The following is a 288,358-nucleotide window of genomic DNA, read 5'->3' as shown; positions in this document are numbered from 1 at the left end:
AGCATGGTCATAGGCAGAAATGTTTTTGGAGGGAGCATAGGGGCATTAACATGATTTCACATGCATGTGTAGTCGAGCATCGTTTGGGGTTCTAGATGCCATGGCAAAAAATGAGTGTGGGGAGAGGCACAGACAACGTGTGTCACCTCCATGCTACGCCACCGATCCAACAGCTAATATTTTGTCTCTGACCAGTGTCACATTGAAGATAAGCACAACCAAGTGGCCCTCGCACTTATCTAGATTGCAACGTATGCTCCCTAATTGTTCCTGCAGAAAACGCTCTCGTGCCTATCGTCGTGTATCCAGAAAATAAAAAAGTGGGTATGCCTCAATACTTGACCAAAAGTTGTGGTTGCGTTACTAGTTTAGTAGTTTAAACGCATACTCGTGAAGGAAGTTCAGAACTAATTATAGATTCGATGACTTGGTGCAGTTTGCATGTACAATATCTATGACACTACCCATGACCAACATCCAAGGCTTATGAGAACAGCAAGTGCCCAGCACGTGCATTAATTCTTCTTACCTTTGGGGGCTCCCTGAAACCATGGCGTTTATTTTTAAGTCGTTGCTCTGAAAGAGGCACTCGCTCTGTATTGGAGACACCGTGTACTCCTTGATATAAACGTCGATGTAATGACGTCGTATGGGCTAGCAACGTACCTAAGTAGGCAAACACACACAGACTCTCATATAGCCGTGAGTCTAAGTCTGAGCTGACCCGGTTGAGTAAAAGTTTAGGTGAGTGTGACTCCATGTGAGTTCGCTTGAAGAACAAAGTGACACTTTAATCAGTGGAGTCCGAGTAACCCTACGAACAAAGGCGAGTCTGAGTGAACTCCACATTGTTTTGCGTACCTCCCGCTATATCTGCCAAACTTGAACATTACTTTCAGCCTTATGTTGACTCACGTGTATATTTATCATGTCTATTCTCATATCAAAGCAGTAGCGTTCATACGATGCCGCAATATTAATTGAACAGATGGGTAAGTTACGGAGGGTGTGAGGTGGCTCGAACCGCTCCCTTGTATTCTCTTTTGAAAGAAGGTATTGCTGAAAACCTGTCGTGTCAGTCATCACTTTCCATAGGAGTTTCCCTACTGCCAGCTGCGGTGGTCTGGTGGCTAACGTGCTCGGCTGCTGACCCGCTGGTCGTGGGATCAAATCCCGGCTGCGGCGGCTGCATTTCTGATGGAGGCAGAAATGCTGTTGGCCCGTGTGCTCAGATTTGGGAACACGTTAAGGAACCCCAGGTGGTCGAAATCTCCGGAACCCTCCACTACGGCGTTTCTCATAATCATATGGTGGTTTTGGAACGTTAAACCCCACATATCAATCAACAAATCAATCAAGAGTTTTTGTAGTGAATGGAAACCACTGATAGCTTAACAATAAAGATACGAGATCAAAAGTGCCAAGTAGAGCACTGAATATGCAAGGTATTGGCGTTAATAAACATTTACGCTTTGGACAAAGCAGCTAATTATACTCTTACGAACTCTCGAGTCTGAAACTCAACCACACTTAGGGAGTTCAAGGATCTAATATTTTGATGAGTTTGAGTGCGAGTGAGTTAAATTGAGCAAATTCCGATTGAAGAAAACATTGGCGAGTGTGAATCCGAGTGATCCCTAAGGTTGAGGTATATTTTCTGAGTCAGTCTGAGCGAGTTATAAAACTCCTGATAACCTGTCTGCAGCTTTGCATTATAATTATGTGGCAACACTGCGCAAATTACGGAAGTATTGCGACTATGATTTCACTCCGCATGTCTTGACAGACTGCTATTCTTCATGTCTGAAACATTTTCTAAAATAACTACATCAAGTTAGGCTTCTTCATCTTCTGCTTTACACAAGACAATTTGTTGCGTCATATACAGAAACGAATATATTATCCCTGCAATGCGCCATACCAACTGAAAATGACTTAAAACGTCGTCCATCACTCCGTACATGCGTCTGTCTGTGCATCAGTCCATCTGTCCAGGTGTCCATCCTATCCGTTCGTCCATGCATTTGTCTGTCCATCTGTTCATTCGTCCACGCGTCCATCCATCCGTCCGTCTGCTTGTCTTTCTGCCCTTCCATCCGCCCATTCGTCTATCTAGTGAACACTCCAAGTACCGTCATCTCGCATCTTTTTATCCTATATTCATCATATAGAATACCGCCGTTCAGCGGACATTCCAAGGACTAAACGAGAGATGGCTAACTACTACTCTGATGACTACTACTACTACTACTACTACTACTACTACTACTACTACTACTACTACTACTACTACTACTACTAAACAAGGGGTCGCCACCTCTCGTTTAGTCTTTGAAATGTCCGCTGGATGACGGTACTCTATATGATGAATATGGCAGTACTTGCATTGTTAGTTAGATTGACGGACGGACACGGACGGTCAGACAGAGAGACGGATGAACACGGGTGAACGGATGGACAGACAGACAGATAGACGGACAGATTGACGCACGAATGAATGGATGGCCGCACGAACGGGCGGCTGCACGGATGCACGAACGGGTGGACGTACGCACCGAGGCACGGACGAACCGACGCACAGACAGATGGACGCACCGACAGACGAACGCACGGACGGGTGCATGGACGAATGGACACACGGATGGTAACACGGATGGATGAACGTTTGGAACCGAGTATTAAAGGACGGACGAAGCACGGACGAACTGATGGGTGCCTCGCCCCACTCATCATCATTCACTCCGCGGTTATGCTGTGATTTTATTTACTGTATCAACTGATTCGTCCAGATGTACTGGTAAATAATTGATTTCTAAAACACCAAAGTAACAAAATTCGCGAATACTCATAATTGTATAGGGCTGAACAGCGCAAGTACAAAAAAAATAACAGCAACAAAGTGTCCGCAGGTATGTACTGCTTGTCCTTCAAATATATGCTCAAGTGTAGCACTGCTTTTCGGCAAAACATTCACGCAATTTATTTAGGCTCAAGTTTCAATTTTTATGCATTGGTACTAAGCGTACTGCGCGTATCACTGTCATTTCTAAACTAGCGTGGAAAAATAATTGCGACCATAATTTCAAAATCTATTATTCGAATGTATAGCGAACACGACATACCAATAAAATTGTGAGAAGGTGTTACACAGTTTACGAGAACCCAACTTCGTTCCATGATTCAGGCACTTGTTGCAGCGTGTATTCGTGACATGTGTTATTTAGTGAAGATAAAATATCATACTTCTTATCTATTATAGTCTATATAGTCTCGACCAAGAAGGAAACCTTACACTTTTTTTCTGCAGAGCTACCAAGCAGATGGCACCCTGTACCCACCTATCGCGAATCTCCTCAAGAGACTTCGACTGTCACCACCTCGTGAAAAAAAAGCTCAGAGGGTATTCATGGATTGGAACTCTCCCGACTTGTTTCCCGATTCGCCTGGAGCGTCGGGAGTGCCAGTGAATACACCGCATGAAAGGTAAGACTGCGCCCGACCACACATGAGTGGAAGTCGCACACAAACGGAGAGGCATCGAGAGATATCCATTTTGTCAGGCAATACAGTACATGCAAAGGGGTTCACAACATACCAAGTTATTTGTCGATCGTAGGGATATCTTGCGATGCTTTGTGGAACCGTAACTGCGTCCAAGTTTGCTTGTTTGCACCTATAGTTTCCCTCGGTATAAACGTTTCTGAAGTCAACTAAGTCGACATTAGGGTACTGGTTCTACTTCACACCACTTGAGAAGTAGAAGTTATTAGGTTTCTGCAAAACCAATTCCTTGTTTGCCTCGTTCTTCATAATCCCGCCGTATGGCATCAGATATCTGGCCTTTCACGTTTACGACTACGGTATTCGGCATAACGCTTATGCTGAGAGGCTTACCAGCACACTGAATGAAATTCTTCACCCACGAAATGTAAGTAACATTCGCGGTAAGTGAAGGACCCCAGATGGTCTTTCTAAGGCTGTTGAGCGTTTGATCGCAAGACAGCAAGAGTAAGCTTGCCGCACCGTGCAACCTGGCAGCACAGCACAGTTTTTCAAGCAACTGCTTCAGGAATATGCAGCATACAGTAACTTCAGAAATCTTGTATCCCATATCCAACACATCTATAATGGTGCGGCCAATAGGCTGAGTTCGCCCCATTGGACGCACTATGAGTTGTTAGCACCGCACATAGTTTAGCGTTTTTTCCCCCTTTTTTGATACAAAATGTTGATTTGATTGATTGATATGGGGTTTTAACGTCCCGAAATCACCATAGGATTATGACAGACGCTGTAGCGGAGGCCTCCGGAAGTTTTAATCACCTGGGGTTCTTTAACTTACACCCAATTCGGAGCACACGGGCCTACAGCATTTTCGCCTCCATCGAAAATGCAGCCGAAAATACAGAATGGTAGACAACGTACTTGACTCCAGTTCAAGATATCTTAAAAGAAACAAAAAAAGGTCGTTCTTGTTTACGACCAAGCTACGGAATTACTGGTAAACCAGATATGTTTGATCACGATCTTAACTAATGTGGTGCGCGTAAATACACGAAGTTTATTTTCCACAAATCGTAGAGCAAAGTCATTGTGCACCAACTTTCATTATACTCAGTTTAACTTCTGTACGTGCAGCTAGATATTTGCGGAAAGGAGAATTTTTTTCTGCTAACCATGCTCTTGTTTTTTTTCCTCACGAGAGTTTCGAAATAAAAAAAGGCAAATAAATGCTGAGAACGTTGAATTTCGCTTGTTCAATAATGACAACAAATATTGTGTCCAATGAGAACACTCCCCTTTTTTCCGAGATACGCTGAACATTCGAAGAACAGTTCATTAGGCGGTAAGGCGCCCTCTGTAAAGAAAAATCATAGTTCTGTTTCATGAAACAAATTATTTTACCCAAAACGGATCATGAAATAATTACCCTGGGTCTAAAATTTGTCCTCAGAGTAAATTTTAAGTGAACCTCGAATGGGGACCAGGACCTCGCGTTAGTTCTTATTGGACCCAGCTTATGCAAAAACTACGCGTTCTGTTGGAGTTTTGTGCATGCAAAAAAAATATCCTGTTGCCGTGTTTGCGATGAAGAAGGCATAACCTAACGAAATACAATAAAAACATACGGTGCCATAAATTATTATTTATTGTATTTTATTGATTTGTACATAATGCGGGATATAGCCAGGTCCTAGAAATAGAAGCATTGCTTTGCAACGAAGGATAAGCATCACTAAAATATATAAGTGCCACTTTGTGTGGTCATACATATACTGGCAAGAGAGAAGTCGTTCAAAGCTCAGAAGGCTAGACTGACGAAAATTATACAGCGTACTTCCCAATCAAAAGTGCATGGTTCAAGGTACCAAAGAATGGAGAAAAACAAACGTTCCGTCATATTCACATTTTGGGAAGCACGCGTTCTTCACCTACCAAAAAACGCCATACAAATAAAATACCAGATTTAAACATAAGCATGCGAAGGCATTAAAGCGACTTAGCTGAAGAACTAACATAATGATCCTGTATGCGTGGCAGGTACCATTTAGGCTATTTTTCCTTTGGCTGCGTCCTCAAGCTCAATTTCGACGTTGTCTAAACGAATCGGTATAGAAAATACAAGAAAAACAAATTTCGTGCTATAGCTATAAACAAAATATATTTATAGAATACATATCACCATCACTTCTCATTCCACGCTTTAAGAAACGACACGGCATGGTAGTTCCTATGAACGAGAGAGCGAGCTGATTTCGCCGAAATTCCGGAATGAGTGGCGCCTTCGTTACTTGAAAAAAAAAAAATCGGCGTGGTCCCCTGGAGAAAACGTTCGGGATGAATGCTATAAATATATAAGAAAATGTTTGGTCATGGCGGCAATTCAGCCCGTACCTTTGTATGACAACCAGGTGTTTTATCGTGGAGCCATGGCAGTTGTGCTCCGTGAAGAAAACCGCCAGGCCTGCATGGACCGTACCACGCCGTTAAAGCGAATTCCTGAAGAATGGCCTTATTATGGTCCTTTTGTGGCTATTCTTGGGGAAAATACTACAGGTACACTTGCAAGTAACCTTGTACGATATAAATCATCGTAAGTTTTTTGTAGTGGGGAGTCGGTAGGCGTTCATTTTTCCAGCATTTTTCGGAAAATCTCGGTGCCCGCTACACACACAGGGCATTTTGTACACTTTGTTATTGCTTTGGCTGATGGCATTATAAACATACGGCTGAGGATTTTGTAGTATGTTGAAGCATTCACTGACCCATTCGTTATGCGATTCGCATTGTGCGACACTTGTCTAATACTTTGCTACTCTAAAACGCTTCGTTACACATGTTGATGAGATTACTTGCCCGACATGAAGCCTGCGTAAGGTCAGTTTGCCACGTCGCTTCAAGCCACGTAGCTCAGTGGTAGAGTATATTAGGCTGCCACGCAGAAGGTCCAGGTTCGATTTCTGTGTGTTCTGGGTATTCTATATTCAATTGATTTTTTCAATTTGACGTAATAGTGGTTATAAACATCGGTGATAGCAACGGACAATTAAGGTGCCAAAATGGGCCCTTGTTGTAATCTCAACAGCTCTCGCTGCAACAGAACGTGTTGAAAGGTTTTGTAGTGCACGGAGCTGTTTAACGCATGAAGTATCACTTGGTAGGTACGTTCTTAAACCCACACTAAGTCTGAAAACATGTGAACTACATAATCATCATAATCATTAGCCTGACTACCGCCACAGCAGAGTAAAAACGTTTCCCATCAACCCTGTATTTTGCTTTGTGCTGCTGCTTTATACCTGTAAATTTTTTATCCTGATCGGCTTACCTAGCTTTCTGTCTTCCCCTCGCACGTTCGCCTTCTCTGAGAATCCAATCAGTTACCGTTATTGAGCAGTAAATATCCTGCCACATGCTACGTGTCCAGCCCATGTTCATTTATCCTTCCTGATTTCAAGCATTATATTGTTAACCTGGGTTCGTTCCCTGACCCACTCTGCTTTCTTCTTGTCTGTAAGGTTACACCTATTATATTCCTTTCCATCGCTCGTTGCTTTGTCTTCAATTTAAGCTGAGCCCTTTTCGTAAGCCCTCAGGTATCTCCTCATAGGTAATAAGCGGCAAGATGCAGCCTTATGTGCCTTCCCCTCGAGGAATAGTGAGACTACCATGCTTGCTTTGAGAGTGCTTGCTAAATGCGCTTCACCCCGTCTTTATTCTTCTAGTCATTTCACTTTCATGGTTCGGTTCCATATTTACTACCTCTCCTAAGTGAACATATTCCTTTACAATTTCTAGCGTCTCACCAGCTATCGCAAAGCGCTGTTTTCTGCAAAGAATTTCGCAGATTACATCAGTTTTATTACTATTAATTATGAGCGCGTAGCAGAATAAAGCTGTCCAATATTACAGATGCGCATGTTGCCGTACAGATATGTAGTGGGCACTTTGAGAAGTTTTAAAAAGAATTACGGCGTGGTGGGCACTTGGCCGCTGTACATTCACTAAGCATTCTTAGCATGAAACGTGCAATGTTACTCGCACACAGGTTCCTTGTTTTGGCGCATGGTTGGCATCACGAGACTCAATTACGCCCTCGCGTTTTGCTCTTGAATTTGAGGATGAAGCGCCCGTCAAGTTTTTTTGGGGTATCCCATAGATTGATGCTTTAAGGAAACCAAAAAGGGAGTCACGGTCGTTCTAAACACACACACACACACACACACACACACACACACACACACACACACACACACACACACACACACACACACACACACACACACACACACACACACACACACACACACACACACACACACACACACACACACACACACACACACACACACACACACACACACACACACACACACACACACACACACACACACACACACACACACACACACACACACACACACACACACACACACACACACACACACACACACACACACACACACACACACACACACACACACACACACACACACACACACACACACACACACACACACACACACACACACACACACACACACACACACACACACACACACACACACACACACACACACACACACACACACACACACACACACACACACACACACACACACACACACACACACACACACACACACACACACACACACACACACACACACACACACACACACACACACACACACACACACACACACACACACACACACACACACACACACACACACACACACACACACACACACACACACACACACACACACACACACACACACACACACACACACACACACACACACACACACACACACACACACACACACACACACACACAGACACACACACACACACACACACACACACACACACACACACACACACACACACACACACACACACACACACACACACACACACACACACACACACACACACACACATACATATATATATATATATATATATATATATATATATATATATATATATATATATATATATATATATATATATATATATATACAAAGTGCAGCTGCGAGAAATCATTTTTAGATGTTCAGCCATTCATGCAATACATACAATGCTTTATTTAGTGTAGGATAAGTGAACGTTTGAATTATTAAGCGTGCGTGAAAATGTCTAGGATTTCATTTTCCTTTTCAGTGCAGCCTATGCAGCTGTGTATATTGGGGAAAAGTACGTCGGAAGTGTATGTATGTCGTCTTCGTATCACGCTAAAGCATAATCATTTGGGTGAGATAGTCATGGCATAGGTAGAGAGCTTCGGTTCTTCTCCTCTTGTGCCCGTTGACTGAACGGGTTGCGCAGAACATTCTTCCATGATGAACCGGAAATCACCTGCCGGGGGAGCTATAAATAAAAATATTTGTTGGGGTCTGATGTCCCAGAACCACTCTCGTGGTGGGCACAGTACCCTTGAGCTTGTTTTATAAAGTCACCCTAACGACAATGTTTATTTTGTGCATGAATGAAATCGAGTGTTCATATATCACTTTTGTAATGGAAAAATACTGCATATGCCGTAGAACACGAAGCATAATGTAAAATGTGCCCGTTCATGGCGAAGGCCGCAATATGGTGACTTTTTTCGCGGTAACAAATTAAAACTAATTTTGTAAAACGGCTGCACAAGTAGCCATTCTTGGGCGATACTGCAGAATGTAAATGTTTTGCAACACCATAGCTCTCCACCATGCTTCAGCATTTTCCTATGTTTCGGCAAAGATATTTTATTTGAAAGTAATAATGCCCCATTTGGCGGAATATGATGAGCAATTCAGTGCCAAAGGCCCGAGCACACTGAAATACAATGAAACACATAATCACGACTGGCACTCAGATCTATTTATTTCTTTATAATAACAAATTTCGGGTTTAACGTCAACAATTCATTTCTCAAGGAATAAAGGATGTAATAAGTCTACTTCTCACTAACGGACGCGCAACGCACACTCATTGTATAACTAATTACACTATACAAGACACATTCTATATATACCGTCATCGCAATTCGTACAGGTTGATTGAAATTTCACATGCTCAATTACTACACCATTTCTGTTTGATTAAGGACTCAATAATCTTCTCATTTGTAAAAACACCGCTTGAATGTCGTGCGCACAAGCTGTGATGCCAAGACGAAAGCGTCAAAAAAGAGAGAAAACATTGCGAATGTTGTGCTTGTGAGCCAGGAGCAGCAGCACCAGTGCGTTGAGAAAATGTTTGCGTGCTGCTTACATTTGTGATCTTGGTGTACGGCTGTACAAGCAAACAAGAGCACATCGCACTCGATAACCAGACATATTAGGTTTCTGAAAGCTGGGGTCCTTTTTTAAGATCCGGTGTGCGGCGTGACCACCTTTACTGGGTATGCGCGTTCTCTTTCCCTCTCTTCTCCCACGCTCCACCCATCTCTCTCCTACCGCGCGTTCACACCACTACAGCGCATGCGCGTCCCCGTCCCCAATGTCTCCTCTTTTACGGTCTCCCATTTGTCCTCAAGGAAACGCAGGCCCTAACGTACTAGTGCGTACAGGCCTGGTTCACTTTAGTGGGAGATAGCGGAATTTTTTATTAATATAAAGTAAGGAGATGACACAAAATTAAGGCGCCAGCTAACCATTAGCCCGTAGAGAAACCTAACACAAAGCACGTAGGGTTGAAATTTCTAACCGTAACAAAGCCACAGTACCTACAATATAGATCTGAGCATAACAGTCAAGGCATAGCTTAACAGTCAATACAACATATTCAACAATCATATATTTGTTACACACGGTGATGAAAAATGAATTGAATAGCAATCATTGCATACCTTAACCAAGGCAATAATAGTCAACAAAGAAATATAGACAATGACATTACAAAAAAAACTTAAATGTGCTAATAACGTCTAAGAATGCCACTGTTTTCAAGAAAAAGTTTCAGTGCTTTTCATGTGCTCTTCTGTAAACTCCTTAAAGTGCCACGGGCCCAAAAGCTACGTTAAACTTGGCGGCAGCCGTCAAGTATTATCGTTAACGCCAATGCTAGGGTTAGTAATGCAAGCAAGCGTAAATGACCCATTTGTTAAATCGCCACCAACAGTTAAACCGAATTCACCCTTCTTAACCCATGGGGACAATTTCTATGATAATGTAAAGGAAGATAGCCTGCTAACGTGGCGTCAAACATTATTGTAGGTATTCTGGGTCGCATTATTTCCCTAATAATATTGGCCTGTGCGCGGTACCTAATGAAATATTAGCCAATGCGAGTGTGCTCAACAGTGTGACTTTCCGACGACGCATTCTTGTCTATAGGAACCATACGGACAATTCAAACGCACACTTGCCATCGGCGTCGCCGTGATGTTCTGCATAAAGTTCAAGGATTTAATCAACCAGTGCGTTTTATATAGAATCAAATGAAATACATTGAAAATGTGTTTCGTTCAGATGTGAAAAAAATGGCAGCATATCCACGGAGTGAATGATGGATAGTGGGGCGAAGCATCCGTCCTTGCATTCGTTCTTGCTTCCGTCCATCCATGCGTGCGTCTGTGTGGCCACCCGTGCGTGCATCCGCTCATCCGTGCGTGCGTCTGTTCGCGCGTCCACGCGTTCATCTGTGCGTCCCTTCCTGCTTTTGTCCATGCATCCGCTCCTGCGCCGTCCATGTATCCATCCATCCGCGCAGCCATCCATGCGTCCGTCCATGCATCTGTCTGTGTGTACATTCGTCCACCTATTCAACACTCCAAGTACCACCATCTCGCATCTTTTCATCATATAGAAGCACCGCCATCTAGCGGACATTCCAAGGACTGAACGAGAGGAGGCACACGCACACTTTCTTACGGCTTGCGCTTCGTGTCTACTTCCCACCTTTAGCCACCTCGAGTTCATGGTATATACTAGTTCACTGTATTCATGGCACTGCGGCTCAACGCTCGCTAAACCTTTCTAAAACCTAGGAGGTTACGCCCAGCGAGTATAACGTAGCAACACTTTCTTGTCTTCTGCGCGTTGTTGAACAATGAAAAATTTGCAGCGTGCGCGTTAACTAAAAGCCGAAATTTCCTGTCTCTCATTCCCCAAGGTGGAAAGGTGGGCATGTTGGTATTCCATGTTTAAGCAGGGTAAGAGCGCACTTAATACGAATACACAAAGAAAAGGACACACACACACACCCACCCACCCACCCACCCACCCACACACACACACACACACACACACACACACACACACACACACACACACACACACACACACACACACACACACACACGCACACGCACACACGCACACGCACACGCGCACACACACACACACACACACACACACACACACTCACACACACACACAGCGCTACTTTCAACAATTTATTTTTGTGATCACAACTCTACCTATAGGGCACAACGAAGAGCACCACTCCTGCGCAAAAGTAACCGCAACATTACTACGCATCATAATGGACACCAAAAAAATCAAATTCCTTCTTCGTCAGCGCGATACAAGGCATACTAACACACCTGTCACCCAACTTTTCAATCTCTCCGGCCTCTATTATCTCGCGTGTAAGCTTATTCCTGTTTCTTGACAACACCGCACACGTGTTGAACAGGGGCATACAACCAGACTTTTTACAATGTATTGCTAAGAACCCACCTGCCCCGTTTTTTACATTGTAATGATGTTCACGCAGCCGGTCATTCAAGCAACGACCGATTTGTCCGACGTAGCAGCGACCACAAGATAGCAGCAGGCAATACACGACACACTCAGCGCACTCAACAAACATAATTTTGGGATTAGTTTTGCACCTCCAATTTTCGTTTGCATTTCTCGTCGTTATCTTGCACAACCTTTCCAACTTGTTTGGCGCTGAAAAGAGCACGCGCACTTTGGCCCGCTGGGCAATCTTTTTGAGATTATGTGAAACCGCGTGTACGTAAGGTAACATCTTTGTGCGATTCTCTTGCTCAAATAATCTCGCCGCATTTCGGTTTTTGTTTTTGCAGTCCCTCAAGATACATTCAACTACCGAGACAAGCAAAGCCTGGGGAAATCCGGCAACCAGCAGCCTCTTCCTTTGCTGATCGAAACTGAATTGGACCATATGGTGACACGACTTCGTTAAGGTATTCTTGATGCAAAGCTTCGTAATTCGTTAAGGTATTCTTGATGCAAAGCTTCGTAATCGCCCTCTTAACTAATTTGGAATGTGCTGAGTGGTAGGGAAGAAGGGGTTTACTAGCACGAGGTTCATAATGCCAACAGGTATGATCGCAGTCGAACGACAGGCGAAGGTCCAGAAACCTCATTGTGCCATTCTGCCGAAGCTGATGCTTCACCTCTAAGGGCCCAAGACAATCCTTGATTACTGGTAAAAGGCCATTGAACCCAGCAACTAGCTGCTCGGCAGGACAATTCACAAAAAACAAGAAATCATCTACATATTTAAAAGTTCTAACTACCTTACTACCGTTCAACCTTTCCGACAGCTTCACACAAAGCTCAGCTAAAAACAAGTCACTCAGTCGGGGAGCCAGGCAAGAACCAATGCAGATGCCTCTTTTCTGCAGCTGTGCACAATCCTCCCATAAAATAAAGGTAGACATAAGTTAGCACGTCAGAAGTTCGAAGAAATGCCTGCATGAAAGACCAACCTCGTTTTGAAATCTAATAAAACCATATTCATCAATGACTTTTTCAACAGAACGTAACAAATATTCATGAGGAATAGAGTAAAACAAATCTTTTATGTCAATAGAAAAGGTCTGGAGGGACTCTCTCTTTAGGGCCGAAGTTTGCGATCGAAACTAAACACTCACGCCATGAATTGTTGTCCTTGGTTACACAGATCTCAAAGGACGTGCCAGAAGAGGAAGCAGGTCGCATCGTCTCAGCAGGTGTGGACGTCGTCTCTCGATGTAAGATGCCCGATACAAAACTCTCTATTAAGCGTGTTGGCTCCTATTCGGTTGGTAATTTCGTTGTGTGTGTTGCCTGCGGACAAAGAGGTCGGATTCGCAGTATTCTCCTCGGTTCAGTACCACGAAAAGGCTGGCGAAGCCATCTTTGCGGTCTTTGACAATCGCAGTAATGTGTGTCTTCCAAAAATAAGGAGTGAGGCTAAGAAGCTGTGTAAGCGGTTGGAGCTAGATAAATTGGTCAGAATTATGGAGAAGGAAACGCGCGATTGTTTAGCAGTGTTTTTTCACGGCAAAGACTCATAAATTAGATGTGCCATTCAGAGTTATAATCTCTGAACGCGACACTTGGCAAAAACAAGTAGCGTTGTTTTTGCAAGCAAAGCTTGGTATTTTATGTATCTGTGACCCTTTCCTTGTCAGGAATTCAGAAGAGGTGATTAAATTTATGAACATCAACCATGACATACGCCTCCAGGCCTTTTCTATTGACGAAAAAGATTTGTTTTACTCTATTCCTCATGAAGATTTATGACGTTCTGTTGAAAAAGTCATTGATGAATATGGTGTAATTAGATTTAAAAACGAGGTTAGCCTTAAATGTGGCCGTTTCTTAGAACTTCTGACGTGCTACCTTAAGTCTACCTTTTTTTTTATGGGAGGATTGTGCACATCTGCAGAAAAGAGGCATCTGCATTGGTTCGTGCCTGGCTCCCCGACTGAGTGACTTGTTTTTGGCTGAGCTTTGTGTGAAGCTGTCGGAAAGGTTGAACGGTACTAAGGTAGTTAGAACTGTTAGATATGTAGATGATTTCTTGTTTTTTATTAAATGTCCTCCTGAGCAGCTAGTTGCTGAGTTCAGTGGCCTTTTACCAGTAATCAAGGATTGTCTTGGGCCCTTAGAGGTGACGCATGAGCTTCCACAGAATAACACCATGAGGTTTCTAGGCCTTCACCTGTCGTTCGACTGCGATCATACCTGTTGGCATTAAGAACCTCGTGCAAGTAAATCACTTCTTCCCTACCACTCAGCACATTACAAATTCTTTAAGAGGGCGATTACGAAGCTTTGCTTCAGGAATGCCCTAACGAAGTCGTGTCACCATATGGTCCAATTCAGTTTCGATCAGCGAAGGAAGAGGTTGCTGGTTGCCGGATTTCCCCAGGCTTTGCTTGTCTCGGTAGTTGAATGCATCTTGAGGGACAGCAAAAACCAAAACCGAAATGCGGCGAGATTATTTGAGCAAGGGAATCGCACAAGGGTGTTACCTTACGTACACGCGGTTTCACATAATCTCGAAAAGATTGCCCAGCGGGCAAAGTGCGCGTGCTCTTTTCAGCGCCAAACAAGTTGGAAAGGTTGTGCAAGATAATCACGAGAAATGCAAACGAAAATTGGAGGTGCAAAACTAATCCCAAAATTATGTTTGTTGAGTGCGCTGAGTGTGTCGTGTATTGCCTGCTGCTATCTTGTGGTCGCTGCTACGTCGGACAAATCGGTCGTTGCTTGAATGACCGGCTGCGTGAACATCATTACAATGTAAAAAACGGGGCAGGTGGGTTCTTAGCAATACATTGTAAAAAGTCTGGTTGTATGCCCCTGTTCAACACGTGTGCGGTTTTGTCAAGAAATAGGAATCAGCTTACATGCGAGATATTAGAGGCAGGAGTGATTGAAAAGTTGGGGGAGAGGTGTGTTAGTATGCCTTCTATCTCGCTGACGAAGAAGGAATTAGATTGCCTTGGTGTCCATTATGATGCGTAGTAATGTTGGGGTTACTTCTGCGCAGATGTTGCGATCATCGTTGTGCCCTATAAGTAGAGTTGTGATCACAGAGATAAACTGTTGAAAGTAGCGCTATGTGTGTGTGTCCTTTCTTTGTGTATTCGTATTCAGTGCACTCTTACCCTTCTTTTCATGCCCCCTTAGCAGCCATTGGCATATACATTGAGCACTATCTTTTATTGTTCAACAACGCACAGAAGAAATCTCTCACCAGCACCACCTTGGAGGTCAAAATGTTATACTTGTTACACACTACAAGAACGGCTATGAGGGATGAACAGGTGCCGCTACAGGGAGCTTCATCCCTAAAAGAGTTTGTACAAAACACTTTGGCCAATAGTGTACGTGGCTTGTAGCCGGTCCAATGAAAAGAAAATGATGCCAGCTCTTTAAAGTGGATCTGAGGAAAGGCGTTTGTATTTTTTGCGCCGAGAGAGGGTACTGTTGCCGTCAAACATTCGCATTCACCGACTTCTGCCATCGCCTTGAGAGGTGCCCAGCCAGAGAAAGGTTGAGAGTGAGGAGCGAGCGGATGGCAGAGCGGGGCGCCAGCGTTCCCGGCTCGGCATTGGCGTTTCAGAGCGGCGTCTCGAGCACACATTTCCAGATGTTCTTGGGAGACGCCCAGCAGCAAGGGTCTATAGTGAAGCGCGAGCATACGGGAGATTGGAGCGCAGGGAGTAGAGAGGGCGAACGTCGAGAAAAGGAGCACTATTCAGAACTGGACAAGTTGGTAATGATTTATAGCTGGTCGAGGTAAACAGCGCAGAAGACTAAGACAGAGTGAAAAAAAGACACGAGAGGAGTGCTGACTTTCAACTGGAAAATTAATGAAGAACATCAAGCATATACAATTATTCGCGCGTGTGGCTGCAAGAGAAGAAAACGAACTAAACTATAAAAAAACTAAAAAAAACACTGCTGTGTAGACACGAGGCATCTTGCCCCAACAACGTTAGCGGCAATAATCTAGAAATATATTTTTTTAACATGGCATTCGATTGATGGTTCACTGACGCAGTTTTGCCCTGCTTTTTGAATTCTTTGGGCTTCACTTATTTCTCTTGTCAGCTGGTCGCGATGGCGGGAAAGATCCTTCGTTCTCGAACAATCTGGAGTGCACTCGAAGCCCTGGCCATGAATGGCCAAGTGTGTCGAAGCTACCATACTCCGAAGGGAATATTGGTCCTTCCTCCGTCTTGAGTTGAACCAGCGCCCCATCTGACCAATATAATCGCATCTGCGCGGGAAGCGTATGCTGTATAAAACTTGAACGGCACACTGTACAAACATAGTTCTTGCGGAGTTTACGTGCCGCCACGTAAACATTGTGGACCTTATACTTGGCAGCAAAAACCACTTCTATTCCTTGACGTGCACCCACGTTCATAAGACCTATACTACAGTTGTTGAAGGTAAGCTAAAAAGATAAATTTCTTTTTCCTTTTCTTTGGCTGATGTTGTGTTACCGTTAAACTCACTCTTCAAAGTACGCATAAGCTTATGGCAAGCAAAGAAAGCAACACTTTTTCGATAATTAAAATTTCCGAAACTCAAGAAATTGATATAAAGTACAGAAGTTAATACTAGTATAATATCTGGGGTCTGCGATGTGGACGGATATTCACAGCGTTTCACTTCTACCATAAAGCGACTCCGCCCCTCGGCCAGGATGAAACCCGCGATCTTCGGGTCAGCAGTCGAGCATTGTAAACACTATTCCACTGAGTTGGACCCATTACAATAGCCATCTTCCTAAAATAGTGTCTGACGTATGTCCGTACTTTGAATTCCATCAGGAATCCAGTGTACACGAGATTCGGGAATTTATTCCACAGACAATGTCATTGTCATAGAATGGCAATTTCATTACGAATGTCACAGAACGAGCGCTAAAAATGGGCGCGCCGCCAAATTCTTGCGATAACGCGCGGGAGAGACGCCGCGAGGTCAAAAGAAAAAAAGAAAACAAACATCCAAGGCTCCCCGGGTGCGCGCTCTCCCCTCGGAAGCGTGGCTTCGCCGACGAACCTCCTGACCCCACATCGGCGGCCGAGCAAGCACTCGAAATTTCTAGAAGGAAAGAGGCGTCGTCATGCCGAGTTGAGTCATCCGACGCGGAGGGCATTCCAACCGTCTCGCCCTGTCCCCAGCCTTCGCTGCGTATCGCGCCGACCAAATGACGAGAACCTTCTGGAATCTCGCGCAGAAGGTATTTAATCGAGCGGCCGGGACGAGAGAGCAGGAGGAGACGGAAGTTAGCGCCAGAGCGCGTAGGGATTCCGCCGTGTAGTCGGCGAAGGTTTTGTACGTAGGGACAAAGCAGGATAAGAAGAGGATTTCCACCTGAGGGGTGAAGGCTCTAGCTACAGGCAAGAGCGTGTGGCTACCGCTATCGAGTGAAGACGCGTGGCAACAGCTGCGTGTGTGAAGTCGACGTGTTTCCGGCGACGAAGTTTGAAGCTTGGAGAGAGGCCAACTGAAGACGCGAGGTTTCCTGGAAGAGAAACTTCAGGGGCAGCGGAACGACAACAACGCTGGACTTTGAGTGAGTGATTCTCGGAAGAGTATCATCCAGACTTTTGTTCCAAGGACTTTGGACTCAAGTGTTTTTTTTATCTCTTTAGTCTTTAAGTGTCTTGGTTGTTCAATGCATGCGACTGCATTGTAGTGTGTATTGTTGTCTGTGTCCGTTGTTTCGAGTGTGGCTGATTGTACTGTGTAGTACGTTGTTTGATTGGTGACATATTGTATGCAACTATTGTGGAGTGTGCATTCTTCTGTGTTGTTTTCGATCTGCCATTATTGAGAATATAATTTTGTTTGTTTATCAACTCTCGGCTCTGACTTGTTCTTTGGGCCACAGCCGGCGTCCGCTGGCGCGCCAAAAAGGACCACTTCTAAATTGTCCACGCTTTCGTGGTGAGGTTCGGGGGGCCGATACTTCGGCCCTTGGAATTAGCCCGGCGATCGTCTCCCTAATTAACGGGACCTGTGTGACAACGAACTAATGACATTCGCTGTAAATGACATTCGATTAGCCGTGCGATAGGAGTATAAGCTTTCGTCGCTCGCCGTAGAGTAAATCAGCGTGTCCTCGCTGTCGGCATCACTCGAGTTGCCCGTACGCTTTCTCGTGGTAGCTGCAGACGACATCGATGGTTGTGGTGGAAGCCCAGGCGAATCCACGTCCATCGCCACAGTCACTGGAACGGTGTCTTCTACAAAGCCTAAAAAAACTTTGAAAAATTACGGGTACTGACAGCAGTGTTTTATGCCAGAATCACTTCGTCGTCGTCTATTGCCAGAAGAGCTTGACTGCTTCGCGCCGAACGTTGGCTAAGGTCGCATACTCACGGTCTGAGGGAGTTATTGAAGCACTCTGCCTGATCAGAGGGAAACGCAGCGTGTGCAAACTCTCCCCTTTGACCTACCGCTATTACTCGCGGGTCTAGCGTTAGTGGGGAGCGCGGAGTTATAGCGGAGTCAAAGCCAGGCGAACCCGGTGGGAGTCGTAGAGCGATTTGGTATGAATATACGCTATGAGCGACGCCGACTCTTGCGGTAAAATTATTGCCTGTAGGTGCATTAAGGCATTGACCAAACTGCAATACTTCCGTGAAATACGTGTTGAAGGAACCCATCCCGAATGCCTTGGTCAGGATTCATTACTGCACTTGATCATGAACGCTGTGAGAGCACAGTGGTAGATATAACAGGCTTACTGTTTAACGCACACAATGAATGTGGCTCTGGTGCAGTCAACAAAAAACTTCATGACTGTTAGAAGGCTCTGTTTTAGTGGGATGTCCTGTGGACAACATTGAAGAATGAACTACCCATCAACGCCTGTGGTATTTGTTTTCTGCCTGTTCAAGAAATTAGTGTCCCGTATGATCTCTTCTATGTCTTCATAGCATATAGAGGTCACGTACAGATGTACGAAATGCTGAGCCCCGAGTGCTATCAGTTAACGCCTGATTTGTTCAACAGTTGATGAAGCTCAGAGAACTGCTGGAACACTGAAGGGCAATCGATGTGCTGCTTATTAGTTTACCACATCAACGCGGTAAAGGTAAATAAGTAAATACAGCCAGCTTTACGCATGCTAGTGGGTGATGTGTTGCTATGTATATATGTAAAACGTGTATTTATATTGCAAAAAATTGTGGCCGTGGTGCAGTGAAAATTGTGCCCGGCATGTGTTGTCATAGACCCAAGGGTCAAGGGTTTGAATTTCATTGACGAAACTTTTTCTGTGTCTTCTCAACATGCGTATGTTTTCGATGTTATTTTCGTGGCGGAAATACGTTACAGAAATTTTTGTGCACCCCTGCACAAAAAACTTTCGTGTTAAAAGCTAGTGTCACCTGAGGTGTTTTAATGATGCCCTGGCCATTTCACGCGCAAGTCTAGCTAATGGCGGGGCCAAAATCGCCAGGTGCTCGCACTGCCACCCACAAATGGTTGCTCCGTATGCGTGAACCTGAGCACCATGCTGGTAATGAAAATGCAAGTTATGTGGATTCAAATTTCTCGCAATACGGTCAATTTTTAAAATAGTTTGTGAATTATTGCGTCTGAAGTAAAATTCACACAATTTTGATATACGGCAAAGTTTTTTTTTTGGTTTGTGGTCTTAACACAGTGTCACATGGGGTGCGTTTTGGCGTAAACTTGCAACGCGTGCAGCGTCATGCCATGAAGTTTGTCGTAACATAATTATATACGTATCTCTGTACTGAACTTTGAAGTTCTGAATGCAAAGGATTTCTCTGTGGACTTTAGATACTTCGAGCGCATCTATTGTTCTATCCGGCCGCCTAAAACGTATAGCGCTCCTGGCAGTTTCGATAATGGTATCAATACAAAAATTGGTGAGGCAGAACATGGCTGCATGACGAGCATAAGTGATTAGTCATAACATGACAATCATTATGTGTATGTCACGAATGTCTTGATTTACATTTCATGGTCTTGCTGCTCTTGTGGTGGTTTTGTTCGCAAGACAGAATGCAAAACTGGTATCGTATGACATGACAGCAAGGCCAACATGAGTGACAGATCCTAACGTGGAAGTCATGATGTGCTTGTCATGTAAATCGTGATTACACGCCACGCTCATGGTGCGCTAGCGGCCATTTTGCTAGCTTCATTTATACGGAATTTGGTTTCATGGGACGTGAATGGATTACGAAGTACATGACTGGTGCAAACATGATAACCATGATATCATGGGCTTGGTGGCACCGGGCTTGGTGGGACCGTTCGGAGCATCATGCTAAACTACGTGCTCTTTGTTATACAGGTATGCCTTGGCTTTCACGGGACTGAACGTGCTTCCCTGCTGGGTTGCTGTGGTCATTCCGCCACAACGCCGATGTCATAAAGTATCCAACACAGGCAACTTGGGACGACGCTGCTACCGCTATCAGCATGGCAAAACAAACCCCATCATGATGCAACGCTTCGCACGTCACGTCCGGAGGATACTTTTGGCGCACCAGCGACATCTGGCACATCGGCGGGACTGCATAAAAGGCCGAGCATGACCTGCGCGCGCTTCACTGGGCTTGGTGGCACCGTTCGGAGCATCATGCTAAACTACGTGCTCTTCGTTATACGGGTATGCCTTGGCTTTCACGGGACTGAACGTGCTTCCCTGCTGGGTTGCTGTGGTCATTCCGCCACAACGCCGATGTCCTCAAGTATCCAACACGGGCAACTTGGGACGACGCTGCTACCGTTATCAGCATGGCAGAACAAACCGCATCATGATGCAACGCTTCGCACGTCACGTCCGGAGGATCCTTTTGGCGCACCAGCGACATCTGGCACATCGGCGGGACTGCATAAAAGGCCGAGCATGACCTGCGCGCGCTTCCCTGGGCTTGGTGGCACCGTTCGGAGCATCATGCTAAACTACGTGCTCTTTGTTATACAGGTATGCCTTGGCTTTCACGGGACTGAACGTGCTTCCCTGCTGGGTTGCTGTGGTCATTCCGCCACAACGCCGATGTCATCAAGTATCCAACACGGGCAACTTGGGACGACGCTGCTATCGCTATCAGCATGGCAGAACAAACCCCATCATGATGCAATGCTTCGCACGTCACGTCCGGAGGATACTTTTGGCGCACCAGCGATATCTGGCACATCGGCGGGACTGCATAAAAGGCCGAGCATGACCTGCGCGCGCTTCACTGGGCTTGGTGGCACCGTTCGGAGCATCATGCTAAACTACGTGCTCTTCGTTATACGGGTATGCCTTGGCTTTCACGGGACTGAACGTGCTTCCCTGCTTGGTTGCTGTGGTCGTTCCGCCACAACGCCGATGTCATCAAGTATCCAACACGTGCAACTTGGGACGACGCTGCTACCGCTATCAGCATGGCAGAACGAACTCCATCATGATGCGACGCTTCGAACGTCACGTCCGGAGGATCCTTTTGGCGCACCAGCGACATCTGGCCCATCGGCGGGACTGCATAAAAGGCCGAGCATGACCTGCGCGCGCTTCACTGGGCTTGGTGGCACCGTTCGGAGCATCATGCTAAACTACGTGCTCTTCGTTATACAGATTGGTGGTAAACGGTCCTTTGTTAAATGTACTAAAACTAGTTACGTTGGACTAGTTGTGCTGCCAAGCCCACAGTACATGTTGTTTTGCTACCTGCAGTGTGTTTGCGTGATATTTTTGTTATTGCAACTGAGTGGTGACGTAGAAGAGAACCCAGGTCCTGACAAAATAGATCAAATACTAAAGGCCGTCAATGAACTTAAGACATCTCATACAGCTCTTGAGACGGGTCTTAAAGATGTCCAGCTAAGGCTATCTCAGATTGAAAGTACCCTTACGTCATTAAAGCAATGTCAGGAGAAGATTGAAAAATGTGAAGCAACCGTGTCGGCTATGCGTAGTGAGTTCACTGAAATGCACAACAATATAGAAGAACTAGAAAATAGAAGCCGCCGAAACAATATTATGATATATATTCTTAAAGAAACAGAACGAAAATCAGAAACGGTGCAACAACTTGTGACGCGAGGGATATTTTCTGAAATGTTGGTCATCGAAGTGAAATCTGTTGAGCGTGTGCACAGGCTCGGTCTTCGGAAGCCTAACCGCGACCGACCAGTTATATTGCGCTTCTATGATTTTACAGAAAAAATGCTGGTATTACGGAACTGTTATAAAGTAAAAAAATACACCCATATCTGTATTAGAAGACTATTCTAAGTTTGTTCGTGAAACTCGGAGGAAGCTGTGGCAGGCGTCTGCGCTGAATCGCAGTAACGGAGATAAGGTGACACTAGTTTACGACAAACTTAAAATCAACGGAGAATGCTTCACATGGAATGAGATAGAAAATAAAATGGTAGCTGTGAAACGTGCTTGTACCGATGGTCACAAGAAGCCAAGCGCTTCTCAAGCGTGACCGAAAACAAGAGAGCCACTTACGCTGCTTTGCTTTAATGCAAGAAGTATCGTAAACAAAACACAGCAGTTGGAAGAACTGTTGCTTTTGTACGGACCTGATGTAGTGGTCATTACAGAAACGGGGCTAAACCCTGATATTCACGATTCAGAGATAGTGCCACCAGCATACGCACTGCTTCGTACAGATCGGGATCGCCGTGGCGGGGGCATGGCCATCGTCATTAAACGGAACACGCCTTTTCATAAAGAAAGTGGCATTGCTGGTCACGAAAGTGTATGGTGTTCCATCCTTATTAATAACGTCACTGTGTTGATTGGTGGAGTATACCGGTTTCCGGGTGCTCCTGATAAATACCTTGTAAAGCTACAGAACTTTCTTCACGGCTGTGTAGGTGAGCGAACGAAACTAATACTTACTGGTGATCTTAATATGCCGGGAATAAACTGGGACACTTTTGCCATCGTAAATACCGCTGTTAAAGGTTGAGACATACTTTTTGACATCATGTTTAGTCACTCGTTGACACAGCTGGTGATAGAACCGACTCGCATCCACGGGTCGGCATGTTCAGTGCTTGATCTTGCATTTGTGTCTGGCTCATTAACACCACAAATAAGTATTGAAGAGAGAATCTCTGGTCACAAGCTCATTCTGTTGACCTTACATGGCATGGGCGGCCGCGTATCACACGCAACGACGCGCATATCAGTTAAACATTACTACAGAGCGAATGACGAAAGTGTTATAGATTTTCTTGAAGCATCACAAGACGATTTCTTTAATACGTCATCGGGTGTCGTAAATCTATGGAACAAACTAAAATCTGGAATCACGCATTGTGAATCAACCTTCATACCTACTAAGCTAAAAAAAACTAAGCGTAAAACGCCGTGGATTACGAGAAACATAATCCACCTAAAGAGAAAAGTACAACGACTCCGCAAACATAAAAAGAAATCCGCTGCGCTCAGTGAGCTTTCACGCCACTTAAAAACGGAAATAAAGATGGCAAGAGACCACTTTTTCTCAAGCATTCTGACTGAGTTTATGACAAATCAACCACATAAATTTTTGAAGTACTTATCAAAGCCAAATAGCATAGTAACTAAAATGGAAATATCAGGTAGTCTTGTTTATTATTCGGGTAGTCTTGTTTACTATCGGGTAGTCTTGTTTAATATCGGGTAGTCTTGTTTATTATTGCAGATGCTTTAAACATGTACTTCCAATCAGTTTTCACGCGTACGCAGCCTTCATTTTTACCATCGTTTAACAGTGAAAATCACATGCCAGAGTTAACAATAACAGAGTCTGGCATACTTAACTTGCTTCTTCAACTCGATATAAAAAATTTTCAAGGCCCGGATGAAATTTCTAATGCTTTTCTTAAGCGCTATGCCACTCAGCTTACCCCTTTTCTGCAAAAGATATTTTCCTTATCATTAGAAACAGCTGTACTTCCTGGTGATTGGTTGTGTGCAAAAGTAACTCCTATCCATAAAAGTGGGAACAAACGACTGATAAACACATCCAGGCCAATATCACTGACAAGTACATGCTGCAAGCTAATGGAGCATATAATAAACAAAGCACTTATGAACTATCTAGAGGAAAATAATCTGCTATATTCGAACCAACATGAGTTTAGAAGGAAGCTTTCGACCACTACACAACTTTTAGATTACTCATGACTTTACTTTAGCTATTGATTCTAGACTGCAAATAGATGCAATATTTATTGATTTTTCTAAGGCATTCGACCGCGTTCTGCACTTGTTGCTCATACAAAAACTTGAATCATTTGGGGTTGACTCAAAAATTGTCCATTGGATTGCCGCTTATCATTCCAACCGCACCCAGTATGTTTCTTTTAATAATAGTGAGTCCGACCGTGCCGACGTGTTATCTGGTGTTCCCCAAGGGTTCGTACTAGGACCAACACTCTTTCTCATATACATCAATGATATCTACACTGGTATGGAACCTGGTATTGCAATGAGGCTTTTTGCAGATGACTGCGTCATATACTCTCCCACTAGCACTACAGAAGACCAGGTGAAACTTGACAAATCTTTAGAAAATATTGGGCAATGGTGTGAAAAACATGGTATGCAAATTAATACAGACAAAACCATGTGCATTACAATTTCCCATAGAAAGACACCACTTCACGTTCAGTACAACTTCTCTGGGGCAGACATCAAGCACGTAAATACCGTAAAGTACCTGGGGGTCACAATAACATCATCGTTAAAGTGGGATGTCCACATTAATCACATTTCTGCACGTGCATTTAAACAAATAGGTTTTTTACGGCGTAAACTAACCGGAACTTCTCCCCCAGTTAAACTAACAGCGTACAAGACGCTCATTAGACCCATTCTGGAATATGCAGCTATAGTTTGGAACCCGCACCAAAAGAAGATGATTGTTGATGCATTGGAAAAGATTCAAAACCGGGCTCTTAGGTTTATTTTTTCAAAGTATGCCAGGCGGGAGAGTGTTTCCGCGCTGCGTTTGCAAGCACGTGTCGCAACTCTTGCTAGCCGACGACAATTAGCCAGCCTGAAATTTCTTTTTCTTCTTTCAAACAACCTGGTAAATATAAATAAGGATGATTACCTTAAAGTTCCGCACCGTCACTCCAGTAGAACTAACAATGACAAATGCATGCGCCCATTCCTGTCACGTTGTAATACGTTGAGGTATTCTTTTTTTCCCGCAGCTATAGAGATGTGGAATGACTCGCCGAACGACGTTGTCAGTGCGCAATCACCTGGGTCATTTTCATTGCTGTTGGAAACTCATTTGGAGGCGTTGCAATAGATCCTGTGCTGTCTTCGCTGAAATAAAGGTTAAAACAGTGTATCGCGCATGTGCTCCCACATTGCTGCATGTGCTTGGCCGCCTGCATCTGCGTGTCAGAGTTACCGTTGATGTTGTCATGCTGGGTAGTTTTTTTCGGTGAAATACATGTGCATTGTCCATTTATTGCTTTATACTGTTATATCGTTATTTTTCTTTCTTTTCATCTTTGCGATATGAAGCGTTGTTTGCTCTGTACGCCCTCTCCTGCATAGGCCTGAAAAGGCCCATAGTATTGAATAAATGAATAAATAAATATTCGCGTTATATAAAACATCACTACACGCTACGCTCATACTGGGCTCGCAGTGGTTTCACTAGCTTCGCATATACCGAATTTAGTGTTATGTGACGCCATTAAATGACGAAGGTTTATCACTGGTGCTAACATGATAACCACGACATGCGTCTCGTGTAAGGACATGTCAACATATCCGGCTCATAATGCGCTCGCGACCTCATCGCGAACTTCCAATTTACAAAATTATTGCGACAGCGAATATAAGAATCTCGGCTGGATTTCCGCCAGTGTCGGCATCGTCGTCGGCGTCGCCGTAGCTCACCGTAAATGTATACGTATCGATATATATGAATGCGCAAGAAAGAAAAATAATGTAGAAAAAGACTCCGGTGCACTAAATTGAACATGAACCTATGGAGCGGGAGTGCAAGGCGTTAACAATTGAGCCACGGAAAAGCTCGTCATTGAATGTTCAAACGGCAAGCTATTTATATGAGACACCTACCGCTGGTGACGGGCATATTGGGAGGAGGGGGGAGGGGCTGTCGTGTTTTCAGCATTACCAGCAAGACGGCCCAATGAGTGCGCGTCACCAAATCATCACAATGCGGCGGCACATGCTTTCATCCTGTGTGCTTTGCGCCGTGGAGAGGAGGGAGTAGACGATAACTCGCTCGCCCTTATGTTGAGGTGGGGAGAATCTTACGTTTTGGCTGGCCTCTGGCTTTCACCGGAATGATTATGTTGTAGTTACTGGGCGCTCAAAGGTCACTGCAATCGTTGAACACTCTCCTTTCGTGAAAAGGGCGTGCTCTTCAGACACAGTGAAGTAATGACTGAGACGTTTATTGGCGTTCATCTGTACCTGTGAATGTGTTTTGTGCGTAATTAGTGAGTGAGAAACATGGAGCTCCTCTTGGTCTGCTTGCCACTTTGTGCGTGGCCTTCCCACTTGTTGCCATCAGATTCATTGCTGCGCCTTTGCGGGAAAGCTGTGAGTTTTTTGGTCTTACGTTACATGAATAGACGACGAAGGTAAATGGCATGTTCACACATGATAATCATATTTTGCGTTTCATGTAAAACATGACTACATACTACGCCAATAACACGTTCGTGGCCGTCTTGCTGGTTCAAAATATACCAATTTTAGTATTACGTGGCGTGAATGATCGATGAAGGTAAATGAAATGTCGAAACATGATAACCATAATATGCGTGTCAAGTAAAACATGAATACATGCTACGCTCATTGCGGGCTTCTCCCCTTTCACTAGCTCCACATATACCATATTTGGTATCACGTCCCGTAAATACGCGACGTATGGAAATGACACCTCCAGACATAATAATCATTACAAGCATGTCATGTAAAACATGACCATATGCAATGCTTATAAACTGCTCGCGGCCATTTCTCTAGCTCCACATATACCAAATTCGGTTTCACGTGACGTGAATAGATGGCAAGAGTAAATGACAATTCCAAACATGATAACCATGGCATGAAAGTCATGTACGGTATAATTTGCGGCTACCTTTCAAAGTTGGGTTTATTTAAAATGATATATCGACATTTCTTTCGTGCTTTGCATGTCATCGATTTCAACTGTATGTGGAAGCTGCCAATATTTCATTTCATTTTTAGTGAGTGGATTCTCTGCAGTTCATTTTACTCAAGAAAAGGCCCACAGTCATTCAAGAAACTTTTGAATTATGTAGAGGCTGCCGAAAATGTGCGTTAAATTGTCGCCATTCGTCTGGCCCACTAATACACTTGAGAATTTCTTTCGTTGGTTTGCGTGACGGCCTTGCATGCTTGACTCCAGTTTTCAAAGAAGAACTTCATGATCTGGTACAGTGTCGATAACGGGGATAATCACTGGCTGGCCGTGTCACGAGGCGAAGTCGGAGCCAAAACGCCTTTCATGACATCAGGTCAGCACAAAAATGATCTGTCAGCTGTCAGGCTGTCATTCTTGACGATTTGGGTCTCGGCGATGGGTATGCCTCGTACAAAAGCTTCGCGTAACAGCGGCTTCACAAAGTTCTCCGGGTTACAGATGTGGACGATGAGTCTTGAAATTCACACTGTCTCACCTTCTAAGGCCCTTTCTCTCGAGTTTCGCGGCACCAGAATAATGTGGAGAAAAGAACGAGTTGCCATCCGCATCGCGGGGCCCACCATCGACCTCTTCGTTATTTCTTGTTCTAATCTTGACCTAATGAAGATAGTGTCGCTCATCGTCTTCTACACAGTATTTAACATCTTCCCCCTGCTAGTTCAAATTACAAATGCCTATCCACAACAGAAGAATAGTTTGTTGGACATGTATGCTGGGGAGAATAAATGTTTTCTCGGCATCTCGCTTCTAAATTGCTTGGTACCAGTTCCAAGGCGCCGCATGTTGTGGGCATACTGACGTGATTTTTATAATGAACTTGCCACGAAATTCATTAAGCGTGACTCATTCGAAGCCATTGTGACAAACCTACAAGTGGCTGGCAACAACTGCAACCCCTACTTAACCGCGTCTGTTGCACCTAAGGGTCTACGTATCATTGTGAAACCAGCCCTATCTAACATGTCTCAGCAAAATATAGATAAGTGGGACGACATATTAAGAAATGCTTCACTACAACTCACCCGAGTTACCCATGATCATTATCGTTCTTCAAGCAAAAAAATCTTGCACCAACAAAATCAAATGTCAGCAAATTTAAGCCTCTCGTCTAATGAATCCGCCGCACTAAAGGCATTCGCATATAAAAAGCATCGTGAAATTTACGCATTGAAAGTCAAGAAAATGTCGCGTGACGGTGTTTGGTGCCCTAGTCAGAACAATGCATGCAATTACGTCCCTTTGCTAACGAATCCGGTACAAGCTTACCCCGATACTTCTTTGTCACCTTCCATTGACAAACATATCGTCAAGGAGCAGAACAATATAGTAAATATTTCGGACATTGTACTAACTGCTGAGGAGCGCAGTGTTCTGTGCCGCGGTCTTAATTTCTGTCCTGCCACAGGCGGACACAGTGAATTTCAATTACTGAAAGACTTGGATAATTTGGCCCGCAACTTACGCTTGCGCGAGTTTTTTCATGACCGGCAAAATACAAACGGTTCCACCAGCGCATTACCTTCTGGAAAACGTTGGGTACCTCCCTCACAACGAGACAGATGCTTAGATATGTATATCAAAGCTGTACAACGAGACGTACTACAGTCGTATCGAAAGCAAACGCCGTTTCGCCGTAACCTAACAACCAGTGAAATGAAAGCATTAAATGCCTTGTCCTGTCGCAATGACATCGTCATCAAGCCTGCGGACAAAGGTGGGGCTGTTGTCGTAATGAACAAGTCTGATTACGAAGCAGAGGCCCAAAGACAGCTCGCAGACACGAGTTTTTACAAGCGTCTGGATTACGACCCTACTGAACAATTTAAATCTCTTGTCCAGAGCACTTTGCTAGAGCTTCGGGAAAACAAAAAGGTGCCTGACAATGCGATTCATTCTCTTATTCCCCTAAGTCCTGTTCCTGGTCGTTTTTACCTTTTGCCTAAAATACACAAGATAAACAACCCCGAACGTCCCATTATTTCAGGTATAGGTACTGTCACAGAAAAATTGTCCAGCTATGTCGATTCTCTGATCAGTAGTATCCCAGCATCGCTTCCATCTTACATAAGGGACACAACCGACTTTGTTTCTGGTATAATTGATCTGATTGTTCCTCAAGGTTCCTTTTTGGTCACGCTAGACGTAGCGTCTTTATACACCAACATTCTGCATGTAGATGGAATAGCGGCAGTCGCCAGGTCCTATGAAGCAGCATCACCCGGTAAATTTATCTACAGCAACACATTAGCAGTATTGCTCAGGCTCATTTTAGAGCTAAATAACTTTCAATTTGAAGGACAACACTATGTCCAAGTTAGCGGTACGTCAATGGGTACGCGTATTGGACCCAACTACGCCAATATATTCATGGGCCAGCTTGAAAGTGAATTTTTGCAAACCCGCGCACTGAAACCTTTTTATTATAAACGTTACATTGATGACATTTTCCTTATTTGGCCGCATGGTGAACAGGAGTTGCTTTCCTTCATATCTGACTTTAATGATGCCCATCCATCAATATCATTTTCTCATACCTATTCCACATCAACTCTTAGTTTTCTTGATGTAAGCATTTCGATTGTAAATGATAAGCTATCCACTGCTCTATACAGGAAGCCTACAGACCGGCAACAGTATTTGCACTTTGACAGTAGCTACGTGAAACATTGCAAAACTAGCATCCCTTACAGTCAGGCCTTACGCTTTAAAAGAATCTGCTCAGAGCAATCAGAGTTTCAAAAAAATTGCAGAACACTAAAGGATGCTCTAGTCAAACAAAAATATCCGCCGCAATTAATTGATGACGAAATAAAACGTGCCGACATGCATAATCGTAGAACGCTATTGTGCGCTGCTAAAAACTCGACTCCCTCACCGCAGACAAACTTAGTCCTTACCCATTCTGCGTCAGTCCCGCGTGTTTCGAATGTGCTGAGAAAGCACCACAATATTCTAATGCAAAGTGAACGCTTAAGAAACATTTTCACCGAACCACCTAAAGCAGTGTATCGCAAAGCTAAAACTATTCGAGACATACTCTCATCATCATCGAAAGCAGACAGTCCTGATACGATCGGGTGCCATCCTTGCCAAAAACCGCGATGCAAAGTATGCCCCTACATGCGCACATACCAACAGGTCACCAGCACTGGTTCCAACTTTTCCTTAAAAATTAAAGGCAATCTTGACTGCGATTCTAAGAACGTGATATACATGATAGAATGTGTGCTATGTGAAATACAGTACATTGGTCAAACAGAAGGGCCTTTTAGACTGCGTTTTAACAACCATAAATCTCATGCTAGCACCTTGCCCCACTTGCCCATTTCAAGACACGTGCACCTCCCTGGCCATTCTTTTGAAAACCTACAGGTCACATTACTAGAATCTGGTTTCCGCACAAGTTATTATAGAGAAGCCCGTGAATTATTCCTCATCCTTAAGTTCAACGCCATCGCATCTGGTCTGAACGAAAACGTAGGAAAACTTAGTTGCCTATCTGCGTAACCTGTATCACCCTGTCCATCTTTTTTCAACCTTGCTCAGCAAGTCGCACTACATTGGCTGTATCCGTTGATTACGTAGTAGCTTTGTAACGTCTTTGCCATTTTTATTAGTATTTTATAGTTTTTTTTCTTTTTTTCTCTTGCTTTTACCGGTCGGACCACTCTTCATGTTATGTGGTTTATCTTTAATCGTTTCATCTTTTATTTGTAAACAACGTGCTCGCGCATGGTAGCAATATCTTTTTACTCGTAGATTAGGTGCCCTTCATATTGTGTGACTTGCATATATATATATACATACATATATATATATATATATATATATATATATATAGATATATCTAATATATATATATATATATATATATATATATATATATATATATATATATATATATATATATATATATATATATATATATATATATATATATGCCAATATATCGCCTTTCATGCCGGTTTTCACATTTGTATCTTACTGATATGCACATGTATATAAACAGCACTCGTGCCATAAAATGTATTCTGATGAAGGCCGGACCCACGGCCGAAACGTTAATATAATAACTTCGTACGTGCGTCTTCTTTCCTATACGAATAATCTTTCCCGGACCAAGCATCACTTTTGTTTTTGGTATATATATATATATATATATATATATATATATATATATATATATATAGAGAGAGAGAGAGAGAGAGAGAGAGAGAGAAAGAGAGAGGTGTTGTACGTCGAGAAATGTTCAGGCGTAGCTTGGCGAAAGGCTCTACGAGACAGGTCTGGCAAACGGTGAGTGCGTGAGCTAGCGACAACTACAGCCACCGATCATCGTCGTTCTCTTCAGTGACAGCGGAGCGTCTGTCATCCACATTGACAAGAACTCCCCACGAAATAAGGAACCATCTTGGTGACGTATGTATCAGTAAACGCGGGAGGGTCGTAGCACTGCTTAAGTCTCCACACGTGGACAATTTCTTGGCCCCGACGACGATGGTAAAAAGACGGTTGCAGTGGCTCGATGAAATAATTTACCGCTGATGTCTTTTGTAATATACAATATGGGTCTTGGTACTTGGGGACCAACGTGGTAGAGAGGCCAGGTGTAGCAGAAGGCACACACAGCCAGACGAGCAAACCTGGATTGTAGAAAGTTGAGTTAGAGGATGTGTCATGGTGGTGTTTTTGGTGTTCTTGGTCTTATTTTGTGAATAACCATGCCAGTGTATGGCATTCTTCAGCGTATGTGGTGGCTTGAGATCAGATCTGTACCATGAATTGTGTCCATAGAAGGTTAGAGTCAACAAAGGAGGCAAAAAAAGAAAGAACCCAGTAATTTCTTTTAATGATGGGATTGTAGGCAAACGTAATAAACGGTAGTTTTGGTCCCAATTGTAGTGGTCTGACAAGATGTATGTAGACAGCATGTCACCGAGGGTGCGTTGAAGCACTCTGTCACTCTTTCTATTTCATCAAGATACCCTGAAGGCCCAGAAGCCATTACATAGGGGAGCATACATTGAAGAGGGGCAAATAATAGACAGAAATATTCAACACTATATTAAATATACAGGAACAACAGTATGTAAAACCAAAACCTTTGAAAATTAAAAAAATGGCTAAAGGAAACAATCATAACAAGAAAAGCAACGGCAATTCATGCCCTTTCTACTAAATATTATTTTCAAGTAGCGGAGAACAAAATTATTATTAACAATTAGCTTAGATTTTAAGGAATGTTTCATGTGTATAACAAATTCCTCATGGTCAACAATGTGTGCGATGTCACTATGCAAAAAGTTTCATGCACGAATGGTGATGAGAAGTGGCGAGTGATAAACCTGATTAGTGTGAGCTAAAATGGGTTCAAATTTATACTGACGATGAAGTCGGAAAGATATATGACGAACCGGCCTGATATTAGGGTATCGTGGGATGACTGATTATAGTGTAGCCTACGAAAAAAGGACAGCAGCGTCAGCACCCTGCGCCTGTCTAGCACGGCGGATTAATTGAAGATTTAATGTCTGTGATGCTCGATGTGCGCGAGTAGTGTGTGTTATTTTTCAGATGTAGCGAGCAGCCTTATTTTGTATTAGGTAGGACTGATGCAGATTCCATATAGTTGTGGCCTATTCAATTTGTGATTGTACTTCTTATAAGCAAGATGCTTTGTCTTGGCGTTCGCCGGCTGCAAATTTTGCCTTATGAAGCCAAGAGATCGAAATGCTTTACTAATATTTGCATCTGTATGAGCGTTCTATGACAGGTCTGATGATAAATGAATGCAAAAGTACTTTATTGGGGGATACAGAGTCTATGTCTACGCTGTTAAACGTGTAGTCGTATAACAGAGGTTCCACTATTCTTCGACACCTGATGTTGAGCTGAGGAGGATTCCAGATGCTCGTCACTAGGAATCCGCAGACGGTCGCCGACGTTGTCCAGCTGTCAGGAGTACGACGAGTAGCGTGAGAATTGTGTGTCAACGCGCAGGGCGGCTTTTCCTGTCTGTTTGTCCACTCTTAACGGCACTGGGTACTTGAAACGGCCGACCTTATCTGCAGCGCCCACCAATGTTGCTCAAGATTTATCGTTCAAACTTGTGCAATGGTCAACTAAAAAGCAATTATTGCGTATGTCTGTGGCACCGTAACAACACTTATATAATCTCCATGTGCGTCTTTTACTAGAAAAGGCATACATAAGTGATTTTAAGGACCGTAGCGCTCATCACGCAGCGCTGATCATGCAATGCTTGCACGAGAAGGCGAGTGTTTCCAACGCTTTGCTAAGACGAGATGGTGGTGGCACATACCCATCGCCTTGCGTTCTACACCTTATCACCTCTGAGACGGGCGCGCACCCGTCTCAGAGCCACGCGCTTCGTTTTTCAAAAAAACTTCCAGATGGCAATCATGTCTCATGCGTGGCGTGACTTGATGCGTTTGTTCATCTCCACTGCACGCTCGAAGCACTCTAACGCACCATCCCCAAAATACCATTCAGCGATTTTCTTGCGCAGAATATCAAATAAATGTTTTGTTTACTCTCTCCACACGCTAGCCAATCGTCTTTTGAAAAAATTCGCAGATTAACATGCAGATACGAGGTCAATTTTTTAAACATCACATATGTAGTCCTTCGATACAGCCATGATGTCGGGTTAACGTCAATTGTGGTTAGTTGTCATGCGCTGAAGTTGATTTATATAGCAGCGTCCAGTGCCAGCATCTTCGTAAGCATCAGCGCTTCATACCACCTTCTGGTGTTGCTCATGCGCATGTTCCAGTTGGCATCATTGCGCAAGGGCAAACAGCTAGTTATGCAAGTCGTGGAATCAAATCCCTGCTGTGGCCGCTGCATTTCCGATGGAGGCGGAAATGTTGTAGGCCCGTGTGATCAGTTTTGGGTGCATTTCCGGAGCCCTCCACAACGGCGTCTATCATAATCATATAGTGGATTCGGGACGTTAAACCTCACTTACCAATCAATAAAACAACTAGTTATATAAACATCTGCAACTCTTCAATACGTGGCTGTGCGTGCAGCAATTGTATATATATATATATATATATATATATATATATATATATATATATATATATATATATATATATATATATATATATATATATATATATATATCTTACCGCGGGCAGGATCTGAAACCTGTGACCTTCGAATGACACGTTCAACGCTCTACCGCTGAGTTATCACGACAGCTATCCCCCCAGCCACTTTATAGGGTTTATATGTGAATTAAAAGTGGAAGTGTCAGTCAGCGCCACCAGTAGCCATGGCGGCGAGTGTGGCACACTCTTTTTGAGTTTGTTTGGCGTCACGTAGCACGTGAACTTGTTACGAGTGGGCAGCTGACCAATAGTCCCTCGTATAATGAATAAGGAAGAGAATTGTATACCTAAGGGTCGTTTTTCCGTGTTTGGCACAATAATAATAATATCTAACAGACAATAATGCAAAGTAACGTATAGGGGATGTACATTGTACTGTAAATATGAAGAAAGAAAAGTAGGTGAGAAAATAACTTGCCGTGAGCACGAATCGAACCTACGACCTTCGAATTACGCGAGCATCGGGCACGTAACTTGAAGGTCGTAGGTTCGATTGCTGTTCACAGCAAGTCAATTTTTACCCATTTTTCTTTCTTCTTAGTTAAATTACATTGGTTCTAATAACTTGCCCTTTACATTCCTTGGTATTATTGTCTGCTGGAGCTCATTAATATATATATATATATATATATATATATATATATATATATATATATATATATATATATATATATATATACCATAGTGCTTCATAAAGAAAGCAACAGAATACCAATAAAGAAGGGTGTAAGGCAGGGGGACACAATCTCCCCAATGCTATTTACCGCGTGCTTACAGGAGGTTTTCAGAAGCCTAGAATGGGAACAGTTAGGGATAAGAGTTAATGGAGAATTCCTTAGTAACCTGCGCTTCGCCGAAGACATTGCATTGCTGAGTAACTCAGGGGACAAATTGCAACTCATGATTACGGAGTTAGACAAGGAGAGCAGAAAGGTCGTTCTTAAAATTAATCTGCAGAAAACGAAAGTAATGTACAACAACCTCGGAAAAGAGCAGCCCTTCGAGATACGTAATAGTGCACTTGAAGTTGTAAAAGACTATGTCTACTTAGGGCAGGTAATAACCGCAGAGCCGAACCACGAGATTGAAGTAACCAGAAGAATAAGAATGGGGTGGAGCATATTGGGCAAGCACTCTCGAATTATGACCGGTAGATTGCCGCTATCCCTCAAAAGAGAGGTATATAACAGCTGTATCTTGCCGGTACTTAGCTACGGAGCAGAAACCTGGAGACTTACAAAGAGGGTTCAGCTTAAATTGAGGACGACGCAGCGAGCAATGAAAGAAAAATGGTAGGTGTAACCTTAAGAGACAAGAAGAGAGCAGAGTGAATAAGGGGACAAACGGGGGTTAAGGATACTATAGTTGAAATAAAGAAGAGGAAATGGACATGGCCCGCGCATGTAGCGCGTAGACAGGATAACCGCTGGTCATTAAGGGTAACTAACTGGATTCCCAGAGAAGGAAAGCGCGTTAGGGGGAGACAGAAGGTTAGGTGGGCAGATGAGATTAATAAGTTTGCGGGTGTAAATTGGCAGCAGCAAGCACAGGACCGGGTTAACTGGCGGAACATGGGAGAGGCCTTTGTCCTGCAGTGGACGTAGTCAGGCTGATGATATATATATATATATATATATATATATATATATATATATATATATATATATATATAATGAGATATAACAGACAGTAATGCCAAGGAATGTACAGGGGAAGTTATTAACATTAATGGAATGTAAATAAGAAGAAAGAAGAAAGAAAAGTGGATGAAAAAATTACCAACTGTAAGCAGGAATCGAACCTACGACCTTCGAATTACGCGTTCGATGCTCTAACCACTGAGCTATTACAGCGGCACTCCCTCCATCCACTTTTTTGGGTTTATCTGTGAATTTAGAAGTAGGAGCGACAGTCAGCGCCATCTATAAGCCAAACAACGAGTGTGAAAACACTCTTATGCGCATGTTTGGCGTCACGTAGCACGTGAACTTATTATGAGCGGGCAGCTGATTAATTGTCCCTCTTATACAACCTAAACACACCAAGCCTGCCAGTACGAGACCCTCGTTCAATGAAATAAGGGAAAGAAGTGTATACCTAAGGGCTCGTTTTTCCGTGTTTTTAACACAATAATAATGAGATATAACAGACAGTAATGCCAAGGAATGTACAGGGGAAGTTATTAACATTAATGGAATGTAAATAAGAAGAAAGAAGAAAGAAAAGTGGATGAAAAAAATTACAGACTGTAAGCAGGAATCGAACTTACGACCTTCGAATTACGCGTTCGATGCTCTAACCACTGAGCTATTACAGCGGCACTCCCTCCATCCACTTTTTTGGGATTATCTGTGAATTTAGAAGTAGGAGCGACAGTCAGCGCCATCTATAAGCCAAACAACGAGTGTGAAAACACTCTTATGAGCATGTTTGGCGTCACGTAGCACGTGAACTTATTATGAGCGGGCAGCTGATTAATTGTCCCTCTTATACAACCTAAACACACCAAGTCTGCCAGTACGAGACCCTCGTTCAATGGAATAAGGGAAAGAAGTGTATACCTAAGGGCTCGTTTTTCCGTGTTTTTAACACAATAATAATGAGATATAACAGACAGTAATGCCAAGGAATGTACAGGGGAAGTTATTAACATTAATGGAATGTAAATAAGAAGAAAGAAGAAAGAAAAGTGGATGAAAAAATTACCAACTGAAAGCAGGAATCGAACCTACGACCTTCGAATTACGCGTTCGATGCTCTAACCACTGAGCTATTAAAGCGGCACTCCCTCCATCCACTTTTTTGGGTTTATCTGTGAATTTAGAAGTAGGAGCGACAGTCAGCGCCATCTATAAGCCAAACAACGAGTGTGAAAACACTCTTATGCGCATGTTTGGCGTCACGTAGCACGTGAACCTATTATGAGCGGGCAGCTGATTAATTGTCCCTCTTATACAACCTAAACACACCAAGTCTGCCAGTACGAGACCCTCGTTCAATGGAATAAGGGAAAGAAGTGTATACCTAAGGGCTCGTTTTTCCGTGTTTTTAACACAATAATAATGAGATATAACAGACAGTAATGCCAAGGAATGTACAGGGGAAGTTATACACATTAATGGAATGTAAATAAGAAGAAAGAAGAAAGAAAAGTGGATGAAAAAATTACCAACTGTAAGCAGGAATCGAGGGACAATTAATCAGCTGCCCGCTCATAATAAGTTCACGTGCTACGTGACGCCAAACATGCGCATAAGAGTGTTTTCACACTCGTTGTTTGGCTTATAGATGGCGCTGACTGTCGCTCCTACTTCTAAATTCACAGATAAACCCAAAAAAGTGGATGGAGGGAGTGCCGCTGTAATAGCTCAGTGGTTAGAGCATCGAACGCGTAATTCGAAGGTCGTAGGTTCGATTCCAGCTTACAGTTGGTAATTTTTTCATCCACTTTTCTTTCTTCTTTCTTCTTATTTACATTCCATTAATGTTAATAACTTCCCCTGTACATTCCTTGGCATTACTGTCTGTTATATCTCATTATTATTGTGTTAAAAACACGGAAAAACGAGCCCTTAGGTATACACTTCTTTCCCTTATTCCATTGAACGAGGGTCTCGTACTGGCAGACTTGGTGTGTTTAGGTTGTATAAGAGGGACAATTAATCAGCTGCCCGCTCATAATAAGTTCACGTGCTACGTGACGCCAAACATGCGCATAAGAGTGTTTTCACACTCGTTGTTTGGCTTATAGATGGCGCTGACTGTCGCTCCTACTTCTAAATTCACAGATAAACCCAAAAAAGTGGATGGAGGGAGTGCCGCTGTAATAGCTCAGTGGTTAGAGCATCGAACGCGTAATTCGAAGGTCGTAGGTTCGATTCCTGCTTACAGTTGGTAATCTTTTCATCCACTTTTCTTTCTTCTTTCTTCTTATTTACATTCCATTAATGTTAATAACTTCCCCTGTACATTCCTTGGCATTACTGTCTGTTATATCTCATTATTATTGTGTTAAAAACACGGAAAAACGAGCCCTTAGGTATACACTTCTTTCCCTTATTCCATTGAACGAGGGTCTCGTACTGGCAGACTTGGTGTGTTTAGGTTGTATAAGAGGGACAATTAATCAGCTGCCCGCTCATAATAAGTTCACGTGCTACGTGACGCCAAACATGCGCATAAGAGTGTTTTCACACTCGTTGTTTGGCTTATAGATGGCGCTGACTGTCGCTCCTACTTCTAAATTCACAGATAAACCCAAAAAAGTGGATGGAGGGAGTGCCGCTGTAATAGCTCAGTGGTTAGAGCATCGAACGCGTAATTCGAAGGTCGTAGGTTCGATTCCTGCTTACAGTTGGTAATTTTTTCATCCACTTTTCTTTCTTCTTTCTTCTTATTTACATTCCATTAATGTTAATAACTTCCCCTGTACATTCCTTGGCATTACTGTCTGTTATATCTCATTATTATTGTGTTAAAAACACGGAAAAACGAGCGCTTAGGTATACACTTCTTTCCCTTATTCCATTGAACGAGGGTCTCGTACTGGCAGACTTGGTGTGTTTAGGTTGTATAAGAGGGACAATTAATCAGCTGCCTGCTCATAATAAGTTCACGTGCTACGTGACGCCAAACATGCGCATAAGAGTGTTTTCACACTCGTTGTTTGGCTTATAGATGGCGCTGACTGTCGCTCCTACTTCTAAATTCACAGATAAACCCAAAAAAGTGGATGGAGGGAGTGCCGCTGTAATAGCTCAGTGGTTAGAGCATCGAACGCGTAATTCGAAGGTCGTAGGTTCGATTCCAGCTTACAGTTGGTAATTTTTTCATCCACTTTTCTTTCTTCTTTCTTCTTATTTACATTCCATTAATGTTAATAACTTCCCCTGTACATTCCTTGGCATTACTGTCTGTTATATCTCATTATTATTGTGTTAAAAACACGGAAAAACGAGCCCTTAGGTATACACTTCTTTCCCTTATTCCATTGAACGAGGGTCTCGTACTGGCAGACTTGGTGTGTTTAGGTTGTATAAGAGGGACAATTAATCAGCTGCCCGCTCATAATAAGTTCACGTGCTACGTGACGCCAAACATGCGCATAAGAGTGTTTTCACACTCGTTGTTTGGCTTATAGATGGCGCTGACGGTCGCTCCTACTTCTAAATTCACAGATAAACCCAAAAAAGTGGATGGAGGGAGTGCCGCTGTAATAGCTCAGTGGTTAGAGCATCGAACGCGTAATTCGAAGGTCGTAGGTTCGATTCCTGCTTACAGTTGGTAATTTTTTCATCCACTTTTCTTTCTTCTTTCTTCTTATTTACATTCCATTAATGTTAATAACTTCCCCTGTACATTCCTTGGCATTACTGTCTGTTATATCTCATTATTATTGTGTTAAAAACACGGAAAAACGAGCCCTTAGGTATACACTTCTTTCCCTTATTCCATTGAACGAGGGTCTCGTACTGGCAGACTTGGTGTGTTTAGGTTGTATAAGAGGGACAATTAATCAGCTGCCCGCTCATAATAAGTTCACGTGCTACGTGACGCCAAACATGCGCATAAGAGTGTTTTCACACTCGTTGTTTGATTTATAGATGGCGCTGACTGTCGCTCCTACTTCTAAATTCACAGATAAACCCAAAAAAGTGGATGGAGGGAGTGCCGCTGTAATAGCTCAGTGGTTAGAGCATCGAACGCGTAATTCGAAGGTCGTAGGTTCGATTCCTGCTTACAGTTGGTAATTTTTTCATCCACTTTTCTTTCTTCTTTCTTCTTATTTACATTCCATTAATGTTAATAACTTCCCCTGTACATTCCTTGGCATTACTGTCTGTTATATCTCATTATTATTGTGTTAAAAACACGGAAAAACGAGCCCTCAGGTATACACTTCTTTCCCTTATTCCATTGAACGAGGGTCTCGTACTGGCAGACTTGGTGTGTTTAGGTTGTATAAGAGGGACAATTAATCAGCTGCCCGCTCATAATAAGTTCACGTGCTACGTGATGCCAAACATGCGCATAAGAGTGTTTTCACACTCGTTGTTTGGCTTATAGATGGCGCTGACTGTCGCTCCTACTTCTAAATTCACAGATAAACCCAAAAAAGTGGATGGAGGGAGTGCCGCTGTAATAGCTCAGTGGTTAGAGCATCGAACGCGTAATTCGAAGGTCGTAGGTTCGATTCCTGCTTACAGTTGGTAATTTTTTCATCCACTTTTCTTTCTTCTTTCTTCTTATTTACATTCCATTAATGTTAATAACTTCCCCTGTACATTCCTTGGCATTACTGTCTGTTATATCTCATTATTATTGTGTTAAAAACACGGAAAAACGAGCCCTTAGGTATACACTTCTTTCCCTTATTCCATTGAACGAGGGTCTCGTACTGGCAGACTTGGTGTGTTTAGGTTGTATAAGAGGGACAATTAATCAGCTGCCCGCTCATAATAAGTTCACGTGCTACGTGACGCCAAACATGCGCATAAGAGTGTTTTCACACTCGTTGTTTGGCTTATAGATGGCGCTGACTGTCGCTCCTACTTCTAAATTCACAGATAAACCCAAAAAAGTGGATGGAGGGAGTGCCGCTGTAATAGCTCAGTGGTTAGAGCATCGAACGCGTAATTCGAAGGTCGTAGGTTCGATTCCAGCTTACAGTTGGTAATTTTTTCATCCACTTTTCTTTATTCTTTCTTCTTATTTACATTCCATTAATGTTAATAACTTCCCCTGTACATTCCTTGGCATTACTGTCTGTTATATCTCATTATTATTGTGTTAAAAACACGGAAAAACGAGCCCTTAGGTATACACTTCTTTCCCTTATTCCATTGAACGAGGGTCTCGTACTGGCAGACTTGGTGTGTTTAGGTTGTATAAGAGGGACAATTAATCAGCTGCCCGCTCATAATAAGTTCACGTGCTACGTGACGCCAAACATGCGCATAAGAGTGTTTTCACACTCGTTGTTTGGCTTATAGATGGCGCTGACTGTCGCTCCTACTTCTAAATTCACAGATAAACCCAAAAAAGTGGATGGAGGGAGTGCCGCTGTAATAGCTCAGTGGTTAGAGCATCGAACGCGTAATTCGAAGGTCGTAGGTTCGATTCCTGCTTACAGTTGGTAATTTTTTCATCCACTTTTCTTTCTTCTTTCTTCTTATTTACATTCCATTAATGTTAATAACTTCCCCTGTACATTCCTTGGCATTACTGTCTGTTATATCTCATTATTATTGTGTTAAAAACACGGAAAAACGAGCCCTTAGGTATACACTTCTTTCCCTTATTCCATTGAACGAGGGTCTCGTACTGGCAGACTTGGTGTGTTTAGGTTGTATAAGAGGGACAATTAATTAGCTGCCCGCTCATAATAAGTTCACGTGCTACGTGACGCCAAACATGCGCATAAGAGTGTTTTCACACTCGTTGTTTGGCTTATAGATGGCGCTGACTGTCGCTCCTACTTCTAAATTCACAGATAAACCCAAAAAAGTGGATGGAGGGAGTGCCGCTGTAATAGCTCAGTGGTTAGAGCATCGAACGCGTAATTCGAAGGTCGTAGGTTTGATTCCTGCTTACAGTTGGTAATTTTTTCATCCACTTTTCTTTCTTCTTTCTTCTTATTTACATTCCATTAATGTTAATAACTTCCCCTGTACATTCCTTGGCATTACTGCCTGTTATATCTCATTATTATTGTGTTAAAAACACGGAAAAACGAGCCCTTAGGTATACACTTCTTTCCCTTATTCCATTGAACGAGGGTCTCGTACTGGCAGACTTGGTGTGTTTAGGTTGTATAAGAGGGACAATTAATCAGCTGCCCGCTCATAATAAGTTCACGTGCTACGTGACGCCAAACATGCGCATAAGAGTGTTTTCACACTCGTTGTTTGGCTTATAGATGGCGCTGACTGTCGCTCCTACTTCTAAATTCACAGATAAACCCAAAAAAGTGGATGGAGGGAGTGCCGCTGTAATAGCTCAGTGGTTAGAGCATCGAACGCGTAATTCGAAGGTCGTAGGTTCGATTCCTGCTTACAGTTGGTAATTTTTTCATCCACTTTTCTTTCTTCTTTCTTCTTATTTACATTCCATTAATGTTAATAACTTCCCCTGTACATTCCTTGGCATTACTGTCTGTTATATCTCATTATTATTGTGTTAAAAACACGGAAAAACGAGCCCTTAGGTATACACTTCTTTCCCTTATTCCATTGAACGAGGGTCTCGTACTGGCAGACTTGGTGTGTTTAGGTTGTATAAGAGGGACAATTAATCAGCTGCCCGCTCATAATAAGTTCACGTGCTACGTGACGCCAAACATGCGCATAAGAGTGTTTTCACACTCGTTGTTTGGCTTATAGATGGCGCTGACTGTCGCTCCTACTTCTAAATTCACAGATAAACCCAAAAAAGTGGATGGAGGGAGTGCCGCTGTAATAGCTCAGTGGTTAGAGCATCGAACGCGTAATTCGAAGGTCGTAGGTTCGATTCCTGCTTACAGTTGGTAATTTTTTCATCCACTTTTCTTTCTTCTTTCTTCTTATTTACATTCCATTAATGTTAATAACTTCCCCTGTACATTCCTTGGCATTACTGTCTGTTATATCTCATTATTATTGTGTTAAAAACACGGAAAAACGAGCCCTTAGGTATACACTTCTTTCCCTTATTCCATTGAACGAGGGTCTCGTACTGGCAGACTTGGTGTGTTTAGGTTGTATAAGAGGGACAATTAATCAGCTGCCCGCTCATAATAAGTTCACGTGCTACGTGACGCCAAACATGCGCATAAGAGTGTTTTCACACTCGTTGTTTGGCTTATAGATGGCGCTGACTGTCGCTCCTACTTCTAAATTCACAGATAAACCCAAAAAAGTGGATGGAGGGAGTGCCGCTGTAATAGCTCAGTGGTTAGAGCATCGAACGCGTAATTCGAAGGTCGTAGGTTCGATTCCAGCTTACAGTTGGTAATTTTTTCATCCACTTTTCTTTCTTCTTTCTTCTTATTTACATTCCATTAATGTTAATAACTTCCCCTGTACATTCCTTGGCATTACTGTCTGTTATATCTCATTATTATTGTGTTAAAAACACGGAAAAACGAGCCCTTAGGTATACACTTCTTTCCCTTATTCCATTGAACGAGGGTATCGTACTGGCAGACTTGGTGTGTTTAGGTTGTATAAGAGGGACAATTAATCAGCTGCCCGCTCATAATAAGTTCACGTGCTACGTGACGCCAAACATGCGCATAAGAGTGTTTTCACACTCGTTGTTTGGCTTATAGATGGCGCTGACTGTCGCTCCTACTTCTAAATTCACAGATAAACCCAAAAAAGTGGATGGAGGGAGTGCCGCTGTAATAGCTCAGTGGTTAGAGCATCGAACGCGTAATTCGAAGGTCGTAGGTTCGATTCCTGCTTACAGTTGGTAATTTTTTCATCCACTTTTCTTTCTTCTTTCTTCTTATTTACATTCCATTAATGTTAATAACTTCCCCTGTACATTCCTTGGCATTACTGTCTGTTATATCTCATTATTATTGTGTTAAAAACACGGAAAAACGAGCCCTTAGGTATACACTTCTTTCCCTTATTCCATTGAACGAGGGTCTCGTACTGGCAGACTTGGTGTGTTTAGGTTGTATAAGAGGGACAATTAATCAGCTGCCCGCTCATAATAAGTTCACGTGCTACGTGACGCCAAACATGCGCATAAGAGTGTTTTCACACTCGTTGTTTGGCTTATAGATGGCGCTGACTGTCGCTCCTACTTCTAAATTCACAGATAAACCCAAAAAAGTGGATGGAGGGAGTGCCGCTGTAATAGCTCAGTGGTTAGAGCATCGAACGCGTAATTCGAAGGTCGTAGGTTCGATTCCTGCTTACAGTTGGTAATTTTTTCATCCACTTTTCTTTCTTCTTTCTTCTTATTTACATTCCATTAATGTTAATAACTTCCCCTGTACATTCCTTGGCATTACTGTCTGTTATATCTCATTATTATTGTGTTAAAAACACGGAAAAACGAGCCCTTAGGTATACCCTTCTTTCCCTTATATATATATATATATATATATATATATATATATATATATATATATATATATATATATATATATATATATATATATATATATATATATATATATATATATATATATGTTGTGATGTAGCGACGAAGGCAACCTTTATTAGGCCCAGAAGACACGATGAAGCGACCTCACCCAAGAGGCACAGAACTCAGGCAAGCCAAGTCCCCACAGCAGATGAAGATGACGACCACTCATGATGATGAATATGTGTAAAGATAGTAGATGTGCTTGATGAATGCCTACACTAACTTCCCCTCCCCCCACATGAAAGCGGTCATCCTCACCGCAGTTCTTGGCCACAGTTTAAAGCGAAGAGGAACGCCATATGAAAGATTTCATGCGGGATACGTGGACTATTTCTGCTGCCCTGTAGCGGCGGTCCGTCAGAAAAAGAACGGCTGCCACGCGATAATTTGCAGGAGACGTTTGCTCCAAGACAGTGTAGGGGCCAATAAAACATATTTGAAACTTCTCGCACAGGCCGGGAGTGCGAATAAGTGTAAGAAGGAGGACTTCGTCGCCAGGGCTGAAGGACACGGCACAATGAGGGGCATCATATTCAAGCTTGTGATCCTGTTGCTTGGCTTCAGTGTTGACACGAGCCAGCTGGTGGCGATGTAGTAGACGAGACACGTATTCTTCAGTTGAAGATGAACATGGTTTGACAGGCACAGAGAAGAATGAAACATCGAGGAAAGAAGAGGGAAGCGACCGTGGACGAGGTAGAACGGCGAGTAACCGGTTGTGCGCTCTACAGAGGTATTATACGCAAAAGTGACAAATGGGAAAATGGTGTTCCAGTTTCGGTGGTTGGGTTCGATATACATCGCTATCATATCTGACAGTGTACGATGAAAGCGCTCAGTCAGGCTGTTCGTCTGTGGATGGTAACTGGAGCTTGTTTTGTGCGTAGTGCCGGATGCCTTGAGCACTTCTTCGACGAATTCTGAAAGAAATACTCTTCCACGGTCGCTCAGGATTACACGAGGAGCTCCGTGTCGAAGGATTTTTGCTCGAAAGATGAAGTCAGCCACTTTCGAAGCTGATGCAGAAGGCACGGGAGCTGTTTTGGCGTAGCGGGTCAGGTGGTCGACAGCTGTAACTATCCATCGATTGCCCGTGACAGTTATAGGAAGCGGACCATACAGGTCAACGCCAACTACCTCGAATGGTTGCAGGGGACACGGGAGCGGTTGTAATCGTCCACTTCGAGTTGATGTAGGTAGCTTGTGACGCTGAGAAAGGGCGCATGAGTCAACGTACTTCGCGACACAGGTGGACAAGCCCGGCCAGTAGTAGTGACATCTTATACGGTCATACGTTTTCTGGAAGCCCATGTGTCCAGCAGACATGTCGTCGTGATATGTCTTGAGGACTTGAGCCCGAAGAGAGCGAGGTAGAATGGGCACCCAGCCTTGACCATCAGGGTGGTAGATATGACGGTAAAGGACGTGGTTCTTGAGCTTGAATTGCGTCAGCTGTCGGTGAAGACGGGCGTTAGGGGGCCGGCAATTCCCGTCAAGGACGTCCATGATGCGGCGACAGTAAGGGTCAGCACGTTGGTGAGATAAGAACAAACCACACTCGCTTGGAGAAGTTGGGTCCACAGTAGCTAGTGACGAAACATGTAGGAAAGAGACGGCTGAAAGCTTCTCGAGTGTGGCAGTGGTGGGTTTATTAAGTGGCTCCGAAGAGAGCGGGCAACGCGAAAGTGCGTCGGCGTCTTGAAGTTTGTTTCCCGACATGTATGCGATCGTGAAGTCGTATTCTTGTAAGTGAAGAATCCAGTGACCAAGTCGGCCGGACAAGTTCTTGATTGTCGAGAGCCAGCACAAGGCGTGATGGTCCGTAACCACAGTAAAGTGGCGGCCGTGGAGATAAGGTCGAAACTTTTGTATCGACCATACGACCGCTAGGCACTCCTGTTCGGTGATGGTATAATTCTTTTCGGCAGGGGTCAGTGCATGGCTCGCGTATGCGACGACTTTCTCACGTGAAGATTTGTCTCGCTGTGGAAGAATTCAACCAGTGCCTCGACCACTAGCGTCTGCATGCAGGAGCGTAGGCGCGGTTTCGTCGAAATGGGAGAGGACTGGTTCGGATGTGAGTGCACACTTTAGTTGGGCAAACGCCGCTTCACATTCAGGAGACCACACAAAGGCGACGCCTGATCCAAGCAACTTGTGCAATGGTGAAGCTATTGAGGCGAAATCTCGAATGAATCGGCGAAAATGAGAAGCGAGGCCGAAGAAACTGCGCAAATTTTTGGCTTTTTCAGGACGCGGGAAGTGTTGTACAGCGGAAATCTTGTCAGGATTGGGACGAATACCGTGCTTGCTTACGATGTGGCCTAACACTTTAATCGCCTTGCTCACAAAACGGCACTTCTTAGTGTTCAGCTGAATGCCTGCGTTTGCAAGACACGTATGAACTTCGTCCAGTCGTTGCAAGTGCTGAGGGAAGGTTGACAAGCAAATAACGATATCGTCTAAATAGCACAAGCAAGTCTTCTACTTCAAGCTTCGTAAAACTGTGTCGATCATCTACTCGAATGTTGCTGGAGCGTTGCAAAGGCTGAATGGCATGACGTTGAATTAGTACAGCCCATCTGGTGTTGAAAACGCTGTCTCTTCTTTGTCATCCTCGTGCAGGGGTATTTGCCAGTAACCTGAACGCAGGTCTAGGCTTGAGTAGTACTCAGCACCTTGCAGTGAATTCAAAGCATCGTCTACGTGCGGCATGGGGTAAACATCCTTGTGGGTAATCTTATTAAGTTCTCTGTAGTCCACGCAAAATCACACGGAGCCATCTTTTTTCCTTACTAAAACAACAATTGATGACCAAGGACTCGTCGAGGGACGTATAATGTTCCGTTGCAGCATATCGGCTAAATTTTGTTCAATGATCTCACGCTCGGACGAAAAGACGCGATATGGTCGACGGCGTACGATGGAAGTGCCATCGGTCTGGATACGATGCCTAATAATGGACGTCTGTCCCAGAGATGAGCAATGGGCATCAAACAATCTTCTATGCTTTTGTAGCAAGGCAAGCAACTCATCTGTCTGTGAAGACGTCAGTTCTGGACTAATAGTCGCAGCAAGAACAGAAACGCTTGATGAACGTTCAATAGGGGAGACCCGCTCAAGTTTGCCCGGCGACGCCAGTGCTTGCCTTTCCCCTGCCAGAAAAAGTGCACAACAGTAGAGTCTTCCGACCCTTCCGCTCCCTTTGACTTCCAAGCATCGCGAAGCACGCGCTGCACGTGAAACGTCCCTCGTTCCGCGATGTCACCCCAACAGAAAAGGGGGTCACATCGCTGCGTCGTCAACTGTCGCAATAACCATGCAAACACGAAGAGGTCGACTCCACCAGTGAAATTCTGCCGATTCCCAAGCCGATGGTACGAAACAAGCAGACGACAGAAATGGATTAAAGCAGTGCGCCGAAAAAAGTATGTAAACATATTTTTCATAAAAATTAGCACGCGCACAATGCATTGAAAATTACGGGTGTTAATTCCTGCGTCACAGTTCCTCTAATCTATCGAGTTACTGGGAGATGCACGTCCCCATCTTAAAAGTATAAATTTTCAACGCCCGTCTTTAGAGCACTGTTAAAAAATAACGAAGAAATATTTTATGCTGCTACTATTATTCGATATTGTTGGGGACGTAGTAGTTGAACCTGTGTGCACATGTGGTATTGGTAATGTGTTGTTATATATTTTTAAATCTACGCAGCGCCGACGGAAGTGTGTGGTTGCCAAAAGCTTGGACAACTATGAAAAAAAGAAAAAAATGTATTAGCCGTTGTTGCACGTCCGTTGGCAGATACAGTTAAGTAGTTGTTACTGAGTGTGCAGGGGTAGCCCGAACAACACGGTGCATTTTTGATACGTGACCAAGATAAAACGCCTTTACAGCAATGCGCTCTTCTCCTGCAGATTAGACACACACAAAAAAGTTTCTCTGAAAGCTGGGTGCTCATCATGATGGTACGCACGCTGTTCGTGAACTCAAGGTACCCGCGATGAGAACGGTGATAATGCAAGGAAAGACACGCGAGATAGATGTCAATTATTGTTGTGGGTCAGAAAGAAGCCCCAAATAGACCATTTATTTTTGAAGTGTTTTGTATACACCGCACGATAACTTGGGTGGGTGCTAGTAAATTAAGGTATCCCAACTAATAGCAGTCACAGCGCAAGAACCGCTTAACCTAAAGCATGAGAAGCGGCCTTACCCATGCATCCAGGAACAAACATAGTGCATAGTTGTTAGTCTGCGCTGGTCCTTGTGTTCCCTTCTTCTGTGTCCTTGTGTGTGTGCGCAAAAACTTCAATTATGCAGCAGTACCAACTAGCCCGTCTTTCCGTATTATTATAGTGCATAGTACACAGAGTAAACCAAATAAAACAGGTATATAATTATGAACGTACAGAAAGTTTTATCCACCTCTAACGTCGTAAACAGCGTCGTCTTTCACTTGCGAAACGCACTTCGCTCTGACGAGGACGGCGTCGTCTGCTACAGCTTGCTTCGCTGCCTTTTACCAAATTGTTGCCACGAAAAAAAAATCCTCAATTGCGGCAACCTATTAAATGTGGACAGAGCGCATACATCATAACCGCGCGCGACGCGAGGCTCTCAAAAACACGTGCAAAACGCGGGCAGCGTGCGAGCAAAGCAATGCATTTTCAAGCAGGTTGAATGGGACAGCGGAGAGGCCAACACTCGAGTAACCAGTTTTCTCCCCACATTGACTGACAGCGCCACGCTCCGCAGCGCCTCCCTCGGCGTGGGTCTCCTCTATAGAAGGAAGGTCAGAACACACTGGAATAAGCGGGACAACAGAGACAGGTTGAAATTCAGTAACGCAAGCCATTGTGGTGCCTTTAGGAATGAGAATTTTCTCAGACGTCTGGTTTGTAGCGTAGAGAAGTCCGGAGCCATTGTAGAACCGCGCTAGACCTGAAACAAAGGCTATACTTCTTGTGAGACAGCGTGCAGATGGTTGGACAAACACGTCACCATAGTCAATCACATTAGAAGTGATGGTAACTATTCGCTGATGACCAGGTGGTAGCTCGGTACCTTCAGCAGCGAGCAAGCGAACAGGCCTGTCATCCGCATACAGGGCATAGTCAGTTTCCATCATATGAACAACATTTTCTCGACAGCAGATGGAAGCGTTCGCTGTAGACAGAAAATCCCAGCCTAATATAAGCTGGTGGGCACACGAACTCAGCACAGCAAATTGCACAAAATGAAGAAGATCAGCTATAAAAACACGAGCGGTGCACATAGCGGCAGGTCTATTGGCGTCCCCTTGAGCAGCGTGCAGTGTAGGTCCATCTTAAGGGATGGTGACTTTTCGCAGATGTGAGCACAAAGAACGATCAATCACAGACAAACAAGCACCAGTGTCTACTAAAGCGTCCACGTACACACCTTCTATTAAAACAGATATCGTATTATATGGACGCACTGGAGGAATTTCTGTCTTTTCGTTCAATGCAGCTTTTCCTCCAAAAGCTGGAGAGGTTAGTTTTCCGGGCGTTGGTTGGTGAATTGCGAGACAAGTCGCAGTGGAGACGTAGAGCGGCGTAGGGGTGAGGGTGAGCGGTGTCTAGTAGAGCGGTAAGAAGTGGTTGGCTCAGATGTCGCAGTTGGAGACGGTGAGCGACGTAGCGGCGGATTATGAGGACGACGTTGGAAAGCGTACCAGCTTGTCTTAGGATCCCGTCCGTAGGTGTCGAATCCACGACGCTCGTCCTGCTGACGCTTCCGACAGACGCGTGCAATGTGGCCCCTATAGCCGCAGTAATAACAGATCGGACGAGGCGGCCGCCATGGTGGGGGAAATGGCTGGCTAGGTGCACTCGGAGTTAACGAAGCCAGCGGGACAGGCGTCGAGTGTGCGGGCATCAGTTGTACGACGGGTGGTTAGCCAGCGAAGACTTCTGCGTACGTCGGCTGGAGCCGAGGTACTGGAGAGTATACATACACTTGCCCGGTCATAGACGCCAACTTCTCTTTGATAACGTCGCGCAAAACAGTGTTGGAGGGGGAGCTGGAGTCGGTGTCATTGAGAGGCCGAAAGATTGCAGCTCTTCCCGTATAATCGCACGGATCATGGCACGCAATGAGGCATCAGTCGTGGTGGTGCTTTCAGTGCTGTCCAGCGGTAACCCTTGGGACTCAAGTTCCTCTAGGCTTTGGCACGTGGCAACAACGTCAGCGACTGTGGTCGGGTTTTGTATGACGAAGGTATTGAACGCGACTCTGCCGATGCCTTTTAATATATGGCGAACTCTCTCTGATTCTGACACGGACGTGCTGATATGGTGACAGAGAGGAAGCACATCCTCTATGTACGATGTGTAAGACTCACCTCATTGTTGCTTGCGATCATCCAGTGTCTTCTTCGCGAGAGCTGAACGAACCACCGGGGTGCCGAAAATTAGGCGAAGCTGTTGCTTGAAACGTGTCCAGTCCGTAATGTCCGTTTTAAGATTGAAAAACCATATTTTCGCTACGCCTGTCAGATAGAAAGAAACACGGCGAAGCTTGGTAGGATCATCCCATTTGTTAGTGGAACTCGCTCGATTGAACTGGTCCAACCAATCCACCACATCTTCACCTCGAAGTCCGGCGAACGTGGGCGGCTCACGCTGGTGCGCGGTGATAATCCACGATGGATAGACCGCGGTAGCCGGGGCCGTGGAGGTAGACGCAGAAGCACCGGCTGGCTCGTCCTAAGGGATGTTACCGGACACCTGGCACAAACGACGACCTGAGCGGAGCTCCAGGAGGCAGATCGGGCTGGGAGAGGACGGAAGATCGTGGAGCACACTCCACCACTTTTGATCTAACGGTGAAGGCAACGTTTATTAGGCCCAGAAGACACGATGAAGCGACCACACCAAAGACACAGAACCAGGCAAGCCAAGTCCCCACAGCAGATGAAGATGACGACCACTCATGATGATGAATATGTGTAAAGGTAGTAGATGCGCTTAATGAATGCCTACACTATATATATATATATATATATATATATATATATATATATATATATATATATATATATATATATATATACATTGACCCGTGTCTACATGTGGACAAAGACGATGATGGGAGATTTAGCGGACACCAGATACTGGGCCTCTGGCTTGACTGGAGAACGAAGAAGAAAATCTTGCGGCTCAGATGTTGAGAACGCGCTGCTTTCGCTGCCTTAAGGCGTACTTGTGCTTTGTTCGCGTTGTACTGCAACACTGGTGGAAATGCTGGCCCGCGACCCCGCCTGATGCTCCACACTCCCACGGGGAGCCATCCATCCAACCCAGAAGCACTTGTCGACACTCCCGTGCATCGCTTCAGCCGTCGCTTGCGAGGCCTCCTTCCAGAGTTCACTCTCTCACAGGAACACTCTACAAGGCACCACTCAGATCTACCAATGGCCACCGCCAGTCCACAACAGTTACTACGAGACAGTAGTTTGCCAACCCCATCTCGGGTAACTCTTTTTTTCACCGCTGGTGACTGATCGCTTGGGTGGTGGAGCACATGAAGACGTTCAAGACTGGCTTGATCACTATGAACGTGTCGCCAACACCAACCAGTGGTCTCTTGAACAAAGGCTTTCCCGCGCCCAATTTTATTTCGACGACAGCGCTCGAACTTGGTATGAGGACAGAGAAGGCTGTTTGTCAACATGGAGTGACTTTAAAAGAGGAATGATTGACACATTTGCCGATGTCAACTGGTGCGAACGTGCGCAGCATTTACTGGAGCTACAAGTTCAGAACCCCAATGAAACGGTCGGAATGTTCGCTGAGGACATGGCCCGTCTCTTCCGTAAAGCTGACCCGCACATGACCAACGACAAAAAGTTGCGCTACCTCATGCGCGGCGTTAAAGAGCAGTTGTTCACCGGACTTATGCGGAACCCACCAAGCACCGCGACAGACTTCATCAAAGAAGCTATGGCTATCGAACGGGCGCTTCACCTACGATGCCGACAGTATGATCGCTTGTCCGGCAGCACCCACATTCAAGTCGCCGCTACGACATCTGACAACCAAAGCTCGTTGCGCGATTTAATAAGAGAGATTGTTTGCGAAGAGCTGCTGAAGCTGCGGAATCTGGTCACGGAACCACCCACGGCGTCTGTCGCTGAAGTCGTCCGCGAAGAAATACGCCTAGCGTTTTCAACAGCTGATCCTACTGACGATCAGCGACCTATGAGCTACGCAGCCGCGCTTCGCCGCCCACCGCCCCTTGCGCCGTCGTACAGCCAGCCATCGGCAGCCGTTCCTTGGTCGCCACCGCAAGAACAGACACCTCGGTGCCCTGCCACCGTGCCACCGTGTGAAATGTCGCCGTACCAAGAGCCGTCTCCCAACGAGACACGGCATTTGCCACATTACGAGCCGTTGCGGCGTCCACAGCTTCGTAAAGCAGACGCCTGGCGCACTGTAGGTAGGCGTCCGCTTTATTTTACCTGCGGAGGTGTGGGCCACATTTCGCACCATTGCTGGCACCGCGTAGATGTGTTTCGACCTCTTCGGCAATGGTCTGACGATCGACGCGCCAACGACGGCTACGCACCACGCCGGGACGCTCATTCTCAAGGACACCCCTTGTATCAGTCCCATTTGGACAACCGCCGTGCCAATAATGACGACAGTGTGCCTGATTACCAGCCAGGTTTGGGACGTCGACCACGCTCTTTGTCTCCGGCTTATTCGCCTTCGCCGCGCCACCGAACTACAGCCGACGTCACTGGAAGGAGGTCACCGAGTCCACGTCGGGGAAACTGAAGGCGGCGAGCTCCGGGGGTGAGGTCGCAGGCCGTCAAGGCAACGAAAAAAAGCCCCCGTTACTTGTACCACAGGACGCCGTAAAGCCGAGAAGTTGTAACACCGACGAAACTGTGACCACAGATCTTACCGTTTCGGTGGACGGAAAGCAAGTAACAGCCTAAGTTGACACCGGCACCGACTTTTCTATCATAAGTGAAAACCTTGCCGTACGCCTCAATAAAGTGAAGACTACGTGGACGGGTGCTCACCTGAGGACAGCAGGCGGCCAACTGTTGATGCCTGTTGGAAGGTGTACAGCAAGACTCGACATCGGGGGCTCTTCTTTCGTGGCGACGTTGGTCCTCCTCACCTCATGTTGCAAGGACTTGATCATAGCGATGGACTTCTTAAGAGAACATGGTGCCGTCATCAACATCCCGGACCGTTCAATTACATTCCGCAACAGCCCTGGTTTAGTTGACTGTTCAGACGCAATGCGTAACACTTTACGTATAATTGATGATGTGGTCGTCCCGCCCCGCTCATGCACTCTTGTTTCGGTGGAAGGCCACGAAGCGTTTGATGGCGAAGGCATTGGTGACCAAATTGGCTCGCTGCTATTTAGCCAAGGCATTTCGGTCACACGAGGTATCGTCCGTCTCACTGGTGGACGCACGCATTTACTTCTGACGAACTTTAGTGCTGAGCGCCGGCACCTTCCGAAGGGCACAGCTGTCGCTTCGTACGACAATATTGTAGAAATGCGAGGCAGTTCATGTTTGTCGGTATTGGACGAAGAGCCTAATCAAGAACCAGAACCCATTCTCGACGTTGGCACCACCCTGTCAAAGGACGAGCGACAGAGACTTCTTCAGCTGCTAGCCAAATTCCGCGACCGCTTTTTAACGACATCACGAGTTGATCGAACACCTTTGACAAAGCACCGAATAATCACCGAGGACACGGTGAGACCTATCCACCAGAACCCTTATCGTGTAGCATCAAAGGAACGTAAAGCCATACAACAAGTCGCGAAAATGCTTGCAGATGACGTCATTCAATCGTCACAGAGCCCCTGGGCATCGCCTGTAGTGCTATTAAAGAAAAAGGATGGCACCCTGCGTTTTTGCGTTGACTACAGGAAGCTGAATCGGGTGACCAAGAAAGATGTGTACCCGCTCCCACGTATTGATGACTCCCTTGACAGACTTCGGCATGCTCGCTACTTTTCTTTTATGTACTGGAGGAGTGCATACTGGCAGATCGAGGTAGACCCAAGAGACTGAGAGAAAACCGCTTTTGTGACGCCAGATGGTTTATACGAATTTAAAGTCTTGCCTTTCGGTTTGTGTTCCGTGCCTGCAAATTTTCAAAGGCTTATGGACATGGTACTTTGAGGATTGGAGTGGAAGACGTGCCTAGTCTATCTGAACGACGTTATAGTGTTTTCGACCGCTTTTGACGAGCATCTCAAAAGACTGGAAGTTGTTTTACGTGCCATACGGTTCACGGGCCTGACATTGAAACCAAAAAAGCGTCATTTCTGTTTTCACGAACTTCAGTTTCTCGGTCACGTCGTCAGCAACGCAGGCGTCCGGCCCGATCCTGAAAAAATTGCCGCCGTCGCACAGTTCCCAGTACCCTCCAATAAGAAGGCTGTCAGACGCTTCCTGGGCCTTTTTGCCTGTTATCGCCAGTTTATCGCAGACTTCGCCCGCATCGCGTCGCCACTAACTCGTCTCACAAGAGACGATAATGCCTTTGAGTGGAAAGAAGAACAGGAGGCTGCCTTTAATGATCTGCGTCAACGTCTTCAAACGCCCCCGGTGCTTGCCCACTTCGACGAAGAAGCACCGACGATGTTTCACACAGACGCTAGCAATGTAGGTCTTGGGGCTGTGCTTGTGCAACAGCAAGAGGACACAGAAAGAGTGGTCGCCTACGCAAGCCGAACGCTAACACGCGCAGAGGCTAACTATTCAACAACAGAGAAAGAATGCCTCGCCGTAGTATGGGCAGTAATGAAATTTCGCCCATACTTGTATGGCCGGCACTTCAAAGTTATTAGTCACCATCACTCCCTTTGCTGGTTAACTAATCTAAAAAATCCCACCAGCCGATTAGCGCGTTGGAGCCTAAAACTGCAAGAGTTTGACATTACGTTCGTGCACAAGTCAGGCAAGCGACATATGGACGCTGACTGTCTGTCCCATTCACCCAATGAGTCGGCAACCCTACCTGAGGAGGAGCAAACGGCATTTCTCGGTGTCCTCGACACGACCGCCATTGCTCAGCAACAACGTGACGACACTGAGTTGCTTGGCTTAATTAACTACTTGGAAGGCAGATCTCAGAAGACGCCAAGAGTTTTCGCAAGAGTGTTGTCATCGTTTTGTTTACGGGGCGGAGTACTCTACAAAAGATACTTTTCGTCGACAGGATCTGCCTACCTGCTCGTCATACCAGCAGCCCTTCCTACCTAAGTACTCAAAGCATGCCACAACGAGGTGACCTCTGACCATTTGGATTACATGAGAACGTTGGCCAGAGTACAGCAAAGGTATTACTGGCCGAGACTAACCGCAGCCGTGAAGCACCACGTTCGTACCTGTCTCGACTGCCAGCGACGCATGTCTCCACCGACTAAACTAGCTGGCCTCCTGCAGCGCGTGCAGGTCCTAACAGCTCCATTCTACCAGATAGGAATGGACATTTTGTGCCCACTACCTACTTCTACTGCAGGGAACCACTGGGTTATCGTCGTGACAGATTATCTGACCCGTTATGCCGAGACAAAAGCTATCCAGAGAGGTACAGCAGCGGAGGTGGCAAGATTTTTCATCGAAAATGTTGTACTGAGGCACGCTGCACCAACCGTCGTGATCACAGACAGAGGAACCGCATTTACGGCAGCTCTTTTGGATCACGCCGTGATGCTGAGTGGAACAACACATCGTAAGACGACCGCCTACCACCCACAAACAAACGGGCTGACAAAGCGTCTGAACAAAACCATTGAGGACATGCTTTCGATGTACGTAGACATTGAACACAAAAATTGGGATGAAATCTTGCCATACATAACGTTTGCGTACAACACTACCAAGCAAGAAACGACCCCGTTCAGCCTCGTTCATGGAGGAGAAGTACGAACTATGTTAGATGCGATGCTGCCGCACGAAAGGGACGACATCGACCCAGATGCCAACACGTTAACGGAACGCGCGGAAGAAGCTAGACAACTGGCACGCTTACGGATCCGCCAGCAGCAAGAGTACGATGCAGGCCATTACAATGCTCACCGCAGAACAGTTGTCTATCAAACTGGCGACAAAGTATGGGTTTGGACACCCGTACTGAAACGAGGACTATCAGGAAAGCTCTTAAGAAGATACTTTGGGCCATACCGAGTGCTGCGACAACTGAGTGACGTCACTTACGAAGTAGTTCCCGACAATTTGTGTAGTACCAAGCGTCGCCAGCACCATCCTGAACTCGTTCACATAGTGCACATGAAGCCTTACGTCAGTGAGTGATTGCGTGAGACTTTTCTTTAAAAAAGAAACTGCATTATTGACTTCGCATCGGGTCGATGCTCTTTGAGAGGGAGGCAAATGACCCGTGTCTACATGTTGACAAAAGCGATGATAGGGGGATTCAGCGGACACCAGATAGCGGGCCTCTGGCTTGGCTGGAGAACGAAGAAGAAAATCTTGCGGCTCAGCTGTTGAGAACACGCTGCTTTCGCTGCCTCAAGGCGTACTTGTGCTTTGTTCGCGTTGTACTGCGACAATATATACATACAGCTTATTTCATGCCGCGTCGCTCAAAAAAATTCCCTCCGCATGCTTCGCATAACGTTGATTCTAAGTTACGTGGGATCCGCCGAATTTTTTATCTCGGCAAAATCATGGTGCAGTAGTTCAAAGAAAACGTTTGAATATGTTCGCAGTACCATCGGATTCCCTCTTGATTTAAACTTCGCTCTGTGTATCTAGCATTTGTCGCATGTTTTGTTGTACCAAGCCACATTTGTATTCATGTTCTTCCACGTGAATCTTTGCGTGAGCTTCCTATACGTCCTCCAAAAACTATCGTGACCACCGGATTCTGTGCTATTATGGCACACTCGCAGAATCAGTGGGACACTCATTTCAGGTACATGTATCCGACCATTCTTAAGTTGCAGTTGTTCTGTGCCTTCCCAGAGCGTCGCCACTATTATGATTACGCAGTATGTGCCTTTGCATAAAAATAAAAGTTTGAGCGAGTTGGTATGCATTCAACTAAATGGAACAGCGCACACGAGATCACGACGAAAAAGCGCCGGTTTGTGTTCTTTGTTTTGTCGTAGTTGTCTCGTGTGAGCTGTTCCACCAAGAAGATTGTGTCTTTTGGTACATGCAATCTTGAAAACGAATCATCGTCTCGATGCTTGAGTCTCGGGCATAGCGTAACTTAAAAACTGTATTACAGGATCTCACTTATCTACTGAGCGAGCCCTTCTTTTGGCTAATCCAGCTGAAGAAGGTGTGTCAGAGCTTGGTTGTCAGTGGCAAGGTTGAAATTTCAGCCTTCGAGGTAATCTTTGCAGTATCTTAGGTTCCTCATAAGAAACGCGAGGTTCAAATCCGAGAGCCAAGCGTTTCTGTCACTGGCGTATTCTTAGCACTCAACCCATGCAACATCACTAGAATAAATGCCATCAAATTATACTGGCGCCATTTGGGATTGACTTCTACAAATGATTGTCAAGGTACTGAAAATAAGTTATTGACGTTGAATTGTAGGCTTTGTATTTCCACAAGTTGCAACAATCTGTTCAACAGAGAGAGAGAGAGAGTGAGAATTTATTAGAAGGCAGAGAGGTCGGCCTGAGCTAGTTCGCTCTAGCCTGCTACTCTACACAGGAGATAAGGAAAAGGGGAAGGAAAGAGGGATGAAGGGTGATGATGGGGACAAGAAGAGGTGGTGCGTATGTACAGTAGCCACTTAGCATAATACCCTACAGTCAAGTGTCTAGTCCAGTGCTTTTTATAAAGTCTAGAACAGCCTTTGTAGCAGTTTTCGACACTGGTCGTTCATTGCTGACAATAACTGGCTTTCACTCAATGGTGTTCGTCCGATGCTTGCCTACGTTGCAGTGAGTATTTTTCTTTGCGCCACGTATAATGCACAGTCACAAAATATGTGAGCTATCGTTTCGCGCACTTGGCAGCGTTCACAATTTGGGCTGTGCACACGGCCGATTAGGTGGGTGTAGTGGCGAGTGAAGGCGACGCCCAGGCGAATTCGGTGCAGTATATTAGCATGTATTCGGCTGATTTTATCTGGAAGACGAAAAGTCGTACCGGGGTCTCTTTACCGCAGGCGCTTGTTCCGGTGATCTGGTAGCGACCAGTAAGTGGCAGCGCATTCGCGTATGAGTGATCTCATCAATGTGTTGATGTCACTTCGCGAATACGGTACTTCGGCGTACATAGGAGCGTTGTACATTGCCGCTCTTGCTTCGCTATCAGCTGTTTCGTTGCCAACCAGGCCGCAGTGTCGAGGAATCCATTGGAGTGTAATCAAGTGACCACTCCTGTGTGTTAGGTCAAATGCTTGGATGATTCCTAACGCTAACTCGTTAAATTGGCCTCTTCTTGAGCAAGAATGGATAGCTTGAAGCGCTGATTTTGAACCAGACAGAATCGTCTATTTACGCGGTGCTTGGTCGTTCACAAATTTTATGGCTTCTTGTATAGCAACAAGCTCTGCTGGTGTCGAAGATGACCTATGATCTAATTTGTACTGTAGGGAAATACCGAGTTGAGGAATCACGAAGGCTGCAGCTGAGGCGGATGAAGTTACGGATCCATCGGTGTAAATGTGCACAGAGTCGCTGTATCGGTCATCTAAATGTGCCAAGGGGAGTTGCTTGAGGGCAATATAAGAAACACGCGACTTATACAAAATTCAACGTATGTGAAGGCACACCAGCGGCTTAGTCAATGTCCACGGAGGCACTGCAGGGATTACGGCAGGTGCAAAGCCTGAAGGGATCATGTGTCTATGTGTATCGAGGCATCGCGAATAGGTACAGCCTGGTCGGTCCACTTGTAGCGAAGACAACGGCTGTTGTGCATGTTGGGTGAGCAGACAAAGGTGCACTCGAAGAGGGCCACAAGACGTGTAAACCTGTACAGGGTAGGTGCGGGACTCCTCTATAGTGCCAGAGGTTGACGTGCACCGTGGCAGGCCAAGGCATATTCTCAGTGCTCGTGCCTGAAGGCTCTCAAAAGTACGAAGGCACGTTGCCCGCATGCTGGAAAGCACAGCTGAGCTATACCTTATATAGCCCACAAAAAATGCCTTGTATAACTGCAGAAGACTTTTCTCTGAAGGGCCCCATCTCAGTCCTGCTATAACACGAAGAACATACACAAAACTGTTTAGTTTATTTCGCAGCACAGTTACATGCTTTGACCAGGACAGGTTGCGATCAATGACGACCCCTAAATAGCGGTGGTGCTTGACCGCGGGAATCACTGCTCCGTGAGCGAAGATTGGGTACCGTGACACTGATTTCTTCGTAAATGCCAATGCAGCAAATTTTGCTCTTGAAAGTTCCAGGCCCTGACGACGTAAGTCCTTGAATGTTATTGATGTGCCTTGTTGTAGCCTTGCTCGCAGTTGTGGTCGCGTTGCTCCAGATGCCCATATGCATATGTCGTCCGCATACGCACTGGTTCTGACAACGTCGGGAAGGCCAATGAGTGCTATATTAAAAACATGGGACTCAGGACAGCGTCTTGTGGAACTCCACGGCTTACGAGGTGCCTGGCCGTGTCACTGTCGGATGTCGACATAAAAATGGTACGTCCTCTGAGATAGCTCACTGTCCATGCGTGTAGTCGGCCACCTACGCCGATGTCTTCAAGTGCGTCAAGAATGGCCTCATGGTAGACTCTATCGTACGCGCCCTTTATATCTAATAAAATGGCCCCTACCAATCCCCGACGTTGTCTTTCCTTTTCAACAGAAGAAAATAGATCTACAACACCGTCTATAGATGATCGACCTCTACGGAAGCCATTTATAAAATCTGGTAAGCCGACATTATTCTCCAGCAGCCATTCTAATCTTGCCAGCACCATGCATTCCATCACCTTACCGATGCAACTGGCTAGGGCAATGGGTCTATAAGAAGGCAACTCGTGTGAACACTTGCCTGGTTTCAGTAAGGCCACTATGCGGCTGCACTTCCAACTCCCTGGGACTGTCGCTGTTTCCCACGTAGAGTTGTAGAACGACACGAGAGCCTGCCTTGCTTCCTGGCTGAGGTGATATAGTGCCAAATAAGTTATTCCGTCGGGCCCTGGTGCCGATGACCGTCGGAACACGGAAATCGCAGCGTCGAGTTCGTGCATTGTGAATGGTAAGTCGAGGTGATCGTCGCTGGATGGCGGTGAGGCTAAACACGAAGGTGATATCGATGAGGAGGACATATCTACGAGTAAGTGGCAGTAATCTTCTGCAACCTCTACTACAGGTCGACCTTGCGTTAGAGCCAAAGATTGGAAAGGGAACAACTGTTGAGTGGGCGTCTGAAGGCTTCGGACAGTTTGCCCTATTTGAGACAGGGGTTTTCTGGGATCAAGAGAGCCACAAAAAACCCTCCACCGTTGCTTATCGAGCTTATCGAGGTGTCGCAATACATGTCGTTGTGCTTGGCGTGCTGTAGATAAGTCAGATGGTGATTTCGTACTCCTGTATTTCCTCTCTGCCTGGCGACAAATTGCACGAAGGTATTCATATTGTGCGTCAAGTTGTGATCTTGGTAGTGACACATTCACAAGTTTCGTATGCGTTGTTAGGGCTGAAGCAATTAGGCTTTCTATTTCAGATATAGATTGAATGTTCCCGCACTGAGCATTTACAGAAGCTTAGAATCCTGCCCAGTCTATGCTTTTCACAGGCCGGGGAGCCGAACGACGGAATCCTTTTAGCTGTATATATGTAGGGAGATGGTCACTTCCATGTGTTTCAACGTCTACGAACCAACAGGTGGTAGGCAAGAGACTTCTGCTCACAAAACAGACGTCTAGACAGCTGCTGTACGATGCGCCACGGAGGTAAGTAGGTGAGCCATCGTTAATGGACATCAGGCCCTGATTGAGCACAAAATCGGCAACGTCACTACCGCGGGTGTTCATTGAGGCAGAACCCCACGTGGGATGATGTGCATTAAAATCCCCAACTAATACATGTGGTCCAGGGCAAGTTTGGAGCAAAGACAAGAGATGGGAACAGTCCACGTGGCTTTTAGGAGGAATGTGTCCACCAATGATTTATATTGAACGTCGCTTGTGCTTTATAGATTGGCAAATATAGTCGTTAGAAGCATGAGGAGCCACGGCATGTCTCACGTACGTTAAATCTTGGCGTACGCATATAAATACTTTGCTCGCATTTCGATCATCGCATGGCCACAAAGTGACGTATCTGGAAATACGAAACGACGACTTCATATTCGGCTCACATACTACAACCAACGGAAATTTGTATTTAAACATCCGTTGTCGAAAGTCAGACAATCGGCTTCGTAAACCTCGTGCGTTCAACTGCATTATAGCAGAGGTGCGCACACGTTCATCGAAGAAATTCGCCACATTGGTTATGGAAGGGTCAGCAGTAGCGGTTCCAGCACGTTGAGGATCTGCACTGCTGTTTTCGCACCTGGTGTGTTTAGCTCGATGAGAATGGCACGAATAGATTTTAGTAGATGCTTCAGCATAGTTTGGTTCTTCTCAGTGTCCTGCCTATCATTTTCCGCCCTCTTTGAAGTTGCAGCCCATGATGTGGTCTTTTTTATTGCTCCGGTCGGTAGCGAAGGCCACTCAGTATCTGAAGCATCGGCGTGCAACGCAGGTGTTGGTCCACTTTCTGCATCCCTGGGACGTGGTGCGTACAACATGGGTGTAGCGGCCTGATAATGCGCACGCGTATGTTCATCCGTTGCTGATGGTGATGCATCACTCCTATGTCCACTATGCTTTCGCTGGTGCCTACGTTTTGGACGACGTCTGTGTCGGTGGATGGACGTGACAGCCTCTTTGTGTGTCGAGTTGTCTCTGACCATCTTCCGCAAGACGCGAATTTCTTCTTTGATCTTCGGGCACTCCTTCGACGTTGCCTCATGTGCACCAGAGCAGTTTGGGCATTTCAATGGAACAGCGGTATCACAGTTTTCCACCTTATGAGACCCGCCGCACCGCTGGCAAGTGGTCTCACTTTTGCACACTGCGCTGACGTGTCCCAACTTGCAGCACTTGTGACACTGCAAGGGCTGTGGCCCGTAAGGGCGCACGGGATGTTTCACGTATCCAACCTTCACGCTAGGGGGCAGAGTCTCAGAATCAAATACAAGTTTGATGCAGCGAGACGGCCCGAAGCGGCGTATGGTCACGATTCTGACTGTCGACGTCACAAGATTCTGGAGGTCAGCGTCTGTTATATCAGCGTCGACGTTAATTATCACGCCAGTCGTTGTTCCTTTCCAGTGAGCGAGAAACGCGCGAACTGAAATACTTGTGAGCTGCGTGACGGCCTTCAGTCTGTCAAGAATGGTTTTGTTTGTCACATCAACTAACAATATGTTTTTTCTGCTATTTGTGCGAATTTCATTCACTCGAGCAGGTGCAACTCGCTCGAAATAATTAGTCAATTACTGCCTGTTTAGTCAGTTCAGGTTGTCTGATGTAGACTTGGGTACAGAAGAGATGGTGAAACATCGCTTGACTTTGTCTAGCGCCGGTTGTGGCTCCGCCGTTGATGATGTCCTGCAAAGGTTCCTTTTCAATCGGCCGGTATGGAATGTCCTGAAGTCGGCTTCCGATTCCATCTCTTCCACTGATGAGCTCTCGGTAGAATCATCACAAGGAGCAGATGCGCCAACGCGGTCACCCACATTCGGTCCATCCTTATGCAAACGGCTGGGGCCCGCTGTCTCGTTGGATAGATGGCGAGGAAGAAGAAGCGCGTTCGGGCATAATTCGGCCTTGAACAACTATCGTTCTTTCTTAAACTGTCAGAGTTTCTGACTTTCTCTGAACAAGCGGAATGGAAGACGTCACCCCTCGAGATGGGGGATGTGTTCACCACATTCGGCTTGACGAAATCGCGTTTGATGTGATGATAAAAGCATTGTGAATATCTTCACTATTCAGACAAGTAAGCTGCATAAGATTTATATTATTGGTCACGGCACCTTTGGCTATGATATTGTTCGTTGGAGCGTTGGATTGAGCAGCAATAGCTTCTAGGAGAGTTGTGGTTGTTGCCTCCTGTGGCGTCGACACGAAGTTTTCGCCGTCTAGTTTGTAGCCCGTGACGATAGGTTGGCCGTCTCGCTGTACCACAATGAAGGTGTCCCACAACTTGTCCTCTTTTCGGCTGTGCCAACTGTAAATGTCTATGAAAGCAGTGTGCCTTCATTAGTTTATTCAAGCTGCAAAGTCACCATATCTTCTCTTTACTTCTTCCTTGTCGTCGCAGCTCTTGCTGACAGCTGCCGACGCCGAAGCGTCACATGGTGGGTGCTCCAGTTGGTAAGGACGCGAGCGCCCGCAGCTGTCGCTACGGGAGAGGGTGGTGGAAAGATTCTGACGGACACCTAATGTAACGCGACTAAAAAATGCGTTCGCATTTAAAACTAAAGACCATCTACGTGAAGGGAACCCTGATGGGATGCGAAGCAGCATTGGTGGGCACGGCGTTGACCTGGTTGAAACGGGTGTCGACGCGCATGCTGGAAGAACGGTTTGAAGCGAAACACAACGTAGCGTTTACTCGAGTAAACGTTCGTTTGAAACGCAAAGACACCGAAGGCGGGGCGCGTGGAAGACGCTTGCGCTCGGCCTTCTTGGCTCGCGTCTCCTCGGTGCTGAATCCGCGCGCCATCTGTATTCTCGAACGCGATCGGTGTTCTTGACTCGCACCTCATCGGTGTCACTGGTCTTCCACTGCCGACTCTTGCGTTCGGCTTCGCTGGCTCACGTCTCGTCGGTGTCGATGTCGCCATTCACGAATGCGATCGGCTTCGCTAACCCTCACAATGCCCGCGATAGCCGGCAGAGGTACGCGCAAAATTGCGGGGAGCATGCCGTGACGGCATCCCACCCGTCGGTGTTATCATGTGGCAAGTAGCGGCGCGCCGTCCACATTGTCGACCGCGCGAGATTGTTGATGCGCGCGCACCACGCGCACCCACCGTTTCGCCATAGGTTTCGCTGCTTCTTCTCGCCGGCAGATGGAGAGAGGTGACGTGGGTTAGATGATGCTCACGTGAGGAGTGGGCTCGAGCGTTGATAATGGTGGGGAAGGTAAAACAAGGCAGAGCTGACACGCGGTGAGCCCTTTTGGCGAGCCCACGGCAGGCGAGGCAGACAGATGTCAAACGCACTGCTAGGAGGGCGTGAGCTACTTGACATCGCTCTAACACCTGCGGTGAGGGGGAGCCATGTGGACGGAAGGACAGCGTTACACAGGCTAGTCAAACTGCTGCTTCTCATCTAAAAGATTGCTGCATTACAGGCAGGACTTCTCGCTCAGCCTAGTCCACCCTGGCTGTCAGGGTGTCCAGACGGCCTTTTCTTCTCAGGTCAGGACACGTGTCTCTCTCCTCACCCGTATGCGAGGAGGGACCATCATCGACTAACAAAAAGAAAAGTGTTTAGAGCGTTACCTGAAGTACATAAATGGAAGGCTTGCCTTGTGAAAAACGCACAGATGCTACACAGAGCTGCACCTACTAATGTTCCGATGTAATGACAGAGTGCTTTTTTGTATACTGTGGCGGAACGAGGTCTACCCGGCAAAATACGTTAAAAAAAGTTGACTACTTGCGATACGAGTGCTAAGCTCCTTCAAAAAGGAAAGAAGAACAAATCATAGTGTTTCTTTGTTTCACACAATATTAGTAAAAACTAAATAAAAAATGGCAGCATATCCATGGAGTGAATGATGGAGAGTGGGGCGAAGCATTCGTCCGTCCATGCGTCCGTCTGTGTGACCTTCCATGCGTCTGTTCGTGCGTCCGTCCCTGCGTTCGTTCATGCATCCGCCCCTGCGTCCTTTCATGCGTCCATCCATGCATCTGTCTGTGTGTCCATTCGTCCATCTATTCAACACTCCAAGTCCCACTATCTCGCATCTTTTTATCATATATTCCCCGTATAGAAGCACCGCCATTCAGTGGACATTCCAAGGACTAAACGAGAGGTGGCACATGCACATTTCTTACGGCTTGCGCTTCGGGTCTACTTCCCACCTTCAACCACCTTGAGTTCATGGTATATGCTAGTTCACTGTATTCATGGCACTGCGGCCCAATGCTCGATAAACCTTTCTAAAACCAAGAAGGTTACGCCCGGCGAGTATAACGTAGCAACCTTTTCCTGTCAGATAGTGCTCAATGTACATGCCAGTGGCTGCTAATGTGAAATGAGAGACAGGAGCAATCAGCTTTTAATTTCTTACGGCTTGCGCTTCGTGTCTGCTTCCCCCATTTAACCACCTCGAATTCATTCATGGTATATACTATTTCATTGTATTCATGGCCCTGCGGCTCAACGCTCGCTAAACCTTTCTAAAACTAAGGAGGCTACACCCAGCGAGAATAATGTAGCAACCCTTTCTTGTCCGATTGTGCTCAATGTACATGCCAATGGCTGCTAATGGGGATCGCAGCGTGCGCGTTGACTAAAAGCCGAATGTTCCTGTCTCTCATTCCCCATTAGCAGCCATTGGCATGTACATTGAGCACTATTTTTTATTGTTAAACAACGCACAGAAGAAATCTCTCACCAGCACCACCTTGGAGGTCAAATGGTATACCTATTTCGGGTATGTGCCACTGGTGGTTACGTACTACGAGGGACGCACAAGCCACGCCATAAGAAGCTTCGCCCCTAAAAAACAATGATGCCAAATTAAGTATAGGTGATGATATTAGAAGCAACCATATTGTCTTGACGCTTTCAAGTAGTATCCAATTGATTATTGCTGGGCTGCTAGATCGTAGTATTATCACACACACACACACAAACATATATATATATATATATATATATATATATATATATATATATATATATATATATATGTATAAATATATATATATATAATGAATTCGTGAGTAATTGGTATGGTAGTTCCGTTGAGAGAGAATGAACGCTTTGTTTGAAGGCAGCTGGTTTGGTCCCTGCCAGCGACTTTCATCATTTCGTACAAATTCATTTCTTCACATTTCAGTGACACTTACCACAATAACATTCCCTGTACTTTTCCTGGCATCGCTATCTGTTAGTTTTCCTTATTTTGCCTCCAGAAGAGTGTTTTGTTGCAAAGCGTACATTGAAATAGAATATTTTGTTTGAGGCTTCTATTACAGTGCAGTACGGATTGATTTGTGTAGATATTTACAAATTGATTATATGTACCTCTGCTAAGCTCGTTTTAGTTGGATCTTAAAAATACTCAGATCTGAAGCATCTGATGGCGTAAATACTTTCTCATGTAGGTAACAGTAGTGTATCAATTTCGAATCAGTATTGTAAGCTCGATGTCACTTGGCTTTGTGCAATAATAATGGTAATAACGTTAATAATATTAATTACAGAATAATAGTGACCTTCATTTCTCTTAACGATAAAGGAGGCTGAAGGACGAAGTGACTCGAAACGCAAGCAACTTCACAGTGGCGGCTATTTGGTTACTACGAAGAGAAAACATTTCACTTGGAGAAGCAGACAACAAGCCTCGCAGTGTGATAAGTTGTCGCTTGCATCAGTTATTTTCGGCGGTGTGGTGGCGAGGGAGTCAGTGCACCGCGCTCCGACCCTCAGTCGGGGCGGCCGCAGCTCGGTGCCGTCCCAAGGGTCCCGCCCCAGAGGGGTGGAACACGCCCCCGTCTCGACAGCGAAACTTTTTTTCGCGACAGTCCCGAAGCTGCGCGACCCCGGGACGGGACCACGGACCGTTCCTTGGCGCCGTCGTTCACGGATGCTTGACGTCTTCGTTGCTTAGCATGGTGAGCAGATAACGGCACGTTTCGGCGTTCTCGCGATTCTTCGGAAAAAATGGGATAACGGGTGGGGCCTAGTACGCTAAACGTAAGACAGAAAACAAAACTCGCTATAGTTGCACGAACGTGGGCACCAAATGAAGGCAGTAACACTTCCTAGCCTACAGCGATATAGGTAACGTTGTAAGCCCAAGAGACGCGACAATTTCAAAACACATTTGTCCCGTCGTCGTAATTAGCTAACGTGGTTGCTTGGGCGAGTTGGTACGACATGATTCACATAAAAAAACAGCGCAAATAACGAGGGACAAGAAAACAAGGAGACAGACAGCGGCACTGACTTAGAACAAGATTTATTTGCTAGAACCACACAATATATACTTGGGCAGTGTCTGTCGCTTCTGTCTCCTTCTTTTCTTGTCCACCGTTATTGGCGCTGGTTTTTATGTGAATCTTGTTGTAATTAGGCTTTTTAAGTTTTGGTTCATTTCTCCAACAATTCAAAAATGAAATCAGCTTACCGATGGCATGGTATCTGCACCAAATTTTTTCTTGGCCCTAGAGAACTTTGTATAAAGCCATTTATATGTTACTTCAAGTGTATTTATATCTACATCTTTCACACCTTTTCTAATACTACTGTTACATTATATCTTTCGTTGCTATTTTCATACATGCTAGTTCAATAGTTCTCATACGGCTTATTCAAAATATTTTACAGTACTCTTATATGTGTAATTATTGCCTTACGATATTTCCCAACTTGGATCCTGTAGGTATATATAACAAATAAAGTTCAAAATGAACTGATTATCAGCAAATAAGGCTGATAACCACTGCAGATTAAGTGGGAAATTGTTTTTTACGAATCGAGTAGCAACCTTCGATTCCTCGAAGCGACATTACGTTTCCACAACGTTCGACGAGCTAACAAATATTCAGAATGTAACGATTCTTGATTTAACACGAGACTGGTCGGGCAACGGCTTAGAACGTTCACAATTTACGGACGCTATGTTGTGCCATGCAAACATCATTGGGTGAATGAATAATGCGCACACAGAGCTCAACTAAACAGTCAGCATTAAAATACGAATGAACTACGTTCCGGATCTGCTCCTGGAACGGGTTTTGACGTAATTTTGGCAAGGCTTAAGATAGGGAGAGAATAAAGATGAAATAAGTGTTCTAGTGGCTAAGGTACTCGGCTGCTGACCCGCAGGTCGCGGGATCGAATCCCGGTTGCAGCGGCTGCATTTTAAATGGAGGCGGAAATGCTGTAGGCCCGTGTGGTCAGATTTGGGTGCACGCTAAAGAACCCGAGGTGGTTGAAATTTCTGGAGCCCTCCACTACGACGTCTCTCATAATCGTAGCTTGGTTTTGAGATGGTAAACCACACAAATCAATCAAATAAACACAGGAAGGTTAACCAAGACTGAGCCCGGTAGGCTGCCCTGCACTGGGGAAAGGGGTAAGGGAAATAAAAGGTAGAATCATAAAATATATGCGGGAAATATATCCTGCAGACCAAATTAGCACAGGTCAGAACAGACATGAAACAACTCCTTTATAAATGCTAACATACACGTTATGTGAAATATGTATGTTATGACACTGGCGCCGCGTATCCGCGAGCCATGCGCCTATGGAACAGTTGAGCTGACGACATAATTGTGTAAACTATCTCGGCGCAATTCAGGCAATCTCCTAACGCGCATATCACCGGCAGACCACGTTGTGCCTAACTTATCACACCTAATGATCAGTGCTTTCATTCGGGTGCTTTCGCACTTTCATGTGCGATGGCTTACATGTTGTAGTCTCCACCCCCCCCCCCCCTTTTTTTTTTTCGCACCCAAGATACCCATGGTACCACTTGTATTCTTCTTGGTATTTTATCATGCCTTATAATATACAACCTGCCTTTCACTTTTGATGTTATCTTTTTTGCTGGTTCTTGTATCCTTCACTTTTATAGAGTTTTCGTTGTAGTAAACCTTTGTTTTGCATTTTGTGTTCTCGCATATCAAACTTTGCTTCTTCGTGTAAAGTGGTTTACACCTTTAGTGCATGAAATTTCTGTAACGCCCCTTTACTCCCTTGTCAGTTATTTGAGATCAATAAAAAAATATGAAATAACGTATATATCTGAGTGATAGATGCATAGAGCGATTGCAGTAAACGAAGTCTCTGAGTTTACGGCTGTTTGTTCGGTCTTTTTCACATTGTGAAACGAAAATAGGGCAGCGCTGGAACAAATAAAGAGGACGACGTAAAGACTGCACTGGAACTGTGAGGCAGAATAGCGCATGTCCTGTCTTCATCTCGTCCTTGATATATTCTGGCTCTGCCCTCCCCCTTCAGTTCTGCTTCGTTGTGAACCCAAACCAGCTCACCCACCTGTCTGTGATTCTGCACTCACACGCACGTCTCAAAAAAAGCTTTACTAGAGCATGCCCTGCAAGCTCGGTTAACTCAGGTATTCAAAAATATATATGAATGCTGAAAGACAGAGCAGTCACAAGAAGTATAATAAACACACTATGTACTTCTCTCGCATGTTTTCTACGACTCTAACGATAAGTTCCGTGCAATCATTAGGATTGTCGGCACTGCGAATTTCCGATCGCCGCTTAGGATCACTTCGATAGTAAATACTGCCTACAAATACATTCTTTTGAGAGAACTCTATTTCCTGAGTGTGAATAACGGGGACTGTAATGCAGATTAGTATGTTCGCTGCTTCATGACTGCTTTGAAGATTCTGCCATATGCCAGGAAATGAACTACCTCTTGTGAACAGTCGTAACACCCGTAAAAGTACATTCTTCTGTTCAGGCTGGCTGCTTCATACACACCTTCAAAACGATTGTCATGTGACTATTATTCGCCGTGCAGCTTACTTTCTTTGAGAATGAAACTACTTGCACTAAGTCGCACAAGAATGATTAAGAGTAGTGGGCACCTTGGTCATCTTGACTTGACCAAATTTTTACCATTTCTCTTTCCCACCCTTTGCTATACAATGCTAGCTCTCTTTTTATATTTTATTTTTGTGTTTATCTATTTACCCTTTCTCCTCTAACGCACCACATAAATTTGGCAAGTCCAATGCACGGGAACACTAAATATCAATAAATAAAAAAATGAATGGCAAGCGCCGATTCGGGGCCACACGTTTGCACTTCTGGTGTTTTCCGCATTTGCCAAGTGCTTGGGCTGGCATCTGGAGCATGCTACGTGATGATGACTAAAATTTAGCATCTACGACACGCGGAATGCCTCGGCCATGCGAGACCTACTGTAATTGGTACTACAAGCGTGCAGCACCACCGTGCGCATTCGTTTCTGTCGCATTGTAACTGAGCTCATGTGAAAGTATACTTGCAGCGCCGAACATGCGAGGTAATAGACCAATCATAAGTGAGGGATCTTACAGGTCCCTGCATTCATTTTCACTGCCTGGGATCGCATAACGCGCACCGAGCTAAGAAATAAGACTGCACAATTGCATTTGGATTTTACCCGCATAAATTGAAACAGCAAAGGAAGTTAATAAAACCTAGGACATCTTGCCTAGCATAACGGTATTTACTACCATCCTCATGGCGGATAAGTAGCAGTCACAGGCCGAGTTGTGAAAAAAATGAACACACTGTTTCCGAGCCGACACAGATATCCTTGTCAGCAGTGCGAAGAAAATACACTTGTCTTAAGAAACGTGAGGTGTAGCACTTGATAGAAAGTGAGTACCGCTAAAATTTAGAGGTGTAAACTTAATAGTATAACTTCTTGTCGGCCTTCTTGATACATTGCAAAGTCCAGTCATAACAAAACGATCACATTAAAAACGTTAACAACGCCTCAACGTGGCATGACGACCAGTTCTTTATTCAGCAGAGTGGAGTTCTGATGTATCCAGTTCTGTCACATAGCCAACTGACAATCATCTCTACATATTAGACGCTTATTATAGTAGTAACAAAAATAAATAAAACTAAAACCAAACCTGTGAAGCTCACGTGCATGTTTACATCTTCCCCACCACGTCCCTCAACAATGCCTACCACTTGGAGGAGATTAAAAAAAAAAACTGCATTCATATTTGGTGATCTCTGTTCAATGCCACAAAGCTGTCACTAGAAAACACGCTTCGCCTCTCCTGTCTTTTTCAGAAGCTTCACGTATTTCAGGTGCCAGTTTGTCACAACTTCTGCCCGTATCTTTATTGAAATTCATTACAAGTAAATATTAACTAAGGCCATGTTAATTAATTAACAAGAAATACAGCAAGGACGTGCGGTGGTCTCGGTAGATTTTAATTTATTGTTCCAGTAAATGTCAAGCTTTTACTCCATATTGCACTATTCTCACCTGACATAAGCTATTAAAATTAAGTTTGGGAAAGCCTTTTTTTTAGTATTTGTTGAACGCTTTTAAACAGAGAACTCTTTTTTTTTGGCGGGAAAAAAGTTTTATTGCAAACCTGTTGAGGTCTTTTGCGGAAATATTTATTTTCACACTAGAAAAAAATAGGCAGTTTTAGTTCAAAAGATATGAGGTGGTATCGTGAAGTGACCACCATGCAGTACGGGTGTACTGGTCCCTTTTCGGTGAAAGGCCGCGAAGAGTCATTCTTTCTCGGCAGGATGAAGCAGCATTTTATGTAGCGCACATCTACATCATTATTGAGGGCACTTGTAAATATATATTTCAAAACACCTGCATAACAACAATGTAAATAATTTATTACCACCCTTTTAGGGCTCTTCATGCTTGTAATAGCCATCCCAGGTGATCAACAACAATCGCGTATTGCTTTCAAATCTATATTCCTTGGTATTAGCAACTAGGACGACATGATGTACGACCATATCAACATATTAGGGAAAGAACCTAGGTAGTGCACTTGTTATAGTTAATTTATTGACCTTATTCCATTATTTAGCGTCAGTGGACTAAATGCGAGCTGCTGGATAATGCACAGTGTCGATATCAGGACTCGCACAATTCAGGAAAGTACCGACTTCAAAAATATATATTGTGAAGTTATGAGCAGCAGCAGGTCAGCAACCCTTTAAAAGTAAGCTGGAGGCGCAAGAAACGCGTCTTTACTCACGCTAGCCACGGCCGCAATCATGGTGATGATATCCTCTTTCTGATGGCACTCGATGGTGTGTGAGTGGTCGCTGAGCGGCAGCTTGCTTGCTTGTTCCTGAATACAAGGATCCTACCCACAGCAAGAGATTGGCAATAAAACTGGAGGGTAATATAGAGAAACTTTTTCATCTTGAAGAGGGTGAGATACAAAAAGTTCGCCATATGAACAACAACAAATATAAAGACTGGATATACAGAATGTTACAATAACACGTTCCTGAGCTTTCCACCATTCATCATGCGATTTTTTTTACAGGCAGCAGGACAACAGCCGCCGCTTCTATAATATGTGTTACCAGCCTTCTAAGTCAATTCATGCATGGTTGTTCCTCCAGGTGACCACCAAATTCTACGACACGGGGCTCTGTAGTGATGGAGTACAGTTCATTTATTCTCCATTCCTTAGTATTGGCAACACTTGGAATACCTCACTACCACTATCTCCTGCACTACCAACATAATAGGTACAGCACACTTTTCAATCTATAAAAATCTATAAATTTTCAATCTCGTCCACCACCTAGCGCACCTCGTGGAGGACGACAGCTGGAAGAAATCAAATGGAACATGTCGCATCGAAGGCCAAACGAGGTAGTGTCATCTCTGTCAGATCATCGAAAGCTTTCAAGGGCGAAGCTCCTCTTAGTCTAACCTTGCCCTGATTCAGACGTAACCGACCAGATGGACGGACGGACGATCAAACGGACGGACAGACAGAAAGCATAGAGACAGACAGACGCACAGACAGAGAGACAGATGGACACCCGGATAGACACACGCACAAGCCGACACAAGGACAGATGGACAGACGGAAAGACAGACACACGGACAGACTGACATGCAGACAGATGGCCAGATAGACACGCACATAGATAGACAGACAGAAAAACAGACGGACAGCCTGACGCACAGACACACCAACAGAAAGACAGAAATGCAGATTGAAAGACATATGCACAGACGAACACATGGACAGACAAACAGACAGACATTTAGACGCACAGACAGACACACGGACAGACGAACAGAAGGATGGAAACACAGACAGACAGACAGACAGACAGACAGACAGACAGACAGACAGACAGACAGACAGACAGACAGACAGACAGACAGACAGACGACGCTTCGCCACACTCATCATAATTCATTCCATGCATATGCTGTGACGTCTTCATTTAATACCCGTCACGTGAGACTCACGTGTTTCAAGGAGAAAAAGACGAAGAAAATGCGATTACCTGTAGGGACCACGATGCTGCAGCAGCCCAGATTGTAAAAATTACCCGAGATCTCCAGTTTTTGATGCCTAACAATGGCATCATGATTTTATGACACTAAACACTAACAATTATGCTAATATCTATTGCCTGATTGCTGAAGCAACTATGAAATAATAGTCGGTTTGCCAATTTGACGACTCCAGTTTTGTTTCTCCTGCGCGGTATTTCCATCCACATTTTAGCTTTTGTAGCCATTTGCGCTACTTTTTTTTTCGAAAACGGTCAAACGAACCTTAAAACTGAAAAAAACGTAATTTTTGCTACAGACAGTTTTGTTCGGCCTTCCTTAAACTTTTTCCTGAACAATTGGGGATCTTTAAGGCTCCCCTTTAAGAGTTGAACGCCGCAGTCATATTCTGTGTTTTGTGTGTAGTTCGAACACTCAGTGTATTTTTATTGTATGATGTTACTCGACAAGTTTCAATTGTAGATTGCTCCTCTGTAATCGATAAAGTTGAAAGTAGCTGGTGTCACTGAAGCTTTCGCATGTGCTCCCCATTCTGGCGTGTATCATGCTTTATACCTTGCATCAAATGTTTTCGAACTTGTTATGCATCCCCTACTTGGGCATAAGTGACGTGTGTGCCCTTTACAATAGGCAGCCGGCTTTAAAACACGAAGGCGTAACGATAATCGCATGTTCTTACGCCTGATGGCAATGTGCACTTGTACCACGAATAGTATTGCCCCGCCGCGGTGGTCTAGTGGCTAAGGTACTCGGCTGCTGACCCGCAGGACGCGGGTTCGAATCCCGGCTGCGGCGGCTGCATTTCCGATGGAGGCGGAAATGTTGTAGGCCCGTGTGCTCAGATTTGGGTGCACGTTAAAGAACCCCAGGTGGTCTAAATTTCCGGAGCCCTCCACTACAGCGTCTCTCATAATCATATAGTGGTTTTGGGACGTTAAACCCCACATATCAATCAATCAATCACGAATAGTATTACTTGTTGGATTGTCTATCCTGTACACAGGACACGTGTTTTTACAAAGCATGAAAGTTACTTTCAGTGCATTTTCAAACAGAAGAAGTTCTTTTCACTGCGTATCTAACTAAGCAGACGCATAGATCAATGGTAGAACACCCACCATCCGTACAAACGTCCTGGGTTCGGTCTTCACTCGGACCCGGAAATATTTCTCGTTTGATTTTCCTCGCACCTTTCTCAATTTCTCGGTCATGGTCAAGGCGATGACTTTTTTTCTCACAGCCAACGACGCCCACGCCGACACTGACATCAAAAATCCCGTGAAACGAGCGCATCAACTTACTCGCGTTACTGCTCATAGTTACACAGCCCAATATTTACGGTATTAACGAGTAAATTTTCTATCTCAGTTCTATAGATTATACCGCTTCATTTGGCCTTGAATTAGCTTGCTTGAAATAAGTTTACAATGATTCAAAGTCACGGTATAGCAATATCCAGCAATGAAAGTGACATCATCCCTCTGCTTGCCTCGGTGCTCTGTTTCCTCGCATGGGTGTTATGGTTATAGCTAGACTTGAAGCGCGAGACATCATTACTGGGGAAAGGTGTGCTATCTTTGACTATCAGCCGCATTTTCTTGTTTTCGGAATCTCTTAAAGGCCTTTAAATGTGCTCTAGTCCTTCATCTTTTTATCAGCTTGTTTCATGCAGTACAGGTTTGAATCACTTCTTCTTCAAGGAACGGATTGGTGCCCAATTTTCTCTTTTTATATGCGTAATTTCTACTATACCATACGTGACTTCCAATACTCACCGTAGATGGCTAAGTAGACAGCTAAGTGGACAGCGGGCATCTTAAGTAGTTTCTAGTTTATACGTAGCCACAAAATTGACTGCTTTGAGAAGACGGCGTCGTAAACAAATTCGATGCAGGCTACTTTGCTGTCCAAACAAGATGGCGGCTCAGCAAAGTGCTTGAATTGCTCTTACTGAGACAGAATGCTCTAAACACGAGCAGACGCTTCCCCATATTCTCAATGTGAGTAGCGTTCAATTTGTTTTAGATTTTAACACAAAGTAAGCTAAAAAATACCAGTTATGTCTGTTTATTTTAGCTTTCTTTTCTCGACGCGAGGTGGTGTCTCTTTGCATAGAATCCTTTCAGACGTGTTGCGTTGCTAAGACATCATGGGCTACATGCTGTGTTCGAAGCTTTCTGCGTACACTGACTACGAAGCTGTCTTAGCATTAGAGCACAGCTCATGCTGAAGGGGAGGATGACATGACATTTTTGCACGAAACTCAAAAATCAACACTAAGAGGCAAAAAAGTGGGAAAGCCGGTCTCTTACAATTTACATTAGAGTTTTGTTCTAGAACAACATGTCTTTCAAAACTGGCAGCTCGGCGTAGAAAAACTATTTTGATACGTAAACACGATAGTGAAGCAATTATGACACAAATAAAAGGAATTGGACGGGACAACTCTGTAAACAAAAAAATACCCAGCTGGGGGTTACAGAAGCAGGGAATGTAACTCAACTTGACGCTCTAGCATGCGAAAAAGGATGGCACAAAAAAAAAAACCAATCACTGCGCACACTAACTGACAATTCATTGCACCGACAGACATATATAAACGACTACACGAACACGTGTTGAAGAAAGGGTTATAAGAGCAGACAAAGGTTCAAAAACAACGCGCTTCCAGAAATGCCAGCTCAGTGGCACGTACCGAAACAGAGACTTTTGTGACCCATGCATGAAATGCTCGGTTGATATTGATAAAATGCACTTCTTTAATTTCTCGTGCTACCTTCGCGCATTTACAGGCCCAGAGCTTGGTTCCTCTACCTTATTCCTGAATTACTATATCACTGTCATATTACGGAAGGGTGCGCAGCCACCTGGACTACGATGCAAGGAAAGGATAGTACGTGTGGCGGCGCACCCTTATTTTGTCATACGACACGTAAATCTCAATTCAGGAATGCGGTAGTGCTTGAAATTGAAGAAACGTACTTCATCAATAAAGGCGTTTATGCCTATGTTGCGAAACCCTCAGTCACACTACTTGTCACTTTTATTAGCTTTTCTGGTAGCGTGCCATAAAAAAAGAACCTCTGAAGCTTCGCCCTTAAGAGTCAAGCACGACAGCGATATTTTGTCCCTAGTGCTTATTTCAACCACTTTGCGCATAAATTATTTTCAAACAAGCAGTGCACCCACTACGTGGCCTCAAGAGAATAAGCGAGTAGCGTACGTGTGTGCTTTTTGTAGTGGGTGACCAGCCTTAAACTATCAACTGAAGTCGTCATTATGATAATAACTGGTTCTGGCGCCTGATACCAATGTACGCTTGTATAACAGATTTACTGCTATATTCTATGTCGTATTGTGAAACATCTATATATGTAACACATCTGTTTGTAAAGCACCAGTTACGTTCACTGCCTTTCCAAGCAAAGGAAGTTATTTCGCTGCAGTCACAAGCACAGGCTTCGCCGTGTGGTAGAACACCCGCTGCCACGAAAGCACCCAGGTTCAATTCTGACTCAGAATTTTTTATTCTTTACTTATTTGCACCTTTCCAGATTTATCGATCACGCACAAGATGATTTTTAGCTCACAACCAATGACGCCGATGCCAACGCCGCAATTTCTGCAAAACGAGCTCTTGAATGTCATCGCGGTAATACAATCTTTCTCCGTACATCTAAGCGTTTCTTCTACACGTTTTCAATTAACTGCTTGCATATGTGTGTGGCTGCAGTACATTCCCAGTTGTTAGAGTGTGCTGTATTTAGTCATATTTCTTCTGTGCTATCATTTTTGGTACACCAGCTATAAGATGAAACGTTTAGGGGATGATGATCCCGCTGTACTGCTGTGACGTTTTGCAAACAGGAATATACCAGAGTATTTATATTCATTTTCACTGTTTTACTCCGGAGGCGAAAGGGGATGAATGAACAGATGGAAGGAAACAAGGCTAATTTAATGATTATGCTCCGGTGGGTGCTCCATAAACATTCCAGTGCATTGGTTATGCTCCGTTCGATACTTCGCAAACTTTGGTGCATCACTCAGCGGCTTTCATTGGCTGATGCAGGGGTGACGTAAGCAGCCTTGCCGGGTGGCTAGTCCCCAAACACCAACATGGTGCAGGCCAATTTACCCAAATAGAAGTATAGCGAAGGTTCTGTGAAGCCTTTGGCCGTGTTTGAGAAAAAAAATTGTGCGGTGCATCCTGGGAACATCATAAGTGACTACAAGCATGAACTGACAGTCTTAATGGCAGAAGAAAGCTCTGGATACCTTAATCTTGTGGTGGTTTCATGCAGCAATTGAAACATAGTAATCTTAGGAGTATTAAACAATCCGGCAGTCACTGGTCCAGCACAGAATTGGTGAGTGAGCTCTTATGAGAGTATATTTCTTATTATGGTAAAAAAGTGCGTGAATTGGGTAACGTATTGATAACCAAACAGGTTATCCAGGCTAGGCTAGCTTCACAAGATGATAGTAAAAAATCAGCGGAGATTTCTAAAATACATTGCTTGGACCAAGTGCTTTTTCCTAATATTGTTACGGAAAGTAGTTATAAGTTAGCACTGTTTGGGTTGACCCTGCAAACAGCGCACAGGAGTCGAAGTCAACAGGGCAGCCAGAGTCCGCCCCTTCACAACAACTTCATCATTTTCGGCCACTCGGTGCCCTTTGGCACCCTTGCTAAAGGTACCTTTACACTCGTGACACTACCCCGGTCGTCAAAGCATCGTCAGGTGCATATGATAGTTAGAAGGGCGTTTTAGCGTCTCAGGCTAGAAGCATGCACGTTGTGTGTTGTGGGTGTAACAGTCTAGGAGTTAGTCATAGGTAAAAACTCTCAGTTGACAAGTATCACATGGCGCAAAACTTGGTAGGGCCCAATGTAACACAACAAAAGCGTTTAGCAGAGGCTAACACGACCTTATCGGAGCCAGAGTAGCCTTACTAGCTAGTTTTTTTTAGTGCACGAACATGAGAAAAAAGAAGAGGCTAGACAAAAAGAAATATGATTTCCAACTGACTTTATTTTGCAGAGTGGCAAAATATATGTGTGTAAAGAACAATAAAAACAAGAAGATAAAAGACAAGTTCAATCAGTGTATCAATGGTAAGGTCAAGTGTGACGGGTTCACGATTTCTCTAAAGCCCGATCGGGTAAGCATGTTCTGTGATGATGCAACTGATGGGTAGATAACGCAGTTTTCATCAAGCAAATGAAGTTTTTGTGCCCAAATATTCTGTGGGTAAGCTGAGCCTCATGCCTTGCCAATATCGCACGCTGATGATAGATGGGGGTGCCACCACAGTCCCGGCAATAGATGTCGAGGTGGCCTTGTTCCGCATTGCGCACGTCATTTCGCTGGTTTCGGAGGCAGTAGTTTACGCTTCTGCTTGTTTGGCTGATATAGGTCTTTTCACACGTCAGTGTAATTGAGCAGGCGAATCCCACCGTTGTCGATATAAATTTGCCAGTATCAAGATGGAAGGTACAGCGATGAGAAACATTTGGAACCATGGAGACAGTCAAGCGCATCACCAGCGTGAGGTAGGACGCCCTCCTTGGTGATTCAATTGAGATGGTGATAGCTAAAGGAAAACTGCAAGCTCTTGTCCTTCTTTCAAACAAGGCCCACGGGTCATGTCCAAAGACCCGATGAAGGCTCTATGACGTCTTGGTTGATTATCTTCTCTACCTCCTTCTGAATAATTTGGCGCACTGAGTGGGACACTCGATTAGGGCATTCGGGAAGGGGACTAGCGTCACCTATTGTTGCGGTGGGCTACTACGCTTGTGTGACGCAGGGGATGGTCGTCAATATCAAAAATGACAAGGTAATAAAACAGAAGACTATTCAGTGCTTCAACTGGAAGGTAACAGGTTACTGAATAATATTTGTCTGGGAATGCTGTATTATATATGCACGGATAAAGAAGCTTCGGCTATAGTTTTGGAGTTCGGAGTGAAAGATAAAACCTTACAATGCTCCAGAGTTGACAGTTCTGCTCAGGCAACGCTTTGGGGAGGACTTGGTCTAGCTTAGATAAGTTGAGGATATAAAGAATTATCCTGTTGTTGACTGCTTCCACTATATTATTACGAAACGTTGTGCAACGACAAAGAGTCAGGCTAAGGAGAAGAGCTGCCAGAAAATCGCCATCAGAAACTTGCGGGAACAATGACATAGGAACGAACATAGCATCCTGAAGCGGTAGCCGTAGACACTCCACAGATCACAGCCATGTGCGAGTTGCAGGAGCGACAAGTGTTGTACCGGTTACGAAAAAAAACAACTAAATACGCTATTCGTTGCTTTAACAAAAAGAAACAATGTACCGCCCTCCAATACCTACCATAAAAGGTAACACACTACCAATAGCGTTACCAAAAAAGTAATAAACGTTACCTTTACCGTTACAGCACAGTCATAATTTTTATCGATGTGTCTTTGCTGTAAGAATTCACAATAAGAATTTGTATATGTCTCAAATTTATGAAACTTCTCACCCGAAAACAACAATTTTTTTCGCAATATGCTTATTTATAACGAGTGTCATTTGTACAAGTGTACCGGACCTTTGCAGTGTTAGAGCAGCTTAAAGTTGCTTTTAGGTTTACATGTGGTGGCTTGTGTCTTTGTGACATATGTTGAAGCCATTTTTTTTCATGCGACATACGAAATATCACGTTCAATCATCCACGCTAGTTACAAAGAAAGCTTCACTGAATTCGCATGAAATATACAGTAATCTGCTTTTTCCGGGTTGAAAAAACCCCTCCAGTGGAGATCGTCGAAAACTAAAATGGGGGTCCTTGATCTCTGAATTTTCCCGCCACGCGCTAGTAGGCGATCGTGGAGCCCTGCATTGGCGCTTTTTTCTTTCTATTTATTTTTTTTACATTTAAGCGTTTGTGGCGTTAGATGCCCCTTGATCCACTCCCGTCTTACTGCTGTCGTCTCGTTTGGGCAACTGCAATTTATGGCGCGAGCTCACTGACGCCGGCACGCATGCGCAAACAACCTAGGCAGAAAGTGTTCATGCTGACGACATGCTGAGAAAACGCTTTATCTTTTTAGTATGGTGGGAACCACAAACCCGAAGTGCCAGCAATAACAATTGGCGTGTTATGAGCGTTATGTCAGCGTTATGAGCGGGAGAGCACAAGGACGGGAGTGAGGGCTCATGGTTTAGAGAACTAGCATGTCCGTGTTGGCGAACTCTTCTCGCACAAAGGCTTGTATTAGCGATTTCTTGCCAAGTTTTCTTGAGCAAGGAGATTATAAATAGCGGGAGTAATGGCTTCCTGTTGCTGGCGTAAAATCCATGTGATCTTGGCCGAACTTGTGAATGAACGCCGCGTCACAGGATCTTAAAAAGAAGAAGCCGCAGTGGTGTTTGGAAATTTCTTGAAGCGTTGGGCGATTCTCCTGCTTTGATGTCGGTAAAACAGCTGACAATCAGTGATAATTGAGTAAACGTTAGTAAAGTTCTTGGAGATAAGGTTAAAAAGCATTTCCTGCAATGCCTTTCGACACATTGTTGACCTTGTCATCCCCTATCATGCCTTTGTCGTTTCTGTAGAGGTGGGGTGGGTGTGGTAGTAAAGTAGCTTGAGGATAAGAAAAAATGCTCACTTCTGGAACCCAGTTGAGAGTATGGCCCAGCGTCATTGGGCGGAGGGGACGTGGTACCATACAAAAGAGAAGACAAAGCTTCTTCCGCAGGAAATAAGTCTTTCTACTATTCATAATAGAAGAGGGTAATGTCAGACGCCTGCTTTCTTTCATTTTTCAGTCCTGCTGCCACAACTTTTACATGCAGTTTTTAGGGGGGAAGGGAGAAAAGAGGGCAGTTGAATTTTGCAAACCAAGCACGCGAAACTATCACAGTCTTCGACTTTATGCCCAGTTTCTTTCTGAGAATGAAGCACTTCATTCTATCTGTCTCTGACAAGGATTGCTCCAAGACGAGACTTATAGTTTTGGCCGGGACAATGAAACAACGGAGGCCTGTGAGCATCATAGGGGAAAGGAGCGCTTCTCGAATCCCGCTGTACATGTCGTGATGCTTCGGCGTGCATCACCAACCAAAGCCTCCAACGTGTGTGTTGAGTAAACTGGTCGACCTGTCCTCCCCCCTCTGTCAGTATACAAAGAAAATGAAGTGGGCTTAGGTGGCAAAATATTTGCGCCATTATTATTATTATTATTATTATTATTATTATTATTATTATTATTATTATTATGTTGGGAAGGAATAAACTTCTTCCATTTGTGCTCGAAAACATTCGTTTGGATACGCCACATGATCCGGCAATAACTCATTTGAAAAGTGTTCCAAAAGAGTGGATGCTACGAAAAAAAAAAAACGTCAACATTTTTTACCACTTTGCTGCAAAGCAGAGTGAAAATAGACTTTTCTTAAGGATCAGCCGCAAGAATACTGAAAGTAGGACGAGGCCAATATAATATAAAGCAACTGCAATAATCAGTAAAAGATTAAAACTGTTTTATACAGTATAAGAATAATCAGAAGTATTCCTTTACTGCCTTCAAGAATGCCGCAATTCGCTCATTTTATTAAAAAATTGCATTTCAATATGTCAACAGAAGTTGAGGTGTCGATTTAGAAATACGTGTTTCTCGACTTTTCGAGTTTCCTCACGTCACGGAGGTGCGCTTTTGTTATAGAGCAGCTGTGTGACACCGGAGTGCATGGTTTTTTGTTTTGTTTTGTCTCCCTGGGAGGTTGGCTCATACTCACTCAGGGGGATCGGCCAAGAAAGTGTAGGGCAGTTTTTCTGTGATCATTTTAACTATGTGTAATGAATTGGTATTATAATAGGACTAATGTAAAAATAAAAACAACATAAAAAGAGCAAACGAAAAAAAAATCAAATTGAGCAATTTTGAGATTTGAGGTGTTATGATTACCACTCAGCTGCGTTTAATTCACTCTGCCCTGGGGAGTAATAATTTTTTTTTTATTGAAGATCACAAAGGTATACGCTTGGTTGCCTGAATATAATCGCAAACGGCATTGAAAGCATCCTTGTGGCAATGTCCCAAAACTGAGGCACCAAAGCTTAGCGCCGTTTCCGTCGTCAATCTAAGGCCTATTTTCCGAAATGGCATAACTAGTAACCTTTTTCTAAGTATCTCGTAGCGGCGACAATACAAAAAATAATGATCTACTGATTCCATTTCTCCGCAGAATGCGCAGAGGGGTGATGTTGTCTGACCAGCTCTGTGTAGATACAGGTTTAGGGGGGGGGGGGACACGACATCGAAATTTAGTAATTAAGACTTCGAGCTTTCTGGACTGACTCCAGTGGGGTTGCCATGGAAACATGAGGTGGTTATAGTCTGTCCATGCAGTTACTTTTTCTATCGTATCAGTGGAGATTGCTTATTTTCGATATCTTATAGCCGTGATATATTCAACATCTGGCAGTATGAACAAAACTGGCCCATCAAGTGCGGCTCGTGCTAAGGAATCGGCCAATTCATTTAATCTTAATCCACAGTGACCCGGAACCCATAGTAATCTCAGGAGTCTCAACTGCGGGGGTACTAATGTTTTGAATGTGCTTAGAATTCGAGAGTTCTCTGAAGCTGTCAGAGCTGCACAAACTGAAAGAGAATCCGTCATTATTACTGCGTTGTTTTGATTTGATGGAAGTTTTCGAAGAGCTAAAATAATCGCCAAGAGCTCCGCTTCAAAAACTGGAGTAAAATCAGGCAGTCTCACTGAAAAGGACCAGTCAAGCAAATCAGAGGCAATGCCTACTCCTGCCTTTTGATTAATTACGGAAGCATCTGTGGCTATTATATTTTTAGTTTCTGCATGCTCCAAGTAATCTAATAATATGTTATTTAAAAATTTGAGGGATTGTAATTTGGCGTTTTGGGGGAATATATAACCATACTCAATAATAACATGACAATTCGAGTCATTAGTCTCAATTACATTTCTAATGTTCACATTTATACTTTGTAGATTTTTTTGTACAAACATTATCTGATGTGTGTGAAACCGTGGCCAATGAGCAAGAAAGAAAGCGTCTTGGTTTGCGATAAAAGCATATTGAGATCTTCTTGCCGGTAAGCTATAAAATTTTAAAAATGCTTGTACGGTCAAAATTCGAAATCGACAAAGTAGTGTAGGCAGGCGCGCTTCCTGGTACAGTACGTTGATAGCCACAAATCTAGGGAGTCCCAGACACATTCGCAGTGCTTCTCGCTCCAAGACAACTAGAGGTTTCGTTTTATAAGCAGGGCCACCCGAGAATAATATGCAGCCGAATTCCATGATGGGGCGCATATAGATCTTGTACAACGTTATCAAGGTGTGCCTCCGTAACCCATATTTCCGGTTACTTAGCTTGTGTAGTAAGCCTGAAGCCCGCTGTGCTTTGGTAGTTATATACTCTATGTGTTAGAATCCAGTTAAGTTTGTCATTATAAATGATTCCCAAATATTTTATAGAGTCTACTTGCTGGATGGGTTCCTGTTTATATAGAATTGAAATTGAAATTGGTTCTGCAAGCGGAAATGCCATGAGCGCGCTTTTGTTGACATTTAACGATAACGAAATCGACTGCAACCAAATTTCTAACGTGTTAATATATCTTTGTAATTTAAGTTGTAATGAGTAAATACCACAGTCAGCAGCAAAGAGTGCGATGTCATCAGCATAAATGTAGACAGTAACTTCTTGATCTGTTGGAATTGTGCTCATTAAAGCATTAAATAATATTGGAGATAAGACTACTCCTTGGGGAACTCCGCGCGTTTGTTTAAATCTAGATGAGGAACATCCATCCTTGACGCAGTAGAATTCTCTTGATTTTAAGAATTCTGCCACCCACTTAATAAAATATTGTGGGAAGTTCAATCTCTCTAGCGTACTTAACAATATGAAGTGCTCCACACTGTCATACGCCTTGGCTATGTCAAGCGTTACTAAAGCAGCGTATTGCCTTCCTTTACGCGCGAGCTGTATTCGGCTCTCTAAATCAGCATGGGCACACCAAATTGTGAAATCACTACGAAAGCCGATGGGACAGCTTCTAGATGTTGCCCAGCTGTCCTGTCTTCTTCTTTTAGGTGTTCACATGGACTGGTACTCAGTATTAGATTTATTAGGCGGCCACGTGGCAGCAGTGCCTGCAGTTTTCGTACATTCACAAAATAAGTACATTCACAAAGTGCTCCCGAGATGCCACGAAAGCATTTCACATAGCTGTGGTGAAAAACCAGCAAAGAATAAGCTGGAGTGAAATTATGATAAGAAGTGCTCCACTACCGTGACGCAATTACTCCATTAGAACGGAGTGAAGTATCAGTTAAATGTACTATTACTGTGCCCCCCCAATTACTCCGGCCATTCATATAAAAAAATAAATGTTCTGGAGGTCCAGAAAGAAATCTACTACAAACAACGGGGGGGGGGGGGGGGGGTCACTAAAAGACGGGAATTTCACTCTCACCTGTGAGTACTTTACTTTTACAAAGCATGTTGGTTGTTTGAGTCACCGTTGTTCACGCAGTGCTGGTTTAATGAAAGTGGCTTAGTTTTGATTAAACTAGTTGTAGTTTCTGGTTCATTTATTATTCGATAGTGCAATTTTTATTTCACGTTACCATCAGGAATTGGCCCAATTTTGATTGCACCTGCTTTACAAGTTAAAGCTCCCAGGGGGTGCTTTACGCTACGAGAAAATTCAGCCCAGTTTGGATTTCTGCATATGTCTCGTTTTGAAAAGAAGCGCCACTTTTGTATTCTCCTGTGAAACTGTCTTTTCATGACGCGTAGGGATCTCTGAAACAGGACCAAGTACGATGAACATATTGCATGTATCCAATAGCATGCATATCCGTATTCTGACAATAGGTGAGTGACGGCCGCAGCCCGGAACCCCGACAGCCATGTCCCGCAGAGCAGCCGGGCCAACCGTCGTCTACCGAGCAGCACGTTCTTGCGCCATGCGGAGCGGCAGGGAACGGTGCACCGGGTATTCGACGCTGCTTAGCCTGGGCCTGTCGGGCGTGCAAGCGCCGAACGATGGCCGTAGATCGTCGGAGAGCGGCCACGCTGCGCGAACGGAGGCGGCTGCGGCGCGTCAACGAAGCCTTCGAGGCACTCAAGAGGAGGACCTGCGCGAATCCCGCGCAGAGACTGCCCAAGGTAAGCCTTCTCATCTTTTGCCTACTCAACGTTCTTATCACTGGCATTACTGAGTAAATAAAAATAACAAAACATAAACGTTTTGACCTATGCGGTTGTCATCGTCAGCACACCGGTGAACGAATACAATGGCCTTATACTTTGCCGCCGGAAACCATGCAGATCGGTTAGAGAAGACAATTTATAATTTTCAAATTTTATTCCACCTCATCGCCGTTCCTTTGCCAATGTGGTACCATTGTTAGAATTGAACACGCTTCTTTTTGTCACGTAGTGGTCGCCTAATTCGCTCTTAGCACGTGTGGTATGTATGGCTTTTGACTCTCCCCTTCCTTGGGTGCTCCTTGAGGAAAGTACGATGTCGTCACCTTGGTTTTTATGTACCACGAATGGCCCACAGCTTTTAAGTACCAGCACTGACAACTGTGATTTAGTTGAAAAGTTTTCTATTTACACTGTGCGGAGAAGTACGGTGAAAATGTTAGTTAATTAAAAAGTCAAGAATGCGACTGCAAGGAGAGCTCAAGAGTTTATGAACGACGAATATAGTACGTACAGCATTCCAGTATGTGCTTGTGTCGGCTATATGTCCTTTACAGGAGGTGTTTCAGTTACCAAAGCAACAGTCCTAAGCAATCCCCATAGAATCAAAGTAAATGAAAGCACTGCTGAAAAAAATAAATGACCATGGCTTGATGAAAAAAGCATCATGGACAATTACGCCGATGACAGGCATACCCACCCGCTCGGGGGGGGGGGGGGGGGAGTGTTCACGTTTAGAAGAATGAAAAGAAAAGAAAAGTGAGCCCCGCTACTGCCTGCATCAGGGTGCGACAACACCTCAGCAGTAGCTCACAAGGGATGGGGGTGAGGAGAGATTAAGAGGATAGGAATAAAGGGGTAGAGAGAGATAAAGAGAGATGAAGAAAGCCAGAGAGAGCGACGACAAATCGAGGGGATAGAAGAAATAGGAAAGATGGAAACACGGTTACAGGAGTCCGAGGACGGGGCACCACTTGCGAGAGCTATTGCCGACGTCAGGAGATGGCGTAGAGCAAGTCCAGTCGGTCAGAGCTTCACTGTCGTCGAAGGTCGTTGGCGTCAGGAGGTGACGTAGGGCGAGCCCAGTCGGCCAGAGCTACGCTGACGCCGGAGATTGCGAGGGCACAACCGGTCGGCACGGAATCCAGCAAGCGAGTCACACCAACCCGCTCGCAGTCACCCATTCATTTTGAATAAAAGTGTAGTTAGAAAACGAGCATAAGTGCCTTTTGTTGATTCATAGGAGAGAAAGGAAGAGAAAAGGGAGCCCCATAACTGTCTGCTTCAGTGAGCGACACCTCAACAGTAGCTTACAAGGGATGGGGGTGAGGAGGGATCAAATGGGTAGGAGTAAAGGTGTAGAAAAGAGGAAGAGACGCGAGGTAGTAAGCCACAGAAAGCAACAACGAATCGAGGGGATAGGAGAGATAGGAAAGATGGCAACACGGTCACAGGAGTCCGAGAATGGGGCACCACTTGCGAGAGCTCTTGTCAGCGTCAGTAGATGGCGTAAAGCAAGTCCAGTCGGTCAGAGCTACACTGTCGTCGAAGGTCGTCGGCGTCAGGAGGTGACGTAGGGCGAGCCCAGTCGGCCAGAGGTACGCTGACGCCGGAGATCGCGAGGGCACAACCGGTCGGCACGGAATCCAGCAAGCGAGTCCTACACAAATGCATTTTAACAATGCGTTTGCTTTGTGTATATGTGTGGTAAACACCGATATGTACAAACTTGCCCAGCTCACATTTTCGATCGGTAAAACTTGTGCAGTATGGTGTCCCCAAGTCGAGTTGCGTACCAAATGCTGTGTGAAATGCGAGAACAGTCCTGTGTCTGAATTTAAGCTCCCATTGAATAACAAAACAGGATAAAAAATAATATGAAGTCCTTTACTGCGGAGGCCTAATAATGCATGCTATTGTAGTCTTCACTCGTAAAACCTCCGATACTTTTGTTTTGATTCAGCAGGTCAGTGAAGCTCACTACATTTTCTCGGGCTTGGACCCTGCTTACTTCCACTAGCATTCGAGTTAAGCATCGAAGTGTACATCAAAAACATTATAAACTGTGAAGCTTATTGCATGTTGCACAAGATGAAATTCGAAGATTTTGCTCAACAACCTTGCTATTTAGAGTATTAGGAGCTAAGAAAAAATCTAATCTTTTGTTTTCGGTGTGACTTAAGCAGAAGTTTCATGTAATAGTATGGAAAGCTGAGCGAGTTGATTCGATAGTGTTCTTGGAACGATGTCTTTATATAAAATGCAGCACTTGCTAGGTGAAAGTGTATGGCAGTGTCGTAACTAATTCATGAGATTCATGCTTTTGCTCCGTGCGAGACTTTTGTCATGAGTAACATTCTCGGCAAAGTGTTATATGTGCGTCGTCCCGGTATTAGGCAATCGTGTGTGTGACACAAGCGTGGTCGCTGGCGTGTTTTTGCTTCTTTGAATACTGTTTACAGGCGTTGCATTGACTAATTTACTTGACGACTCTGTCTTTCTTTGCTTGCCCAGGTCGAAATATTGCGCAACGCCATTGAATATATCGAAGGATTGGAAGATCTGCTTGAAGCGGCTGATGGTGCACGTGCGGCAAACAGGCTTTTTGAAGCTTCCAAGCCCAATTCAGCGAAATCACCGCAGGTACGTTGTTTCAATAGCTTATATCGAGGTAAAAAAATCGGTGAAAATTTCATGCCATCAGACTCTATGTTAGGTTATGGGCTCTGTTTTGCGAAAACTCTATTACAAACACATTGCACCTGAATTTACACAGATAGCGACTTGCCGACGTATTCAATGTTTGTAAAGAGGGTTAACGTGAGTGTTCGAGCGAGTTGGTAGCCCATTGGCAAGAAAAGTTCAACAACACGAAAATAAAGACGAATGCACGAAAACATAACTGATACGGACAAGCACTGACTTTCAACATATCTTATTTAGAAAAAAAAAACACATACATGTACTGAAATTTTGCAACTTTGCGAGCATCTGAAATTGCATAACTTAGCTCTGAACGTCATCAAGACACCAGCGTGTGCCCTAAAACTTCTGTGTCAGACAACACGCGTAAACCTGGCGCCACCTTGCAGTTTATTGACTCTAAACACAGAACGTGGGAGAAGTCTGTCGCGTTGTTTTGGCAACAGCAGCTTGGCCTGATGAACGTCGACGATCGGTTTTTTGCAAAAGCTCTGTGTCTGCTGTCAGATTTTTGAAGCAAAAGTCAGATAAAGAAATTAAAGCATTTAGCATCGAAATTAAGAACCTATGCCATTCGCTGCATCACAATGAAGTCATGAGGTGCCTAGAAGAGTGTACTGACCCTTTCAGAGCAGTTGCCTTAGGGTCGGTTCACGGTGCGGCAAGCATGCCTCGCCGTTTGACGTTTGACGTTCTCAGGCAGCCGTGCGTAGCTCTTTGCTTCGCGCACATCTGGCGTTCTTCGCCGTTGGAGAAATGAGTCCGGGACTCATTTTCGTGCCGTTTGCGGAGAGTGGTTCAGCCAATCAGCGACGGAAGAGCGACATGGCTGAGCCGCGTCGTCTGCTTTCGCCTCTCCGCATTGCCTGTGCCTGCCGCGGAACACTTCGAGCTGCAAGTTGCTTCTTGCTCCGCGGTTTACACGATATGTTGTGGTTGTTGTTCCGAGACTAGGTTCCAGCAGTGAATAGAGCATTTTCGCGTGTCCGGTATTTGAAAAAGCGCGCGACGATTTAAAATAACGTCCACAAAAGAGGCGTTTGGGCAAGTGGCGCTGGCTATCCAGCATAAGCAACAACTAGCAAACGTATAATGTATGCCCTCCGAGATTCGGGAAGGCTTGCTTAGGACTAGAACATCAATTATTTCAGTACGGTTATCAAAAACGGTGCCGAATCGATTCGATTACTGTGTTGTCGAAGCTAAAGGACATGAGTGTAAAGCAAATGGAAGTGTCAGTTCGGAGCTTATGATTTACAGAGCGCATGGCAGCAGCTTGATAGATTCGAGGCGGGCGACAACTGCATTCGGAAGGGCAGCCATGTCCGTCGGAGGAGCTTGCTGTGCAATTCGAACAGCTCTCCTGTGGGCGTCGCCGGCGGCCGGTCCACCGCACTGCACCGTTACGGCAGGCTTGCCGCGAGCATGAACCTGCCCTTACAGAACAAGGCAAGCGTGCGCACTGGTGGTTTTCCAGAGCTGGTTTCGTTCTAGCTAAGGTGGACGTATTTATTCAAGAAGAAAGTGTTTGTATCAACTTCTGTGTCACCCCTACCGCCAGTGACTTGTTCTTGGCAGCTACACCTTTGCTTTATGCGGGCACGCCTCTTGGAAGGCATGAAAGTACTTTGGGAGTGCCAATACGTCGATGATTTTTCCAATTATTCTTTATTCTTTGGTCGAACTCGTTCAATCAGCAATACCCCCCACCTTTTAGGTGCTCCAGTCCCTCCCCGGACAACTGGTACTCACTCATGAGGTTCCGGAAGTTGAGCGCCTTAGGTTTATAGAAGTCCGTTTGTATTTCCCAAGATTAGCTAGTTGGGCGAGTTTGCAATGATACATAATGTACTGCGCAAATAACGGGCGGAAGCACGAAAGGAGAGAAAAGCACAGACAAGCGCAGAAACGGCTCAGCATTCCGTTTTGCGCTCCATCGTATATAGACGAGCATGTATACTGGGAGTATCAGCTCAGAGCTAAGCAGCCGTTTCTGTTCAACCCACTCCAATATGCAAAAGCGCAGGCTGTAAAACTTGGAAGCTCAAGGGATGTCCTTCATCACCAGGTGTGCGAATAGCTTTGCAGGTCAGGTGGACCACCTCGAGAAGGCCTGTTATCCAGACCATGTTCTTGCTTCTGTTGCTGGCTAGCATATCGAAAAAAAAACACGATCAGCGTAATGACCGCCAGCACACGGGGAAGAAGACAGCTATGATGGAAGTGGACCGCTACATCATATTTCCTGCCACATTAAGAAGATAGGGCAAGGCGCTTCATGAAAGTTCTCTTTTTGGTGTCCAAGCTGGAGAAACCACTCGAACTAATGTCCTTCGCCAACAAAAGAAAAAAAAATTGGCTGGCATATAAATTACAGGAACTCATTCGTACCGTGTGCCGACAACGTGGTGTACGTCATCCCGGTGTCATCCGGCACGAACTACGTTGGCCAAACTTCGAGATGACTCGATGTACGCCTACGTGAACACCAATAAAACGTGCACAGCGGCAACAATGGATTTCTCAGTGCGCCGTGTGCGGGTGTGGCTGCCTGCACGCGAACTATCAAAACGCAGCAGGTATCTACTGAAAATTAAGGACAGAAACGTGCTTACTGCAGAAAATGTGGAGGCGGCCCACATTGCACGTTTGAGGAAAGGATGCGTCACCATGCCTTCCATTGACTTGCACAGAAAAAAGTTGCTTATCTTTCACTTGTGCACGCTCTCACAGAATGAAGCGCTCTCGTCTCCATTTTTTTACTTATTTTACTGTTTATTTTTATTTTTTCTTACTAGCCAGTGACTTACGCGGTAATAGTCAGATATGTTATTTTGCGCGGCGCTATTTTTCACTGCTTATACGCGTAATTTCTGAATGAAACTGACATAATCTCTTTCTAAAGTAAACAATCTGCTGATGCGAAGCAGCGGGCGCTCATGCTTACAATGGCTGCGGTGATGACGCTCGCACTCATCGCGGAGTTGCGCAGGAGAGAAAACTGTGGTGGCGCAAAGCAAACAATGATCAACCGGTGTTTCCTACGGGAACATGCCAACCGCTGCTATAGTGAGCGATGAGAGAGAGAGGACTCCGATTGCACACAGAGACCCGATGTCCGCTTTCAGTTTACGCACACGCAGTGAACTTAAATGTTAACCAACGCGCACGATGAATCTCCCACGGGTACAATCTTAGAGGTCAAGATCGAGTGTCTATATATACAGTGTGGCCATTTACAAGGAAAGCTTCACTGAATTATTTACAACTTCGTTCGCATTACGCACTTGCTTTTACGCTAGCTTATTCTACTGTTCAATTGTTCTAACAAAAATGATTTTGCATACATGTTCGCTTTAGCTGGGTATTCCAGGACATTGACAATGATCAAAACGTGTTTTGTATGTAATGAGGTTTGTGTACATAACTTTCTCTTTTATTTACAGTTTTATTACTGTAACTCAAATAAAGAATCATCAAAATCTGTTCATGACGGCAATCAAAAAGACACTGACACCCTAGATCAGCCCTCATTGCAGTGCAGCTCTCCCTTCTTCCGCACCATCCCAAGACAATCCTGGCGGCGTGATATTGAATTTGATCGAGCAGCAATGAAGATTACTTCACCGGGGTCCACATGACTTATTGCTATTCCAAGATAGTCCTGATGCAAGTATTGTGCACCATGTGCTTTTAATTCACACGCGAACATAACAGGGTTTTTCAAAGAAATTTTAAAACCTTACATGTTTTGGCTATGAGAGTGTCCACATGAGGCTTCCATGAACATTTCAAAAGCACACCTAGATACTCATGTTGCACTATTTTGTTTCAACTGCACATTGTTCAGGTGGTACCAAGACTAAAATGGTTTCATCTTCATAGGAAATCAAATATGTAGACACTTTGTTTTATTCAAATTTATTTTCCAATTTACACACCAGCGATGAATGAGTGATAAGTGTTTTTTGGAGTTTGGGTGCACTTGCGATTGAATATGTTTTTGTACACGACACAATGATCCCCAAACAGCCCTATACAAAATAAATGCCAGCAGAGATACAAGTAACATGGAAAAAAAGGCAGATCACACGTACATTGGTATTCAAATATGAAGCACGAATAAAAAAGGCTGATATGTTGGGTTTAACGTCCCAAAACCCCGAAATGATTATGAGAGACGCTGTAGTGTTGACCTCCGAAAACTTAGGCAACCTGCGGTTCTTTCACATGCACCCAAACATGGGCGCACGGGCCTCAAGCATTTTCGCCTCCATTGAAAATGCAGCCGCCACAGACGGCAATCGATTTCGCGACCTGCGGGTTGGCAGCCGAGTGCTGGCAACCGATAGAGCACCGTGGCGGGGTAATAAAAAAAGGTGGATATGTCACTTTAAACTCAGCACAACTTTATGAGCCAAACGTAAATTATGCCGTACATGACTTCCATGTGTCTACTGTCATGTTTGCACATATCATTTACTCGCGTCGTCCATTCACGTCACATAATACCAAATTTGGTATATGTGGAGCGAGCAAAACAACCGAAAGCACGCTATGAGCATAGCTTGTGGTGATATCTTACATGTCACGCATGTAAAAATTATCCTCTTCGGACGTGTCCTTCACCATCGTCGTCCATTCAAGTCACGTAATACCGAATTCGGTATATGTGAAGGTAGCGAGAAGGTCTCAAGCGCTTCAGGAGCGTGGTATGTTGTCATGTTCGTACATTACACGCATGTCATGATTAACATGTTTGCACCAGTCATATACCTTCAACATCCATTTACGTCCCGCAATACCAAATTTTGGCATAGGTGAAGCTGGCGAAACGACCTCGAGCGCTTCATGAGCGTGGTATGTTGCCATGTTTTTAGATGTTACAAATGTAGTTATTATCATGTTTGCACCCATCATATACCTTCTTCATTCATTCACGGCCCGTAATACCAAATTTGTTATATATGAAGCTATCGAAACGGCCGTGAGCACACCATGAGCGTGGCGTGTCCTCATCATTTACTTGACATGCATGTCATGATTTCCACGTTAGGGTCTGTCACTTATGTTCGCCTTGCAGGCATGTCATACCATACCAGTTTTGCGACATGTCGTGTGAACGAAGATACCGAAAGAGCAGCAAAACGATGAAATGTAAATTATGACATACATGACATACATGTCATGATTTTCATGTTATTACTTGTCACTTAAGCTCGTCATGAAGTAATGTTATGCCATACCGATTTTCATATCGACAGCATTGTCTAAACGTTGATAATTGATCGATATGTGGGGTTTAACGTCCCAAAACCACTATATGATTATGAGAGACGCCGTAGTGGAAGGCTCCGGAAATTTAGACCACCTGGGGTTCTTTAACGTGCACCCAAATCTGAGCACACGGGCCTACAACATTTCCGCCTCCATTGGAAACGCAGCCGCCGCAGCCGGGATTTGAACCCGCGACCTGCCGAGCATTGTCGAAACGGCCAGGAAAGCTGAAAGTCGTAGGCAGCTAGCTAGCTGAATAGATAGATAGATAGATAGATAGATAGATAGATAGATAGATAGATAGATAGATAGATAGATAGATTCAAAGTCGCTGAAGTTCGCTGAGAAATGCTTTGAATTTAGATCAATAGCGGACTCGAAACGGAGTTTTGTGGGACCCCTCAGGTAACATCTGCATATTCGGAGAATTATCCATCTAATACTACACTTTGTCTCTTTTGAGAGACGTATCTTTCAATTCATTTTTTAAAAGTTTTATTGATGTTCAGGGTGGTAAGTTTAAACAGTAAGAGTAGATATGACACCGTGTTGAAGGCTCTCCGATAATTCAGGAATAGAGTATATCCGCTTATGTGTATATATGCACATGAAGCAATACAGTGTCAGTCAGTGCCTCCAGTATCCATGTCGTCGAGTGTGGAACACCTTTTATCTGCCTGTTTGGCGTCACGTAGCACGTGGACTTATTGCGAGCTGGCAGTGGACCAATAATCACTCATAATTTTCATCAAGGTTTCAAGTATGAGAGCTTGCTTTCTTTGTTAACTTTTTTATAGAAATGTGACCACCTCGACCACCTCATAGGGGCGTTTATGCAAAAAAAATAATACACATACGTGTCTCAATTGTTAATATTGTCACGGGGTCGTGACGTGACCGAAGACAGGAGACTTCTTGTTGGGATTTAACTGTTTATTTGGGCGAACCTGTGCCCGGTAAACAGAAAGTCCAATTACAGCAGCAGTCTCGCACAGATAGCAGTCTCAGACTGATAGCGGCGAACGGAGCGTCGGCCTTCGATCAACAACTGACAAGCGGCGAAGCGCGTCGGCATTTATACCCTTGCCGTCGAATGTTCTAGCGTTATCGCTGGCGGTGGCGTAGGTTCCAGAACAATCTGTACCGTTCGAACAGTGGGCGTGATCTTATCGAAATGATCTACTACAGTCCGGAACCTTCTTGAAACCTGCAGGCGCGGTTTGCGCCGAGAATCGTGTGGTGTTTCGGAACGATAACAAAAACTTGTGAAATGGAACGTGGCATTGCCCCCCTCTGAAAAAAAGGCATCGTCCCGATGCTTTAACTAAAGATGAAGGTACAATAATAATGCAAGAAAGTACAATGAATAAATTACGATACAACAATAATACAAAAAAACACTCTTTCAGTTTGTTAACGTGCATGAAACGGCTTGAGGCGCGTGACATGGACCACTTCAGGTTGCGATCGGCGTCGTTGAGAGTTCGTGATGCCGTCGGGGACAACCTCGTAATCAAGTGGGCCGAGACGTCGAACCACCTTGTACGGTCCGAAGTACCGTCGCAGAAGCTTTTCACTTAGTCCACGTCGGCGTATCGGCGTCCACACCCAAACACGTTCACCCGGCTGGTATTCCACGAAGCGTCGTCGAAGGTTGTAACTGTGGCTGTCGGTCGTCTGTTGATTCTTGATACGAAGACGCGCAAGTTGTCGGGCTTCTTCGGCGCGTTGAAGGTACTCGCTCACATCGAGGTTTTCTTCGTCGGTGACGTTGGGTAACATGGCATCGAGTGTCGTTGCCGGGCTCCTTCTGTAGACCAATTTGTATGGAGATATCTGCGTGGTCTCCTGAACCGCCGTGTTGTATGCGAAGGTCACATACGGAAGAATGGCGTCCCACGTCTTGTGTACGATATCGACGTACATTGACAGCATGTCGGCGATCGTCTTGTTAAGCCGCTCGGTGAGGCCGTTGATCTGTGGGTGGTACGCTGTCGTCCGGCGGTGGTTTGTTTGGCTGTATGCCAAGATCGCTTGAGTTAAGTCGGCAGTGAATGCCGTTCCTCTGTCGGTGATAAGGACAATCCGGGGCGCCGTGACGTAGGACGATATTTTCGACGAAGAACTTAGCTACCTCGGATGCACTGCCTTTAGGCAGGGCTTTTGTCTCGGCGTAGCGGGTGAGGTAGTCGGTAGCTACCACGATCCACTTGTTTCCGAAAGCCGACGTCGGGAACGGCCCCAGTAGGTCCATACCAATCTGCTGGAAAGGTCGGCAAGGTGAATCAATTGGCTGCAGAAGTCCCGCTGGCCTTGTCGGCGGTGTCTTGCGTCGCTGACAGTCGCGGCATGTCCTCACATAACGAGTGACGTCGGTGGTAAGACGCGGCCAGTAGTACCTTTCTTGTATCCTCGCCAGCGTGCGAGAAACACCGAGGTGCCCTGCCGTCGGATCGTCGTGCAGGGCCTGCAGGAGTTCTGGTCGCAGGGCTGAAGGCACCACAAGGAGATACTTAGCCCGAAGCAGTGAAAAGTTTTTCTTTTGTAGAAGACCGTTTCGTAGAAAAAACGACGCAAGTGCGCGCTTGAATACCTTCGGGACTTCGGCGGTCCTGCCTTCGAGGTATTCTATTAGGGCCTTAAGTTCCGGGTCGGCCCGCTGTCGTTCAGCGAAGTCGTCGGTAGTTATCGTTCCCAAGAAGTAGTCGTCATCCGGGTCGTCGGGTAGCGGTTGGTCGACAGGCGCACGAGAGAGACAGTCGGCGTCGGAGTGTTTTTTGCCGGACTTGTAAATGACAGTAATGTCATATTCTTGAAGTCTCAGGCTCCATCGTGCGAGGCGACCTGAAAGGTCCTTCAAAGTGGCTAGCCAACACAAGGCGTGGTGGTCGCTCACAACTTTGAAGGGCCTGCCGTAGAGATATGGGCGAAATTTCGACGTAGCCCAGATGATGGCGAGGCACTCCTTTTCTGTTGTGGAATAATTTGCTTCTGCTTTGGATAGCGATCGGCTGGCGTAACTAATAACTCTTTCAAGTCCGTCAGCCCTTTGCACAAGAACGGCGCCAAGACCTACGCTGCTTGCGTCAGTATGTATTTCTGTCTCGGCGAATTCGCCGAAATGGGCAAGTAACGGAGGCGTCTGGAGGCGATGTTTAAGCTCCTGGAAAGCGTGTTCCTGTGGCGTTTCCCACTTGAACTCCACGTCGGCCTTGGTAAGGTTAGTGAGAGGATCGGGGATGCACGATCGGCACGAACCCTGTTTGCGTGAAAAAAGCATTTTTTATACACAGAAAAAGTATAATAAACAGGGGAACACTTGTTAGTTTGCACTCACCTGCACCTTTGATTACGTTACATGCGTCATTTTTATTTGAACAGCTCGTTAAGCGTCGAGCGGTAAACTTTTTCAGTTCGCTCTTGTCTTTTGTGTGGTATTTTAGTACCTCATTTGTGCTTGAGCAGAGCACAGCATGTGACGACCTACTTGCCGTTGTCAGCGTTATATTCTAAGTTGCTGCTATCGCATACATTGCTTCACCCGAGCAGCAAAATTGTGAATCTTTTTATGGTCCCAACTATTCACCTTATAGCAACTACAATCGGAGGCCTGAACGTTGTGACGTCCCCGCAAACACGGACTGAACCCCGGTCCTTTCAGAAGGTTTAAGCTCGTTTCTCAAACCCACGCATAAAAAAAGGAAAAGAAAACATTCGGTGTAACGAATGGGCATTCCGGAGTGGAGTACCTGGAAGGATTATTTCTACTGTTCTCGCCCCCCCCCCCCCCCTCGCGCAAACACGAGGACCAGGTGGCGCCTTGTTCTCTACAGACAGTGTGACAGTGTACGGTGGCAATAATCCGCGCGAACCCTTCAGATTTGTGGCACGGGGAAGCAGCAGAGCACCTATTGTTGGTTCGGGGAATGCGACCCGGCTGCAGCACCTGTGCCGGGTCCGGCCTGACTTTCCGTCAGCCTCCGTGGCTCCAGGGCTCATTACTGCGTTCTGCGCGGATGGCCACCCACGGCGTTGAACGACGAAGAAGCGGCGGCTGCGGAGAATTTCGCGGGAGACACCGAGCTGCATGGAGACGTCGAGACTCGTTCTGAAAATCGGCTCATCAATACCAGAAACCGGGGCAATTGGTTCGGCTGAAAACATTTTGGCACAACACTGCAAACTCCGGACGTTGGCCATTACAGACGATGCACTTTGTCGGAAGCATCGGGACCATTGTGCGCCCGTAATTAAATTGTATTGGGACAGCTCGCACGTTTCTCTCTCTGAGGCTTGAGTTTGTACATTGTTACTTGCTGGGCTTTGTTTGGGAGAGGGTTTTCTACTAGTGTGGGCCGCGGGGGCGGCCGTCGAAGATGATACATTCCGACTGACATTTCTTATATGCCGCGTCGATAGTGGCGATTGGTTTGGTGCCCCGGTAGGGCGGAGTCGGGTCCTACAAAAAGGGACTACGAGACGATACGGGGGAGGCAGAGATACGATGCGATGAGCTCGAGATGGTAGAGTGACGGAATAGAAAAGGAAGATAATGATGTGAAGAGATAGCAATGAGAGTCGATGAGATGCTTACTGAGGCAGAGATGATATGATGACGAATGAAAGTTAGAGATGGGAAACGAGGAAGCGAGTGATTGCAGGACGTTATGAAAGAAGAATAAGATGGAAATCGCTGAGAGAGACAACGAAGATGACGAAGACGATGAAGACTGACAACACGGACCATTCGTGAGACGAACTTTATGCACCCTATTTAGACGAGCCTTGCAGGCAGGGAAGCGGCGCGTTAAGACATTGCGTGGTTTTATTCATTGATAACTTCATCATTTGTGTCGTCGTGTGATTTCTTTATATATGCATACCCTTGCATTGTTGCAGTTGCTTTCTTTATGTGCCTGCCCTGTGTCGAATTTCGCGAGTGTCTAAATCATGTGTAGTGGTTGATGTACGCGGGTATACGATGTTTGCAGTTAGTAATAAATTAATTGAATCAGTAAACACGAACACGTCGTAGCGTCTCTTACTTCCCGGCCCCAGCACGAATCCCTGTATGTGGAAAGGGATTGAGACACGTAGCCAAGAGGGAACCAGATAAAAAAGGGGTTGAGGGGTTTTCACTCTCTTTGGCGATCGGTGGCGTAGTGGGGACGTCTCAAGTGGTGGCAGCGGTGGGATTACTGCTGGGGCAACGGTGCTAGATTTCACCCTCGTTATAGGGAAGGAGAGGCGGCAAAATGAACGAGCAGGCTACCAAGATGACCGACAGAGACGGCCCACTAGAAATAAGTGCGCTAATGTTAGCGGACATGGTTACATCGTTTACGAAAGGTGATACGGGTCCGGATATTGGGGTCTTCTTGGAAATTTTGGAGCAGGTTGGTCGCTTGGGTGGATGGCGGAATACTGAGCTGGTCTGCATAGCACGATGCAAGATGGTAGGCGTGGCGCACGATTTTGCGAGGTGGGATGATGACGTCGCTGCGGCTGCAACTTTTTCTGAGTTCAAATATTTGGCCCTCAAGAGGTTCGATACGGAGCCACTTATCTTTAAAATAGAAAAGTTTTTAAACGCGAGGAAGAGGGCAGATGAGGAGGTGCGGTCATTTGCAAGGCGCTTGCGCATCCTCGGGACCGCCACCCTGGCGAGCTCCGATAGTCAGGATCCGGTGAAAGCTTCACTGCGCCGCGAAATTCTAGCCGAGGAATTGCTCTCGCAATTTTTATTGGGCCCGAGGGATCCGGTCCGCAGATTTGTTCTCTCTCGGGACCCGAAAACGTTTGACGAGGCCATTGCCATAGCGGCGAAGGAGGAACAGAATGAGAAAGTGTCGCGGAGCCATTCGTTACCCGTTCGATACGTAGAAGAGGACACGGATGTTCATGAGATGCATAGCCGCCTTGACCGTTTCGGAAAACTTGTGGAGAGCTTGGCAGTACGCAATAAGGTGAAACAGAATTGGCAGGAATTCCCGAAGCAGCTACCTTATCCCGGCGGGTGCTCTAACTGTAGCATGTTTGGTCACTTTTGGCGAGAATACCATCGGTACCGGCGATGAAAGTGGAATTCAACGGGTGGCAGCCGCATTCACAAAGACAAGGAGATGGTGACAAAATATGAATCTGGAATTCTACACGAAACTCCTTCTCACGACGATGACGCACAGAGGTCAATCGCGATCGTAAATATTCGCGAGGAAACAAGCTCCGCAAAAACGAGTCGCGGTTCGCCCTGTGAGGATGTGGTTAATGTAATTTCCGTGATCGAGGAGGATGTTCCGCCATTGAGCGAGTGTGTGTTTGGGGGGAACGCTGGCACGCTGGTGCCGCTGGGCGAAACAAATGCTGTCGATGTCGAGGTTGCTAGCGCGGATACAGACGGTTTAGCTGCGGTTTCTACCTCGAAAGTCCCACGAGACGATGAGGCATTACCAGTAGGAGTGGCAGATATAAAGTTGGATGAGAATGGGTTTTCTGAGGATGCCGTTGTCGGAGTCTTGGTCGACACGGCGGTAGACCGAACGTTAGAGAGAGTAAGCTAGATTGAGGAATGCCTAGATCGCAACGGGGTGGTTTTTGTGGGGCCAAAGGGGAACTGCAGCACACTCGATATACACCGCACCAAACCCGGACATGCGCAGCGGTGGTCTTATAAGATAGCTTCGCACATGCAGCACTGCGCGACTGAGTTGAGTAGGTGGAAGTTCGGACCATCCAACGAGGATCCGGGACTCGGAGTCGGGGAAGAGGTCTGCATACAGGTAGACACTGAGCGCTCGGGGATCTGCTAGGGTTATAAATGTCCGCAATGTTGTATGCCATTTTATGTTTTATGATTTCTGCTCGGTCATTGTGCTTGTTACTTTAGTGGAGACCTTGTATTGAAGAATGAGTTTCTTTATTTTGTTTTGCTTTGGCTTGTACACTTGTTTTATTTTGTTGATTGTGTTTTGCGGCATCTGATGTTGATCACTGAGTGAGTGGTACCACCTGGGTTCGATTAACACCTAATGATGGGGGAAGAACATACAGTCAGTGAGTGTGAGGTTACCTAGACCTCGCCGCGTGTCGGAGAGAGGGTGCGAGGGGGACTGGTCTGGGAAGCGGTGAGGTTTAGTTAGAAAAGATATGTGACTGGCATCTCTGGCCCAAGCTAGGCAGATTATGCGAGGTGGTTTGTCAAGATACCTAAATAGACGCTGCACAACAGGTGATGAGATGAGACAAGTAAAGATAACAGACAAGCGACGGCGTTTTCCCTACACAACAGTGTCGTGCCCCGATAGGAGGCGGGGAGGGCTGGCTTGTGGGAAGAGATGAAGCAGCCCCAGTATCGACGAGGCTTGGTGAAAGTTGAAATTGAAATGGTTTCACGTCGTCTCCCCGCACGGAAGTGTCGCGCCTCGTCAGGAGGCAGGGATGTCGTGATCGGTACTGATGTACAACGCCCAATGTCACAGTTGCATAGGACAGCATATACGCTACGTTCTCAGCCATTCCGAACACGCAATTCGCGTGGAAGGTCCCTTTCCCTCACCGACAGGTGCAGCAGAGGCCGGGCAGGAGATGGTACGCGAGGGTAATTCAGTTTTGCTGCCTGTATGACCTATGTTCTCCCGCCATCCCGCTTTTCGTTTAGTTTGAGATGTTCGATAAGATCTTAAAATTTTGTGCATGTGTGGAATGAAAGCGTATTGAAATGTGTGTATCCTCCGTTCGGTTGGGCCGAGAGTGGACAGTGCAGGCGAAGTGTGTGATGTTCTCACACGGTAGTGAACCTTCCACACACATGACTGAACGCTGCGTGCCAAACCATCCGACGAGCAGCTGTGACCAGTGTGCGTTTTGTCCACGCGTCATCCACGAGTTTCTATGGTGACTCTGAAGTTTCAAGTGTGTTGTGCGCGATAGAAATACGGAATCAAACTGCTTCGTGGTGGGTGATGATTCAGCGACACAGATTGGTTCCTCTCAGCGACGCGCTGCGCCAGGGCTGAATCACAAGTGTGCTGTGTTCGCTTACCGTATTCCTAGGACTGCCGCAATGTCTCAATTTCGCTGCGAAACCCGAAGGCGCTATATGCACCCGCATTTCTCGGGTTTGAGTTTCCCCGCTGGGAAAATTCTTCTGCAAGATGAAGGGATTGTGACGTCCCTGCAAACACGGACTGAACCCCGGTCCTTTCAAAATGTTTGCGCTCGTTTCTTAGACCTACGCATAAAAAAAGGAAAAGAAAACCTTCGGTGTAACGAATGGGCATTCCAGAGTGGAGTACCTGGAAGGATCATTTCTACTGTTCTCGCCCCCCCCCCCCCCCCGCGCAAACAGGAGGACCGGGCGACGCCTTGTTGTCTACAGACAGTGTGATAGTGTACGATGGCAATAATCCGCGCGCACCCTTCAGATTTTTGGCATGGGGGAGCAGCAGAGCACTTTTAGTTGGTTCGGGGAATGCGACCCGGCTGCAGCACCTTTCCGTCAGCCTCCGTGGCTCCAGGGCTCATTACTGCGTTCTGTGCGGATGGCCACCCGCGGCGTCGAATGACGAAGAAGCGGTGGCTGCGGAGAATTTCGCGGGAGACACCGAGCTGCGTGGAGACGTCGAGACTCATTCTGGACATCGGCTCATCAAGTACCAGAAACCGGGGCAATTGGTTCGGCCGAAAACATTTTGGCACAACACTGCAAACTCCGGACGTTGGCCATTACAGACGATGCACTTTGTCGGAAGCATCGGGACCATTGTGCGCCCGTAATTAAATTGTATTGGGACAGCTCGCACGTTTCTCTCTCTGAGGCTTGAGTATGTACATTGTTACCTGCTCGGCTTTGTTTGGGAGAGGGTTTTCTACTGGTGTGGGCCGCGGGGGCGGCCATCGAAGATGATACACTCCTACTGACGAAAAAATATGCCGCGTCGATAGTGGCGATTGGTTTGGTGCCCCGGTAGGGCGGAGTCAGGTCCTACAAAACGGGACTACGAGACGATACGGGGGAGTCAGAGATACGATGCGATGAGCTCGAGATGGTAGAGAGACGGAATGGAAAAGGAAGATAACGATGTGAAGAGATAGCAGTGAGAGTCGATGAGATGCTGACTCAGGCAGAGGTGATATGACGAGGAATGAAAGTTAGAGATGGGAAACGAGGAAGCGAGTGATTGCGGGAAGTTATGAAAGAAGAATAAGATGGAAATCGCTGAGAGAGACAACGAAGACGATGAAGACTGACAGCACGAACCATTCGTCTGCCCATTTCGCTCGAGGCGCGACGGTGCTTGTTCCGGTGCTTCCTGAGGCCCCAGCGTCTGGTTTCAATTTGGGATCTACCCCCGCTGCTACTTCAAGGGCACCTTCGTGCTTCCTCCTGTGTGGGAGCGGCCGGATCGGGCGGTGCTGTTAAGCCTATTAACCTGATGTCTCTTTCCTCTCCCGGCCAGGCATATTCTGCCTGGTCGGCTTCCCTTCCTAACAGTGATTTGCCAATCTATCTATTTTTGCGCAGTGGTCTGAAGAGCGTTCCTGTGGCCCTGGTTCCAACCAGCGGCGAGTCTATTCGCATGAAAAATCCGAAACTAATTCAGGAATAACTCCGGAAGATTTCCTATTATTACCAAATGATTACTGAGGTGCGTCAATTCGGGCGTGGAGGCATGCTGTGCTGCTCGCCGGACCAGGCCTGCATCACAGATCTTCTAAAATGCACAACGTTTGCCTCAAATCTGGTGAGCTGTTTCTTACCTGTCCATTTGGCCTGTGTGAAGAGACTGGTTCGAGGAGTGGACTTGAGCCTTACACCACCCGAAATACTTGAAATGTTTGCGGCTGCAGGAGCAGTCTCTGTATTTCGATGCTCGCGAAACGTTAAGAACAAGAAGGTCCCCACAGAATCAGTGATTGTGACTTTTGGCGGCACGGCTCCACCGACCTAAAGTAAGGCCTGGCCACTAATTTATCGTGTAGATGCACTATCCCCTCGTCCACTGCAGTGCAAAATATGCTGGAAGTATGGGCATACCATCAAGGGATGTAGATCGTATGTGAGGTGTCGCACATGTACTGACCGACATAAACCCGACAAATGTTCAACCCAAGAGGTGAGATGCTGTCTATGCAGAGGAAATCACGCGGCTGACGATGAAAGTTGCCCCATGAGGACATGTGAGTTGCAACTTCTAGAGATCATCGAACAACAATGATGCTCCCGGCGTAAGGCCCGATCTATTCTTTCTGAGTTCTCATGTGGCTATGCCTCCGTTGCCAACCGGGCAAACCAGATGCTTGAGTCGTCGTTGCCTGAATTATAACATCAACGGTGGAAAAGGCCATGACGAAACTTATGGCATCTCTATTCGTGAGCCTAATGGAGTCATTGGCACAAATTGTGAGTACTCTGTTGAATCAAATATTGCAGGGAGGTAACCAACCTACCGTGCCCCCTTCTCTACCTTCACCAGTTAAGATTACTGATATTTCATCGGAACCAGGCCCTTCGATGTCAAAGCCAGACACGCCGAACACTGGCCATAGAATAATTATGCCTCTTGTACAGGACCTAGATTGGAGCTCGGACTCCGATTCTCATGTCTCACAACCAGAACAAATGGACTCTGACTCAAGAAATATGAAACGACGTGCTTCTCCTGAGGCACAGTGGTCCTCAATCAGCCCTAAATCAAGAAATAAGAGATATGAGAAGGAAAACCCATCAAAAAAGGATTTTTTAAAGGATAGCATCTTAGAGAAAGCAGTGAGTGCTGCTGGTATCTCTTCAAAATAGGGAATTTAAAGGTACTAGAGGAGAATTTTCGCTCCATTTTTCCAGCAGCTACAGACTTACATCAACTTTTCGATAATTATTCCCCCGATATTTTTGCTTTAAAAGAAACCTGGCTTGCAAAAAATAAGTATTTTAGGATTAAAAATTACCGCACATTTCGTCTAGACAGCCTAACTCGGGGTGGAGGTATGACAATATTTATCTCATTTAAAATCGCCCATAGAGCTAAAATTATTTATCAGTCATTGGCTTCAGAAAGCGAGATTTTAGCAATAAGCATTACAAATCTGGGGCCCTCCAATTCTCATTTATTAATGCTTATTTTCTTGCGGGTGTTCTAAATTCTTCCGTCCTAGATACTGCAGTTCACTATTGCCAAAAAAAGGCGACTTCAATTCTCATCATATTTCTTCGGGTTTTAAAACTGATATGAATGGCAAAAATTTATGGGATTAGGTGAACAATAATAACTTTGCATGCATAAACACAAAAACTCCTACTTTTATGTGTAATCAGTCCTCCTCGGTAATCGATCTAACTTTTTCTAACGCTAACCTCTCCATATTATCATGGTCTGTGATTAACTCTAGAACAAGTAGCGACCATATGCCAATATTGTTCGAGGTGGTATGTCCAACACCCTCCAAGAAGGGATGTTCCGTAACACAAGTAAACTTTAATACTTTCGAGAAATCCTTACGAGGCACTTTATCTAACAAACGAATGATGCAGAACTAGACGCCATCAAAATTACCGACATTTTAAAAGAGCCATTAAATAAATCAGTATTCAACATTGAAAACTCTAAACCGTCTACCAACCCTTGGTGGAATGCGGACTGTTCGCGGGCTTGTAGACTAAGAAAGGCTGCATGGAAAAAATTAATCTTCAACCAGTGGGTCTGCCGCTAGAGGGCTGAGCCACTCGAATGCCTCTCGAATGGGCTCTGCCAATTTTTCACTTTCGCGGCTGAATAAGGACAACCACGGGATTCAAGACCATCACAGCTGTCGCCAGACGTTCACCCGATTCGTCCGATGCCAGTATATGCCAGGTGGGCATACTTTTTTTTAGCCGTGACACTTCTTTTAAGTTCCCACAATGGCGTTGCCCTAGCTACGACATCGCAGTGCCGACGCAGTGCCATCGACGCGCTGGCAACTAGGCCACAAGCCAGGCCCCTGGCTTGTTTGAAGCCTGCAAAATGGATGTTGTGGACCTGCGAAATGGATGTTGTGGAAATTGAGGGGGAGACGCTGTCTCCCGAAGAGTACAACGACACTCAAGGATGGGTTGTGGCCCATGAACGACGCAAGAAGGCAAAAGACAAGAGAAACGCGGAAACAGCCATGAACGCGGGAGGTGCGTCCATGGAGGCGTCTCGGAGACTGAAGGATTTTTTGCATCGCCGGCCAGTGCCAAAAGAACCGCAACTACCAGAAGACGATTACAAGGTTGTAATACGCCCAAGAGGAGGTCTGGACTTGACGCGACGGAGTCTAGCGCTCATAAGAGACTGTGTTCTACGGGCGGCAAAAGTACAGCCTGACATTGCTGGGGAAGATACTCTCAGAATCAACATGCGACAAAATACCATGATCATGAGCACACCTAGTCTGGCCAACGCGAAGGAATACAGCAACATCAAGGAAATTATGAGCAATGACAAGAGCCATTCTACAGCCGCTTATGTAACAGCACCAGAAAACACACCCAAAGGGGTTATTTACGGAATACCGAAATATGATAATTAAGAAGACATAGAAAAAAGCTTGGTCAATCAGAGGAACCCGATGATTCTACATGCACGACGTATCGGACTTACGGACTCAGTGGTCATTGTTTTCGAAGGGCTGTTTGTGCCGTATTTTGTATACTACCGTGGTGCTGAATATAGGTGCTTCCTATACAAGAAGCAATATGAAACATGCACTACTTGTGGTCGAATTGGACATCGGGCGGATGTCTGCCCACAGCCTGACAGCAAGAATTGCCGTGGTTGTGGGGTGCTCAATCCAACTGAAAACCACCAGTGCGACCTTAGTAGCTGCCTTTGCGGGAAAGGTCATCTTACAGGGGACAAAAAATGCAAAGAACGGTTTAGGACCCCGTACCTTTTGAAGAAAAGATGGTGGTAAAAGGAAGAACAACAAGGTGATGAACGAAGAGAAATGAAGATTTTGTCGAACACTAGATCAACACAGGCATGGAGGGAAGGGTATGCACCAGAAAATCCAACGGAGGAGAATGGCAACGCCACCCAGGACAGAGGGGGACGACGCAGAGATCGTTCCAGCTCCTTCCCGCGACACGCCGAAGGGCAAAGAGAAGGGACTCAACACGAACCCAGATCCACATCCAGATCAAGGTCCACTCGTCAACACAGATCCAGGTCAAGGGCCAAATCCAAGACAAGGGCGACGAGATCACCTCAAGGACAGTCCCACGAGGTTCCTGGCGGCGGTCGGGGCAGTCAACAAATGGCGAGCTGGGTGGGCGAGGTATCAGGGGAGTCTCTCCGGTCTGGGAGTTTGCCTGAGGTTGTGGCGGAAGGGTACACCCTAGGTCAAAAGCTAAACCATATTGAGAAAATGGTAGAGCAACTCACCCGTGAAAACGCGAAACAGAGGGACGAAATAAAACAACTAAAGGAAGACAACTCTAAACTCAGGAAAAATCAGCTGCGCGAGTCAGCTAGCTCCATAGCATCGTGCAGTCCATATTTAACTCCAGCGACTGCGCAGGAGTCAGGAGTGCATGCAGCGAAACGAAGAGCAGAGGAAATATCTCCTGTAGAAAATGAAGATCTCTCAAAACCCCTGGAAAAGAAAATCGAGAATATGCTCGGAGAACTTACTAAGGTAATGCAACAACAATTCGCAGGATTGCAGCTGCAGCTCGTAGAAATAAAACAAAGAATAGATAGCATAGAAAATCGACTAACGCTGGTGGAGAACACACAAACAGATTTGAGGTGTATAGGAGCAGGCCCTGTTAAAACTAATACTAAACCCTACAACTGGCCGACTACGACCGAAGTAATCTAAATCGCAGTAGAAGGGACCGTTTCTAGACATGGCACGACGTAATCAGTATAAAATTTGGCAGTGAAACTGTCATGGGTATCGCCGGAAACGGGGTAACTTACAACAGTTCCTAAACGGAAAGGAGGCACCAGACGTCATCGCCTTACAGGAAACTAGAGGAATGGCTAAATTGTCGAATTACAAATCCTACGGTACCCCTGATGAAATAACGTCCGTAACAACCCTCGTGCGAAGAAATCTCACGGTGATAGAACATGATACAGAAATCTGCGATGTCGATCATGTTCTCGTTGAGTTAGTTCCATCGCACAAGAGTGGTGAAAGTCTATTCATATTAAATGTCTATTGCAGTCCTAGACAAAAACCAAATTTAGGTCACTTTTTAGAAAAACGATCAGCATTACTAAAAAGCAAGCATTGGTTATAGTTGGATATTTCAACGCGTTGCATGCGGCATGGGGTTATGACAAATAAAACATCAAAGGTAGAAATTTGTGGATCGACGCCCAACAGGAGGGCCTTACGTTAATAAACGACCCCCTTTTCCCAACTAGGATTGGAAACAGCGTATCCAAAAACACGTCTCCTGACCTCACGTTTACTAAGAATATCATCGAACCTTATTGGCTTAATACACAAGAAAATATGGGCAGTGACCACTATATAATTGAGACCACGTTTAAAGCACGTCAACGAAAAAGAGGAGGCAAAGAATTAAGAATGGTTGAATGGAATAGCTTTAGAAAAATCAGAGAGAAGGAAGCATGCGATGTCACCGAAGACTTAGATGAATGGCTAGGGAACCTTAAGCAAAATATTCAAATCGCAACTAAGACCATACCAAAAACAGAAGGACTAGAAAGCACAGACAGTAAGCTCCTACATATGTAGGAGGCAAAAAAGAGCCCAGAAAAACGGTGGAAAACACAAAAGTACAACAAGCGCCTTAGAAAAAGGATAGCCACCCTCAGTAAAGATATTGAGAAGTAGGCGGAGCAACTATGCAGACAACAATGGGAGGAAAAGTGTGATGCGAAGGAAAAACAAATAAGTCTCTCTAAAACATGGTACCTGTTCAGATGTCTGATGGACTTTTGAACAAATCAGACAGAGATACATTGGGGATACAACCAAAGAGAAATTAAGCTCGTACAAAGGTAAAGAAAATGATTCCCTAGACCGACCCATATTAGAGGCTGAGGTACGATCGGAACTTATGCAACTGAGCACAACATCAGCCCCGGGCCCCGATGGGATCACGAATAAAACGCTCAGAAACTTAAACGACAAATCTATCACAGCCCTCACCGAATATATGAACTGGGTTGTGAAAAGGTAAGATACCCAAGCAATGGAAAACGGCAACAATCATAATGATTCCCAAGCCAGGCAAGAAACTAGATCTTGATAATCTTAGGCCTATTTCCCTGACATTCTGCATAGGAAAGTTATTAGAGCATGTCATCCTAACTTGCCTGTCAAATTATATAGAAGACAATGAGCTCTTTCCTGATACGATCGTAGGCTTCAGAGCGAAACTGTCTACACAGGGCATTATGCTTAAGATTGAACACCAAATAATTGATTCGGGTCTCAACACACACGACACAAAGGTAATAGTTGGCCTAGATCTTAAAAAAGCATTCGATAACACATCACATAAAGCTATACTTGCCAATCTTTATGCGTTAGGGTTAGGAAAAAGAGTATACGATTATATAAAAGACTTTTTATCTGACCGGACTGCAAGAATAATACTAGGCGAAGCAGAATCCCAAGAGCTTAGTCTGGGCAGCAGAGGTACGCCGCAAGGCTCAGTCCTATCCCCCTTTCTTTTTAACGTGGCCATGATAGGTCTCCCTACCAGCCTGAAGGAAATTCCAGAACTCCACCATAGCCTCTATGCAGATGACATCACCTTATGGGTAGCAGAGGATAGTGACGGATACATAGAGGAAACTTTACAAACAGCAGTGAATGTTGTAGAATATGCCATCCATACAGGATTACAATGTTCACTGGAAAAATCGGAACTTCTCTTCTATAACCCGACATGTAGGGGTCGGAAAAGCATCCAGGAAAAACCTAACATTAAAGTCTTTTTTTGGAAAAATGCAAATACCTACGGTCGAAAGCATAAGAATTCTGGGACTCCGAATGAGCTCAAATGGGCACAACGGAGAGGCGATTAGAATACTTGAAACCAGTGCGCAGCAAACTATGCGTCTACTTAAACGAATTGCGAACCGGCACTATGGTATGAAGGAAAATAATATGATAAGACTGGTACAGGCTTTTGTCAACAGTCGTATTGTATATGTGATTCCGTACCTCAGGCTGCAATTGACCGAGAGAGAAAAGATTGACAGATTCATTAGACGAGTTTTCAAACAGGCGATCGGACTTCCAATTACTACCTCTAATGATAAATTACTTCAATTAGGGCTTCACAACCCATCAGAAGAGCTTATAGAAGCTCAAAGAATCGCACAATATGAGAGACTAAGCAGAGTAAAACAGGTAGAGCTATACTAGAGGAACTGGGTATAAACTACGTTAATCAATTTGGTGCCAAAAAGCATATCCCATATGAAATCAGGAAATGTTTAGTAATCTTACCGATTCCAAAAACATGCACCCCGAACAGCACAAAGCAAGGAGAGCTGAAAGAGCGAAAAATATACATAACAACGTAAAATATTTACCGGAAACAACATACGTAGACGCGGCCAAATACAAAAGAAATGACAGCATGACTATAGCAGTAGTGGACTACAAAGAAAATCATAAGGTCAGCGGCTCGGTAAGAACGAGCTTTGCAGAAGAGGCGGAGGAAGCAGCGATTGCAATGGCCATAGCATCCACGTCGACTTCACTCATTGTTAGCGACTCGCAGACGGCTGTGAGAAACTTTGCACGAGGGCGAATATCGCAAATAGCTTTAAGAATATTGGTTGGATGCAAAGACCAACGAACAATAGAAATAGTCTGGGCACCCGCTCACTCCTTGTTGCCCGGCGATGAGGCTGCACACCAGACAGCTCGAGGACTTACAGACCGAGCCTCAGGATTGCCCTGGTCGAACGGGGAGGACGATGAGATATTTGAGCGGATGACCACTTACAGAGATATTACGCAGTATTAGAGGCTAAGCAGGAAAATTTATCCTCCCGCACACTCGTCATTGAACAAAGGACAGGCGGTGGCGTGGCGCCTACTCCAGACCCACACGTTTCCTAGTCCGGTAACAATGAACCGCTGCGTGCCGGAACTTCATTCGGACAAGTGTAAATTTTGTCACAACAGGGCGGAATTGAGCCACATTTTATGGGCATGCCCGCAGGCCCCCATGAAAGGTGAATTTCCAGACGGGAGTGGATGGGATGCCGCGCTCTTCAGCTCTGAGTCTCAATTACAAGCCCGCTTAATACGGCAGGCCGAAGACGCCGCCAGGGCCCATGGGATCATGGCCGTCGTCTAGGTCTGGTCTCCCTTCTCCTCTCGCACCTGAAAAGGGAAGAGGACCTTTCTGCTAATTAAATAAAGTTTGTTAATCATCATCATCATCAACCAGTGTCCCAGGAACTGGAGTGATTATAAGTACGCGGCCGCTATATTTAAGAGAACCATCGCAAATGCGAAGGACAAATTTAACAACGACCAATGTGAGTTCCTGTCAAAGCCGGTCAATAGAAAAGCACTTTTTTGCTTTCTGAGAACTAAGAAAGTTCTTCCGGTACGAATAAATATAGAAACTGTAGTATCATCACCAGTTGAACTGAAGGCCCTTCTAGAAGATATATCTCAGGGCCTAGAAAGTCGCTTTACGACACTTCTCTCATACAAAGGCCAGTACCCCCGAAGGGCTTAGTATCTTGAATAGGTTACGCCTGCAGAATTAGCAAACGTACTCAGAACACTACCCCATTCGGCTCCTGGTCCTGATGGCATGACGACATCGGTGATAAAATAAGTACATACAATATACCCACTTGGCCTACTCGAAATTATTAATCACTCAGAAGTTCTTGGATGCCACCTGATTGGAGATTGACAAAACTGATTCCATTATTAAAAAAGCAAGGCGCTGGGTTTGCCTTAGATAATATCAGGCCCATTTCACTTGCATCGAACCTAGTAAAACTCGTTGGAAGAATTTTATATAGACGTATAGATGAATGGATGTCAGAAAAACTGACACTGAGCCCATGTCAGAGTGAATTCATGAGTGGTTGCTGCTTTTGGTGTGAGGACGTGGATCTCGAAAACAGAATTCAACTTGCTCGACATCAGAAACAATACTCCGCTTTGGTAACCTTAGATATCACAAAAGCCTATGATAGCGCGGAGCATTTCAAACTGCTAGATTCACTTCAGAATTTAGGACTGCCTCAATACTTTGTGGCCTAAATCCACGCTTTCTTAGGTGATAGAGAATTTTACTGCTCGCAATCTGGTGTCAACTCTTCAATATACAAGCAAACGAGAAGTATACCGCAAGGGTCAGTACTATCGCCCTTATTATTTAATGCTCTACTATGTACCATTCCCGCACAGCAAGATGTACAGGTCTATGTGTATGCTGATGATATTGCACTTTTTGCTGCGTCGGCGGACATTCACACACTGTACCTGATTCTGCAGACATACATGAATAGTCTGGAAACGTGGCTGGAGGATATAAACCTAGGCCTCAGAACAAACAAAAGTACAATCATAGTTTTCGCAGAAAATGCCCCAGTGCGAATTTCACTAATGTACCGACAGGACGCCATACCTCAGGTCGAGTCAGTTAAGTACTTGGGGGTAACCTACACCGAAACACTTAACTGGAGTCCCCCCATAGAAAACATGGCAGCTAAAGGAGCACGTGTCGTAGGGATGCTGCGCAGGCTCAGTAATTATCGTGCCGGTTTGCGTAGAGACGTGCTCGTTATGATATATTGCATGTACATTCCACCGATATTAGAATTCGGCTGTGTTTTGTTTTCTGGCGCTCCGGCCTACAAAGTTCGTCCACTGATTCTGCTAGAATTCGAATCTTTACGCTTATGCCTAGGGCTACTCAAATATGTTGCCAACAGTATCCTATACGAAGAATCCCGCCTGCCTTATCTTATCAAAAAAATTTCATCTTCTAACAGTACGTACATTCTTTAAAATCTATGCATCACTTCAGCGGAGGGCACAGTATGTGTTCATTAACCAGCAGACCTCGTTCTTCAACCACCAATGGCCTAAATTAAGGTGTCCTCAAGTAATATTTACTCAGAAACTTTTGGAGCCCTTAAGAGTTAACCTTTGGGAAACACTTGTGCTCAACACTGTAGATGCAATTAGGATAGAATTTGACGATATATATCCCAAGAATGCAAAAAATTCACCATATCAGTTTATAAACGGCATTTTTGAAGATCATTTGGCCAATCTAGAAACATCCATTGTGATAGCGACTGACGCTTCGGTTTATGAAGAGAAGGCTGGCGTAGGAATCGTATCATCCTCTATAGATTGGGCTTTCTCAATTCGATTACCCGACTTTACACCTATTTACCAAGCTGAACTACTGGCAACAGTCCCTGCATTGCGTAAAGTGCCGCAAGATCTATCAGCGGTGATTGTTCTAACAGACTGTTTCTTGGTCTGTACTACCTTGAGCTCACCAACCTTTTCGCGTACCTTAGAAACTTTCTACTTGCTCATTACTACACATGTGCGACTCGTCCAACTAGTTTGGGTACCAGGCCATAGAGGTTTAGTTCTGAATGAGCATGCAGATGCACTAGCTGTATGTTCCCTTGATTGTCCTGTTTTACCTATTTTGCCTACTTCGGAATATAACACAGCAGCACGCATTGAAAAACGCACAACGGCCAATAACTTTGAAAAATCCCCTTTGTTTGTATCAGACTTCCCACAGCTAAAGTTCCCTTGGAAGAACAAGTGGTGTTCATCAAGAAAGGAAGAAATAGTGATTACCAGGCTGCGTTGTCGAGTCCCCTCATTGAATTTTTACCTTCACAGGTCGGGTCTGGCACAGTCGCCTTCGTGCCTTTATTGTAATGAGAGGGAATCTTTGAAGCACTTCTTTTTGTCATGCCGAAAATTCAAAACTCAAAGGGAAAATCTATTAGAAGAACCCCTACGAAAGTTGGGGTTAAACTTGACACTTCCGGTGATTCTTTCATTTGGCGCAGTCGCATTTGGATTCATCCACAGGAGCGTTTTTACCACTGTTACAAATTTCTTACGAGAATCTAAAAGAATGGAATGCTAAAAATAAGTAACTTCAGTTGTTTTATGTATAATTTTTCTTTTTCTTTTTTGTATGTTTATATGTTTTTTTCAAGGTCTTTTTTAGAAGTTTAACACCTTATATTACCTAATTATTCAAACCCTCTTTTTCAAGAAGTGAATTAATTTAAAAAGCAAGGCACCGTCCTATTCATCGCCTATCCCCCTAGGTAGCTTGCGCCAAGGTGTTGAGGAACCAACCAACCCACCATTCGTGAGACGAACATTATGCACCCTATTTAGACAAGCCTTGCAGGCAGGGAAGCGGCGCGTTGAGACATTGCGTGGTTTTATTAATTGATAACTTCATCATTTGTGTCGTCGTGTGTTTTCTTTATATATGCACACCCTTGCATTGATGCAGTTGCTTTCTTTATGTGCCTGCCCTGTGTCGAACGTCGCCAGTGTCTAAATCATGTGTTATAATTTTGTGTAGTGGTTGATGTACGCGGGTATACGATGTTTGCAGTTAGTAATAAATTAATTGAATCAGTAAACAGGAACAAGTCGTAGCGTCTCTTACTTCCCGGCCCCAGCACGAATCCCTGTATGTGGAAAGTGATTGAGACACGTAGCCAAGAGGGAAACGGATAAAAAGGGGGTTGAGGGGTCTTCCCTCTCTTTGGCGATTGGTGGCGTAGTGGGGACGTCTCAACGCAATGCCTGTGTCACACTGTAGGAGCGCTGAGACATGGCTACTTTCAATGTTCTGCGAAAAAAAACGCTCACGATAGCATATCGAAAGAACAGGTGCCTCAGCAAGAGCTATTTCAGGAACTCTTACACATTTAACACCAAGTTTTGCTTCTATAACTTCCACAGTTTCTCCTTTCTCTCCTACAACTGCAAGCGGATCTTACAACGCTGACATGTTATCCTTGTTAACGACACCCTTTGGAGCCGTTTTTACGGCACGACGGCTTGCACGTTCACTGCTTCGTCCGAAAAAAAAAGTCCTGCTCGCTAGCGTTGTCATCAACGTGTTCCGCGGCTAGGAATAGCAGCATCTTGCAGATGATGGAGCACACCGTTTCCCCTTCGTTTCCTGGCTGATTGTTAGATTCTGTTTCTTCAAGCACGCTCCCTTTATGTTTTTTCACTTTAATCTACACTGCCAACGGTGGAACAACTGCGAAGCTTGTTCTTCAAGGTGACGCTTGAAGCGCATGCACAGAAGGGGGTATACAGAGCACCCTCTCCGGTGACTTCCGTTGTGCTACGTATACGCAGAGCCTTGTCTTTATTCGGCGGAAGTCACGTGTAGGTGTGGTGCTCTCTCCTCACGTCGTATACGTGAACAAAGAAACGTAGTATTTGCGCGCGCGTTGCGATGTGCTCAACAAAAATACTGCTCTTAAAGATAAGCGCTTTTATTGCTAAGGTAAAAGATTCATGTATATATTTCCCGCTTCTAAACATGAGCCCATACAGTTAGGCCTTATGCTTCTTCAGCCAGCATCAATTATTTATAATGAAGATGAAGACGCGAACGCCCCTGCAGAAACTAGAACAGGAAGTGATGAAGCAGGAAGCACGGGGAATTGTGAAGTTTCGAGTTACCTAGTGAATTGTTTGACTTGACATAATCAATATACGCTACGAAAAGTTTTGAGCTGGAACGTCTGTTTAGGGTATTCTATTTGAATTTAACCGAGTTTGAACTTCTTCACCATGTCGACAGTCAGTATAGTTGTGCGCTCTATTTCTGCCCCATAATCAGTTTTCACGTTGTATTTGTATTCTTCTACACCGAAAATTGCTCATCGACTCCTTCGTCCCCGTTCAGTAAAGGCCTTTGTTATAATGACACTTCCTAAATATGAACTCAGTCGATGGTTTTTGTTACCACCTTAGCTTTGATGTCTTCTCTCTGACGCATACGTCAGCTGCCTGGCGACGCGCCACTTAGCTTTTTTCATATGCCCCGGGTGGCGTGTTTCCGTATCATATCCCAAGAGATGTATGGGGAAAATGCGGCGCTGCTATTGGCTGAAGAAAGCCAGGTGATATAAACGCGCTTCCGGTTTGTTGTGTTTATTTTTGTTTCTTTTTATACGCGATGGCGGCGCCTACAGAGTGGCTTTTGCGATGCTCGTTGAAGCCGTAAGCCATAGAAATTTGAACTTTTCGCTGACATGTGTTTCGCGCGGCTGCGCAGATCATTTTACGATGGACGGAGTGGTGTATAACATTTATCTGGGAGTGTGTAGTACATGCCTATTTGGCGTGCGATCATGTGTATGACACGACGCAAGAAACTTTCGTTTGCGCTGCCACGCTGAAGCCCCGCTCCGTACAGATTGAGCCGTCCGTGGGCCGCAGGCATGACGGATGCCGAAATGTTCGGACTTTTTGTTGCCAAATGTTTTCGCGGATGTTGGCAATGTATACGCGGATCGTTTTACGATGGTCGACGTGGTGTATGCGCGGATTGTGTCCCGTGGGGTGAAGTGGTGCACAACGTAAACCCGGGAGCGTGTGCATGCCCCTTTGGCGTGATATTTATCATGAGATCGTGTGTTTGCCATGACGCAAGAAACGCTACGACTTGATTTCACTCACATATGAGTGCAAGCTTATTCAACTACGGTGTCAAAAAAAAAAGAAGTGAGGCAATTTGTGAATAATTGTTCATTTGTCACAACTCGGCTCGATGCCATTGCGATCAAACGTGATGCTATAGAAATAAAAAAAAAGTGTTTCAGGAATAGCGTCGTTATAAACTTCTAAGCTGCTTCTGGTAAGTGTACATTATTTTCTGGTAAGTGTACAATATTTTGCAAAATGCAGGGAGCACTCATCTCCCAGCCTTTCATGTCAACTAATATGATGCTAATGGGTGCTGTGACTTGAGCATGTTAATAAACACCTTACTTGCCCGTCTGCAATGCATCCGTCACAGTGAGTTATGCATGTATAACGAAGTAGTTACATCAATAGATTGCCCATCAGGAACGTAGTGTCGAAACCAAAAAAGGAAAAGTACATTTAGGGCTTCTTTTCTATGTTAGACACAATAATAATGATAACAAACAGGTAATCACGCCAATGGAAAAGTGGAGATCTAATGAGATCTAATAAAAGTTATGCTAAATTGCATAATGATCTGTTGGATATAAATAATAATGTATCTAACAAAGAAAACAAGCCCTTAAATGTACTTCCTTCCTTCATTCATAATGAGGGATTGGTTCTGACAGACTTGGTGCCTTCAGGTAGTATACGAGGAATTATTGGTCAGCTGCCAACTCATATTAAGCTCACAAACTACGCGACACCAAACAGACACAAAAAAGTGTTCCACACCCACCATCATGGCTACTGTACACGCTCCCACATTTATTTACATATACCCGACTAGGTGGAAGGGGTGGTGGCCACCGTGGTAGCTAAGTGGGTAGAGTATCGGACGTGTTATTCGAAGGTTGCAAATTTGATCCCTGCTCACGGCAAGTTATCTTTTCTTCCCAAATTTTTTCTTCACATTTACATTACAAAACCGAAACAGGCCATCTTGTGAATTGAAACACACTTATCAAGCTTAGTAAGCTATGAAAAAAATAAAAGAAAACATGAGTGCTTGGGGAACAATTGGCGGACATCGATTCATGAAATGTGGCTGGAGATTGTACCCATAAATTGTAAAGTCCTACAATGTCGATTGTGGTACATTATGGTGGGAACATGTTTCTTGTAAGAAATATCTGAAGGTGCACCTCTCTTACAACTACCCCTCCCCCAAACCTCCAAAAATCACACAGATGAATGATGGACATACCACGTGGGCTCACAGTGCCGAAAGAATGACACTTGTCATGGTATTTGAGCACACGCTCTTCTCAATTTATGCAATGTGTAAGGTTCACTAATGACAGTATTATAACAATGCACAACCCCATTTCCTCCCCGAAAAGCGTTTGTTTTTCCTTTAAACTCGTATAACAGAAAAGAACGTTGTTTATTCAAATATAAATATTACTTGCGCAACAGGACATATTTCTTAACTAGATACCAATGACAGCACATACATTTCTTAGCGCAAAACCAACCCCACCTGGAGCCTCTTTGGCATGTAAACTTTCTGCTATTGTTCTCCATATTAGATTCCCTATTCCACTGCATACTGCTTCTAGTTTTTCTTCAGGCTAGCTTATTACACCACTAAGTAGATTGCTAGTGCAATATTGATTAATAAAGGCTCAATACTTCAATAAAGATGTGCTGCGTAACGTATAACAGCTTCTTGATGCAGGCCAAAATATCATTGAAGTTGCTACAGTAAGCTATTACCATCTGTTATTACAAAATAAGCATCTGTTTTCAATGTAAATAATAAGTTATACAGATGCTATATTAATTTTTCTAAAAAGATGTTGACAATTTTTCAACAAAATGAACCAAGATGATTAACAGGTCAGGTAAGCTCTCCATTGAATAAATTACGAGACATTTGACATTACTTCGCACTAATGAGTGTCTTAAGATACACATGTATATGACGGGGGGGAGGAGGTCGAAATATGCACTGCTCATGTCATGCTTTTTAAAAGGCATTTGTATCTCACACAGATAACAAGGTGCTCCATAATTGTCATGGCATAATGAACAATCAGTATGCATTAAAATGCTTACAAATTTCATGTATTTATGCTACCTGTAATGAATTGTACAATATCATATAAGGAGAGACAAGTCGACATGAGCGCTACAATGACAGAGCTGAGCTAGTTGGTTTGTCTTCCTGTTAAAAGACGAGGCATGCGAACATGGACACCAGAGAGATATAAAGGTGCGCAAACAACTGAAACGATGCACAGCAGCAGAAAAGAAAGCATGCATTCGAACTTGCCTGCGCATATCTCATGTGTTCGTGTTTGCATGTCGCATTTCTTAACTTTGCGCGTGTACTATCTATAAACCAGTGGTAAAGACTTTAACCTACGCATTTTCATTTCAATTCAAACACTTGGTCATATCTCTACTGCTTCAGTGCTAAAACGCTGCTCAATTTTTTTCCCTAAGAACCATGGAATAAGAAATCATTTTTAATGAAACGTTTGTAGATAAACTGCAAGTAATTCATGACTTCCTACCTTTTTTGGGAACCCTTACCAGGTAAAATGCTAAGCATCAAGCTAATTACATTTAAAAAAAAAACAAAGCTTTTATAAGTATCTTTCATACGGCAAGCTCACATACATACACAAATTTACTGAAGAAACTGTGTTTCTACATTGTGCTATGTCTCAATAGATATTGTCAATAGTTGTCCTATGTCTCAGAAGACAAAACTTACTCTTCAGCGACTCTAAAGACAACTAGCGTAACTTCCCCTGCAGACTCCTGTAATTTGTCTTTTTGTAAACCCCATGCTCTTATTCGAAAAGTGTCTCTATATGGGTGGGGTCAGTTCATTTGGTAGTATCCTTGTTTTGAATAATGGTCGGTGTTGAGCAAAGCAATGCAAATGAGTCCCGAAACGAACTATATTTTGAACAAGTTTATCTTCTGTAAGTAGATGATAAATACCTTTAATTCTTTACAATTGAAACTGTTAACTGTGAGGTTATAAATTATGGCACTAAGAGAAAAAAGCGTGAAAAGACACTAGGGGGGGGGGGGGGGAACCGTGTTGCATCACGGCGGTACGTTCTCCAATCCATATATGAAATTTTTAGTGGAGTGTCCTGGCTCTTTTCTGAAAACGAAAGTATGCGCAAAACAAAGGCGAATAAAAGAAAACAGCAGACTGCAGCGTCTTTCTAAGCTTTCACAGTACCAAAAACATTGTAAAACATTCCTCTTTGAGCATCTTTGAACAAAAGCGAATGTCTTTTTCGATGAAATTGCTGGCAGAAACTTCCACACCTATTGAGCCAAAGGAAACATATTTCTTTCTGAACTATTTTTATTAACAAGTAAACCCCTCCACGCAAAGTGGCACACATGAAAATTTGCAGTTACAAAAACTTCGTGAGGCAAGGCTTACAACAGGCGTTATACTAGTGGTATTAATCAATACCTGACTACTCATCACTTTATCAAACTTCAAATGCAGGCTGTAAAAGTATACTTTAATTTTATAAATACGTGTTCACTTTGACCTTACTTACTTAATTTCTGACATGCAATCTCACACTGCTTGCTGTGATTTCTCTGCTCATATCTTTTTACTTTGTTAATGATCAGCCAGCTGCATGATTGTAATTTTTGCTTCCCAACCACATAATTCAACAACCAACTATGTAATCGAACAGTTGCTTTGCCACGTGCAGTGCCGAGTGCTGTCACATGTAGCACTAAGGTTCTGTACACAGTATTTTTTCTCAGATGTATTCGCATGTTCTTTCATTTATGTTTTCATCATTTTAAATCGACTCCTGCTAAACAACGGCCGTGTGTACAAGAAAACTAAAAAAACAAAAAAAAACAAGTGAATCAATAAATAAATCAGATGTTCAGGCTCCCGTCTGTGCTTGCCAAGTGGTTTCGTAAGTATAAAGATACCTAAGGCAACACTAATAGTCATGGACAATTTCTAGATTGAGTTCATGCTTGCTAAACAACATATTAACAATGAAAAATCACTAGGAGAAAAATTAAAACCAACCAAACTGTGGATGAACTGTAAAGAAAGCTACATTTGGTGGACTGTGCATTCGCATGACTTGGACGAGAAAAGAAACGATTTCAGCACACTATATTGATTGATTGATATGTGAGGTTCAACGCCCCAAAGCCACCATATGATAATGAGAGAGGCCATAGTAGAGGGCTCTGATAAATTCGACCACCTGGGGTTCTTGAACGTGCACTCAAATCAGGGCACACGTGCCTGCAGCATTGTCGCCTCAATCGACAATTCAGCCACCACAGCTGGGATTCGATCCCACAATCTGCAGGTCAGCAGCTGAATGTCTTAGCCACTAGAACCACCACGGTGAGGCTTGAACAAAGGGTAGGAGGACATATCTTTCAGTGAAAGGTGTTCTGATGCAATTTCATGTCATCTGTGAAAGCTATTAGAACACGCAATTTGCTCCAAAATTTAACACCGCGTAACATACCGTGGTGTATTAATCCTGCTTCGAGTAAAATATCATCCAAGTTTGGCTGCGGCATGGTATGGTAAATTGAGAACAGAAGTGTCATTTAATGTGATCATGGCATTATGTCTCGCTTAGATAACATGCAATGTGAAGTACTGTTATTTCACATAACCATTTCTTTCAAAACATGCCACAGTCTAGACAACTTATTTGCAGTTATGGATCTGTGGAGAATTTTGTTTGGAAACACAGTGAAGTGACAAATGGCACGAAAAGACACAGACAGAAGAAGACATACATGACCACAGTGTAAATTCCACATGTGATACAACCCACATACCTTAAAGCAGCTGACATCTGGAGTAGTCCAAGAGGCACGTATTCTTCGCCGGCTGGCAGCCCACACGAACACGTATTAAAGAAAAATCGGACCACACCAGCTGCGTAAGAACAAAACTCATTTCAGCGACACCATCAGCGAAAAGCCCACACGTTTCGGTAGAATTTCTGCGACGTACGGCTTCAAGAAGCTTCACCGGCGTGTTGCTAAACTAGCGTTGCGCTAGCGTTTATGTTTGCCGCCATCTTGCATAAAGGGAAACTAAAAACAAAAAATACCAGAAGTGCGCTTAGATCATGTGATTGTTTTCAGCCAATGGCGCCGCCGAATTTTCCCCATACATCTCCTGGGATATGATATGGAAACACGCCCCCGGGGGGCCCTTACGTCACCATCGTCTAATCAGAAGCGCCGCTAGCCGTGCTTTTAGAATCCTCCCATCAGTAACCGCCAATGGGTAGCACCCATGGACGAGTGAAGTTGCCATGCATCACGCAAGACTCGCCAGACTAGATGGCGCCGCTTGCATCATCGGGCTGCTATCGGGCCCGTGGATTGAAGGAGCTCGCCGTGCGTTGCATAAGACACACCTGCATTGCCGTGTTAGATGACATCATTGAGATGATGGGTCAGGCGGGCCAGCTTACTGGCCTTGACACAGATTGTCTTTGTAGAGTTAATGACGTTCGGTCTGAACTCTCAAGCGTAACGGCACTCCCGCCGCCAGAAAGTGCACCGAAAGGACGAGCTAGTTCCACGTGGCTCAGAAGTCGGGCGCTTCGTTGGCCAGGTCCCTCCAGGATCGCCTCCAGGGCCTTGGGGAGGGGGGAGAGGATGTAGCTGCAGGCTTAGTTCCGTGAACACATCCCATTCTTGAGGACAGATACCCACTCCACTGGCTTGTCGCAAAAACTTGTCGGCCAGCTTCACTCGTCTCTTCTGACGATTTTTGGTTTCAGCACTTGTCAATGGTCCTGCAACTTGTCAAGAACGGTTCGACAACAGACAACACAAGACAGAAGCAAGTGCCCTCGATTTCTCGACAGAACACCAGACAAAATATTGTACAACATTTACCTAGCTACGTGTATATCGGAATTTTGTTCTCTCTGCATCAAGAGGCACATGTGGGTTACATGACCATTAAAATGAGAAGTGAGTTTTTACACATGTAACAATGTAATGAAACAGAGAATAACACAATGTTGGCCCCTTGAGATTACTTTGGACGGAAGCGCTGAGCTAAGGCCGTGATGGGGACAAAATTTTGCCCCGACTCGCCAGAAAATGACTGAAAGGTGAAGAATATACAACTAAAACGCACGGCTCAATGCATCTGCATTAGTGTTTAGCTAACCTTTTTTGTAGGGAACGTCTAAGTTGTGCAGTTGGAGTGTCGTTCTCCACCTCAGTAACCGGCCAATTTTTAGGAGACATTTTCTTGAACCAAGTGAGGGGACAGTGGTTCGTTTCGACCACAAACCTTCAACCGGAGACATAACAGGCTAGCTTTTGGACGGCCCACACAAGGCAAGCGCTGTCCTTTTCAGTGGTACTGTGTGCCTCTTCCCTGCAGCTCAGTTTTTGACTTAAATACAAAGCTGGCCTTTCGTTACCAGCGCTGCCTTCCTGACACAATATAGCTCCCATGCCACGATCATTCGCGTCAAATTGAACGACAAAGCCCTTAGAAAAATCGGATACCATGAGAACGGGCTTTTCGCTTAGGGATTGTTTCAGCTTAAAAAACGCATTTTCTTTTTCTGAGTCCTACAGTACTTCAACCGGCTCGGACTTTCAAAGTGCGTCAGTTAGAGGGCTGACAATGCTAGAGTAGTTTTGCACGTAATGGTGATAGTATCAGCTAGGCTCAAGAATACCCTTATTTGAGATTTTGTGGTTGGCCGGGAATAGTTCATGATGGCGGCTGCCTTAATTTCTGAAATTCTACGCCGGCCAGGGAGCCACCACTAGTGGGCCGTATAGACTAGACGCGTCTCGCATGGGCTCCTACTTTTCGTGCTTTTGACCCGAAACAAGGCCAGTGACGAACCCAAGAGTTTCACAGCCTCAGCCGCCAAGACACGAGGAATCGGCGGACACTAGCTTCTTTTGGGTGAGTGCATCCTGTCTCAAGATATAGGACTTAATTCCCGACAAGCGTGCGTCCAGTTTATTAAGCCTAACCTTAGGTTCGTTCCTGAGCAAAGCTGCGCGGCGCGTGCACAACGCGCTCAGGCGTTCCTGACGGGCACGAGCGCTCGCGCTCACCGTGGCGAAAAGCTAAGAATGAGCCGAGATGCAGCCGCAGCAAGCGAAATGTAAAGAAACCAGCAAGACGATGAAAATACAATGCAAACTGACCCAGTGGAGGCAAACAAAACAACAGAAAATTCATGGACCTATGACTCTGGCAGTGGCAGAACAATTGCGACAGAAAGCGCTTGGATCAGGAGAAATAAGAAAAACAAGAAGGCTGTCGCCAATCCAAAGACACCGGCCAACCAACCCACAGAGCAGCCACTTATCAATGAGCAGACGCTAAAGTCATCACCAACGCAGAAACAACACAGGCCCAAGATGCCTCCTCTGCCGCTCGATGACTTTAAGACCGTCTTACGCCCGCAAGCAAGTCTTGACCTCGCCAAATGGAACACCGTCGCTGTCACGCATGCCATCGGCAGAGTGAGTGGACTATCACAGCAAGACTTTATAGACAAGGTACGCGTACAAGTCCAGAGAATGAAAAATCTAATCATCGCAAGCACCACCGCCAAAGAAGACGCCAAGAAGCTGGTAAGCATCCAGAAAATACAGCTTGAAGGAAAGTTCTACATGGTGAACGGCAACATCAGAACACCGGATGATGTCTCCAGAGGCGTCATCAGTGGCTTGATACCCGGTACGAGCACCGCCGATTTCATGGCTGGAATTCGCGCACCGGCAAGGTACACAGTTCTTCACGCCCGAATGCTAGGTCAATCAACCGCGGCAGTCGTCTTCTTTTGGAGGACCGCACGTTCCCTACTACATAATTTTCCAGAGCGAAGACTTCCGCTGCAGACCATATCGTAAGTCAGTGCAGTATTGCCGAGATTGTGGCAATACGGGTCACCACCAGGACGTCTGTCTGAAACCTATGCCGGATTTCTGCTATAAATGTGGCAAGGCCGGACAAACGCTGGGACATGAATGTGCACCTATCTGCAAGATCTGCGGGGAAGGACACGAAACAGCAAGTAAAGAATGCAAAAGGAGACTAAAGCCAAGTCCACCACCCTTCAACGTAAGGCAACAGCGCCTCAACTGGCTTCAAGAAATAGACAACAACTGGAACGCCAGCGGAGAAGAGGTCCCTGAGGTTAGCATATCGGCCGCTACCTCTAACAGTGACAATGAGAGCCGCGTCTTCACGCGCAGCAGTTCCAAGCCAATATTGCGTTCGAGTTCGCGCTCTCACTCTCGCACGCGTTCCGTCTCTACGCGCAGCAGATCCAAATCAATACTGCGTTCCAGTTCGCGCTCCCGCTCTCGCACGCGCTCGCGTTCCGTTAAACTATCATGGCAAGTGGATCTAACGACAGCAGCAGCTTAAGCTCCTCGAAGTCGGACACCTCATCCATACAGGTTCTCAAACATAGACTGAAAAACCAGCAAAAAAAGCTCCAGAATCAGCACAGCCAACTGCAAAGCCAACAAAGTCTCATAAATAAACTTCTTCAGAGTAAAAAAACGACAACAAGAGCTAATTGACAAACTACTTGAAAAGTGCACGCATCAGCAAGGACATTTCGACAATGCAGAACAACAATATCAAGAACAAGCAAACTTAAGCCCAGAGCCGGCAACGACGCTGACCAAGGTAGGCGTCCAAGCCCTAGTGAACGCAAGGTGCACGATATTCAAAAAATCTTTCATTAATAACATGCACGCCACGATGGAAAAGATTGTCCAGTCTGCAATAGGAAAAACAGCCTTATTGTTTGAACACAAGATCACTACGCCTAATGCCAAAATCGATGGGATTGCTGCGCAAGTCAACAATTTCATCGCGCACGTGAAGAAAACTTACGTACCCATGGCACAGTTCGACAGCTTGAACAACCGACGCCAAATGACTCGGAAGAAGGCACGAGCGAACAGTCACAATGCCTCTCGCTCAGTCTCGCCGAGTCGCGATGGCAGGCGTGACGTAGAATCGATCGAAGATGGCAGTCCCTAACCATAAGTATAAGAACCAGCATTCAACTTTACGCATATGGCAGTGGAACTGTCGGTCATACCGCCCTCGACACGCAAGCCTACAAGAATTCATCAAGCTTAACTAACCAGACATCATTGCACTTCAGGAAACCAACGTGCAGAACGCACGACTGCAAGCGTACACGACCTGCGCACAAACCCAACGCACTGCCATACTTGTCAAGAAAGCAGTTTCAACGCAAAAATACGAAATCAAGGACACTCAGATAGAACATACCCTAATAGAGATTCTGCCGGAACGAAAGACGCAGCAAGGTATTTTCATAACCAGTATATACAGCCCCCCACGAGACCAACTACCGGACTTCGATCACTTCTTACTAGAAATCAGGAAGCGCACGAATGGCCACCAGATCATAATTGGAGATTTTAACGCCTCTCACACAGCTTGGGGCTATCATATCACCACGAGGAAAGGTTCTAGGGTGCACGATACTGCTAAACATCACAGACTAACCCTGTCGAACGACCCTCTTCAGAAGACGAGAATCAGGAACAGCGTCTCCAGGGATACAAATCCAGATCTACATTTACGGCGAACGTCACTAGGGCAGAGTGGAGTGCGCTATCGGAAACTTTAGGTAGTGATCATCCCATCATCCAACTCTTCGTAGCGCACACTCGTAAACAGACTTAGACTGGAATAGCGTGGTTAACGCAATGGCAATCCTGTAGGAATGACCTCGACGTTGAAACCACCATAATCGACATTGAAGACTGGTTTAAGAATGTGCTCAAAATAGCCAAAGGCTACACTGAGAATATACAGCTTGACGTCAATACACCCGCTGACGACGCACATCTCCACCTTCGGGAGGCTAGAAGAGGACTTCTAAAACGGTGTAAGCGGCAAAAACTAAACAGAAAGTTACGGAAACGCATTTTTCTCCTCACCGAGCAAGCTCAAGAATATGCGAACCAATTGGCCAGGCATAACTTGCACGCTTTCTGTGACAAGCTGCAGGGGACTCTGAGCACCAAGAAGACCTGGCATCTGCTACGCACACTTCTAGCCACGCAACCCTCCAAAGCAGCACAGAAGCAGCACCTTCAGAGGCTTATTCGAAACTACGCCGGTACAGAAGAACACCACCTAGAAGAATTACAAAAGAAGCTCTGTGGGGATGCACCCACTAGGCCTTCAATTCACATAAAAGAGTACGCTGGCGCACCAAACACTGAACTCGACCAGCCCTTCAGCCTGGCTCAACTGCACACAGCCCTAACGGAGTTGACAAGAAATACCAGCCCCGGAATAGACATGATTGTCAACAAGCACTTACGCAACCTACCGCACCAGGCCACCATGGCTCTTCTCCGATATTACAACGACTGCTGGGAGAAAGGAGAGCTACCTGCGGTATGGAAGCACTCGGAAATCACCTTGATTCCTAAGCCTAACAAACCAGTCGGCATCGAGAACCTACGCCCTATTTCTCTCACCTCGTGTGTGGGAAAGGTGTTCGAACACATGGTGCACGACCGCTTAACCCAGCACCTGGAAGATAGTGGACACCTACCGGACACTATGTTTGGCTTCAGGCAGCATCTTTCGACGCACGACGTGCTCTTACTACTCAAAGAAGACCTCTTTGATCACCTCACCCATCGAAGAAAGTACTCCATACTCGGAGTTGACGTCAAGGCGGCCTTCGATAACTTCAGCCACGACGCCATCCTCAACAACCTCGAAGGCGTTGGCTGCGGTATTAAAACCTACACGTATATCAAAAACTTTCTGCCAGACCATACGGCAACTGTGGGCACATGCAACATCCGCAGCAAAAGCTTCCAACTACCGAAAAAAGGAACGCCGCCGGGTTCGGTCATCTCGCCGTTACTTTTCAATGTGGCTATAATAAATCTGCCGAAAATTTTCGACAAAATACCTGATTTACGGCACGCGATCTACGCTGATGACATCATGCTCTGGTCCAGGGCTTTGAACACTGGGAGACGACAGACCTCCATACAAACTGCCGTAGATGCCATCAAATGGTATCTCCGAAACTGTGGTCTCTGCTGTGCCCCCGAGAAATCCGAGCACCTCGTCCTCAAAGCGAGAACAAGAGGCAGACCCCCTCTATACGACGAGCCCGACCCTAGCGTAACGCTGAAAGGACCTTAATTGCAAAAGTCGAGGCCTTGCGAGTGCTTGGAGTTCATATCTACAAGGATGGAACGGGAGCTGCCACCATACCGAGACTCCAACGGACACCATCACAACTCACGAACCTCGTCAAGAGGATCGCGAATCAACGAAACGGACTCAAAGAGCACGACACGCTACGTATAATGCAAGCTCTGTTCACCAGCCGCATTACGTACGGCACGCCGTACCTGAATTTTAAAACCGCTGAAATTGAAAAACTTAATATCATGATAAGAAAGGCCACTAATGTAGCCCTGGGACTTCCGCCAATGGCCTCTACCACACGTCTCCTAAAGATGGGCGTCCACAATATGTGGCAAGAGCTCATCGAAGCGCATAGGAACAGTCAGCTGGAGAGGCTCAAGCTGACGCCCACGGGAAGATCGGTGCTCCGGTACCTCAACTACAGCGACATGTTTATCGCCGATGCAGACCGGAAAAAGCGCATCCTGCTGTACATTAGAGAGTCGCTGTTCATCGCACCTATTCCACGCAACATGCATCCTACTTTCCACAAAATTAGACGCAAGGCTAGAGCTAACGCTATTCGACAAAAGTTCAAGCAAGACCCGGACGCCCGCTACACTGACGCGGCCAAGTATCCGCATAGAAACGCGTACGCTGTCAGCGTCGTCGATTCTCAAGGCCGAGAATTAGCGTCAGCCACGGTCAGCGCACTCAATTCAGACGCCGCAGAAGAATCGGCAATCGCTCTAGCAACCACAACATGTACAGACGCCGCGGTGATTTTCACTGACTCACAAGCCGCCTGCAGGGATTTGGCTAAGGGGTGTATCTCAGCCAATGCCATCAAAAATTTTTAAACGGCGAAGCACTCCACTCCAATACACTTGTATATTATGGGTTCCAGGACACGAGGGTCTGCAGGAAAACGAAGCGGCCCACGCCACTGCCCGCGAGCATGTCAGCCGGGCTGCCCCCTTGCCCACAGGACATTCGACCGATCGTTGAAGAGACGGAAGTTGTTCGAAACGCCTACTCGTCGTTACTCCAGCATTACAGGCTAGAGCGACGAGTATACCCTCCACCACACCCAAAACTGACAAAAGAGGAAAGCGTAATACTGAGACACCTGCAAAGCAGCACATACACACATGGGGCCCTAATGCACCATCTCTACCCAACGAGACATAGCTCTATGTGCCCGCTTTGCAACGTACCGAACAACGTGGCGCACTTGCTTCTTGCATGCCAGTGTATTGCCAGACGTAATCTGCAACAACACACGACTGATAACGAAGCAGGACGGACGAACGAAGACCTAACCGAAACGTGGGAGGCGAACCTCGCCCTCGAGGACCTGGAAGAGAAACAACAACTCATCGCCAGGGCCAAGAGGGCAGTAGAAGCCAGAGGGTTCCTGGACTAAGGAGCCCTCCCACCTCAGGATGACACCGGGCATTGCTCGGGGCACTGTTTCAAAATAAACGTTTACTTCTTTCTCTCTACCGCGGCAACACCCCACAGCGTGTCCCAGGTAAGACACCTCGCCGCCCCCTAGGTGACATTTAGTCGGTTTCTCGTTAAGACCAGCTTATTTCAACCTGTTGAGCACGCTCGTAAATGCTTTACAAGTTCTTCTCAGCTATTTGTGAAGATGGCTCCATCGTCAAGATAAGGCAGAGCGAACTCTTACAGGCCATTAAAACGCGGCCAATTTACCTTGAAAAACAAAAGAGTCCATTTTTTAATCCAAAGCTCAGCTTAAGTTCCGAATGGCGAATGCGGCATAGCGGCTAGCGCACTCAGTAAGGGAGACTTGCCAATACCCTTACACGAGGTCTAACGTGGAAATATAACTAGACTGTGTCAAGTTCCTACCATCTCCTCTAGATTTCGTGCCGGGTAAGTTTGGTCTCGAGTTATGGCGTTAAGACAACGCTAATTGACGCATGGCCTCAAATACTTTCCCGGCACTTAAACCAATATTAGAGGGGATGTACAGTCACTCTCACCTGGTACTATCACTCCCGAATCCAGAATTTCATCGATATTCTCTTTCATGATCTGCTTTTGCACAGGGGAACATCGATACGGCTTGCTACAGATTGGCTCCTCACAAGTTAGCTCGATATCGTGTTTAATCACCGTCGTGTTTCCCGGGCAGTCCAAAAACACGTCTTTATTCTTGGAAACAATCCTCCTAAGTCCTCCTTCTAGACTTCACTTAACCTAGGCCCTACGTTCAAGTGCTCCAAGATTACATCTGATCCCCTTTTGATTACATCACTATAAGTCCAAATTTCTGCTTCTTTTTTTGATGAAGCATTCCAAAGGAGGCTTACGACCACTTGGCCTTGAACATATGGTTTCATCAAGTTACTTTGGTAAATTTTCTTTAGCTGCTTTCTTAACTTCACTTCATCATTGGCATCAGAAAGCTTCAATATTACTTTGGCAGACCCTTCCCAATGAACTTCAAGCATGTTCTTTTCGAACGGCCGCCGCAACATTACCTCTCTACCCACTTCAAAGGTGGGTTTCTTCGCTGATTTGTCGTAGTACTCCTTTCACAACACTTGTGCAGCCTTCATGTGGCTTTTTACAAAGTCCTTCGTTTTTCCAAGCCTCTGAAGAAGGCCGAAAGCATATGCAACTACATTAGGGTCCTCATCGAATCCCTCCCAGGACTTACGTAGGATTCGCAATGGTTTTCTCAAACTCCAGCCATACGCAAGCTCGGCAGGGCTAAAGTCTGTGCTCTCATGAGGTGATCTCAAAGCGAACATACATGGCGGGAGGAACGCACGCTTCCAAGTCGCATTTGTGCTTGTAGCAAAAAACTTTCTGTATCCGTGTCAGAAGGGAACGTATACGCTCTACAAGATTAGATTGCGGGTGCTGGATTAAACTGTGCAATACTTTTATTCCCCACTTATCCAAAAAGGCAGAAATAAGGCAGCTGGTGAAGCACTACCATTGCCGCATTGTACTTCAGGCGGAAATTTGACGCGCGCGAATAAACAGAACAGAGCATCGACGACATGAGGGGAATTGAGCTTCTTAACTGGTATAACTTCTGCAAATTTTCTGGCTACAGAGAAGCCGTCAGGATTTACCGACAACCTTGCCTTGGCACTGGCAATGACCCGACGATATCAATTACTAAGCGCCAAAATGTTTCTGTAATAATTGGCACGAGATTCATGGGTGACTCCCATTTGTCCGCGGATTTCCCCGCTCTCTAACAGTGTCTCAAGAGCGTACAATGTTTTCGATATCCTTCCAGCATTTCGGCCGATAAAACTCAAGGAAAACTCCAGCCCTGGTCTTCTTCATGCCGAGATGTCCTGCCCACCCGTTTTCATGCGCCCGTTTCAATAGTTGGCAACAATACTTTTGTGAGACCAAGAGCTTCGCATACTTGCGAACTTGCACAATTGTGTAGCTCCGATACAGGAGCCCTGCCTTCTAAAAAAAAGGAAACATTCTTTTTCTTTGTTCCATTTTTACGCTTTTTATTAGCGCTTTATTCGAGATGTCCTCACACTGCTCTCGAATGAGCGTTTCTCAATCAACCGTCTACAGCTCACTCCAACTCTCCGCTACAGACAACAGCGTTGCACCCCTCTCGCTCTGACTCAATGGCGCCATGTCGTTTCCTCCGCCGACAGAGACGGCTTCCGCCACGGGCGGCTCGAGTGACTGCTCGAGTTATCCATGCGGAAAATTTCCTGTCCGACGCACACTCACCTCGCCGCCAAGGTCACGCATCTCGACCGCTTTTGCAGGCAGTGTTTCACTACATTGAACAAGATCAAGTTCCTGCCAAAGCTTCCAGGCTTGCGATGACGTGAGGGCCATGTACGCTAAGTTGGAGACGAAGGATTTACCTTGCTCTTTGAGAAGCTCCTCAGAGTTATTCGAAAAAAAAGGAAAACGATCGAGAAGCGTGGCAGACACAGCTGCTTCGGTGCGAAGCTTACCGAACAGGCCTTCAATGACAACCGTAGCGTTTGGGAAGCAAGCGCTCTGCTCCTTGGCGACTTACCTGATCCACGCGCACTCTCATGTAAAACTTTCCAGAAACACATACAAATGATGGACAACATCCATGGTTTACGCTGAGGCTCGAAGTGCTCGACGCGTTTTCTCATTGACTAATTTCCTGCAGATATGGCTCTAACAACCGCATGTTCTTTTCCGATTCTCGGATTGTTGCGAAAGCAAAGATTTGTTTACAGCTGATCGCAATGTGCCCTTGCATTTTGTAGCTGTAGCAGATTAGTGGCTTCCGTGGCTCAAACGTACATGCAGTGTCAGTGCACTGTTTAGGAGCCTCACTCGATTTAAGCGCTTCTGTTTGTCCTTCCCTTACAGTGTCTTTCGTAGGATGCGGGCCCTTTTTGAGTATATGGTGCTGAGTGTGTTTGCGTTTGTCAGGTTTTTTTGAAAAGCTCTTTTTCCTTTCACACTTTTCAACGCGCACTGCCCTACTATGAAACTTTCGGCGAGTATATTACTTCTCAGCTAACTCTGCTGCATTTTTTAGCTGCACTTCGCCAAGCTTGTCCTGCACCAAAAGCTTGACATCATCCTCGATGCTGCGGTAGAATTGTTCTAATGCAATCAATTCTACCAACTCATCGCGATCGTCATCAACATCTTCGCCCTTGAACCATTAAATTAAATCGGCTATAAAACGAAACGCGAAGTCAACGTGTGACTCATTCCCCTTTTTTGCATACCGGAACCTTTGTCGGAAAGCCTCGGGTGAAAACTTATACCGTCTCAAAGCACTTCCTTAACCTCGTCATATCTCTTAAACGCTTGCCTCGATAAGCAAATTATGACGTCGGACACGCGGGAAGCAGAGCTAACAGGTTGTGCTCCCAAACAGACCGCTCCAAAGCATTCCGCTCACAGACGTGTTTAAATAGACGAGATACTTCGTCATGTCCTCGGCTACTACGAATAGTGGCAGTTGGTCCCTAATTCTATGACCGCTAACCTGGACCGTTGCAGAAGCTACGCTAGGCGCCTGCGAACACTGTAGGGTTGCCACTTGTATTTTTTTTGAACTCGAGGGGCTCCTGTATTTCGGCCTCCTCACGCTCGCGACGTTCGCGCCTTTCTGCTTATTCACGTTCGCGAACTTCTCGCTTTACAGCTTCAACGCGTTCGCGAACTTCTCCTCCCTCAGCCTCCTCGCGGCGTGCTTTGATATCCGCCCAGGCTTCATCGAATTCCTCAGCAGTCACTTTTTCATCCTGAATATTCTCAATGATCGCTTGCTTTCGTTTCGCATGGCTCGAAGTTAGGCCAAGTTCCACACAAATTTCCATGAGTTCCTTCACTTTAAGGCTCTCCGTCCTTCACACTAGCCTCTTGGTGTCTGCCCCTGCTGAGAATCTGCTGAGAAGGGAGGGAGTCGCCAACACTTCACACATTTTCAAGGCTCTAGTCACGCACGACTAGATCGAGCTTATGTTTTTTTTCTTAGATGGCGGAGCTACGATATTTATGCTCTTTCCTTCAGTGATGATTGCTTAGTGTCTGGTTTGAGATAGGTCGGAAGTGCAACGAAAAGCTTGTTTGGAAACATGGAAACTGAATGCTTAGATAAACGCGTTAAGGGTTTGCTGATAAGACAAAGAAGGAAATGAAGAATTGTTTTTCAAAAACGCAAAAAGGAGTGCGCCGGAAAGATAGGAATTATTTAAGCAAATGATGAAAATGAGGCAAAAGAGTGTGGTTGCCACATGCAGTATCATGCTCGAAAACAGGAACGCGAGCACCGGGCGAAGCTAAATAATTTGGTGAAAATTGAAGCAGAAAACGCTGGCTTATTTACTCATCAACTTCAGGTTGTCAAAAACACAATTGAACGTCTTGAAGAGGATAATTATGTAGGGGTAATTATATGCGCAAGAGCTGAGAGAAACCTCGTGGGTGAAGGCCCGACAAAGCGAGCCTTGTCAGATGAAAAGGCATACGCTCGAGCTCACGACATACGAGTAATAGAATTGAATGGTAAAGTATTGGAGAACATAATATCATGAAACCTTTTGAAAGCTACTATCAAGAATTGTTTGCTTATCGTGAGTCAAAGGAGCCGGTTTTTGTAGATGAGTTATTAAGAAAAATGCCAACACTTGATCCCGAAGGCATAAATTTATTAGAAATGTCTATTAGTATAGGGGATATTGAGAAGGCTTCAATGATCTTGGCATGGGCAGATTGCCCGGTGCGGATGGAATTATTACCACCTTTTACAAGACGTTCAAGGAGAACATGACCACAGCATTGCATGAGGTTTTTTCAGTCTTTAGATCGAGGAACTCTGCCTCCATCATATAATTGTGGGCACACTGTGCTGATTTTTAAAGGAAAAGAGCAACATTATTTTCGCGAAGTCACAGGATACAGGCCAATCACGCCAACAAACGTAGATTATAAGGCGTTTATGAAAGTTCTGGCTAGGAGATTGCAAGGAGCTATACACAAGTTGGTCAGGCCACATCAGGCTTGCAGCATCAAGCGTAGGAGCATATTCATGAATATTCAATATCGCCAGAAGCATTTTGGAGTATTGTGACACCGCACTTCTGAAAGTTGTCATGTTACGAAATGATCTAGTCAAGGCTTTCGACATGGTTCCACAAAATTTACTCTTCAAACTAGCTGAGTACGTTGATCTTGGTGCGATCATATGTATTAGATTGGCATACAAAAGTTCAACCACAAATTTAATTGTAAATGGAGAACTCTCACAGCGCATACAAGTACTTTCCTCCGTGCACCAGGGGTGTCCTTTAAGTTCTTTGATTTTTGTTCTATTTTTATAACCACTGTGCCAGAAAGTGATTCACCACGTAGGGAATAATGGTTTCAGATTGCAGTCATGTGAAGTGCGTGTTTTGGTATACGCCGACGATATTGCCTTTTTTTGCTGTTGATAGAGAGTGTCACTTCGTTATTTATAAATTACTGAAAGGTTTTGTGACACGAGTGGAAGTCTAATGAACAAAGAAAATCATTGGTTTATGGCATGGTAATTGGGACCTCACGCCCAGTTCCTTTGGAAATATTCAGTGGCGCACGACACGTAGCTGGTACCTAGGGGTACTAGTGGACAGGTATTAGGACAGTGAAGCGTTCTGGCTTGAAAAGGCTGAGGAACTGCGCGCGACAGCCGAAGGATGGGGTGGTCGTGGCTTATCAATTTTCTCTCGGTCAGGTGTATGTAACGTGGTTCTGGCTGCTATAATTATGTACCTTCTACAAGGACTTAGTTGTACGCGTAAAAACATTCATAAAATCCACAGGGTATTTGCCAGGTTCATCTGGACCTCTACATGGGAGCGAACATCTATAACGAACTTGTTTCGGCGTGTTAAGTTGGGAGGGCTATCTTTGTGTCATTTGCTTCTTAACCAAGTAATATCACGTTTCCTCCCAGGCAGCACGCCGCCGTTGGACCAATCTTGGACCAACATCGGCTAACATCGGCACCGACGTCGGGCCGACGTCGGAAGTGCAACTTCTTCCAATGTCGGGCCGACGTTCAAGCCAATGATGGGCCGACGTTTTGCCGATGTTTTAGCCAGTATGCAACCAACATTGGGCCGACGAAGGCCCATCGTATTGCCGACAAAGCTGTCAATGTTCGGCCAACATTGGGCCATATTTCAGCCAATCACATGCCATTTTTACGCCGATGTTTGCTGCACGACGAATATTGGCTACGGATGTACGACCGACATTGGACCAATCCAGGGCCACATTGCAGCCAATCAAATGCCGTTATTACACCAATGTTTCCTGCACGACGAATATTGGCTACTGATTGGCTTGCCATTATGTAACCATTATTAGTAGGGAATTTTTCTTACCGGAAGATTTGAACAATATGCCTCGATGACCCGCTCTTGTAGCTGTGCAGCCCTGTATACTTGGGGCAACAGAAAATTGAATGCCGAGAACTGAAAGCAGTTACTCGATCTATTTCATCTTTTATACCTCATTCCCTTTGCTAACACTAGAAGTGTAGTTTATTTTTTTACCAATTTATCTTTTGCAATAGCGAGTGCTTTATTTGGTACTGGTATTTGGTACAGTAGATCAAAAAAAGTCGTTAGGAAGTAAATGTTGAAAGCGTATGTGCCCCACTTGCAATCCCCACATATGTCCCCCACATGGTAATCGAGAATATTCATAGTTTAGAGCATTTTTTTGTAACTAAAACATGGTGATGGTGCTTCCGAATCAGCATAAGCTAGCCGAACAGTGCACCACCGACAGTCTGCAGACTATTTATTCTTTGTTTTTTTTATTTATTTGGTACAACAAAAAATGTATACATTGAAAAATATATATACACAACTAAAAAAGGCCCGCTCTACTGCAGGTCAGGTTGCGTTGGGGGCACAGTGACAGTGGTGCTGTCAAGGCCCTGGCTGCTGTGGCTGGGCAGGAAGCCAGCTGCCGCGAGCAGCCGATAATCTGCACACTGAGAGTGGGGATCATCGGGCTGCTCCACAACAAATGCTTCTCTGAAGCGCCGCTTCCTGCCCCCACAGCGATCACCAGACCCTGGCAGTCACCTCTTAATAAAGTTGAGGGCCTCCGCTTGGTCGCACCCTGCTTTTTGGCAGATGACATCTGCATACAAGAACAGAAATACCATAGTACACATGAACCACTGCAGTACAGAGAATACACAAGGGTACACACACATAAAACAATGAACAAGTCTAACCTGTCACTAATCTACAGAGCCTCAGGTTCACAAAGGCCCTTTTCTGCCATGAAGGCTGTACAGCACTTGCACGTCATGTGCCAATACAGCCTTCATGACATTCACACCAATTTCTCGGAGGCCACGTCCCCCAATCTGCAGGAGGTGCTTGCGCTGTAAAAAAATGCAAGAAGCATAGATGGGGTAAACGCAACAGCACATCGAAATGTTTTCATGATAAAAATCTGCAAGAGGACACTGAAAACAACAACATGAATTTTCGGGCATCACAACATTTCATTGTTTTTTTACGCTAACTTCAACTCACTTGACCTAAAATGGTTATCACATCAGCCCTCTCACACTCAGTGTGAGAACCTTTCAGAGTCCTTCTCTGAATGCAGTTTCGCTGTTATGAAATCAAATACAACACTGTTATAACCCTTAATAAATATTGATTCTAGCTATGAAATAGTATAATTACTTTGTTCAGTGCTCAAATTCCAATACACGTTTCTTCGAGGTTACAATGTCTTCGCCTGAATGTTGACCAGGAGTAGCTTCTACAGGTGAAAATCGATAAAATATGTGGAATTCAAAAAGAAGCTTGGACATGTTTTTAATCAATGCATTGTAAGCAGAGAACAACAAGATAAATGAACATGATCAAGGCGTACTAAGAGGCAACCTTAGAGCGACCAAATCTTGGTCATAGATGAAACTGATAGAAAAATAAAGGTCGCACTAGATGGTCGCACCATTTGCTGTTTATATTTTTCTGTGATAGCCAACAAAGAGGCATGTCGCTATAGAAATCTCATCACAATAAACAAAGGTGCATTTTTCTTCACACTGCGAAATTGGGTGCATGTTAGATTTTTAAAAAAGTAAGAAATCGGCTAACACAAAGCAGGGTGAACTGTAGCTCAAAGTAGAGAGAGCCGCAGCGGACACGAAATAGGGTGATAAATGAACAAAATTGCTGAATGTCTGTTTTAAGCAGGTTATTGCTAGTCACTGCCCATCAAACACACGATGCCGCCTACATCGTCTGCTAGCTTAGGACAGTTCACTCGGACTTCACAGACTATAGTAAATACAGTCGAATCTCATTAATTCCAACACACATAATTCGAACTGACGCTGTGGTCCTATCAAAGCTATACCGCGCTCCGAAAATGCTCTCAGCACGCCGCCCAATCATGCGGTGGCACTTCAGACACCTCATCGCTGTGCTTGAAGAAGAAAATGAAGAAAAGGAAAGAAAAGACTGCGGTGGAATGTTTGCCAAATGCCAATCTGCGACATTCCTGTGCCCCGCTTCGGCTTTTTCCGTCCCTGCCACGTAGAGACCCTTCACCTCTTAACACTGTGCATGAAGAGAAAGAGGGGAAAAAAAGATGTCGCAGAGAGTTGGCTCTCTCATGCCGATCTGCAACGTGCCGGTGTCACGCTTCCCTGTTTTTCGTTCCTGCTATGTAGAGACTCTTCTCCTTTCAACACCGTGCATGAAGAGAGAAAAAAAAAAAAAGCTGCCGCGCAGTGTTTCTCTCTTGAATGCCGATCTGCTTTTCTCCAGGTGGAGACGCTCCTCCATTCTCATCAAGTGCTGGCCACGCTCCGGCTGCAGCGCAGATGGTAACAGTGGAAACACAGTTGTCTTCGAAGAGTGTCAGCACTGGACATTGCCGCGCGTAACTTCTTTTGCCAGGAGAATACTGAAGCCAAAGTACAAATGCTTTGCAAACTGCACGCAAAACTTGTTGACTCGTTGCAAGGCCAACGTGTACAGACATGTATTGACTACTTTAATTAATGACGGATGTCCTGTGATTTGTGAATAAAACTTCTCCATGCACATGCATCACTGCATGGTGAGCCCTCCGCTCGTTTACCGTATTTACTCTATTCTACCGCGCCCTCGATTGTAACGCGCGCCCGGTTTCCACGACAAAAAAAAAAAAAAAAACTAAGACATCGGTTGCAACGCGCACCCTTTTTTCTCGTTGGCCCGCTTGATCACACCACTCGCGAAAACGACTCTTTTTGAGAGCGTCTTCCGTTTAAATATGAAGTACGGGGGAAGCTTATGCCTATCTGACGTGCAACAGAGCATTGCTGTCACTCTAGTTTTACCGTGGCCTGATGTCAGTACACAAACTTGCTTCGCCCCCTTCTCCTAGACGGTTGTGGTGCCACGCATGTCGAAGTAAAGAGGCGTGTGATCGGCATTCCCGATTTGCCCAAGCAGGTAGCCGTTGTTCAGGAACCTCTGAAGACTGAAGCTTTTCTTCGTACTCCTCCGGCAACTTCCGGCATATGCCCGTTCGCCTTCGGAGGGAAAAGCCTTTTCTCTTCATAAAGTTCGTTAGCCAGCACCTGCTCGCTTTAAAATGGCTCTGCATTAGCCCTTTTTCTAAGGCTAACTGCATAGCCTGCACTTGGAGCAGTTCTGTCGTCACGGGCCTCTGTGCCGCTCACTGCTTAATCACATACTCGCCGAGCAGCTCTTCAATTTGTGGAAACCGACCCTGCTGTGGTCCACTGAAGCCTTTGCGTGAATCTTTGCTGTCGACAATATTCTGCTTTTGTTTCCGCCAGTCCCGCACGCACGTTTCGAGAACTCCGAATGACCGCGATGCGGCCCGATTTCTGTCCGTTCCGGCACACGCGACGACTTTTCTTTTAGAAGCAGCATTGTGGTGCACTGGTCGAGTTTTTGGAGTCGGCCCTACCATGCCGTCGATGCTAATGTACTACAAGATGACGAACTCCTCAGCACACGTATGAAGTGCCACGCATAGGAAACACATAGGCAGAAATGACCGACGCGCCATGCCGACGCACGTAGGGGGCGGCCATATTGTAAGTGACGATGGCAATAGAATGACCATATTCTTTTTTTTTGTTTGTACTCGATTCTAACGCACATGCAATTTATGAACTCTCTTAACCGGAAAAAAGGTGCGTGTTAGATTCAAGTAATTACGGTAACTTTCATTATTTTGAACTTCTTTTAATTTGAACAAATTTTCTGGCCTCTTTGAGTACGAATTATTCATATTCGACTGTAGTACAGTGGCTCATGAGATAACCTGACTAGTTTGTTTCCCGAAACAAAGTATCTTAAAGCAGTACTAAATTTCTGCATGTTACATAGGCATATTAAAAATCAAGAAATATACACCAAAGCCGCAGCCACAGCTTTACTCTGCACAGCTGCCTCTGCTGCCTCCACTTCTCCAATTGTACCAGCAGGCAGCCGGGGAAGGTCAGAGGGGCGCTGTGCTGGCTGGGCGTGCTGAGGCACGGACAAGAGCCGTACCTTGTGCTTCAGCTGTCGCATCTCCTGCAGAACCTCTCTCTGTTGCTGCCGGATGCCAAGTTGGATCCGCAGGATCCGTAGCAATAGAGCTGAAACATACAAGAGTACATACCATATTTACTCGCACAATTTGCATCCTCACATAATTTGCTCACCAGTATAATTAGCCAGCCTGCTTTACTACAAGAAACGTTTTGCTCGCATACTTTGCTCTCCCCAACCAGCCCGAGCCACCTTGCCAGCACACACACAGACACATTTGACTTCATGATGCTCTGGTCAGGCACATCTCTTGTCGAGCAGGCGAGTGCAGTCTTACACAAAATTGACTGAGTGCAAGGTCCCTTCTTCCATGAACTTTTATGCTTTCCCTAGAATATCGAACTTGAAAACTGAAACCTGTTTATGTGTAGTCCGAAATGCCTAAAGGTTTGCCTCCTATCTTCCCACCTCTTCCACGGCAGGAATGTATTCCCGAGACACAGCACATATGTTGAACGCGTGCAAGGACCTGTCACATCAACTAGATGAGGCAGGTTTTCGCACTCATTTTTTTTTTCGGTTTCGCCATCTGGCCATTGCGTTTTTACCGTTTCTTGTGATAGGCTACAATAATTATATACGAGGCAGATTGCTGTTATAAAGCTTACCGAAGAAAACTGAAACCGTGCTACCGCTAAGCACATCAGCGTGGAGTTCTTCGACATGCAATATTCAGTATGGGAGCCAGCAGAAGAGTGCGTTGAATAAGACTTAGCATAGAAGCTTGGGTGTGTTGGTTAGATATCGGAGGGAACACAACGCAATAGAAGACTGGGACAAGGAATGGACACACACACACATGAAGGGCGACACACACAGCACTGTGTTGGCATCGCGCTTCCTTGTCTGCATCTTACTTTACGTTCGGTTCCCGACAATTATTGGAGAGTACTTATGTTCTCTGGTATAACCCTGTCGTGGGAACTGGTTTTTGTGAGCACTGTTCGGAAGAACTTCAAGAAAATGGGGGCATTTGAACAGGCTTAGCAAACAAATGACAATCCGCTTTGAGACAGCCGTGACAGCGCCTTCAACATATATTCCCAGTTGAGCTTTTAGGCCAGCGATTCCTACTAGCTTCGCACATGACCGGATTGACAAAAAAAGTACACATAATACGCGAGTATATACCGCATTTGACTCTGTAGCTTTGATGAACCAGGCAGATACACAAATTTATCCAAAACTCCATTGATTCTGTTGCAAAATTATTCAACAAACAAATTGCGATGTTATCCATGTTACTATACGATTGTGGCACTTTACCATTGCAGCTTTCCAGGAGGCACACATAGTGCAGCGTTAGTTCACCACTCGCAGTTAATTGTATGCAGTAGGTTGCTCACAGCAACTGACTGCATGCAATGGTGAACATCTTGCATGCTTGCACCGCTGTTTCAGCATGCTGGCTGCTTCCCATACGGCTATCAATTGATGTTCACAAAATTGGGAAGATGAAGAAAGACTACACAGTGCCCTCTGGCCACCCTATACTCCAAACCTCCAGCCAACAAACAAACAAAAGAAACAGAAGTATGCAAATGAATATTATTCCTAATGCAGCTGGAATGGAGTGTAGTTTTCACCAATTCTGTGTGTTAAGTCAATATGGAGTGAGTTAACTCCATAAAGTAGCTTTTCTCATAACAGTGTTCACTCTATTGTAACACAAGGAGTGACTTCATAGCATCTAGAAGGAAAAATAGAATCTTCAGTATTTGATAGAAATGTGAGGCTCTACCTTAAAACAACAATAATCTGGAAAAAGAACTCATTACATTCGAAAGAAAAAAGGTAGCACAGTTGATCCCCTTTACAAGAGACACTGATGTAACAGACAAACGGGGATAAGAGGCACCAGTGTGCAGGCTGACATTTGGCCCATCATGCATCAAGCACTCCGTAGATGCGCCTGTGCAGCCGGGAGCCCTGCAGTCAAGCATGCTGAGCAAGACTGTTGACCACTGTACAATGACACATTACCACAAAATTTCAAAACTTCATTTCAGACTTCTGCAAAAGCTTCTTACACTCTTGCATAATTTTTGCACAAGCTTCTCTCATTCTTGCGTGATTTTCGTCAGAACATATAAGTGTTGGTAGTTGTATGTCCCCAAAAACTTGCACAATACAAATAGCATACATTAAAGTCTATCACTTAATACGTGCATAGTGTAACAATGAAAGGAAACTCACGCATGGTTTGCTCCGAGCCTTCCCCGTGCGGTGCCTCCTTGAGCCTTGGAGAGCACTGTACAGCTAGAGCAAAGTAGCATAAATCCATTGTTAATGGCAGGTTGACAAGACAACAAAACTAACCCCCATATTCATAAACGCTCCCCGACTCGACTTTCACCCTTCACTTGACAGAGTTGAACACTGTGCCGCTGCTCGTTTGAAAGCGACGCTGCGCTACTGGAGAATCACAGCAGATTATTGCTGACATGCAGCAATTTTCTCTGCTTAGAGACGGCGCTCCCATCAGCCATCTCAAGTGAAGGTGAAGCATTGAGTGGAGGGACGTTCTAGAATTCGGGGGTAAGATTTGTTGCAAGAACACTACAATAGACGCACTTAATTTTTACACTTCATCTATATTGTACAGCTACACACATTCTGCATCCTTATAATGCAACATATACATACAGGCTTATAAAGTAAACACTGTAGGCTGCTCAAATAACACCTACACAAAAAAATTACCCAAAAGTGGCCATGCGCAAAGTACTTTTATTTGAAACTCACAAAACTTTTGCGGTGATGGAGAATAAATAAGACAGGTTACGCTTGTAGGCACATGAGACCTTCGCAGCTTTCATAAAGTACAAAAAAAAATATGGTATGTGTGTGTGTATGTACGCATGAAGCTTCAGCCTTTACATACGGTTTTTTGAAAGAATCGACTATGAATTTTATGGCACCTGTGTCCTTCAGCGCAATTGAAAGCCTGCTAATCAGTGTGTGCAATTGTGGAATAGTTACATGGAAAACGGCGTGAAACACCTAAAATCAAATTTTTCTAGCTAGGAAATATGCAGCTGTGTATACACAACACATGCTGCAAACAGTGGGAGGTGACCACAAGAGTGATTTGAGTGTAAGCGGCAGTATTCCGCATTCATGCACCCCGCCATTTTCAACTGTTGCCCAAAAGCAGCACCACTTCAGCGTGCTACTTTTTTTTTTACATCATAAACAGCTCGGAATACAGCGAGGATGAAAACAACATATGCAATTAAATTTTGAGCACTATTTATGGTGCGCATGATTGATTGATTGATATGTGTGGTTTAACGTCCCAAAACCACTATATGATTATTATATACGCCATAGTGGAGGGCTCCGGAAATTTAGACCACCTGGGGTTCTTTAACGTGCACCTAAATCTGAGCACATGGGCCTACAACATTCCCGCCTCCATCGGAAATGCAGCCCCCGCAGCCGGCATTCGAACCAGCGCCCTGCGGGCCAGCAGCCGAGTACCTTAGCCACTAGACCACCGCGGCGAGGATGGTGCGCATGAAAAAAAAAAAGACCTTTGAACAACGACGAATTCATAATTTGCTTTCACGGACCTTCTGTTAGGCTGCACCACATACAGATTTTTTGTGGCTTTCAAAAGAGATTTGAAAAAAAAAATAATAACCGTGTTTACTCTCGTCATGAGCGCACTCACTGAGTGACCCTCATTTCAGTCGCCAAAATTTTGAATTTTTTTTTTCTTCCACATATTAAACACACACCTTACGTTCATCCGCTGAAGTCCCACGGGCTCCCCCCCCCCCCCCCCCTTGCCGCCTTCGCTCGCTGCCACGTGCAATTTTATTTTTGTTTCGATTAGTTCACGGCACGTCCCCTGTCTTTTTTAATTATCTCTTGTAACATATGTGGCATTATCTTCTTCCGGAGGTGCCACAGGTGCTCTGCTATGTAGATGCACCATTAAACTAGTATTTTTGATCAACTGTGCATTTCTGATCTTTACCTTGCAAGTACGTAAAACTGGCATGCTTCTTGATCTACGATACACATGTGGCTTGTCTCACTTTGAAGGAAAAGTTAGCATACAATGGTGTAAATGCTTAGAATTTGAAATATTGAGGCAGCAGCACACCGGATATGATCATATGGTAAAGAAACAAGTGCTGCCTTATTACTGGCAAGTTGTCACTTATATGTACAAATAAATTTTGCGAGCTAAAAAAGTACAAAAGCACAGCGAGGCTATGATGTGGTTCAACCTGTGGATTCGCTTCATTTATCACGCCATATGATGAACCTTCCTTTGGTAAAACTGCTCAGATAAGAAAAAAAGTTTGCTGTCCAATACAGCAACTATACAAAGTGTGCACGTGCATCTCGCAGCGCCTTTTCGTCACTTCCCAAATGCGCCACCAACATGCCCGGGCACCAACCGAATCTATCGCCTAGAACTGCCATGTTGTCTCCTCGTGCTTGCACCCGTTTAGTTTTGCCTCACGATGCAAGTTTGAGAAATTATGAGCTGCTAGTGAGGCAAGTTGATTTAGTAGTCCACGCAGAGGGAGCAGAGCTTAGGGTGTTTCTTCGCTGAAAGTTATAACCTGAAATTGAGAACGCACATTCCGATTTTTCTAAAAGTACCAGCGTATTTGGCTGGTGCAGATTAACAAAAGCTACTTGAAGAAACTGCAATATTTGCATCTTAGGTGCAACTTCATTACGGGTAAGTGCCATAGCCAAGTATTTACCTGCAAACAGATATAGCTTACCAAGATACTGTACATACAAACTTGTCCGCAGTTAAAATCATGATGGCGAGGAAGGCAGTTAAAATCGTGATGGCGATCGCGGAGATTTGGCATTGCATTGAAACAAACTATAAAGAATGGGAAACAATATTAGTTCACTTTGAAGTATAGCCGATCGGTTCAAGTTGGGCGTCAGGTTTTTTTTTAATTAGTCAATTAATTCTATACACGGTCTCTATCATGTTCAGTGACTCCACTGTACATTAGCGTACAACAAAAGCAAAATACAAAGTGAAAAGTGTGTTAAAGCATACGCGAAAAATAAAGTGATGACTGGCATTACCGCGGCACACACCACGCAAAGTCGCTATCTGCCTTGTATAATATTTTCCTCGACTATTTCCACAAATTGCAATCAAAGAGGCTCAAGCTCGCCCCGCCGCGGTGGTCTAGTGGCTAAGGTACTCGGCTGCTGACCCGCAGGGCGCGGGTTCGAATCCCGGCTGCGGCGGCTGCAATTCCGATGGAGGCGGAAATGTTGTAGGCCCGTGTGCTCAGATTTGGGTGCACGTTAAAGAACCCCAGGTGGTCAAAATTTCCGGAGCCCTCCACTACGGCGTCTCTCATAATCATATAGTGGTTTTGGGACGTTAAACCCCACATATCAATCAGAGGCTCAAGCTCAACATCAGCACCGTTTAAAACACTTGAAGGGGGGGGGGGGGGGGCATTGCTACTTTGGTGGCGTAGGCCGTGACAATATATTCATAATATTATATCTCTTGTAAACTTGCCTAGCTCTGCACGACTAGTTTTCGATGGGAGCAGCTGCGCTTCGCACATCCACTCTTAAAATTGCGGCTCGAGAGACTTTGAGCTTTCACTTGTTTTTGGGCCAGGCAATTTGTAGTGAAAGCAAGATAATAGGCCCTCATAGGTTGTGGCGGGCAGCCGGTGTACGCCGTGGCTGGTATATGTGTCGCACATCTTGATTATCTGGTCTTGTATCGAGTGAACGAGCGAGGCCTTCCTAATCCAATGAGCTCGTTAAAGTAAGACAACAAAAAACCACAATGCTTCCACATCGTTCACAGCAACAGACGACGAACCCCCAACAAACCGCACTGCAGCACGTGAACTGCCGTAGGTACCCAGGGAGTTACCCGGGCATGGCGGGAGAGGGCGACAATGGCAGAAGTGACATCACAAGAACACTATGTATAAAGGGGACATTTAAACACTTTTTTCCCATTTTTAAACTTCGTGCACTGTTCTGTCACAATTTATAGCTCAGAATAGTTGTATTTTGAAAAGGGCACTAATTCATAAGCCCAATGGTTCAAGGATGGGTGCATTTAGGGGGCCCATTCTACATTTTACTTATGCCCTTCAAGAACTTGCTTACAGGGCCAAAGTCCTGTTTCAGAAAGAACACGCTAGTGCGTGGCCAGCAGTTTGTCAAGCATTAGTGCTGGTGAGATTTGTAAATGCAGCGCATGAGCATCCTCATCTGCTACTTCTCTTCTCATGCTCTCGGGGCTTACTTACGAGGCACGGTCCTTCGCACTTTTCATTTTCACACTGTAAATCAACTGATACCAACTCTGCCTTCCATTATTTAATGAACCAATATTTCATGGTCACGAGGACGAGCTTAAAATGTTTGCTACATCAGACCTGAACAGCATTTTGAGTCATCGAAACTTGCTAGTTGCAGCGAGCATTATGCGAAAAATATGATGTGCTTTACGGTGACAACTTGCAAAACACTGCAGCAATGATTAAAATCACGCATTTTTTGTGCTCACAGGAAATCCCTGAAGCAGGAGGCACTGGGCTAGATAAATTGCGCAGCTAAAATACGGATACGCTTTCCAATGCTGTCATGCGTACAGGCGGAGAAATGGCAGACAAAACTGGGCGCACCCCGATTCTATGCGCATGCGTCCCATTCACAAGCCTCGCTGCCAGTTAGCACCACATGGCTCACTGTCCATGAGCTCGCTTGTTTCCTGTAACAGTGGACCATACGGTACACATATTTAAAAACGAGGATAGAATGTATATAATGAAGCATCTGATGAAGCCATGACGATGTGTTGCTGATGAAATCTGGAACTCTAGTTAGTACCCTTATTGTTAACCAGCCGACCGACTAGCAAAAAGATTTGCGACTGAAATGATGGCATCTACACCTGCCCTTAAAGGGACCCTGAACAAAGTTTTTGCCGCTAAGATTTTCAGCCAAAGCAAAAGATTGGGCCATGAAATTCATAGACAATAATAATTTCAAGCAGAAACTACGAAAACATACTGATTTTAATGAGCCTTTTACAAAATGCCGCATCTAGCTCTTAGACACGGCGTTTTCTAAAAGGTCGCGACATTTATTTTTCAAGTTTTTTTTTGTTATTCAAGACAAATCTACGGTGCATTGTTCACAGAAAACAAAATTGCCTCGGTAAGATTTCTTTGCGAGCAGCTTACTAATTTTAAGGCAGGCGCGTTGATTCGTGAACTGAAGGATGCGAGGGATCGATCTTGCCTGCTAGTGGTTAGGCGACAAAGGCTTTACCTCATGTCCTGGTGTAGCTAAGTCACGCAAATGGAGCAGAAAATGTGCATTATCATTGATTTCACCTAAATATCACACGTATGTGACTTATTGCCGGTGACAGGTGATCAGGATGAAGTCGACAAGTTGCAAATCTGAACAAGAATTCACTCGAATGAAAAACCAACCTATACTCACGTGCACGGTGAAGTCGAACACGTCGTCCGTCAATGTTGTCGCTGATGCCCGAAGGAAAAGAGAAGAGGACAAGCGACGGGGTCGTCTCTTTCTATAAAGTCGGCGGAACTGCCAGAACGGCCAACACAAAAGGCATCGGGTTGACGTTCCTCCATCTGGGCATCAGTCGCTCCACCCGGGCATGCAGCTGCTACTGGTTCTACAGTATACTATCCTCTTTCCCGTGCCTCTTCCCGACATTGCAGTGTTGCTGCCATACTCGCGAACCTTTTTAAATTAAAGCACGCAATCATGTATTATCGTGCGCCATACTAAACTTAAAAACAGTGCGCCGGTACATGAGATCACGAAGCGCGGTCCACGCCATCACAAGAGCAATTAGAGAAATGTAACAAAGAAAACAAAAATGTATAAATTATTTTGTCTCAATACGATCCGCAATCCAGTTTCCTGCAGCGGCTTTTGCCTCTGTATGAACGGCCAAGCCAGTGCCAAGCCAAGCTTGCGTCCCTGATCAGCTGTTTGTTTCCATCGAGAATTCAACAGTGAACTGGCAATTTGTTAGATGATATTGCTAAAGGGCTTGAAATTGAATATTTCTCTACGTACTACTGCTGTATTTTTCCTCTCTGTTTCCTGATCACAGTGATGAGATTGAGGAGGTTACAATTTAGAAAACAGCAAGTGCAGCTCAAGCATTGCTAGTATCGCTGTTTCGGTAATAAAATGTTACAAAGATTTTGCTCCGCGACCTGCTTGCCGTGTTCGAGCACCCAGTAGAAATTTATGGTGCCGCGTTTGAAAGAGTTGAATAAAATTGCAATATTACGAAAGAAAGGCTCTGAAGCAACATCGCATTTTATCAGGCCTACACCTCCCACACCTAGACGAGTAAAACTCGTCGATATTATCTTGCAAAGCTGTGTATAATATTTAAAACACATTCTTTAGCCCACGATGAATTGTTCTCTCGTGTGGCTTCTCCATTTGGTACTGTCATGTTAACTTACAAAGGCAACTTTCCATATTTAGTCTCTTTAGATATTGCAAAAGCTTGACACGTGGTGTGTATGCCATACTGATAATTCTCCTCGTAACCTGGGTCCGCCTCTTTAAACAGCGTCGCATTTTATTGTTCGCAATTGTGTTTGTTTTATACTGTAAGCGAGCTATGTGATTTCATCAATATTCACGAGTGTTCCCTGACTATACAAACACGTGCGTCTTATTTGGTGCGGTGCACGTTTGTATGTAGCAAAAAATGTCATTTCGTCGGCGTGTGTCTGCATACACTTGCATGCCCTGCAGTACGTGTACATAATTAATGCAGTAAGGACTGCAATGCATAGCCTTGCATGGGACACATATTCCATGCACCCTCAGAGAAATGTTGTTTGTTATGAGCCTACTGTTTATCATTACATTTTTTTTTCGTTAAAGTTTCATCTCCATATAAAGCAGCTGTATACAGGCACGAGCTTCAGCAGCTTCCTCTTTGTCCCATTTTAAATAAAAACGCCAAGCCTACCCGAATCAATCATCTGTTTGCTATCATTACTGTTATGTGTTCTACGATGTACACAAGGACAGTAGTATACAAAAAATAGGGAGGGAATTGAATGCCCTGCCTGCATGGCTGCGCCGTTTCACAAGATCAGGCGCTGTGCTGTGAAGCTTCCTACCGGCCTGCAGAAATTCAAGGGAGCGTACAATAGCGTGGTTCAAGAGGACTTGTGGGAATACTAGACACACTGGGTGTAAAAGATGGAGTCACTAATCGTTTAAAGGAAATCTATAAAACTAACAAGGTAGTTAAAGAGTGGGAAAAACAGGTATCCAAGCCCACAGTGGTGAAACGTGGACTTAGGCAGGCGTGCCCACTGTCACCCTTCTTATTTATGATGTACCTACAAGGATTAGAGGCCAAATTAGAGGCAAGGGGACTTGGCTTCAACCTCTCTTTAGTCAAACAAGGAAAACTCATTGATCAGGCACTACCAGCATTAATCTACGCAGGCGATATAGTGCTAATGGCCGACAACAAGGAAGATTTGCAGAGGTTGATGGACATCTGCGGTAATGAGGGAGATAGGTTAGATTTTATATTCAGTTAGGAAAAATCAGTAGTCATGATTTTTAATGATAACAAAGGTAGTGAGCTTAGAATACAGGAAGTTACGCTAGAGATAACAGATAAATACAAATAACTGGGCGTATGGATAAGCAATGGGACCGAGTACCTGAGGGAACACGAAATATGCGTGACGACTAAAGATAACAGGAATGCAGCAGTGATGAAAAATAGGGCACTGTGGAATTACAATAGGTATAATGTTGTGAGAGGAATATGGAAAGGGGTCATGGTTCCTGGGCTGACGTTCGGCAACGCGGTCTTGTGCATGAGGTCAGAAGTTCAAGCAAGATTAGAAATTAGGCAACGTGAACTATGTAGGCTTGCTTTAGGAGCTCACGGGAATACACCAAACCAGGGAGTACAACGTGATATGGGATGGACATCATTTGATGGCAGGGAAGCTAGCAGCAAGATAAAATTTGAGAAGTGATTGAGAGAAATGGGGGAGGAGCGTTGGGCTATGAAGGTTTTCAGCTACTTGTACATGAAGAATGTCAATACAAAATGGAGGAAGCGAACCAGGAAATTAACTGGTAAATACTTAGAAAACAGCAGGTGGCCAAACCAAAAAGAACTATCGGTTAAAAAGAAACTGCAGGAAACGGAGACTGACATGTGGAGAATTGGCATGATTAAGAAGTCCGCACTAGAGATCTATCGAACTTTTAAGCAGGAAATTGCCAAAGAAAGAATCTATGATAATACTCAGGGTAGTTCTCTACTGTTTGAGGCCAGGACGGGAGTATTGCGAACCAAGACATATCGGGCCAAATATGAAGAGGTAGACACAATATGCAGTGCGTGCGAAGAGAAAGAAAAAACTGCCGAAGACTTGACAATGCTCTGTAAAGGGCTTCACCTTATAGTTCAAGATGATGGGGCAGAGTTTTTCAAAGCACTGGTGTTTAGGGACAGGGAGGGCAAAATAGACTTTAAGCGGGTAGACTTAACTAGAAGGAGGTTATCTGATTGGTGGCTAAAGTCAAGGCACGATTGAAAATTAAACCCTTCACTTCAAAGTACCCGTCCAACTTTACTATTTAAAGGGAAAAAAAAATCTAGTGGTTAGTTCACCAAGCATTACGGCTAGGTGACGTTAGCCGCCACCCGATCTAAAGGGTACGGCCACATCCATCCATCTAAGAATATGCTCTCTGGCTTGTTGCTCCAGGCCTAGTCAGGTAGATTTTCTGGCCTCACCGTTGAATTGTTTGCTCGGGTTGTGGCTTGCAAACATTGCGGTTTTGGGCTTCGTATCATCTTGTTCCGTCATCATGTCCTCCAAGTGGAGGACATGTCGCAGTGTGAGGAGGGAGTACGACAAGGCGCTGATAGAATGAGCTATCAGTCTTACCAGGCAGGCGGTTGAGAGCGCACCGAGGCAGCTGACGCACACCAGCACTATCCGCTTCCTGTATAATACAGGCTAGGAAATTATAGAAACACAGAGCAGAAATCAACTCTTGTGCCTCTCTCATGCACTCACAAGGCGGAACCTGCTTCGAACACTGAGGACCGAGCTAAGCAACACCATGCGTGACGATAAATCATGGTCTCCTATTGCAATAATGATTAAGGCACGCATGCAACTTAAACCATTGTCACGCAAGATGAATTCACAACACCATCGAAGTGAACCCAAGGCACGTGCTGATTATTATGTATGGTACTAGCGTTAAACTCATGCAGACATTTAGTTGGCGCTGCAGTAGGCCTAGTTGAAGGAATGGCCACAGCTACTGCTGTGATGGAGAACGGGCTCATTAACATCTTCATGTAGATTAAAACGGCTTACCCCGAAATGGCTGGGAGTGTCACGCTATCCCTAGCAGTGGCACATGCAGTTGCATATTTAACGATTACAGAAATGGCGTACCGATTTCCAAAGCACCTATCAATACTTCCGTCAAGGCGCAGCACCAAACATTTTATCGCACATTTTGGGAAACATTCCTTCACCTCCCCATCTGTTGGCTAGTCATGACTACGCCCAAGAATAGGCATGTTAGTACGCATGTTGGATGTATTTCCATCTGAACCCTGAAAAATTATTTCCCTAAACCCATGGGAAAAAAAGAAAATGGAATTCGCACCTGTCATCACATTGCACCCCATCACAGGAATGGGATCAGATTGGCCTGGCGCTCAATACTCCCTTACGCTTAATCAGAGCTTGGTCTGGCACCAGCTCCAGACAAAACCATTTATAATCTCCTGTCTGGCACATCTGTTTTACTCTGCTCTCTCTCAACCAGAGTGCACCATGTACCTGTGGTTCACCCCTGGTGGATCTTTTTCACTGTTTGTGAACTGCACACAAAGCCCTTACTGGTAGATCCTATTCCCAATTCTTCACTATTCTCACGGGAGGCCACTCTTTGGGCAGCTTACATCACGACATGTGCGTGTCATGATGTCAGTGCCGTCTTTTTCAGAGTCGGCGCCGTCTTTTCTTTCTCTTTTGCTCCTTCCCTGTCCTGTGTTTCTGGTGTTGCGCTGCAAACAAGTGAAGATGTTAAAGAACACCAGATGTTCAATATTTGCTTCTCATTAATATATCGTGGTTTTGGGAATTAAAACCCCAGATATATTGAAAAAAGATGCATGAAAAGGGAAGGATGATATTGGAAACTGGCAAAAAAGGGATGACAGACTTCTTAAGCTATGCTGCCATTGAGATTTTCAGCTGTTCACGCAATTCTCACACGTGGCTTTGATGCAGCTATGCACATATCACACAAGCATGCTGACTGTACAGTTAGTATAACTGCAACCTTCATGTACCCAGCCTTCATGTACCCTCTATGACATTTCAGAACATCTGAGTCAGTGTTAGCATCATGTTATGTTCTTCATGCTGGGGAACCGGTGTGATGAGTTACCATTTCTACAGAATGAAGTCCTGTCTACCTGGAACAAGCTGCAAGATATATAACTAAACGGCCCTTTTCAGGGCCAGTCAATCTCTGTCCGGCTTGGATGCACCAACTGATTCCCTTTATCATCAACCCTCAATAAAACTAGCAAATGTTCATACATGTGCAAGCACTGTCATTCAATATCTTAGGAAATGCTTGTGAAGCAGTTTCAAGGAGAATCGTTTTTCTGATCTCATAGTGAGGCATTAGGAACACCTTAGTCACACCAAATGCCATTATTCAATGAGAGGAACAAAAGAAATATTTCACTGGGAACTATGAAGTAAACAAAAAAACAAATGTTTTCAGATACTGCGAGATTATTACATAAAAAAGCTCAGAAGTTGCTATGTGTGGCCACATTTAATCTGTGCAAGCATCGTGTGGTTACAAAATTCAGTACCAAACATAGGTTCAGCTTTCTGGAATAGACCGTGCTGCACAAGCTAGCTCAGTGCATGCACTTCTGTACCCTGCCAGAGAATATTTTTACCAACAGTATGTTGTAACGTGAAGTGAAATGGTGATTGCATACTAGGGCGCGTCCTGCAGGACCCCAATAAAGTTGTTTCACTTGATCGGTTGGTGTGCTGTAAGCAGAACATTTCCAAGAAAAATCGTATAGTTTGGAGGAGGACTTAAGCAAGGAAAGGTGTAGATAAAACACTGGATTCACTGGCATTATGCTCACCAAGTATAACATTGTTTTTCTGGTGAAGCTTTGTGTCTGAACAGCGAGCAGGATAAGCTGGTAAAAACATGCAAAATGGGAAGTCTAGCACAGCAATCTGTGCAGTACTGCTCATTTCATGAAGCATTAATTTCACAGGCTTTGCTCATTGTTAGCGTTAAGCCTATATTATGTCCACTGTAGGGTGGAAGCCCAATCAATGTTCCCTGTTCTGTATGAGCCAATTTCATATTATGGCTGATAATTTCTCGATCTCATTGGAACTAATCACCTGCCACCCTCTGCTACATTTCATGTGTCCTAATACAAATTAATTGACATTACTGACCTGTCATCCATCTTTTTTTCTCATTCCCAACTAATGCATTCATTTTTGATAAACTCTGCTTTCTTCCCATGTCTAAATATTATGCTAGCCTTTTTTCATTTTTCTGGAACATTATCTTTGCTCAGAAGCTAGAAGTTATCAGAAAGAACATAACGACATTCTACCTCCTGAGCATATGGCATCATCAATACAAAAATGTAATAAAAGTGAGAAAACATCCTATCTATATAAGAGGCCCTAAAATACTGCAGGAGGCAACAAATAAACTGGTATTTGTATATAGGCAGTGACAAAAACTTTGACTACTGTCACTTATTCTGATTCTTGGGACATCTTTTTTAGTACATCATAACACATAATTACACATTTACACAATTTACACAGAGGAATTGCCACCACGTGCATTGAGGCCACCCTTCAGAAGTCATGTGAGCACAAGGATGAGGTAAGCCTTAAAAACCAGATTAAATGACTAAAAGATGCTGGATATCCCAACAGCACCATCACACTCGTGTGCTAAACCCTCCTGCAGAAAGTCAAGTTAAACAAAACAGGACCAAAATAAAAACAGAATGACCAAAGATCTTTGCATGCTATACCATACGTACATAAGGTGTTTCACAATATAAAGAAAATAGCGAGCCGATATGATTTTATCTTGTTATTTGCCATCCCTTGCAAGTTTTCAAAAGTGTGTGTACTAAAAAGCAACAGGAATAGCCATTATTTCACCATTCGTCACGAGAATAGGTATACTGAATGTCAATATAATGTTGTGTATGAGATACTATTGACACGTGGAAACGTAAACATAAGACAAACTGGGCAACGCCCTAATGTTTGAGCAAAACAGCATGCTTAAAATGTTAAGAATGGCTATGGTAGTCGCATGGCCATACACTGTAAAGAATGTAAGTGCAGTTCTATGTTTCATAAAACACTGTTTTTGAAAAAAGCAAGAACAAGAAATGAGAGACTGTGAAAGCATTTTCTTGTCAGGAAGGCCGTGGATCAGTGCATCAGTATACCTTCACTCATCCATTCGGAGAGAGAGTATTCTTTTCTCAGTTAAGATTATATTATCATGGTCTCACATGTGTCGTTGTGCATGAGCACTGTTCTTGTACTCTATAAAAAAGTGGGCGTAGTACCTTCAATAAAATTCAGTCGGCAGTCAGCGCTCTTTCCTGTCCTTTTTGTCTTTTCCTGAACTTCTCTCACTGTTACTAGAACACAACCACGATGAATCAACTTGCCCAGATTAAGCTATTGTTGACGAAAAGTCAGAGCATGAAAATACTTCAGGGGCTCAGAACCTCCTCACTACCTGTCTAGTTACGGCCCTGGTCTATGTGTTCCGAGAGTGAAGCACTAGTGGAGCTATCTAACTACCTAACGGTGAGGAGGGTTTGTGTATACTCGAGCTTGTTTCATGACATGGTGAGAGGTGGCAGGTTGTTGAAATAATATGCTGTGTGGGAGGTCAAGATTTTGATTGAGAACGCTGAGTATGAGCCAGTGACATTAGGCGTTCAAGACTTTTTGCGATATTCACTCTAGCATAGGACCTTGGTTGGTGGTTGACGTGTGCATTTGATCACATTGTAGTCTTTCATCATAATTTTTTTGCCACTTGGCGTCGACGCTCTTGAGTTGTACCAAAGTAATTAAGCATCCAGGTACAAGTATCTTCTGTCAGTGTTTCAATGAAGAGCTGAATATGAGTAATAGCTTCCATCGATACTTCTGGCATTGGTGTATGCACATTTCTTTTGAAGTTCTCTTGTAAAAAAGGCATTAAAGGTATGTTTTTGTGACTTTTTAGCGTTGGCCAGAACTGCTAGTGTGTCCGAACGGCTCTTCAATTGGTTGTGGTGTTGTCTTGTTCAGGGCCACAAAGCTTTCAGTCTTTTTTTATATTTGCCTTCACAGGAATGCTCTTTGCATGCTTCTTCAGTACTTTGTATTATTCCTAAAGCATTGACTTCCAGATTTTGATTGTGGTGCTTTAATCTAGTGTTCAACTTCATGCTAGCTTCATTTGCACGCAAAGAAAGAACTCAGGAGTATGGTAACTTTTGCTATGGGTTTTCCCTTCTTCAGTCTACTGTATTTTTGCCTGTGTTGTCTAAGCGCTGACAGCCTCGTGCGACAGCTTTTTTTTTGTGCACTTATTGTGTGCCAATGACTTATTTGCCTCCTCAGCTAAAGACTTTTTGTATTATAAGAGAAAGCTCTGTCTGTATTGCTTTTGTCATTTGCTGATGGTGTATCTTCAGTATCTTTTCTCAGTGTACACTATACTTGAATGGAAGAGCAGCATGACTACCTTCAGCTGTTAGCAGGCTTTTAGCTGCTGTAATACTGATTGATGCTCCTTTCTCGGGCGTTCGATTTTGGATGGTTGGCATGTCATTGCTTCTTTTAAACTTTAAAACTGCAGGTGCACCTTTTTCTGGTTACACCTGGTATGTTTTTCTAGTGGTTATGTATATATATATATATATATATATATATATATATATATATATATATATATATATATATATATATATATATATATATATATATATATATATATATATATTTATATATATATATATATATATATATATATATATATATTGCTAACTTGAGAAACAAGGCCTCTTTACGTTAGGTGCACATCAGGTGGGAAGAGTACTTCTATTACTTGCCAAGATTGTGGCCCCTTATGGTGGGAATCATAATGCACTGTTGATGTGTCAAATTCACATAGCATAATTCCAAGGCACTCGATCAATATCCAAGGAAGAAAATTATGTTCTTTTGCGTGAGTTTCAGCAACTCATAGTAATTTGTATGTAAATGAATACTTCATCATTCTTGGCTGTCATGTTTTATGGAAGCACATGTGCTTCGTTAATAACAAAAAAACACGCATGCTCACGCCACTGCAGTGGCGTGAGCGTGCGTGTGTTTTTTTTGTTATTAACGATTTGCCCTATGCATTCACGTTTCTTCTTTTTTTGTGTGTCGTACTTCTCGTATCGCGCAGCCTACCGTTTCGGGCACACGTAAAAAAAGTACATAAAAAAGATGCGTTCCACGCCGAAATTCGCGTTCGCAACGAGCTGGGCACCGACAGGGTGCCCTACGACGCCCACACACTCCGCAACACCTTACCAACCGTTCGCTGCGATGTTGTTGGGAATTCGTGTGGTCGTTGCATGAATATAGCGCGTGCATGCGCACGCGCGTCTGTGTGTTAGATCACGGCAACTGCATATGTTGTATGATTCAATCACCATAACGCAACTGACGACCCCCGCTCTTCCCACACGTCAAGCAGCAGCAAGTGCCGTTAACCGTACTGTGCTGTGAACGCAAAACAGATTCGAATAGGTCGCGTAGACAGCTAGCCCGACACATGATACGATAAGATTTGCGTCAGATATTCGACGTCTACATGCACGCGTAAGACAGCGGTATCCGCAGCAGCTTCGTCATACGTACGGATAGCACCGCATCGGACGTCACGTCTGACAGAGAAACTTGATCGGTAATTTCTTCTCACTTAAAAAGTCTACCTTGCACAACTTCAACCAACGATTATGCATTTCAACGAGCTGTGCATGGTTTAATGATTGATTGATTGATTGATTGATTGATTGATATGTGGGGTTTAACGTCCCAAAACCACCATATGATTATGAGAGACGCCGTAGTGGAGGGCTCCGGAAATTTTGATTACCTGGGGTTCTTTAACGTGCACCCAAATCTGAGCACACGGGCTTACAACATTTCCGCCTCCATCGGAAATGCAGCCGCCGCAGCCGGGATTCGAACCCGCGACCTGCGGGTCAGCAGCCGAGTACCTAAACCACTTGACCGCCGCGGCGGGGCATGGTTTAATGGCGAAAAGATAGTTCTAATATTGTGCCCGGCACATATTGAAAAATCTTGAAAAATCGGCGCGTGAATTGGGGCCAGAACAGCGCCAAGAAGCAGCACACGCAGAAATTGGCTCATATTCTAATATTATGACATCGTGATGTTGACTTTTCAGCTGACGCCGGCAATAACGTTCAAACGGCGGGCCAATAATGCCGGTCTTATTGGATGGCTCCGCCCATATTGGCTGCTACTTGTACAACCTGGCCCGATGTGTCCGTTATAATAGGCCGGCACAGCCTATATGGGCGGAAAGTTCTGAAAGCTGGCCCAATATAACCAATCTAATAGACTGGCACAGCCATCATTGGCGGAATGTTGTTAATGCTGGTCCAACATAGCCGTTCTATTCGGCTTGCAGAACCAATATTGGGGGTACGTTGTCAACGCTGGTCCAACGTCGCCGTTCTATTTGGCTGGCATAGCCAATCTTGGCGGTACGTTGTGAAAACTGGGCCGTTCATGGGCCAGGCAATGCCGATCTATTCCCAATATTGGGCCAACCTTCTGTGCTGCCTGGGCTGCTGATAAGAGACCAGAGAGACGCTTTTTTAGCTCTTTATTTCAAACAATGCTAATACACCACATGCCTGACTTCTTTGTATTCAGACAGGGGAAAACGACACACCCTGTCACCGTTCTTGCGTGAAGTTGTGTTCTCATATCGTTTCTTAAAGGCAAGGTTTTCGATATATTACCTAACTTGTGTGAAAAGAAAGCGCCTCATGAAAGACTTAATACAAAATGTTGTTCCTGTGCCCCTTTACCGTTAAAGGTATGAAAAGTCATGTAGAGAAGACGTACTAAATCGAGTGAAAAACATGTGGACACCACCCAATGTTAAAACTTTAAACTTGAAACGGGATCCTTGCCAGTGAAAACGTGGCTTGAAAAGAGAGGGATGTATGTACCATGGGGAAGCAGCTGTCTCCTGTGTAACAAACCTGGGACGATTGAACATGTATTTATTGATTCTAAGGATGCCATTTTCTTTTAGGACAATTTGCAGAGGACATAAAAAAAGATTTACCTCTTACTCCACATTGAATTCGTTTTTTGCCTAGTGATAGTTCTGTGCAACATTTGGACGTTATTTTCTTCCTTGGTCTTCATTCAGTTTGGCGTACCTTGCTAACGTAAAAACACCGTGATGTAAGAGTTCTATCCGTTCATGAGTGTTTCGTGGAAGCTGTTATCAAAATGTGAGATGTGTATGTATGTGGACTGTGTTGAAGATGTAATATATTTGTTTGCTGCGTCACCAGACATGAAACACATGTGATTTGTTATTGTCGAATTAACTTGACCGGTAGTCTAGAAGGCAATAAAGAAAAAAGCGCCTTTGTGGCTCAGTGGTTAACGCCTTGCACTCCCGGTACTCCACGTTTTCGGTTTTTGGCCTAGAGTCTGACCTTCATATGATATATATATATATATATATATATATATATATATATATATATATATATATATATATATATATATATTTTATATATGTATATATATATATATATATATATATATATATATATATATATATATATATATACGTTTACGTATACAAATACAGTGAGTGACGATGACGCACACGCCGGCGGCAAAATTCAGCCGAGAGTTTCCGCATACTTGCTATCGCAACAAAATAAAAAAAAACGAAGGCTTTCGCGGTATGTGAAGCACAGTGATAATCAAAGCTGGATGACTGGTAATTTACAGATATTTTAAGAGCACATGGTTGGAAAAACTTCAAAAAGTTGAAACCTTTTATTTTAACAGCAATTTAGGAATGATGGTCTTCTCTTCATATTTTATACATTCATGCTTCTCCTAAATATCATATTTTGTGACTGACAATCAGCTTTTTGAAAAGCAAGAACTGAGTGAACGCGCACTCTAAGGCTTAACCTTCGTATGCACTCTGTGCATTCAGTTCATCAGAAAACACAAGGATGCCATGCGAGTTGATATGCGCCCTAGTAGTTTTGAGCCCGTCGGTTCGAACGCTTTCAGCTCCTAGCTTGTTATCTACATCTTGCCTTTGTCGTGCTTGTAGTACGTTCAAATGCCGAGCGTAAAAAACGTATTTGCGGCAACCAATACAGTGCTCTTTTTAGAGCACTGTATTGGTTGCCGCAAATACGTTTTGGTTGCCGCAAATACGTTTTGGTTGCCGCAATTACGTTTTGGTATTGGTTGCCGCAAATACGCTAATAAATGTCAGTGACGAATGGAGGCGCTGATCATCGACAAGCATGCGATTCATCGTTGAATCTCTTAGCCTTTTCAGCGCCCTTCGACGTGAATCTCGTGTAGAGTGACAGTGAATATGCTATGCTCTAATGAACATGAAAATGTTTTGTGATGAAATTTGATCAAATATAGTGCAAGAACTGGCCTGTGGAAGTGTTGAACTAGGAGAATAGCGTTGTGTCTTTGCTGAATTTGCTTAGGTTCCGGGTATAGATGATTGCGACACTGGATGCTGTTGTTTCATTTAATGATGGTAGTACTGCACGCGCCAAGACATTTCCTGTGAAATCTTTGCCAAACAACTAACAACCAAACTACAGCTGAAAAACTTTCACCACAATTGACGACACATGCATGCAGATAAAACTGCATGCAGATAAAACTGCGTGCATGACAACTCTTAAAAGAAGCAGAAGATGTAATACGACAGGCTTTAAACTGAAAGAATTACCCTGTCATTGATTGTCAAGCTTGTACCTACTAAATAAAACATTTCAACTGCGTTTACGAAAAAGGTTGTTTGCTTTTCAGCTGTTTTCAAGCATTTTATTTGACTATCTCGGGCTCGTGCTACCTCCTTGGTACGGCACTGGCTATCACATGTTAACGTGATTCTTTGACCAGCATCAAACGGGCATAGGGCCAATTTACTCTGCAGTTTCAAGCGCAGGAACGGCGCTGTGGTAGACTGCCACACCGAGGACCTCGGCTTTCCGAATTACACGTCGGCCTTCCAAAACACAACAGGGATACCGCACTTCACATATTCAAATGAAAACCTTAACCATTGCACCAATGTAACTGAATTTCCTGCACAAAAAACCGCATCGAAAGATAATAAATTTACGCGTTTCGCGTGATCATTCCATTATTTAGTGTGCATAGAAAATAATGTCAAGCATGCACAATTGCAACTTCGCAAATGTCCATGGTGGCTGTCGCCGAACATATTTTTGTGTATTTGTTCCTCTGTTTTTCTTCCTTTTTCTCTTCTGATTCATTCTCTGTGTTTTGTCTTTCTTTTTAAATATTTTTCAATCCCTCTGTCGTTCTCCGTAGAAGTTTTCTTGCCTTCTATTTCTTTTCCCCCGCGCTTTTATTTCATTTCTTTGTTGTCGTCTCTGTCTCTCTCTCATTCGATATGTCAATACTCGATGTCCCCTCCTCCTTCCACCCTGCTCAATTCCCTTCTCTACGCTACAAGCGTGCAACTACAAATGTGCCACAGCGAATAACTCCCTCAACAACCCACTTCCGTAGGATAGTCACTCAGCTAAGATGATTGTACGAGGAAATGTAAAGACAGCCAGAACGAATTATTTCATACTAGTGAGAGGTTTATCTTAACCGCCGTTGTAGCGTGTAATTAAAAAAGGCTCTTACTTCGTGTATTCGCTCTAGAGTATTATCCTAATTCTTTAGTGCTGTGTGTTCATCATTCCGTCGTAATACGAACGGAATTAAAACATTTGTTCTTTGACTGTATTCAATTGCTTCAACGTATCATGTCAATATTGAACAAATACCGTAAAAATAAAAATAAAACAGCATATCCAAGTGGTAACGATGTTTGCCTTCGGATTGTGGTTAGGTGGTTTGGAACCTTGTGTTGCCGAGAACGTTGCATTCGCCAAGAAATTTTATCTTTGTCTTTCTGTACATCTCTCTCACTCACTTTCGCTGTACTTGTTGATAGGCTCATCAAAATTACTGCATCTTGCAGCAGACTGATTGGCCTACGCGTTCTGAAAGCGAAGCATAATTTTCTGCATAATGAAAGCGAAGCATAATTTTCATAAATTGTTGAGTATAGTCGATTAGTACAGGACGTGCTTAGTTTCATTACCCGTGTGAAAGGGAAACAGTAAACTCATGAGCGAAACAAAATCGGCTATTTTATGACGTGTTACATGCGTGACCATGTTTTATATGGCAGTATTTTTTACAGTACTGTAGAGAGAGACAGAGAGAGAAAGAAATAACTAAAAGGAAGGAAGAGACAGGGAGGTTAACCTAGACGAACTGGTTTGCTACCCTGTACGGGGGTGGGGAAAAGGGTCGGAAAGAAGATAGATATAGAGAGATATAAAATAAATTAAAAAAACACATGCGCACACATACATACTTACAGTACTGTAAGCATATATGAGTTGTTAGAGGAAGGATAGAAACAAACAATGGAGTGAAATCTGCCACTGTGAAACAGAAAAACATAATTTATAAGAGGAAAAATTCCCACTGAAGCGATACTTTTAACCAATATAAAATGCAACTCCACTTTCTTTCCAAAGGAGCAAAGCTTTTTATGGAGTGTTCGGCGTATACTTAAGAACAGAGCTCTTCACCCTTGCCATGTTCACCTGCATCAGCAGCTGGAAGACAGATTTCCAATGCGTATTGACTTCTGCAGCTGCATATTGATACTTGCAGAAGATAACTCCGGCTTCCTGGATAACACAACGAAGTCAACTTTTAGCGCATTGCCCAAATCATCGATCACAACGCCCGCCACGGTGGTCTAGTGGCTAAGGTACTCGGCTGCTGACCCGCAGGTCGCGGGATCAAATCCCGGCTGTGGCGGCTGCATTTCCGATGGAGGCGGAAATGTTGTAGGCCCGTGTGCTCAGATTTGGGTGCAATTTAAAGAACACCAGGTGGTCAAAATTTCCGGAGCCCTCCACTACGGCGTCTCTCATAATCAAATGGTGGTTTTGGGACGTTAAACCCCACAAATCAATCAATCGATCACAACGCCAATCACTGGAGCACCATGATTTCCCACTCGCTGTTTCAGTCATGACTATAGGTGTAGTGGTCTTTCACTGTTTGGTGTGCCATTTACGAAGGCGAAATGACTGCCACGGTCTTTTAAATGCGCAGCATTCGTTAGTCGCACGATGTCGAGGATCCAGCATCGGCGACGCCGTGAACACCCCCACTGCGCATGCTCGCGTCTTCCGTCTCCTACGCACGCTTGCACCTCGTGTCAACTATCACTCCCCTCCCCCTCTTTCGCCTCACAAGGCTGGCGCAGGCAGCGTCTGCTAGTAAAAAACTGACTGCTCGCGCTTCACAACTGTTCACTGGCCACCCCGTACATGTAGGCACTGCATCACGCGTTCGGATTCAGTCAAGGCCGTAAATGCAATGAAAGAAACCACCTTTAACCAGTAGTGGGGCACCATTCAACGTCAGCGTTCCACCGCTCCTTCACGACAACGCTTCTCCTTCATTCAATAAATAGGAATAAAAAAGACGAAATAAAAATCCAGCATCCCTTAACCACACTTGATTAGGCAACATTCACGCGATACCCTCACCATTCTGCGACGCATTTACTCGAGTTCCCCCCCGTGAGAAGTTGCGGGCGGCGTTTTTTTGACGTTACACTCACCACAGAACGCAACGTCAGAGAAATAACAAATGGTCCCCTGATCGCCTTCACTGCAGCCTTCCTTAGGGCAGCTTTGAAATATCTGGTGTCAGGAAGACCACACAGCTGTGGGTGAACTCGAACGTAGCTAGAACGAGAATGTCTTGAGAAAGGATTGGTCGTCTTCGACCTGTAGACTGGCCCACTAGGCCTGCAGACTTGAATTCATTAGAATTTTTCTGTATGGTATTACTATAAAGACCGTGCATATACTGAAGCGATGACAATACAACAAAGAAAGACTGAAATCCAAACTAGCGCTTGGGGGTCACTCAATTATTCCAGGAAGGCTGTTAAACACAGCAGGGAGTGGGCTGATTCGCTGTAGGTTGTGCAGAGGCGCTGATAGAGGGATGTTTTAGCATCGCTATGAAGTCTCATTAAAGGCGAAGGCTCAATGAAGGCACTTTGGACTCCTCAGACTGCAACAGTCCAATCTCCTTCTAGTACTTAGCGTTCGCATTATTCAAGAGTTAGCTATAACTCAGAGCTTTTGTAATCATTCTGTTGTATGTAGTCCGCTAATAATATCCATCAGCGGAATACATACAAACATAATATCCCACGTAAAACAATAAAAACGTGCCCTTAAAATAGAGTTCTCCTGTAATCACTTTCTTCATGCTTTTTATATCATTCTGTCATAACGATGTCAGTGCTCTTCCTCCGTCATGTTTATCGTTAGCCCTGGAACAAAAGAAAAATATGGTGGCTCTGCGTCGAATGCTACTATAGCTTTCGTATCGCAATCGCGCTTGGCGGCTGATTTTTCGTCGATTTTTTTCTTTTCTTTCAACGCTACGATCTTACCATCACTTAACGTCTACTAGTAAATGATAGCCTGTTCAAGTGATCTTTGTGCGTTAGCGCACTAGGATAACTTTTTGAACTTACATTTGAGGGCCCTAAAAACGCCGCGCGATAGACGACAATCACGGCAATCATGAGTTTTTTTTTTTAATTTCGCGCACTTTCAATAAAGGCTAAAAAAAAACTTAAGCCGCGCACTTTTCTTAACGCAGATGAGAATTTAGTTATTGCTGGATAAATGCTACAACTTTTGTTTTGAAACTTTTTATCGCCGTTATTTAGGGAGTTAATTGAGCAACTTCTGTTATTTGCCAAGCTTGGCAGATGCAAAAAAAAATATTTTGACGGGCTCCATTAATATGGCTCAGAACAATACCGCGTTAATTGAAGATTAGTAGCATTTCTGTATAATACTTTAGTATTTTGCGCTTTTTAGCTGCAACAGGTGATATTTCTAAGCACCATGATTAACAGTTAAGGCGGTAGGTTGGGCTAGTTGGTATTGTGGTTGGTATCGCGAAAAATAGTTGCAGCGGAAAAAAAGATTCAGGGACGAGAAGAAAGAACATCGGATCACAAGTTAGCGCTGTGTTTCTTATTCTGATCCCTACCTCCTACTTCGCGAATTCGGTGTCAAATTAAGTATTATTATTTTATTTTCCTTTTGCGAAATTCTTCAAAGGCCGAGCTTACAGGACTTCTTTTTTCTATCTGGTTTTTTCCACTGGCCAGCCAGCTTCTCGTAAGTGACGAATCCTTCATTGTGACTTGCTGAAATATGCCTAGATATCAATGGATCAGTTCGGGGGTTTCAAGGCTCGGACCTGGGACTCAATTTGTTTTTTTTACTCTATGTGAATGATATTGCACTTAAAGCGAGTGAGATTATTTGACAATGAATGTGTGCTCTCTTGCCCTGTAAAAAGTGCCAGTGATGAAATCCTGCTTTATGGGTTCTGCGTATATTATTTTTATTGGTGCTTCGGGCGGAATATGAAGATCAACTTTGATAGTTGCACTCGCAGAACATTATCAAATGAAATATATCTCTTAAAAATTATAGCATGCAGTGCCTATGGCAGGTAGTTCAAAGAGACAGGCATGTTACGTACCTCGGCGTGGACAGTTCGGAGACGCCCTCAACTGAAAAGAACACAGCGCTGCGAAAACTAGGCTTTTTGAAAATGAAGCTGTCGGCTGTCAGCCCCAGTGTAAGATTTAAGCTTGCAAGAAGATCGTACGCCTACACCTAGAATACATATATATATATAACTGGAGATCCCCACTAACAAAACGAAATCAATAAACTGGAGCGTGTTTTGAATAGTAAGGAAGGTTCACCTACTGCTATCCTGGACAAATCGAATATCACAGCGCACATGTTAACGAGGGCACACGAAATATCGGCAGAAAAACGGGCTGCTTCTAGATTCTTTGTCAGCTGTGAGGTGATATATATAGTTTAGAATTTTCGTTATATTCATGCCTAAACCTGCGAGGATTTTTCGTCACTATAATCACTGTAGTATCTTTTTTTGTATTACTTGCGAGTAGATGTGTATAATTAATTATTTGTGTTAGAGAATAGCTGAAAAGAATAGCCTTGGTGCGGAGATTTTCAGTGGCATGTATGCTGCTGGAAACGCCAGTTTCCGCACTCACGTCACGCACGCTTGCATTGGGGATTAGCTGCCATAAAAGCAAGAGTGCCTGTTATCAGAGACCAATGGACACCTTTTCTGAGGTGACCGGCTTTATGAACGTGATGGTCTCCTTGAGATTTTCATATTTTTGCACTAATGTCGAACGATTTACGCGGATGCTAGGATGCCGGCTGCGAAATAAATCTGCCACTTCTGTTTTTGTTTGCTTGGCCGAGGGTGAGACTTTATTCCCTCGTTTTAATTCATTAGTAAAAGCCATGATTACAGAGCCTGATTGTCCCTTGTCGAAGCGTGTCAAATTAATGACTTTGCATCGCATATAACGATCACGCTTTTTATTTTCTTTCTTCATAGAAATAACGTCCTCAACTCCTTTATTTAGCTTTTATCCCCCCCCCCCAAAAAAAAATTGTAATGCTGCGCCAAAAGCTACCTCCGGCGTCGTTTCGCAATCACACGAAAGGACCACTTTTTCGTGTTTTTTTTCTTTTTTAGTAAACAAAACGTTGCGCTTAACAGAAAGTGATAGCGGCTTTCTTCGTAAACCAAAAGAACCGCACGTGTCAATATCATTGTATCATCGCCTAAAGTCCATCGTAGTCAGCGATAGCCTGTTAAAGCGAGTTTAATGTGTGAGCAGTCTTTGATAATTCCTTGAGCTCACGTTTGAGGCCTGGAGCTCCCAATCGAGGCACGCCTTAGGTGGCAAATACGTGGTATGTTTTTTTTTAAATTTCGCGCAATTTCGACAAACGCCGTAAAAGTATGCAGCACAGTTATCTTACGACATAATGAAAACTTAATTCATTCTGGGTAACAGCTAGAAGCTTCGTAAAGAGAATTTTTCTCAAATGTCACTAATTAAAAAGTTCATGTAAAATTTTTCTACATAACCAACCTCGGCAAATCGGAAAAAGAAATGCATTGTAACATGCTCTATATGGCTGACATCAATATTACACTAGTAGGAAGCGAGTAGCGCCCATGTTAAATTTTTTATTCCTTGGTGTTTTTTAGCTGAAACACCCTGTATCAACAGTCTAAGAATGGACGTCTTTTGCTTTCCAACATAAAATGAAGTCATGTTTGCTGATTCCCATGCCTTATCGTCGTTTCTTTAATACAAATGAATTCGGTGCCGTATTTCATGTTGCATATAGCAATGTCAGCAACTTTCATTTCTAATAATTATGCTAGAACTACCCCGAATGCTTGAAAGTGACTTGGTTTTTTCCCTTGTGACATATTCACGAAAAATTATTGATAATGCTAACAAACATGAACCACCTAAACATCCCAATCTCTGGTATCAAAGGCTTATACACAGCGTGTTACCATTGAAGATCACAGTCTGGGCTATCTACCTATCACTTCAGGTGTTTTCCCAGAATGGTGTCTTGGATCCGTTCCTTTTTTTTTCATATATTAGTGACACCAACACTGTCATCCCACATAGAGTATAAATAACGCTGTTCACAAACTACTGTGTTGTGTTCCATTTAAATAAGTCTGGGGAAAATCAGAGAGTACTATAATTGAGCTTGAATAACATAACTGGTATGGGCGAGAGATATAGCTGTAATTGGCGGCAAAACTGACTCTTTTCACCTAATGCATGAAAATAAACCCTTCGATTACATGTAAAAAATCAAGTCTTTTCAATTAAAACCTGTTAAAAATTATAAATACCTCACCTTAACATTTAGTTACAAACTTTTGGAACATTCAAATTGAAAACACATGCTCTGAAGCATTCCGCAAAGTACTATGTGAGTGGCACAAACTTCCTCTTCAAACGTGAAGTTATTCGCCTTTCGAAACGACATCCGCCCAAAAGTATAATATGGCAGCGACCCATAGGATCCGTATACTATAGTCAGTATTAACAAATTTGAGAGAATAAAACAAAAGCGGTCTGTTTTATTTATTTTAAGTATCAATCTTTTTATACTCGTACCAATGCTGCCTGAAGACATTAAAGGCATTACTTCTACTTAACTATGCAGACAAAAGCGTCGCTTGGATTGTATACATGAAATATTGAACAACAAATTCGTCCTCAGCCAATAATTTATGTAAGCCTTCTTTACAGAAGGCAAACACGGTATCATGGCTCCGATGTGGTATCAGCTATACATGCTAGAATATACTGATGCATGTTTACCTTTTTTTTGGTTCATTCTGAATAGAATTTTCCACCCACAGTGTACAACCTAAGAGGGTCTAGTTGATATATATATGCTTTGCTGCATTTTTTTATGTGCATTCTCTTGTAATATTCTGGTGTTCGTTTGACTTTGTAAATGTATACGTGTGTATGTAGAAGATTTCTTTATATCTATATACGTCTAATGTTACGGACAAATATGTGGGCTTATCCTTCAAGGTCCACAATGTAGTCTGTAGTAGGTACTAAGTAAAAAAATAAAAAAATAATAAGAAATAAGGATGGCGTAAGTGTATTGTCTGGACTGAGTATTTTTGTATAGGCGCGATTGAAAACTCATGCTTTTCCAAAGACTTGTCATTTCTTAAGCGCCATTTCTGTCGACTATACTGTCTTGACTTGCATATCCTTTGATACGTTTTCACACAATTCGCATATTTTGTGCTTTTTTTACAGCCGCATGAAGGGGGCACGCCTAGCTGGAAGCCATTAACAGAACGCGTCCATCACAACCCGCTGAACGTCGATGATGGTGAGCTTTGTGCAACCATTTCTTACATGAACACCAACAATATCAAAATGTGAGTGATTAGACGATATGCTGTACATTGACCATAAGTCTGCAAAAAAATGTCTTGGTCACTCAGGCTAGCTCATGAAATAAAGTTTGCGCTTATGGTTTACTTCGACTCCGGCTCACGAAACTTTCTTTAACCGGCCTCGCTCGCACTCAAATTAAGAAAAAAAACTATTCTATCACACTCGCTTAGAGAATCTCGGCTTGATATGAGTCAGGGTTAGTCCATGTGAGCCGGCTCACGAGCCTGTTAGCCTAGAATTAGCTTTCTCGGCCCTGGTTTCAATGCTCTTTAACACCAATATTTCACGTAATCAGTAGTCTTCTTGGAGTCTTTTGCCATAGTACCTTATGAATACAATTTATGAGCGTTCGCAAACCAGAAAGGGCATTTTTTTAAAAGAGATGATAACATAAGGTATGCCTTCCTGGAATACTCAGCAGAGAGAGAGAAATGAGAAGACTGTTGAGGCGCCTACCTACGTAATTAGCACATCTGGTCAATAGAAATTGAAGTGTTGTGTGAAGGGCACTGCTTTCGAATACGTGGCAGTAAAATGGAGTGCTAGCGTAAATATAAACATTTCGCCCAAAATGTGTTTGGCTTGGTGAAAACTTAGGAGATTTAATGGCTCCAGCCAAGTTTGTAGAGAGCGCTACATGATCGATTCAGTCCCTTCCTTAATGGCTGAATGTGTTGGGCGTGGAAGAATCTTCCCGTCTTCGCACAAGAGGCTTTATTTGAAGAGCCACTCTAGGGTGAAAGAATATGTCTCAGCACCGATGAACTCTATCGCCTGCTGGAGTATTGCCTCAAGGGAACATACTTCAGTGTCAACAGGAACTTGTACAGAAAACCCAACGGGACTGCGATGGGGTAGGCGATCGCCGTTACCGCTTCAAACCTCACAATGAGACACATGGAAGACATGACACTACTCTCCTTTATAGACAATCTGAAAGTATTTTTGAGGTACGTGGATGGCGGATTCTGTTTTATAAAGATGTCAGCCGCTAGCAGCTTCATACATCTGAATTCCGGTGACCAGATGATAGAGTTGGCGGCGGAGCTAAAGCGAAACGAGACGCTTCCTTTCTCAATATTACAGTCGCACAGCGTGGCAAACGCGTTATCTTTTTCGGTGTGCAGGAAGTCAACACATGACTGGAAGACTTTTCATTTCACGTCCTGTCATCTGACTGCCCACAGCGTTTTGCTGTTCTCGACGCCCCTTTCACGTGCAACAAATATAAAACCATAATAATCGCAAAGAAAAAGAGAGAATCATCACCGGGCTTCTAAAGAATGGAGACACGGAAGCGTTCCTCAATCTAGCATCACACCATGTGTCTAAAGGACCACGACTGAACCGCGGAAAGGAATCTGAAAAAAAAAAATATCTGCATGTTTCTGCAAATGGCGTTGAAACACGATAGTCTTGCATGTGGAGAGAGTGAAAAAAGACATTTATTTTATGTTCTGCGCGAGAAAATTGGTGAGTGGTATTCTAGAGGCGCTGTTTTAGGCCGCGTTCACACTGAGCATTCCGGCCGCCGAAAGTGCTCCGAATCTGGTTCAGCGGCGGCGATATCCGCCGAAAAGGCCCTCTCCGCGCCGATCGCTCTCGGACCGATTTTTGCGGGGCTGCCACCGAATCGGTCACAGCGAACCAATAAGTGCGCTAGTCAAGGAATTTTGGAAAATGGTGGCGAAGCCCTATTCACTTGTTATGCCGCATTGCACGTAACTGAATGTTGAAACCAACGGGAGTTTAACCTACTATGTGCCTACTTCGCCTCCGTATTTCGTGAAAGAGGTGACCGAGCTTGCTGTCGGCCTGACCGAGCTTGTTGCGGTCTTGCAGAGCAAAACGAACCCACCAACACCGCTGGCGTCGGTGGTTTTTCTGCTCTTCGTGCATTACAAGACAGCCACTTGCCACCAAAGTAAGCAGTACTGTCTTTTCTTGCTTCTTGCGTACGAGAATTGTCGAAGTACACACCACCGGACAGCGTAGTAGCGTTTGCGAGCCGCGACAACAACCATCGTGACAGCACATCCATCCCGCGTTCGCCCCGTAGTAGATGGCATATTCGGCGGCGAGGGGCGCGTCTAGTGCGAACGACGCTGCGTTTCGGCGGCAGGGGAATTTCAGTCGCAGTAGAAAGCGGATGTTTCAGTGTGAACTAGGCATTAGAGTGCCTCGAGCGTGCAGCGGAGGCGAATGAACGCATCATGCCACGTCACACGTGAGACATGAGCGCTATCTGGCAGTTATCTTGAAAGGCGAAGCGCGCACCCTGCACGCTCGTCTCAAAGGTGTTAAGGTGTAGAACGCAAGGCGACGGGTATGTGCCACCACCATCTCGTCTCAGCAAAGCGTTGGCAACACTCTCTATTTCGTGCAAGCGTTGCATGGTCAGCGCAGCGTGATAAGTGCTATGGTCCTTAAAATTACTTATGTGTACCTTTTCTAGTAAGAGATGCACATGCACAAAATATACGTGTTATGGTGCCCCAGACATGCGCAATAATTGCTTTTTACTTGAAAATTGCACAAGCATGAACACTCAACCTTGAGCAACATTGGTGGGTGCTGCAGATGGGGTCGGCCGTTTCGAGCCGTTAAAAGTGGACAAACCGACAAATGTACAGACAGACAGACAGACAGACAGACAGACAGACCAAAATTTTTGCGTCGAAGGTCCCGAAGAAAGATATCATCTTTAAAACACCCTACGTGACCTTCCTCCCTTCGTGGTCGCCCCATCGTGTACAGCAAAATCTAAAAAGCCAGTTCAGCGCATCGTCATCTCATATGTGACGGGCATCAGTGAAAAGCTCTCGAGGATTCTCGGAAAAACTGGGGTCTTCGTAATTCACAAGCCTCCGTCGACGCCTATCCGCTTGCTACCATGGCCGAAAGATCGGCATTTTGAGAAGCAACTCCAAGCCGTAGTCTACAAGGAGTCGTGTCCGGAGTGTTCAGCCACCTACATAAGTGAGAGCAAGTGTTTCCCAGAAAGAATACGCCAACATAGCGACGTCAGCACTACGGAAGCGCAACGCAGCGTCCTTGAAGGGCACTGTGAGAACAGTGCTCTGGCAGAACGCTGTGTTTGATGGCACTTCTGTTCAAGATATGGAGATGCGTCTCAGAAAGAGGCTTCTGCTTGAGTCCTGGCCCAATCAGAACACAAATGCAAGTGTTAACCGGTCCTTATAAGGAACTGCTTCCAGTATGTGTTGACGGCCTCCGTAACGTGAGGAAAAGGGCAAGCCGGAATCGTGATGGAAAAACATGGGAAGAATCTTCCCTGACAAACACAGTATAAAGGAGAATCCAGGTAAGGCTGATAGTAATGCTGAAGATGAGTAGATAGGGCCATCTGCCGAAAAAGAAAAGTGACACTTATGCAGACCCACTCAATAGTGATATCTTGTGCGTTCCATGGACTATTTCGGACTCGGAAAATTTCTAAACTCACTCACACTAAACGTTTCCTAAAGCTTGCTGTTTCACACTCACACTCACAAAAACATTACTCACCCAGAATCAGTCATACGGAAATAGCCAGCTTAATTTTTGTCTGAGTGTGTCGACGCATGATTGAGTTCACGGATATATGCTAGCGACCCACGCTAGTTTTTTTTTTATTTTGGGGTTGCAAAGCAGCTTTACTCGCGGCCAGTCCGCCAGAGAAAAAGAAGAGCGTCCCATTGCTTGTGGTGGGCACGAGCTAGTGAGAATACGTCGGTTTGTTTTAGGATTAAGCCACAGGAGCGATGAAACAGACAGCTTTATCAAAATACCAGCATATTTAATTTCGTGGCGAGATTCTCGAGGCTTGAATTACAGCGCAAACGCGAAGTTAAGACACACAAAAAGTAAAAAAAAAAAACGTTGGACACAACCGCTGATAAATGACTGCTTCATAGTTTCACACCCCAATGCATATATAAGCCCAAGGCAGCCTCCCCGCACATCAGCGCACAACAATAGTCCTAAAGTAAAACATCTCACAAGGATGATAGCGTATCAGACACGCGAAGACATGAAGCTGTAATTTTAGCCTCACAAATATTTAACTCCGATTCGACGCCAGCAGGCAGGGCAAGCCATGGCCTTACGTGCCACTGCCACTTCCTTGGGTCCCCGATTCCGAATCAGTTCAGTATTCTCCGGAGTTTAAATGCGCGCCCCGAACTTGTAATTTCACATACAAGGCATCGTCTCCCGCGCTTGCACGTTTATCTCTTTATTGAAAGTTTTTGGGGTCTCGCACTCAACTGCTAAGTCTGCGATCAAGCAGCGGCCAAGTTTATGAAAGGAACAAATTACTATGTTGAAGAGCCAAAGCAAGGGCTAGTTCAAGTAACAACTGTGGAACTTCGCACTGGTCGTGTGCATACCTGTGTGGTCTTTTTGTGTGTCCTTCCTTCGGTGTGAACAGGAGACAGTAAGTTGTGTACATTCTTGCTGTTCTTCTAGTGACATTCCCATTTCCCGCTATCGTGTAGGACACATCGTGGCTTTGTGGTAAGACATCTGCTTGCCACGCGAATGGCCCGGATTCGATCTTCAATGGGACTTTCCCGCTATCGTAGTCAATGAGTCGCCCTTGAGGCGAAACTGTGACTTTTTTATGCTGTCAATTTTACTTCTGATGGCACAGTCATGAACTCTGTTTAGAGAATCTTTTAACATTATATCAAGTGTGTTTTTTTTTCACTTCCTCGTCCTATTTAAATGAATACAATAACAAGACTTCTAATGGTTAAAAATCATTAAAAAATTGAAAGCCTTGTTTACAAGCGTCCACGTCATGTGTGAAGAAACTACATGTATGGTACATTTGTGTCACAAAAATTGTTATTTGTTAGTAGTACGTTACGTGTCATCTTCACTGTCCCCGTCTTTGTTTGTTTTCCAGTTTCAATATGTCGCTGTACAAACAAACCTGGACTCAGCATTTAAATTAGCACTATCTGATCTAGTGGAGGAACAACTATATAAATCTCGGGCATGTCATACAGGAAGAAATGAGAATAGTTAACAGCCGTGGTAAGCTAAGAAGAATAGAACAGCCATTTAGATATAATGCATATATGGTTAAAAGCTATGATGAACAACAAGAAATTCTCGACTAAAGCGATGAAGGTGACTGTTCAAAGTCGCACTTGCGCTGTTGTTCCTGCTCTGTCATTTTGGCGGAAGATATATATGTGCTTTATGTACACTTTGTACATATATTTCTTTCTTCGTTTTAGTTACTATCCCCCCATGACAATATATACAAAAGGACAAGAGCAAACTATGTCACCGTTCTTCTTGTAAAAAAGGCTGCTTAAAAAAACGCACTGGACAGCTCAAGGACCAATAACCGGGAAGTAGCACGGATGTTACTAAAGATGGCTCAAGAAGCGCGTAAGTTAGAATGTATCTGTAGTACTGTTTTGTGTTTAGTTTAAGAATGCAACTAAGAAATGCAATGAATACATAAAGGTCGACAATATCGCTAGCAAGGTTGGAAACGTGAATAATTGTAGGACTTAATGAACGTAAGAACAGCGCAACTGGCAATGACTAGATCTACCTTTTAATTAGGTAGTGAATGCGAGAACAGTGTCCTACGAATAGCATTAGGAACAGTGGACCATGAATGTCAGAACAGTTTGTTAGTGACAATAGGTTTGTGCGTTTGCCCAGTACCAGACGTAAAGGATGGCGGAGCCACCTATCTTCTGTGTTAAATACATCACATCACATCACTTTATTTCCTTAAAGACCCCTCAAGGGGGTATTACATAAGGGGTGGGTATACAGTGTAGCGAGGTGACTTCACTCGGTAGGAAAGTTTGTCACTTTGTCCAAGAAGTTTGATGGATTAGTAATGACTACAATGGCGTGGAAAATACTATATATTAGCCACTTTGGTATACCTAAGATCAAACTTTTGTTTTAGAAGCCAGGCGTTACAAAATTTTTTGCGTATTTTTTATCATTACGAAGACAAGGTAAGTAACCTAAACGGTAAAATTTTGAAAAAAAAATATAGTACGAAGATGCCAGACGAATTATTGATTCTCGCCCGGCTATTCACACAACGACCGAGGCATTGACCCAGAAGTAACAGATGTCGTGTTTTAGTACCATTCAGGGTATGGATAACTTTAAGCTGAAGTCCAATATGTCCAGCGACCCCAATTACTACGCTTTGTACGACCATAAGGCCTCCTCAATGGCAGCCATCCTTTTTTTTTCTTGAAATGTGTAGGTGATAGCAAACAAAGTCTCCATAAAACGTTCTTGCAAAATCATGGTACATTTTCATTTATTTTAGTTCTTGAATCAATAAAAAAAAAAGCTGTCAAAGTTGAGCCCCCCCCCCCCCCCAAAAAAAAAAAAAACTCTCACGTAGTTTCGACGATGGCAACACGTCACCAGGTCACACTTATAGAAGCATGGATCATTTTTAGAACGTGCTATTTTCACCTCCCGGGTCGGGAACGTCTTCATTGTGTATTGTTCGGAACTCCCTGCCATCGCTCCCATGTACGGTTGCAGTGGCTTGCGCGTGTATACAAAGCGACTCCGCTCTTTCACCTAGCCTTATTCACAGACAAAGGCTCACCTCTTATATATTTTGATCACAATTACTCAGCGCCCTTGAGCTCTTGCTAAGTAAGGTGAGTTGGAAAACGTTTTGATGAAATTGCAAGCCTTGCAGTTCGAAGTACTGAATGCTTCTGCGCAAACCACTGAACCTTACAATTGGAGGCTTAGATAATGCTGTAGCGATCCTCCGTTGCTAAGCGTGACCAATTGATGAGTGGCATTGAGTGCCACTGTGGCGCCCATTGTTTAGCTGAATGTATTGAATTAGCTGAATTCTTTAGCTGAACCATATTATCATCTAAATTTTGCAGACCAATGGAGTGAATTCGATTCACTACAACCCAAAGTTTGAAACTCTCCGGAGTTCATACCACCACTGCTTAATGCTTTCTTTGTTTGTAGCATGTAGCACTCCAAATCGCGAAAACAGTTCAATTCACTCGGCTTAAAAATAATAAATCAGAACATGACAACGCCACCACATCTCAGAGGTATTTATTGTGCAGCATTTACAGACCCCATAAACGTGCGTTTGCTTTGCTCCTTAGACATGTGATTTCTTTTGAGCATCAGCTTCGCATTCAAACACGAAAGGTACGTAAGCCGTCGCACGCAATGGTTCATTGTCGAGATAGGTATACGGCAACGAACGCCATGGGCGCACGCGATAACGTAGCCACGAGCAAAACGTGGCGAAACCGGGAGTCCAATTTAGGTCATTCGACCCGCCGGTCAGGCAGACTGGAAACAAAAATTTACCTATGAAACCGACACGCGCTCCATCTATCGTAAGCTGTTGCAAGCATATCATTTTGAACTCTTAGTGGCGCTGACCTGAGTTCAAGCGAGCCAAGGCCACGCATCGGTGCGTTCGAGTTAATGGTGCTGATGGCTGTACATCAAACACGTTAATAAGGCTTTGTCAGCAAATTCCGATTAGTTCATATAATCATCAATGAGTTCAGTTAGACAGTCAATAGTAAAAAACAAAGAAATGAAAACCTTTACACGAAAACAGCCAAACTATAGTTTAACCTTTATTTATATCTCTTTCAGTTGTCAAAAAAAAACAATGTATTCAGATTGTGTTTTCAAGGCAAAATATACATAAAAAAATTAAAGAAGTTCGTGGTGGGCGTGTATGAAGGATGCAAAAAAAAAAAGAAAAAGGCATACAGCAAAGACAGTGCTGCCGGCGGCACAGCGCCTCTAGAAGAAAATACAAGGCCAGTGCATTAAAGGAGACCCGCCACGGTAGAGCGCACTACACGCCTCCGTTTGCTTATACTTTGAGAAGCCCTGTAAAAGAGAGCCGCCTCCGGAGCAACGGAATTTCGCCTCACTGACAGCGACTATATCTAGGCGCGCTCTTGCGTTCTGCGCCACGCCACGTCATGCGGGTCGCTAAAAGAGTAGTAGGGGCGGGGAGGTAGATACGGAAGAATACGGTTGAGGTTTTCTGCGTTACCGCTAATAACTTCCCCGGCTCAGTAGCAAGCGTTACGTCGTTTCGTTTTTTTTCTACCTTACGCGCGAGAGTGCCAGCCCGCGATGCGATGCTCGCACCCTCAAAAGCCAACCGACAAAGAGAGGGCATTCAGCTGCGTAGGGGCACGTGATACTTGATAATGATCACACACTAGGAAAAGCTGTGTCACGAAACCATGGTCGCTGCAGTGAGAATTACGCCTCACCTTTGAGCTTACTTTTGGTCGCAGCCTATTCAGAAGCCTTGGCTGACGCAAAAATCCCAGTTAATTTGAGCACTCGCTTTGATTCCATCATTTTAACGTATGCAGCACGAATTCTTCAGCAACTGTATTTCAGATGAATTATGTTTGACAAAAGCATAATTAGACTGAGAAGGCAATGAAAAGAAAGTGCCGAGGGCTCCTGCGTTCAGCTGAAAGTTCTGGGGACGAAGCTCTACACGTACAAGTCAATCACATCATCGCACTTACAGATAAGGAACACAGCCAACCAAAGACAACTGTTTTTTTTTATTAAGCGACCTACACGTAAAACTCCGGATGCCCTTCTCTCTATGTAAATGTGTACTGAAGCACGTGTTTGAATATAAATACAATCCCGGCTGCAGGGGCTGCATTTCGGATGGAGGCGGAAATGTTGTAGGCCCGTGTGCTCAGATTTGGGCGCACGTTAAAGAACCCCAGGTGGTCGAAATTTCCGGAGCCCTCCACTACGGCGTCTCTCATAATCATATAGTGTTTTTGAGACGTTAAATCCCACATATCATCATGTTTGAATATAAATACGATTGCCTGTGGGTGTTTATTTTTCTGCGTTTTCGTTAGTGCAGCACTGCGAAATCATCCAAAGTTAACAATGCCACAGGCACCGGCACTGCCGCAATCACCACCCCCACCACCTCCCTTGCTACGGCAACTGAAGTTGGTGCAGAAGAGGCAAGGCAACACAGGTGCGGTGACTTTTATGCGGAAGAATTTCCTGCCACGTCACGACATGCTTGAGCACTATAAGAAAGACTGGAAGAAATTTCCGCCACCCCACGTGCGCCTGGACAGGTCGCCAGCATTGCACTTAAGAAGGCTGCAGACGGGCACGTTCACCAACACCTACCATCTGCACCGCCTATGGCCCAAGCTGCACCCGTCGCCTGGCTGCCCGTGGTGCGCGCATGAACGGGCCGACATAGCACATATACTTTGGCAATGAGAAAGAGATGAAGATGGGCCACGAGAAAGGACGACGTCAACTGAGGGACCCTCCGAAATAGGGCGCCTCGATGAGCGATGGCAAGCCCTCCTTCTCAGCGAGTCCCTTGAAGACCAGATGTGGGCCGTCCAGCGGGCTAGGGCCGTCGCCGATGACCTCGGAAGATGTTCCTCGAACGATGTGCCCTTGGCAGCCTAGCCCAGGGCACAGCAACAACCGTTGGACAAATAAAGGTCATTCAACTCAACTCAAGAATGCCCTGCGTGGTGTAGCTTAGGAATCTAAAAAAAAATTGAGGGAGGAATGAAAGTCTGCAGACGTGAAAAGATTTGAGAAAATTATTGTAGATTTCTTCGTGGGAGAAAAGATGGATCAGTGGTTAAAACACTCGGCCATGGTGGTCTCCTTTCGGCCCACGAGAAATACTAAAAGTTCATGTGTACTGTGCGAAGATAGTGCATGCGAAGAAACACCAGATTGTCAAACTTACATATCTTTCTACTACAGCGTGCCCCGTGATCATCTCGTAGGTTTGGGACGTGAAACCTCTGATAATATCGTTACTCTTCGTCATGCAAGGGCACACGTCCAAAGAGAGAGATGCTTTACCGAACATCACTGTTTGCCGACCTATCTCATACGCTTGCTTTCCGGTGATTTCTTATTCACGCAGACTAGCACCATGGTCTCTCAATACTTTTACTGGTCATGAAACTCCCGCGTAACTCAATGGGAGAGCTTCTTATACCGCCCGCACTTTCCGCGCCACGGCGCTGGCATAGCTACAAGAGGGACGAGGAAGCCGCCTGCTGCTGGCCGCCATTAGCCGAGTGTGAGCGTGGAGTGGTGTTGTTTGTGCTGCTTGCACCTTTTTTTTTTCTCTTTTCGTGGTCACCTTGTCTTGACCGCGATTCCCAACACCTGCTGTGTGCCGGGCTGTCGCTCTTGATACAAGGGCAACGTCGAGAAAGTCTCCCTGTTCTGTTTACCAGCCGACGAAGAACAACGCGACAGGTGGAAACGTGCGATCCCGCGACAGGAGACTGTCGGATTTTCGTTTGACTCGAAGTATGTTCGCGTGTGTGAAAAACATTTCGATGCAAGTGACATCGTACGTGCGGACGTGTGTACAATGAATGGGAACATCGTTTCACTGCCTCGAGATCGGCCAAGACTGGTGGAAGGCGCCGCGCCAAGAATTTTCGAAGGTTTGCCTGCTTACCTCTCCAAACCAAAACAGCGTTCGCGTGGACTAACAAAGCACCTACCTGTAAAAAGGCCGCGAGAGCTTTCTCCAGACTGTGATGCGACAGTTGCGAATGCGGACGTCTCCACTGCAGCCGACGAAGAAATGGACGGTAAGTCTGGCACAAAGGTTGCAAGTATCCTAACCGCTCACTACGCTAACAAATTTTGCTCACTATACGCTAACAAAATTGACTCCTTTCCTTATGAAATTTGCTCTTTGTCAGTCTTTGCAGATATTGTAAGAACTGAGAATCGCCCAGGCTTCGCTGATGCAGAGTGTCAAACAGAGGTTCCAGTTTGTTCAGCATCGGAGCTGCAGAGAGTGAAGGCGCAACTTCGCAGCGTGAAGCAACAGCTTCAATCATGCCAGCGGAAACTCGCAAAAGCGGAGACGCGCACGAATAAAAAAGGTGGAATGTACGGAGATATTCACAAGCTGTCAGACCGCGAGAAGCTCATTATAGACCAGTGCATCATGAAGGCAAATATGAAGTGTACGAAAGCAGCACGGTAAGATCCCGTTTGTGAAGTGTGTTTTGAGTTTTATGTGAAGTGCGGTTTTCGGAGTGTGCGCGTTTTCTTTCTGGATAATGATAGAAACTGAAAAGTGATGCCGTGGACCAAAATGCAATATTTTGTTTTACTTTGATAGTGCTGTTTGCTGGTGCTGTCGCTGAATCGTGAACACAAAAATCTGCATTTTATTTATTGCAGGTATAAAAAAGAATGGCTTTACGACTGTATACTGCTGAAAATCAAATCGACAGCAGTTTATACATTTCTTCACGAGAATAATTTTCTGCCTCTACCACACTCTCGCACACTCTACTCCAACCTAAAAAATCTGAAGGCTGGCTTTGGATTTGATGAAAATTTATTTGCCATCCTCAAAGACAAAGTGGGAAATATTTTATAGAAAAAACGCCGAGGTATCAATTTTTATTTTTTTTGCATTTGATTTTTCTGGACTTTAGGTAAACAGCTGAAATAATATTTCTTTTTCTTTAGGGGTCCTGATGTTTGACGAGATGAGCGTGAGAAGGAGCCTTCATGTAAGGGAATCGGATATGACACTGCTTGGAAAGGTTGTCTTAGCAGAGCACACGTAGCCTACTGACCAAGTGAAAGATGGTGACCATGTGTTAGTGTTCCTTTTTCGACCATTCCTCGGTGGCTGGTCGCAGACTGTCGGAGCGTTTTGCACGCCAGGGGCTGCACCTGGCTCCGCTATTGCTAAACTGCTCCTACATTGCATTGTACTCCTGTCGAATGCCGGTGTCGTTGTAGATGCAGTCACTTGCAATAACTTTAATTCGAACCGATCAGCATTGAACTCTTTGGGTAAATATTTATAGACATTATTTATCCTTATGGTATCTAGTACGTGATCTTAATAATAGAAATGTCTTCCTTTTAGGTGTCAGTGGCCATATCGCCAGAGTATCAACGTCATTTGAGCATCCATGTGGCTACTCAGAAGTCATTCAAGTCATAATTGACCCACCTCACATCTTCAAGTGCATCAGTAATAACCTTCTGAAGGCTGGAAAATATCTGGTGGGTAAAACACAGTTTAAGATAAGTCATCACAGTGCTCTGACTGTTTTGTCCCACAGGCTTTTTCTTAATGTAAGAGTTGCCTGGTGACAAAGAAGTACAGCATTTCCACTTTGAAGCTCTGCTAGACTACGAGGAGCAGCAAGCTGGACTTCGGGCTGTGCCAAAGCTTACGAAAGCACACATCAGGCCCAACGCTTTCCAAAAACTGAGTGTGAAACTTGCTGTCCAGGCAAGTCTGCTCTAGCATGTGTCAATAATTATTAGTATGTATCAAATAGTGATGTTCCTTCATGCAAATACCTACACTTCATGCAAATACCTACCTTTGTCATATAACTTTTCTAAAATCTTTCAGCTCTTCAGTGAAAGCACCGCTTCAGCAATGGACTTCTATCGCAGTAGAGAAGAATGTGTGCAACTTCGTGGCTCCAAAGCAACCTCGGATTTTGCGAGACGAACTAATATTCCATTCGACTGCTTAAATTCCAAGAGGCCACAAGATGTGCAGTATAATGAAGCAGAACACATTGCTGTAAGCCCTAATATTTCAAAGCTATGGTCGCTTCCTGTGACGTTCCAATTAAATCAGATTGTTTTTTCAGACACTGAAGGAGAACATCGAGTGGCTTGACAGGTGGCACACTTACAACCAGAGTTTACCAAAGCAAAAGCAACTCTTCTTTCTGAGCAAGCCAACATGCAATGCTCTGAGAATGACTTTGCACAGCACAGTCACGCTTGTGGAAAAGCTGCTGAAATGTGGCTTTCGCTATGTTTTAGTTGGAAACATTGGACAAGACAACCTCGAGGTAAATTTCAACGTTTTCGCTAGTTGAAGACATTTTCTTTGCACTTTTCCCTCTTTCAGAGGTTTTTGGCATAGCAAGGCATGTTGCTGGAGCAGGGGGACAGCCAACGGTTCAGTAATTTTTGTTCATTTACCGGTTGCTCTTGGTGAACAACTTGATCCGTCCGCAACAGCGAGCCTCAGTTGAAGGGGATGGTCCACGTCTCGTTATAAAAATGCAGGATCTCTTTCAACCTAAAAAACCTACTGTTAATAAGGTAAACATTTTAATAGCACACCAACGCTGCTCATAGGGTGTCTCTCCATTGTATGGAAAAATGCTGAATGTTGTCTAGCCCTTTGATGCTAATGACATGCACGTCTGGTCGTATGATTTACTACGAGCTTCTATTCGGCTTATTCACTTTTCAAATTTCTCACTCTTGCCATTGTGGTATGAAAAAATATTTACGTTTCAGATGGATACCTTGGCGGTTCTTTTTGATGATATACTGCTGGAGCCTGCTGAATGCATGCAAGATATGATTCATCCGGAGTCAACGAAGGACTGCATTTTGGATTACCTTGGCGGCTATGTTCCAAACAAGTATGCTAAAATAAGCTGCAAGGACTGCCTTCAAACACTTAGAAGCAACTCCCAAGAGCCAACTGCATTGACTGTAATTAAGACGAGAGGATTTTCGCAAGTGCCATCGGAGCAACTATTGCGCCTCTTGCAAATTGTGGAGGAAGATGTTGAAATGCGCAACATAGGCAATATATCCTATGCCAATGTCTACATGAAAATTGTTGAAAACATCTTGCTGTACGACCGCAATTCCTCGGCCAGTGTTGGCTGTGGAACACATTTTGTGAGCACCACGGCAGAAGTTGTGCACTTTTTTATTAAGTGCCGTCTGCACTTTTTTACGCGCGAACAAAACAAACTGTTTCGTGCTGGTGGTCGCCCATCTTGTCCGGTCAGAGGAGAGAGAAAACCAGGAACAAAAATTTTTTTCAGTGATCTTTTTTGTGACATTCACTCTATCTCCCAACTTTTCATCCACAGTTTCATCCACGCAGACTTACATAAACTCTATGTACCTGTGCTCATGGCAGTTTGGAATTTTTGACAATTGCCAGTAATTGCAGCAAAAAAATATGCCGAGAATTTCGCCCACATTTCCTTGCAAGGCGCAGCGTTGTTGCAAAGTTCAAAATGCTACCCACTGCTAGGTAAGTGGCACACAAATTTATCTCCGTTAGGCAGAAATATTTCGCACATAAAAAGCGGAAAAAAATTGAGATATCTATGTGGACAAAGAAAAGAAAGTGTTTGGTTTAAGCTCGAAAGCGACTATACAGAAATCGAGAAATGTAAAAAATGTCACGAACACATCTGTCACTTGACAGATACTCTCAGTCAAAACATTGCCAGCAATCAATGACTTGGGCAATTCGACAACGCGCATCATGTACAATATTGACAATACTAATCACTGCTATGATTTGTTAGCGAGAACACGGAGAAGGAAAATATCTGAAGAAGTGTATTTGACGGCAAACGCTTCTGCGAACGCGCACCTGCCCTACCAAGCGCGGCAGATCAATGCCCTCCTGTATACGGTGGCGCCTCTGGTGGCCACTTTTGTCCCTATATGAAACTTTCGCGGGAGTTTCATGACCAGTAAAAAGTATTGAGGGACCATGCTAGCACTAATGAAGATGGCTGTATTCAAAGTTGCCAGATCCTCGAAGAGAAAAAAGAGCCACAAAATTAACCAAAGTAGCCCGAACAGTAGCTAAGTGGCAGCCGTAATTTTATTTTGGACCCAGAAAACTAGCGAGACATACTTTCCGTTTAGTTTGATTATCACAAGATACCAGTGCTCAAAAATAGAAGAAATATGCATCAGAGCAATGTTTAGCACATAAATATAGATTTAGAAAAGGTCATGTTACTTTCTATATACTGCGCGGACAGTCAAGTATACATAATCGAGTTCACATTTACGGCACTGTAATGCATACATTCATCAAAGTGCGTCCTATTTCACAGTCCATGTAGCGCAGTTTTTTATTTACGTTAATTTAGAATTCGCAACACCTTTCAGACGAAGTCTAAATTTGATCCTAATGAGCGAGAAGTTCGTGCGACAATTGAATCATCAGTTCACTTTTTGTAGGAGGCACAACAACAACAACAAAAACTCGCTCTGCCTCTTCGTTGCATTTAGAGAAAACACAAAGTTTTATTCCCTGGTATGCAATGTCTTTCATACGATTAGAACCTGCTGCATTCCGGGAGGTTTATATTTAGATCTACAATTCTATTGCTGGCATGCAGGCAATCCCATCCTAAACTTGACAAAGGTGCCTTAGTTGCTCATTGCTTGCTCTCCAGCCAGCTACGTTGCACTGATGCCTAACCTATACCATTTCCATTAAAATTTGAAAACCATGGCGGCCGGTACGCCCGCGTTTGGTATACTGAGTAAAAAATGGGCCCCATATCTGCATGTTAATCTGCAAATGTCGTCGAAAGATGATATTCTTGCGTGTTGAACAAAACATTTATTTGATGTTCTGATCAAGAAAATCGGTGAATGGTATTCCGGAGGCGCTGCGTTAGAGTGCCTCGAGCGTGCAGTGGAGGCGAACGAGCGCATCAAGTCACGTCACACTTCAGACATGAGCGCTATTTGGCAGTTTTCTTTGAAAGCAAAACCCGCTGCTCTGAGATGGGCGTGAGCGCCCATCTCAGAGGTGATAAAGTTTAGAACGCAAGACAACGGGTAGGTGCCACCACCGTGTCGGTTAGCAAAGCGTTAGCATAGCAGAAACACTTGCCTTTTCGTGCAAGCGTCGCATGATAAACGCAGCGTGAGAAACGCTATGGTCCTTATAATTACTTATGTATGCCTTTTCTAGCAAAAGACGCCCATACAGAATATATACGTGTTGTTAAGGTGCCTCAGAGATGCGCAATAATTGATTTTTAAATTACAATCGCACAAGTATGAGTGCTGAATCTTGAGCAACATTGGTGGGCGCTGGGTATGAGGTTGCTCGTTTGGCGTATTGACTGTTGTTGTTCAAAGTACCCAGTACCGGTAAACGTGGACAAACAGACAAATGTACAGACAGACAGACCAAAATTTTTTTGTTGAAGGTCCCCAAGATAAACTATCGTCTTTACAAGTGCGATTACATCAAGGGTGCCACAGTCGGCGGTATGAATGGACACTTTATTATTATTTATTAATACTGTAACCCTCACTTGAGTGTCATTACAGGGAGGATTATAAACACAAAACAAAAACAATACACACTGACAAAACAGACATTACGTTTCATGTTGGCGGTAGTACAATTCTAGCGAACACTCAAACGCTTTGACATTTGCGCTAGTAACAGCGAACTCTGGAAGTCTATTCCACACTTCTATACTATACGAAAAAAAAGAATTTTTAAAGCCATCCAGACGCGCCCAAAAAGGCCTTATTGGGTGACTATGCTTCAACCGAGCTCCTCGTTTGGGTGCAGGTTGTATGTATGTGTCTTTATTTATTTTCATTTCTCCTCTTGTAATTCGAAACAGGAGTTTTAACCTTTGCTTTTCGCGGCGCACTTGCAGGGGTTCTAGCGCACATGATTTTAACAAATTTGTGACGGATTCTGTCCTCCGGTACCGCGCGGAAATGAAGCGCACTGCTAGCTTTTGAATTTTTTCTATTTTATCTCTCAGTGACTGCTGATGAGGACTCCATACAGAAGACGCATACTCCAAAATAGGGCGAACAAATATCTTATATGAAAGTAATTTGACATCTCTAGGGGCATGTTCTAGTTTTTTCTTCAAGTGAGGAAAAAACTCCTCAAGTAAAACAACTTCCTGTAGGCCTTTGAACACACCTCCTCAACATGAGTGTGCCACCCCAAATCGCTGGTAATAGTCACCCCCAGGTATTTAAAGCTGTGTGTTCTGGTCAGAAGGCTATTTCCGATTTTATAATCATATGCGAGTACGGATTTTTTCTTGGTTATATGGGTGAACGTATTCTTTGAAAAGTTAATTTCCATCCCCCACTGGGCGCATCAATTATGCAAGGCTTGCAGACAGCGATTAATTTTGATTTGGTCATTTGCGTTAGTTACAGGAGCGTAAGTTAAACAATCGTCTGCAAAACGTTTGATTTTAACCGGGCTTTCGACAACTGCGGAAATATTATTTATAAAAATTAAAAACAACAAAGGACCCAACACAGACCCCTGTGGGACACCAGACAATACTTTCAATGAACTAGATATGCAATCATCTACACGTACTTTTTGTTGACGGTTCTCCAAATACGCGGATATCCAATTTAGTATATCTGAGCTAAGTCCTAGTTGCTGAAGCTTAAAAATTAATTTGCTATGAGGAACTTTATCAAATGCTTTGGCGAAATCTACACAAATGACGTCTATTTGTTGTTGACCTTGGAGAGATAAATAAAAATCATGAACTGTTTCTACCAGTTGAGTAACAGTTGACAACGCCTTTCTGAATCCGTGTTGATGGGGATAAAAAAACTCTTTTGACTCAAGAAAAATAATAATGTTCCTTGCTATGAAATGTTCTATGATTTTGTAACACACAGAGGTCAGTGAAATGGGGCGATAATTGTTCACATGAAGCCGATTGCCAGCTTTGTATATAGGCTTTACAATTGCAGTGCGCCAGTCTTGCAGTAATGAGGACGTTTCAAGAGATTTTTTGAAAATGATTGTTAAATAAAAAGACGACCATTCGGCATGCCGTCGTAAGAATTCACTGGGAATTTCGTCTGGTCCGGTTGCTTTTTTAGTGTCATGCCTTAGCAAGTGACTGAACACCCCTTCCTGCATGATAGCAAAGGGCTCCATTGCGCAGGCGCGCGGGCAGGCCTGGTCAGCATCCACCTGATCGGTTTCATCTCTAGTGAAGACCGACTGAAAGAACTGGTTGGAAGAATTTGCTATCTGCAGTTTTTGCCTCACTGTCTCGGGTCCAATTTTTATCTGTTCAATTTCATCTTTTTTATTCCTCAAGTGAAGCCAAAATTTTTGAGGGGAAGACTTAATGAAGTCAACAAGGGTTTCGGTATAAAACTTTCGTTTGGATACTTTTAATGCTGTCTTTAACTGTCCACGCAATTGTACGATTGCTAGCGAGTTGGTTTTGTTTTTCCGCACACGTTTTATTTTTCGTTTGATATGGACGATTTCCCGGGTTATCCACGGACTGCGCTGTTTCGTTTTCTTTTTACGAGTTGGAACAAATTTATCCGTACAATGCTTTATAATGATTTTAAAACGTTGCCATAACTCTTCTACAGATTCTGAGACAGAAGCAAGTTCAAACTCCTGAAGGGACAATTCTAGATAATCAAGTATAGACGTGTCATCGGCCCGTGCAAAATTTTTAATCTGAACCGGGATAAATGGCCGCTTCTGCGGCTTTGCGTCTAGTTGGATATTAACAGTTATCAGCTTGTGGTCCGATATTCCCTCTTCGACCGATAAAGTGCTATGTGTCACACTGCTTGATAGGAGAACTACATCAAGCAATGTTTCTGAATTAGCAGTTACTCGCGTATTTTCTTTTACAATCTGTGTTAAGTTATGAGAGAACATTATTTCCAACATTTTATCACCACTCAAAGTATCTATATTTCCAGGTGTGACACTTTCCCAATTTATATGCGGTAAATTAAAATCGCCAGTCAGTATCAACCTCGTGTTGCCATTCTGAAATTTGCCCAAGAAACTGTTCAGTTGGTCTAGGAAATCACGTGTGGTACCAGGGGGCCTGTAAATTGCTCCGACAATAAAAACCACTTTTTCAACGAATATTTTGCGCCAAGCCGTTTCGGAGAGGGAGCAATCAATTCTTTCTGTTGTAATAGGCGACTTCCCAAGAATGGCCACTCCACCACCCCGTGAATCTCTATCCCACCTGTGTACAAGATTACCGGGGGAATAATACCATCGTCGGGAATCGAAGGGCTCAACCATGTTTCGGTTATGACAGCAATTTGTGGGCTAGGTGACAGCAACAAGAATTCGAGTTCCGTGACCTTATTTACAATGCTACGAGCATTTAGTACAAGCAGGCATAGCTACGATTTTGGCGCAAAAGTAGAAGGGGAAGTGTTTGATGCAGATGCGGCATTCGAGCGGGTAGCAGGGGCAGCTCTGCCATCCCTCTTGCCTTTGCTGTTCGAAATCGCACAACGCTCATTCTTGTTCTGATCCCAAGTGTAGAGCTTATCGTTTATTTTGAGCTTATCGTGATTCAGGGAAACCTTCAAACCGCTATCACGCTCAGCAGCCACACTTTGCCATAACTTCCTCCGCACTTCCACTGTTTCACTCGCATAGTCATTACTAAAACTTATGGAACTTCCCTTCAGCCTCGGACAATTTTTCATCACGCGTTCATTTTTCCCGTAGTCATAGAATCTCATGACTGGCCTAACGTTCCCGGGCTGTACCTTTCCCATGCGATGTATTCTCTCGATCGTCTTAACTTCTACATCAAGTTTTTCCTTAAATATCTTGTCCACGACCAAAACCATTAAATCAGATTCAGATTCTATACTTTTTTCAGCGAGACCGAATACCAAAAGATTGTGTCTCCGGCTTCTGTTTTCGTAGTCTACCAGCCTTTCCGCCTGCTGCCGGACAGTAGCTTCCAAAGTATCAATTCTCAGGTTCATTTCATGGATTAAAGCAAGCGAACTGGTTAGCTTATCTGTTTTAACGTTTACTTCAGATATTTGGTCTCTAATAGCATTCAAATCACGTTCAGACTTGGCCTGGTCTTTCAAGATCGTTTGCAAGAGCTCTTGCGTCGTAGCAGGCCCGGGGTTTTCCTCGACGTCTCCCGACATAACAAGCATCGTTACAGCAGACCAACAGTCAACTATAATACAGTAACATCTTCGAGGGCACGGCAGGATCAACAAGCATAAATCATCACTACGACAAGAAGCTATTTTATTGCGTTAACCAACCTGCAAAAGCAGCAGCAGCGGTTTAGCCATGCTGTCCGCAGGCCGGGTGCCGTGCCCTCTGAGGCGGCTCACGTCTCGCTGCTCCTTATATTCCGTTGCTGTAGGTGACGTCACTCGGGTCGGTAGATTATCGGCATTTCCAGGTTCCAGGATTCCGTGGGGCGGCAGGAAGTATGCATTTCCATCGTCGCCGTTCGTCGTCATTGCAGTCAGACCAAAAAAACACGGCGCAACCTGCAAAAGCAGCAGCAGCGGCTTAGCCACGCTGTCCGCAGGCCGGGTGCCGTGTCCTCTGAGGCGGCTCATGTCTCGTTGCTCCTTATATTCTGTTGCTGCAGGTGACGTGACTCGGGTCGGTAGATTATCGGCATTTCCAGGTTCCAGGATTCCGTGGGGCGGCAGGAAGTATGCATTTCCATCGTCGCCGTTCGTCGTCATTGCAGTCAGACCAAAAAAACACGGCGCAACCTGCAAAAGCAGCAGCAGCGGTTTAGCCACGCTGTCCGCAGGCCGGGTGCCGTGTCCTCTGAGGCGGCTCATGTCCCGTTGCTCCTTATATTTTGTTGCTGCAGGTGACGTGACTCGGGTCGGTAGATTATCGGCATTTCCAGGTTCCAGGATTCCGTGGGGCGGCAGGAAGTATGCATTTCCATCGTCGCAGTTCGTCGTCATTGTAGTCAGACCAAAAAAAAAAAAAAACACGGCGCAACCTGCAAAAGCAGCAGCACTTAATACTTTTTTTAGAGTTGCAGTCGGATTAACGTTTATTAGGTGTTGATGCCAGTACCAGAACAATAGCGAAAATTTGCCAAGAACGACACATCATTGTTTTTTCCCCGCGGCCTTTTAAAAGAAGCCAATCTGACGTAAAGTTGCCAAATCTGGCAACCATGGCTGTGCTACATAGCGCTTCAATTGTATCGCGCACATCGTCATGCGATAAACTTGATTGTAGAATAGCCCGGGCAGAAACACCCTTGTATAGAAGTAACATGCGGACACAAGCGTTAACTTTCAACAACGAAACTCTGTTTCCAGTATTGGTGACAACCAGAGGGTTCTGCTACGACCTTTGTATTTGCTAAAAAGCAGAAAAATCAGGTCACCGCATGCAACCAGATACTTGTGCCATGTCGTGAAGAAATCGTTACATAGGTAAGTCAAGAAGGCGCATCAATAACCAGGTGAGAGAACACAACAATGACGAGAAACTTGCGACAGGTGACAACTTCTTTTAGCATTGCGTTATGAAAGTGTGCATAAGATCCATTACTAAAAAAAACTGTCTTTTTAGCAAAAGGTGAAGTGAAGCCTGTATGATTTGTGCCGTCTATTGTATAAAAAATTTGTCACTGTCCACAAAAGAATTGGAATATTTGCAGGTGTCCTAACATATTGTAACGCGGACTGAAAGAGCGAGGAACAAGAAAAGATTGGACGCTCTCGAGCAATGGTGATTCGGCCGTGACAGTAGAGCGCTAACATTTTTTCAGTGTAAATAAACCCATCACATCCGTAACAGCTTTGGTGGAGGTGCTGGCTAACTTGCCATCCTGGACCCCGCAGCAGAAGTTCTTCGACGAAGCAGACGCTTAGCTGGCCTACCCCGGACAACATCAGCATGAACGACGACACAGCGATCCCATTGACGCACTACGCAGCTGCATCCACCAGTGCCACCGACACGGCACAAGGTGGCCGTCGACCTCGACAACTAGACTACTGGGCACCCGAGCCACGAATTTTCTCAGGTAAAACTGATGAAGACGTGGACGCTTGGCTAAAATACTTCGACAGAGTGAGCCGCTACTGCGAATGGGGCGCACCGGCGAAGCTCGTGAACTTAGTATTCTTCCTTGCCGGCACAGCCTTGCTTCAGTTTGAGAACCATGAACATGTCCTCCCCACTTGGGATATATTTGTTAAGAAACTGAAGGCCTGCTTTGGGGACACGAGTTCTATAAAAAAAAAAGCTGAGCAAATGCTGTCACGTAGGGCTCAGTTGCCCGGCGAGACGTGCACAACCTACATTGAAGAAGTATTGAAGCTTTGCGGGATTGTCAACGCAAATATGTCTGACGAAGACAAAGTTGGTCATTTAAAGGAATCGCCGAGGACGTGTACAATTTTTTGATAACAAAAGAAAACTTGAACACTCCTTCGATTTTCAGACAGCAGTGTCGCACATTCGAGGCGTTGAAGACCCGGAATATTCTACCCAAGTTTGGGCGCTTGGACAATGTTCCCACTGTGGCAAGTATGGACGTCGCCACCTGCGAAGACATCCCCTTCCTCGTACGTCGGGTAGTTCGAGAAGAGCTCGTACGACTTCAAGCAGGTGACGTTCACCACCAATGCTCGTTTGCCGCGTGCCCCGAACCACCTCCCTACTGGATGCGAGAGCGCCACGTCGAAGACCGACCACGCACAGAAACTGCAGATTTTACCCCGCGGCTTCCGTTTTCCCAGGCGGGTCGTGGCCACCACCGGATGCCATCATCTCGACGTGCCGCTGCGGACCTCCGACCGTCGTCAACTAGGCCTCTACCAGAAGATTACTATGCGTCATCACAAAATGTTCCTGCGGAGCATGACCCGTCTCCGCATACTTCTGCCACCTCTGCTCCTGCTAATGTAAGCCGACAAGTCCCCGTTTGCTACACATGTGGTTTCCCAGGGCATATTTCTCGCTTCTGTGCCAGACGGCCGCCTGCCGCACCACGTTTTTCGACGTATCCGGCTCGTATGTACGAAACGCCTGTGCCACCACGTTTTTCGACGCAGCCGCCTCGTATGCACAAAACCTGGACCTCTCACCCGGCCGACCACCGTCCCCGACAGCAATGGCCTAACGAATTTCGAAGCGAGTCCCCCGCCTCCGAGCGAAGCCTGACGCCGCCTCCGACACGGTCCCGCCGGTCGCCGTCTCCACATCGTCGGTCACCTTCCCCGCATCGGCTGGGAAACAAACTGGTGCGACCGATGGAGGTGCGGTCGCGGAACGGTCAGTTTCGCCAATTCCTCCTTCTGCTGTGATGTTGATGAACAGAGTGCGTGTGTCTATAGACGGTGTAGATACTCTTGCTCTTGTGGACACTGGTGCTGCTGTTTCGGTTATGAGCCTTCGTTTCAAACATCGTTTCTTGGGTCACAAAGTTATGTTTGCGTGGAATCGTAAAGAAACTTTTCGTGGAGTTGGAGGCGAAGCGTTATGCCCTGTTGGTATTAGTTCAGTTGTACTCACAATTGCTGGACAAAATTTCCCAGTTGAACTCACTGTACTGGCTCGCGCAACTCATGACGTCATTTTAGGGATAGACCTCCTTCATGAATGCGGCGCTACGCTTGACTGTGGAACTGGAGAGATTCTTTTACAAAGTACGTTGCCCGCTGCAATAGTTGACGATTTTCCGACTCTGCCCATCGATGCGCTTTCGTTGTCTGAAGATGTGACGATCCCTGGTCGGACAGCAGTGTTTGTACCCGTATGCTCTTCTCATGTCCGCTCAGGACCCTGTACTGGACTTGTGGAGCCTGATCATGCAAACGCCATCAAGAAGAATGTGCTGGTCCCACGGTCTGTCCTTACAGCCATCGACGGACATGCTTGCTTGTGGGCGCTCAACGCAGCCTCGGAGCCTGTTGTTCTACCAGCTGGATTCAAACTGGGAACGTTCGAGGAGCAGGCCACAATTGACGTCAGAATGGTCTCAGAGTCTCCAGCCATCAGTCAGACTGTGCCCAACTACTCAGCCGAGATTAAACGTATGATCAATAAGTCGTTGCCTTCTTCCGAGCAGAATGTCCTTGAGGAGGTACTTACACGCTACGCGGGAGTCTTTGATTTCGTTCAAAACAAGCGTTGTTCCATGTTGCCCGAATCCCGTATGCCCCACCGCATCAACACGGGAGATGCTACACCGATACGCCAGAAACCCTATCGCGTATCCCCGTCAGAGAGGCAAGTGATCGCTGGTCAGGTCAACGGCATGCTGCAGAAAGCCGTTCTTCAAGAGTCAAGCAGTCCCTGGGCAGCTCCTGTTATATTGGTAAAAAAGAAAGACAACTCTTGGCGAGTTTGTGTAGACTACCGCCGTCTCAACGCCTTCACAAAGAAAGAAGTGTATCCACTACCACGCAACGACGATGCTGTTGATTGTCTGCACTCGGCCACATACTTTTCGTCCGTCGACCTAAGGTCTGGATACTGGCAAATACCAATGCATCCGTCTGACAAAGAGAAGACTGCTTTTGTCACGGCTGATGGGTTATTTGAATTCAACGTTATGCCGTTTGGCTTATGCAATGCCCCAGCTACCTTCGAGCGATTCATGGACTCCATCCTTCGCGGCCTCTAATGGGAGATATGTATGTGTTATCTCGATGATGTAATTATTTTTGGCAAGACATTCCACGAGCACAACCATCGGCTTAGCGTTGTTCTAGATGCGTCAAACAAGCAGGTCTCTTTTTAAACGCAAAGAAGTGTCATTTTGGTGAACGTCAAGCCCTTGTGCTTTGATATCTAGTCGACAGGGACGGTATACGACCACACCCGCACAAAACCAGTGCTGTCCGAGACTTCAAGCAACCGACGTCTGTGAAGGATCTCCGTAGCTTCGTGGGCCTGTGTTCTTATTTTCGTCGGTTTATCGAAGACTTCGCCCAGCTGGCTCATTCCCTGACAGAGTAGCTCCGCAAAAACGCCCCATTCCGATGGACCGTTGAGTGTGAGGCTGCTTTCGAGCAGCTGAAGTATTTGCTTACTTCCGGGCCCCTCTTGCGCCATTTCGACCCGGAGGCCATCACGGAACTGCATACAGATGCTAGTGGTATCGGTGTTGGTGCCGTGCTAGTTCAATATCACGACAGCCGCCAGCACATCGTGGCATACGCAAGTCGTACTTTGACGAAGGCTGAGAGGCATTATACGGTCACCGAACTGGAATGTCTTGCAGTTGTTTTCGCCGTCCGAAATTCAGACTTTATTTGTACGGCCGGCAGTTCAAGATCGTCACAGATCATCATTCGCTTTGTTGGCTTGTCGGACTACGTGACCCATCTGGTCGGTTGGCTCGCTGGGCCTTACGGCTTCAAGAATATAATTATTCTGTGACCTACAAGAGCGGTCGATGTCACGCAGATGCCGACTGCTTATCTCGTCTTCCATCTCCGACTGTGGATGCTGATGATGATGATTTCGACAACTACCTGGCCGCAATCTCATTCAACTTCCCAAATTTGGACGTCTTCCGTCACGAGCAACAGCGTGACCCTTCGATGAAACCAATGATTGATGTGGCTCGTAGCTCTAAACGCACCACGCCATTCGTGATTCATGACGCCCTACTATATCGCAAGCATTACTCCAGCTATGGCTCCACACTACTCCTCGTCGTGCCAGAATGCCTGCGTCTTGCGGTATTCCAAGCCATGCACGATGACATCACGTCTGGGCACCTTAGATTTGCCCGAACGCTTCACCGCATTCGACAACGTTTTTACTGGCCTCGACTCTGGAAGACCACCAAGCACTACGTCGCAAGTTGTGATGTCTGTCAATGCCACAAACAACCTACCACACCATTGGCCGGCCCACTGCAGCCGGTTAAGCCACCGACATCACCATTCGAAAAAGTCGGCATAGATTTACTGGGCCCTTTCCCCAAGTCTACCACCGGCCGTCGCTAGATTATTGTGTGCGTAGATTACCTGACGCGGTATACTGAAACGATGGCGGTTGCTTTAGCCAGATCATCTGATGTGTCATGGTTTCTTCTACACTCGATCATACTTCGTCACGGGGCCCCTCGTGTGGTGATAAGAGATCGCGGCCAACAGTTTATCGCTGACGTTGTCGAAGAGTTGCTACGGCTTTGTGGGTGTCAGTATCGCCATTCCACGCCATACCACCCTCAGACGAACGGCCTCACTGAGCGCACCAATCGTACCATCATCAACATGCTTTCAATGTTCGTCGCAGCGGATCACAAGAACAGGGATGCCGTATTACCTTTTGTTACATACGCCTTTAATACCGCGAAACACGAAGTCACGGGTTATACGCCTTTCTTTCTTCTCTATGCTCGTCATTCCCAAAGTTTTCTTGACACCATACTTCCCTTTTCGACGAACAAAAACTCCAGCGTCGCGCAGACTTTGTGTCGCGCCGAAGAAGCTCGCCGACTTGCTCGGCTCCGAACTCTTTCCGCCCACGCTCGCGCGAAATACCGCTACGACGTAAAACACCCGCCCGTGACTTTCGCTACAGGTGATTTGGTCTGGCTGTGGACGCCCGTTCGAAAGAAGGGACTTTGCCAGAAGTTTCTTTCTAAGTACTCAGGACCATTCGTCATTACTCAATGCCTAAGTGACATCACTTACGCTGTTGCGAAAGTGACAGCTCAGAACCGGCGTTCGCGCAACACGCAAATTGTGCACATTGCCTGATTGAAGCCCTACAACAACCGATCGCTTCTACTTGCTCGGTGAGCTTCGTCTGGCCCGGAGGGAAATGTAACGCGGACTGAAAGAGCGAGGAAGAAGAAGAGATCGGACGCTCTCGAGCAATGGTGATTCGGCCGTCACGGTAGAGCGCTGACATTTTTTCAGTGCAAATAAACCCATCACATCCGTAACAATATTAATCACAAATAAAAGTCCCGAAACCATGACATGAGTATGAAAGCTGTCGTAGTGGACGGCTTCGGGGATATCATCACCTGGTGTTGCTGTACCGTGCGCCTAATTTAGGCACCCACTGACCTCAAGCGTTTTCATCACAGAAAGTGCGGCTGTGACGACCAGCATTCAAACCCGCCATTTGCGGGTCAGCAGTCCCGTAGAACAACCATTAGACTAGCGTGGCTGGTCACGTGTTGTAAGAACTCTTTTTGTTTGCAGTGTAAACGTTGTTATTCTCAAGGTTGACAGATTAAATTATGGTCTCCTTCTGTGGGCAATGAATAAGAAAACGAAAAGCTGCACAGTGAAATTTTGTTATCGATTTCACGAGACCAGACGAAAATGTTCGAATGGAAGGAATGTCGAATTGTCAAAGTTATCAAGAAGAGAAGAATATAGGAGTGGTAATCACACTAATACGTTTTTTTTTCTCTGTGAATACGTAAATTGAGTACTTGTCTTTGATGATAGCAGTGTAAAACCCACAATTTTTTCTAACTGAGAGGCTTCATTCTCAAAGCGATTGCGATACCCGACAGCCGTGTTTAATTGGGCCTGAATTTGCGCTACACCACTCCTTTATCACGTTCTGTTAACTCCACCACGCACTCTTCACCATACTAAATGCGGAGGTAAACTAGCCTGCAACTGATAGTTCGTTCGATGTGGTAAACCAGATCTATGCCGGCATGCAAAAACAAAAAAAGAAAGAAGAGAGCATGGCGTCATGTTGCCCACCTTCACAAGCTGACCCGTTTAGAAGCCATCAGTGTCGGCTCAACACGCGACCTTGTGCATCGAGAACATGCAAGCAACGACAGTTGCCGAGATTTCAGAGTGTGGTACCCAGTATCTTTTATCCGAAATGAGCTTGTTCGGCGCAGACCAACAGGATCACGCCTATAGAGTTTTATAACATGCACTCGAAGGAACTCTGGCACTAGTTTCTGTGGGAGCTGCAATGCACGGCGCTTCAGCGAGCATGGGAATGATGGGTAGTGCACAGATTTTCCTAATCTTCGTATTTCTGGCCTGCTTCTGGCTCCGTGTGTGTTCGTGTGGCTTGGAGCAGTTTTCTCACGAAACAAAAAGGAACAAATGTTGAGTGATTTTGCTTCACCACCTTTGTTTTAGGCTTACCTTTTCCAATCGTGTCAAGAAATTGACAAGAATTCGTTCTTTCTTTCAAAACAAAACAGAAACGCAGCAATAAACGAAGCCGCAAGAACAATTCGCCACCCGCAAGGACAAATGCTAGGCAAATGTGTGTACTACCCATTATTACCGTGGTCGCTGAATGATCGCAGTGCCAGAGTTTCCCCTAGTTTTTCAGGAAACTCTATAGGATCACACAGAAGGTTCACGAACGGAAGACCACCCAGAGTGCTAAAATCTACCACAGGCCCTGACATTTTGATAACGTGTTGGGCCGACATTGCCGGCTTTACTCGGCTTCCCTTGTGTGACCTAATGCGCACTCCTTTTTTTATCTTTGTCCAAGCCAGCAACCTGACCAGAATTGAAACTCTTCATCTTCAATAGCTTTTGGCGTGCTTGAGTTTTGTGGCATTGCGTGCGCATCGCATCAAGTTACAACGATGCTGCTGAGCATCGAATTCACGCGATGACAAACCGTGGTCATTATATAGTTTGCTACAATAACTCGGAGAGGAAACTGGCTCTGCGATCGTTCACACCATAGGATTGATGTGAAGTACAGGCTCCGCAATGGATATCATCAGCTAGCGCACTGTCTACGAATTATGTTCTACAGCTCGCGGTTTCTTCTTTTCGCAGTGTGGGCAGGTGAACGCGGTGCCAAGCAATTAAGCGGTTGCTTAGCTGTTTCGCTGACGACTGCTAGGTCACTCGGTTCGCTACGACGCTGCGGCTTTACAAGTTTTATTTGGAAAGGTCTAGCGAAGCGTCATACACTCACAGTTGCGCATAGATATAACGTTTATTGCTACTGCACAATACCAAAAAAGTTTGCATTTTTTGATGAGAACTTCTTACCAAAATTCGTTCAAAATGACTTTAAAGTGACTGCCAATATAAGTAGATACGCCATCATGCTCCTTGACTTGTCTGCACAACAAAATGAAAGATGCGTTGGCAAAGGCCACAAACAGGTGCACTTGGAATCTCAGCGACCGGTTCGTTTAGTGTTTTTCACTAGATTAAGTTCTGTTCACTCAATAAATTGATCATACGTACTTTCTAGAGAAAAACAGTCGCGTTCGGTTTAAGTGAAGCAAAAAAATTATTACATTATTGAACAATGAAGTGATTTGAACGAGTTGTTACCAGTATTGAATGGAAAGGCGTTCGAAGGAGACGTTCCTGGAAATAGTTTTTTTTTTTGAGGAACAAAGGAACGCCAGCATTCCACTTAGGATTGGTGGATGTGCAACACGTTGTGTTTAAATAGGAATGACAGAGGTAACAGCGTTCCTTTTTTAAACGTTCCTGGGCATGGAACGCATGCAGCACATATTGCAGAACAGAGCGAATTGGTGACTGCGTAACGTGCAACCATCTACCACTCACATGGAGCCCTCCGGGAGCACAATAAATTGGTGATGCCGAAACAGACCCCATGTGCGAAGAACATTTCATTATACTTACTATTATTATAATCTGGTCTGACACCAATGCAAGGCCGATCTGAAATGTAGGACTGTTGAGACACTTTGGAAAACTTTTACTGGACCATATTTCAGGGCTGAAACCAGGAAAAAGCACACGATTTCTTTTCCTCGGCAGCTTTTTCGGTTGGCCAACTCATAAATGGCTTTTGTGTATTTGCGTGCGTGCGCGCATGCATGCATGCATGCGGGCGGATTCTGGTGGTTTCGCAACGCGTCAGCGTAACCTTGTCCACCTAGTCTAGACGATTGCGTGTGGTACCATGGTGTCTTTGAAAGGTGTGAATGATCGCCGCGAAACGAGTTAATCACGCATAGGACAAAGGAACCGAGCACGACGCTTGAGGCACAGGAAGTGAGTAAATTACCGATGTGCTAAGCACCGTAATACTGGCAGTGATTTTCCACGGCGCGTGATTGGTCTTGGGCTCCGACCATTACGTTGGGGCCCAAGACAAGCTTGGTACCCTATTCCTTAAAATTTAGCCCCCTTTTCATGTGCAATGTATGCTTCGGACGTTTACATATGTTTTATGTTCAAGCGCTCAGAGAGTGCAAAGCTTTGACCTAGTTCCTGGGAGTGTTCATATTGTCGAGTGTAGTTTAGCTACTGCATGACTCAATAATCCCTTGAATATGCCGTGTATGCCGCCGGCAGCTATGAACAAATTTATCTTCTGAAACCCTGGTGCGTGGATGGAAGGCAAGAGGACTGAAACCTTAAGGAAGCAGGTGCCGCAGTGGCGCCTGTATGGTGCCTGCGCCGGTTGCGTTTGGCCAGGCATCTATTTACCATGCTAGCTATCTCCGTTGCTGTGGCTCTATTACTTTTATTGTCAATCAATTCAACAACCACCCGCACATTTAACTTCTGTCTTTCCAATAGTAATACACAGATATTCAGCAATACTTTCTTGTTGCACCTGCTGAGCCTGCCCTCACCTTTACTACCTCGGATGACATTGTTCTTATTTGTCTACACCATGACGAAATCCTCGAGCGCTTGATGCAACGGCAGTTAAAAATTGCTAACGGCAAGACAGAGCTTGTCTGTTGTACACGAACGTCGACATGAAAACCTTCTTAAGTGAGAAGAAGGGACTTGTATCCAGGACGTTACTTCACATATTCATACTGCAATATTGAATCAGCACTCTATAAATATATAAACGTATTGTTTCTTTCAGTGCAGTTTTCTGTATTTGAAGGTTATTTATGTAGGTGTATGTGTTGCAATTCCTACTTAAAGAAAACTTACATGACGGTTGATATTCGCCTTGGATAGTATAATGCCATAGCACAATCGGGCTCCATGTGTGCCACCTCACTATAGTAGCTAACGTGACTTCTGTTCTCAGTGACTTCTGTTCTGTTCAACCATACACTGAGAACAGCAAAACCAACATTGTCACGCATAAAATTTGCCTTTACAGACGATTTTAGAATGCCATGAGCGTGTAGTGTTGCGAATTGGCCACTAGGCTATATTCTTCTTTTTTTTTTTGCGGATGAGCGAATAGTCCACTACGCGTCGGTAAGGTGAACACGTACCTGAGCGGACGTTTTTTGTTTTTTTGAGCGCTTTGTAAAGGGTGGGCCTATAGACGCCCACGTATTGCGCAATTCTAAAATTTTCACGCCTGGCGTGATTGTACGCTCTTGACACGTAATAGTGTGTAAAAACACATGACATTTGTACACTTGTTCTGAAGCCGTATCAAGCCATTACTTGACTGTTTGGTAGAACGTATGCTTGTGTAAAGGAAGGCCTGGGTTTTAAATTCACATTCAAACTGCTTTATAATAAATATTTATTTAATTTATTTCAAATTTTCACTTATGGGCGACTTAAATTTTGCACTCATAATGAGCAAATAAATTAACGCTGATGGCGGCACCAGACTTTTACCGGTACAAGCTTGTTAACGCTAGCTTGTTAACGCTATTCTACACTCTTTTTATCTACATATAACCTGCTACCGCCGATAATAAATGCGTAAAATATGTGTACTGCAAAATGAACATTTTTCATTCTGTTTGGCCTCGAGATAAATCAGCATTATATTTTGGTAAATATGCAAATGAAACGTTAATGTAGCAACACGTTCTAATTTTCGAATCGTATACTGTAACGAGTTCCTTTTGCATTTATCCTTTTGCATTTATCCGACGGATCATGTAACCCACATTATCAATTCAGCGAATAAAATGCTTGGTTACCTTCGCCGAAACCTTTTCATGGCTCAGTCACATGTAAGATTACTTGCATACATAACGCTCGTGCGACTTAAACTTGAATATGCCTCTGCTATCTTTGACCCCCACCAATATAATCTCACTAAAGCTCTCCAATCAGTCCAGAACTGTTCCGCCAGATTTATCCTTTCTGAGTACTCGTTTCACGCAAGCATTTCATCTCTAACGTCTAAGCTGGAGCTGGTGCCCCTTGCCTCTCGTCGCCGCATCTCACGCCTTTGCCTCTACCATAGATTCTTTCACGCCATGCCTCGTGACAGTAGGTTGATTCAACTGACTCATCGTACACCCCGAACAAGCCACCTGAACGCAGTAATTCCACCCCGTAACCGCACCACTACATTCCATCAGTCGTTCTTCGTCAGAACTGCCCGAGACTGGAATGGCCTTTCAAAAGATGTTGCACTTGTCCGTCATGCAGCACGCTTTCGATATATCATCAAACATACATGAATCGATGCCTTTGAACTTGCCTTTGTGAAATGGATTGTCTTATTTGTATTGACACCACTTGTGTCTACATTTTGTATTTTAGTCTCATTGATGCTTATTGTTGTATTGTTTATTGTTTTTTCTTTACTTATGATGCCCACCCCTCATTTAATGTCCCTCGAGACCCTTGAGGTACCAATAAATAAATAAAAAATTCCTTCACAGAATTGTGAAGGAATGAGGAAGGAGCTTTCACTCCTGTGCTTTAGGAACATGTACAAACATGGTTGGTACACCGTTAGGTGGGAAAACACTGATTGTAGCAAAAAGATGAAGACGAAGGAGCGAAGTACGCAGTGCGAGAGCTGAACTTATTACTGAACTTCATTGCATCAACCATTCGCTCTTACAGCGTAAAGTGCCTCACCTCCTTTCCAGTCAACCTGCCCTGTCATAACGCCATCTACATTATCACGGTAAGAGATCACGTGTAGTTATTCAAAAGCATCAGTGCGTAACCCATACACTTATATGCAACGCAAAGTTAAAACATATGCATAATCACAACGAAAGTATACATTTTCTAGGAAATATATCGCATGTGTGCGCAGCTTGCATGCTACTGTAAAACGCAAGTGGAAATCAAATGCCGATGAGTTTTAAAACAACGGAGAAAAATTAACAAGATAAATTCGGTGAAATTCAACAAGCAAAGCCAAAGCAGGAAATGTCACCACAATAACACTTTATCTGAGTGAACCAATGAAAAATGTCCAACAACAAGTGCTTGAAATAGGATTGCATTAAAGAAACCTTTTGGAAAAAGCAGTGTGCTGCTGCACGCCATGAAAGCGATTGACTGGCGCAATGAAGTTCAGTTGTAAGTTCAGCCCTCCTCCTGTACACTCTGTTCATTCGTCCTGGTTCTTTTGTTGCACTGTTTTCCCAGCTCATTACATTGTGAGGCTAAGCGTGCAGTACAATTACAATGCACGTACACTCTGCATGACAATTGAATATTTTTCTTTTGGAGGTTAAGAAAACTGTGCACGAAAAGCGTTACATAGAACAAATGAAGCCAATTTGTTTGGGAGTAACTTCATATCCCTTTTTTTTTACACTCGGCAAAGAAGGGTCACGAATTGCAAAAACCTATTTTATCCAAAGCAGATCCCAAGCCAGTACTTCCCATTGCTCTCATGCTGGTACAAGAGCCGGTGAAGGCACCTGCATTGACACTAATGCTATATTTTCCTCTGGGTATTATTGCATGATACTTTGCAGTAGTCACGTGGCCTGCGACATTGTGTACCGGCAGGTTCAGGTGACGCGCTTTCTCTGAGGCCATGGGGGTCAATAATTGATAATCACGGACAGCGCTGCCTCTTTTCGCTTTTCTGCGATCGTCGTCACCGAGTTTTCCAACAATAAAACTTTTTGTTGGGCTAGTTGGCTATTCGTAATAACGTAAGATATTCAGCACAGCCTTCACTCTCGGAAACACTCACACAAACACTCACACATCCACTCAACTAACACACACGACACTTGGTAGTGAGCGCTGAGTGTCGTGTGTATTACTCAGGTGAATGTGTGGGTGTTTGTGTGAGCTTTTTGTACATTTTTGGCGCTTCGAGCTCACTGCGCATGGAGTGTCGTCTGAATTCACGGGGTCGTAACCAATTTAACTAAAGTTTGAGGCTTTTAACAATGCTTATGCTGACCGCGACGCGAGAACTTATCCGAGTTATCTCAATTTCCCAATTATACAAGGATATATTTCCCGTGACTTCACTGTGTGGTAAATGTGAAGTGATTTTGTATGCACATATATGACCGACTCGGGAAACAAAAATTTTTTGTTGGAAGTCGGTGCTTCTGTCCGTCGGTTACTTATCTGAGTCCTTGGGTGTTTCCGCGCTTTGCTGCAAGCCGGTTAACAATGAACCAATAAGGCGATATTCGGACGCTCACCGACATGTGGTAATAAAGACATGATGTGTACGCCTGCAGTTGCACTTAAGTTACAAAACAAAAACGGCGTGAACATTGTTCCCATCAGCATGACGGATGTTTTTTGCATGGTTAGGTTTTGTGGTGTTGATGAAGTGTTTTGAATTGTTCAAATTGGGATTCGTGCTTGGCTTAGACGAGTGCTTGGCTTAAGCACTCGTCTTCTTTCACATCCGTGATTTTTTTTTCTTGCGCTAATATTCCTCAGACAGCTTACAGAAGCGCAGCCATATATATATATATATATATTTGGTTTTGAAAGGCTGGTCATTCTTCTTTGCTCTATGTATGTTCGGCGACCACTTTACTGTGCGCTTTTATATATGCATACGTGCAACATTGCAAGATTCCAGCAGTGAATGATTCTATTCCCCCTCCACCTCCACAATTGCATATACCAGGCTTTATCCTTAAAAGGTTGACGTCGCATGACTCCGTGAGACATACACACCAGCGAGTCCAGAAATTTTGAGCGACAGCTGAAACTTCACTTTAACCACAGTGTGGTTGAAGAAGTGCCCTCTAACGCCCTTGCCAAACATGCTGAAGTCTCAAGCCATGAGGCAGGCTGTGGCGAGGCACGTGCGCTCGTAACAGAAAAGGACTTCATCATTGTTTATACCACGAATTTCCAATAATACAAACATGAAAAAGCGTGTTCAACCAAATGAACGGTAATATACCTGCGCTGCCCTACCCACTACCTCCAAAAGACGTTAGGTCCTCTGCTTCAGTCTATTAGGATTATTAGCTCTTCTTCGTTTGCATTTACTGTAGTCAAGGTCATAGTTTACAGTGGCGGAATGTCAGCACACTGCTTATCCACTTATGGTCAGTGTTTTTTTTTCTTTTATTACGCCTAAATGAGTCTTCCCGACCAGACAGGTGTCCTACGAGGACTTGATTTTTTTAGCGTACGCCGACATTGATGCAACTGGAAAGTACATGCCACCGAGGTGTGTTTTACATGGCATCGCCGACATACTGAACACCACCGCTTGTCGGGTACTGGTTCGGTCCCCCACTGGGCGAACAGGCAGTGCTATAGCCTGAAAATACGCTTTAGACTATGCAGTCTAAGAATTTATCAACTCCCGAGAACACGTTTATAAACGCTGATCTCGTCTAGCACGCATTCGACCTGTGTTTGAGCTGATAATCTCGCACTGGTGGATCTGAGCAGGAGGACTGCAGGAGGGCTCGCGTGGCCTTTTGTCCCTAGTAAAAGAAAAGATTTTACTCCATATCGCGTGTCTACACGTGGGTTGAAAGCGCCTCCTTGTATTCTCTAGGCGCCTCAATTGCTTACGGTAAGCAATAAACAAGTGACTGTGCGTATTCGATTTAGACGCCTGATGCAACCACCTCGCTCAGTTACCAATGTCGTCAGCGTTGCCAGCTGAGTTTTAGTGAGAGAATTGATTTGCTAAAATTGAGTGATTGTCCGCACAGAGGTGGTCTTAAGAAAACTTTACAAAATGCATAAAATATAAGTATACTGTATGTAATAAGACGTGATCAGGAATATTATGACAGTATAGAACGTGTACTGTTGTTCTCAGGAGTGCTGCACTTGTGTCAGGGTAAAGCAATACAATTGTTTCGTACAACTAATTGTAGTATGCTGAAAGTGTCCTGTTATTATGAACTGCAAGAGTGTGTTTGACTGGGCTGGTTGGTGTGGGCTTAAGATGTGAACAAACAGCGCTAGACCCTGAATGGAGCGCTTTTGTCGCCTCTCCTTCTCTAGGAAAAAGAAAGAGAAAACATTTGTTTTCTTTATTGGTCGAGGGTAGGCGCACACTTGTCCTACCCCTTAAGGAGATGCTCATAGCATCCATTTATCCTTCCATCCACCGATCAATTATTTTTATTTGATCAATTAATTATTTGATATAGGTTTATAGTTGTAGCAACTCATGTCGACGTAAACGACAGCTACAGTTTGTTGAATTGTTAATCAGAAAGGGAATACCATGCTTTAATGCGTCCTGCTAGTTGAATTGGCTTGACAAGGACTAAACCTAATTTCAAGTGGGCGGACGTGTCGGCAAGTTGTCGCAGAACCTTTGTCGGGCTTGTCTTTCAATAACAAATATCGCTCAGAGTGTCGTATTCGGTTAGACATCTATACATAGTTTTTAGAAATGACACAGCATGATCGCTGAGCATGCTCACAGATTATGTGTTATTATTCATTATCATTATTATTACTTTTGTTGTTATTATTATTATCAGTTACTATCATCAAGTGTTTGTATATTGCAATATACAAATACTTGATGATAATAATTATTGGAATATTACTTCCCAAAGCCAAAATATTGATGTGAGGCACGCACTAGTATAAAACAGGCGTGTCACATATAAGAAAGCAGTATATAAACAAAAGAAAGAATGTGATAACGATGATAACACAAAATATACCATTGAGTATTTACCCAACTTACAAATCAACCATATGATGGATTGCTGGATCAATACGTATGATCTATTGGGTATGATCAGTTGCAGGTGGCATGCCACTTTCGACAACAAGGTATACGCCGAAGTGTATTAAAAATTCGTCACTTTAGGCAAGTTTCGTTCTGCCGAGCTAGTAATGCCATAATTTGGTGCAGACAGTTTGACAACATGAATACGGCTGTTATTGAGTAACTTGACCTAACTCGCACTCAGCGTGATTTGGCGAGAACGATGTAACGTTCAATAACTTGCCTCTTCATTCTTTTTCGCAAGAACAAACACAGAGAAAAAGTTGTATTTAGATTATTGTTGTAAGATGAAGCCTCGATGTATGTCGCTACCACAAGTCCATTAAACAGATATCTTGTTACCCTTTTAGAATATTCGGGAAAATGGACACGCTAAAATCATGAAACCAACAGTTTGACGAAAACTGATCTGGTTTGTAGTAATCATGGTGAAAAGGCTGTGGGGAATATGCAATATACTCTACATCCACACGACCGCCCGTGTCTGCACAAGCGGTGATAAGATCCAGCAGCAAGGGCCTGTGCGCACGCGTACCGAGGCAGACATGCTGTTAAAAACAGTGAACATTGCGTGCGCTGGATGACGAGAACAACGAGGAATGGCGTTTGGAATGAGAGGTCTTGGATCTGCACCGCAATAAATGGTAGCATCGAGACGCTCTTCTCTTCATCTTCTTTTGTCCTTAAAATCCGCTTTTCTACGATAGAAGTCTTTGGACATTGGGGCCGAAACCCGACCCAGTTCAAGGAGGATTATAGAACGCCTGCGAAACATGAGAGCAGCTGGATGGCGAGACAGCGCCAAGATCACCAATGACGTGGGTGAGCTTCTAGCCTCCGATGAGCTTGACCTAGTGGGCAAAGCACCGCACGCCCACATGACGGATGACGACGTGCTTAGGGACATGAAGTCAGTGCTAGAATATACGAGTACCAAACTGCGAGGAGTCTTGGCCTTCTTAAACATCACATAGTGGAGCTTGCTGTCCAGCCAGGTCCAACTCTTCTGTGCCTCGTCAAGCAGCCCCGTCAAATTTTTCCGGCGGCACAGGAGCAACGCTTTCTAAGCTAGACCTAATGAGATTCGACGGGTACCCCACAAAATGGCTACCATTTTGGCACCTCTTCCGACCCTGCACACACAGGAACCCGCACCCTAACAATTTTGATCGGTTTCACTACCTCCGATCTCTTCTCGACGACCCTGCGGCAAAGGCAATTGTTACCTCGAAGTTGCTGCTACGTGTATTTTGCGAAGAATATTTTATCGGACTTGATGTTGAGATTATACGAGGTTATTAAATGCGAAGCATTTCTTTGTTGCACGATGGCGCCCATAGTGCGTCGACGGCGATGTCCACACTCCCACTGCGCAGGTTCGTGCTTCACGTATCGTGCCACATGCTTGCGTCTCGTGCTGTTTGCTCCCCCTCCCCCTCTTCCGCCTCGCAAGGCTGACGTCGGCAGCGTCAGCTAATAAAACCGACTGCTCAAGCTGCACAACCGTTCACTGGCCAACCAATATATGTAGGCACTGAGTCGCACATTATTGTCCCACCGCTCTTTGAAGCAACACTTCTCCTTCATTCGATAAATAAGAATAATAAAGACGAAATAACAAATAAGCATTCCCAAACCATACCCAATGACGCAATATTCACGCGATATTCCACCTTTCGGTGATGCATTTACTCGACTTTTCCCCCCGTGGAAATCTGCGGCCGGCATTTTTCTCTATCTTTCGGATTGTGTACTAGTGCTTTCCACTATGGTTCCAGGGGTGTACTGTATCACCATGAGGTTCAGAACTCCACTGTAAAGCAACAAAAAGTAAGCGGTATATATTCTTACGCATATCGAAAAGCCGAGGTGAACTATGCAACCACCGATAAAGAAGTACTCGCTGTCATGCTTTGCTGAAGATACCCTAATAGTTACCTCGAAAGCCGAAATTTCAAGCCTGTCAATGACAACCAAGCTCTGATTTCGTGCAGCTGGCCCAGCATAAATAAAGGCTTGCTTGTTGAATATACGAGATCTAACAATAAAGTTTTCAAGTGAACTGTCGTCCAAGACTAAACATCGCAACGCAGATGCATTTTCAAGGTTTACCGTTTTAAGATGAGCTACCAACTCTCCCAGCTGTTCGTGCTCTGAAAACGATTGTACCAACAATTCTCTAGCTTTAACATATTAAACTAGAATCCTGCAGTTACGATGATTTCTGTAGGGCGTATGAAAAACACCCGCAAAGATCCACGAAAAAGAACATCAAAACGAATGTCCTTGGTTTATCGAAACATGCCACAAATGCTACATACCTAAAGTCAAATTTAAACCCAGAGGGATTCAGATGGTCATACCAATTTATTCAGGCGTTACTTCTTGAGTACTGAACCTCGGCTTTGCCAAGATAAAAAAAGAAGGATGAGGGCGTTCAGAAAACAAGCATTGCTTCTGAGAGTAGATGAATTCATATGGTGCATAGCTGGCAAGTCCAATTGAGGGGGAGAACTGAGTTATTCGGCTTCTTGAAAGAGATATAAAAAACGCGAAAGTTGCGGCTGCTGATAACGGACCAGCTTTCCGAAGTGACAAGCTTCACACTTGGGCAGAACAAAAAAGCGTCGTCCTTCGTTTTGTTGTTCTTTGTCCACCCGAGGCTAACTTCTGTGCTGAAAGAGTGAGAAGCTGTCTGAAGATGTTCATTGCACTCCACCCTCAATATTATAAAAAAGAACGAAGAATGTTCACTTCGGGCAGCAGTCACTCACCATAATTGCTCTTATACAACCGGAATAGGATGCAGACTACACTTCGTCACAGTTTCGAAAGAGTTCATGGCTTGCGTGCTGAAGCTGAAGAAGAATGGAACATCAACGGTGCCTCTTCAAGAAACATAACTGTCAGTACAACAACAATAGAAGTACAGTTGCACTATAAAGAACAGCTTTGAAAAAGGACACATCTCAAAGATCCCGGATATTATGACTGGAGACATGGTTCTGTTCGTAAAGGCCGGGATGCGGATTCTGCGTTCTTCGGTCCTTTCACAGTTCTCAAAACGTAATGACAACAAGAAATATTAAACAGTCTGCTACAAAGGCTTGAATGAAAACGTACAAGAGGTCTAAACTCAATAAAAAGTATTCTTCAATTCAATTCCAGGAGGAATGAGTACAGGTGGCTGAGATAACATGGTGTTCCTCAAACTTAACGACGTCAATAGTGGACAGAGAGAAAGATAAGACAACAATGAGAATTAGGCAAGGAAAGAGAGTAGAAGGAAGAAGAGAATGGGGTGATCATGCATACACAATAAACAATCGAGGACATACTGCTGTCATGCACTCTTACATGCATTATATATGAAAAAACTTCAAAAAAGTGTCACCACTTGTCTTTTTATGAGAAGCACTCAATATTTCCAGGTTGGGACGCCGCAGCAGCTTCAGGACATTTTGTTTACTTCTTAAGGCTTTTACGCCACTTTTTTAAGGTTATTTTTTACCACAGCACATGCCATCTTATTCATTGTGCACTGCGATGAAACGACAAAAATGCCTTCTTTGTCCACCACCAAGATATTAAGGCCATTCAATGCGAAGTAGTTTGTTAACGATCTTAGATGTTTGGTGCGTTCACTGCTTGTCCCAATCTTCTTTAGTACCTCAACGCATTACCTACTGTATTTTGGACCTTCATCTTGCGATGCCTGCCTAAAAATATATCTGAATTCGGCCAATTTACCTAATGGGTTTGAAAAAGGCTCGAAACCAAATTTAGGGTCTTTATGTAGAAGTTGCACATATTGTGCACGACACCGGTTGGGGGCACGACACCGGTTGGCGCAAAATGTTCACGCCGCTGCTCACCTTCCAGATCGTGGCCTGTTGGGTTGCAGACACCGTTGGCCTGGGCGACTGCGCTTGGTCACCACCCGGTGACCTACCCGTGCCCATAGCGCCCTCAAGCCATCTGGATCAACCACGGATTTCGTCACCAATCGTCAGCCCGCTGATACCAGCCCGCGCCTGCAGCTACGCCTGGCAACGCTTCTCATCGTCGACGTCACCAACCACGTGGGGCCAATGTGGCCTACATAATCTTCACAACATCACCAAAAGCTCGGGGCACGACACCGGTTGGCGCAAAATGTTCACGCCGCTGCTCACCTTCCAGATCGTGGCCTGTTGGGTTGCAGACACCGTTGGCCTGGGCGACTGCGCTTGGTCACCACCCGGTGACCTACCCGTGCCCATAGCGCCCTCAAGCCATCTGGATCAACCACGGATTTCGTCACCAATCGTCAGCCCGCTGATACCAGCCCGCGCCTGCAGCTACGCCTGGCAACGCTTCTCATCGTCGACGTCACCAACCACGTGGGGCCAATGCGGCCTACATAATCTTCACAACATCACCAAAAGCTCGGGGCACGACACCGGTTGGCGCAAAATGTTCACGCCGCTGCTCACCTTCCAGATCGTGGCCTGTTGGGTTGCAGACACCGTTGGCCTGGGCGACTGCGCTTGGTCACCACCCGGTGACCTACCCGTGCCCATAGCGCCCTCAAGCCATCTGGATCAACCACGGATTTCGTCACCAATCGTCAGCCCGCTGATACCAACCCGCGCCTGCAGCTACGCCTGGCAACGCTTCTCATCGTCGACGTCACCAACCACGTGGGGCCAATGCGGCCTACATAATCTTCACAACATCACCAAAAGCTCGGGGCACGACACCGGTTGGCGCAAAATGTTCACGCCGCTGCTCACCTTCCAGGTTGGTTACCTTACCCATTCTAAACAATACTATACCAATAACTACTTCCTTGTCACGGTGTCGTGCCCCTACGACTTGAAATTGCGCAACTGGCTATGTACTTGTTACAATGTGTTCACCCTACAATTGTTGTCACAGTTGATACTCTTACTATCAGGGGATGTGGAACTAAACCCCGGTCCAACTAAAGCACAGATAGAACCTCTATCAGACGCTATCAAGAAGATCGAGCAAACCGTTTTAACCATTCGTGAAGATATTAATCAGCTCAAGGCAGTACAAACTAACCATGAAACAGTTCTCTCAGCACTAACAAACCGAATCTCAGCGCTAGAAACAGTCCAAATCGAACCCTCATCGGGCGCCGTACCCGATGACGCCGCCAAAATCAAACATGAAATTGAAACGCTAAAAGCTGCTAACACCGACGCTAGTAATCGACTGCGCCGCAATAACCTTCTCTTTTTAGGTATTGAGGACTCTGTTAAAGAAACTTGGGAAGAATCAGAGCTTAACGTCATAAACTTTTGTTCCGCCCAACTAGATATTACGCTCGAACCAAGAGCCATAGAACGTGCTCATCGGATCGGAAAATTTGCCCCAGACAAGAATAGGCCAATCATGATAAAGCTCGCTCACTTTAAAACAAAAGAAAAGATTTTGAGCTGCGGAATTAAGCTCAAAGATACGACCTTCGCCGTAAGAGAAGACTTTGCAGCAGCCACTCGCCTTGCACGCTCTAAATTACTCAAATTCATTCGGCCACAAAAGTGTGCATTTAAGCTGAGGGTTGACAAACTTATTGTTGGAAATAAATCATACTTCTATGACGCGAAAACTGATAAAGTCACAGAACTTCGGAACTCACCCGTCATTACATTTGAAAACAGCGCATCATCGGAAGCCACCTCTGTTGGCAGAACATGACGGGTTTGCAATCATTCCGCCTCGTGTAACACGTGTATCCGTCCTATGGCATTTCTAAACATAAACATTGCATTTACTAACATACGAAGCATAATTCCTAAACGCGACGAACTTTGCAGTTTCATAAATGATATCAGTGCTGACATGGTGGTACTAACTGAAACATGGTTGCATGATGACGTCACAGATACGGAAGTGTTTCCATCCAATTTAAATTTTACAATTTTTCGCCGGGATCGCAAAAGTAAGAAAGGAGGTGGCGTGTTCATAGCTATTAAAAACACTCTAGCATCCTCACTTATTTTCCATGACGATAAAATAGAATTAATCTGGGTTCTTGTCTCCAACGGAGCCTCGAAATTTGTTTTTGGCATCTGCTATAGGCCGCCAGACAGCCACCCCGACTTCTGCGACCTACTTCATCAATCCCTCCACACCATTACAAATAAACATTCTAATGCACCTATATTTTTGTTTGGGGACTTCAATTATCCTTCAATCAGTTGGTCGTTGCTTTCAGCGTCGAATGGGACATCATCTAAAGAGCAACAATTTTTAAACACTGCCCTTGATTTTAACCTTCACCAGGCTATTACGTGCCCTACCAGGGGCAATAACATACTAGACCTCCTGCTAACTTCGAGCCCTGACGACATAAAAACCATTAATACGCTCCCTGGTCTTAGTGACCACAACCTAATCCATATTTGCATCGCCTCCCCGCTTAAAAAGAAATCACCCACACGGAAGGTAATCACGGATTACAAGAGAGCAAATTTTGATGCGATTAATCACGAACTCGCCAACTTCTTAGAAAACTTTAGGAATACGCACCTAAAACGAAGTGTCAACTGTAACTGGGAACTTTTTAAGACTACAATGCTTAACCTCAAAAACAAATACATTCCTTCTACCCTCATTAAATCAGATTCAAACTGCCAATGGTTTAACAAACAGCTAAAATTACTCTGTAACCGAAAGAAACGCTTGTACAGAACGGCCCGCCTAAGCCAAAGTTCAACTGCGTGGGAGCGCTACCGCGCGTGCGCTAATCAGTACTTAACCGAACTAAAAGCTGCAAAAATCAAATTCTTTTCCCATGACCTACTATCAATTCTTCAATCAAATCCCAGCAAATTTTGGCGCATGCTGTCCCCCAAGTCACAATCTAATCGAATAAGCCTCACTAACGCTGACGGAGAACCAATACACGCTGACCAGTGCGCTTCTGCTTTAAATGACCACTTTACGTCTGTGTTTTCCTCTGCCAACACCACTGATACCGTAACACTGCCCGAATCTGCAGCTGTAGCGATGCCAGAAATTGAAATTACCCCAGAAGGAATATTCCTACTCATTAACAATCTTAAAGTTTCATCCTCGGCGGGCTGCGACAGTATTAACAGTAAATTACTAAAAAATACCGTTTCTGTCTCAAGCCAAATACTTTGCCTAATCTTCACACAATCATTACAAACAGGAAACGTCCCAGACGATTGGAAGAAAGCTCAGGTTATTCCCATCTTTAAATCAGGCAACCGCGCAATCCCAGCTAACTACCGACCTATTTCCTTAACCAGCATCCCATCTAAAATGCTCGAACATATTATAGCTTCAAACCTAATGACATATCTGGAATCCATCAAATTTTTCTTCGATCACCAACATGGTTTCCGGAAACAACTATCATGCGAAACACAACTGGCCGAATTCACACATGATATTCTTCACTTCATGGATGAAAATCTTCAAACTGACGCCATATTTTCAGATTTCTCTAAAGCATTCGACCGTGTTCCTCATAACCTCTTACTCTCTAAACTATGCAACCTTGGAATCCCTCCCAACATAATTTTCTGGATAGAAAATTTTCTAAAAAACCGTAAGCAGTTCACCAGCGCTAATGACCACGACTCACCTCTTTCCGACGTAACGTCCGGCGTCCCCCAAGGTGCCTGTCTCTCCCCGCTCCTTTTTCTAATATACATAAATGACTTACCCACCAATGTGCTAACCAAATTAAGACTTTTTGCCGATGACTGCGTTTTATACTCTCCAATCTGTACACCAGACGACAGCATTAAACTTCAACATGATTTAAATTTAATTGTAACTTGGTGTGATAAGTCACTAATGCCGTTAAACCTAACTAAGTGTAAAATTATGTCATTCACCCGCAAAAAGAGCCCAGAAAAATTTACCTATAGCATAAAGTCTGTTCCCATTAGCCCTACCCTATCATACAAATACCTCGGAGTGCATCTGTCATCGTCGCTATCCTGGTCAACCCATATTCAAATAATCTGTTCAGAAGCTTCACGCACTCTCGGATACCTGCGCCGCAACCTAAAATTAGCCTCACCAGACATTAAAAAATTAGCTTATGAAACGTACGTCCGACCGAAACTAGAATATGCTTGCTCAATTTGGCAACCCTCACAAACATATCTAACTAACGATTTAGAAAGGATTCAGAACCGCGCTGCCCGTTTTATTTACTCCCAATACTCTAACGATATCAGCGTTACTGCACTAAAAGAATCATTGAAACTGCCGTCCCTCGAATCTCGTCGTATCATTTCTCGATTGTGTCTGATGCATGCTTTCTATTATCACCCTCAATCACGGCACGTCCTCCTTCAACCATCACACAGAACTTCATCCCGCATAAACCACAGTCACCCTATCGCACCAATAAATGGACACACTTCTGCAATGATTACTTCCTTCTTTCCCAATGGGATAACACTGTGGAATAAACTACCTGATAATATAGTCACGTGTAATAACCGCCAAATTTTCCGCAGTAAGCTAAAATGTCACATGTCGCAATCTAACTGAATGTGCTGTTTTCCCTGCCAATGTTTAAATACTTTTTTTTAACTAATGTATAAACTGTCGTCACTTTTCTCTGGAAGCTTACCTTTGTACCATTACTTTTTTATTTGCATTTGGTAATATTGGCGTTTTACTTTGCATATTGTACCTTTTTTTTTTCATTGTTCTTTGAATGTTTACGTTTTGGAACCCTTCGAGTTTTGTTGAGTTGTTCGACATACCTTGTACGCCGCCCCCCCTTATGTAATGCCTCCGGGCCTTTAAGGTGGAATAAATGAAATGAAATGAAATGAAATTGTGCAGGTAAATCTTCTTTCCCGAGACGAACCACATTATTTTGCAGTGAGGCTGGTTTACGCTTTAACGGCAAATGGCAGGACGATTCTCCGAAAGAACTCAATAGTATGGTCACTTCACTCCTACCATTCAATAAAAATTTTCTCCCGCCTTGGCTGGCATACTTTCTCATGCCAGCCATCCAAAGGCAACCATGTCATTCCGTCACGAATTACGACAACTAGACCAATTATCAGACTTCTTACGATGTTTATATGCTGTAGTTTAACCACTACGTGCTTAACTCTAGATCACTAAAGATGTTTGTGTGTGTGGGGGGGGGGGGGGAACTGTCAGGAGAAAGCGACCTCCATGCTTTATGCAATGTAAAAGTCAGTATTGCAGCCTTGTTCCACGAAAGCGGGCTCTCTGCCAAGAAACTGTCTTCGCCATACATGTCGTCACGGTGCTCCCTCTCTGTCAGCCCATCAGTTGTCATGGCCATGCTCGGCCTCACTAGTTGTATGCAGCAGGGCTACGATGACAGTTAGAAAACAAAAAGCTGGCGTTTCGCTACAAGCGTTGATGTCGTTGTACAGGCCGAAGGCTTGCAGTGGTTTTGGCTCAAGACTAGAATAGCGTTAATTTACGCACCGGTAGTGAATGTGCGCGGAGGTTATATTGAGAGCTAGGGACGGTGCCACAAATGAAGCTTTGATGACGCGAGTACCCTCAGACCGCAAATATCGCGAAAAAAATTGTGCAAGCACACATGCCAAACTGACAAATGAGCGCCGCTCAAGCCCTGCCCGCACGCCTGCCCCGCATGACACGCTTTTACACTGAAGCTAGAGCCAAATTTCGAAGGCGGTTCTTCAGGAGACGGCCCGAAATGGCACCGCCTCTTTTAGCAGGAAGTCTCGGATGTTACCTTTGCGGCACAGCTCATCCGTGTGAATGCGTCATGAATACGTAAAGAAGGCATGTTGTCCAGTGTGCTGAAGCTCGTTAATTATTTTAATATGCACGTAAGCAAAAGGCGATGAAAAACAGTGGTTTAAATTGTGGTAGATATAACGAACGGCTGGAGCACGTTTCCAGGTGGTAAACGTGCTTTTCTGCGGGCTGGTTGAAGATAATGATAACTTAGCCAGAAGGGTAGAACAGCCTTCCATGTGCTCCAGCTACTTGCAGTTATAAAATATTGTATGCTTTTGTAACGTCTCCTATTATCTCGATTAATATTAGGTCAGTTCATCAGTCACCAAACGTACCACAAAAAGTAGCTCTAGCAATAACTGAAAGTGGGGTACATCGTATTGCATAACTAATAACTAAAAAAAATAGTATGAACGGACAATTCTTCATTATGCATTTAGCTCACATGGCGTTCAAACCCCATCCCTGCCAAGCTTCTAATGTTGTTTCATATCTGGTAACATGCTACTTGAAGGTAGCTGGCTGCTATCTGCATTTGTGCGCGTATTATCGTGAATGTTTCTTAGTTGCTTTCGTGATGAACAAGCAATCCCTTCGACTCACTAGAAGTGAGGCACAATTCTTTAAAATTTATTCACAACCGTCTTGGGGGAGTCAATGGCAATTCTGCAACACTAGTAAGTTATTGCGATTTCTACTGGCAAATATGATCTCAGCATTATTCAAGTTGATTGCCTCACCTACGAAAAAGAGCTTGTGTCATTATCAGCTTAGCGAATGCATATTCAGAACAGCACATCTTGCGTCTTAGCCTAAATAATATCCTCAACCGGGCAGCTGTCACTCAGGCGTGTGTCACTGCACGTCACGAAAGCACCGAAACGTGTTCTGTTAAATCACTTCGAACGCAAAGTTTATAAGCTCGTCTCTGCCCTCTTCCTCGGCTCTTCCCAATGTACAGGACGAATGCATAAATAAAATGGCCCGCAAAACATTCTTATACCTCGACTCGTTTTTGGTAATAGATTGACTTTCTTCAATAGAACTCTGTTCCACACATTAGTGTTCTATTCTTAAGGAGAAATCATTTTGAATAGTGCCACGCGCTTCAAACCTGCGAAAGAGAAAGATGCACACGAATATGCAGTAGAGCTCATGCGAGTGCCCTAGTTTCTAGCTGCACTGCAGCGCCAACCCCATTTGGGTCTTGGGGCTTGTAATGCCGCCACACAAACGTTGCGTTCAATTTCAACGTGACAATGTTTGATATCTTTCAACGTTCACTTCGAAAATATTCTTACTTGTGACTTTATGTCACATGTTCAAGCTTGGCAGTTTATTGTGCTCCAGTGAAAGCCAGAATAAGACAGCCTATCTATGTCAAATATTCTGTTGAATGCGGCAGAAAACACCCTGAGTGTGCATAAATTGTTGAGGAAACACGGGGGTTAATGAATCCTAGTGCACGACTGAGCATGGCGTTTAGACTAAACGGCAGTGAGCGGCCATTACAGTTATTTTACTAGACACCGGGTACAAATAGATTGTCTTTCCATTAAAATTCTTAGCATGCTTAAAACGGAGCCAGGTGCTTGTTTGGGTTACTTGGTACTCCGTAAAGCTGTTAGGTAGCACAAACTTGAAGGACGAGAAACAAATGTATGGCACATAAAGGCACTTAACGTCCAACTAGGATTTATTGAAGAAGTACATAAAAACTATATCTGTAACTGCACGCCTGCGCAGCTTCAGGTCAACAGCAGCTACGTAGAAAATTATATATATATATATATATATATGATGTATACAAAAATAAAAATAATGAAAGTTAAGAATTCCCCAGGCACTATGAGGCGGTGCACCTAAACAGCAAAATTTTGGCTTTTAAAGTCACACGGAAGGCAAGCTGAGACACTAGCTATCATCCTTGACCATTTCTGCTTCTCCTATTTCTCGAATTTCGTGAGACAGACCTGGCACTTCTAAACCCTTTCATTGCCAAGCAATAATGCTTATTTTGAAGTGTCTTGAGAAGAAAGTTTTTCCCAGTTTCAGAAGCACCCCAGCAAGCATTGCATCATACCCAATTTCGGAAAATTAAAGGCTCTTTCTGAAAACTATACTCTACCGACCAGCTAAAATATTTTGTAGAGAACAAAGTGATAAAAAGTGTGTAATTTTTAATTGCCAGAGGTAAGTGGTCAATAAAATCACTATATATTTAATGTAATCACAATAAAAAATATATTATACATTTTTAACGTAAACGACCCAGCAACAGTATATAAAATAATAACCGTTATACAAAATATTTGTATTCACAGAGGCGAATAAAATTTGGAACACTGAGCCTGAGCAAGGTGCTGCTTTATTGCGCGCGTGCCATATGGTGAAGCATTGCTTGGTTTTTTGTCACACACAAGTGAACTAGCGCCCCTTTTGCAGTAAATTTGAGTTTGGTATCAATAGGAGCCTGTGAGTGTTCCAACATTTTACTATTTATTATCATTTATTATACCCTCAGGGCCCGAAGGCATTACAGAGGGGAGTGGGTAATACAGAAATACAGTGACTTAAGTTAGATGCAATATAAAGTACACAACATTTCCTAATAATACAATGTTAGCTAGGTAACAAAGCAAATAAGTACAATGAACAGTAATTAGAGGCAGGTAAGTAATAAAAACCTAATATTCAATGTTAGCCAAGGTGTTTTTGAGCAATACTTGGTTTTGTATACAGGAAATGGAGTCGGGAAGGTGGTTCCAGGCTGGCTGTCCACGGAAAAAATGACTGTGAAAAGGCGTTATTCCATGCATGGAGTATCCTGACTTCATTTGAGTGGTCTAAACAAGCAGAAATGTAATGAGGCACTTGAATGAATTCACTGCGTAGTTCAGGGTGATAGAATATTTTATGGAAAAGACACAGACGAAGAACTTTACGACGAGACGCTAGACATGATAGGTTAAGCCACAATCTTATGTGTGTGACACTGTAGGTACGGTTATAATCGAATAGTATGTAACGGGTCGCGTTCTTCTGAACTAATTCAATTTTTTGCGTCAGGTTGACTTTGCTTGAATCCCAGAGTGATGCCACCCGCATATTCAAGCTTCGGACGAACCAGTGTCTTGTAAAGTAGTAGTTTTAGTGAAGAAGGTGCTCTTGAAAAATTACGTCGAAGGTATCCTAATGCCCGGTTAGCGTTGCTGACGACGTAATCGGTGTGAGTGTTCCAGGTAAGGTCACCTGAAAGGTGAACACCAAAGTATTTATAACATGAAACATTTTCTATAAGGGAGTTATTAATAGAGTAAGAAGGTAGCTCTTGAGGAGTTCGGGACACACGCATATACTTGCATTTGTTAGTGTGAAGCTCCATGAACCAGATTTGATACCTAGATGTGATAGTGTTTAGATCTGCTTGTAATTTTATGTCGTTGTTATGAGAGATTATTTGAGGATAAATTACATAATCATCGGCGAACAAATTGATGTGGGAAGAAATGCAAAACGGTAAATCATTATTATAAATTAGGAAAAGGAGAGGACTTAGTACTAAGCCCTGAGGCACACCTGAGTGAACGCTGCGGGGCTCGGAGTCATAATTGTTAGCTGAAACGAACTGGAAGCGGTTAGTAAGGAAAACTTCTAGCAATGTTAGTAGCTTGTCATCTAGGTTAAGCAAGCGCAGTTTATGTAGGAGTAATTTGTGAGAAACTTTATTGAAAGCTTTAGATAAGTATAAAAAATTACAATCAGAAACCGAGTAGTTGTCGAGACTGCAGAGGTTAAGCTTATGTGTAAAGAAATTTAGCTGTGTTTCGCATGAGTAGGTCTTTTGAAAGCCATGCTGCGATTTAGGAATAAAGGAATTGGACTTCAGGAATTTGCTGAGATTAAAAAAGAGGATGTGCTCGAGAATTTTACTTGGAATGATGGTTAGTGAAATAGGCCTGTATTTGAGCTGGGAATGTATGTTACCAGACTTATGTAGGGGGACCACCTTCCCGATTTTGAATTAAGCAGGAAGGATACTTTCGTCGAGGGTTTGCTGGAAAATGTTCGGTAGTATAATTGAGGAATAGGTGCATGTGTTAAAATTTTAGGGCATATTTCGTCACAACCTGGAGCAGAGGAAAGTTTAAGTGATTTTATAAGTTTCTCTACGCCATCCACGTCGATAGTTATAGGCGCCATTGCAACATAGTCATAGTAGGGGGTGGGAAGTAAGGGAGGGTTAGTGTTCCGGCACAAGTTGCTTGTAAACGAAGTATTAAGAGTGGCTGCGCACATATGAGTAAGAATAGCTGTTCTATCAGTGTCGATTAGTGTTAAGTGCTCCCTACTACTCGTATTGATAGCACACCAAAACTTTTTCGTGTCCGCTGTTAACAAGCGGCGTAATGTGCTTTGTAGAAAGCTAATCTTGGCGTTCTTTATTGCTGCTACGTAGGCGTCATGTGCCGCCTTACAGGGAGACCAGCGCGCGGGGGATGAAGATTGCTTCGCTGATTTGTAGAAGCGCTTCTATTTGTTAGATAACCTTTTTAAATGAACGTTGTACCATGGCGTTTTTGATCAGATTCAATAGTGTAAGTAGGAATGAATTTTTGTGTTAGCTCATTAACCTTTGCTGCAAACAAGTCCCAGTTCTCTTGTACGCTTCGTTCATCAAAATTCATCAAAAATTTTTTAAGAAAACTGCCTAAATGGTTATTGATAACTTTAAAGTTAGCTTTTTTATAGTTACGTATCACTTTGGTTGATTTTGCCGTTTTTTGACGTGACAGGTCAATAAAGAACGATAAGAAGGAATGGTCGCTCAAACCGGGTAGGTAACTAATTGCTGACATTAAGTCCGGCGTAGAGGTTAATACAAGGTCAAGAGTGTTTGCAGTGGTCTGTGTAGTTCTGCTTGGTTGTTTGAGAACTTGGGTGGATGATAACATTGTGCAAAAGTCTACAAATTCCTGGGCTAGAAAAGTGAAAGGTGTAATAGAGGAGGAATCTGTATAGTAGGTTATGTTGGGAAAATTAAAATCACCGAGCAAAAATATGAGGAGATTCGGGTACCGAGTTCGAACAGAGTAAGTAACATCATGTAGCTCGTTGACAAAAGTGGTACTGTGTGTTGGGAGGTGGTGACAGACAGGTAGGACTACTTTCTGATAACCTAGTTTTACGACTGTCCAGACAGTCTCTATGTCACTCTGTACATGCATGTATGATAAAGGAAAGTTGTTGGAAATAACTAGCCTAACACCACCGTCTTGACCTTTTGGTCGATCATAGCGGTAGATTGAGAACTGATGAGCCGAGACAAATGTTTCATTGTCGGAAACTTGCGATGTCAACCAAGTTTCTGTTCGTACTAAGATGTCGGGGCAACAGGTGTCAATGACGGATGCCAATAATTCTTGTTTATTGGAAACACTACGGATGTTACAAAACATAACAGATATGTTGCATAGGTTACATCCACTACTTCTCGCGTCCCCCTAGAATGTCTGTCGTGAAGTAGAGTTCACGTTTTGCGTAGCTGAACGTGGTGTTTGCTGGGTACAGGTTGCGTTGTCTGTGAATGGGCTGTACGTGAATTGTTCTGTGTTGATCACTAGCGTTTTGTAGTGTAGTTGAAATGCGGGCTCACGCGGTTGGTTTTTTGCGTGCGTTGCAAGCTTCCTAGAAATCTGACGCGTGGCCAAGCAAAAATCTTCGGAAACAGATTCGTCCTTCTATTTAAGCTTTTTACGGACCCCGAGTATTTTATCTTTTGTTTTAAAGCTAGCAAACTTGACAATAATGGGGTGACATTTGACATTCGGAAAAGTGCCGGTCAAAGTGCTCTTTCTATTGCTCCACTTGACAGCGGATCAACCACACCTGTCAATGCATTATTCACTTTCACCTCACATTCTTGCCGCTTTTCACGCTCATGCTTTTCAGGTGAATGCCGTAAAATAAAAGGTCATTGCGTCGCGACCTGTCTTCTAGCTCGTTTATGCGCAGCTGCAGAGAATCAACTTAATCTGTCAGTGTTTTTACTGATTCCTGGGTGGCACTGTTGTCAAGATCTAGCACTTCAGTTTAACTTCTAAGGCATTGACCCGTTTTTGTACTTCGCAAAAGTTATCCTCTAAGTTTTTTTGCCCAGTTTTAATTGCCTTAATGTCAGCCGCGATATTGGCATGACTGCTAGCCGACTGCACTGAACGCGCCTGGAGGTCTTTGAGTATAGTTAAGATCGCGGTCACGCCCCGCCACGGTGGTCTAGTAGCTAAGGTACTCGGCCGCTGACCCGCAGGTCGCGGGTTCAAATCCCGGCTGTGGCGGCTGCACTTCCGATGGAGGCGGAAATGTTGTAGACCCATGTACTCAGATTTGGGTGCACGTTAAAGAACCCCAGGTGGTCTAAATTTCCGGAGGAGCCCTCCACTACGGCGTCTCTCATAATCATATGGTGGTTTTGGGATGTTAAACCCCACAAATCAATCATCAATCAAGATCGCGGTCAAGATTAGGTCAAGATTGCGGTCATTTGGTGGGATGGGTCGCTTGGCAGTGATTCAACCTGGAGGGGTGCTCCGGAACGAGTATTACACGGCCCAGGATTCAATTCGACGTCACCTGAGCTTATCAAGAGTAGCATATTAGAAATACAGTCACAAATACTTTCATAAAGCACTTCGGGGCACGGGAGAACTAGCAAGCGACCGTTGTCGCTTCTTTTAGCATGTAACAAGAATAGCTTGCGCACTGGCGAAATGCAGAAGCGAGGAGCGTCAAACACGCTGTCCGAACTGCTCCCGTGCCCACTGAAGAGACTGCTGGCTGGCCATATTTTTAAATCAACTGGTGCCGTATATGTCGACGTCGATGACGCTGGCGCGCCAGGCTAAGGGACCTGATGGAGGCGGCGTAAAAGGGTGGTTGCGGGAAATCATCATTCGGCGATAGCAGCTGTGTCGGTGGTTCGTATCTTGCATATGATTCCGGTGGATAGAGCAGTAATAACGGTAGGATGAAAGCCTGCGAAATGCAAAAGCGAGGAGCAACAACCATGGTGTCCGAACTGCTCCCGTGCCCACTGATTATTGATGGAGTCGCGTGTTGTTTATAACTCCTCTATATAGATGAGACGTCAGATGAACTACACTATTTATTCTAGCGTCACCTCATTTCATGGGTCACCAGACTCCGGATAGGTTGCCGTTCCAATATATGCAGCTTAGCATATTTTTTCCATGTTTGCACATCGTATTAAAAAAGACAAGTATTGTGCGCAGTTCCAAAACATTTCCCGCTGCTTCGTAGTCGGGACCCACATGTGCTCTCCTGGCCTGCTTGTCGTGAGGACAAGCTCTGCAGGTGGCACCAGTAAAACACCATTAAACTTGACAACGCAAAAACTTTCGGCAATTAACACTAGAGACGTGGACGCGCTCGTCCTCGTCTCTTGTGTTAGCTGTCGGAAGTTTTTGCGCTGAGAAGTTTCATAATGGATTACCAACTGGCCCAATCCCACATGTTGCACTAGGAGAACCACTTGAACTTGGCCATGTAGTGACACACTGCTCCTCCTCTGTCACTTCTCCGTGGTCTCCTCTCCTGCACATTCCTTTTTCGAACGTGGCGCCACCTGCGTTGCTCCCACGTAGCAGACGCGGTTTCACGGAGAGAGCACTTGCTTGCCAAGCAGCGCACTGAGCGCATTCGCGCCAGCCTTCTGACTCATCCTAAAATTATCTAAACGACTGTAACGTTGGCTCATGACAGCTATCTGCAGTGCCGTATACGGTATAGAAAATTGTAGCTATGCTGAAGCACACAGACGAGTCAAACAATTGTATTTGTTAAGGGTTAACCCATGCCCACAACCGAGTGCACTGTGGCCGTAACGCTGGGAGTCATTTGAGCACCAGAGAGGCCGGCCAGCTGTCTTCTTCCTCTGCGCAAGAAGTGCGAGCGCGTGGCCCATATGAGCCGGGTCCGGCCAGGTGCTGGTGCCACGATGGACTCTGCACAGCACAACAATACAGCGTGCAAGCAAGGTTCTGTTTGGCGTTGCATAAGTTGTTGCCAGACTGAAAGGGTCAGTGTTGCCAGACTGCTGCAAATTTGGTAGAAAAAATTGTTTTTGTAGTTGTGGCTTCCTCGCGAGTGTTTGGTGTCGTCCGCAGTGCATTTTGCGAGTGCATGAGCGATGCTGGCCGTTTTAATTAACGGAATGAACTGCGCCTTGCAAACGTTGGGGTGCGTTCTCTTGCTGTGTGCGCTGCTGTGCAATTAAGAGATTGTGTCTCAGAGATAGGGGATCAACGACGCGTCGTCCGCCGTGCATTTCGCGAGTGCGATAAACTTGTCCGCGAGTGTGTGTGCGACGTAATTAACGCAATGAACTGTGCGTTCTCTTCCCGTGTGCCAAGCTGTGCAATTAAGAGATCGAGTATCAGTATTAGGGACGACGGGGAAAACTAGAGTCGCAGCAGGCGGTGCACAGCCGCGCCCCCTCCCCCTTTTTTTCACAGCTGGTCGTGCCGCGTCGACCGCGTGCCACGACGGGGACGCTACGCTTCCCCTAGCTGTGTCAGCACAAGACATCGTTCGGGCTCGTGTACATGTGACGAATAAACGTCCGAAGGCTGGCTAATGGGAGTATGTCGGATATTCTACAGCTTATATATGTCTGGAAGGCTGCTATATTGACGCAGTTGGAGCGAATTAAGCGTGACTCGCGCGTACCTGTAAATGGGACCCCACATAAGAATTCATTATTTGGAATTTTGGTAATTTGTACTTATTGCGGGTGGGGCCCTGCAAGCGACGGTGGCTGGTCGCGTCTCCATCGTGGCACGTGGTCGACGCGGCACGATCAGCAGTGAAAAAAAAAAGAAGGGGAGGGGGGGAGGCAGCGCCTGCTGCGACTTTGTTCAGTTTTCCCCGTCGTCCCTAATACTGAGCCGCGATCTCTTCTTCGCACAGCTGCGCACATAGGAATAAAACTGGCCCCGACTTCTGTAACGTGCGGTTCATTGCGTTAATTACGTCGCGCACACACTTGTGAAAAGGTTCATCGCACTCGCGAGATGCACAGCGGACGACGCGTCGTTGATTCCCTAACTCTGAGACACGATCTCTTAATTGCACAGCAGCGCACACATTAAGAGAACACGCCCCGACTTCTGGAACACTCGTTTTACGTTCATTTTGTTAATTAAAACGGCCAACGTAGCTCGCGCACTCGCAAAATGCACCGCGGACGACACTAAACCCTCACGGAGAAGCCACAACTACAGGGGCAGACATCCACTAAGTTTGGTGGCAGTCTGGCAACAACCACCCCAAAGTCTGGCAACTGATTTATACAACGCCAAACAGAACCTTGCCCAGCGCACATGCGTGCCCTGTGCGCATGGTGAGAGAGAGAGAGAGAGATAAATAGAGAGGAAAGGCAGGGAGGTTAACCAAGCTTGGCTCGGTTGGCTACGCTATACTTTGGGTGGGGGAAAAGAAGAATAATAGAACGGAAAGAGATAGAATAGAAGAGGAGTAAGAAAGAGAAGCATGAATAGTCAGCTCGAAACTACACAGCACGGTCTCGCACAGTTCTTTCACAAGCGGTCGTGAAGTCTGGTGGCCCTTAAAAAGTATAAGAGTGCTTTCGTGGCTTTGCGCGTACGGGAAGCCGTCGGCCAAGGTCCCAGGATCATCTCTTCTGTAAGCGGTCGTGAATACAGCTGACAGAGCTTGGCTTCCATAATACGTTGTTCGGTCTGGTATGCTGGGCAATGACATAGAATGTGCTCAAGCATTTCCTCGCAGGCGCAGATGTTGCATGCCGAAGTGCTCGCCATTCCAAGGAGACGAGAGTACGAATTCGTAAATGCCACGCCCAACCTCATGCGACACAGTGAAGTTTCAGAGCATCGTGGGAGCCCGGATGGCAAACGAAGTTACAAGTTTGAGTCGATCGAATACAGGTGCGTGTTGGAGAAACCCTGCGTATTCCATTGTAGGAGAGATATACGGCGAGCAAGTGATTGTAGTAGCCTTGCAGCGTCCGTTCACAAGAGTAGTATGGGCGTGCGTTGGTCTTGGTCATGAGCCGATCGAGCAGCTTCATCCGCGCGGTCATTGCCGACGATTCCGCAACGACTCGGCAACCACTGAAATACAATATCGTGACTTTCCTTGAGTGCTTCGTGGTAGTCGGGCCTTATCTGATATACTGATTGTTCGTGTAACCCGTGCTGCATAACAAACCGTAGTGACTGTAAGGCTGACCTGGAGTCGCAAAAGATGGCCCATCGGTTAGGTTGCTGCCAAAGAATGTACTTTACTGCACCTTAAAGTTCTGCGATCTCTGCTGCTGTCGACGTCGTGGTGTGAGAAAACTTGTACTGAAGCAACACATTTTCAGATGGAACAACCACTGCTCCTGTAGAGCTGTTGGAAATAGTGGAGCCATCGGTGTAAACATGTATGCGGTCGAAGTACCTTTCGTCCAACAGACGCAAAGTCAATTGCTTCAGGGCTAGCGTTCACATGCGTGCCTTCTTAACGATTCCAGGAACTGATAAGCGCACGTCAAGTTGACGAAGACTTCATAGCGCAGCTGCTGGATGCATCGCAAGTTTGAAGCCAGGCGGTAGTATGTCCTGATGTTTTGTCACAATACCGCAGTACGAAGAATGGGGCCTCCGAGCTGTCAAACACGCTAAATGATGTGACGGTAGCCGTGACAAATGCCGAATGTGCGCTCTCAGTCTCTCGACAATGATATGCGTTGTGACCGGTTGTTCTTGTGCAATAACAATAGTTGACACTGTCGATGACCATCTTGGAAGGCCAAGGCATGTCCGAAGTGCTTGGGCTTGTACGCTTTGCAGTGCACGGATGTTAGTCTTGCACGTGTTGGACAGGACAGGAAGGCTGTACAGGAGAGTGTCGAGAAAGAGGGCTGTGTAAAACTGCAACATGGAGTGCACGGATGGGCCCCATGATTTTCCGGCGATGAACTTGAATACATTCTCAATGCCAATGAGCTTTTTCTTCAGGTATGTGACATGCGGGTTCCAGGTTAGGTCACCATCTACGATGACTTCTAAGAATCTATGAGTGCTCTTATATGGGATTTATCGGCCATCGATGCACAATGGGTAGAAAGACATCTGTTTGCGTGTAAACGCCACCGCTGCGTACTTTTTTTTTGTGGCGATAGTCAAACCTTGCTGGCGAAGGTATGTCGATGTCACTGTTGCCGCTTTCTGTATTCTTGCGCGCACTTGAGGCCGTGTCACGCCGGACGCCCAAATGCAGATATCGTCAGCGCAAAGAGATATATAAGCCGTCTGTGGCAGCATTTCGGTGAGACCCACGAGAACCAGGTTGAAAAGAGTCGGACTCAAAACACCGCCTTGTGGCACCCCACGACTTGTGAAATACTTATTCGTAGACCCATCTTCAGTTGGAACGAACATGGATCTCTTTGTGAGGTAGCTTTTTACCCATCGAAAGACACGACCTCCAAGTTCAGCTGCTTCAAGAGCATTAAGAACATCCTCATGAGTCACGTTGTCATAGGCACCCTTCACATCTAAGAACAGAGCTACCGACAGCCGTTTATGAGCTATCTGATGCTGAACAGAGGCCACTAAGTCAATAACGCTATCAACTGAGGACCGATCTCGTCGAAAACCCGCCATAGCATCAGGATGGATGTTATAATGTTCCAGGTACCATTCCATGCGTGTAAGCAGCATCCTCTCCATGACCTTGCCCACGCAGCTTGCTAGTGCTATAGGCCGGTATGACGCCAAATCGAACGGACACTTTCCGGGCTTCAGCAAAGGCACCAGGCGACTACACTCATCAGGCACCATTCCATCATGCCATGCGCATGGTGAAGGGTGCTTTAATTCAATGGGCGCAAGATGTAGGGGCAACATGCGTACAGAGCACTCACAATGTAGGCAGAAGCAACATCCGCGTTGACGCCCGACAGCGATATCACCAATGGCCAATTTCATTGTTTCAATTTTGTTTATCGAATGCGAAGCAGTGCTTATTTCTAGCCACCTACGCTTGGGTGCTCTCGTGACCAGCTCCTTAATTTGGCATGAACCAAAATTAGCATGGGAAGGTAAGATGGTTTTACGAATATGATGCGCTGGTGAAGACGTGAATGATAGGGGTTTTTAGCAAGCCACGAAAACGCGCTACAAATAATACGACACGGTTTCTTTCCGTATGCGCGTACATTGGTCGCTCATGTGCACTCGTCAGCCGGTTCCGTGTTGCCGCCTTTCCGTAACGTGTTTCTGTACCTTGCTAAAAACCTCTGTTGTCACAATGCGGCGCGCACGTCATCAAACACTCCTCTCCAGACAGTGGCACATACCCACGGGCGGGTGTGTGCCGCTGGTATGCGGGTATGTGCCACAGGTGATTGACACTTACTATCTTACCAGTACCGATGAGAACAGATGCACATGGGCAGTTTTAACATGCGAGCGTTAAGAAAAACCGCACATCGGTGATGTCGACCCAACGAATGCAAAGAATAAATGTCAGGGTCCAAGCTGGACTAGAACCCAAGAGTTCTGCGTGGCAGTGAAGCATTCTAACAGAGCTTTGCTAGGTCTGTGAAGTGCTTTTCGAATAGACGCTTATATTCGTGAAACGTCAATGGTGGTTGCAGTGCTGCCTACCCAATTTTATAAACATTACATATGTACTCTTTTGATACAGCCCTTCCGTCGCGTTAACGTCTATTGTGGCTAGTTGCCACGCGCTGAAGTTGATTTTTGTGTGTCTAGGGCCAGCATCATCGCCAGCATCAGCGCTTCATATCAGCTTCTGGCGTTACTAACACCTATGTTCCAGTTGGCATCGTTGCGTAAGGGCAAATAACTGGTAATATAAACATCTGCAACTCTTCAAAATTTTTCTGTGCCTGCAACATTTGTACACATATTTAATGTCACTTCATGACGTGTGACTCAATAAAAAAATTAAACACGGCTACCTTCCTTCCGCATGCTTTGCATATCGTGAACTCCCAGGTACGGGCGATATGGCATTTTTTCATGCTGTAAGACTTAACAGGCTCTTATAGAAGTGGGTCCAAAAGAATACAAATTGGTTACAACATATGTACACAACTAGCGAAAAACAAAATATTAGTAGCAACAAAAGTTAGTAAAAATCGAAACACGAGAGGATGACTACACAGACGAATAGATGAAACTACATTTAAAAAAAAGAAAACAAACAGAGCACAGACTAACAGGGGAGAGAACACATTAGACAACTCTACGAATGAAAACTGGCACTCACAAGTAGCCTGTTGCCCCCGGTAGCAGCGTAATATGCATATACCAAGTTTTTCCTACATTTATTTTTGTTCCCCATTCGTTACGCCATCTCGCAATGTTAGTGAGGGAGGTATTTAGCCAGATTTGGTCATCTATCGTTCGCACTGTGGTATAAATGACGCAGTCATCCGCAACGAGTCTCACCGTTACATCAGGTTCAACGTAAGAGTGAATGTCGTTAACGAAAAAAAGATATAGAATGGAGCCTAGCACGGACCCCTGCTTTAAGGTCTCCTAATTTTCTGGGACCATTGTTAAAAAAGCTACTTTCAATGGCAATGTTAAAATCATGGCATCATTAATTATGTCCCAAATAAACCACAGTAAAAGAACAAATAATATTCACTGCATTTTTCGCGGCTTCAGTTTGTTTCTTCCATTGTGTTACGTGAAAACAAAAATGACAAGTATCACACCAGGGGCCCTTCTTTTGTTGTTGGCATTAAGTAATATATACGATACTAGCAGTAGATAAAGGCAGAAGCATAACCTATGTCTCCCAAACTACATACAACATTCCCGCACCTGGTTCATTCACTTGAGACCACATCGATTTTTCTATTCCCACATGTGGCACTTCCGGAATGTCTAACATCACGGAAAAGTTACGTAACCTGCAGACTCAGGGTAAAATTTTTTGTGTGTGTTTAGTGAATCCTTCTTGTACTGTGGGCTTCTTTTTAATGAAATTGCAGTGTCTTCAGATGAATACTAATTCTTTTTATTTTAAATTCTCTAAGGCTGCCACTTATGAGCACATGCATGGTTCATTTTGTTTAAGGCGGTTTCTTATTGGTATCGCAAATTTACGCCACGCACTCTTTATTTTTGCGCAGGTAGCCAAAAGGAGATCAATTGTGTTCGGTGATGTATCGTTGATTTTGAAGCATTTTAGAGTCCTCTGCTGATTTTTTTCACTTTAGTAGTTTTTTACATTTGCCGGTTACATCGTCTTCAGAGAAAATGACGTCCTTCACGGCGATGATGAACACCCTGTGAGAAGAATCGTCACTCTGTTAACTTTTTTGATCACATAAAAAACTGACAGGTCAAGTTGAAAGCAGGAGGACATCGTTTCTCTTCATTCCTGGTTTTGCTTTCGTGCTTCTAAGTCTCTTTTTTTTTCTTCTCCATTTGTATTCATATTATGTAGTAAAACCTTATGCGAGTTTACCTAGGAGCTATAAGTCACTGACTAACAAGAAATATTGTGTGTGTAGCTTACAATATTTCGCTTTCTGCGTTAAATATATCTCCGCGTATACCAAGCCCTCGTTGCCCTTTTAGTTGTGTCTCGGTTGTCGGGTCTCGTCATTACGCCCGCATGCACCGTCGGCGCTTCAAACGCGTGAATCTAGGTTTTCTGAGTGCCTTGGGCAGCCCCTCTCCTGCAGAGCTGCGGGAGATGAAAGCACAAGGAACCAGCCCCACTTGGCCTTAGCGGCCATCACGGCGTGCAGTGCGCCGTGAATGACGGCGTCACGCCGCAATAAGCAGAACGCGTGGGACCCCTCTTTCAAGCCTGGCATCGGTTTTCTGTCGTAGACGGTGCCTGTCTCCCAATTACGACTAATGAGATGTACCATATGGCATCACCAGAGAATCGTGCACACTAAGAAAAAAAAGGGTCATTGGACTCCTTTCGAGCATTTCTGACGTGCCACGTATACGACTCTCTTTCAAGATGCACGTTAGCTCTCTTTGGGAGTCCCTTATACTCTTTTCCAGGAGCCATGTGGCCCATAACACACCTCTCTTAGGAGATTTGTTTACGTGGCACATCAGGACTACCCAAATAAAGTTACACATATTCCTTTTTTTCTTTTTTAGAATGCGATGGCTACTCGCGCGCTACACTAGAGAGGTAGTTGATGTGGTTGCTTACATGAGTCGGAATAGGACATGCCTGACTTAAAAATTGTCACACACACACACACACACACACACACACACACACACACACACACACACACACACACACACACACGCACACGCACACGCACACACACACACACACACACACACACACACACACACACACACACACACACACACACACACACACACACACACACACACACACACACACACACCTAAACTGAGCACCATGAAATAAAGGACGCAGATAGCAAAGCTGACTTACCATACAATATATACCCGTGAAATATCCAACGAAAATGTCTAAATTATATATGTAGCACGTATACGCGTAAGTATTGCTCAACTTTCACAGAAAAAAAGCTTTTTACAAGTCTGCCCTGTCATCTGGGCCCGTTTTCTCTGGTTCTCCGTCTTTTCCCTTTGTAACCTGAAATGCTCCGACTGAGTCACAATGCACGTCCGAAAAAGCTTTATCATTGATGCCGCGAGCTAAAAATGAGCAAGCGCAAAAAAACAGAAAAAAGACAAAAGCCAGTTTTTTTCGTATCTTTTAGGGAGCTATTCAGTTGGCTTACTCCAGTAAAAAAAAACCTTTCTAGTGTTATAACTGTAAGTATGTGGAATTACCAATACGAAAAACTGGCTAATCCCACGTACAGTGAAAATCAATGATATGTAAAGCCCGAATGAAGAAGGTGGATATGTAACTTTGAGATCAACACAAACTAAGAGGTGGACGTAAATTATGCCGTACATGACATCCATCTCATGGTTATAAAGTTTGGACGTGTCATTTACCTTATTCATCTACTAACGTCACGTGGTACGAAATTTCGCATTAATGAAGCAAGCAAAGCTGTCGAAAGCGCACTAGGAGCGTAGCATGTAGTTATGTTTGACATGACACCCATCTCATGATTATCATGTTTGGACGTTCAATTCACCTTCGTTGACCAATGTCACATAACACCGAATTTTATATACTTGGAGCTAGAGAAACGGCCACAAGCATGCTATGAGCGTAGCGTGAAGTCACGTTTTACAAGACAAGCATAGCATGTATCATGTTTCGACATGTTGTTTACCTTTTTCGTTGATTCACGTCACGTGACACGTAATTTTTTATATTTAGAGCAAGAAAAACGGGCGAGAGCGCGCTATGAGCATAGCATCTAGTCACGTTTTACACGACACGCATACAATAAATGACTATACTGTTTTGACGTGTCATTTACATGCGTCGTTCATTCACGTCCCGTCACCAAATTTGGTATATGTGAAGCTAGCGAAACAGCCATGAGCGCATCAAGAGCGTGGCATGTAGTCATGTTTTTACATGACACGCATCTCATGACTATCGTGTTTGATCAGTCACATACCTTCGTCATGCATTCACGTCCCGTAATACCAATTTCGTATATGCGAAGATAGCGAAACGGCCAAGAGCGCATCGTGAGTGTGGCATGTAGCAATTTTTTTACATGACACGCAAGTCATGATTTTTGAAAGAAATATACTTTCTTAGTGCGCACTGAAGGTTTTCAGAAGGAAGATAGAGCCGAGAGATAGGACAAAGCGCATGATGTCACTTGGTTCAGTCACTTGTGTTCGCCATTCAGTCATGTCATACCGTACGAATATATCAATATGGGATGTGAACGAAACCACCACAAAAGCAGTAAGACCGTGAAATGTAATTCATACCATTTATGACATACATGTCATGATTTTCATGTTAGGACTAGTCACTTATGCTCGTCATAGAGTCATGTTATGTCATATCAGATTTGGTATCGATACCATTAACGATACAGCCATAGGCGTAGGTGGCTAGCTAGCTAGCTAGCTAGCTAGATAGATAGATAGATAGATAGATAGATAGATAGATAGATAGATAGATAGATAGATAGATAGATAGATAGATATGCTCAAAGTTGCCAAAGTTCGCTAAAGTATGCTTCGCATCTAAAAAATCCGGCCGATCCCATATACATGAAAATCAACGTTATGCGAAGAATGCGGAGGGAAGGTTGCCGTGTTGCAACGAACAGACATATGTTGGAGAGTTGTAGATGTTTATATAATCAGTTCGTTGCACTTGCGCAACGATGCCAATTGAAACAGACGTATTAGCAACACTAGAAGCCTATATGAAGCGCTGATGCTCGCGAAAATGATGGTCCTGAACACTGCTACATAAATCAACTTCAGCGCATGACAACTTACCGCAATTAATATTAACCCGACTTGACGGCTGTATTAAAGGAGTACATATGTAATGTTTATAAAATTGGGCAGGCAGCACTGAAACCACTACTGACGTTTCACAAAGATTAGCGTCTATTTGAAAAGTAGTTTTGAGACCTGGCGTAGCTCTGGTACGATGTTTCATTGCCACACAGAATGCTTGGGTCCGATTACAGCTGGGATTCTGAGATTTATTATTTGCATTCGTCAGGTTGACGCTACCGATGTCGGCTATTTCTGAACGCTCACGTGTTAAAATCGGCCATGTCTGTTCTCGTCATTTCTAGGTAGATACTAAGTGTCAATCACCTGTGGCACATACTCGCATACCAACGGCACATACTCCGCCCTGGGTATGTGCCACTGTCTGGCGGGAAGTAATTGAGGACCTACGCAACGTTATTGGGACATTATTTGTGTCTTGACCTGCTCGTCATGTTTGTCAAACCATCTTACCCTCTCATGCTAATTTTGGTTCACGCCAAGTTAAAGGGGTGACCACCAGAGCATCCAAACGTAAGCGGCTCGATAGATATATAGATAAACGCGCTCATCGTTGTGGAAGTTCACAATCATGCCGTGCATTGAAAAAAAACACAGCATAAATGACTGAAAAGCGAATTGAAAATGAGAACTACCAGATTGATATGTGGGGTTTAACGTCCCAAAACCACTACATTATTATGAGGGACGCCGTAGTGAAGGGCTCCGGAAATTTCAACAACCTGGAGTTCTTTAACGTGACCCAAATTTCAGCACTCGACCCTACAACATTTCTGCTTCCATCAGAAATGCAGCCACCACCGCCAAGATTTGATCCCGCGACCTACGGGTCAGCAGCCGAGTACCTTAACCACTTGATCACCGTGGTGGGGTGCGAGAGCGAGAGAGAGAGAACTACCAGAAAAGGAAGCATATCAGAAGGGAATGTATGGTGAGGTAATAACACTAGTACTTCTATTGTGAATGAGAAGAAAGTGAAGGCGACGTAACGATAACTTGCCGCCCGCACGAACCGAACCAGCAACCTTCGGATAACGCATGCGATGCTTAACAACTCCGCAAGGACAGAAGTCGTTGTCCGTCGACTTTATGAGGTTTATATGTACATTTAAACCTAGGAGTGGTATCGCCGGCCGCATCTATGGCAGCCAGTGCGTAACACTCTTCTTCCTGCATGTTAGCGTCATGTATTGCGTAATCTCTTTGCTGCTCTCCTGTCCCGTGACTAGACTGCGAGAATGACTGCGTGTTAGTTAGGAAGAGCTTTTTTTTTAATTTTTATGGCAGGCCTGGTATGCATAAGGTTTGTCGTGTGTCGTGGAAAGTTATCATTGCCAAGAATCGGCACACACTATCCTCGTCTTCTTCTGCTTCAGTAACAAAACACAATGGGTCGATTTTTCTGACGTAGTGTGCAATAACTCTGATGAGCGAGAGCTTCAGTAAAAAAAAGAGGCAGAAAGAAAGCCAGAGTAACAGCAAACAAGAAAAATTTTCACTGAAGCGAGATTCACACCCATGGATTAAAGGGGAGCATCGTATACCCATTCGGCTATCACGTTTTTGCATGACGTAATATAATAATAATAATAATAATAATAATAATAATAATAATAATAATAATAATAATAATAATAATAATAATAATAATAATAATATACATTAACATTAATAGTAACAACAATAATAACTAAGGTTCTACGTCCAAAAACCGTGATATATCAGCGAGAGACGCTTTGGGGGAGGGCTTCGAATATTTTCACCGCTTGACGTTATTCGACGTGCTACGAAATCACACCACCGCTACTTACAACAACGTTTACTCCGGAAACAGGTGAGCACATATACAGGCAACATTGCTTTAATATCGGTGGCGTCAACGAATTCTGCTTTGTAGGTTTCCATCACATCAACGTCGAAGTGCCTGCATTCATGGCTGAAGTTACCTGTGCTTTCCTGTGACTCAGCTCAGGGATGCCTCCGACAAAGCAAATATGACGGCAAAGGAACATGCGCTTTTTTATTTATTCGATTAACTATTTATTTCTTTGAATATACTGCAGCCCAACTAAAGTGCCATTGCAGGAGTAGAAAAGTAACAAAGAACAAAAGCAACTGAGCAAAAAACAACAAAATAAAGATGAAGTACAATAGAGCAGTACGCAATAAAACATCACTTTGCATATTGTGAAGATACAGCTAGTTTAGCTCACATGCTCTGGGGTTGCCCCCTCGCACCGCGGTCCAGGATAACTAAGGAGGAGTGGGAGCGAGCTCTACGCAGCTCGGACCTTGAAGCATAGTTCTGGGCCTTCCATCGGGTGCGCGTCGTGATGGAGGGGCAAGGTCTCTAGGCCCCGACGTGGGGACGTGGGAGCAGTCCGCTGCCCGCTAAACGCTTGCACCGAAGGGCCATAATAAATTTTTTCACCCATCCATCCATATTACAAACAAGAACTAGACATGTTCGAAGAAGTTAGTAGCGGCATCAATGAAATCTTTTACAGGTAGCGGACGAATTCTGCCTGCCGACTTCTAGAGCTCTATAGTACGTGGAATAAAACTAAATTTGAATGTGTTTGCACGAGCAAGTAACCAATTTATGTTCGAGTTGTCGTAGCTGCGGGTGCAAGTTTCTTCTATAACGCTATGTTGTTACCGTCAAATATGCCAAAAGAGGAGCTGATAACTGTATATACTAGATTTAAAGTTTATATACAATGTTCAGTGGTCTGCAACTTGTCCTCGCAGCTAAAGGGGTACTGACACATTTTTGAGGTGCCCATGAAGAACATCTTTTGTTTCCTTGGTGTCCACTAACACCGCTCTCCACATACCGGAGCCAGACAATAGGTAAAAAGTATTTTATTTTGTTGATTTTAAAGCTTACTTAGCCCAGCATCTACAAGCGAGCCCTACCGCAATGAACACTATCACATCGACTCAACAAAGTTTCTAGAGTTTGCTATATTTGCGCCTTGCATGCAGCCTGAATCAGAGAAATCACTGTGACAGCTCTCTGGGCGACAATTCACTCGTCGTTGTTTGCGTGAACCACGTGTGAGAGTGGCTACTTGGGCTGATTGGTATAGCAACTTGAGGTAAATACACTTTCTTAATGCGCAGGGGGAGCGTTTCAGAAAGAAGTCAGGACAGAGCACACCTTACAGTCATTTTATTGCGCTGATGGCAGGAATATAAGTATAGTCAAGATAGTAAAAAGATGGCTCACTGAAAAAGGGGGAAATGTAGCATATGCCAGAACATCTTATTCCAATCTTGAAATTTCAATTCTACACAAAAAGTCAGAGTTTTGCCCTAAGGCCGAAGCAACGATGCGACAGCAACAACTTGAAATGTAACGCTGAGAATCACTAGCAGATCGAAATGTGCAGCTCGCCACTCACGCACAAATGACGCACGAAAACAATACACGCGGGACGAGAGCGAACTAAAAGTTTTTACAGCTGGATGCTTAGCGCGCTGTTTTAACAAAACCGACACACGAAACGTAATCACAGGTACATATATTTGTGCGAACTAACGCGTGTCCCAGCTGTTACTTCGCCGTGGTTAAAAAATGGGCCCCGTATCTGCATGTAATCTGCAAATGTCGTCGAAAGACGATAGTCTTGCGGGTGGAGAGAGTGAACAAAACATTTATCCGATATTCTGTGCAAGAAAATCGGTGAACGGTATTCTGGAGGTGCTGCGTTAGAGTGCCTCGAGCGTGCAGCGGAGGCGAACGAGCACATCAAGTCACGTCACACGTGAGACATGAGCGCCATCTGGCCGTTTTCTTCGAAAAAGAAGCGCGTGGCTCTGAAACGGGTGTGCTCGCCCGTTTGGGAATAAGGTGTAGAACACAAGACGACGGGTAGGTGCCACCACCGTCTCGTTTTAGCAAAGCGTTGGAAATACTCTCCTTTTCGTGCAAGCGTTTCATGGTGAGCGCAGCGTGATGAGCACTACGGTCCTTAACATTACTTATGTATGCCTTTTCTAGTAAAAGGCGCACATGCAGAATATAAACGCGTTGTTATGGTGCCCCAGACATGCAATAATTGCTTTTTAATTGAAAATTGCACAAGTATAAATGCTGAACCTTGAGCAACATTGGTGGGCGTTGCGGATGAGGTCGGCCATTTCAAGTACCCAAAGCTGTTAAAAGTGAACAAACAGAGAAATGTACAGACAGACAGACCGACAGACAGACCGACAGACAGACAGACAGGCAGACAGATCAAATTTTTTTTCGTCGAAGGTCCCCAAGGAAGACTATCGTCCTTAAAAGCGCGCTCTTTTCTCAAACGGGGCCTGCCCAGGGAGTGGTGATGGTATACTGCTTAGAAGACGACGAGGCGCTCACTTTCTGCAGACCAGTAGGGAGCATGGCACAATGCCCAGCCCAGCGAGTGAAGTGACCTTTGTGGCGCAAGCAACTAACGCAATTGGTCTGATAAAAGGCCAAGGTACACGATTGTTCCCACCAAATAATAGGTCTTGTGCGCACACACAAGCACCCAACTCCCTCGTCCTCCATCCTCGGTGCAAAGTACGCGGGCGCATCGCGGCGAACTGGGTGCCGAGGGCGGGTGGCTTTAAAAGATGATAGTCTTTCTTAGGGACCATCGACGCTAAAATTTTGGTCTGTCTGTCTGTCTGTCTGTCTGTAGATTTGTCTGTTTGTACGCGGTAATGATCCCCCCTGAAAACACCAAACGGTACCTCAAGCGGCCAAAGCCATCTGCAGCTCCCACAATATTGCTCAAGTTTCAGAAGTTATACTTGTGTGATTGTCAATCGAAAAGCAATTATTGCGCATATCTGACGCACCATAACAATACGTCGATGTTTTGTATGTGTGTCTTTTACTAGAGGAGGCATGCACAAGTAATTCTAAGGACCGCAGCGTTTATCACGCTGCACTGACAGTGCAAAGCGATGCTCGAAAAGGCAAGTGTTTCCAACGCTTTGTTAAGACAACACGGTGGTGGCACCCACCCGTCGCTCTGCGTTCTACTTCTTATCACTTCCGAGACAGACGCGAATCTTTCTCCGCGGGCACTCACGCCTTCCTTCCTTTTCGAAGATGACTGCCAGATGGCACTCGTGTCCAACGTGCCTCAATGCGCTAGATTGCTTTCGCTGCACGAATCGAGACTCTCAATCACAGCACTTCCAGAATACAATTCACCAATTTTCTCACGCAGAATTTCCAATAAACGTTTTGTTCACTCTCTCCACACGCAAGACTAGCATCTTTCGACAACATTTGCAGTGAAACATGCAGATACGTGCCAACTTTTTAGAGACAATATGTTTTTTGGGAACTTTCGACGCAAAAATTTTTGTATCTTTGTTTGCCCGCCCTTAATAGTACCCTAAATGGCAACAGATGATGCTCCAAACGGCCGACTTCATCCGCAGCGCCCACCTATGTCACTCGAGGTTTAGCGTTCATACTTGTGCGATCGTCCCCCGCCGCGGTGGTCTAGTGGTTAAGGTACTCGGCTGCTGACCCGCAGGTCGCGGGATCAAATCCCGGCTGCGGCGGCTGCATTTCAGATGGAGGCGGAAATATTGTAGGCCCGTGTGCTCAGACTTGGGTGCACGTTAGAGAACCCCAGGTGGTCGAAATTTCCCGAGCCCTCCACTATGGCGTCGCTCATAATCGTATCGTGGTTTTGTGACGTTAAACCTCACAAATCAATGACTTGTGCGATCGTCAAAAATGCAATTATTGCGCATATCTGATGCACAAAAATAACACGTCGATAATCTGTATGTGTGTCTTTTACTAGGACAGGCATAAGTAAGTAACTATAAGGACTGTAGAGTTTATCACGCTGCGCTGACCGCGCGACGTTTGCGCGAAAAGGCAAGTGTTTCGAACGCTTTGCTAAGACGAAACGCAGGTGACACCTACTTGTCGCCCTGCGTTCTATACCTTATCACCTCCGAGACGGGTGCGCACGCCATGTGTTTCGTTATTTAAGATAACCGCCATGTAGTGCTCATGCCTCACGTGTGACGTCACTTGATGCGCTCGTTCACCTCAGCTGCACGCTTGAGGCACTCTAACGCAGCGCCTCCAGAATACCATTCACCTATTTTCTTGCACAGAACATCAAATAAAAGTTTTTTTCAGTCCCTTCAGACGCAAGACTATCGCCTTTCTACGACATTTGTAGTGTAACATGCAGTTTGGGGCCAATTTTTCTTTCTTGAGTTTCCCTGTATAAAGATACGTACGCATATACCATGTATGACGGTGGTGGCGGCGATGAAGGCAAAAACCAGCCGAGACTGTCAATATAATATATAGCCGTAAAAGATATTTTTTTTCACTGTCCAACAGACTAATTGACGGAGTTTTTTTACATCCAGTGCCTCCCTTGCGAATCAAATACGCTTTATGTATTTCCCGTGCCTTCTTGTCTAAACACCTTGACATACCGTGCGCGCTGTCCCATATCACTTGGAGGAAGGAAGACGACGAAGTTGAGAGTGCAGCTAACCCTACCCTCGATCTTCTATTCTTCCTTGTTTTGTGTTATTTGTGTCGTTATCGCGAAGACGTCTGCGGCATCAAGAAGAATTTGCCCTTACCGGGCCCATTCCGAGAAGACGCGACCGAAATAAGGGCCCGATTCCAGGACTTCGGCCATTGCCCAGCCATGCAAGCGAACAGGACAGACGCCTGATCCATCCCACACGCCATCGAAACTACCAGACCAACGAGTGGGTGAACCTGACTGTGGCGACACCAATGAACCTACAACTAATGACGACGCATCCGCAATAGTGGGACTCGACGAGAAGGTATACGATTGGTCGGGAATGAAGGACGACAACTTCAAGATGGTAAGCCACCACAAAAGCAGAACTGAGGGTATTCCGGTGATTATATCACCTGTAGAAAGCGAAAAAGACCTAAGACAGGTGAACCTCTATTGCTTTACATTCTGCGGTGATATCAGTCATGGAAGCTGAGCCAGTTCGGAGTTATTTCACTGCTCAAGGTTCGCTACTGCTTTACGTGGCCACTGAAGATCAAGTAAACGCCCTTTTCGAATGTGGCAACCTGTGTAGTGTAGCAGTTAGTGCTCGTCTTTCTAATGCCTACCGGCGAAACACCTGCTTCATCAGAGGTGTTCCGAAGTAATACAAAGAGGCGGAACTTCTCGGATACATGAAACCCCAGAGCGTGATTCTCGTCAGGAGGATTGTTAGAAGAGAAGTTTTTTCTACGAATGAGTGAAAAGTTAGACCCACAGACGTGGTGGTACTTGCGTTTACTCCAAACACCGAGCGACCACAGACTATTAACCTTGGCTTCACTCGACATGAAACCACTGAATACATGGAGCCACCACCGAGGTGCCTTAAATGCCAACATTTTGTTCACATGGCGAAATTATGCAAAGAAGAGCTGCGATGTAAATAAACGCTGCGGAGGTCCACCTGACTTCAAAACTTGCAAGGCGGACTTTAAATGCGCAAACTGCAATAATGCCATCCCACCAGTTATAGTGGGTGCCTATTAAGAGTGAGTGCGCTGCATAGACGAAAAGCCTTTCATAGGAGGCCTAAACCAACTAAACCAACTACTACCCGGTCAGTTGCTCAATCACCTGAGGATTTTCCTCCATTGGTGAAAGAAAGAATTTTAACTAGTACAAAGAATGTACTATCGGGGCCAAATGAAACCCGAACAGCGGAGCGCATGTTTCAAGCATTAGAAACAGTACAGTGTTGGCCGTCCAGTTATCACCATTGACAGGCGTGCACATCCGATTTGGCAGCACTGCGCGATCCCCCTACAGTGCGTTAATTCCGTTTCTGCTCTAGTTTTCGTAGAGTGGTAATAGTGACCATCGTGGGCGTGCCAAGCGCTTTCGATCGTATCACTCGCAATTTCTTGCTTTCACTTCAGCGTCGCAGTGCAATGAGTGACTTGGCACAAAAAAAAAAACAAAAAAGTATAATCGGTTTGCGGTTGATTTTCAAACGATCGTCGCATCTCATTTGCCAGCACTACTTCACCTGCACCCTTCCTTAAAAGACCGAACTGAAAACGCGTCACTTTAACTAGGAATGCCGAGCGTTTCATCGGAAGAGAAAGCGCTAATTGTTTCGCTTCACCGGCACGAAGTGAAGCCGCGTGAAATTGCCACCATTATGAACCAACTTTTGTCTACTATAAAGAGAATTAGCCAGGAATTTCATTATGATGGACTCCGTGATGGCAAACCCTGCTATGTATACAATACTCGCCTTCGGATGCAGTAGTTTAACCTCTGTTTTTTTTTGTTCCTTTCAACTACCATAGAACACAAGCAGGAATAGTGCACTATAAGGGGATCGCGCAGTGCTGCCACACCGGATGTGTGGGCCTGTCTGTGCCAATGACTGGTCGGTGGCACGCACTATGTCATTGATAAGGCTTCTGCCACGCGCTCCGCTTTTCACATTTGATTTGATGCCGATAGTACGTGAGGTGCAATCAAAAAATGCTTCCTGAAAACACCGGGCAATGCGAGTCAAGCAAAACAAGGAGCCATGCCAGTTGAGTCTACTCAGAACATTTCTACACAAGCTACCTATGCCTGAGCACTGAGACAAGAAATTGAGCAGAAGACGAAGGGACTGGAGGAAAATATCCACGACACTGCGGAGATTGTTCGAGTCCTGTTTGCCGCTCTACGTTCACACCTAGTGACCATGCCACCAGGTACTGCGAAGACCATGCTGCAGGCCGTGCTGGCTCTAGCATCAGTGCTGCTTGGTTGTTTCGGGCACAACCAGCAGTAGGATGCCTAAGGCCAAGCCTCAGTGCACGTTGAATCGCCGAAAAGTGCCTTTAAAAATGCAGTGGAATAGTGCCGGTATTGTTTCTCATATGAAAGAACTACGCCTGTTTTTGAAAGAATATCAAATTCCGATCTTGGCTCTGTTGGAGGCCAGATTACCGAGACGAAGATCCACCACTGCATACCTCACTCACAAGAACCCCACCATGACGACTTTCGCAAATGGAAGCGCCGCTGTGTATATACGAAGAGAGGTACCACACGTAGCACTTGATGTGGTGGACTTGTGCACAGATGTTATAGAAGTTTGTGCGATCAGGGTACAGATAGGAAACCGCCAATTCAGCATTGCATTGGTGTATGCGCCTTCTCGCAAAAGACTTTTGATTGAAAATTTTTAGGAAGACCTGTGTCATCGCTGCCCTGCTCCGCGCATCATTTGTGGTGAATTTAATGTGCATCACATGGGGGGACAAGAGTTCGGATGCACGTGGACGTTGTCTGAGAAAGGCTATAGATAAGCTAGGCTTATGCATTGCGAATGATGGCAATGTAACATTCTTTAGGCCCCCAGCTTGTACAACTGTTATTGACTCGACGTTGTATTCAAGTGACGTTCAACTCACGTGTTGCACAGCTCGGGACAGAATGGGCAGTGATCATTTCCTCATATTGATCAATGTTGCTGGCTACCATTTGACGGTAGCTAAATCCTGGAAAGTAACTGATTGGGATCGCAACCGAGAGCATCTAGATCACCGATCAGGGGTTATGTTTCAGGATATGCTGGCGAGCAAAGTGGCTGCAACCACTATGCTTAAGCTACCTGCACATTTTCCAGCCCCGGACATAAAGCTCCGTAATTTGTGTGTGGCCAGAAGAAGGGTAGAGAAAAGGGTTATGCGAAGAGGTGGTGAACCTGCTAGCAAAACTCAGTTCAACAGAATCAAAGCAGCAGTACAGCGATACAGCAACAAACTTCGGAAGAAGCATTGGGCAACGTTTTGTGAGAGTTTAAGTGTACTCCACTGTCAAGGAAATGGCGAGTAGTAAATAGGGTCGGAATCACGCCCGAGCCTTTGAGGCCGTTTATTGCCCTCGCGTTATTCGAGGATACAGCAATGCCGTCTCTAGCCGAAGAATTCGCTGACGTGTATGTAATTTGAAGAGAAAGTGAACTACCTAACCCACTTCCGCCTCATTATACATCTGCCATCGACGCATCTTTCGCGCTGCGGGAACTTACGTCAGCCATAAATTGTCTACGTCGACGCTGTGCTCCTGGACCTGACGGAATTACAAACCAAATGATCACAATTCTGCCTGCAGAAGTGAAGAGGAGGCTTCTGATGCATTTCAACTTTGTTAGGGAGTCGGGAAACATTCGTCAAGCCTAGAAAATGGCCTGGGTCATGCCAGTGCTGGAGTTAGGTAAAGACAGAACAGAACCGGCATCATACAGACCAGTATCACTAACTTTATATCAATGCTGATGGAGAAGCTGGCCTGTGTTTGGCGGACATGGTGAATGGAAAATCACAAGGCCCTGCCGGCATGTATGACTGGGTTTTCGCAACGGTTGAGTGCACAGGACAACATCTTGGACTTGGTAAGTCACATAGAACACCAACGAGCATACCACTTTTCAACTCTGGCAATATTCCTGGACGTTTCAAAAGCATACGACTACGTGTTCCAAGGTGAGATAATTTGTGGTCTTGCATTGATGGGAATAACGGGGCACCTTTTACACTTTGTTCAGGCTTTTCTTAGTGATCGCTCGATGCAGGTGAAATTAGTGACAGTGCTGAGTAGCTGAAGAAAAATCACCAGAGGAGTTCTACAGGGCAGTGTCCTGTCTACAATGTTGTTCAGTGTGGCCATGGCTGGTTAACATAATGCTTTCGAGACTGTGAGCAAGGCAGTACAAATATCAATATATGCTGACAACATATGCATCTGGCTGTCTGGATATGAGCATAAGCGATTGGAAATGATTGGCCAAAGAGTTCTACTCTCCGCACAAACCTATCTTGAATCTATTGGACTAACATTATCAGCTGAAGAGTCTCAGTTCATGCTATTACCAGGTATGCGAAGACGAGAAACAAGGATGAAAATATTACTTCCTGATGCATCAATTAGACAAGTTAAGTAGATGAGATTCGTTAGAGTCACACTAGACACCAAGATGAATTGGCGACGGGCAGTGGGCAAGAAAATGTGAGCGCTGTCACCTCGTGTAAGCATTGTTCGAAGGATGGCAGGAACAAGCTGGGGGAGCCACCCAACATCAATGATAGAGTTACACGAGGCAGTAATTGTCAATCGTGTGCTTTTCCAATTGCCTCTCATCTCTCCGAGTGAGTCGCAGTACGAACGGCTGGAAAAAATTCATCGCAAAGGCCTCAGAGTTGCTTTGAGAGTGCCAAAGTTTGCAGCGAGCATAAAGGTGCTTCATGATGCTCCTTTTCCGCCGTTACTTCTTCTCGCCTCTCAACGACTGCTGACACAGCTATGCCGACTTGACAAATCGAGCCCAGGACGAGCATAACTCCGTCGCCAACGGTGACGCACAGAATTACGAGATTTTGTGGCCCTCAACACCCTTCGCCATCTTATCATCAATTTTCCCAATCGAAGACAACTTCGACAAGACCCACCTTGGTCACATGAGGATGTCGACTGTCAGTTGACGATTCCACGGATGCACAGCAAGCGTTCCACACCCACAGCAGAAGTACGTTCTTAGGTACTTGAATGTATTGAAGAAAAGTACGCCAATCATTTGGAAGTTTTCCTCGATGGATCAGCCGGCATAGTGCGCGGAGCAAGCGCTGCAGCGTTTGTGATCCCGTTTCTAAAAGCGTCCTGGGCAGCGCGACTCGAGTGCGTTGTTTCATCGACAGCATGTGAAAGAGCGGCAATTGAGGCAGCCCTGAAGAAACTGAAGCTTTGTAGGCAGCAACAAGTCGTGCGGTTTTCGGACAGTAAGCCCGCCTTGCAGCGGCTAAAACATGAACTGCTTTTGGATCAATGCACTCAAAGATCACTTACAATCCTTGAAGACCTGCATGGCATTGGTATAACCATGAAGTTTCAATGGATTCCATCACATGTGGGTATAGAGGTTAATGAGGTGGCTGACAGTCTTGCCCAGGGTTCTCTGCAGCTCACACCAACGAAGAAGGCTCCCAAAGACAATCAGCGTATCTAACGAGAGGCTGTCAATAAGCATTTGTACTCGTTATGGCTGACGCCTCACCAGCCATGTGTGACACAAGGGCTGTCAAGGGAAGAAGCCTGCTTGCTTCATCGCTCCCGAAAGGGATCAGCGCGTATACCAGCATGGCTCCACAAGATCAGGCTCTCCGCAACGCCCTTGTGCTCGAAGTGCAAGGAAAATGATGATATAGAACACAATTTGCTTAAATGTCGTGAGTTTAAGAAGGAACGGCAAGGTTTATTTAAGGAACTGCCACAGTTAGGCTCGCCATATGACAGCGTGACTGATATAGTGTTTCCGCGTGGTTCCTCGCTCTTCAGGAAACAGGTGTCGCGACTTCTCTTCAAATTTTTGATTGCTACAGACCTCGCACGTGACTGTTGATAAGTGACTACTATGTTTGGGGTATAGTGCAGCGAATTAGAGTACCGGCACAATACTGCAAGTGGAATAACACAAAGGCCACCCTCTTATGCAGGCTTAGGTCGCCCTGTGCACTATTTTTATTTTAGAAGCCTGCTTGTGCTTAGTTAAAAAAATTGGCAGCATATCCACGGAGTGAATGATAGAGAGTGGGGCGAAAAATTCCTCCGTCCATTCGTTCTTGCTTCCGCCCGTCCATGCGTCCGTCTGTGTGGCCGTCCATGCGTCCATCCGCCCGTCCGTGCGTGCGTCTGTTCGTGCATCCGCCTCGGCGTTCGTCCATGCATTCGCTCCTGCGTCCGTTCATGCGTCCATCCATGCATCTGTATGTGTGTCCGTTCGTCCATCTATTCAACACTCCACATACCACCATCTCACATCTTTTCATCATATATTCCCCATATGGAAGCAACGCCATCCAGCGGACATTCCAAGGTATAAATGAGAGGTGGCACACGCACACTTTCTTACAGCTTGGCTCCGGGTATATTTCCCACCTTCAACCACCTTGAGTTCACGGTATATACTAGTTTCCTGTATTCATGGCACTGCGGCCCAACGCTCGCTAAACCCTTTTAAAACCAAGGAGGTTACGCCCAGCGAGTATAACGTAGCAACCTTTTCCTGTCAGATAGTGCTCAATGTAAATGCCAATGGCTGCTAATGGGAAATGAGAGACAGTAGAATTAAGCTTTTAGTTTCTTACGGCTTGCGCTTCGTATCTATCTTCCCACATTTAACCACCTCGAGTTCATTCATGGTGTATACTAGTTCATTAGATTCATGGCGCTGTGGCTCAACGCTCGCTAGGAGGAGCAGGAAGCAACAAAAGGGAGAAGGCAGGGAGGTTAACCAGAAAGACATCCGGTTGGCTACCCTACACTGGGGGATTAGGGAAGGGGACAAGAAAGACGAGAAAGATTGGCATGTATATTTTGAGCATTATTCTTTATTGTTCAACAACGCACAGAATAAATCTCTCACCGGCAACACCTTGGAGGTCAAAATGTTATACTTTTTACATACTACAACGGCTACGAGGGGCCAACAGGTGCCGCTATAAGGAGCTTCGTCCCTAAAACAAACAATGGACATTAGCTACAACTATCAAAGAGAAAACCGGGCGGGGCGATTGCCTGAAGATTATGCAAGGCTAGATCCGCCGGCTACCTACAACATGCTCGTCCTCAACCTCCTCCCACATCACGTCTTTCTGAAACATTGCACATGCGCACTAAGAATGTATATGTTTTTCAAAAAAGCTCCTGCTAGTATGGCGTGAGTTAAAGTCTTTCCGTAATGTCAGACCGCTGGTGACACGTCAATGCGAAGCCATTCTCTCGATACAGAAAACGAAGTCGCTATTGTAATTTAGCGATATAAAATATATTTCATGCATTCCGAAACACCAAGACACTTTTTCTAGAGTTATCTACACCCGCTTTTTCATTTAGAGCAACAACCAGGTAATATATATAATCATTGACAGTACTCCTTCAAAAAAAAAAAATATCGAGCGTTTAGGCAACAGAAAACATTGATGAGCAGCAGTGGACCACTGTTGTTTCTATCAGAAAAAAAAAAAAACATTTTTCCGTTACAGTTTTCCAATCATTCTTCCATCCATATTTCTCAATGGCGCTGTTCTCTCACATGCCTTCGATGTCCGCCTTCGAAGCAAATGCTATGCCCCGCCGCGTTGGTCTAGAGGCTAAGGTACTCGGCTGCTGACCCGCAGGTCACGGCATCGAATCCCGGCTGCATCGGCTGCATTTCCGATGGAGACTGGAAATGTTGTAGGTCCATGTGCTTAAATTAGGGGGCACGGTAAAGAACCCCACGTAGTCGAAATTTCTGGAGCCCTCCACTACGGCGTCTTTTATAATCATATGGTGCTTTTGGTATGTTAAACCCCACAAGTATATCAATCGAAACGAATGCTATGTCCAAGCGAGGCGTCTATACTGACCACTAAAATAGCGGCGCGCAGCTGGCTGCCACCTGTGCGAGCGTTTTTACTTCAGTTGTTCAGCGCTGTGTTGTTGAAGGCCATAGCTATAGAGTTGTCACCGGCGCGAAAGAGCGCGCAGACTGTCGCTGTGGCTGTGCACGATCAGCGTTCCTATCCACGCAGACGTCGCTTGGCTTTCGAGGCGTACGTGTGCGCGGCTTTCTTACACGTAGAAGAGATGGGAAGGAGGAGGGAGAAAAAAAAACATTTATTTAGGCTGGGAATGCTGATGAGGAACACGCGGGCTAGCAATGGTGATTAACACGCGGCCTCCGGTTTAGCTGCGGTCGCGATGTTGTAAGACGCACTGATCGTGCTCATATCAGAGGCCACCATGCTGATTATTCTAAAACAGCTTACCGCAAGCATTAAATGCTTCAAGATAAAGTTATACACCCTGTGTCTCTAAAAATATCATCATGAAAGGCTTCTGACACTTTCATTGCATGGGTGCACTTCTGCATTCAGTGTAACGACAAACACATGAAAAAAGATGGCTCTGGTTCGTAAACACCGCCCACATTAGTCGACCGTCCTTGACGCGATAACTGGTTCTATCGCAATCAATGAAATGCAGCGCACTGAGGGGTGGATATAACTTTTTCGTACTCTCAGCTCGTTCATACGGGGGTGTTGGCAGAGCTCGGGAGGATCCAGAGTTTTGCGAAACTTAAGTGAAACTCGGCCAATCATGCGCAGCGCCCCAGGTGTTTACCCGACCAAAAAGCGTGTAAAGCGCAAATTATTAGCAGACGCGTCTGCTTATCATTTGCGAGCGTCCCGAATTCCCCACATTTTAAGGATTCACTTGGCCAATTAGGTGTAACCAAGCCATCCAGCACCTATGAGGTATTGCGTCCTTGGAATAAAATGTCACCAGCCAATACTTTGGACCACTGGAATGAATACACTTTTTTCGATGAGTTTATCAAGGCACAGTTAGTCGCGTAAATGCCAGCCAGTACATCAGACGAGACAACTACTGTCGAACGGCCCGTTGGGATACGCTATAAACACTCTAGTGTCCGTTCCACGGAAACACAGTGATTTGTCTACACCGACAGCAGGGCACACTGCGCTTCCAACTCCCCGCAAACGGCAACGCCTCTAACGGCGGCGCGCGCACCCCTGAAGCGCCTGAATTTAGGATTAGTAGCTTTGTAACGCCACGGCCTGCGTCAGTGTTCGCGTCAGCTTTTTCACGTTTTTCAGAAGCTTTGCGAAATATTTCTTCTTCGATGGTCCTGCTCAGCCTATCAGCAACTGGGTTTGTTGAGTTGTTTAATGTCGCAATATGTACTGCAATTTGCCGAGAGCAAAGCTTTACTGCTTCCCGAAGGCTCACTGAGAGGAGAGACGCCAGCGTCTCTCATAATCACATGGTGGTTTTGGGACGTTAAACCCCACACAATAATTATTGAGACGCAAACGTTGGATGTGACTTGTCCGTCGTCTATAGCGAATAAAAGTGTTGCAATCATTTAGGCCAAATAGCTGTCGGGAAGCGACTGTTCAATTCTCGCTATTTCTAGTACAGTGTTGATGGAACAAGCTGTAGTCAGAACAGTAGCACAATTTGCAGTAAGATAATTGTTGGCAATTCTAAGGCCATTAAACAGGAGCATTCAGCCTACCACCCACCTAATTTTGTTTTGGTCACTTCACAAGTAGACTGGAAAAGCTACTTGAACAATACGCAAGGTACAATGACACTATGCGTGTTTTGCGCATTCTTAGACGTGACAGTGATGACTATTATTTTCATTCTATGTAGACGTATTTATTCCTCAGTTTATATCTTGAGGCCTCTTTTTCGCGCTTGTCATGCTCGTATGCCTTTTTTCGTTAGCCTTAAAAAAATAGTGTACTATAAGCATTTTTTTTAATTTTTACAGTGTATTTTGTTTTATTGACATTGTCACCCATATCCAATTGGTGCGCACGCCACTTTCGGATGAATTGCTTTCGAATAACTTTTGAATTGTTGCACGTACATGTCCACTGCCACAGCTTCTCCCACTTGCCAGCTACGCCTGTAGTTGATATTCACACGTCTTTATTCACATTTTATGCTCTAGAAAGGCTGTGGTAAATGTAAAAAGAGATACGGGACTAAATATTAAAAGAAAAAAAGAAAACGAATTGAAGAGGTGGCACCAAATATTTGCAGGTTCCACGTACAGTGGGAATCGATGGTATGCGAAACACTAATGAAAAATTTTGATATGTCACTTGAAAATCAGCACAACGTTACGAGGTTTAGGTAGTCGATGTTATACATGACTACTTTTCGTGATTATCATGTTTTAATGTGTCGTTTACCTTCATCATCGATTGACGTCACGTGCTACGAAATTTAGTATATGTGGAGCTAGCTAAACGGCCGCGAGCACGCTATGAGCGTGGTATGTTGACGTGTTCTTACATGATTTGCGTGTCAGGATTATCATGTTTGCACCAGTCATTCCGTCATCCATTCACGTAACGTAACACCGAATTCAGTATAAGTGGAGCTAGCATAACTGCCACGAGTGCATCATGAAGGGCCCAATGTACTCTAATGTTGCGTTGACGCGCGAGCTCGCTGAGCACAGCAACGCTACGTTAGCAAAACGCGAGCACTCTATATAGTCTGACGCCAGGCGCGACCAGAGTCCGCTGGCGTGGCCCGACGTCAACCTGCGTGAAATCGGACATGCTGCATTTCGCGCCGATGCGTTACCCAGGCAACACATCGTCTCCCTCTTTTCATGACGGAGGGACGCTCAACGCACTGAAATGCGCATGCGTCAAAGCAACGCAGCACGCGCCTGCGAGTGTATGGCAGGACCGGCGCCTCACGTGGAAACGCTAGCGTGACGCGACGAAAGGAACGCCGGTGATCATGCGCACCGTGTCACGCCGAAATGAACTGGCGCCTTGACTGTGGCATGTAACCATATTCTCACATGACACGCAGCTCATCATCATCATGTTTGCACCAGTCACAGACTTTCGTCATCTATTGGCGTCATGTAATACGAAATTTGGCATATGTGAAACAAGTGAAGCGGCCGCGAGCGCATCATCAGTGTTGCACTTAGTCGTGTTGTTACATGACACGCATGTCGTGATCATAATGTTTGGATGTGTCATTTACGTATGTCGTACGTTCGCTTTGTGTAATAACGAGTTTAGTACATGTGAAGATAGCGAAACGGCCCCGAGCGCATCATGAGCATTGCATGTAGTCATGTTGTTACATGACACGCTTCTCACGTCTATCACGTCTGCACCAGTCACATACCTTCGTAATTTATTCAAGTACTGTTATACCAAATTTGGGATATGTGACGCTAGCGAAACGGCCGCCAGCACACCATAACCATGGCATGCAGTCATGTTGTTACATGACACCCATGTCATGGTTTTCATGTTAGAGTCTCTCGCTTGTGTTCGTCATGCAATCATGGCATAGCATATCAGTTTTGCAACATTCCAAGTGAACGAAACACCCGCAAGAGCTGTAGGACCATGAAATATAAACCATGACAATAATGACTTACCCATCAAGGGCAGATAGATAGATAGATAGATAGATAGATAGATAGATAGATAGATAGATAGATAGATAGATAGATAGATAGATAGATAGATAGATACGCTCAAAGTCACCGTAGTTCGCTAAGAAATGCTTCGCATTTAGCAATTCGACAGATCTCACGTACTTAAGAATCGACGTTATGCAAAGCATGCGGAGGAAAGGTGACCGTGTTCAAATTTTTTGTTTTGCGACATGTCACGAAATGACGCTAAAGATGTGTACAATAGTGGCACGCACAGACATATGTTGAAGAGTTGCAGATGCCTATATAACCAGTTGTTCGCACTTTCGCTAACGTTGCCAACTAGAACATGCGTATTAGCAACACCAGAAGCTGAAATGAAGCGCTGATTCTCGCGAGGATGCTGGCCCTGGACACTGCCACATAAAACAACTTCAGAGCAAGACAACCAACCAGCAATTGATGTTAACGCGACGTGGCGGCTATCAAAGAAGTACATATGTAATATTTATAAAATTGAGTAGGCAGCACTGTAACCACTATGAACGTGTCAGGAAAATTAGCGTCTATTTGAGAAGTTTTTCTGAGACCGGGCGTAGCTCTGTGGTAAAATGCTTCATTGACACGCAGAATGCTTTCTATTCCAGTTGGGACTCTGACATTTATTCTTTGCATTTGTTGGGAGGACGCTACCGATGTCGGGTATTTCTTAACTGTGCGTAAACATTTCTCATGTGTGTTGTCGTTGTTCCTGGGTAGATAAAAAGGGTCAATCGTCTGTGGCACATACCTGCATGTCAGCGGCAGATACCCGCTGGTTGGTATGTGCCACTGTTTGGCGGGAAGTATTTGACGACGTACACGACGCGATTGTGGCATTATTCATGTCTTGACCAGCCCGTCATATTCTTCAAACCTTGTTACCTTTCCATGCTAATTTTGGTTCACCCTAATGTAAGCGGCTAGATAGATAGATAGATAGATAGATAGATAGATAGATAGATAGATAGATAGATAGATAGATAGATAGATAGATAGATAGATAGATAGATAGATAGATAGATAGATAGATAGATAGATAGACAGATAGATAGATAGATAGATAGATAGATAGATAGATAGATAGATAGATAGATAGATAGATAGATAGATAGGCTCAAAGTCACCGAAGTTTGCAAGAACTGCTTCGCATATAAAATGCAGTCCTAAAAAGCGTCTTGCGGGTTGCTCTTCTGGCTATCGCTTCCAAGACATGCCAGGCGCCAACGGCTGTAGCCTTGGCAGGTTCAAGATATAGTACCTACTAGACACTATAGTCCTGGTACTCGATAAGCGACCACCATAGCTCGTTGGCGGTGGCGCCGGTGATGCGCCCAGGTAGTGCCCAGGCCTAAAATAAAGTCAAGCGTCATTTAAGTGAGATTGTGGCGATGACCCGTTGCCTGGTTTCGGAGTACAGCGGGCCGTCCCTGATGAGGTGCGCCGAGTCTGTTAGTGTGTTGCAGTGGCTGCAGAGGCCAATATTAGGGGCACCCAGTTCTCGATCTCTGCGAAAACGCTGCACTAGAAGGGGATAAGGAGAGTTTCTGCCTGTACTTGCAGCAAGAGTACTTGTTGCCGGTGTGGGAAGCCGCAGGTCACGTCAATAACGCAGCTACTGCAAGAGCGCTTAAAGAAAAACCCAAGCAAATATAACGAGACCACAGAATTAAAGTGCGTGCTGACTGTTTACTTTATAGTGTTTTAGGGAGCGTTGATGTAAGTTTGAAACACACACGTGCCTGTCACCATACTCAACACGCTTCCATCCGCAGACACAAGCTCTTCAACCATATGCACATGGCCGGCCTCGTACAGCAGCTTGCATTTATCAATGTATGCTTCCCTGAAAAAAATCACAGCATGTCCCCGGAGTCAGTGATGATGAGTGAGGCGAAGCGCCTGTCCGTGCTTTCGTCGGTCTGTCCATGTGTCCATGGGTACGTCTGTGCATGTCTCCGTCCGTCCATCCATGCATCCATCCATCTGTTCGTACGTTTGTGCCTCCGTTCATGCGTCTTTCCATGCACTCGTCCATCCGTTCGTCCATCCGTCCATCCATCCGTTTGTCTGTCTGTCTATCCATCCGTCCATTCCCCGGTGTGCGTGTGTCTGTCTGTCTGTCTGTCTGTCTGTCTGTCTGCATGTCTGTCTGTCTGTCTGTCTGTCTGTCTGTCTGTCTGTCTGTCTGTCTGTCTGTCTGTCTGTCTGTCTGTCTGTCTGTCTGTCTGTCTGTCTGTCTGTGCGTCTGTCCATCCAGCCGTCTGTCCTTCTAGTGAACACTCAAAGTACCACCATCTCGCATCTTTTCATCACATATTAATCATATACAAGTGCCGCCATTCAGCCGACATTCTAAGGAATAAACGAGAGCTGCCTACTACTACGACGACAACATGGGACATACGACTCACAGCGTAACGAGTTTGGCCCTAAAAAAGTATCCCCCCCACCTCAACACCTGTCTGCAGTTTCAAACAAATAGGCGGAAACGACTGTGCTGCACGTCACAAGCAGCCATGCGTGTGATCAAGGAGGGAACGCTATAACCCCAGCCATGCAGAAACGGCTGCGTTGGCGTTCAACACCACCAGGGGCTTCAGGTAACACCACCTCAGAAAGTTTCATACAATAATACCTAGAGAGGAATCTAATGTGGCGATTGTGTGCCCTCATAGGAATTATGGGAAGTACAGGCTTCGGATTGAATCATGTAAGCCGTCTACTGGTCTTTTCCACAGTTTCAGTTTTGTTCTTCACGTAGAGTGGGAAGTAGGTGAGTGCAAAAGACTGAAGCTGCGCCTTTCTTGTTCACAAATGCTGAAAACTGCTAGGCTTCTCAATTTACTGCAATGCTGGAGCCGTATAAACCCCTGTCACACGAGAATTTTAATGTCGTTTGCACCCAATGACATTTATATATAATGACATTAGCTGGCACGGGGACGTCTAAAATTATTAAAAAAAACTTCAGAAAACGAATGAGCTAGCCGAACTTATTTGGATGAGTATTTGTCGCGAAGAAGTACACTGACCGGAACAGATCCGTGAACCGATTATATACGAAAGGGTTAATAAATCATAACAGGTAATAATATTGTTTTGATTTTAGGTATTATCTAATTTACTTGCATACAGCTTAGCGGAGCCAGTAGAAAAAAAAACATTTGAATATTCTCCCACAAATTCAGAATGTTTTCACGCTTCATATACATCCACAATCGCTTGCATGAATACTGTAACGCATGGGGTCACTGCACAGTACACAAAATGCTATTCACGATGGCTGAATAATTTGCTGAGCATGGTTTCAACAGTATTTGGTAAGTGCTTGTCGTACTTTTTCCCCTTGTCCTGTTGAAACCGTAGCAGTATGGCAGGGCTGCTAGTACAATGCCTGAAAAGCTTGCGAATCCTGTTTCCAGTGCTGTTCCACAGCATCCCTGGAAGACTCGGAGAATTTTTGCAGAATAGAGGCTGCTTTGATGTCCTGCTGAGCATTGGCCACTTTACATTCTATCCTCTACATCGTGAAACTGAAACGTGCCTTCAGCCTACCGAAGGCATTCACCAAAATTTGCCTTGTTTCAGAAAAATTGTAATTGACGATAGCCTGAATGGATCCAGACGAAGCAGATGGGAATGGCTTCAGTGAACTTTCCATGAGGGGGAAGGCTTGGTCGCATAGTATGACAGGTTTCACCGGGCAGTTTTCGTTGATGGCCACAGGAGATGCCATAAGACCACGCTCTATTTTCTCACAAAGTTATGACCATCCGTATACAAAGGCGTCGTGACATTTACCAGGAGCACCTACGTTGATGTACTCGAAGCAGTAGCGGTGGTTAACAACTGCCAGAAGGATGGATGGAAAGTCCTTTATTGAAAAAAAGGGAGGCACACGACCTCTGTGGAGATAAGCAGGACTTTCTAACTACACTACTAGTTCACAGTGTCACGGGTTTTACACTTCTTGTATTCACCATCACTGGTACTGAGGCGGTATAGGGTCAGTACTGTGGTTTGTCAGACCCCCTAAACTACTCTGATCAGGCCACTCTGACTTCCATATTGGGCAAATAATAACTGTGTGTCCGGGTCCGTAAGGAGCGCTTCACGATAACTTGTGGTTTGCAAAGCTTGTATGGCCATTCGCCCTTTTTCAAACGCGGAACACTGCCACAGTAAGTGGTGAAGGTCTGCAAGGCAACGCAGCCCGAAGTGATTGCACGTCACTGTCGCAATGTCCGGTGGTCGCCATTTCGCTAAAGATTATGGTGTGTATACAGAATTTGCGTAGACCTTAATAATGAAGACTTCTTGGGAGCGTGAAAGCTTACATTTGCTGGAAAATAGGACTGGTGGGGTAACCTGCGCAATCCGTTTTTGGCTAGCATGACGCAGGGACGTGCGTACGTAGTGCATTGTGGCTACCGAGGGAGCCATTTGACTTAAGAGCACTGCCACGAGTATTATGCTGTACCTGTGAAAAATAAAGCTCAAACACACATTAAAATATCTGCTTATCGGGATAATATGACGACACTTGTAATAACAAACATATACTATGCCGTTACCTGTCGTTAAGCATGCTTCACACATCACCTCAACAGCTAGACTGGGGCTGTTCTGTGAAACTACTCTGCGACACCCTACTGAGTTGCGCAAACGAGAATGGAGTAACAGAACGCGTGACGTTATTTAGAGAGATATTGTCAGAGCAGCACGAAGTGTTATGCCCAGCATTTCACATCACAGGCACAACTGAAGCGAAGAACAACATTAATGATGCATTTTATAAGGAACAAGGCAGCACCCACCATTCTTTGTAGCTATAGTTGTCACCCTTTGTCGACGAAATGACAGCCTTCGATGGCACCCACAGCCTGCGGGAAAACCATTCACGGAGAAACACTCCCTGATGTGCTTTTCCTACTGCCTTGCTCACACCATACGTATCCATTCATCTTCGAGTTGGTCTACCATTGTTTAACAGAATTCACTGAAAAGAGTATTGATGGTGGACCTGCCAATGCCAAACAGGTCGGAAATGGTCCTATCTTCCTGACTGGTCCTTTTCTGACTTCTTCGCTCCAGCCTCATGTTGTCGTCCACATGATCGCAGTTACCACTTGCCGAGTGTGCGCTATTTCATTCTGTATCAAGAAAAAAGTGCTTCCGGAAGCAGTTTGTCGCCTGTTTGGTGGGTTTACGCCGTCACAAAGACACGGGTCAAGAATCTGCAAGACATTGAGGGCAGAATCGCAAAGGCAAGTGCGGCTCTACAATGAGTACTTATGTGCTCACGTACAGATCTCCAGCACACCTGTTAATGCAGCAAAGAATCTGCGAGAACTTCGGCGGCATATTTATATGTCACCTGAGTTCCTCTGGAAGACTGAGCTCCTTCGGCTCTGCAGCCTAGCGCCCACACGACATCAACTTCCGAAATGGCCAAACTACAATCAGGAAGACTTGGACTTGCCCCAGCAAGTCTCTAAAGTGCTTTCGTTGGGACCGAAGTTTGCGGTGGAGCCTAAGCGTTCCCCGCACGACCTTTTGGCTACGGTACGACAAGTCTCTCGGCGTGCTCTACCAGAAGTGCAAGACCGCTGCATAGCGGACGGCGTAGATGTCCTAAGTCGGTGTAAGGCGAGCCTTTCGACTTTTCCGGTAAAACCCGTTGTAGATTTTATGAAGGAGCATTCATTATGTGTGTTACCTGCTGACAAGGAGGGCGGCTTTGCTGTAATGTCCCTTAAAAAGTACCGGGAAAAAGCTTGTCGCTCGGTTTTGACCCTTTTTAACTGTCATGCTGAAGTGTCGACGAAAAAGCTCAAAAGTAAAGCTAAGAGCCTGCTTCGCAAGTTAAACCTTGTAAGTGTCCTTAAGAATATGTCAGATGCCAAGGAAGATTTCCTTGAAGCCTTCTTCAGCGCGAAAACGCATAAGGTCGACATGCCTTTTAGGCTTCTTGTATCTGAAAATTATACCTGGCAAAAATGCATTGCACTCTACCTTCAGAAAACCTTGAAGTACCTTGAAGTGAACGATCTATTTCTGGTAAAAAGTTCATGTGAAGTCCAGGAGTTTGTTTCATCACGTTACAATAAGACTCTTTTCGCCTTCTCTGTTGACGTCCAGGATCTGCACTATTCCATTCCGCATGACTCATTGTTACAATGCATTGGAGAATATATAGATGAGTATGGCGCCTCAAAATTCCAGACCCAGTCTGGCGCCAGTGTCAGTGGGTTTTTAGAGCTTTTAAGGTTTTACCTTCAGTCGACGTACATACTAAGGGATGGAAAACCTCACCTTCAAAAATGTGGTATCTGTATTGGTTCTTGCATCGCTTCCATCGTCAGTGACCTGTTTTTAGGCAAATTAGACAGATCCATTCCGGAAGTTTTCACTAACACTAATGTGACGCACGTTTTCAGATACGTAGATGATTTTTTAAATTTTTGTTGACACTGACGTTGCATTGTATAAAAATGACGCTCTTACAGTTTTAGACCTGATGCGAAATGGTTTTAAACATTTTGAGCTTACTCATGAACTATCTGAGAATTGTGAAATCAGGTTCCTTGACTTTAAGCTTTTCCTGAATAATGGACGCACTTGCTGGATGTATCAACCGCGTGGAAATAAGCCTGTTTTGCCATTTCATTGCGCGCATTCTAAGTTAGTTAGGCGAGGTATTGCAAAATCTTGCTTCATGAATGTCTTGCGAAAATCATGTGTGCACAAGATTACAGAAAGCTTTGTTGAGCAATCTTCAAGGCTGACGTTGGCTGGTTAGCCCAACCACGTGCAAGTTTTCGTTGCCGAAGGCCTGCTGCGTGAACTTAAGGCCAAAGGGACAGATAATGCAGTCCCACCTGTCACAGCTAGACAGGCTTTCGCCGTGGTTCCATGTATGCACAAGATAGCGCACAATCTTAAGAAAGTGGCACAGAGAGTTAATGTGGAGGTGGTCTTTACGGCCCCTCAAAAATTGAGTCGCCTGTGCAAGCTGTCCGTTCCTCCATCCAGACCTACCCTCGGTTGCACTACAAAACATGCAAATAAATTCAGAGATTGCATCTGTAATGTAGTGTATCAGCTGCTGTTATCATGTGGAAGGTTTTACGTCGGTCAAAACAGGTCGTTGTATAAATGAGAGGTTGAGGGAACATATGAACAATGTGGACCACTATAAACAAGGATGGCTGTCCGTCACTGCAGCACGTGTGGCTGCCGGCCAATAATTTCAGAGTGTTCTATTGTTGCTAGATGCAGGGATTGTACCACACGCGAGATCATAGAGGCAGAAATGATTTGCTCATTGAAAGATGCTTGTGTTAGCACACCTTCTGTCACGCTCACCGATAAGGAAAAGTTGTTCCTTTGCTTGTCAATGTGATGTACTTATGCATTGTCATTGTGTTTCGCGCATGACTAGTGCGACTGGTAAGTGTATAAAAGCGAATACCTTCCCAAGAAATAAATTGTTGGCAGTTCAGCGCTCTGTCTCGTATCTTCTCCTGTCCCCTCCTGCCCTGTCGTTTGCGCTGGTAAGCACCCTTTATCACTAGATGAGATCAGCTAAGCATTTAGCAGTCCCGCCGCGGTGGTCTAGTGGTCAAGAGCACCCTTTTTGATGTTATACCAACACACCCAATCCCACTGTCTCTTGATTGGTTTCAGCATGGCTTTGGGAAAGGTCTAGCGACAGTCACGCAATTGAACACAGTTAATCATTCGTTCGCTTCTGATCCTTCTTCGGTGACCACTGGGGATCCGCAAGGAAGTGTGCTTGGCCCTCTATTATTTCTCATTTATTGTAACGAAATAGTAGATACCACACAAGCTCCTCTTAATTTTCGCGTTCTTGCAGACTGCGTTATTTTTTATGAGAAATAAACACTTGAAAAACAGTGGTTGCTTAGTTAAGCAATAAACAGTATTTTCAAATGGAGCAATAAATCGAGCATGAAAGTGAACTCTTCCAATTCAGTGCTCCTGCGTAAAACTAAAAAAATCTATGCTAATGAAACTTTTATACTCCATTGACCAAGACTCTTTCACTGAAGTTAACGAGTACAAATATCTTAGAGTTACTATTACTAACAACCTTACGTAGAGAAACTAAACTTCTAACATTGCCTCTTCAGCTTTTAAAAAATTATGTATTCTTCGCCACAAGGTTAAGCATGCACCCCATTACGTGAAAATTTTTAGCCTATACGACTCACATCAGACGCAAATTGGAATACGCATGCATTATTGGAATACCTTCATCAAAGCCAGAAGGAATACAGATAGAAGCCATACAATTGATTTTTTTCTAAATACAACCGCAATGATTTTGTTACTGAACTTTTACACTCTAGCAGATTTCAAACTCTTCAAACTAGGTGTAAGGTTTCCCGAATAAAGTTCCTCCGTTCTTTCTTTAATGGTAAGTTTTTCATACATCCCAGGCCTTACATTACCCTTTTTTGAGACTAGGAAAACTCGCCATTTTCAATCCTTCACAATACTTATTTTGCGATTACAGAACAATTCAAGTACTGTTTTCTTTCTTACCCCGAACTATTGAAGATTGGTAGCTGATACATTTTCATCTTCTGGACTCGCCTCAATCAACTGAGGACTGCATTCTTTTTGTTTCCTTATGCTTTTCGGTATAGAGTTGTTTGTTAGCCGTTTTCGTTTGAGATTTTCAATTGTGCATTGTACGTTTATTTATTGTGATACTTTGCCCCCCATGCTTGGGCCGCATGACTTGCAGTATGTTGTAAATACTCACACTCAGTCCAAACGCAGCCCTTCCATTCATGTCCTCGTTTTCTTCCATTTTCTCGGCTAGAACAGACTTTATTTCTTCGGTGGTAATCAGTAAACTTTCTCAGTGCGCCATGCTGTTCTTAAATTGAAAAGGTTGGTGTAACACTCATGGTCTTTCCAGGAAAGCAAATGAGCTCCCATATAGTAGTCGTCAAGATGTTGAGTTTTGCTGGAAGTACACATTTTTAGACTATAAGCCCCTAGTAGTGTTTAAAACATGTCGATTATTTATATCGTTGTGCCAGTGGTCCTGGCAAAAGACGAAGCATGCTTTGTGTGAATCACACATGGTTTGCATTGGCAAAAGTATAACCATGACATGACGCCCTTCACGGGAGTAAAAAATTTCTACTCATCAATTCTTTTGTATTGCCGGGCGTATTCGATGTCGCAGGTAGGTTTACTGAATATATAAATTTTTTCGGCTTGCTTTTTAGTTGTACAAGCACTTCGATTGCTGACTGCCTTAAGCCGCCATGCGTTGGGCGTTCTCGCACAACGCACGTTACTACAGAAAGGCGTGGAGCGCAGGTCACTTTATCCCCCACACGATACGTATATATAGGATGTGCCACCAGATAACTGGTCGACTGGTTGGGCTGCATTGTGCAAGGAACAATGTATCATCTAACCTATGCAATCTATATCGCATGACTCTGTACTGCAGAGTGACAAAGCCGGGCGAAGCCTGTGGGATGGTGCTCTTCAGGTTGCATTGCGTTGATCGCTTATCGGCACTCTGCCATTTCTTTATTCTTAATTTATAAGTGTTAGAAGATAAGCATAACCTACACAGTTTTTCGTAAAGGTTCATTGGTTTTTTATTAGAATGTTTACTGAAAAAAAGGGCGAATACATATGCGGGAAAAGGTTCATGCTTTACGTCTGCGAGCCCTGCTGTGCTCTTGGGAATAACTGAAATGCTCGGAAACAACACTGCACGTCTGCCAAGTTGAATAATAAACACTTTAACAAGTTCGCGCGGAAATCAAACATAACAAGATCACGAGGGTATGAAGTAGCCACTAAACAGTTGTCAGTGGGGCTCGTGTTTGTGTTTGATTCCTCTTGTCGCCGGTTTTTTTGACGCACACTTAGTACGAAGTATACTCAAATGCCTTCCATTTAAGGGGTCGTTTTTTATCGAGCACTTTTTGCTCGCAGTAAATAACTTACTACGGTTATTTCGCAAAATAGGTAAAAAACGAAAGCGTGTTATTATATTTTCTTGCCACAAGAGATGTCATTTGCAAGGTAACGAGCATGCTCTGAAAACACAATCTTTGAAAATTTGTAAGTGTGTTGTGAGCAAAATCATGCCACATCTTCTTTCCAAATATGATAATACAGTCCCGTAAAAAATAAATAACTTGGAGCGAAATTCCGAGTGGGATATATTTTATTTATACTCTTTAGTTGAACAACAGGTTTGCTTTTTCCTTGCGTTTCGATCAAGATTCATTACTTCAAAATTTACTGCACCAACTAAAATGCAGGAGACAACTACTTATTTATTTCACAGAGCCAATAATCACGCGCCAAAAACCAGCATGTTTCAAAAGCACAGCGTTTTTTAGATTCTCAAGAATACTTGTGTTACCCAAAAATAAAGAAAACCAAGTGAGTTATGTTTATATGACTTCTCTTTGTGCTATAAATAAAAATATTTGTGATCCTGGCTGCGGCGGCTGCATTTCCCATGGAGGCGGAAATGTCGTAGGCCCGTGTGCTCAGATTTGGGTGCACGTTAAAGAACCCCATGTGGTCAAAATTTCCGGAGCCCTCCACTACGGCGTCCCTCATAATTATATGGTGGTTTTGGGACGTTAAACCCCACAAATCAATCAATCAATCAAAAATATTTGTGATGTATCGCTAGCGTTGCTGTTGGCACAGTCGCGAAATGGAAAAAAATGCACTCTTCGTAAAATGGTCATCGTGACGCGGCGACGCTTCTCGATATTTACGTGGTTCGAAAAATTATTTATTTTGAAAATGACTGTGATTTCACGCTGTTCGGTCACACGGGCATATTATAAAAGGTACTAACTAAATTTTAGATATCAAGTGTACCACGTTTTTTTTCATGCAACTATTCGTGAGCTTGCTCAACGTAAGAGCGTGTTATTGTACACTTAGTGGCGTTGCGTTTTTGAAACTTCTTCGTGATCCGGCTGGTCTGCACCCAGCAATCACTTTTGCATCAAAAGCTACTGGGTGCTATACCTAAAAGTCTTGGCAATTATCACTGCTTGCGTGATCTTGACACAAAAGTTCACGTGCTGGGGCGACAACATCAGCTTCAATATGGGTTGGCATGCCAAGGCTCGCTGTGTCACGGAATGCTCCTCCTTTTTTTTTTCTTTTTCTTTCATCGAAGGCCAAAATGTTCGGAAAAGTAGGAAGGGCGACCGTGGTCGCGTCAGCGAGCCACAGCTCAGATGAGGAGGCCATAATTTAGGCGCGCGCCACTCGACTACTGCAGCCGCCTGCAGCAGGGGTGAAAGGTCGGGCACTTACGCCAAGCATGGCCGATGTGTAGAGGGGCTACGAAGAAACGCTGTGAGAGAGACGGTACGATTGATGTGCAGACGATAAAACCGAAGCCGTGATGTCGGGAATGGGCCACTAAGAGTGTCTGGTGGGCACTTTACGAGGCCATTCTGATGGCGCAGACCGAGCAGCTGCGAGCATCCCCTGGCGGTCACAGTTGCGGCACGCTTGCATGCTCTGTTCCTGATTATGCAACGGCGCAACGAGGGGACGGTAAACACACACAATGAGAAATGCACGGTGAGAGGCGCTGGACTCCCATTTGATCTTAATTCATATTGACACGCTATTTTACACTCACACGTGATCACACAAAAGCAGTGCGTGACCACGTGTGAGTATAAAAGTGCGTGTCAAGATGAATAACTATCAGAAGGGAGTCCCGCGCCCGTCTTTGTGTATTTCTGATTTGGAGTGTTTCTTGTTTCTTCGTTGCGCCTTTGGATAATCAGGAACCCTTGCCAAGTCACCCAACTGTCACTGCGGCTGAGTGTGTCATGTCAGCGCCTCCTCTATTTTTTCAGTGCCCGGGCGAACGCTCTCTTAGGGCCGTCGAGCGCGCGCTGCGCCTCCGCTCGCCGCTGCCGCATGATGGCGCTGCGCGAGTAGACTACAGGATGCTGGCGCTGAAAGGTCACGCGTATTAGGAAGCTCGTGAATTTGTGTTTTCATGAGAGTTTACTTGCAGTCGTGCTTCTCGACCGCTTTTACAAATGCAGGTAGGATCAAAAGCAACACGAACATATCGGCGCTCTGTTTTCACCTGGCTCTGTCAGGCCGTGCTACTGGTTCGATATACGCGATCGAGTTTCATAGCATTGGCGTTTCATTTTCTCTTTCAAGCTATTGAAACCGGATTAATCGCATGCCTCAGTATATAATACTGCTGTGAGCCACTCTGCATATCTGACGAAAAAGAAAACAGATTGTCCTTTTTTTTCGATTCTCAGTAGTTAAAAAAAAAAAAACACTCACCTGTCCTGCCATGGATTCACCTGACACGACTTGTCTGTTTATTCGTCTGTTATTTTGTTTTTTGTAGCCCGGAATCTATGGCTCATATCCATTCTTTGAGATTGGCCAAGTAAACGTATAGTGCCCTATAGACAATAACTGCACTATTGCTCACAAAAAAAAAAAGAAAAGAAAGATATGTAGAAGGAAGGCATTATCAAAAAGAAACAAAGATTCAGAGTGACAAAATTAAATAATCACTAATATAATGAATATACCTTGATTTAGGGAGCCGATCAGACAGCTGAGTGAGGTACACCCAATTAATTTGGGATGTATGTCTAGTGTTTATTGACATTTCAAAAATTACTTCCTGACTCTTTTTTTATTACTTGTTAAAGGGAGCCTTATGGTGAAATAAGTTTAGTGTCTGAAATGAAATTTCACACCGCATCAAATACATCACTGTGGCAGTTTCCCGAAATGGAAGCACCAAAATTTAGAACAGTTTCTTTCGTTAAACTAAAGCCTAGCTTCGCAAACGGAATATCTAGAAGTCCTTTCCTAATTACTAGGTAGTGACGACATAAGACAAAATAATGTTCAATAGTTTCCAAATCTTCGCAAAACGGACAAAGAGGGCAGAGTGTCAGACCAGCTCTGTGTAAATAAATATTTAACGGAGGAACACTGCAATGAAAACTGGAGATAATAACTTCAAGTTTTTTGGACAAACTCACCTGAAATTTCAATGAAAATTTCAGATGACTGAAAGGCAAAAAGTATTCTCATTTTCTTTCAATTCATTGCACTAAATGCTCCCTACTTCCCTCCGGTATATTTCTGTGCCGAACATGGTTTTCTTACTCCCTCAGAGATTGGAGACAAAGCTAGCTTTCTACCCCTCAGCTGGTTATGCACTGCCCTCGTGATCGGCCCATTTCAACCAAGTGAAGATGTTATATCATGCCGCCAAGTTATATGACATTCCCAGATACGTTACAAACATTTCACATGCTGACGTTTCACGTGATGACGTGACGATTTCACATGATGACATGACGTTTCACGCCATCACGTGAAACGTCACATGATGACGTTTCACGTAATGATTATTTCTTGCATCACTCGTGTTCATGCCGCCGACGCGAGAAGACGCCGAACGCTACCACCGATCTATTTCAGTATATTTATAGAATATGAGTGCTGGCGGCTGAAGACTATCCGTCACGTTAGGCATCATATGGATATTGAAATCACCAAAGGAGAGCGCGCTGCATCCGAACAGTCTGCTAATGAGTGAATCAGTAGCAACGCTGCCTCGTGGTCGCTGCCATGTGCAACGCGAACATTACGCGCCGAAGCTGTATAGTAGCCATGGGCACCCAACAGCCATTTGGCCTCTACGCTGCTCACAACCGAAGATGATGCCAGATGGAAGCAGAAAGAAACAGAACTGAGCAGCTGTATACTAAAGCTACAACAATCCATCGACGAATACACAGACAAGCTCAAGCAACTGACCGCAGACCGCATTTTTCGTGTCTCTCACCTTGGCTCAACTTGAGAGTCGGCTCTAGACTTTAACAGCGCCTGTTAAAAACACAGGCAACGAACGCAGAAATCACGATGCATATGAAGCTGTTCTTGTCTATTCCACGATGATTCCATTGTTTAAGCTCTCAAATGGTGAAATCACCTGCCATAGTTCCTAATTTTTTGAGACTTGCTTTATCAGGGTGGCAACACATGTAACGCTCTGCGAAGGGAACGGATGATGACCTATATCTCTGGAAGCAGGCTAGTAACATTTTGTGCTATTTAGCGCATGAAATCCTGGCTTGCGCATAATGTGCTATGCTACTATAGAGAGTAGCAAGCATCGGGGATCATTAGGCACCCAAGCTTTTAGTATGAGCTCGTGGTAAAGGCTTCTCTCAAGAATCGATTTTCAGTTAGTCAAAAAAGCAACTTCAGTCTAGCGAACGCCACGGTGACAAAACGATCTTCCGCGGATTACTTGCATGAGCTATGCGGTATCGGCCTAGCTAGAAGACGACGCGCGAGCGCTTCGATCAAGTATTCACAAACGACTCAAGCCTTTCAAATGGGCTGAGTGCCCAGAACAACAAGTGGTTCACGATAATAATTTCCATGTTTTCATGAAACTTTGAACAATGCAATTACAGCCGAAAACTAAGCCGTACAGAAGCTTCGAATGCAGCCTCCGCAAGCGCGGGGCGCGGGAACCCAAGTATCCTCGGTCGGGTCCGCTTCAACCTCCGAGTTTTTGGCCCAATGTTTCTAGGACTGCATAGACTACAACATTAGAAGGGTAGACCGCGCCCTGCGAGGCCGGCCCCTACCCCACGCAGGATCCTGTGAATAAAGTCTTTTCTCATCTCTTTCTCTCGGCAATCGTTCGCGCGAGAGACGACGCGGCCGCATCACTACTTCAATTGCGGCGCTTGGCGGCAAAGCGCCGCACTTGCACCGACGGCCACCTCCCATGAAAATCCGCTCCTTCAACCGGGCACTAAACAAAGAGAGGAGGCACTGGTCATGCTTAAGTTTAAAAGACAAAGCAAAACTTTTGGTCTGTCTGTCTGTACATTAGCCTGTTTTTCCACCGCTACCGCGAAGCAGCTACTCTAAACAGCACAAACCGATACTCCGAATGGCCGACCCCATCCGCAGCGCACGCCAATGTTGCTCAGAGAGAGAGAGAGAGAACACAACTTTATTGTCGTCAGACTTAAGGAGGTAGGTGACCCGCCAGGCTGAACCTGATGGCCACCTCCTCTGCCCTTTGTACGGCCTGGAGCTGAACGGCCAGGCTGGTGGAGGTCAGAACTGCCTCCCACCCCTCTGGCGGGAGGCAGTTCTGACCTCCACCAGCCTGGCCGTTCAGCTCCAGGCCAATCAGCTTTCCTGCGTGTGCGATTGTCAATTAAAAACCAATCGTTACGCATATCTGAGGTGCAAAAACAATACATCGATGTTTTGTATCTGTGCCTTTACACTAGAGAACACACACGCAAGTAAATCTAAAGACCGTAGCGTTAAATACGCTGCGCTGACGGTGCGACGCGGGGCTCAAAAAGGAAAGTTTTACCAACGCTTGGCTAAAACGACACGGTGGTGGCACCTGCCCGTCGCTTTGCGTTCTACAGCTTATCGCCTCCGAGAATGCACGCATCTTTCTCCGCAGGCACGCTGGCCTTCCTTCGTTTTCGGAGATAACTGCCAGCTGGCGCTCGTGGCTAACGTGCCTCGATGTGCTGGTTCGCCTCTGCTGCACGGTTGAGGCCCTCTAACGCAGCACCTCCGGAATACCATGCACCGATTTTCTTGCACAGAACATCAAATAAAAGCTTTTTTCACTCTCCCCACACTTTAGACTATCGTCTTTCGAAGACATTGGCAGATTACATGCAGATATGGGGCCATTTTGTTTTCAATTTCATGACAACTGTGATGAAAATAGGTGGAGCTGAGTGAGCTAAATAAACAGAATATCTTCAAGTTTAATGCTTCATATATCTCTTCAGAGCTGCAGTAAGGCCTCATGTATGAATGATTACATCATTTTTAAATATATGTGTTCTTTTTGTGTTAATGTTTGTTATTCTTTACACGTGGTGTGGTGAGGTGTTCGTCAAAAATAATATTTGTGCGATGGTGTATTTATCACTTTGCTGAATCCTACCGCTGCTTTAAGAGGTGAAACACTAAAAAAAAAAAACATTGTAAGAACTTTTGTCCTGACCAATATTGACCACAATATGATTAGTACCGAAAAATTCTCGTAATAAACGAATTTTTAGAACGTCTTTTCTGCTGTGTCGCCGACAATTTTTAGTTTTCTATTTGTTGTGCTAGCTTAGCGTGCGAAGTGCCTTTACCGTAAGATCGACGTCGCGGGTTCCGGCGCCGCTATGTGGTCACATTTGTATCAGGTTCAAATTGTAGGACACACCCGTTTTAGTAAATGTTAAAAATCCACACTTTGCGAAAATTGTTCCTAATTCCCTCACTAACACGTACCGTTTATGCGCGCCATAGTTCTTGCACGTAATACCTTTCAAACGAACTGATACGGAGAGTTCTTGAATATTTTGCATGTTGCGCCATCTTTCTGTGGCTCCAACGGCGTCTAGGCACAAATGAATCGGTCATAGGCGAGATAAAACGTATTTTACTTTACTCACTTTATTATGGGCGAAGCTTCTTATAGCGGCACACGTTCGTCCCTCGTAGACGTAGTAGTAGTGTGTAACCAGTCTTACATTTTCACCTCCGATGTGGGGCCGGTGGGAGGTGTCTTCTGTGCGTTGTTGAACAACAAAAAATTGGCAGCGTGCGCGTTAACTAAAAGCCGAATTCTCCTGTCTCTCATTCCCCCTTAGCAGCCATTGGCATGTACATTGAGCACTATCTGACAAGAAAGAGTTGCTACGTCATACTCACTGGGCGTAACCTCCTTGGTTTTAGAAAGGTTTAGCGAGTGTTGAGCCGCAGTGCCATGAATACAGTAAACTAGTTTATATCGTGAACTCGAGGTGGTTAAAGGTGGGCAGTAGACACGAAGCGCAAGCTTTAAGAAAGTGTGCGTGTGTCGCCTCTCGTTCAGTCCTTGGAATGTCCGCTGGATGGCGGTGCTTCTATATGAGATATATATGAAGCAGTGATGCGAGATGGTGGTACTCGGAGTGTTGAATAGGTGGACGAACGGACGCACAGACAGATGCATGGACGGACGCATGGATGGCTGCACGGATCGATAGACGCATGGACGAACGCAGGGACGAACGCACAGATGGACGTGCGGGGGCACTAACAGACGCACGCACGGACGGGCAGATGGACGCACTGGCAGCCACACAGACGCACCCATGAACGGACGGAAGCAACAACGAATGGACGGACAGCTGCTTCGCCCCACTTTCCATCATTCACTACGTGGATATGCTGCCATTTTTTTAAACCATCTACTGCCGAAACATTACAGATGGGAGTGAGTTACAGCATTTAAATATAGGAAACCAATTTATAAAACGTGCTGTTTTGTTTTAGAGTTCTGTGCTCATTGAAACACAACAACGTAAATCTAAACGTAAACCTAAACGTAAATCGAACAAATAAAGAGAGTAAACGTGGTAAAACTATCCAATACTGGCAGCAAAACCTAAAGAAAATAAATGCTGCAAACAGAAGAAAAGAAGAAAACGGCGGCACGCCGACACGTGTAGAAGAAAATTGTAGGGAAGGGAAATGCATCGAATAGCTGAAGACAGCTATCGCGACGCTGGTGAGCTGATAAAAAACGCCAGGCCTGCGAGGAAGGCGCATCACAGTTGCGGCGAAATCTCAAAGAGTGGCCTTTCAGAGCATTTTCTAAACACTCATTGGGTAACTGCTGGAAGCACCCTTGCTGGGTACCCACTACGGCAATAATAATAATAATTTCTGGATAGTAGACCAGCATTTCCCGCGCTCTTTCTCGTCATTTTTTGAGAAGCGTTGTATCCGCTAAACACTAGCAAAGAATTTTTTACCAATTGTTCATGCAGTGGCTGACGACGATGAGGATGCTTTATGCCTGAAGTGGGTATGCGGAACAGGTAATAGGTGGTCAAAAACCTACTTTTGTAATGTGTTGAAGTTGTGGACGACCCACTCGTTACGCTATTCGCATTGTGTGACGCCTCGTTGTTATTTTTCTGTTCGAAAAACTTTATTACTCATAATAACGCCATTTTTTTACCGACATAAAGCCTGCCTAAGGCGAGTTTACGAACAAGTCCCAAACACATTCTACAGAGAACAATAAGAAAAGAACTTCCAATCACAGCTTATGGTATTAGGTTCCTCCCATTCGAAAAGAGCCTGGCTGATAATACTCCATATGACCTGGTTATGTTGTTGGGATTTCATTCACTATGGAAAAGTTGCTTGGTTGATAGACATGCCGAGTGACCACGGCTGACGAGATCCGTCTTGCGAAAAGCAGCTGCTCAAGTGCGCTGTGTTGAGACTTGACCCGTTCTAGAGTAGCTTCCCCTTGTGGATGCTTTAATGTGTTTATCTGATTTCTGATGACGTAAGTTGTGTGTAATTCACAATTACTGGTAATCATTTCATCATCATTACAATCATTTATTTTGCGTTAAGGGCCCGTGATGGGGTATTACATAAAGGGGGTGTTCGAACAAGGATACACAAAGACGGCTTAAGACCAAGAACATAAAGTATGTTAAAATGTAAGAATTTGGAATTACAGGGCAATAATAAAAACAGAACTCGTTATAAAACTATTAGCATGATTAGAAAGAAATGAGAGAAAGGCAACTGGCTATACAGAAATTATGATGGTGTGGTTGTAAAATAAGCTTCGAGTAAGGTTTTAAACTTCGCAGTATTTCGTTCGTTGGCTATTGCATTTGGAAGCCGATTCCAATCCTCAAAAGCATCAAAAAACCTGGCGTGCCTCATTGGTAGAATACTGGGCTGACATGCGGCGGACCCAGGTTCAAGCCCCATTGTGTCCTTGGTATTTATTATTTCGGGGAAGTGGTTACTGACACCGGCGGCTGCCGACAACTACGGTGCCGTGCGTGACCCGAGTTTTGATCTCATGCAGCTTTCGCGGTAATGATGACTCAAGAGAGGGTATAAATTGAAATAATGTCACCTGCTAGCAGGTTTCGACCATTAGGTGGAATTGATATGAAGGAGCTAGTACAAGGGTGTTGCCAAGAAATACCCTCGACGTAGTGTTGGGCATGAATCCGAGAAAAATTTTCTGAGAAGCACTAGTTAACAAAGTTAGCTCTCGGTTCCATAAAACAGACCACTTCTCTAAAGATCTGGAGAACATTTTTCTTCTCGCTTTTAATAAAGAAATTGGTAATAAAGAAGTCCAGGGCTGAAATATAAAGAAGAGTAAATTGAATAAACGTGCCTTATTCGACTGGACATGATAAACCATTCGAATACATGTCGCGTGATATTGTTTGAATATATGAATAATGTACTCGAATGTGCTGATGTTAATTTATCATTCTTCTCAGTGGCTCGCGGTGCTTGGCTGCTTGCCACAAAATTTCCGGATCCCTGTACTACGGCGTTCCTAATATTATGTAGCGTTTTTGGGACGTAAACCCCAGGCATGTTATAACTACAGATGTTAGTTTATCAAGCGAAGGAAGATGACTGCTGGTTCCGATCCTCTCATGTGAGCGGTGCGAAATATATTGCCGTAGGGCTTAAAATGATGGATGATCTTTTTCACTTTGTTAGAAATAGTACTGGGAGAAAAAAAAGCAGTTGGCAGGAAGAATATGTTATGGAGATCATTTTTGGGTGAAGCAGCCCACACAAAACAGAGTCGAAGAAAGAGGAACACAGAGCGCCACACGACGGTCAGCACGAATGGGACACTAAATACAGTACAGAACAGATAAAATACAGACGCTGAGGTTTCACATCTACAGCATACGGGATAAAGTTTTGTTACCGACCTCCTTTATGTTCATACGTGCCTGGGTTTTTCAATCGAACTTTCGGTTTCAGTTGCCAAGCAGGGCTTGTCTCGTATCAATTTTTGTATTTCGTGCTCTATTTTTTTTAACCATCATTAATATCTTCCAACCAGCCCCATTAGCTGCATTCCTGCAGAATGCCTACCAACTACACGCCCCCAACTCACTGAAGCTTCTACTTTTATCGTCATTGAAAGATGGGCGATGGGCAATGTTACAGTAAATGAAAAGAAAGTTGTATGCCAAGATTTTTACGACTATGCAAATATTCAAACTTTTGACATCGACTTCAAGCATTGACTATCGCGAAAGGGGAGTATTGAGAGTGGATTAAGCGAACGGAATCGCTCTGAAGAGTAATTCATGATAGTCTTTGTAAGTGTCCGAGATGCACATACATATCGCGTTTTAGGTTGGATTAGCATTGCGTAAGCGAGCTTGCAAAGATGATAGGCACTTACTTATGGCTATGTTTAAGACAGCCGACAGAACGATTACGGCAAGCAAGAATACTATTGGTATGATGACGTCATGACAGAACATACTGAAATAAGCGCTAATATGATTAAACCTTGATTTCAGAGCAACATAATTGTCATTTCACATACAAGGCCATAATATTTTCCACAAAAATAAATGCATAAAGAAAGAACGAAGAAAACAAAAGTCGTTGCTGTATACACTTGCATAAAGCAGACTCTTCAAGCCCAATCAATATCATAAATATATACTTTTCAACACACCTCCTCCGCGGTGTGACATAATGACTCTCAGTATTATTATAAAAGACATCACTGCATGTTTTCGTGTCATTTACGGTAGACAATTTTTTTTTTTGTCTTTGCAGGTCAGGAATCGTGCGACCTTCCTGGGGCTGTGTCAAGCTTGGATCGACTGTCTCTAATAGTGCAGAGTCTTAACGGATCTAGGAACAGGCTGTAGTCCACCGAATCTTGTACAATACGAGAATAATGGCTGCTCAAAAACACTAAGTAAAACGCCAAATATAGTCCATTGAAACGAGCCTCCTCTAAATGTGAATCAGCAGCTCGCTCTGGTGAATTCTACCTGTGATAGCACATGTGCCTTACACCACGCGTAGGTTCTCCGCCTATATTAGTGTATTAGCAAATCTTACAAAGCCTGTCAGCTCTGCTTCTGATTATTATGCGGATATTGTTTATATCAAGGAGCCACCATTCCTGGGTCTGGATGCCACTCACGCTTTCTTGAATAATAAAGAAGGATTCGTGTCATGTGTGCCATTTAGGCGCAATTATTATGTTTTTCCCGAGACAATAAATCAAAGTACCGTCTTTAATGTTTGGTGTTGCTATGGTACTCTACTGCCAAGGAACGGCGTAACGTACATGCACTCACTTCATCTTCTTTTGTAGCTCCACAATCCTTCATGTGCAAATGAATTATTCACATATCGAGCCAAAATATGTTTTTGACTGATGTGCTGTGACGCATTTTACATCGGTGCCATTGAACTACTTTCATGTCGCAAAGATTACCACGCCTTTATAGTAAACGTTTTTATGGATAGGAAAAATGTCCAATCGCCTTTTTTTTTCATTCATTTTGAAGTACAATGCAACCCCTGCTATCAGGCTCAAATTTAGTATATTTATCTCTCATTCTTTGTTTATATTGTGACAAGTAGGGCGCTGAATACCGATGTACGGGTAGTGAAGGCGTTGGAATATATAATAGCTAACGAATGTTTTATTTCCGGACCATGCAGGCTGACTAGCTAAATGAAATGTTGTCTTGTTCAGAATAATCTTTCTTAAGGCCCTCTGCCAGAGTTGCTGTTGGTGGCTACTTATCACAAAATTGCTACTTTGCGCCCTGTCTAGCGACCAAAATTCAGTTTGGCCCGGCTACTTTCTGGCTATTTAGAGCTGAACTCCCTGTTTATTACTTTGAAGTAAAACAGTAAGAAACTTTAAAGAATAACCAGTAGGCAGAATCACTTCTGCAATGTTGGCCTATGCACACACGTGTCTTTGCTCCGCCTGCGGGGTGAAACGCATCGAGGCGCCCAAAAACCGTTCCTTCGTCTTAAAATGATTGATTGATATGTGGGGTTTAACGTCCCAAAACCACCATTTGATTATGAGAGACGCCGTAGTGGAGGGCTCCGGAAATTTTGACCACCTGGGATTCTTTAACGTGCACCCAAATCTGAGTACACGGGCCTACAACATTTCCGCCTCCATCGAAAATGCAGCCGCCACAGCCGGGATTCGAAACTCCTTCGTCTTAAAAGACGGAGGTACACGCATGTAAGGAAACTTATCGAATACACTGAGGGCAAACAACGCAAAGGAGGTCGAATAAAGAATGACCGCACAACAAAAGCATTTACTAGCAGCAGTGTGAAAATTTATTACACTCAGAAACATATAGCTGAAAACGAAAACAAGAAAACCATCACGTGCACATAAATGAGAATAGCGAGAGGAATCTGCTAGGAGTGTTAATGTCCCAATTAACCACTCAAAAACATCATCTCTTTTCCAGGTGGGCGAGTGAAGTCTCACTGACGCACATGTTTTTTTTTTTCTTGATATGGAAAGCTTCGTTGATTTCCTGCTCAGTCCTGTTATGATATCGTAAGAACATCTTGCATTTACGAAAGGGTGGGGCGCAGCCATACGATGAACAAAGGGCAGCTAAGCTGCTGCTTGTTGATGTCCTGAGATGTTCGCGTGCTCTCTCATGCAGTCGTTCAAACAGCGACCGGTATGCCCAGAATAGGCGTGGCCACAAAACAGTGAAATGTCGTACACAACATTGCTAACGCTCTCTAAAAACTGCGTCCTGTGCTTTTTGACGCACGCATGCTCCTTGCGGTTGTCAGCGTTCATTTGTTTTTTTGCAAAGGCGGCCGCGCTTACGGGGAGCTGAGAACACGAGCTTGATAATTTTCTTGAGCGCATCACTCACACTATGTACGTAAGGAATGACGAAATTTTTTTGTCTTTCCTGTGCTGGGCGTGTCTTCATATTGCGTCTTGAAAGCTCGGTCAGGTGATTTGTTTCCAAGGCACTAAGTAGTTGAGTCGGGTAGCCAACGTATATTATTCGTCCGATCTGGGCACCAAAGCTTTTTTGTACTTGATGAGGGCAGGACTCATTCAGGGCTCTCCTGAGAAACGCCTAAAGAACTCCATGTTTGACGGGTTTAGTTTGCGTCGAAATGAACGGAAGAAGATTTTTCTGAGCCCTTGGCACATACTCCCAGCAAATGAGAACACCACCAACATACAGTGCCAGGTCAAAACCTTAAGAAACCCTCACTGGGGAGTTTCTTTGCTAACGCGAATGAGTTATGAACGGCCACGAACACACCGAATATTGTCTGCAATTCTTTGTCAGTTGAACTGTCTAGCCTGAAGAGCACCATGAAACCATCAACGAACCTGAATACTTTGTGAACAAACTGGTAAAACACTGAATGTTTACTTTTACTTCCGCACAATCACGCGCTTGATTGTAGGCGATGTAAAAGGGCTGAAAAGGTCTGTGTCGCGCTGCTAAACCCGATGATGGTTTGCATTTCTGGCCACGGCAGCCGCATTCCGAAGGGTGTAAAAAGCACATACACACTTATGCTTGGGTCCAACACTCATTGGCGCACAACCATGTGATTTTGAGATGCTAGACACAAATATTTACAACATTAGGAAGAGGTGCTCATGGGTGCTTCCTATAAAAGATAGAAAGATTTACCCTCCTCTAGAGTTATTTCTTTCGGATGAATACACGTTTCTACAGACACTGCTTTCGCTGGTGTGCCAAGACGAACATTCGCTTGCATTATCAAGTCGTGCAAAATATACCGTATGTGCTCGCTCTTGAACACCAACGCCAGTGTTGTCTGTTTTTCTCGTGTACTTCCTCACTCAACGCGTTGCTCAGATTCATGTTTCTCTGGCGATTATTTTGAAGCTTCATTTTACTGAACAGCTTGAGGTTTACTGCGGTTCAGGTGATGTTAGGAAATTCTCATTGCTGTCCCATTCTATCTTCGTGCATAACCGTAGCAGCAGGGCTGTCGCGCTAGTAACTGCTAGTCTCAATAGCCATCTCATAAATGAGTTTTCCTTGCAGCTGTACGTGCAAATCACACACGAGACCAGTCATCACTTCATTGAGAGAAAGGTTTCTTAATTATAATTGTGTGCCGTCGCTGACTGTGCCATTGATAATGTTCATTTCTACTTCCTGGCGTTTGTGTTGAAATTGTTGCTATCAGAGGTGCTCTCATATTTTTTATTTGTGAAATACTGCAGGCCAAAAAGGCCCAAGCAGGAGGGGCAAAAACACAAACACAATATCAGTACATGAGTGACACAGCTTCACTAAAATACATCTGTGTAAGAGGAGAGCGAGTAGAAGAAAAACATCATAACAAAGAAAGCACGCGATCAGTATATGAGTAACAGAGCTTGACTAAAATACATCTGTGTAGGAGAAGAGCGAGTAGAAGAGAAACATAAAAAAAAATCAAGCAATATTGGGAGTGGGGGGGGGGGGGGGTCAAGATTCACAGAATTAAACAATGGGTTCATCAAGATCGAAGGTTTGGAGGAAATCAGAAGGCAAGTTATTCCATTCTGTTACAGTTCTCGGAAAAAAGGAAAACTTAAATAAATCTGTCCGCGCAAAATACGGAGTTAAGGATCGGACATGAGAATGACGAGTTTGCCTGGTCGAAACTGGGGTAACGTAATGGGATGGTGTGACAGGTTCAGTAAATAAAGCCAGTCGAGCTAGCTGTGAAACGTTAATCTCTCACGAGAAAAGGAAGTGAGCGTTTGATTTGCAAAAAAAAAATTATACTTTCACAAACACACAAAAAAAAAACCACAAAAAGGAAAATACTAAGATCAGAAAAATGTTAACTAATTAGCACTGTCAGTTTCGTTAGCGAGCGGAGACCTCTAAGAGTCTAAACAGTCCTTTTCGTTAAAGTCCTCGTGTTTGAGTCCGGACGCGAGAGAAGACGGATACGGCTCACCAGCGGTTCACGCCCTTCAATAGTCCATTGGGGAAGCTGCCGTGGTGAGAGTGCATAAGCTCGGGCCCGTAGCCCGACGGCTTGCTCCCGCTCCCGGTAGACGTCATCTGCTGCGCTGTCTTCCGCTCGAACATCAGACCAAGGTCTTGCCAAGGATTCGCCAATAGCCGCTGCGGTTGAATGGTCACCAGGACCCCGTGGAAACAGTCGCCAGCTAGGTGGATGCCCTGACGCCCAGGAGGTACTCGCACCCGACGAGGTCGCACGCCGCACCCTAGCCTTCTTCTTCCAAGCACGAGCCCGAATCTCCTCTTCCTCGTTCTTCGATGCCCTGGCTCTGGATTTTTCTCCCATTCCCTTGAATTTTCTTCTTTTTCCAATCGCCAGTGTTCGCCGCACTGGCGCAATACGCCATCTTGCACACATTGTCAGTAGTTCATCTTACGCGCCAAATTTGAAAGTCACTTGACTCGCGCACTTCACTCACAACAAGAGTCCCCCCTTTGAAAAGTTTCTTTTGTGAAGAAAAATAAACTGCAGTTCAGTGCGCGAGAAGTCACCACGCGTCGTCCATTCACAAGATGTCCTTAACAAACAAACAACTTGAAGTAGTCGCTTGTCTCGAGAAAACGTAAAAATTCACAACCGGCTCATATAATCTGCGCCGACATTTTCAGAGCCTCTAATGTGTTCGACTCGGAATGAATATTCTTGTAACGCGAGGCTCCACCGTAATACCCTACTGTTCAGGTGTTTTGCCCTTAAGAGATACTGCAGTGGTTGGTGATCGGTCTGTACGACAAATGACGTTCCGTACAGAAAAACATGATACTTTTCTATCGCCCAGACCAACGCTAAGCATTCCCTCTCGATTGCTGAGTATCTCTTTTCGCGAGGCTGAAGTTGACGACTGGCATATGACACAGGGTGGAGGATGCCATCATGCTCTTGCATAAGGATAGCGCCTATACAAGAATCAGAGGCGTCAGACCGAAGCACGAATTCTCTTTTCAGATCGGGTGCTTTGACTGGTTCTGAACTGGTCGTTTGTAACCGACACTCCACAAGGTTTGTTTTACCTGGGATCTCCGAGAATACGTCTTCGTAGGTACTTAAGATGTCCCGTATCTCCACCCGCTGTCGCTCCCCGATTTCATCTCCAAGCTTTATGGAGTCAATACCGCAGCTACCCTGTACTTTGAAAGTTGGTAGTGGTTTCTCAGACTCCTCTTCCTCCAGAACGACAAAAGATGATGTCTGAGGAAGCTGTTCTTCACGGCGTTCTTCATACTTTTTCAGCATGTTTATGTGGAAAAGTTTTTTGCTGTGTCCAAGGTCCAGCCAGTAGTCATAGTCGTTTTTCTTTTCTATGACTGGAAACGGCCCTTTCCAATGCATCAATAACTTGTTGTTGCTTGTGGGAAGCAAGATCAATGCACGGTCACCAGCTTTCAGGTCCCGTTGCTTGCTGTGGCGGTCGTAATACCTTTTCTGCGACACCTGTGCTCGGCTCAGGTTTTGTCGTACCAGCTCTAGTGTCTTCTCAATTCGCTCTCTTAAATCCAGGACATATCCGTACGTCGTCTTAAGTTCTTCGTTCTCCTGATCATGAGTCCATAGCTCTTTCAGGATGCTCAGAGGTCCTCGAATATGTCGGCCATAAATAAGTTCAAATGGTGAGAACCCGGAGCTTGCTTGTGGGGCTTCACGATAAGCAAACAAAAGAGGTGCTAGCAAGCGATCCCAACATTTAGGCTGTTCTTGAACCATTTTGCGGAGCATTTGCTTGAGTGTTCCATTAAACCTCTCTACCATCCCGTTGCACATAGGATGGTATGGAGTGCAGCTAAGATGCTTGACTGCCAGTAGTTCATTCACCTCCTTCATTAGATCTGAGGTAAAGCACGATGCCTGATCAGCCAAGACTTCTCGTGGAAAACCAATGCGAGAAAACATCTCGACAAGTCCCTCGGCCACTGTAGCTGAGTCAATTGCTGTCAAAGGCACTGCATCAGGGTAGCGAGTGGCGAAATCCACAAGAGTCAAAATATACCGATGGCCTTTTGCCGAGGCTGGAGTTATCGGTCCAATGATGTCGACCGCCACACGTTCAAAAGGGGTGTCGATCAACGGCATACGCCCTAGAGGCACCTTGCCCACCTTGCCTTTCGGTAAAGTCCTTTGACAGGCGTCACATGATCGGACATATCTGCGGATATCTTCTTGTACCCCGGGCCAGTAGAAGGCGTCCAGAACTCGATCTATTGTTTTTTTTACACCCTGATGGCCTGACATGACATTTTCATGAGCCAAACGTAACACTTGGCCTCTCAGGGACTTCGGGACTATGGCTTGTTCAATGATCTTACCAGGGGACAGGAAGTATTGTCGGTAAAGAATACCATTCTTGGCTACGAAAGAAAAAGATGTCGAGCCCTTTCTAACAAACTTCTTACCCACTCTGGCTCTGCAGATGTCAAGCGTCTGGTCTTTTTCTTGTTCTTCGCGAAACATTTTGCGAGACATCTGGCCAGGGAGCCCAACAGAGATGGCCCTTCGCGAACTATTGAGACGTGCGGCACCAACCAGTTGAGAATTTGGGTGGTTACCTTCGTCCGCAGAATGAACTTTTTTCTCAATGAATTGATCTTGAGAAAGTTTCCGAGAAACGTCGGGGTCATTGGCGTCACGGGCCCCCGGTACGTTCCCAACTATGACGTCATACAGTGGCGACGGCATACACTTGACGATGGCCATGCCGGAAAAGTATGGAGATCTGATACGTATCTCCGCCTCAGGGGTTACGATGGTGCTGCCATCAGCCAACCACAACGTCGCGGTAGTGCCAGTTAGTGCTTCATCAGGTACTAATGACCGGCGTACTACCAACGTGTTGCTTCCGGTGTCCCTTAGGACTCGAACAATCTGTCCATTCACTTCCCCTGGTAACACTGGCATGGGACGTTTCTTACATTGCGCTTGCGTCTTCACCGTGCCCATAACATTGTCGTCTCGGTCCGAGTCGTCGCCATCAATCATGGATTGTTGTGGACCGGTCTCTTCTTTGGGTAGCATTAAACAAGATGTAGTTGATTTCGAAGTGCCAGTCATTTTCTGACAGCCCTTCACATCATGCCCCCACTTACGGCAGTTTGTACAAAATACTTGTTTAGGTTTACTTCGACAGTCAGAAGCCTTGTGCCCCTTACGGCCACAAACAAAACATTGCATCTCTGCTCTTGGGCTTGAAATCAATTTAGCCTTCCCAGTTGTGTCCTCACTCTTATTCTGAACTATTAATAAGTTCTTCAATCTCTTTGCCTCTATATATATATCAGCTGCCTCTGCCATGGCTTCCAGAGTCTTGCAGTTCTTCTCCCGTAAGAAGAGCGCCAGCTGACTACTGCAGTTCGCCATGAATTGTTCGGCTACAATCAAGTCACGGACTGAATCGAAATTCCTCTCTGTCTGAGACATTTCTATCCACCTGTCAAAGAAACTTTGGAGTCTCGTGGCATACTGTTTTCCAGTTTCGCCGTCTTCAGGCTTGCTTTTCCGGAATTTCTCACGGTAGCCATCAGCCGTGAAGCGAAAACGCTGGAGCAGTGCCAATTTGACTTCGTCGTATGACAGGGAATCGTTCGGTGACAACCGTCCAAATACCTTCAGAGCCTCTCCGCCAAGGCACAAACTAAGAGCCGTGGCCCACTTTTCCCGTGGCCAATCTTGACCTGTCGCCACTCTCTCAAACCTTTTCAGGTAGGCGTCAAGGTCGTCTCTGTCCTCGTTGAAAACGGGTATAAAGTTATGCGGGTTCACTACCATAGGCGCGTTCCTTTGGTTGCCCGTGTCAGCCACCATAGGCTGACCGACACCGGCCTCAGCTACTCTCAGGCGCAGTTGCAGCGTCCTCTCTTCTACTTCCAAGTGTCGCTGGCTTGCTTCTCGGGTTTGGTTCTCCGTTTTTGCTACTTCAAGACGTAGCTGTAAATTGCGGCCTTCCAGCTCCAACTGTTCTTTCTTCGCGTCTCTCTCCGCGGCTCGTTCATCGCGCTCACGCGCTTCTCGTGCGTCAAACCAAGCCTGCAATTCTGCTCCCTCCAACCCCATGCGTTCTGCCAGCGCCATCAACTCTCGCGAGCCCATTTTACTTTTTTAGTTAGCCTTACTCAAATCTACTTTTTAGTGGCAAACACTCACGTCCTGTCGTAGCGGACGCCAATTTGTGACAGGTTCAGTAAATAAAGCCAGTCGAGCTAGCTGTGAAACGTTAATCTCTCACGAGAAAAGGAAGTGAGCGTTTGATTTGCAAAAAAAAATTATACTTTCACAAACACACAAAAAAAAAAACCACAAAAAGGAAAATACTAAGATCAGAAAAATGTTAACTAATTAGCACTGTCAGTTTCGTTAGCGAGCGGAGACCTCTAAGAGTCTAAACAGTCCTTTTCGTTAAAGTCCTCGTGTTTGAGTCCGGACGCGAGAGAAGACGGATACGGCTCACCAGCGGTTCACGCCCTTCAATAGTCCATTGGGGAAGCTGCCGTGGTGAGAGTGCATAAGCTCGGGCCCGTAGCCCGACGGCTTGCTCCCGCTCCCGGTAGACGTCATCTGCTGCGCTGTCTTCCGCTCGAACATCAGACCAAGGTCTTGCCAAGGATTCGCCAATAGCCGCTGCGGTTGAATGGTCACCAGGACCCCGTGGAAACAGTCGCCAGCTAGGTGGATGCCCTGACGCCCAGGAGGTACTCGCACCCGACGAGGTCGCACGCCGCACCCTAGCCTTCTTCTTCCAAGCACGAGCCCGAATCTCCTCTTCCTCGTTCTTCGATGCCCTGGCTCTGGATTTTTCTCCCATTCCCTTGAATTTTCTTCTTTTTCCAATCGCCAGTGTTCGCCGCACTGGCGCAATACGCCATCTTGCACACATTGTCAGTAGTTCATCTTACGCGCCAAATTTGAAAGTCACTTGACTCGCGCACTTCACTCACAACAGATGGGTCTAGCCCAAGTTTATTGTTAATTAGTGAGTCCAAGAATTTTAGACGGAGAAGCTGGCACCGCGATTGTAGCGTCTGGATTTTGTTATCTCGCATTAGTTCCGTAACTGATGTACCACGACCATACTTTGAGTAAATAAAACGCACTGCTCGTCTTTGAATCTTTTCGAGGGAATATATGTTAGACTTAGTATGCGGATCCCATACAATACAAGCGTATTCAAGCTTTGGACGTATTAAAGTGTTATAAGCTAATAGTTTCACTTGCGACGGGGCGTCTCTGAGTTTGTGCCTTAAAACACACAGTTTACGGAAAGCCGATGACGAAACATCGGCAATGTGTGCATTCCAGGACAACTTATTCGTTATCGTTATACCTAGGTATTTGTATTGACTGACTTCTTTTAAGGGTTGGCTTTTGGAGGAATAGGAAAACTGAAGGGGATTTTTCTTGTTAGTAATTCGAAGGCAAACAGATTTATCGAAATTGAGCACCATGCCCCATTTGTTACACCACGAAAGAATATTGTTAAGGGCAGTGTCGAGAGCAACCTGGTCATCTGGCGATTGTACATCTGTGAAAATAATGCAGTCGTCTGCAAAAAGTCTTATTTTAACCGGATCAGTAATAGCATTAACAATATCATTGCAATAAATTATAAACAGCAGCGGACCTACAACACTACCCTGCGGTACGCCGGAATCTACTGGGAGATGAGGTGATGTCTGTCCACAGACGTCGACATACTGTTTCCGGCCGTTCAGGTAAGCAGACACCCTTGCAGACACACTTGATATGAAGTGAACATTCCTGCTTTTCACGCGGTGAATGATCACCCCCGTATTTTACTCAAATAAGGGTTTACAACTACGCAATACCTGGCGACTGTTGAGAAAAAAAACATGTATATATGATCCGAGTAAACAGACACATAACGTTCCAGTACTGACAGAGACCAAATATTTTATTATTGCTCTTTCTCAGGCTTGCCCTATCCCCCCGCCAAAGCACTTTGTCGTCTTTGGGTCACTACACTCTCCCTGGCTTTGTTTTGTCCCTCCGCTGTATATAAGGAGTCACATTGCTGTTGGCAGCTATTTCCATGACCCCATCTTTGGAAATGTAGCCGATGGTCTTTAGTGTTCTGTCTTTTTTAGCCGCTTTGGTCACCTTAAATGGTCCAACAGTTTTGCACTATGACTGTCATAACCTTTCCGTATCAAAACTAGATCACCTTGAGTAATATAGGACATTTTGCTGTTATGACGCTTGTAAAATGCTCGTTTAAGCGACTCCCTGTGTTTTCTTTGGCTCTCTGCAGTATTGTTGTTTTCCTCATGTTGCAGTGCTGTCTTGATTCCAAGTGTATCGTCTGCAGGCAGACACGCCGCTTCAACAGAGGCGGCGTACTGAGGACTGCCTCCCAAAGCACTTGTGTCGGATCTATTGTGATGTGACACTGCTGCTTAAAGGCAACGTTTTCACCCTCCTGGGGTTCCCATGCCTATGTATTACTTCATGTCTCGTATGACCCGCTCTGCGAACCCGTTGGCTTAAGAATGGTGGCACTTCAGGGTGAAGTTCTTTTCTTCTACCCACTTTGCAAGTTCCTGGCTCCTGGACACCTACCAATTGTCAGACACAGTGCATTTCACTCCCTTAAACATGTGCCTTTTCATTAATGCTATGACGGTTTTCGCATTCTTCCTTCCTGGCTTGGCTGCAACGATCCTCGAGCATTTGTCAATGCACACTAAGAAAGAGTGATTTTTGCCAATGCTTTCGCTTTTTTTTTTAGCTCGGCGAAGTCAACATGAACGGTTTCAAATGGCACACTCGCATGAAGGGAGAAAACCATCGCGTCTGTTTTCTCCTTGTATTTGGTTTTTTTTAGTTGGCAGTCATGGCAGGAGCTTATGTAATTGTCAAAATCCTTCTTCAATCCTGGCCACGTAAATCGCCTTCTCAATTAAATAGGTTCGCCAAAACCCGTAGTGCCCTCCTGAATGCGGGCTATCGTGGTACAGCTCAAGAACCTTTCGTACCATCGTAGCTGGAACATGAAGTTTTCCTCCTATATGTATCAACTGTTCTGTACTTTCCCAGAGTTTTAGTAAGTTGACACTCTCCTCTTTCCTATAGCCACTAAGTACTGGAAGCCGAGAAAGTGCACCCACATTTTATAATTCTTGTCCATTTCTGTGTACGACTTCAAAAACAAACTACTGAGTTTCACTGATCCAGTGTACAATTCTCCTTTTTAGTTGAGAAGCATTCAGCAAATGGTTAAGCGCTTGATGATCAGTGAATAGTTTGAATTTGTTCGTTCGATGTAAGATCGAAAATACCTCATTGCAAGAACAACAACGAAAGCCTCCTTCTCTGTTGTGCTATGGTTCTGCTCAGCCATCGCACATGTATTCGAGTAGTAGCCAATAATTTTGGTTACTTTGTCATGTTTTCGCTGACACCAAACAGCACGTGCGCTGAAGTAGAAAGCATCTGTCATTAGTTAAAAAAAGAAGGGTGAAATCGGGTAGCGTTAAGATCGGGTGCGATGATATGGCTGATACTAAGTCATCATTAGCGTTTTACTACTCATCAGTACAAATAAAATCTGCATTCTTGTGAAGAAAATAGTTAAGTGGTTTCGCTTGGGCCGCAAAATTTTTTGTGAAATTTCTGAAGTGTCCGGCAAGCCTAATTTAGATATTGCACATGCACTCAAAAAAACTGAGTGCATGTACATTATGTGGTTTTTTTATCTGCCGCACACGCTCCAGAGAGTATTCCTTAGTACTCTTAGTCAATCTATCCAGAATGCGTCCAATAAATGTAGTTTTTGCCTTCAGGAACTCATTCTTCCTAAAATTCACTTTCAGTTGTGTTTTTCTCAGTGCGATTAAAACAGTTGTTCAATGTTGAGTGTGAGAAGTCCCATCTTTTGAATAGACTAAAATATTGTCAACATAGACGTTACAAAATGTTCTGAGGAAAGGTTTCAAGAAGCCATTCATCATCTATTGAAACAAGGCAGCGCTATTCTTCCAACCGAAAGGTGAGCGCTTGTATTCACATACGTCAAAGAGAGTGACAAATATTGCGTAGTCACAGCCACGTCTATGTAGAGCACGCAAGCAGCCGGTTTTCACTCTGCAGGGCGAAACCTTGATGAGGCAGTATCGGGCTCTGACGTGCTAAGCTTGACAACTAGGCCACGCATGTTCCTGTTACACCAATTCAGAGCCCGAAACTTCCTCAGCGTTTCGACCTGCAAAGCAAAAACCGGCTTCTCGCGTGCTCTACACAGACGTGTCTGCGTCTGTGCATTCTATATTCCTCTTCGAGGGGTACCTGCCAAAATCCTTTGCTAAGATCAATTCGGGAAACGAGTTTGCAACCTACCGTTTTCTTAATTATTTGATCGATTCTTGGCACCGGAAAAGTAAATAGGTCAGTTAGGTGATTCAAGACTCGGTAGTCCATACATAGTCTCAAAGATCCGTCTTCTTTGTGTGCCAGCGTAGTTGGTGAGGCGAACGGGGACAACGATGCCCGTTATATGCCAGCATTTAACATATTTAGGATTTCGCTTTTCAACCTACATTTCTTCTCGAGGGACATTTTGTAAAGCTTTCTGACCGGTGTAACGTTTTCAGCTTGAAAGGAACCGAAGTTTTTGTTGTTGCCGGTGGTTAGTTGCTTAAGCCGACAGGTTCGGGGAATTCGAGGTGGACTTCGTCTTCACATGTAATAAGACGATCCACGATGCTCAAGGAAGCGCACATCTCTTTTGCCACAGTCACTTCATTTCTCCAATAGAGGTTTAACCTTAGGGTCTTCATATCAGGTCGAGAAAGTAAAAATCTGTAGTCACACCCTTTCACTACGAGAGCATCAATGTCAGCGTTCTGGCCTTTAAAAGAGACACTTGGTCGCACCCATTAATCATAAATTTGTTTTGTCCCATCGAAGCATTGTACTTGTACTCATCTCCCTCGAAAAACTTATTTCCTCTTTACGAGTGCCTCATCTATGACAGACACATATGCCCCTCTATCCACATGTACATCAACATCTTCACCATTTACCTTTAGTTTGATACATAGGAGATTAAGAGCCGTCATGAAACAGTCTCCAGTTTTGTCGCCAGGTGGGACTGCTCTCCCTCTTTTATTCGTTTTTTTTTCTTTCAGCCTTGTCTGCGTGCGAACAAACGTTATGCTCTTGGTCGTTAATGGCCTCTGAGATTACATATACCACTGGGTTTCGGCCATGCCAACTGTCAAAATCCCGCGACCGCCGAGGAGCATTCCTTGAATGGTAATCGTGCCGACGTGCATTCTGGGAATTCAGATAGACGGAGAGGTTTCTGAAAGAACCTAGACGCTCCTCCACTTTTTAGGTGATCGAACCTGTGGCTATCTCTTGAGTTCCTTAGGAAGGCCGTGAATAATGAGTGGTATTATCGCGGTCTCCGGAAGTTCTGGGCTTGCCATTTGAAGAAGCCGCCTTCCCTTATAAAAATACTCTAGGGGCTCTTCTGAGTAAAATTTGTAAAAAAAATTGATCGGTCCCGCCTTTCAATGGAGTTTTGTCGAAAGCTAGCAGGAAACTCCTTTTCCACTTGTCCCATGTGTTGGTCTCTTGTCTTGCGTAGTGAAGTACGTACCACTTTTGAGCCAGTCCGGTACAAAACGAACGCATGTTCCCGATGCGCTCACTGTATTCTTGCCACGAGTTGCCACGATTGTTTGCTGTGTCTGGATGACGACAAGAAGACTGTCCATAATTGCTGCTGTCACTCCTCGTACTGCTGCTGACAGTAGATGATTTCCATGAGGCGCGAGTCAACGGAACAATCTTGTTTGCTTGGCGAAGTATTTGACGACGTTTTCAAAAGCAGTCACATGATGTATTCTTTGAAGTCGGTATACTTCGATTTCAGCTTCTCTGATAGTTGGTGGTCGAGCTCATCTGGTGTCTTCCCGGCTTTCTGAGCGGCGAACTCACGCAGTTTAGAAGTCGTGATACCTCCACGCAATTCATACTTGTCTTCATCCATTTCGCACGTCCAAAAATATCACTTGCCAATTGAACTTCGGGATACAGTCAAAGTTATTCACGTATTTAAGCTCTTAATCCTGTCGAAGACTGCGCCAGTATAACGTTCTGACACTGACAGCGACAGATTGTTTGTTCGTTTGTCTGTTTGTTTGTTTGTAGCTCGGAATCCATGGCACATACCCACTCTGGGGGATCAGGCAAGAAATCATATAGCATTATATTGGCGATAATGTACTATAGTTTACGAACAATACAAGAGACAAAGATGTAGACGAAAAACAGTATATTAAAAATATTCAAACAGGGAGGAAAAAGAATAAGAAAATAATGACTAATATAATAACTTTACTTTGATTTTGCGAGCCGACCCGACAGGTCAAACCCAAATAATTTAGGATGTATGTCTCAGATTTATTCACACTTCTAAAATTAGTCCCGACCCGCTTTTTTTTAGTATTTGTCAAAGAGGGCCTTATGTCTAGTTGTAATCACATTAGCCCCACTTAGCATATTTTCCTATAGCACACATTTCTTGCTGTACGCAACGAAAACAACAATTTTCACAGTCAACATTCTGTTCATGCAGCAGTTTGCCTATGCTAAGCTAACTTATGCAAACTTTTTACAGCCACGATAACATTCACTAGTTTTCAGCCTTTCACTTTGTATCTGGAGAAACCTGCGTCACGTAAAAAAGGAGTAACCACAAGCGTATCGCTAGTGGTTACTTCCCCAAAAAGGAGAGATGCAGTGGTGAAGAAGGCTATTCTTTGCCGTGACGTCACATCGCCACGACCGCAGCGACGACAGTGTTCGTTCTCATTGCTAATAGATTCAGTTTGCAACGAAGTTTCAAGCAGCAGATCTGTCGTACAATACTAGGATGCTACACACAGGGCCCTGGTTTCTTTCATCGGTATTTCTTATTTCGCATGATAGTGGTTATGCCCACGGGCGGCGGAAAACTAAAGCGCAAAAAATGGCCCTTGTTGTGATGTCATAACAGCTTTCGCTGTAAAAGATTGAACCGGCTCCACTTTGCGGACACTGATGAGACAGCGAAGCGATAGTGGCCTTCCCGTCAATAGGCTATCGCAATTCAATGTTTAGGAAGTCTTTTGAAGGTGTTTTATTACTGATGTTGATCAGCCTGCTCCGGTGGTTTCGTGGCTAAGGCACTCGGTTTTTGAATGGCAGATCGCGGGATCGAATCCTGGCTGCGGCAGCGGCATTTTCGATGGAAGCGAGAATGCTGTAGTCCCATGGGCTCAAATTTCGGTGCACGTTAAAGAACCGCAGGTGATCAAAATTTCCGGAGCCCTCCACTACAGCGTCTCTTGAAATCATATGGCGGTTTTGGGACATTATACCCCACATATCAATCAAATCACTGATATTGATCGAAAACTCTTTGTTAAGCCTTGAGGTGGTACTATAGCCATCAACTCATATAACCACAAAGCATCACGCCACCGTAGTTCCGGTGCGACTATGGTAACGCGCAAGCCATTACTGGGGTCAACTGTTCCATTTTGCTTTTAGTGAACTAGTGGTGAGCAACATGGTTTACCCAATATATGTGGCACTTGTGCGTCTATCGTCGTTATAAATGTCTGATAGGCGGCACAGAGTTCTGTGCCACATGCGCGTTGTTCCCACCTATAGGTGGAGGTTGTCAGCTCTTCTTGCCCTATTTCAACTGTGTCCTCGTGTTTTCTGCGTATACAGGTAGAACATAGAAATAGGCCCCGCCGCGGTGGTCTAGTGGCTAAGGTACTCGGCTGCTGACCCGCAGGGCGCGGGTTTGAATCCCGGCTGCGGCGGCTGCATTTCCGATGGAGGCGGAAATGTTGTAGGCCCGTGTGCTCAGATTTGGGTGCACGTTAAAGAACCCCAGGTGGTCTAAATTTCCGGAGCCCTCCACTACGGCGTCTCTCATAATCATATAGTGGTTTTGGGACGTTAAACCCCCCATATCAATCAACATAGAAATAAATACTGCCTTCAATTCCAGTTGACCAATGGTGAGTTCTAGAGGACTGGTGAGATTTAGCCGATGTTTGTGGGGCATATTTGTTCAGGCTGCCCACAAACGTTACCGCAGATCCCGGGAATGAAAGGCTCGACCTCGCTGTCGATAAGTCCGCGTTTCTCTCTATACGACAGTGTTGTGCGTTGTTCCACTGTCTTTGTTCGGCTTCGTGAACGAGCAATTCTGGCCACCCTCATGGACTCTCAACATGCGCAGGTATGCGTGTGCTCCTAATAAAAGGCTGTCATGGCTTTTGGGTAACAAGTGATATTTTGAAGGGCTGAAAAATTGGTTTCTCAATACCACGGAATATTGCTGCTACAGTGCAGCATGAACAACGGGGAATGGCTGAACCAGCAAAACAAAAGGACCTTTCTTCAGTTTCTATGACATGCCGTAACTGTTCAAGTGTGACAAACCAACCTGCCGCCTCATCTACACTAAACACTGTTTACTGATTCATATTTACCGATAGCGACTTACTGATTTAACAAAATATTTCAAGTGTCATCATTACTGCTTTAAAACAAAATCTAGCTCTAGTAAAATCAAGTTAGGTGGACCATGGAATTACATATAATAACAGTTTGTAGTTCCGTAGTGTATCTTGTTAATAACGAGAAAAATGATGACCGTGAAAGTATGAGGGATGTTGTTTCGAGTAATTGTAATACGAAATCTGAATAAAACAAAGTGGACATAATCACAACACATCAAGCCTGCTGTCACAAACAAAAGGGAAAGGAGGGGTGCTGGTTCACGCATTCTCATTCTTCGATTGATTCTGCCGCCCGCTTCTTGGTCGATCCTCCTTTGTGTTTGCACGCCAGTATAACAAGGATCATCATCATCATCTTACTTAATATAGTCCTAGCCTCTGTTTTTCCACATGGTCTAATCTGAACTCGGGCACAAGTAGCAACCATTTTTCCATATTGTTTGAGCTTGT

General features: G+C 44.8%; 4 protein-coding genes across 6 annotated transcripts; 3 read left to right on the top strand and 1 right to left on the bottom strand.

The window, feature by feature from the left end:
* The first annotated feature begins 67,374 nt into the window (after positions 1–67,374).
* LOC142783811 (transcription factor SUM-1-like) lies at positions 67,375–271,595 on the top strand. The gene is made up of 6 exons (XM_075882419.1): positions 67,375–67,545; positions 85,860–86,153; positions 88,710–88,838; positions 168,453–168,528; positions 170,439–170,520; positions 271,122–271,595. Exons 1-6 carry the CDS (start codon positions 67,543–67,545, stop codon positions 271,192–271,194), a joined length of 657 nt encoding a protein of 218 aa, XP_075738534.1. The 5' UTR covers positions 67,375–67,542; the 3' UTR covers positions 271,195–271,595.
* LOC142783812 (uncharacterized) lies at positions 136,395–148,455 on the bottom strand. Of its 3 annotated transcripts, XM_075882421.1 has the most exons (4): positions 147,669–148,455; positions 142,383–142,445; positions 140,145–140,233; positions 136,395–136,743 (listed from the first exon to the last, which is right to left on the bottom strand). In XM_075882421.1, exons 2-4 carry the CDS (start codon positions 142,384–142,386, stop codon positions 136,465–136,467), a joined length of 372 nt encoding a protein of 123 aa, XP_075738536.1. In that variant the 5' UTR covers positions 142,387–142,445; positions 147,669–148,455; the 3' UTR covers positions 136,395–136,464. The 3 variants fall into 3 exon arrangements, 2 of the variants coding, with proteins under 2 accessions (XP_075738536.1, XP_075738535.1); XM_075882420.1 differs by lacking the exon at positions 147,669–148,455 and having other exon boundaries at positions 142,383–142,725; XR_012888473.1 differs by lacking the exon at positions 147,669–148,455 and having other exon boundaries at positions 136,618–136,743; positions 136,841–142,725.
* Positions 177,886–180,661, top strand: LOC142783810 (uncharacterized). The gene is made up of 4 exons (XM_075882418.1): positions 177,886–179,248; positions 179,363–179,648; positions 179,853–180,279; positions 180,556–180,661. The coding sequence occupies exons 1-3, from the start codon at positions 179,023–179,025 to the stop codon at positions 180,052–180,054; spliced, it is 714 nt and encodes a 237-aa protein (XP_075738533.1). The 5' UTR covers positions 177,886–179,022; the 3' UTR covers positions 180,055–180,279; positions 180,556–180,661.
* LOC142783809 (uncharacterized) lies at positions 180,783–186,022 on the top strand. The gene is made up of 4 exons (XM_075882417.1): positions 180,783–180,927; positions 181,054–181,230; positions 181,301–181,507; positions 181,965–186,022. The coding sequence occupies exons 2-4, from the start codon at positions 181,081–181,083 to the stop codon at positions 182,616–182,618; spliced, it is 1,011 nt and encodes a 336-aa protein (XP_075738532.1). The 5' UTR covers positions 180,783–180,927; positions 181,054–181,080; the 3' UTR covers positions 182,619–186,022.
* Positions 271,596–288,358: the final 16,763 nt, after the last annotated feature.

Source organism: Rhipicephalus microplus, unplaced genomic scaffold (assembly GCF_043290135.1).
Source record: "Rhipicephalus microplus isolate Deutch F79 unplaced genomic scaffold, USDA_Rmic scaffold_12, whole genome shotgun sequence".
NCBI lineage: Eukaryota > Metazoa > Arthropoda > Arachnida > Ixodida > Ixodidae > Rhipicephalus > Rhipicephalus microplus.
Note: the sequence above shows the minus strand (reverse complement) of the source record. Positions and strands in the feature narration are given on the sequence as shown.

Bases quoted from the DNA above. Each gene is read 5' to 3' on its own strand.
- LOC142783811 (XM_075882419.1), top strand. The intron at 168,529-170,438 runs GTGAGCTTTGTG...GCGGTCTTGCAG, and splicing joins CCCGCTGAACGTCGATGATG to AGCAAAACGAACCCACCAAC. The intron at 170,521-271,121 runs GTAAGCAGTACT...TTGTCTTTGCAG, and splicing joins GACAGCCACTTGCCACCAAA to GTCAGGAATCGTGCGACCTT.
- LOC142783812 (XM_075882420.1), bottom strand. From the start codon at position 142,470: ATGGATTTATGCTACTTTGCTCTAGCTGTACAGTGCTCTCCAAGGCTC. The intron at 140,234-142,382 runs GTGAGTTTCCTT...TGTATGTTTCAG, and splicing joins AGGCTCGGAGCAAACCATGC to CTCTATTGCTACGGATCCTG. The intron at 136,744-140,144 runs GTACGGCTCTTG...TCTTGTATGCAG, and splicing joins TGCGACAGCTGAAGCACAAG to ATGTCATCTGCCAAAAAGCA.
- LOC142783810 (XM_075882418.1), top strand. From the start codon at position 179,023: ATGAATGGGAACATCGTTTCACTGCCTCGAGATCGGCCAAGACTGGTG. The intron at 179,249-179,362 runs GTAAGTCTGGCA...GCTCTTTGTCAG, and splicing joins AGCCGACGAAGAAATGGACG to TCTTTGCAGATATTGTAAGA. The intron at 179,649-179,852 runs GTAAGATCCCGT...TATTTATTGCAG, and splicing joins AAGTGTACGAAAGCAGCACG to GTATAAAAAAGAATGGCTTT.
- LOC142783809 (XM_075882417.1), top strand. From the start codon at position 181,081: ATGGACTTCTATCGCAGTAGAGAAGAATGTGTGCAACTTCGTGGCTCC. The intron at 181,231-181,300 runs GTAAGCCCTAAT...TTGTTTTTTCAG, and splicing joins ATGAAGCAGAACACATTGCT to ACACTGAAGGAGAACATCGA. The intron at 181,508-181,964 runs GTAAATTTCAAC...TTTACGTTTCAG, and splicing joins TTGGACAAGACAACCTCGAG to ATGGATACCTTGGCGGTTCT.